Raw genomic sequence first — 288,358 nt, 5'->3', positions numbered from 1 at the left:
CCGCAACAAATCTCCTCTTCTTCAGGATGACTAATATTCCCGCCGGCTAGAATGTAAATCGTCGGCAGGATAGCACTTGGAATGCTTTTTTTTCCAAAATTGTTCGAATTTTGTTTATGGGGCAACTTCGGGGCGACTTCAGAAAACGAAACGCTCCGAGTGCCATCCCGCCGGCAATTTACATTGGAGGAAGTTCGGAGAATTTGTCGCCCCGAAGAAGAGGAGATTTGTCGCCGGGCAACTAATCTCCCTGAATCTGAGCGTGTGCCCTGAGCCGTACTGCTAGTTGTGTCCCCACTAGATACAAGCTGTCTATCAACAATACTCCGTAAAGATTATAATCCCACTGCACTAGTAATTTGGGGGACGGCCCAAAACCTGCATTATGTAGGCCTGTTGTGGGCATTCCACCATTCATTTGAATGCTGCACAATACTAAGGGATAATTAGCATTGTACAAATCTATTCTGTATGCTGTTGCATTTGGATATAAAATCCCCCCCCTTTATTTTCCTTGCACCATATGAGATCTTGATAATGCTTCCCTATAGTGATATATGGGCCAACCCGATACCCGCAGGACCCGGGTTCCCTATTGAAATTTTTCCAATAAATAATTAGGTTTTAGATATACAGACTGATTACATTTCTGAATAGACACATTTTCCTTTTTAGTGTTTTTGTAGCACAATGGTTCCCTGTTGGATCTGTCTCTAAAGCTACAGTGCATTTGTGCAGTTAAACTGGTCAATATTTGTAATGTAGCATTTAAAAAGCAAACACATGTTCTGTTGACCCAATATTCCTTGTTTGCCGGGCTGCGGCTTTTTTTCAGGCTGTATTTGGTTTGACTCAGTTTCTAGCAAGGGATTTGGTTTATATGATTCTTATCGGCCTATATATATAAAGGAAGGCTCCATTAAATTAGCTGATCTGCTTCTCACATATTGAATGAATCAGGTGATTTGTAGGAGAACTAGGGGACATTTTTTCAAACGAGCGTGCTGAGACTCTGAATGAAAAAGAAATTCAACAAAATGATCGTACGGCATGAAATCTCTCAACAGATGCAATAGCCACTTTCCCAACTGACAGATTAGCGATAATCCCCCCCCACACACAGATGGATATCAACACCGACTTAAAAACCTGTGTCTGTGTGGAACTGATCCCTCATTTCAACGTACAGTAGATTCATGATTCATTAAGGAGACTTGCCAAGGCTAAGTGTGTGTAGGTATAGGACATATAGCAGTAGCCATTTATAATGTTGGAGACAAAAATTAGCAATGCCAATGTGGAGGGTTAGTTAGGAATGTGCTTTGTCCACGACTCCATGAATGGAAAATGTTTTTGTGTCATGGGGACAACTCGGTCTCCTCTTGTGCAGTAAATGACCTTCCAATTGTTCGGTTTTAAAGGATATCCAAAGTTTAGTATGGGGTCTGCAGTTATTGATAGGAAGATGATGGTATTTTTGAACTTTTTCAGTTCAGGCTTCCCTTGGAAATCCTTCTCTAGATCATCATCTAAAGTCATCGGTGTTTGTTAGGGTTGAGGCATACAATGCTAATTGGGGGAGATTAGTCGCCCAGCGACAAAATGCATCTTCGTCGGGCGACTAATCTTCCCGCAATGCCTTCCCTCCGGCTAGAATGAAAATCGATGGCTGGATGGCACTTTGAACGATTCATTTTCCGAAGTCGCCTGAAGTTGCCTCACAAGGAAACTTCGGGCGACTTTGGAAAACGAACCGCTCCGAGTGCTATTCCACCGGCGGTTTAGATTCTAGCCGGCGGAAAGGCAGTTCGGGGATATTAGTCATCCAAAGAAGAGGTGATTTGTCACCAGGCGACTAATCTCCACGTGTGTCTCTGCCCTAAGAAGTTGTGTTTTTATTAAGGCTCCTAGATTATTGACACTATCCCGTTCACCATCACTTTTATGAATCATTAGCCGGATCAGTAGACTTCATCACTGTAACTCCTGCTACATGTGGTCACGCTTCCCCTCCCTCCACGTGCAGTATCTTCCTCTAGCTATGGTAGTCAAGATAATCGGCAGCAGGAACTGCTCGGTATTTACTGAATGACCCTATGAATTGTGTTCCATTGTACAAAAATGGCAAAGATGTAACTACAAAGTCATCAGCCAAGTCCTGGAACTTGATGGACTCATGGAAGCATAAAAAAAACCTTTATAGTCTTACATGCATGGGTTGAGGGATTCTGGAGTACAGAAGGAGTTGGGGTTGAGAAACCAGTGGGGTTTTGGGTCAATGAAAAAGGGGTCCTATAACAAATGTTAGTACAAGGCATGTGGATCTCTAGGCAATCGAGGCAATACGGGCGGTCAGATCGGTGGACCACATCAACGAACAAATGCAGCCGCGATTCGATAGGATTTTTACTCTGCCTGATCGATATCTGTCCGACTTTCGGCAAGATATCGATCGGAGACACCTGTCGGGTGGCCCCCCACACGGGCCAATAAGGTGACGACTGAGTCTGTTGGCAGCTTTTATCGGCCCGTGTATTGTATTTGTGTATTAAATAGTATTAAGAGACAGATGGACCTCTAATGCTGCTGTGATTATTTATTTGTGTTATTAATTCATTGTAACACTCCTGTTGTAGTTGTAATGTTCTGTGTACCTTGCTGGCACGGTATAAATGATCATGGTTACTGTAACCCCAAATATTGTTATGTATTCTTATATTATACTCTAATCATAGGACTTTGCACAAGCCTGATGGTTCCCCAACCTTTTATACCTTGAGCAACATTCAATTGTAAAAAGTGTTGGGGAGCAACACAAGCATAAAAAAAGTTATTGGGGTGCAAAATAAGGGCTGTGATTGAGATTTGGTAGCCCCAATGTGGATTTTCAACCTACATCGAGACTCTGTTTGGCAGTACACCTGGTTTTTATACAACCAAATCTTGCCTGGAATTCAAAAATAATCACCTGCTTTGAGGCCACTGGGAGCAACATCCAAGGGGTTGGTGAGTAACATGTTGCTCACGAGCTACTGGTTGGTGATCACTGTAATAGATTCTAAAATAAGAAGTATTCACTTCAAGATCAATGCCAATAAGAATGTCACATGGTCTGTGATTGATAGACTTAAATGGAATAACAATTGTCTTTATTCATTTATTCATGAATAAGTGGTTATCTTGCCCTCTGGCTATAGAGAAAAGGAAAATCCGTTCTGAATTCAGGACAAATCAAAGCTTAAGAAGGATCAGCTTAGTTTCAGAAGAGATAAAGAAGATACACATGTACAGTATATGAAAAACAAGGAGATAAATCATATCATTGACTTTTAGAAGCTTCTTATGTTTTCTTTCCAAGGATTTATCATTAAACTAGTTTTCTTTGTGCCCAGCACCTTATCAGTAGCTCAACACTGCTGAGTGTAGAATGGACATTAGCCTTCATGTTGGGTGTGTTTGTTGTCCATTTTATTGATACACAAGAAGACATAAGTTATATAATAAAGGAGGTTTGGGGTTAACCACCAAAAAACAACTTTAAAATAGTTGAAGTGATCATTATTGGCAGCCATAGGTGGCAATTTCTATTTATTCCATAGTCCTTAAAGGGATCCTGTCATCGGAAAACATGTTTTTTTCTAAACGCATCAGTTAATAGAGCTACCCCAGCAGAATTCTGCACTGAAATCCATTTCTCAAAAGAGCAAATAGTTTTTTTTATATTCAATTTTGAAATCTGACATGGGGCTAGACATTTTGTCAATTTCCCAGCTGCCCCTGGTCATGTGACTTGTGCCTGCACTTTAGGAGAGAAATGCTTTCTGGCAGGCTGCTGTTTTTCCTTCTCAATGTAACTGAATGTGTCTCAGTGGGACATGGTTTTTTACTATTGAGTGTTGTTCTTAGATCTACCAGGCAGCTGTTATCTTGTGTTAGGGAGCTGCTATCTGGTTACCGTCCCATTGTTCTTTTGTTTGGCTGCTGTGGGGGGGGAAGGGAGGGGGTGATATCACTCCAACTTGCAGTACAGCAGTAAAGAGTGATTGAAGTTTATTAGAGCACAAGTCACATGACTTGGGGCAGCTGGGAAATTGACAATATGTCTAGCCCCATGTCAGATTTCAAAATTGAATATAAAAAAAATCTGTTTGCTCTTTTGAGAAATGGATTACAGTGCAGAATTCTGCTGGAGCAGCACTATTAACTGATTCATTTTGAAAAAAAAATGTTTCCCATGACAGTATCCCTTTAAGAGGTCTATGGAGATCATCTCCTCTAAGATATAGAGGAAAGGACCTTCCTGATTTCTCTGCTCTGCCTCTTTACTTCTGTGCCCGCTGTTGCCCTTTTCTCTTTGTTAATAAAGGTTCTGATGTGAGCAACAAGGAGAAGTGGGCCTTTTTCTTTATGGGGATGGGGTATGGGAGTGAGCACTTGGTCTTTTGCTCCATGCATATTTGCATCAACGTGCTGGTCCCTCGTTTTTAAAATGGCACCTTGTGTGTCATTTATTTCCATTCTATTGGTGCCAAATTCCCTTTCAATCTGGGTTTCTGTCATTATGTTGCACTTGTTTAAGTCCTGCTCAAGTTCTACTGCTGATGTTTGTACTACACCAACATTTGTCCTTCTTCTGAAGTGTTGTGGCTTCTCTGTTGGGTGGGTTCCCAGTTGGCATCATGGTAGAAAGTTCTGGAGCCCAAAAAAGGAAACGATGAAGACTAGTTCTTGATGGGGTACCCGTACGTCTCTGAAGAGTAAGGCTATCACTGTAATTTCTTTGTTCCTGACCTTGTTACACCCAATTTTGACTGTGGTTCCATTTGGAATCCTGGGGGCAGATGTACTAAAGGGCGAATTGTTGCCAGCGACTGCTACGCACACATCGCCAGGCGCAAAATCGCTACCACTACGCTAATTTACTAATATGCGAAGTTGCACCCTGAGCGCCGAGCGCTGCTGACTTTTCGATACCGTTACTTCGGCAGCGCGAGCATTTCATAGCTAAGATGCGATACCGTTCGTTTGTGCCTATCGAAAATTCGCTAGTGATCTTGCGCTTAGGTCAATTTGCGTACGGCGGGTAATTTAAAGTTGTATGGACGTCTTTATTATAAATGTTGGTGTAAATGCAAAAGATTGAGGAAGATCTAGCGGCTGGTAACTTCGCCTGGTCTGAGGTGGAGAAGTCAACTCTGGCGAAAGAGGTAGCATTCAGTAAAATCCGCACTTTAATGAATTTGCGGAGTAGCGGCCATTCACCAGATCGAAAATACGCCTGCCGATAGGGTCCAAAACTGTGATATCGACAGTCTGGGTCACTAGTGAATTGGCGCCTGTGCCTGTTAGTGAATTGACGACTTCCCTGCGGGTGACAACTTTAGCGAATTGTCGCTAGCGTTAGCCACTTCGCTCTTTAGTAAATCTGCCCTTGGTGCCTTAGTTAGAACTATAACACATATTCAAACCAATTTTAGAAACCTTCCACTTGTTTTTGTCAGTGCCTACTTTATGCCTTTAAAAAATATATAATATAGTATTAAATCTAAGACTGACAACTTTGCATAATTTAAGTAACAACTTGAACATGTATAAATCGTGTGCCGGGTATTGAACCTTACTCTAAATTCCCAGCCTCGGGTCAGAACTGAAGAGAAAAGCACAGAATCCTTTCCTTAGGACACGGCGTTAAGTAAAACTGATCAATTATTATTCTCCATTCACCGTTGCAAATAATGCGCTACGTGTCCACCGTATTAATGACTATTGGGTCCATTAAGCAACTCAAATCCATGACCTGCTCCCTCGCCGCCCCGTGTGTTGTCAGTTGCTGAGCAAGTGTGTCCAGCTCTACATTTCCCAAAGCTATAGAGCTCTAAAGGGTAATTGAATGTGTTTTATTTATGAAAGGAAATTAATAACCTCTTGCTTGTATCTGCTATTCTATAAGTAAAGTGTTTGGGGCTCAGTATAGGGGCATACTATGGGGCCGATTCACTAACTTCGAGTGAAGGATTCGAAGTAAAAAAACTTTGAATTTTTGTGCTCCTCGACTATCGAATTGGCGTAAATTCGCCTGAGTAGAATGATTCAAATAGATCGAGCGCAAAAACGCTGCGACTATTCGCCATTCGATAGTCGAAGTACTGGATCGAGCGCAAAAACGCTGCGACTATTCGCCCATTCGATAGTCGAAGTACTGTCTCTTTTAAAAATACTTCGACTGCCTACTTCGCCACCTAAAACCTACAGAATTGCTTTAAAAGCCTATGGGAAAGTCCCATAGGCTTGTTTTCCAAGTTTTTGATCGAATAAACAGGCATTTGATCGAATGAAAATCCTTTGAGCGAATATTCGATCGAGCGCCTATTCGCCTGGCGAATATTCGCCAATTCGACTATTCGCCAGCACGTAAATTCGCCCGAATTGCCTATTCGATTCTATTCCCCAGTCGAATTTCGAGGGATTTAACCCCTCGAAATTCGACACTTGATGAATTTGCCCCTAAGTCTGTTCCCTTAAAATCATTATATTTCCTTGCTATTCATGATGTGTAAGTGCAGACCAGCAGCAGCAATGCAATAATACCCCCATGGGTCCTAGTGCAAAAATTGCCCCATGCTTCAATTCCAGCACCTGCATCTGGGGCACTGTACTTAAAGGGGAAGTAAAGTCTAAAATAGAATAAGAAAATGCTGTATTGTGTTTACTGAACATAACCATGAACTTACTGCACCACAAGCCTAATCAAACAAATGATTTATGCTTTCAAAGTTGGCCACAGGGGGTCACCATCTTGTAACTTTGTTCTACATCTTTGCAAGACCAAGACTGTGCACATGCTCAGTGTGGTCTGGGCTGCTTGGGGATCGTCATAAATGATCAAAACAGCACAAGTCAAATAATATCTGCCAGAAGCCGATACAACAAGACTGATTAATAATCAGAATATACAGAGTGTACTGGGTCCTGTGTTGTCATGTAATCTAATGTGGATTTTATAGTTTTTGTATTGTTTAATACAAACTTTCTCCAACTCTGCAGAACCAGTGGCTGCAGCAAAATAATCCTCCAAATAGAATCTCAGTTTATCTGTTTAAATCTGGCTCCATGATCTTTGTCCCTGCAGCTGGAGTTGGAAACAGTAAAGGGGATGTAAAGGCAAAAATAAAATCCAATAGAAATCTCCACACAGTCGCCGACTGCTCTACAGGGAAACAAACAAAGCTGCTTGAGTTCTGCATGGCTGGGAAGTAAGGCGGGGGCTCCCCCTGCTGTTCATAAGTATGATTGTTTCCCTGCAGAGCAGTTAGGGATAGTGATGGGCGAATTTATTCGCCAGGCGCGAATTCGCGCCGAGCAAATAAATTTGCGAAACGCCCGCGAAAATTCGCGGTAAAAATTCGGCGGCGTCAAAAAAATTTTTTTTTCGAAAAATGGACGCCGGCGCCAAAAACGAGACGCCGGTGCCGTTTCGCGAATTTTTCGCCGTTGGATAGGATAGGATGCAAATGGTGTTTTAAAGGGCATGTAAAGGCATGTAAAGGCGCGAATTTCGCGAATTTTTCGGCGAAGCGAAACTGCGCAAATTCGCCCATCACTAGTTAGGGACCGTCTGAAAATTCCTATCCACAGCAGTAAATGAAGGGGGAATTTCACTGCATACAGTCAGGTTTCTTATAAAAACGGTACACATTTTTTTAATTTAAGTATATTGGAGATAGGGTTCTTTTTCATTAAAGAAAGTAAAAATGGGATTTTATTTTTTTGCCTTTACATGCCCTTTAAAACACCATTTGCATCGTGCCTTGATATTGCCAGGAAGTCTCATTGGGTGGTTGGCCTCTGAGCAATCATATCCACAGGTATGGGATCCGTTACCCAGAAACCCTTTATCCATAAAGCTCCGAATTACAGGAAGACGTCTCCCATAGACTCCATTTTATCCAAATAATCCAAATTTTTTAAAAATATATCACCTTTATCTGTAAAAACAGTACTTGATTCCTTGATCCCTTGTTATTGGAGGCAAAACCAGCCGATTGGGTTTATTAAGGGGTTCTTTACTAAAATCCAAATTTATCTCATTGTTTGAATAAAAAAAAACCATGACCAAACTCCCATGCCCGATTTTACATTATTTATTATTAAAAAAGCTTGATTTAATCAATTTGTGAAAAAAACCCATAAAATCGAGCTCAAACCTGAATGGTACATTTTTTTTCTAGGGCTTTTTTCTAGGGATGCACAGAATCCACTATTTTGGATTCGGCCGGACCCCAGAATCCTTTGCGAAATCCTGAATCCTCATTTGCACATGCAAATTAGGGGTTGGAAGGGGAAAACATTTTTTACTTCCATGCTTTTTTTAAAAAAAAGAATGAAAAATGTGAGTTTTGTCCCAAAAAGCCAGACCAGATAAATTTGGAGTTTAATAAATCCCCTCAATGTTTGAATGTTTTTTTAGTGTGTGTGTGTGTAAAAACTTCCTGGCTGGTAAACTTGATTTTAATCCTTTAATCCTCGTATTTCTCTAGTTCTCTAGTTCTCTAGGGTATGTTGTGTTCTCTAGATCTTCTCCCTGTTCCTCCTTATACTCAGCACAGAGCACACAGGGGTGTTTCAATGGCTTTTCCTCTGTGCCTTTATTTCCTCGGACAACAGCAATGATATAAAGGCCGGGAACAATTTAATTACCATACTTATATGTTCCATTGAATCTCCATTGAGAAGAGAAAGGGGACAAAGCCAATATTTAAGGGAGGGTCTTTATGCAACACAATGCCCCGCATTCAGTAATTCAATTGTTTGCCCTTCAGTCTGTATCTGCCTGTTACACAAAGGTGACATTAGCAAAATGTACTTTTTCTATTGTGTGTGTGTATATATATATATATAATACACAAAAGCCATGAATATCTTGTAAATTATATCCTTATAAATGGTGAGTAGTGATGTCATCAGTTATAAACGGTGAGTTCTGATGTCATCAGTTATAAACGGTGAGTTCTGATGTCATTTCTGTCACATGACTCACTGAAACTTGTGTATTATAATAAATAAAGTACCCCCAGTTGCAAAATATAAGGATATTAGACGTTACCTCAGAGTTCCATGACCTGTATAAAAACACTTGGCCTTCGGCCTTGTACTTTAATATGGTCATGAAACTCCTCGGTAACTTATAATATCCTTATATTTTACAAGAGGGGGTACTTTATTCACTATATATATATATGAGTTAAGGCTCCTGGTTGCCCAATGCCATTGAAGATAATAATCCTGTACAGTAAGTAGCTCTGCCACTTGTCTTTCCCAGTGTTTGATTTTTTCCCTCTCAAGTCTATCTTTTCCCCAACTAAATACTGTAGGTTATCAGGTTGCCAGGGGCATCTGATCGTAGCAACGAGAAGTGGGTTTGAATGCCAGTTAGTGTAGCCTGTATAGAAAGATCCCATAAAACTATGGCAGCATAGGTATTCCCCTGTACTAAGCACAATTCAGCAGGAACAGTCCCTAAGTTTACTCATAGTCTGTACAGAGAGATCCCATAAAACTATGGCAGCATAGGTATTCCCCGGTACTAAGCACAATTCAACAGGAACAGTCCCCTAAATTTGCTCATAGTCTGTACAGAGAGATCCCATAAAACTATGGCAGCATAGGTATTCCCTGTACTAAGCACAATTCAGCAGGAACAGACCCCTAAGTTTGCTCATAGTCTGTACAGAGAGATCCCATAAAACTATGGCAGCATAGGTATTCCCTGTACTAAGCACAATTCAGCAGGAACAGTCTCTAAGTTTGCTCATAGTCTGTACAGAGAGATCCCATAAAACTATGGCAGCATAGGTATTCCCCTGTACTAAGCACAATTCAGCAGGAACAGTCCCTAAGTTTGCTCATAGTCTGTACAGAGAGATCCCATAAAACTATGGCAGCATAGGTATTCCCCTGTACTAAGCACAATTCAGCAGGAACAGCCCCCTAAGTTTGCTCATAGTCTGTACAGAGAGATCCCATAAAACTATGGCAGCATAGGTATTCCCCTGTACTAAGCACAATTCAGCAGGAACAGTCCCTAAGTTTGCTCATAGTCTGTACAGAGAGATCCCATAAAACTATGACAGCATAGGTATTCCCCTGTACTAAGCACAATTCAGCAGGAACAGCCCCCTAAGTTTGCTCATAGTCTGTACAGAGAGATCCCATAAAACTATGGCAGCATAGGTATTCCCCTGTACTAAGCACAATTCAGCAGGAACAGTCCCCTAAGTTTGCTCATTGTCTGTACGGAGAGATCCCATAAAACTATTCCTATGAACTAGTGGTAATTTAGGGTATAATTGTCTCTAATAAAGAAACAGTTGACACATTTTATGGTATTCATTTTCAAAACTAAAAAAAAAAGAATAAAAAGCAGGATGACAGCAATTCTTTTCTTGCTTTATTTTACAGGCTAACAATCTTATTATCAAGTGTATTATACAAGAACAATTAATTCCGGTGCTCATCATTATCCCAGCATAGGCAGAACAATACACTGTACAGATTCAGTCGAGCAAAGGCAGTTCTCTTGGAAAACATGTATCAGCTTGTTCCCCCCATACTCTTTATAAAGTATATACAAATGATACAGAGACAGGGCTGTCAGTGTATATTTAAAGGGATCCCATGCTGAGAATGTTGGTATGAAATAGCTTTAAAAATGTGATTTATAGGATAAAATCCACATCTGGAGATATATATACAGGTATGGGACCCGTTATCTGGAAACCCATTATCCAGAAAGCTCCCATAGACTCCATTATAATGAAATAATCCAAATTTTAAAAAATATTTTCCTTTTTCTGTGTAATAATAAAACAGTCGCTTGTACTTGATCCCAACTAAGATATAATTAATACTTATTGGAGGCAAAACCAGCCTATTGGGTTTATTTCATATTTACATGATTTTCTAGTAGACACAGATACAAATTATGGAAAGATCCATTATCTGGAAAACCTGAGCATTCTGGATAACAGGTCCCATACCTGTATATATGTATTATAAACTATTTTACGTCTGGTATTGTATGTAATAACCATAAGCAGTCAGAACCCAGTATGTGTATTTATAATATGTATTTAGTGATGGGCGAATAAATTTGGCAGGCGCAAATTCCTGGTGAATTTCTGTGTTTCACAGCCGGCGAATAAATTCGCCAAACTTGGGACGTGCGTCAAAACCGTTGCACATCAACATTATTCCCCATTGATTTTAACGCAGGCGTCAAAATTGACACAATCGTCAGAATTGACACTGACGAAGTTTGTGAATTTTTCGGCAAAGCGAAAAGGGACAAATTCGCCCATCACTAGATATATTTAATTTCCATATAATTGCTATAAGCTCCATTGCATTGATTGTGCCTCTTCAAGCAGAAACCTGGGTCAATGCTGATCACCCAATTACATGCAGTGCAGATGAACCAATGGGACCTGAGATTGGTATTATAACCTAGTTATAGTTATTTAGGCAGTGCCCTGTATAACTAAGATTCCTAAGGCGTCATTTCATACAGAGAGACCAGATCTGACCACCCAAATGCTGGGCCCAAATACAGCTGATCCAATGGTTGGCCCAATGGATGGGACAGGATTGTCAAGCCCATCTGATTGTCAACAGGCCATTCTGGAGGGACTAAGTTGGCAGCTTTTATCAGCCCAAGTAGGCCACCTTAATTCCTTTTAAATACTTTTATTTGTTTTATTAAAGAAAAGCATTCTCCCCAACTTTTTTTTCCCTAACTAACGTTCATGCTAAGCCTCACTGTCAACCAAGGCTCCCTTGGAAACCATTGCCTTAAAGGAGAACTAAAACCAAACTAAAGAAGTAGATAGAAATGTTGTACGTTATGTTTTGTGCTTCTGTACCAGCCCAAGGCAACCACAGCCCTTTAGCAGTAAAGATCTGTGTCTCCAAAGATGCCCCAGTAGCTCCCCATCTTCTTTTCTACTGATTCACATGCTCTGTGCTGCTGTCACTTACTGAGCTTAGGGAGCCACTCACAATATACAGTACACATAGAATACAAATGTCACAATATAAGGCTGATTAGTAATTAATACACATAATTAATACATGGCAGCACAGAAACCAGTGCAATTAGCATCAGAATTTAATAATCCGCAAACCTGTAGCATCATCTTATATTACAGCCAGGGAAGCTCATTTTCTGCTGGATAATTAGTGATGAGCCCTAAGCTTAGCTTCCCAACAGCCAATCAGAGCCCACTGAGCATGTGAGTGTCACAGACACTTTCCAAGATGGTGACCCCCTGTGACAAGTTTGAAGTCCTGGATCATTGCTGCTATTGACAAGCTCAAACTTTAGCCTCGTGCACTAAGTTCACTATATAAAATATGCCATTTTTAGCCACATTCATTTAGTTCTCCTTTAAGGCCCATATTACAGAAAACCCCAGAACCCAAGCAGTCCTGATAATAAACCCCACGATGGTACTGCAAGCGAACGTAGGTCATTCAGTCAACTGCTAGAAATCAGATTTTGATCTTTATTGGTTAGTTGTTGGCATGTGATCTAATAGGCTCCAGGTCTACTTAAACAGCTCCATCTGCCAGTAATATAGTTATGAAATATAGACTAGAACAGTCAAGGGGCCTAACTGTCAGTGTCTCTCTCTCCTGAATTTCTTTTTGGCTCTTCGTTAGGTTTAGTAGTTTAACAACAGCAGAAGGGTTGTAGACCCCTAAATGATGGGACTTTCTTCCCCTTTAGATTAACCCCTACCTACATTTTCTGGCGATACCATTTTCAACCTGGTCAAGCCATAAGGCAGATATCTCGCTTATACAATGGCAAATATGTAGAGAATAAATGTTGTGTTTATTTAAGTTAGAAATAATGATTTCCCCTTTAAACGAGCCATCGTATTACACTGGGATTAATATCTAAGTGCTACAGTCTGTAATTCCCCAGGGCCCTTTATCTGGCATTTAACTGCTCTCAACGTTGTGTCAGTGTTCATTAATGTTGGATCGATCCAGGTACAAAACAATGGATGCTCCTGAATAGGCTGATGTATGAGCCAGCCTGAATGTGCATCGACAAAGGCAGCTTTTAATTACAATGGAAAGCTCTGTATATTCATTTAAAGTCCCTAATAATATAATGAATGATTTGCTGGCTGCTGCGTATGTAAAATGAGATTCTCCATGGATTTGTCTGTGTGAGCAATAAAGTCTGTTAGCTCAGCAGTATCCCAGCTTTGTCATAGGAATGATTGGGAGATATGCATAAAATAAAACTGGGGAATATCAATAGGATCCCAATAAAGCCAATGGGGCAAATTCACTAAGCGCTGAACGCTAGCGTCAATTCGCTAGCGTTGGGCATTTTCGTTACTCCGCAAATTCACTAACGAACGCTGGCGTAGATTCGCTAGTGTTACTTCGCGCCCTTACGCCTGGCGAATTTTCGCTACAGACGTAACTACGCAAATTCACTAACGCGCGCAGTGTACTGAACGCTACCTTTTACGCTAGACTTCCTTCGCCACCTCAGACCAGGCGAAGCGCAATAGAGTAGATAGGGATTGCTTCCAAAAAAGTTCAAATTTTTTCTAAGTCCCAAAAAACGCTGGCGTGTTTTCTATATTATGGGTGATAGGCTGAAAAAGATCGAGAATTTTTTTGGGGCTCCCCTCCTTCCCCCCTACATTTCCTGACTCATGGCAACTTAACTATACAGTGGGCACATGTGTAGGGCAAAAAAAATTTGATGTTTTGAAGGTTTCCCAGGCTTGTGTAGTGATTCTACGTATTCCTCCATTGAAATTTGAATTTGGCGCCGTATGCAAATTAACCTTCGCTAGCGTAACTTCACTTAGCGAAAAAACGCTAGCGCAACTTCGCAACCTTACGCTACCCCTGTGCGCAACTTCGGATTTTAGTGAATTTGCAGAGCGCTGACGAAACTACGCCTGGCGAAGTGCGGCGATGCGCGGCGAAGTTGCGCCTGGCGCAACTACGAATCTTAGTGAATTTGCCCCAATGACTAGAGTCCTCTTTGCTAAGGTGTTCTACCTATATTTGTACCTCTACCGTCTGATCACTGTGCTACAAATATAGTTAAAAAATTCAAGGTAGGCCTTCCCATAGATGTTGAACTTGATCATTAAGGTGTTTTTAAACCCTTTGTATAATGAACTCCTCCTTATCTGTAAGGCTGAGACAGTGGGATCATTGGAAGTACTCACTAAAGGGCGAAGTGGCTAATGCTAGCGACTATTCGCCGGCATTACCATCCGCAGCGGCATTGCCAATTCACTAGCAGGCGCCAATTCGTATCGAAAGAGACCGTTGATCGCATTCGTCCGCACTCTACCTCCAGACGACTTTTCGCTGTGACGAAAGGTTGTTACTCCGCAAATTCACTAAAGTGCGGATTTTACTGAACATGACCTCTTTCGCCAGATTTGACTTCGCCACCTCAGACCAGGCGAAGTGCTATAAAGAAGGTAGATCTTCCTCAATCTTCTGTCACTTACATTATATCCTGTGTGCCGAAAATGCTGGCGACTTTTCCTTTTCTGAAGCGGAATTGCCTGCAAAAGTCCTGACTTAAACTTTTTTTGGGTAACATATGGAACATTCATTTTACAGGGGACTCATGTGTAGGGCATTATATTAACTCTCTTGTCTTTATTAAGGTTCCCTGGACTTGTGTAATAAAAAGTGGTAACTTCAACCATTTGCACCAACGTTTATAATAAAGACGTCCATACAACTTTAAATTACCCGCCGTATACAAATTGACCTAAGCGCAAGATCACTAGAGAATTTTTCGCTAGGCACAAACGAGCGATAGCGCATCTTCGCTATGAAATGCTTGCACTGCAGAAGAAACGCTAGTGAAAAGTCGCCAACGCAACTTTGCATATTAGTGAATTAGCGTAGTGGTAGCGAATTTGCGCCTGGCGAAGGGTTGCGATGTGTGAGAAACGGTCACTGGCGACAATTCGCCCTTTAGTGAATCTGCCCCCAAGTCTTTTATACATAGGTCCATTTTGGGGTGTTATGCTCTATTGGTCACAGTCCAGAAAACAGAAATTTCAAGTCTCACTACATGTGGCTCATTGACGAATTTGCCAAAATACATAAAAGTCTGAAATGTTCCAAGATGTTTAATTTATATGTTGAACTAGGAAAAAAAGTAACTTGTGTCTTAACTTGGACTTATTATATATTTATGTTTTCGCACGCATAATAGAGTGAAAAGAATGTGATAAAACCATCTTTCTCGCTATTTTGGGTAACACAGATTTAACAGTGCTTGATGGACTATATCCTTCCAGCAGTAATTGTTGTCCTTACATTCAACCCCATCGAATTACTTTATTCTAGTTGCAAAGTTTGCACCAGGCCTAATAACCCTTATCATCCAAGAATCAGGGAACATGGTCACCATATATCATATAGGTTGCTATGGGTTACTAGACCTCTAGGCTCAGGGGCGTAACTATAGAGGAAGCAGACCTGAGGCTTCAGGGGGGCCCAGGAGGTATAGGGGCCCCATGAGGCCCTAATTAATATACAGTTTCAATAAATATTGGTAAAACAAGTCAATCTCTAGACTTTTTTGGGGGGCCTGAAAAGGAATTTGCTGTGGGGTCCAGTATTATCTACTTAAACCACTGTCTCTAAAACCTTCAAGGTAATTTAGAAAATTAAGAGCAATGGTAGTAACGATAAATTCATAAATGACTCTGAGTCTGGATACCCATGTTCAGTCAACCTCTGTTCTAAGATCTACCTGTAGGGAACTACATGGTCAATCTGCTAGTGCCTCATGTTATATCACATGTCTAAACCTTAAAGGGATACTGTCATGGGAAAAAAAAATATTTTCAAAATGAATCAGTTAATATTGCTGCTCCAGCAGAATTCTGCACTGAAATCCATTTCTCAAAAGAGCAAACAGATTTTTTTATATTCAATTTTGAAATCTGACATGGGGCTAGACATATTGTCAATTTCCCAGCTGCCCCAAGTCATGTGACTTGTGCTCTGATAAACTTCAGTCACTCTTTACTGCTGTACTGCAAATTGGAGTGATATCACCCCTCCCTTTCCCCCCCCCAGCAGCCAAACAAAAGAACAATGGGAAGGTAACCAGATAGCAGCTCCCTAACACAAGATAACAGCTGCCTGGTAGATCTAAGAACAACACTCAATAGTAAAAACCCATGTCTCACTGAGACACATTCAGTTACATTGAGAAGGAAAAACAGTAGCCTGACAGAAAGCATTTCTCTCCTAAAGTGCAGGCACAAGTCACATGACCAGGGGCAGCTGGGAAATTGACAAAATGTCTGGCCCCATGTCAGATTTCAAAATTGAATATAAAAAAGTCTGTTTGCTCTTTTGAGAAATGGATTTCAGTGAAGAATTCTGCTGGAGCAGCACTATTAACTGATTCATTTTTAAAAAAAACATTTTTCCCATGACAGTATCCCTTTAAGGAATGGATGCCAACACTTGTTTTTACATGGAAAACTGCTTCACTGTATCAAACACACTCGGCAGCAGCCATATTTTGAAACTAACCCTTCATGGGTAGAATGAGATATCAAACTCAACGTGGCTCAGGAGGTGGACAGACTGGGAAGCCTCATCAAGGCTGACTTGGTTGGGTTATTCAATAGTCATTACAAATATTTATCCAACTTGAGAAATAACAATGGCACCTATCGGTGAAGCTCAACATAAAAACCCCAATGTGCTCGTAATGTGGCCTCTTTTTAAGTTTATCAATGGCCAAAGAACAAGACATGGAGTGAGTATCATTCATTTGTTTTCTGTGTGCATGCACTCCTGGAAAATAAAACCTAGGCTCAACTATGAAACAACTATTAGATGATCCTCTTGGAATCCTTCGGAGGATCTGATACCTCCATATCAACTTGGATTTCATCCTGAAGCATATGTACATGGCAAAATATTGAAATAGCATGACTTTAGAACAATCACAGCAACACAAGCAAGTTATCCATGGCGGTTTGAAACCAAATACAATAAAATGAAGTTCTTGTGTAGTTGAGTGGCCATCAGATGACTCCAGGAAAGCTTCTACACTCCAGCTGTCCGGACTGATCAGATTAAAACCATCTGCTCTTTGCAATTTCATTGAATCCATAACAAAGTATACATAAATATATATAATTATGGGTGCTACTATGCCACACTGTATGTTGTCGTGGTATTGACACATTTTTGTGGAAAGCCGTTGAGATCCTCCTGAACCGTGACATCATGATCGGGACTCTCGTGGGAACTGTCCTTGATGACGCTGTAATACACGGGAACGTTGTACTTCGCTGCCTTCTCTGTCCTCTTCTGCTCGCACTTGCACAGGTTTTTGAAGGCAGCTCTGAACTTTTGGGACATCAGGTTGTAGATGATGGGATTGATGGCGCTGTTAAGGTAGATGCACAGTCTGCAGAACAATACGAACCAGACGTTGAGGTATGGAGGGTCCATAAAGGAGTTCACAACCACCAGAGTGCGGTATGGCATCCACAGGAGAGCAAAGAGGATCACTACAACTGCTAGCATCTTGGTCACCTAATGGAGAAAAGGAATACAACAATTATAGAGTGACAGGTCTATTCTCTTGGCAAATGTCAATTCAGTGATATCTCAATGTTTTTATGGCACCAACCCAGGGACCCCAACTAGTGGTAGGCAAAAGTAAATCCAACTTCAGCATTTTCTTGCTCCAACAGGGCCTTGTAAATAAATTGGAGGTACCTAATGTATTAAAAAGCAGCGCAGGTATACTGCTTAGCCAAGCCATAAACTGAAACTAGAAGGTGGAAAAAAAACAAATCATACTAAGAAATATGTTTATGGAATTATTTGAAATTCCTTTAAGAATTATTTATTCACAAGGCCACTTGATTTTATTTGTGTACAAAGAAGCCTGAACTTCTAGCACAGAAAATTCCATTGTTCCTCAACCATCCGTATCTTACTGAAAGGATACACGATCTCTCCTGCTCTGCTTGATTATTATTTCTACTTATCACACACTCTTGTTTTTGAAGGAGCTGCTATTCATCCCGAAATATATGGACCCCCGAACCTGAACAAAAAGTCACAAAACAACCTTAAACTTCAAGCGAAGGTATTTTGTACACAATATAACCATATACGTCTACGGCAGGTATTTGTTTGTATTGTATTTAAGAGGATAATGGCCGATTTTATCTGGGATAAATATCTGTTAATATTATATTAACTCCTCAGTAACATTATATGTTCACTAAAGAGTTTCTGTCCTCCAACATACCTCCCAAGTGGACAGGCCTAAATTGCAGTAGTTGGAAGGCAGTGAGAGGGGGTTGAAGCCTGGAAACCTGACCTTGGTGGATCAGAGAATCAGGACATATATACCTACTAGGATAGATATCAGTGTCAGTGGGATACCTCTGTCTCCAGCTCTATATCTGGCTATGGGCTTCCACCTTGTATCTGCTGCGTTCAACCCTTGCTAGCAATAGTAAGACAAGGTTGTGTCTTGGAAAAAGCTAGAACAGAATATTAGATGTTGTCATCTATTAGCAATAGCTTCCTAAACTCTTCTGTATAGATAATAACCTTCAACATAAAACTCCAGGTGTTTGTAAAAATGAATGCACTTTCTTCTTGTAAGCTAATCACCCTTAAGTTACCTTTAAGATGTCCATCAACAGATTCTGGGATGATCAACAATGCATAATATCTGGAACCATCACTCCCCCAAGTTCATCCTCCCGGATGTAGCCCTCCCCAAAATGCTTCTTTTTCCCTACCAGCTGGTGTGGAGCTCTGAGGTTCTTTCTGACTATATAGTTGACCCTACACCACCTAAGATCTCAACTTCATTTCTGCTTTCCATCACACTGCCTCCTTCTCCCATCCCATCAGGCGCTTCCTTCTACCACTCCAACCAATACCTTCTTCTACAGCCTACACAGGGGTCCCCAAGTTGGAGAGCAACACAAGCATGGAAGAAGTTCCTGGGGGTGCCAAATATGGTTTGATTGGCTATGATTGGCTATTGGTAGCCCCTATGAGGACTGGCAGCCTACAGGAGTCTCTGTTTGGAAGTACAAAGGGTTTTTATACAACCAAAACTTGCTTCCAAGCCTGGAATTAAAAAATAAGCACCTGCTTTGAGGCCACTGAGAGCAACATCCAGGGGGTCGGAGAGCAAGATGTTGGTCAATGGTTGGGGATCTCTGGTCTACACCATTAAATGCCTCCTTTTGACTTCTCCATCTGCCTCCTTTGACCATCTTCTCAAATGTTTGCTGTTTCTGGTCATTCTCTTCCTTCTTTCTACTTCTACCTGATGTCTTGGTCTAAATTTTACCTTGTGTCTGTTATCTCAACATGTAAAATTTAAGGTAAAGAGGAATCAGATAAAAAACGAACTGGAGCACAAGACTAAATGTTGAACCCAGGATGAGTAGTTAATATTCTCATGGGGGAACAAACCTTCTATAAAGCTTCATCACTGCCCTCCCAAGATGTCTAACTTTCCTTCCCGGATACTGGAATACTTCTTTGCCATTAATAATAATATGTTGGACTATGCTGGGAGCTGTAATTCAGCAATATTTAATATGATGGTATTTAGCTCCTTTAACCTTACAGGTACATTTTTAGACATCAGCACAATTAGGGAGATTTCCTAAACCCGTGGTGGAAGTGTAGGCTGGTGAGACGAATTTAGATAGAATTAAACAACACAAGTAATGAAGTATTTACAAACCGCAGGAAATAAACATTGGGGGTGCTGGTTCTTTGTGACCCAGAGAAGTCAAGTACATTAATAAAAAAAAAAGCAAAATAATTAAAATCATTTCATTGCCTGGGTACATGAATGGCAATCGCTTCAGATTGGCTAAAAACGCAATTATTTTGGCACCCAGTGGGAGACAGAACAAACAAATGCCACTTAACAGAACAATTATCCGCTGCTGCAAATGAGCAGCTTCCAGCCAATGCAGGAACAGGAACGCTAATTGTCACAAATATTTCAGAAAAGAAAGTGTTATACAGAGAAAGATGGCAAAAATGGGGTTAGAAGTAGATTTATGGTGCCCACATGAGTGTTTATATCTAATTACATTCCATGTGTATTTGTTTTATGCTCTCCCTGACCCTGTTACTGTTAGTGCTGGAAGGGCTGCAGGGGAGATAAATGTTGAAACTAATAGGTTTAAGGGAGGCAGTTAGTAGTAAATCTGACACATAGGGACTGCCTGGCTTCGGAGCTGCTCAGGTGTCTCAAGGTGTCATGGCGGCACCCGGTACCTAAACCTACTACACATACATAGATAGGAAACTGAGAATGTATTTCTGTAATTGTGTTCAAATATGTGTCATTCTATATATATATATATATATATATATATATATATATATATATATATATATATATATATATTTATATATATACAGGTATAGGATCCCTTATCCGGAAACCCGATATCCAGAAAGCTCCGAATTACGGAATGGCTGTCTCCCATAGACTCCATTTTATCCAAATAATCCAAATTTTTAAAAATGGTTTCCTTTTTCTCTGTAATAATAAAACAGTCGCTTGTACTTGATCCCAACTAAGATATCATTAATGCTTATTGGAAACAAAACCAGCCTATTGGGTTTATTTAATGTTTAAATGAATTTCTAGTAGACTTAAGTCATGAAGACCCAAATTACGGAAAGATCCATTATCCGGAAAACCCCTGGTCCCGAGCATTCTGGATAACAGGTCCCATACCTGTATATATATTTTTATTACTTATGAGCTGTAATGGTTTTAGTGTAAGACAGGGCAGGCATTTTCCCTTGGATCACTCTTGGGGGCAAACTTATTAAAGGGCGAAGTGACTAACATTGGCGAAAATTCGCCAGCGTGACGTCATTTCGGTACTTTGCCGATTTACTAATGGGCGCAGGCGTAACTTCACTAGCAAAACTTCACTAGCTGGTGCTCATTCGAACTCAATCGCCAGACGAAGTTGCGCTCTGGCGAATGGACGTAACTGCGCAAATTCACTAAGATGCGGATTTTACTGAACGCCAGACTGAGCGCCAGACTTGCCTTCGCCAGCTCAGACCACGTGATGCAATAGTGCAATAAAGTAGATAGGACTTCCTCAAAATTTAGTTGAAAGTCCCAAAAAACGCTTGCGTCTTTTCCTTTTTTCAGGGTGATAGGCTGCAACAGAGCATACATTTTTTTGGGGGTAACCGGCTTCCCCACTATATTTCCTAACATATGGCACATAAACTATACATGTGTAGGGCAATATAACAACTTTATTTTATTTTATTAAGGTTTCCCGGGTTTTGTAATGTAATATATTTGCTGCATCATATACGTCCATTCAATTTTAACTTCAATTTTAACTTCCCGCCGTATGCAAATTAGCCAACGCTGGCGCAACTTCACCAGCGTTTGGCGTCCTGAATGCAACTTCGCATGTTAGTGAATTAGCGTTGTCTGAGCGCATTTTCGCCTGGCGAAGTGTTGTGCTGCCTGCAAAGCTGTCGCTGGCAAATTTTCGATGCTGAGTAAATTTGCCCCTTGGGACTTGGGATTCTCATGCATAAAATAAAACATGCAAAAGTTCATAGAGACTGGATATCTATTGTTTCCCATTAGATTTGGGTTCCAGCCTCCCTGAGATGCTTGTGATCCCCTAAACCCCAACTCATGGCAAGTTCTTGTTACAATTCATATTGCAGCAGAGAATTGACTTAATGCTTCTCCGGCTGTGTTTCCTTTCATTTTCCCCCACGAGTGTCTTTTATATAAATGCGGCAAACTTTAGTGATTGGCATAACAGCAAAGCATTCCATTCTTAATCACGGCTGGCAGGCTGCCCACAGTTGGATTTATACACCTATTAAGCCATTTTACTGTCCGAGAGCGGGTTCTCCCAACAATAACAGATACATGGATGGATAGATATACTATAGATAGATAGATAATTGATTATAGAGAGATAGATAGATAGAAAGATAGATAGAGAGATAGATAGATAGAGAGATAGATAGATAGAGAGAGAGAGAGAGAGAGAGAGAGAGAGAGAGAGAGAGAGAGAGAGAGAGAGATAGATAGATAGATAGATAGATAGATAGATAGATAGAGAGATAGATAGAGAGATAGATAGAGAGAGAGATAGATAGAGAGATAGAGAGATAGAGAGATAGAGAGATAGAAAGATAGAAAGATAGAAAGATAGATAGAGAGATAGAGAGATAGAGAGATAGATAGATAGATAGATAGATAGATAGATAGAGAGATAGATAGATTATTGATTATAGAGAGATAGATAGAGGGATAGAAAGATAGAAAGATAGATAGAGAGATAGATTATTGATTATAGAGAGATAGATAGAGGGATAGAAAGATAGATAGATAGAGAGATAGATATATAGATAGATAGAGAGATAGTAGATAGATAGATAGATGATAGCTAGATAGATAGATAGATAGAGAGATAGATAGATAGATAGATAGATAGATAGATAGATGATAGATAGATAGATAGATAAAAAGATAGATAGATAAAAAGATAGATAGATAGATAAAAAGATAGATAGATAGATGGTAGAAGACAGCTAGATGATAGGCAGATAGATGGATGAATGGGCAGATAGAAGACAGATGATTAATAGACGGATAGATGGATAGACAGATAGATAAATAAATAGGTAGGTAGAAGATGGATAGATAGATAGATAGATAGTAGACGACAGCCAGGGCTGGATATACATAGTAAGCAACCCTAGGCTCACTGGTGTTCGTCGCCCCCATCCTCTCCCTTTTATTTGTGCAAATTTTCATTATCTGGACCTGAGCAATGGGGATTGGAGCATGGGAAATTAAAAAAACGATTTTATCATCTGCGCATCCCCAGTGATCCTGAACCAATGTGGGTGTGCTTGGGCAGCATGCCGCCCCCTAAAATCCTGCTGCCCTAGGCCCGAGCATTGGTGGCCTCTCCACAAATCTGGGCCTGACTACAGCTTCTGTATATGATAGATAACTGGATGGACAGATAGACCAACACATGGATAGACATTCAGATAGATGGATTAGACATGGATGGATGGAAAGGCAGATAGAAGACAGATAGATGGGTAGATAAACTGATAGATAGATGATAGATAGATAGATGATAGATAGATAGATAGATAGATAGATAGATAGATGATAGATAGATAGATATATAGATAGATAGATAGATAGATAGATAGATAGATAAATAGATAGATAGATAGATAGATAGATAGATAGATAGATAGATAGATAGATAGATAGATAGAGAGATAGATAGATAGAGAGATAGATAGATAGACAGGCAGATGGATAGATAGATTGTAGAAGACAACTAGATGATAGACGGATAGATAAATGGATTGCTAGTCAGACGGATAGACAGATAGATAGATGATAGATAGATAGATAGATAGATGATAGATAGAAAGATAGATAGATAGATAGATAGATGGATAGACAGATGAATAGATAAATAGATAGGTAGGTAGAAGATGGATAGATAGACAGATGGATTATACATGGATGGATGGATGGAAAGGCAGATAGAAGACAGATGAATAGTTAGGTAGGTACAATATATATATATATATATATATATATATATATATGTCTTGAGAAAGGCCCGGAACGGTCCCGAAGCGTTGACAATACATTTTCTTTTCTAAACTACATTATGAAGCCCTGGAGTCCGTACAGCTTATATATTCCATAGATATGTATCTCCTGATTCTCATCATAGAACCAGGGAGAAAAGTGCAAGGGCAGTGAAGTGAAGTCAAGTTTGTCAGGACAATAGTTTAGATAAGAATTGCAACATGTTAATAACCAATGCAGAAGAGCCTGATGGAGACAATTGAATCAGACAGGTATTGGCATTTAGACTCTCCAGGCATGTGCAGCGAGTGCTCAGACTGAACCATCACTTCCACTAATGAAAAGTCACATTATCCCGTGTGTTTCTCAGACGCCCCAGGCAATCTGCTCCCACACACGGCAATATTGGCACAGTCTGACCATCACCAGCGCAATCCATTACACTTGTTTGGGCCTATTGCTTCTTGGTTGAGTGGCCACTCCTGCTGCCAGAATATTATTTGTATTTATTGAAGGAATCTCCTTGTCTGTCACGTAACTTTAAGAATCGGATGTTCTTTTCGATGGTTCATTTTATAATAAAAATCAGTGAATGTTGAGACAGAACTTGATTTTATTAGGAAATAAATAGCAGTTGCTGGTTATTCTGAGCCTGGGTGGCACCGTGCTTCTCCTGTAGGTTACATACAAGTGATATACACAGAGTATGGATATAACTACAGATCAATATTATACAGTATGTTGGGCATTACATTCTAAGCTTCTGCTCCTCTTACCTGGGACTCAGTTGGACTTACAGGGACAAATTCTAGAAAAAGAAATGTATAAACTCCTATAGCATATATCCAATCCAATCCTATAACATATATCCAATCATTGGACAGAACCCAAAGCTTAACCTTTTCTCAATGGAAAACTATATCTTAAATTTTACTGAAAACACTTTAATTTGACCAATTTTTAAATCTATTTTGCTGCCATTACTGCCTCTTAGCCTGAAGCCTTATGCCTTTATATAGTCACAGAACAATCCCTCAGTGACTTCTAATATCCTTATCATTTACAGTAGGGGGTACATTATCCCTTATAATACATGAGTGATACTCAGAGTTCCCTGTATAACTCAGCCTGCAGCCTTGTGCCTTTATATGGTCACAGAACAACCCCTCAGTGACTTCTAATATCCTTATCATTTACAGTAGGGGGTACATTATCCCTTATAATACATGAGTGATACTCAGAGTTCCCTGTATAACTCAGCCTTGTGCCTTTATATGGTCACAGAACAACCCCTCAGTGACTTCTAATATCCTTATCATTTACAGTAGGGGGTACATTATCCCTTATAATACATGAGTGATACTCAGAGTTCCCTGTATAACTCAGCCTGCAGTCTTGTGCCTTTATATGGTCACAGAACAACCCCTCAGTGACTTCTAATATCCTTATCATTTACAGTAGGGGGTACATTATCCCTTATAATACATGAGTGATACTCAGAGTTCCCTGTATAACTCAGCCTGCAGCCTTGTGCCTTTATATGGTCACAGAACAACCCCTCAGTGACTTCTAATATCCTTATCATTTACAGTAGGGGGTACATTATGCCTTATAATACATGAGTGATACTCAGAGTTCCCTGTATAACTCAGCCTGCAGCCTTGTGCCTATATATGGTCACAGAACAACCCCTCAGTGACTTCTAATATCCTTATCATTTACAGTAGGGGGTACATTATGCCTTATAATACATGAGTGATACTCGGAGTTCCCCGTATAACTCAGCCTGCAGCCTTGTGCCTTTATATGGTCACAGAACAACCCCTCAGTGACATTTTATATCCTTATCATTTACAGTAGGGGGTACATTATCCCTTATAATACATGAGTGATACTCAGAGTTCCCTGTATAACTCACCCTGCAGGCTTGTGCCTTTATATGGTCACAGAACAACCCCTCAGTGACTTCTAATATCCTTATCATTTACAGTAGGGGGTACATTATCTCTTATAATACATGAGTGATACTCAGAGTTCCCTGTATAACTCAGCCTGCAGCCTTGTGCCTTTATATGGTCACAGAACCCCTCAGTGACTTCTAATATCCTTATCATTTACAGTAGGAGGTACATTATGCCTTATAATACATGAGTGATACTCAGAGTTCCCTGTATAACTCAGCCTGCAGCCTTGTGCCTATATATGGTCACAGAACAACCCCTCAGTGACTTCTAATATCCTTATCATTTACAGTAGGGGGTACATTATGCCTTATAATACATGAGTGATACTCGGAGTTCCCCGTATAACTCAGCCTGCAGCCTTGTGCCTTTATATGGTCACAGAACAACCCCTCAGTGACATCTTATATCCTTATCATTTACAGTAGGGGGTACATTATCCCTTATAATACATGAGTGATACTCAGAGTTCCCTGTATAACTCAGCCTGCAGGCTTGTGCCTTTATATGGTCACAGAACAACCCCTCAGTGACTTCTAATATCCTTATCATTTACAGTAGGGGGTACATTATCCCTTATAATACATGAGTGATACTCAGAGTTCCCTGTATAACTCAGCCTGCAGCCTTGTGTCTTTATATGGTCACAGAACAACCCCTCAGTGACGTCTAATATCCTTATTTAGTAGGGGTACATTATCCCTTATAATACATGAGTCAGTGATTATCATATCCTTATATAATTTAAACAGGTTGATTACCCTTTATAATATGAACTATGAGATTCGGTCCACCCTGCTTCAGTAGGGTTAAAGGTTTTCAGTTAATTAAAGTTGTTCTGTTCCAATTCATGCTATAAATATTATATATATATAAAGGTAAAGGTCCCAGAGGTGGATATATATATATATATATATATATATATATATATATATAATACACAAAAGCCATGAATATCTTGTAAATTATATCCTTATAAACGGTGAGTAGTGATGTCATCAGTTATAAACGGTGAGTAGTGATGTAATTTCTGTCACATGACTCACTAAAATTTGTGTATTATAATAAATAAAGTACCCCCAATTGTAAAATATGAGGATATTATAAGTTACCTCGGAGTTCCATGACCTGTATAAAAACACTTGGCCTTCGGCCTCGTGTTTTTATATGGTCATGAAACTCCTTGGTAACTTATAATATCCTTATATTTTACAAGAGGGGGTACTTTATTCACTATATATATATATATATATATATATATATATATATATATATATATATATATATATATATATATATATATATATATATATATATATAGTCAACTACAAGATTCCTCTGCACTCAACCCATTATCAATATATTTAAGACAGCGACATTTTGTGCATACTGCTACTGAAAAATGCCTTACCCTTTAAACAACACAGGGATTGTTTGTCCATATATTGCAATATATTTAAGCTGAACAACTACGTCACAGTCATCCCATATCTGGCCAGTCCTATGCTCAATTTTCATCTGATTCATTAAGAATTCAATTGCTTAATTATACATTTTATAAAGGGACTAAGTTTTACCTGCAACTTACTTGCTGCTTTCAAAGTAAAACTCCCAAACTTGGCTGCCCTTTTATTAGACACCAGTGGGATCACCTGACTATAGCTGGGAGGGGTGGGAGCTACAACATGGAGCTGGTCACTGCTCCTGTATAACTATAACAAACAAGGGAAAGTTGTGCTCACCACTATTTTTTAAAACCATTAAGCGGGGGTGCAATGAGGCTGTGACCACAAAATACATATAGTCAACTACAAGAGTCCTCTGCACTCAACCCATTATCAATATATTTAAAAAATAGTGGTTATATATATATATATAAATATAGAACCCATGTCTTGTTGTTTGCAATTAGAAAAATGACTTTAAAAATAAACCGTTTTCTCTCTTACATTGGAAGGAGGGGGGATTACTTGGAAATCTTAATCAAACTTCTGTAATTGGGTTGAGGTTGGGATTTGTCTTGTCACCAATTAACTGTTTTTCTACTGGAAATTATGTGCCTGAAAATTCATTGCTCTTTTCTTAATTGGAAGTGCGGTGATTTGCATAAAGTTGTTGGAGCTTAAATAAGGCACGTGAGATAGAAGGGAAAAGAGAGACTCGTCTGATGACTGTCAGGGTTAGTGAGGGCTGATTTATAATCTATGATCTCAGCATTTAGTTTGAGGCTTGTCGTAGCTTCCTTTGTTTCTAGATTGGCCTGAATTCACCTTAAAAGCTCTCTAGTGTTCTAAGCCTCTTGGGATAATTAAGACTTTCAGGTGATTTGAGCCCCATGTTTTCCAATGGCTAAAGGACCCCTACGTGCACTATTGGAGGTGCCATTATGATTGTGGTTTAGAGAGGCATAACTAGATATTACTGGGCCCCACAACAAATTAATTTTAGGGCTCCCAACATATCCAGAGATTGCCCTGTGTTTATCAATATATGTTGAAATTGATCATTAATTACGGTCTCCTATACCTCCTGGGCCCCAATTTTCCTACCTCCCTTAGGCTCACAGGGCAATGCAAACCCTCCATCATATTGTTCCATTGGGACGTGATGGATTCTGGGACTTGAAGTCCCTTTGTTTTCTTGAGAATCTGTTCACCACCCACTAGAGGGACTTTAAGTCCCAGAATCTCTTAATTCACAATAGAATAAGGAGAAGGAGGAGTTGCATTACAATATAAGCCTAAAGGGGGGGTCTATGATGCTGGCGGGGGGGAGCTGATGATCTTTGGGGGGAGGGTTAGAGATTTTTGGGGTAAGGCTATGATGTTCTGCAGTTTGATAGGATTTGTCTGGTTTTACAACCTCTGAAAACCAGGTGGGAGGTTCTGAACTACATAACCCCTCAAAAACCAGGCTAGTGATGATGCTACTGTCTGTATACTTCCTGGAACCATTTTCCTACAGTACCTCCCTTAGGCTCACTGGGTCATGCAAACCCTCCTTCATATTGTTCCATTGGGACGTGATGGATTCCCATCCCTCTGTTTTCTAGAGAATCCGTTCACCACCCACCAGAGGAACTTCAAGTCCCAGAATCTCTTTAGAATTGAACAAGGAGAAGAAGCAATTGCATTACACTGTGAGCCTAAGTGGGGGACTGATCCCAGCAAGCACACAGACTACCATGGCTTCCTTTCAATCTGTGGAATCAGGTATGCCTGTTTGAAAATATATATTTTGGGCAGTCCAGTCCATTGACCAGATTAAAGGGGAAATTGCAGAATACTGGCTCAGCTTTAAACGGGGGAACACATCCCATCACAAGGCCCCAGGACCAATTTCCACATCTCTATGTTTATATTAACAGGCAGATTTCTCAGTGGCTGCGGTAAACTCACACATGCATAGCACAGCGCTATTTATCAATATGAGTTCTATTAGGGAGTGAGACCAACCCCAGCCCAGCAATCTGTCATTTTCTTGCCAACTGCCGGCTGTATCTCAGCCTCATTAATTGCTTTGAAACCCAGTGATGCAAATGGATATTTCTTATTTTGGATGTTTACCATAGCCCTCCGTGTAAGGGGAAATATTAATCTGGAAATTGGCCATTGACAAGTGGAGAATAGATAGCATGGCCATTAGCTAACCAAGGTAGTAAATCCAATATATTGGCACTGGGGAATCGGGTCAGATCTCAGCTCTTCTCTCTAATTTAAAAATAGCCTTTTTTGTAAATTCCTTTTTATACCTTTCTTCCATTTTTCTTGCATGTTGGAGGCGGGGGATACGGGGAAATGAATTACATAGCCATCACAGAGCAAATATATTTCCTGTTTAAGGGAAATTATGGAAAACCAGGAGGAGGGAGCCTTAAGAAGGGAAAGATGCCTTGAGACTTGTAAACTATAAATTAAACTGATTATGACAATAAGCAGCAGCAGCAGTGACTGGGCAGGCTGGGTATGTGGGATCCAGCCAAGCTCAGTGGAATAAATTGTATCCTGCCGACTGCGCCAATAACTCACTCAGACATAGAAACAAAATGCTGCTTTTAGCTCTAGCCATTGGGTAAATGACAGTTATAGGTGACAAGTCAGGACATAAATATAAATAGCAGACTAGGGAAGGAAGTGCCGCAATTGCATAGCCTCTTCCAACCACGAGACCCTTTGAAACCCAACATTTATAATGGCATCACACATCCCATATAAATTTTCCCTCTACTCTCCTTTTTCTTTTTCTCCCTTGGGTGCAAATTCACTAAGATGCGAAGTTGCGCCAGGCGCAACTTCGCCGCACTTCGCCACACTTCGCCAGGCGTAGTTTCGCCAGGGCTCCGCAAATTCACTAAAATCCGAAGTTGCGCACAGGGGTATCGTAAGGTTGCGAAGTTGCGATAGCGTTGATTCGCTATATAAAGCGAAGTTGCGCTAGCGAAGGCTAATTTGCATGCGGCGCGAAATTCAAATTTCAATGGAGGAACAGGTATCTGCACTACAAATGCCTAGAAAACCTTCAAATCAGCAAATAAAAATGTTATTTTGCCCTACACATGTGCCCACTGTCTAGGTAAGTTGCCATGAGTCAGGAAATGTTGGGGGGAGGAAGGGGAGCCCCAAAAAATTTTCGATCTTTTTCAGCCTATCAGCCATCATGTAGAAAACACGCCAGCGTTTTTTGGGACTTAGAAAAAAAATGGACTTTTTTTGAAACAATCCCTATCTACTCTATTGCGCTTCGGTAGGTCTGAGGTGGCGAAGGAAGTCTAGCGTAAAAGGTAGCGTTCAGTACACTGCGTGCGTTAGTGAATTTGCGTAGTTTCGTCGCTAGCGAAGATTCGCATGGCGTAAGGTTGCGAAGTAACACTAGCGAAACTACGCCAGCGTTCGTTAGTGAATTTGCGCAGTAGCGAAAATGCCAAACACTAGCGAACTAACGCTAGCGTTCGGCGCTTCGCGTCTTAGTGAATTTGCCCCTTGGTCTTTGTTCTCCCTCCCTTCCTATTTTTCTCTGATTCTTTTCTCTCCTACACGTGCAACTAACCTCATGTCATAGGATGATAATTATCCACTCATATTTTTCGCACCTTATTTCTCGTTACCAATAAAGAGGAATTAGGTTTAGGACTTGACCATTACAGCCCTAATGGCATGGGCTTAGTTAAAGGATAAGTAAACCTTTAAAATAAGTGAAGGTAAAATTGATGATTGAGCTGCTCCAAAAAATGTTTGAATTTACATTCATTATTTGTTTTGATTCCAAGATATTAAGGGATACATGTACTGTTAATATGAATGAATTTTGTTACAACAGCGCCACCTGCTGGTCAGTTTCCCACCAGTCTGACCACCAAGTAGTCAAGGAAGTTGTCAGGAGAAGAAAGAGGCTGATGTTCTTCTGCTTAGGAATATAATTAGAAACCTCTTTTAGCATCTTCTGTCTTTATCTAGTCCTTACAGTCAGCTTCTCCTGTAACTATTCTTGATGCCTAAAACATTTCTCCTCTGCTCCATCACTCTCTCTCTCTTCCATTTCTCATTAGCTTTCTTAATTTCACCCTTTTCCCTTCTCTTCTATACCTTTCTCTCTTCTGTTCTCTGCTGTGTGTTTGTGAATAACTCCTGGCTCCGTGGCTTAGGAGATGTAACTGCTCCTGTTTTGCAGTTGCTCTGCCCCTCGAACACCATCTATTGGTTTGGCAGAAAACGTAGGAAACGGAGCACCAGAGGACGCCAGGTGTAGTTAGTTAAAAAAAGTAGAAATTTATTTCAACATTCTTTAAAATCCAAATACAGCGTGCCCAGACTGAGTAGGGCCATACGCTCAACGCGTTTTGTGGTTACCCGCCACTTCATCAGGAGCCCAACCATTATCCACCTATAAAGTTCTGCAAAATCTCAGCTTTTATGCTCTAGTCCTGTCCTGCAAATTAAAGTACCATGTTCCTGTACCTTAATTGCTCCTTTCCCTGGTTCCCTTACATACATAACTTGAGCCACTACCCAACCTGTTTGGCTTGTTCCTATGTCTATAACTTTCTGATACACCTGATTGTGCCTGACCCGGTCCATTGTCTACTTTGTTCCACCAACTACCAATCTACAGGTATAGAACCTTGGACCTGTTATTCAGAATGCTCAGGACCTGGGGTTCTCTGGATAAGGGACCTTCCTGTAATTTGGATCTCCAGACCTTAAGTCATTTATACTGGAATTAAACCCAGTAGGATTGTTCTGCCGCCAATAAGGATTAATTTCATTATTACAAAATTGATTGATTATAATGGAGTCTATGGGAGGTGGCCTTCCTGTAATTTACGAGCTTTCTGGATCACGTGTTTCTGGATAACAGATCCTATACTTGAACTACCTTATTCCACTACCAGTGTTGCTCTCCTATATGGGGCGCTGTTTGTTCATTTTGTCTACAAAAATACAATCTGTATACAAAAATATCCCCAGTACAAAGAATGAACATCTCTTGGGGTACATATGTGATTGTGGCCATATTCACTGGTAGAAAATATACAAAAGAAATATATCTATTGAAAAAAGAGAACAATCAAATTTGTGCACAAAAGGGGATATGAATAAAGCAATTCTGTAAATTTTCACAAGCATTCGGTCTCACAAATATGGTTTGTAGACAAAATGTACTTGGAACAAACGGCACCTGTAGCCCTCTCATTCGGTTTTGACCCCAATTCCAAGTTTTGGGAAAAACTGCATTTACCTTTTACGTCTGCTTTATACCTTTTTTCACTAATTTTGTCCTTTATCTAAATTTCTGTACCCAGTTTACACTTTTGTAAAAGTTGAGACAACTTAAACAGCAGGATGGACCTGTATTAGGGTCCCACCCCATTGGTTAAAACCCTCTACAGTATAAAATACATAGGTCAGATCCCCAGACTCCAGATGTAGGAAAATATTCATCATATGAATACGAAAGATCCCTATTGACTCATCATATTAGAAGAGCATCAGGGAGCAGTAAATGTCGCTTCGGGAATATGAAATAGTTACATTACGCATTGGAAAAGAGAGTATTATAATAATCCACAGCAGAAGGGCCTGTTGGATATTTACCATGGAAACTGTCGAGATAAAATGACTTTTCATGTAATATGAAATAGATCTAGTGGAGCACAGTAGGTCAGTTTATAATAAGGCTAATAACTGGCTAAAAAATCCGCATGATTGGCTGTAGGTGCCCATTCTCTCCTTTCTATGCAAAAGAAACACTATTAGAAACTACCCCACATCTCTTAAAGGGACTGTTCGCCTTCAAGTATGACGTAGAGAGGGATATTCTGAGACAATTTGCAATTGGTTTTCATTTTCAATTATTTGTGGTTTTTGAGTTATGTAGCTTTTGATTCAGCAGTTTGCCATTTCAGCAATCTGGTTGCTACTGTCTAAATGACCCTAGCAACCATGCACTGATTTGAATAAGAGACTGGAATAGGAATAGGAGAGGCCTGAATAGAAAGAGGAGTAAAAAAAAGTAGCAATATCAATAAGGGGGTTATTTACTAACATCCCATAATTATAATAAAAAAAAGCTTGACCAAACTCCCATGACCGATTTTGCCTTATTTATTAATAAAAAACAACTCAGATCGGGGGAAAAAAAATGATAAAATTGAGCGAAAACCTCGAAACAAATTTTTAAAACCTTTTTTTTCCCTAATCGCACAATTTTTTCAGGTTTTTGAAAACCCCAGATTATAGGGCTAAACCCAGAACAAACACACAATGTCTTCAAATTGGGATAGGTACATCTCCCATTGACTTATAGAGGACCTCGTCCAGGTCCCAGATGGTGAATTTTCCATAGGGATGCACTGAATCCACTATTTTGGATTTGGCCAAAACACCTAATCCTTTGTGAAAGATTCGTCAGAATCCTAATTTACATATGCAAATTAGGGGTGGGAAAACTTTTTGTGCTTCCTTGTTTTGTGACAAAAAATCATGCGATGTCCCTCCCTGCCACTAATTTGCATATGCAAATTAGGATTCGAATTTGGTTCTGCCGAGCAAAATGATTCCTCTGAAAATGGCAGAATCCTGGACGAAATCTGAACCAAACTCTGGATTCGTTGCATCCTTAATTTTCTAATTCGGGGCTTTTTGCAGCATCGGGGTATAATAAATCTCAAAAATTTTGTGGTTTTTTTCTTTTCATAAAAAATTCAAGTTTTTGCCCCAAAAAATCCAGATAAATTTCAAGGTTTAGTAAATAACCCCCTAAATGTGTAGCCTTACAGATTATTTGTTTTTAGATGGGGTCAGTGACCCCCATTTTAAAGCTGGAAAGAGTCAGAAGAAGGGCAGCTGAAAAGTATTAGTCATTCTATAAATTACTAAAAGTTAACTTAAAGGTATACCGCCCCTTTACGTAAACACAAATGTATGCAATTGGTAATGAAAGTCATATCAGTCTGTCCTTGGCTGTTGCCTGTACTGCTGGTTCTGACTACATGCACCCACAGGTCATAGCTCCCATTCCCACAATGCCTTGTACACTTTTGCTTCTCCTTCTCCGCAGGAGGGTGTGCCTTGCAAATGGGTTAAAATAAAAACATCTTTAAGGGCTCTTACAGACAAGCGTTTGAAGCTGCACTCCCCTGCGTTCCGTTTTTATGCGTTCAGCCGCAGGGGAGCGCAGGAGTAGACGCATTCAGTTTTTTTCAATGGGGCTGTACTCACACAGGCGCATGTAGGTGACGAACGCAGGAAAAATGCAGCATGTTGCGTCTCAACCTGCGTTCGTCACCTACATGCGCCTGTGTGAGTACAGCCCCATTGAAAAAAACTGAATGCGTCTACTCCTGCGCTCCCCTGCGGCTGAACGCATAAAAACGGAACGCAGGGGAGTGCAGCTTCAAACGCTCGTCTGTAAGAGCCATAAGAATTTTGATAAATTAGTTAGTTTTTAGTTCATTGTACAATCTTTATTCTCTGAGAGCCAATGCTCAGTCTCAACCTTGTTTTGCAGTGTATGGTGCAAAAAAGGAGGAAAAAGAGGCATCATCCTCGGCTCTATTTGCACTGCTGTTACTGACACCGAGTCCCAGAGGTTGTTAATAAAGTCCCCCGCTCCAGACTGACACCCGCACTCACTGAGTCAATATAATGAGTTTCACACTGACCTTCGCTTTTACAGTTTCACTAACACACTGGGCTAATTTGTAATACACACAGTCTGTCAGTGTTCTCTCCTCTGCTTTACTGAACGACAGATATTTGTCTCTGTCCTTATATATTAGGTACCTATCTAGTGCTACCAATCCCTATTTCTGTAGGGAAATGAGAGAGAGCAGACAGTAACCCTTCCAACACTTTCCTCTTGTCTCTCCTTATATATTAGGTACCTATCTAGTGTTACCAATCCCTATTTCTGTAGGGAAATGAGAGCAGACAGTAACCCTTCCAACACTTTCCTCTTGTCTCTCCTTATATATTAGGTACCTATCTAGTGTTACCAATCCCTATTTCTGTAGGGAAATGAGAGAGAGCAGACAGTAACCCTTCCAACACTTTCCTCTTGTCTCTATCCTTATATATTAGGTACCTATCTAGTGCTACCAATCCCTATTTCTGTAGGGAAATGAGAGAGAGCAGACAGTAACCCTTCCAACACTTTCCTCTTGTCTCTCCTTATATATTAGGTACCTATCTAGTGTTACCAATCCCTATTTCTGTAGGGAAATGAGAGAGAGCAGACAGTAACCCTTCCAACACTTTCCTCTTGTCTCTATCCTTATATATTAGGCACCTATCTAGTGCTACCAATCCCTATTTCTGTAGGGAAATGAGAGAGAGCAGGCAGTAACCCTTCCAACACTTTCCTCTTGTCTCTCTCCTTATATATTAGGTACCTATCTAGTGTTACCAATCCCTATTTCTGTAGGGAAATGAGAGAGAGCAGACAGTAACCCTTCCAACACTTTCCTCTTGTCTCTATATATTAGGTACCTATCTAGTGTTACCAATCCCTATTTCTGTAGGGAAATGAGAGAGAGCAGACAGTAACCCTTCCAACACTTTCCTCTTGTCTCTATATATTAGGTACCTATCTAGTGTTACCAATCCCTATTTCTGTAGGGAAATGAGAGAGAGCAGACAGTAACCCTTCCAACACTTTCCTCTTGTCTCTCTCCTTATATATTAGGTACCTATCTAGTGTTACCAATCCCTATTTCTGTAGGGAAATGAGAGAGAGCAGACAGTAACCCTTCCAACACTTTCCTCTTGTCTCTATATATTAGGTACCTATCTAGTGTTACCAATCCCTATTTCTGTAGGGAAATGAGAGAGAGCAGACAGTAACCCTTCCAACACTTTCCTCTTGTCTCTGTCTCTATATATTTATTAGATTACAGCACAGTAGATGTGACCATCATTACACCAGGTACTGACATGCCACAGGGGTTATTGTGCTATTTTTGTTAAAGGGCAATTAATGTGATTATCTTGCAGGTGGAAAATGATGTTGAAATGAAATTGAATTTTGTAGGCATTAATTTACTGAACGCTCCCTATGCAAATGAAACACTACGTTATAATTAAGGGATTTCAATTACTTGGGAGTGGGGGGAAGTCCAAACCTCTCTGATGGTTCTGCACTGGAGGATTTGTCTGTCTGGTCTCCATTAGTTTTATCTGACAGCCTTAAAGGGACAATATTGGCAAAAAAAGTGTATTTTAAATTGCAGTTGACTAATATCTAATTTTACCTTTATTGTTTGATTTTTACAGTTTCTGATATTTGCCTTCTTCTTCTGACTTTTTCCAGCCTTCAAATGGGGGTCACTGACCCCATCTAAAAAGTAAATGTTCTATAAGGCAACAAATGTATTGTTATTGTTACTTTTTATTACTCATCTTTCTATTCAGGCCTCTCCTATTCATATTTCAGTCTCTTATTCAAATCAATGCATGGTTGCTAGGGGCATGTGGGCCCTAGCAACCAGATTGCTAGAAGTGAGCATTCCAATGCTCTCACTGACTGGAGGTTGATCTAGATGTGCAAGAGACTGCTAAATATTCGACATGTTCAGCTAGATCTCAGACTGTTCTGTTGCTTTGATCGCCTGTCACTAGTGATTGGTGAATTTCTCCCGTTTTGTTTTCCCCAAAAAATTCACGAATTCCAGCGAAATTCGAGAAACATCTAAATATTCGTAAAATGCATTGAGGTCCATGGGTCGTCAAAATTTGGATGCCTGTCAATTTGGACTCCTGCGACAATAGTTATAACCATATATAAGCATTAAAGTCAATCAGCGTCCAAATAATTTAGACGCGCAAAAATGTTTATGTGCGGGGCTATTCTGACGCAGGCCCTACATTTTTTTTCGATGTGGCGGATTTTTCGCTGGCAAATTTTCACGGCAGTTTTGTGAATTAATTAGCTGGTGTTGAAAAGCAGAAATTCGCCGCAAATTTGCGCCAGCCGAATTTATGCGCCCATCACTATCTATCACCTCTGAACACTTAAGGCAATGAGTGACCATTCCCTTTATTTTACACGGATAGACATAGCAAAACATTATTACTGTGGGTTATGGGTCACAGCAGATACATCTCAGGAGACAGAACTCAAGATTCTTCTTGCACAACAGAATGCATCGCAGGGAGGGGATCCGTTATCTGGAAACCCGTTATCCAGAAAACTCGGAATTACAGAAAGGCCGTCTCCCATAGACTCCATTTTTTCCAAATAATCCGAACTGATTTCCTTTTTCTGTGTAATAATAAAACAGTCGCTTGTACTTGATCCCAACTAAGATATAATTAATCCTTATTGGAGGCAAAACCAGCCTATTGGGTTTATTTAATGTTTATATGATTTTCTAGTAGACCTAAGGTGTGAAGATCCCTTATCCAGAAAACCTCAGGTTCCCATCATTCTGGATAACAGATCTCATGCCTTTAGTAAGAATATTTTAAAGGTACTGGGTTGTCAACGAAAGGCCGTCAATGCCAGAGTTCTGGGCACAGTAGTAGAGGCTCTACAGACTCTAAGAAGGCATCTTCCCAGGGTTTCCTCAATAAACAGAAGCTTCTAATTAAGAGATTGATAGTTTTTCATGAATAATCAGACCCAATGGACGTATTATTCAATACCCAGTGGCCTCCCTAGCCCTACTTATGACCTTCCCCATGATATATGGTCTTTCTTCAATGCTGGACAATATCTTCATCAATACCCAGTGACTCCCTTTGACCCTGATAATGGCCAATCTCTTCATTTATTTTATTTAACGTATTCAACATATTGGCATATTGAACATTCTCTTCAACGTACAGAGGCCTAATTAGCACTCACCTGAACCCTTGATATAATTTGTAATTATTTCATTACCCCAGATTCCATGCCGGAGCTTCTGTTGCCCTTGGCAAGACAAATAATGAATCAAAGATAATAAACAACATGATCCTGAACCCAATTAACTAATTAAGTATCGAGGGTCATCCTGGTTAATTCAATGTCTACATCATTTTCTAGTAGACTTAAGATACAAAGATCCAAATTATGAAAAGATCCATTATCCGGAAAACCCCAGGTCCCGAGCATTCTGGATAACAGATCCCATACTTGTAAATGTTGTATCCTCTACTAAATTTGTTCTTGGGGGACAAAGTTATAGTATTTTTTTATCATCAATTTATATTTCTCTCAACTGGAAATATTACATGTTGTTATCCCTTTTGCAGGTAGGGGATGCGTTATCGGAAACCCGTTATCCAGAAAGCTCCGAATTACGGGAAGGCCGTCTCACATAGACTCTATTTTATCTAAAGAATCCAACTTTTTACAAATGATTTCCTTTTTCTCTGTAATAATAAAACAGTCGCTTGTACTTGATCCCAACTAAGATATAATTAATCCTAATTGGAGGCAAAACCAGTCTATTGGGTTTATTTCATGTTTATATGATTTTCTAGTAGACTTAAGGTATGAAGATCCAATTTACAGAACGAACCATAATCCAGAAAAACCCAGGTCCCGAGCATTCTGGATAACAGGTACATGTATAGTTAACTCTCTATTTAAAATTATGGAAAGACCCGTTATCCGGAAAACCCCAGGTTCAGATCATTCTGGATAAAAGATCCTATACCGGTATATGTTGGATCCTCTACTAAATTTGTTCTGGGGGGACAAAATTATAGTATTTTTTTATCATCAATTTATATTTCTCTCAATTGGAAATATTAATTGTGCTTATTCCTATTGCATTTTCCATGGCCCCAACTATTTGCAGTTTCAGCTTTGCTTAAGACTCTATTATTTTCTGGCCTTAGCCTTATTATCTTCAACTAGTAGTATGAGCCAACCTACGGATATTTTTTAAATAACCTAAATTGAGAGTTAACTATACATGTACGGGACCTGTTATCCAGAATGCTCGGGACCTGGGGTTTTCTGGGTTATGGATCTTTTCCGTAATTTGGATCTTCATACTAGAAAATCATGTAAACATGAAATAAACCCAATAGGCTGGTTTTGCCTCCAATAAGGATTAATTATATCTTAGTTGGGATCAAGTACAAGCGACTGTTTTATTATTACACAGAAAAAGAAAATATGAATAAAATGTAGTCTGTGAGAGTTTGTCTGTAATTTGGAGCTTTCTGGATAAAGGGTTTTCCGGATAACAGATCTCATACATGGACAGGATACTGTTTTATTATTACAGAGAAAAAGGAAATACTTTTTAAAAATTTGGATCATCTGGAGTCTATGGGAGCTTTCCGGATAACGGATCCGATACCGGTATACCGTTATAATAAATCTTTTTTGTTGTTTCAGAATGGCCAAAGCCAGGCAGGTTCCTTTTAAAGCCAACAGGGCATGACGGAGGCAGATTTCTACGCAGTTGGTTCCATGTAAAATCCCAATCGCCTTTAAATTAAATTTGGATTACCACTATGGGGCAGATTTACTAAAGGGCGAAGTGGCAAACCAAAATTCGCCAGCATTACCGCCCGCAGGTAATTCGCTGATTTACTAACGGACGCAGCAGGTGTCAATTCGCTATCGAAAGAGACAGACGCTAGCGCTCATTCACAGTCTATCACCAGGCGAATTTTTGCTCTGGCGAATGGACGTTACTCCGCAAATTTACCAAGATGCGGGTTTTACTGAATGTTACCTCTTTCGCCAGACTTGCCTTCGCCAGCTCAGACCAGGCGAAGATCTTCTGTAATGTGATGGATTTGCTGCAACATATAATATAATATAAAGACGTCCATCCAACTTTAAATTTCCAGCTGTCTGCAAATTAACCTGAGCGCAAGATCTCTATCGAATTAGCAGAAATGAGCTCTAGCGCATCTTCGTATTGAATTGCTCGCATTGGCGAAGTCAGGCTAGCGAAAAGTCGCCAGCGCTCGACAACCCATGACGAAACTCCGCATTTTAGCGAATTACCGTTGTCTGAGTGAATTTTCGTCTGGTGAAGTGTGGTGATGGGTGCGAACTGGTCGCTGGCGACTTTTCACCGGTTAATGAATCTGCCGCTATGCCTTGCTCTAGTTAGTGACGGAGAGCTGACACTCCAGCAGGGGGAGAGAAAGCCATAGTGGAAGAGGAGGGCGATGCTGAAAGGATTCCAGAGTGATATGAAAGAAGAAAAAAACCTGTTAATTATAATATCAATAACACCAACTCATGTCTCTCTGCACTTATATAATAATAACCTTTCCTATGGAGAAACTGACGCTTTCTGCCCCTTTCCGGAAGGGTAATTACAAGGCACCCACTGTGCTGCCGGCTGGCGAGAGGAATAATAATTAAGAGACACACTCAGCAAAAGAGATGTCACAATCAACCTACATCAGGGTCAACAGAGTGGCCACTTTATATATATTTATATATTTATATATATATTTATAAAGGGAGAGGATATGAGGCACGGGGGAGAGGTAGGCATTAGCCTTTTTTCCCGCCTGCTCTCCCCACCCGCAACTTTACAATGCAGGCATCCGACATCCGGGTTCAACTTTTATAGACGCCTTTTGTGACGTCATCAGCAGGGCGGGGCTATAAAAGGGTGGAGTGCGGTTGGAGGGAGGGCGGATATCAGATACGTTATTTTAGTATGTTATAGAATGGCTAATTCAAAGCAACTTTTAAATTGGTCTTCATAGTTTATTTATTTATTTATATATAGGTTTTTAATTATTTGCCTTTTTCTTTTGACTCTTTCCAGCTTTTGAATGGAGGTCACGGACCTCGTCTAAAACAACACAAATGCTCTGTAAGGCTACAAATCTAGGGGGTTATTTACTAAACCTTAATTTTCTTTTGGGGCAAAAACTTGAATTATACGTTTGGGGAAAAAAAACATGAATATTTATTATACGCCAAAAAAAGCCAGAATCAGATCTGTCGAGGTCCTGTATAAAGGTGGCCATACACGGGTCGATAAAAGCTGCCGACAGACCGTGTCGGCAGCTTATTGGCCCGTGTATGGGGGCCCCCGACGGGCTTCCCCGATCGAGATCTGGCCGAAAGTCGGCCAGATCTCGATCGGATGGGATTAAAAATCCCGTCGGATCGCGGCCGCATCTGTTCGTTGATGCGGTCCCGCGATCCGACCGCCCGTTTGGCGAACGCTAGGATCCGATCGTTGGGCCCTAGGGCCCACGATCGGATCAGCCCGATATTGCCCACCTCAAGGTGGGCATATCGGAGGGAGATCCGCTCGTTTGGCGACATCGCCAAACGAGCGGATCTATCCGTGTATGGCCACCTTAAGTCAATGGGAGAGGCACCTAGCTCAATTTGACATTTTCGTGGTCTGCTCTGGTTTTAGCGTGGAAACTTGTTTTTTTTTGTGTTTTTTTTTTAAGGGTGGGTTTCGGGCAAAAAAAATTGTGTGATTCAGGAAAAAATATGCAATTTTGTTTTTTCGCTTGATTTTATTTAGTTCTTCCGCGATTCATTTGGGTTATTTTATTAATAAATAAGGTCAAATCAAACATGGGAATTTGGATTTTTCGTAAATAACCCCCTTATTGTTACTGCTACTTTTTATTGCTCATATTTCTATTCAGGCCTCTCCTATTCATATTCCAGTCTCTTATTCAAATCAATGCATGGTTGCTAGGGGAATCTGAACCCTAGCAACCGGATTGCTGAAATTGCAAACTGGAGAGCTGCTGAATAAAAAGCAAAATAACTCAAAAACCACAATTAATAAAAAATGAAAACCAATTACAAATTGTCTCAAAATATCCCTCTCTACATCGTACTAACAGTTAACTCAAATGCAAACAACCCCTTGAAGAAACTAAATAAAGATCTGCACCTGGGTGTAAGTAAGGAGAAATGTGTCAAATAGGAAGAGGTAGATGGGCGAATAAATTCGGCAGACATGAATTTCCGCGTTTCGCTGCAAGCAAAGTAAACTGCATCGACAATTCGCTGGGGAAAAATCCGCTGCGTCCAAAAAAATTGTTGCGCTTCAAAATTATTTGGACGCCCATTGACTTTGCCAATTTTTCGACCATTTCGCACATTTTTTGGCAAAACGAAACTGCACAGATTTGCCCTTCACTAGAGGTAGAGCCTTTAAACCATGTCTTACTTCCCCTTTAAGATCAATTGCCATGGGAATAGTATTTGCCATATTTCCAGTGAATGAATACATTTAATAATGATTACAAGCTTGCGTAAACAGAAATAAGCAATCGCATCTCAGACGCATAAATAACCGCATGCAAAGTGACACAACATTGATTATTGCAGATTTATAGAGTCCTGCGCCGCATCAAATCCTTAGGAAAAATGCTGACCAGCAGGGGATAGATATGAAATGTGTGGATAGCGATGATTTTGATGGATGCGGGTAATTGTGTGTTCTGGAATAGTCTATTACTGCCTTTCCCCCCTTATCACTCCTGCCCTCAAGGAGATACAGTGAGTTCCAGTTCAGCAGCACATGGAGAGCTTTGATCTGCTGAAAGATGGCCACAAATCTGTGACTATATAATACTTAAGTGATACAATAGAAGACTATTCTACTGAAGCATCAAACCTTCATGTTCAAAAATGGGCTTCTGTTCTCTAGTTACTCCAATAAATTAACAAGTTAAAGGGGATGTAAACTTCCTGACCTGGTATGCATCCCCATGTTCTTTTAACGGGGTTATTCACCTTTAAATGAATTGTTAGTATGGTATAAAGAGGGATATTCTGAGACAATTTGCAATTGGTTTTCATTTTTTATTATATGTGTTTTTTGAGTTATTTAGCTTTTTATTCAGCAGCTCTCCAGTTTGTAATTTCAGCCATCTGGTTGCTAGGGTCCAAATGACTCTAGCAACCATGCACTGATTTGAATAAGTCGAATGGGCCCACCGGGATACCAGGAAAACTCAGGTGGGCCCTCATGCTGTTAAACATTTCTATGAGAACAAAGAGGCTAAATAATAATGGAATAATAGATTATAGTATGTAAAGAAAAGAGACAAGGAGAATAGAGGTTGAGTGAGGAGAGGAAGAATAATAGTACTGAGAGTGGGCTCCTGGTCTAAGGTTTTTTTTGGGTGGGCCCCTGTTCTAAGGGTTTTTTGGGTGGGCCCCTGGTCTAAGGTTTTTTGGATGGGCCCCTGTTCTAAGGGTTTTTTGGGTGGGCCCCTGGTCTAAGTTTTTTTCGGTGGGCCCCTGGTCTAAGGTTTTTTGGGTGGGCCCCTGGTCTTAGGGTTTTTTGGGTGGGCCCCAGGTCTAAGGTGTTTTTGAGTGGGCCCCTGGTCTAAGGTTTTTCTGGGTGGGTTCCTGGTCTAAGGCTTTTTGTGGGTGGGCCCCTGTTCTAAGGGTTTTTTGGGTGGGCCCCTGGTCTAAGGTTTTTTGGGTGGGCCCCTGTTCTAAGGGTTTTTTGGGTGGGCCCCTGGTCTAAGTTTTTTGGGTAGGCCCCTGGTCTAAGTTTTTTTGGGTGGGCCCCTGGTCTAAGGTTTTTTTGGGTGGGCCCCTGGTCTAAGGTTTTTTTGGGTTGGCCCCTGTTCTAAGGATTTTTTGGGTGGGCCCCTGTTCTAAGGATTTTTTGGGTGGGCCCTGTTCTAAGGGTTTTTTGGGTGGGCCCCTGGTCTAAGGTTTTTTGGGTGGGCCCCTGGTCTAAGGTTTTTTTGGGTGGGCCCCTGTTCTAAGGATTTTTTGGGTGGGCCCCTGTTCTAAGGATTTTTTGGGTGGGCCCTGTTCTAAGGGTTTTTTGGGTGGGCCCCTGGTCTAAGGGTTTTTTGGGTGGGCCCCTGGTCTAAGGTTTTTTGGGTGGGCCCCTGGTCTAAACACTGGTGGTTCCCTAATCCTTGTGGTCCCAAACTCCCCTGATTTAACCTCGTATCCTGGACCGTTTATATATCAGCACCGACTCTGCCCTCATTGGTGAGATGTTAGAAATTGGGGTAAGGGTTAGAGTCAACCGGCAGCAACGATGAGCCCTGCGTTCCCAATCTGACATTGCTCATATTGGCCTATTTTGTCCAAATGCATTTAAGTCAATGGGCGCCCAAATGTTTTTGTTAGTGATGGGCGAATCTGTGGCGTTGCTCTTCGCCGAAGAATTCGTAAATTTCCTGAAACACATTGAAGTCAATAGGCGTCAAAATAATTTTGACGCATGACAATTTTGACGTGAGCGACAATTTTTATACACACGACTATTTTGTCCGAATGCTTTAAAGTCAATGGGCGTCCGAATAATTTTGACGCGCACCAATTTATATGCGCACCACAGTTTTGACGTGCAGCCATTTGTTATTGTTGCGCCAGATTTTCCGCCATCGAATTTTCAATCAAATTTATTCTCTGGCGGCGAAATGTGGAAATTCGTCGCAAATTCATGCCTGGTGAATTTATTCGCCCATCCCTACGGAGGTTATTTATTAAACTCACGAAAATTCTGGATTTTTTTTTAAATTAAATCGAACTTTTAAAAAAATCACACATTTTTCAGAATTTAATTAAACCCCGAGGATGGAAAAGTCTGAATCTGAAAATCCGGCATCTCAGACCTGTCGAGGTTGCATATAAGTCAATGGGAGAAGTCCCAATGATTTATTGATGTGCGCTGGATTTCGTGCAATACCCCCAAGTTGGTGGGCAAAAATCAAACAGTTTTCGGTTGAAAAATCTGAAAAAATCGTGAAAATTTTAATTTTTCTCCGCAATGTTATAAATAAGCGTAAAAAACCTGAGCCGATTTGTAGCAGAAAATATTGAGATAAATTTGGACTTTGATAAATAACCCCCTAGCTGTCACATCTGTTACTGGAGTGGGCACCACAAACATTTCCATTTATGACCTTTTTCTGGGAACAGTTTTGTTCAGAATGTGCTCCAGATTGATGCCTCCCTCGTATATACACCCTCATATATACATAGGCACCTTTAGGAGAGAATAGGGTCAAACTGCTCTACATTTGCAATTATCCTGGTGACCGTGAATTTCATTTGCGTCCATGGTATTCAAAGAAAAAAAACATCGAACCCTGAACTCTTCGCCAAACTGCCACTTGAAGGACAGCGGAACACTAAGGGGTTAACCAAGGATTCATATTATTATTATGGAGATAGCTTCAGCTTGGCTTCCGTGAATAAATATTAGGCTACTTGAACATGATATCAAATTAGTAAAGGACGTCCAAAGTGTTTTGGAGTCAATTCTGTTAAAGAGATTGATGATTTTTTTTGGGTTCAGCCAGCTGGACTTGCTCCTGTATATTTATAGGGTGCTATGTAGGACACGGTTCTTGAGGGTGGAAATGCACATGCATGGATGAGATCTGCCAGTTAATTCAACACTTACTTGTTTCCTGGAGTTGCCGGTGTTCTTATTGCCTTTACCAGAAAGTTTAATGGAGTTATAGGGCTTCCCATAATGTTTGGAGCTCATTTTGTTCAGATCCTGAGGGTTAGAAGGTAAGGGATTCATGAACAATATCCTGGCTATGAGACCATACAGAACCGTGGCCAGCACCAGAGGTATCACGTAGAAAATGGTGAAATCCAAGAAGTAAATGGGGGTGTAGAGGTTTCTGGAGACTCGGTAGCCGCAGTTAACTTGGACGCCGTCGGCAAACTTGACTTCGGTGATGTCCACCAGAAAGAACCACATGACGCAGTACATGGAGGTGAAGACCCACACGAAGGCGATGATCTTCTTGGCTCTGGACACGGTGCAGATAAATTGGGCTTTGATGGAGTGACAGATGGCGATGTACCTCTCCACGGTGAAGGCTGTGATGGAGCAAGCCGAAATGTTGATGCCCAGATACTGCAGATAAGTTATGCAGAGGCAGCCCACATAGCCATACACCCAAGAAGCCACCACTTCGGAAATGTTGGGAAGCCCGGCAGCCAGGAGGACTATCAGATCAGCAATGGCCAAGCTCACTAGGTAACAGTTGGTGGGGGTCATCATATGTTTGGTTCTCAAGACCACCAAAACCACCATGATATTGCCGGCAATTCCCACTCCGCAGATCAACAGGACAAGGGATATTGTAACCACTTGCACCTCTAGGGCATTCTGGGGCATATTCCCAATGGTTTCATTCATCCCCGTGGCATTGACGGGCGGCATTCCTATGGACAATGTCTGGTTTTCCATGTCTGCCCAATAATCGATTCTTTTCTAGAGAACTGTCTAAGAGTCAAATCCACGTGCCCCTGCGTTGGGATGAAAAGGCAGTTCCTCAATTCAGCCCCAAAAGTATCTCTGGTTAACTTTTCCTTTTGCACAGAAATTCTACCTTAATCTACCCCAAAACTTTTTCTTATTCCAGCAGGCAGATACGAGTCAATCAGGCAGATTAAGTAGGACAGTGCCGGAAGCTTCAGTGTTGTCTGGATAGAGAGAAGAAATATCAAGTAGAAGGCGTGAAGTGCAGCTTCCAAATCAAGAGACAGCAGTGAGATCCAGTAGAAGTCAACTGTTTCTGCTTTGTCTTCTTCCCAGTTGTCTACCTGCTGCTGCTGCTGCTCCTGTGCAGAGAGAGAGTGGAAAGTGCTGTTCAGCAGCGGAGCTCATCAGCACCATAGACAGCTCCCAAGGCGCAGAATCATCTCTGCTCCAGCCCTCACATCTCTGCTCCAGCCCTCATGTCTCTGCTCCAGCCCTCACGTCTCTGCTCCAGCCCTCACGTCTCTGCTCCAGCCCTCATGTCTCTGCTCCAGCCCTCATGTCTCTGCTCCAGCCCTCGCCTCCAATAACTGAAAAGGGGGGACTGGAAAAGAGTGGCAGGACACCTGCTTGGCTTAACCCATCAATCACTGCTGTGCTAAGCACAAGTGTCAGATATGCACAAGTGTCAGATAGGCAGGAGCCTCTCAGGAGAGTGGATATAAGATGAAAGGACTGCGCCGGGCAAATGACATTCTGATATACACAGTCTCTTTCCCTTTCATTGGACACACTGGGAAATTGGTTATTTATTGGTGCGGATATGTTGGGAGGAAAATGTAAATTCTCGGATGTATGAACCTGATGGGACTTGTCAGATGATGTGTGTATACCTATAAATATATATATATATATATATATATATAGTGATGGGCGAATAAATTTGCCAGGTGGCTAAATTTCTGTCGAAAAAAAGTCGCTCGCATAAAAACCGCCAACATTATTCAGACGCCCATCACTATATATATATAACTGTCACCAGGGGCGTAACTACAGAGGAAGCAGACCCTGCAGCTGCAGGGGGGCCCAGGAGGTTTAGGGGTCCCATGAGGCCCTACTTAATGAGCATTTTCAATATATATTGGTAAAACAGGACAACCTCTGGATATTTTGGGGGCCCTAAAATAAATTTGCTGTGGGGCCCAGTAACATCTAGTTATGCCACTGACTATCACACTGTGTATAGTAAGGCAAGATGTCGGGAGAAGGAGCTGTAACTGTCACACTGTGTATAGTAAGGCAAGATGTAGGGAGAAGGAGCTGTAACTGTCACACTGTGTATAGTAAGGCAAGATGTCGGGAGAAGGAGCTGTAACTGTCACACTGTGTATAGTAAGGCAAGATGTAGGGAGAAGGAGCTGTAACTGTCACACTGTGTATAGTAAGGCAAGATGTCGGGAGAAGGGGCTGTAACTGTCACACTGTGTATAGTAAGGCAAGATGTCGGGAGAAGGGGCTGTAACTGTCACACTGTGTATAGTAAGGCAAGATGTCGGGAGAAGGGGTTGTAACTGTCACACTGTGTATAGTAAGGCAAGATGTCGGGAGAAGGAGCTGTAACTGTCACACTGTGTATAGTAAGGCAAGATGTCGGGAGAAGGGGTTGTAACTGTCACACTGTGTATAGTAAGGCAAGATAGTGGGAGGGCATGGTGCTGTCATTTTCTAAGGAAAGATAATATGGGGAGAATGATGGCACAGAGTGTGTATATGTTGAGTAAAATTGATGAGTTGTGATGTGACACTGTGTATATAGTAATAGTAAGGCAAGATGGACACAGGGCAAGTGGCTTTAAGATAACATTGTACTGATAACATTTTATTTCAGTGCTGACTTCTCTGCGCCCTGCACCCATTTTTGATCTACAATTAACCATCGGCCATTTCCAGCCAACCCCTGCTGGGAGTTGTAGTTCTGTAACAGTTGGAGGGCCTGTCCTTGCCATTGCTCCAACGCTATATCTGCCACTTTCAGCCATATTTTCCCAGCACGTTGAGTATTTATTTGTTGTTCTATATGTATATATACTGTATGCTGTATGTCTATGCACTGGAAGCCTGCAGGGAGTTGTTGTTTTTTTATTAGAAATTTGAGTCATTCGCAGTTGCTGATTGGTCCCTTAATACCTACTGCTGCCATAACTAATACCTACTGCTGCCATAACTAATACCTACTGCTGCCATAACTAATACCTAGTCAGCCCTTGGTGAATACGATCCCTGGATGATTTGTCACACTGAGAATCGGTCACGGAGGAGACAGATCAATGTAAATGTCAGATATTTTATTTGAAGAACTTAAAAAGGGATTTACAACTATGTCTGGGGCCCTAAATAAATGTCCAATCAGTTTAATGGACTTTATGTGATTTATAGATCAGTCTCTATTCTATTGGCCTTTGTTTCTACATTAGAGATCGGAATGGATTTTTTTATGGGTTTGTCACCTATTTTTGCATCATGCTCTGATTTAATATTATATTGGTGGATTTCCACCACTCAGAGACCCATTATAATTTAATACACGTCATGGTGATCTTCCTATTGGAGTTGGCTGTGGGTTCTGTCTTTGTGCAGCCTGGGAATATTCAAATATTTGGTTGGTGGACTGTTATGAAGGTTCTAAGACTCTGATTGGCTGTAGGCTGGTTCTGCTCCCTCCCATTTTAAAGGGTTTGTTCCCCTTTAAATGAACTTTTAGTGTGATTCAGAGAGGGATATTCTGAGACAATTTGCAATTGGTTTTCATTTTTTATTATTTGTGTGTTTTGAGTTATTTAGCTTTTTATTCAGCAGCTCTCCAGTTTGCAATTTCAGCCATCTGGTTGCTATGCTACAAATTCCCCTAGCAACCGTGCATTGATTTAAGTAAGAGACTGGAATATGAATAGGAGAGGCCTGAATAGAAAGACAAGTAATAAAAAGTAACAATAACGATACATTTGTAGCCTTAAAGAGCATTTGTTTTTTAGATGGGGTCAGTGACCCCCATTTGCAAGCTGGAAAGGGTCAGAAGAATTCAAATAATTCAAAACTATAAAAAAAAAACTAAGAAAACATGTTTATGCAGGCTTGTAATAAGTTAAATGCACTGGAAATATGGGAAATACAATTGATATTAAAGGTAGGGATGTACCGAATCCACTATTTTGGATTCGACCGAACCTCCAAATCCTTCGTGCAAATTAGGGGTGGGAAGGGGAAACATTTTTTTACTTCCTTATTTTGTGACAAAAAGTTACGCGATTCCTCCCGCCCCTTAATTTGCATATGCAAAATAGGGTTCGCCGGGCAGAAGGATTCGGCCGAATCTGAATCCTGCTGGAAAAGGCCGAATCCCGAACTGAATGCTGGATTCAGTGCATCCCTAATTAAAGGGGAAGTAATGAAAATCATTATTAAATGTATTCATTCACTAGAAATATGGGACAAACTATTCCCATGGCAATTGATATTAAAGGGGAAGTAAGACATGGTCATAGGCTCTACCTCTTCTTACATGACACATTTCCCCCTCCTTACAACCAGGTGCAGATCCTTATTTAGTTGCTAAAGGGGGTTGATCACCTTTAAATTAACTTTTTTAGTATGATGCAGAGGGATATTCTGAGATAATTTACAGTGGGTTTTCATTTTTTTATTAGTTATGTATTTTATTCAGCAGCCCTCCAGTTTGCAGTTTCAGCCATCTGGTTGCTAGGATCCAAATTCCCCTAGCAACCCTGCATTGATTTGAACCAGAGACTGGAATATGAATAGGAGAGGGTCTGAACAGAAAGATGAGTCATAGCAATATTAATTAGTTTAATATTTATTATACACAGGGAGGTACAAGGGGGGTCTTGATTCAAGTAGGGACTGTGCAGTCGGTTTCTTTAACAGGGACAAGGTGGGAAGACTGACATCAAGCAGCGTCTGTTTAGTTCCCCTTTAAACACACGAGGAGCCTGGGAGAATAAAGTAATGTACAAGGGAGTATCCGCATTCTAAATCGGATCCCCGCGGTCATTGGTTCTTTTCCATACGCAGCGTGTGTCACATTTGATGTGAAAATTGTGTTGTTCGGGGCAACAGGAAAATCGTAGGCAATATATGGGCCTAGAATTTCTCCTACAGAGGCATAAACTGTCATAGAGTCTGTTGTAATCTTGTATTGGGACCCACAGCTGGGAATGAGCCTTTACTCTATAATAAAGCGAAAACATACAATATTTATAAGTACTGGCTACGGCCTGATTCATTCCATCACTAGTTACATTTCATTATGATAGAGGAATTTCCTATTCTTGGCAAGTAATTATCTTTATATTTTTTTAGAACGAGGTCGCTGACCCCGGCAACCACAAAACTGTCTGTATCAGGCTCCAACTGATGCTTTTCTATTACTTTTCTTTCTCAGGCTTCCCCTATTCATCTTCCGGTCTCTCACTCAATTCACCGCCCGGTTGCTAGAGTATATGGGCCCCTAGCAACCAGATCGCCGCTGGAAGTCCAAACTGGAACAAAAAATGCACAAGTAATGAAAACATAAACAAACCATAAATAATGACGACCAACTGCAAATTATACAAAACGTTAATTGAGGGAGGTGGATTACCCCTTCAATGACCAACATTATTGTCACTTTTACCTTTCTTAGGTTAATAAAAAAAGGGGCAAAGTAAAGGATAACTTTTTAAATCAGGGGTGTAAAAAATTAGGGAAAGATGCAAAAACTGCAAAAGGGTGCCATATTTTATATATATATATATATATATAGGTCCAGTTCTAAGACCAACTGGGGGTGTGGTTTGGCAGAAGGAAGGGGTGCCTTTTAAGGGGACTAGTGATGGGCGTATTTATTTGGCAGTCGCGAATTTGCTGATGTTGACGCCAGTGACGGTTTTGATTCAGGCGATGATTAACATTGACTCTAATGGGCGCCGGCATCAACTTTGATGCCGGCAAATTGTCGCCGGCGTCAAAATCTGCGTTTCGCTTTGCCACAAATTTCACAAAACTGGTGAAAAATTTGTGAAATGGTGATTTTGATGCCGGCGAAAATTTGGCGGTGTCGAAATCGACTAGAGGAGACCGGGGGTTATGGCTAGAGTTTCATTCTCCTATAATGTTAGAAGGGAGCTAACGTTTCAGGTTGGAATTTGTCCAACAACTTCTTTTTGGGGATCCCCTAAATCATATCCAAATATCTTTTCTGTCTCTTTATATTAGAGCCTGGGGCCCCACAGAGAATAGGTACAGGGGCGTAACTATAGAGGAAGCAGACCCTGTGGCTGCAGGGGGGCCCCAGGAGGTATAGGGGCCCCATGAGGCCCTAATTCATATACAATTTCAATAAATATTGGAGAAACAAGTCAACCTCTAAAAATTTTGGGGGCCTGAAAAATAATTTGCTGTGGGGCCCAGTAATATCTAGTTACGCCACTGGATAGGTACAAAGAAAAGGGAATAGATACCGGTGCCAGTAGGGCAAGATGGAGAGTACAAGACAACAACCTGCAACCCTTCCATTGCATAAATAGTTGCAATTTAAAGGCCGCCATACCTGGGCAGATAAAAGCTGCCGGCAGACCGAGTTGGCAGATTATTGACCCGTGTGTGGGGCCATCCAATGGGCGTCCTTGATCGATATCTGACCGAAAGTCGGGCAAGGTAAAAAATCCAGTTGGATCGCGCAGTGTCGGACTGGCCCACCGGGATACCAGGAAAACTCCCGGTGGGCCCTTTTGCTTCTAATTATGTGGCCAATTTCATGGTGATTTCTTATTTCTTTATGGTTCCTTATTTTCTTTTATGATTAATAATGAAAGAATAGACTTAGCAAATATAAAAGACTAGGAGAATAAAGAGGTTGAGTGAAAAGAGGAGGAATAATAGTTTGGAAAGTGGGCTAATGTTTTCTAGTGGGCCCAGTCCAACACTGGGATAGTGGCCTCATCTGTTCTTTGATGCGGTGCCGCGATCCGCCCGCCCGTATTGCCTCCATTCTGATCCAATCGCTGGGCCCTAGGGACCACAATTGGATCAGCCCGATGTCGTCTTCCTCAATGTGGGCGTATGAGGGAGAGATGCGCTCGTTTGGCGACATCGTGTATGGCCACTTCATTCGGAGTTTTGTTCTGAGCCTGTGTCAGTAAGTTATCCTCAATGTGTTCAGTTTGGCATCTTCCTTTCTACTTCTCTTTAAATAACATTTTCTATTGTGCTTTGCCGTCTTCTCTTTCCTTCCAGTCGCATTTGCCTGGCTTTTCACTTATCTGATACTTAACATTTTTATTGTGCATATGCCAAACCCAGAATGAACAGGAATATTGACCACAAAAATTGGGGGTCCTCCAGGGCCGGAGCTAATTCTGAACGTCATCAATTATTCATCCGTGCGGCGGGGAGACGAGATATAATGGGCAGGTAGTTGTTTTTGGAGGAACACATTAATTACCATCACGGCGGCAAAGTGTGAGATGAAAGGAGCAAACGTAAAGCACAATCCATTACCTGAATCAACAGCCCCCTTCAGAGAGAATAGATTGATGAAGTATCATAAGTGATTTGGTTACGGGAGAGAGGGGGGGAGGTTGTCATGGAATCTAGGGGGGGAAATAACCCTCAAGATCTTCACATAAATCATGTTTGAAAACAAATAAGCAAAGCACAAATACCAGTCCATGAAAGTGACGACAGACCCACAGGCTTTAGGTTTTTATTTTGCTAATTGTAGTTGTATCAATTATCAGCCATAATATTAATTATCAGAGGGAATTCACATTGGTGGAGCAAAGTAAGACTGGAGCAAGAGATTGATCACCTACAGGGGTGCTTCACCTTCAATTCAACTTATTGGAGCAGATTTATCAAAGGTCAAATTTCGAAGTTATTATTATTTTTTATTATTATTTTTTTTTGCTCTTAATAAATTCAAAGGTACAACTCGAATGGGAGGTAATTTAAGAAAAAAAATTGTCTAACATTCAATTGAATACGAAAGACCCGATAATTCGAATTAAGTTTTCCTCGACTCGAACGTCGGGATTCTCGGCGGACACAGCTCAGAATTCCTGTCCTTCTCCTGAGAATATGATCCGTCTCTGGTCCGAGGTTTCTTCAAGCCATCTAAAAACTGGTTAAAAACAGCAACGTGGTTTAATAAAATCAAAGTAAATGCAGTTTGAGTATTTAAATTAGCATTGTACGTCATTGACTTGCAGCATATACAGGTATGGCATCCGTTATCCGGAAACCCTTTATCCAGAATCATGGAAAGGCCGTCTCTCATACACTCTATTATAATCAAATATTCCAAAATGTTTTTAAATGATTTCCTTTTTCGGTGTAATAATAAAACAGTCGCTTGTACTTGATCCCAACTAAGATATAATTAATCCTTATTGGAAGCAAAACCAGCCTATTGGGTTTATTTTATGTTTATATGATTTTCTAGTAGGCTTAAGGCATGAAGATCCAAATTACAGAAAGATTCATTATCCGAAAAACCCCAGGTCCCAAGCATTCTGGATAACAGGTCCCCATACCTATAGCGCAGACCCCAGTGTATAACCAGCTCATACTGATATTCTAAGGTTCCCAGATAATAAAGGGGTACTTCATTTAAATGGAAAGAGTGCTGCTCAGGAACCTGCATTTATTAGAAGTTTCCCTGATTAGAACCTTATAATATTCTATAAAAGCAAAGTGCAGGGGCAAATCATATTATACAGGGATACAGGTTAATAGGAGTGGTTTATCTGCTGCTCGTGGAAGGTCCTTTCTTGGAAAAATATTGATTTATTCATTTATAAGCAGATTGCGGCCATAGACATCTCCCAAGACGTAAAATGACGCACCCTGGAGGTGATACTGCTCTGTGGCCTAGGGACTTTTAGCTCCGATACAGAATTGTGGTAAAACCAAATAAAGAGCATGTTTTGTATAATGTCATAGTGTAATAAGGGAATCAATATGGCACCTCCTTCCCATATGTATAAATACAAATATACAGAGAAGGAATGTTCTGGGCACATAATAAGCTATACCCTCATACTGTACTGTCTAAGGGAATCAATATGTCACCTCCTTCCCATATGTATAAATACAAATATACAGAGAAGGAATGTTCTGGGCACACAATAAGCTATACCCTCATACTGTACTGTCTAAGGGAAACAATATGGCACCTCCTTCCCATATGTATAAATACAAATATACAGAGAAGGAATGTTCTGGGCACACAATAAGCTATACCCTCATATTGAGAGATTGTGGGGAGAGTGCTGCTGCAGTGTGAGGTTTCCCCAAGAGGGGGTCTGGGCATTTGGGTTCAGTGCATCAAGGTAAAACCTGGTGTTTAGGACTCTGAGGAAGCTAAAGCAAGTGGGCCCAGAACTTGCCTGGGTTCAAGGAAGGGTGCAGTGCAGACTGGAGAAGCTTAGAATTGCCACCTCACCCCTTTAAAACTGAACACATATGGAATCCACAGCCTGCATGGCTAATTAAGAATTTATATAGTGCTCTTACACACGGGCGGTTTTTCCTGCACTCCCCTGCGTTGCACTTTCTTCCGTTCAGCCGCAGGGCAGCGCAGGAGTAGAAGCAGTCAATTATTGTGAAAGGGGCTGTACTCACACAGACACATGTAAGCGCCAAACGCAGGTGGGACGCAGTATGTTGCATTTCACCTGCGTTTGGTGCAGGCAGGCGTCTGTGTGAGTACAGCCCCCTTCACAATAATTCAGTGCGTCTACTCCTGTGCTCCCCTGTGGTTGAATGGAAGAAAGCGCAACGCAGGGGAGCGCAGGAAAAACTGCCCATGTGTAAGAGCCCTTAAAAGCATGATGCATGGCTGCACATGAGGGTTGGACTACATGGACGTTTTCGGCGCGATTCGACGCTCTGCGACAAAACGCCGGCAACAAATTGCATGCGACGGAAATAAGGTAAGAGATAGAACTGTCGGATGCAGACGCAGCATGCGATTTGTCGCAGCGTGTCAGATTGCGCCGTAAACATCCCTACGCTTAATCAGTTCAGTCTGCAGCATGCATCTAAATGAACAGCTAATTAGCCATGCAGACTGTGGATTCCGTATATGTTGGATTTTAAAGGGGTGAGGTGGGAAGCCGTGTGCAGCCCCAAGTGCAAAGGTGCCAGACAATTACCTGTTAGCAACAACCTGCTATGGAATCCCCAGGCCCGACTGGAAGTCTCTGCATTTCCCCATTGATGTTCCCCTGCAGCACTGAAGAGGTTAATGTAGGCGCAACAAAAAGAGAGAGAGAAGCGATTGCTGCACCTGAGAGAAGCAGACAGGTATGCTGGGGGGAAGGAGGCAGCAGAGAATGGACTCTCCCTGGGACTTACTGACAGCTCATGTGGGAGAGGAGCAGCAGGAGGAGCGCAGGAGAGCGGCAGGAGGACAGCAAGAGCAGGTATGTCTGTGCAACGGAATTATAAATATATACACATTGTGTTTTACTGACCATCTCTCAGGAGAGGCAAAGATGTCCCCACTATGACTGACACAGTAACTGCTGAAGTGCCGCTGTCCAAGGGCAGAGACTTACCCTGTGTATTGACTGAGGGGCAAAGTAATGTCTCGCTTTCTGGCTCTGCTGCACACGGTGTGATGTTGCTTTATGGCAATGTGTTTCCTTGTACCGCTGATGTTCTGGGTCTTAAAGGCTCTGATTTACTTTCCCATCTGCTGCTGATCATGTCCTGCTAAAGGGGAATGTTTTGCCTTCTGTGACCCACATGGGACAGAGTGAAAGTGGGGGGCTGGGTGAATATGAGGTGTCGGGGGAGATTGAAGGTTCTGTGAGAGGCAGGACAGTGGGGGGCCCAGTATTGAAATTAAGGAATGGGATCAGGTGAGACGGTGGGGGAGGATTTAACCCATTAATGCTCAGGTTCTGTAACTGCCACGTGGAAAGATAATAATCCTGATTTATTTCTCTCTCCTGAAATAGGAATAGAACTGATCTGTTGTGTTACTATAATTCGGGGATATTGGTCGTTTGTGGTGATTGGGATTTATTCAAGGCCCTTGGCTTCAGGCAAAGTTGAGTTTTTTTTGTGATTTTTATTTTTTTACCGATTATCTTACACAAGCAGCAGAGAAATGTCTTGTTTATGGTCATGTTCGTTTTTAAATGGTTGGTTCATCTTTAAGTTAACTTTGGCAAACTCTAAGCAACTTTTCAATTATCTATTTGAATAATTTCACGACCCTTGTCTAAGAAACAAATGCTCTTTGAGGCTACACATTTATAGTTATTGCTACTTTGTATTATTCTTCTTTTCTCCTATTCATATTCCAGTCTCTTCTTTAAATCGGCGCTAGGTTGCTAGGGTTATTTGGACCCTAGTAACCAGATGGCTGAAATTGCAACCTGGAGAGCTGCTGAATAAAAAGCTAAATAACTAATTCCAGTCTCTCATTCAAACTACTGCCTGGTTGCTAGGGTAATTTAGACTCTAGCAACCAGACAGGTGCTGAAATTCGAAACGAAAGAGTTGAACAAGACGCTAAATAACTCAAAACCCCCCAAATAATAAAAAAAAAATGAAAACCAATTGCAAATTATCTCAGAATATGCCTCTCTACATTATACTAACAGTTAATTTAAAGGTGAACAACCATAAGTCATATACGAAGCTCTACAGGCTCCCTTTCTGTTAAGGGTGGGCCACTAAGGCCAGTGCCCTCAAAGTATAATTGTTGCCGAGCTACTTCTCCCAAATACCCAACTCTGAAACTCCAGCAATGAATTTTCTAAAGGAATATAGTGGGAAACAATGATGCAGTTAAGGACTTGGCTGCTGGGAGTTGAGGTTATACATCCATTGCTCTTTTGGCTTTTATTTTTATTAGAGAATAAGAGGGGCAGGAATAAAGTCCACTGTCTCTCACCCTGGCATCTGCCTTGTGAATGGAAATACAAGTACAGGTATGGGATCCGTTATCTGGAAACCCATTATCCAGAAAGCTCTGTATTACAGAATAGCTGTTCATTTTATCCAAATTTTGAAAAACGATTTCCTTTTTGCTCTATATTAATTAAACAGTACATTGTTCTTGATCACAATTAAGCTATAATTAATCCTTATTGGAAGCAAAACCAGCCTATTTGCTTTATTTAATGTTTATATGATTTTCTAGTAGACTTAATTTATGAAGATCCAAATTACAGAAAGATCCCTTATCCGGAAAACCCCAGGTCTTGAGCATTCTGGATAACAGGTCCCATGCCTGTAGCATGATTCTTTATAGAATGGACTGATACCATTACCCTATTCTAATCGTCACACAGGTGATCTCTCCATGGCAAAGACATGGATTTTATACCTAGAAATTAATTCACGCTCAAGGCTGCTAGACATGTAATATATGATTAGTGATGGGCGAATTTATTCGACAAGTGAAAATTTGCGCGACTCACGGCCGTCAAAATTCGCTGGTGAAAATTTGCCGGCGTCAAAAAAAAAAATACAAAAAAAAAAGTCCTGGCATCGGCGTAAAAAAAAAAAGGACTCCGGCGTCAAAAACGAGACGCAAATTCATATATATATATATATATATATATATATATATATATATATATATATATATATATATATATATATATATATATATATATATATATATATATATATATATATATATATATATATATATATATATATATATATATAATCTCTCAGCAAGCGCTCACTGATATTGGCATAGGAATCTCGGCTGTCCATAAATAATGTATCAATAACTCGGTTAGAAAAAGGATTCCCGGTTTTCTATTTAAAGGGGTTGTTCACCTTTGAGATACCTTTTAGTATGATGCAGAGAGGGATATTCTGAGACAATTTGCAACTGGTTTTCATTTTTTTATTATTTGTGGTTTTTGTAGCTTTTTATTCAGCAGCTCATCAATTTGGATCTTAAGCAATCTGGTAACTATTAATACATAAATTCTAAGGGGTCAACATAATACAGGTATAGGATCTGTTATCCAGAAAGCTCTGAATTACGGGAAGCCTCTTGCATAGATTCCATTAAAACCAAATAATTGTAATTTTTTAATTCTCTGTAATAATAATAAAACAGTCGCTTGTACTTGATCCAGCTAAGATGTAATTAATCCTTATTGGAAGCAAAACCAGCCTATTGGGTTTATTTAATGTTTACAGGATTTTCTAGTAGACTTAGGGCAGAGACAGATGCGAAGATTCGGGGAGATTTAGTTGCCTGGCGACTAATCGACTCTTCTTCGGCCAACTAATCTCCCGAAAAGCCTTTCCGATGGCTAGAAAGTACATCGCCGGTGGAATTGCTTCGTTTTCCGTAGTTGCCCGAAGTTTCCTTGTGAGACTTCGGAAAACGAAGCTCTCAGAGTGCCATCCCGCTGGCAATTTAGATTCTAGCCAGCTGGAAGGCTTTTCGGGGAAATTAGTAGCCCGAAGAAGAGGCGATTAGTCGCCAGGCGACTAAATCTCCCCGAATCTTCGCATCTGTCTCTGCCCTTAAGGTTGGAAAATCCAGAAAACGCCAGGTCCCGAGCATTCTTTATAACAAGTCCCATGCCTGTACTTCATAACTCCGGGAGTTGCTGAACCATAACTTTCAACAGCCACATGGCACATCTATTGAACACCCCTGATATAAAGGGCTTATGTATAGAAGGGATATTTTGATTTTGTTGAATTATTAAATGTTTTCATAAGCTTTCTCGTCCTATTGCAGTCTACAGACATATTAAAAGCTCGTTTTAAAGGGGAACTTGTACCTAATGAGAGAAAATGTCATTCTCAGCCACTCTTAAATACACATTTATGACATATTTATACCGTTTTTAATTTACAAGTAGAAGGGGAAAGTGCCCCTTTAATATGGAGAAGTGTGTGTGAGTCAACTAAACCCATTTTTTTTCTCTGAACAAGCCAAGAGCTATTGATTATTCTAATACTGAGCTGTAATGATCAGTCCCAGGAGAGAATCCCAGGAATCTGCCAAACTGCCGCCCACAATGATAATGGCGACTATAAAAAGAAGTCATTGCAGAAATGTTATTATTATGCGGGAATGACCTCATGATCATTTCTTGTATGCGCAGAAATAAAGGATTTCAACATAAAAATACGAGACTTTGTTCACTGAATGTGCAGAATGTTTATTAAAGCTAAGATATAAGGTCTGTATAAATGAAATATTATTCCGGTGAGGAATCCGTGGCCTCAATCGCACGTAATGAGCACCGACCTCAGTGAGTATTAAAGCAAATAAGAAATCCATCCCCTGCCTTCCACTGGTCTTGACATATTCTTATAGGCTAATAGAGGATTCTGGGAAATGCTTTGGCTGATCCTCTTGGTCAATGCAGGTTAAAAGGGACGGAAACGCAAATACGAAGTCTCCCATAGACTCCATTTTATCCAAATAATCCAAATTTTAAAACATGATTTCCTTTTTCTGTGTAATTATAAAAACAGCAGCTTGTACTTGATCCCAACTAAGCTTAAACCAGCCTATTGGATTTATTTAATGTTTACATGATTTTCTAGAAGATTTTAAATTATGAAGATCCAAATTACCAAAAGATCCGTTATCCGGAAAACCCCTGGTCCCGAGCATTTTGGATAACGGGTACCATACCGTCCTGCATTCTGAAATCAAGCAGTTAATTCCAAGCCATGTGCATTATGCACAAATCATATTTGTAATAGTGCACTGCTGGTCCTGACTACATGTACTATTAATACACTAGTCCGCTCTCCAGGTGCCACAATGCCTTACCCAGCCCTCTCCAATTAAGTAGCAATTAGGCAGGAGATGGTTGGTGTTTGTGTATCCTGAAAGAAGAGGTTCCCTGCTGAACTTCTCTTGCCATGAAAGGGGTTGTTCCCCTTTAAATGAACTTTTAATACGACGCAGAGAGGGATATTCTGAGACAATTTGCAATTAGTCTTCATTTTTTATTATTTGTGGTTTTTGACTTCTTTAGCTTTTTATTCAGCCGCTCTCCAGTTTGCAATTTCAGCCATCTGGTCGCTAGGGTCCAAATTCCCCTAGCAACCATGCACTGATTTGAATAAGAGACAGGAATAGGAGAGGCCTGAAAAGAAAGATGAGAAGTAAAAAAACAAAAAAAAAGTAGCAATAACAATACATTTTATAGCTTTACAGGGCTTTTGCTATTTAGATGGGGTCGTGTGTGTGTGTGTAAAAAAAAAAAAAAAAAAAAAAAAAAAAAAAAAAAAGCTCTCGATGGGCTTTTTTTTAATTTTTTTTTTAAACTTTATTCGTATCAAAGTTTTGACCCTCGCTGGGGTCTTTATCAAGATATACAACTATACAAACTACACTTAGCCTAGGAATAAAGGTGGCCATACACAGAGAGATCCTCTCGTTTGGCGATGTCACAAAATGAGCGGATTTCTCCCCGATATGCCCACCTTGGGGTGGGCAATATTGGGCTGATCCGATCATGTGCCCTAGGTCCCAACGATCGGATCCTAACAAATAACGGGCGGTCGGATCGCGGGACCGTGAACAGATGCGGCCGCGATCCGACGGGATTTTTAGTCCCATCCGATTGAAATCGGCCAGATCTCGATCAGGGAAGCCCGTTGGGGGGGCCATACACGAGCCAATAAGCTGCCAACTCGGTCTGTCTCCAGATTTTATCGGCCCGTGTATGGCCACCTTAAGTGTACCTGGTAGACCCGAAACGTCCGCGTCAGGCCTTGGTTCTTAATTATTGAAAATAAAATGTAAGCCTTTTTAACCCTTTTACAATTTGACTCCGGCTATACAATTTCGTGGGTCCAGGCTTTTGAAGTTTCTTTATCAATAAAACGTTATCTTGATAAAGGAGGGTCGATACAAATAGTTTTTTTTTTTTTTTTTTTTTTAAAAAGACCCTAGAGTGCAAATTGTATATACTACTTCTGTTTGCACCAGGGCATTGTACCCTTTAAAAAAAAAAGACCAATTGGAAAGTTGCTTCGAATTGCCCAATCTATAATAAACTAAAAGTTTAACTTAAAGAAGAACCACCCCTTTAAGGTTCTCTCCTTCCATCTTCCAACCCTCTATACAAACCAATTCCTGTTACTAAGATAAGTGGGTCCCTAGCAACCAGGTAACGGTTCATATCCTAAACTGAGAGCTGCAGAACATGAAGTCAAATGGAACAAGAACTATTTCTATCAGGGAACGTTCCCCCCCCGCAGCTTCGGTCCTTCTTCGCTGCCCAGGGACCCCCATTGATCTCATTACACAATGAATAAAATGCTGCTGTGATTTGTGCATTAAATAAGGCTCTTGCGCTGCTTCACTCGAGGAGCCGTATGAAGTTTGGGGGGGGGGGAGAGGTAGGAAATGTAAATTCTGTTTAATTACATAATGGGAGATGTAATTTTAGCCCCAGTAAGTACAGAACATAAATCTAGCGCTGAATTCATTAGCAAACAATTTGTTAATAGACTCCTAAGTAATGTTCTATAAATGTTTTACTCCACTGCACCTGCTGCTTCTGCGCTGCCGACATTCTCCTCCTGATTATTATTATTATCATTCCCACAATATCCTGCAGGGATTCTGAGGAAACCTGCTGTGTATTCCACCCACAGTCCTCCGCTTGGGGAGATAATAATATGTTGATTAAAAGAAAAACTTCTATGAGAATCTCAGGGGCAGCACCATGACTCAGACTCAAGGGGAACACTCAGAGTTTACTGATTTGTATAAAAGCACTCAGCCTGCAGCCTCCTGTCTTTATATGGTCACAGGACCCCTCAGTGACTTCTAATATCCTTATTTACAGTAGGGGGTACATTATCCCTTATAATACATGAGTGATACTCAGAGTTCCCTGTATAACTCAGCCTGCAGCCTCCTGTCTTTATATGGTCACAGGACCCCTCAGTGACTTCTAATATCCTTATTTACAGTAGGGGGTACATTATCCCTTATAATACATGAGTGATACTCAGAGTTCCCTGTATAACTCAGCCTGCAGCCTCCTGTCTTTATATGGTCACAGGACCCCTCAGTGACTTCTAATATCCTTATCATTTACAGTAGGGGGTACATTATCCCTTATAATACATGAGTGATACTCAGAGTTCCCTGTATAACTCAGCCTGCAGCCTTGTGCCTTTATATGGTCACAGAACAACCCCTCAGTGACTTCTAATATCCTTATCATTTACAGTAGGGAGTACATTATCCCTTATAATACATGAGTGATACTCAGAGTTCCCTGTATAACTCAGCCTGCAGCTTTGTGCCTTTATATGGTCACAGAACAACCCCTCAGTGACTTCTAATATCCTTATCATTTACAGTAGGGGGTACATTATCCCTTATAATACATGAGTGATACTCAGAGTTCCCTGTATAACTCAGCCTGCAGCCTGTGTCTTTATATGGTCACAGAACAACCCCTCAGTGACGTCTAATATCCTTATTTAGTAGGGGTACATTATCCCTTATAATACATGAGTCAGTGATTATAATATCCTTATATAATTTAAACAGGTTGATTACCCTTTATAATATGAACTGTGAGATTCGGTACATTATCCCTTATAATACATGAGTGATACTTGGAGTTCCCTGTATAACTCAGCCTGCAGCCTTGTGCCTTTATATGGTCACAGAACAACCCCTCAGTGACTTCTAATATCCTTATCATTTACAATAGGGGGTACATTATCCCTTATAATACATGAGTGATACTCAGAGTTCCCTGTATAACTCAGCCTGCAGCCTTGTGCCTTTATATGGTCACAGAACAACCCCTCAGTGACTTCTAATATCCTTATCATTTACAGTAGGGGGTACATTATCCCTTATAATACATGAGTGATACTCAGAGTTCCCTGTATAACTCAGCCTGCAGCCTTGTGCCTTTATATGGTCACAGAACAACCCCTCAGTGACTTCTAATATCCTTATCATTTACAGTAGGGGGTACATTATCCCTTATAATACATGAGTGATACTCAGAGTTCCCTGTATAACTCAGCCTGCAGCCTTGTGCCTTTATATGGTCACAGAACAACCCCTCAGTGACTTCTAATATCCTTATCATTTACAGTAGGGGGTACATTATCCCTTATAATACACGAGTGATACTCAGAGTTCCCTGTATAACTCAGCCTGCAGCCTTGTGTCTTTATATGGTCACAGAACAACCCCTCAGTGACTTCTAATATCCTTATCATTTACAGTAGGGGGTACATTATCCCTTATAATACATGAGTGATACTCAGAGTTCCCTGTATAACTCAGCCTGCAGCCTTGTGCCTTTTAATGGTCACAGAACAACCTCTCAAGATCCTTATTGTTTACAGTAGGGGGTACATTATCCCTTACAATACATGTTTGCAGAAATACAGTACTAAAATGACTGAGAAAAATGACTGAGAAATGTTATGGATAAAAGATTTCTATCACTTTTGTGAAAGGCGATTCCTGTTGGCTGAGTATTGTCCAGTGCAGCAAGGGTGCAAGTTCTTGTTGCCTAGCAACAAATGGGAATTTACAATACTGTGAACTTTTTGTTGCCATAAGGAAAATTCATTGGTGCGTGACTGTTTAACAAAACTTACATTTTTTTTTATTTTTTTTTTTTGTGACCATGACCCAATTTATTTTTAAAGTATTTATATAGTTTGCTTGTAAAATGCACTTGTCGCAGCCTTTGTACACAGCAGTGCAGTAAATGTGTACGACAATTCAGATATAGTGTGTTTTATATATGTGTATTGTATTTTTACTTTATATTATTACACAGAAAAGGAAATCCGTTTTAAACATTTGGATTATTTGGATAAAATAGAGCCAGCCTTTCCATAAGTCAGAGCTTTCTGGATAACGGGTTTCCAGATAATGGATCCCATACCTGTAATACAATAAGTATACAGCATTTATTTCTTTGCAATGCGTTGCACTCTTCATGTTTACCAGTAACCTCTACTGTACAATGAAAACAAACCGCATTGAAACTGACTGAGTTCGTTGGGTTACATTTATACAAGTTTAACCCCATTTATACACATAAGCTGCATTACTGTGCCGACAAGTGAAATGCGTGGGTCCTGCAGTTTCACTGCATTTATGTACATCTGACCCCCATTAGAGAAATATAATTCACGGTGTACCGAGAAGGTGTGCTTGTCCCTAAACCTCTAGACTTAACCCCTGTAACACATGTAATGGGCCGTGTTCACTTGCGAAATGCGTGGGTGTAACACTGCCTGTACGTTTGTATATGTTTAACATCTGGAATACATGTTCAGAAGTGAAATGCGTGGGTTTAACACTGTCTGTATGTTTATACATGTTTAATGTCCGTAATTAGTGATGGGTGAATTGCTCCCGTTTTCCTGCGAAATTCACTAACTGCGAACGCAAATTTTCACGCCTGCGTCAAATATTTGACGCCAGCGACAATTCTGACGCCCATTAAAGTCAATGGGAGCCTAGAATTGGAGCCGGCGTCAGAATTGTCTTCGGCGTCAAAAATAAAAAATATTTTGACGCCAGCGAAATTTCGGCAGGCATTTAGGAATTTATTCGCTGACGGCGAAACGTGGAAATTTGCGGCCGATTTGCGCCTGGCGAGTAAATTCGCCCATCGCTATCCGTAATGCATGAACATGTTCAGAAGTGAAAAGCGTGGGTGTCACGGTGCCTCTTTATTTAGCCGTAACCCCTTTCATTTAACTGTGTGCCAAGAAGTAAGAAGGTGCTGGTGTGGCTGCTCCTCTCTGCTGAAATATCCTAAACTTTCAGCCTACTTTGTGCTGAGAAGCGAAATGCGTGAGTGTCACTCTTATTCATATATAGTTACAATCGCTTTGGATGAGCATTTCAACCCACTGTTTTCATTATCCTATGCTTTCGTTTTTTCAGTTCAGCTGACTGAGCTGCTCATTTTATTAGTCACTATTGGTGTAAGGCAGCTCATGAAAACAGACAGACATAGTACAGCAATGGGATCTGTTATCCAGAAACCAGTTATCAGATAGCTCTGAATTACGGAAAGCCGATTCCATTTTATCCAAATAATCCAAATCTTTAAAAATAATTTCCTTTTTCTGTGTAATAATAAAACAGTAGCTTGTACTTGATCCCAACTAAGATATAATTAATCCTTATTGGAGGCAAAACAAAACCAGTTTATTGGGTTTATTTCATGTTTACATTATTTTCTAGTAGACTTGGGGGTTAATTATCAAGGTCTGAATTTATATCGGCTGCTACAAACGCCGATCTGGTTTTTAACGCTTATTTATTATTACATTTTCCTGAAAATCACCTTTGTCGGGAAAAGCTCCGATTTTTACGATTTTTTTTCATGAATTTTCCCTGAAAACTCCAATTTTTTCGGAGTTTTCACCCAAAACCTCAGTGAAACCCCCGACACAACCAAAAATCACTGGGATTGTTCCCATTGACTTTTATGTAACCTCGACAGGTTTGAGATGCCGTGTTTTTATATTCGGGGTTTAATCAACTCCGAAAAATTTGTGATTTTTTTTTAAAAGCCTATTATAACACAAAAAATCACATTTTTCGAATTTCGAGGATTTTTGGGTATTCGGAGTTTAGTAAATAACCCCCTTTAAAATATGGAGATCCAAATGATGGAAAAATCTGTTATCTGGAAAACACCAGGTCCCGAGCATTCTTGTCTCGGCAGGTCCTGTACCTGAACTAGGAATACTGTATGTAGGGCAGCAAATAAATATTCTCCCCAAATATCATCCTAACTGACCTTCAAGCTGGGCATTCAGGTGTATCTAGGAGTGCAAATGGCCATTCTGGCCAATTCTAATCATAATTGGCGCCTGCCTGCTGTCAACATTAGTGATGGGCGAATAAATTTGCCAGGAGCGAATTTCCGCATTTCGCCGCTGGCTAATTCAGAAAACTACCATGAAAATTCGCTGGTGTCAAAAAAATTTTTTGGATGTGCGTCTGAAAAGTCACTCACGTCAAAACTGTTGTGACTCAACATTATTCAGATGCCCATTGACTTAAAACGCCTGTGTCAAAATATGTGTTTCGCAAATTTTTCGTTGTTTGACAGATTTTTCGGTGAAACCGGACAAATTCGCCCATCACTAGTCAACACGGATTCTGAAATACTGGAGGAAACCATGTTTGATTCATTTGTTTAGCATAAGTGAAGTTTAATTTGATTAATGAGACCAAAGAAGACTTGGAATTATTTCATTGGGGAACAGGGTGATACATTAGGAGGGGTCAAGCAAAGAGAAGTGAATAAGGTTAGAAGAAATTCAGAAAAGGGTTGTAATTGTCCAGTCAAGAGATGGAAGGGAAGTGAGTAAAGTAAATGAAGAAAACAGAAGCCTGTGGAGCAAAGAGAATGGGGAGTTGGGAGTAAAAGGTTTGGGACATGAGGTGAACATCTAGAGGAGAAGGAATCATTCCCAACAAAGGATTTATTGGGTGGGGAACCTAATAAAGGGACGAGAGGAGCACCAGGAAGGAATAGAGAAGCTTGTGGAATTGAACAATATGTGGAGGTGGAAATTGAAGGGAAACAAGAAGACTGGAAACCAAGTAGTTCTTCTCCAGTACTTCTCATACTTCTAGTTTGTGTTATGGCTGCTGACTTAACCAGACAAACCTTTTACACACTTCACATTCAAGAAGGTTTCCTAATGCATAAAGTGATTTTAATTGGAAGCAAAACGTTCTATAAGCCAGAAAGTCATCCTGCTTTACAGGGATTTGCTTTCACCAAAATGTCCAAAATACAACAAAGTGAAAAGGACACCTACCATAGTTCAAGGGGTTTTGTCCCCCCAAGTCTAAAGTTCCCGGAGCAGTTAAACGTTGAATCGAAGCTTTGAATTCAAATGACCCAAGAAACGGCACAATCCGGGATGATATAAAAGGGGCCTTGAAAAAAGGATCGAACGTTTTCCTCCAAAGGGAACATCTTCCTCCATTGTCTTGTTTGGTTTGGAACGGTTTTGGCTGCAGCGAGGAAAGCAATTCTCCGTGAATGGATTTATGATAAACTGCCTTCACAATAGACACAGCGGTTAACGACATGAAGGACCTGTTTCAAACAGAAACCTTTTTATTTAATACCAGTCATTTTTAAAAAAAAATCGATCCATTTTTATGAAAAAGTGCTCCATTATCCTTGACCTTCAAATAACATACATGAAAAGAAAAAGAGTTCTTTTAATAATTTATGATGTTTTTATATATATATATATATATATATATATATATATATATATATATATATATATATATATATATATATATATATATATATATATATATATATATATATATATATATATATATATATATATATATATATATAAAACCTTATTGGTTGTATGAGGGGAATATAGAAGCGGGACTAAATGTGGTCTGTATATGTGTAATACACCTTTAAGAAACTTATTATGTAAATTGTTTGGCCATTAGACTTGCTATAAAGTTGTGTCTTTTTGAAAATCTGTAACACTCTGAGGAAGTGCCATAGGGCATGAAACGCGTCAGTGGTGATCATCATGCACTGTACCTTCGCATACAAATTTTAAAGGTATGAATAAAGCAACGTAATTTTAAATTTGAAAACGTGTTCGAGTGAATCCGTTTAGTGTTGTGTTATAGAAGAAGAGTTCTCAGGCCAGGAACCCGGATTCAGAGACACGTGATGTCTGGAACCAATCAGAGATCCCACACACTGAAGTAAAAGTTTGTCTCTTATGGGCTGCCCGCAATTTACTTTATTATTGTTCTGTACTTTATTATTATTTATGGGAATTTTCAGATTGCCATTGTAACCCCCCCCAAACTTGTACAAATGTAACACAAGATCAGATTCTTATGTTACTTGGCTTCAGGGTCGGACTGGCCTCCCCCCCTGGCTTTGAAGGAAATAAAAAGAAATACAGGTATGGGATCTGTTATCTGGAAACTGTTATCCATAAAGCTCCAAATTACAGAAAAGCTATTGCCCATAGATTCCATTTTATCCAAATAATCCAAATTTTTAAAACTGATTTCCTTTTTCTGTGTAATAATAAAAGTCGCTTGTTCTTGATCCCAACTAAGATATAATTAATCCTTATTGGAAGCAAAACCAGCCTATTGGGTTTATTTCATGTTTACATGATTTTCTAGTAGACTTTAGGTAGGAAGATCCAAATTACAGAAAGATCCATTATCCGGAAATCCCCAGATCCAGAGTATTCTGGATAACCAGTCCCATACCTGTGCTTGATCCCAACAAAGATATAATTAATCCTTATTGGAAGCAAAACCAGCCTATTGGGTTTATTTCATGTTTACATGACTTTCTAGTAGAGATCCAAATTATGGAAAGATCCATTATCCAGTCCCGAGCATTCTGGAGAACAGGTCCCATACCGGTTATCCAGAATCCCATAACGCTGTGAATGGTGTCAGTGCTGAATGTGAATGTTCTCCCATCATTTTCTGTAGGTTGAGGCTCTTATTGCCTCAGTTGTTGCTAAGACCTTCATAGCTAGGTGTGATAGTTGACTTTTCTTTATAGGTGTGGGATCTGTTATCCAGAAGGCTCCACATCATGGGCAAACTCCATTGTAGTGAAATAATCCATATTTTTTAAAAATGATTTCCTTTTTCTGTGTAATAATAAAACAGTAGCTTGTACTTGATCCTAACTAAAGGTGGCCATACACGGGCCGATAAAAGCTGCCGACAGACCGTGTCGGCAGCTTATTGGCCCGTGTATGGGGGCCCCCGACGGGCTTCCCCGATCGAGATCTGGCCGAAAGTCGGCCAGATCTCGATCGGATGGGATTAAAAATCCCTAGGGCCCACGATCGGATCAGCCCGATATTGCCCACCTCAAGGTGGGCATATCGGAGGGAGATCCGCTCGTTTGGCGACATCGCCAAACGAGCGGATCTATCCGTGTATGGCCACCTTAAGATATAATTAATCCTTATTGAAGTTATTATATTGGGTATAACTAATTATTATTTTTTTAGTTGGCTCAAAGGAGAAGGAAAGTCGTTTAGCACTTGGGGTTGCCAAATGTTAGGCACCCCAATGATTGTATTTACTTATCTGAAACCCCGGGCCGATGCTCCTATCAGCAGAAAACTGCACCGACCCGGGGTTATACCAGTGAGCACCATAGAACGATCCTCTTCCGTCTTCTTCTTTCGTCAAATTTCCGGGGCAGACACATGCGCAATTGAATGAAATAGCCGACTGTTTAGTTAAAGTTCAAATTTTAGTTCTAATGCGCATTTGCAACCGTGAGAAGACAGAAGAAGACTGAACAGGATCACTCCTTGGTGCTCACTGGTATAACCCCAGGCTGGTGCAGTTTTCTGCTGATAGGAGCACCGGCCCGGGTTTTCAGGTAAGTCAATACAATCATTGGGGGTACCTAACATTTGGCACCTCCAAATGCTAAATGACTTTCCTTCTCCTTTAAGGAGTAAAGATCCAAAATCCCTTATCCAGAAAACCCAGGTCCATCTCCCATAGACTTCATTTTAATCAAATATTTCCAATTTTTTAAAACCTCCATTGCCTTTTTCTGTGTAATAATAAAACAGTCGCTTGTACTTATCACCTTATCCGGAAAACCCCAGGTCCTGAGCATTCTGGATAACGGGTCCCATACTTGTAGCAAAGATGTATGTGCCCAGCCCAAGGGACTCGGAGGATCAGAGGAAAATGGCCTGGACTGGATCCTTCTCTAAAGAAGTTGGTCCCCTACCCCAGTATATTTATTTAAATGCCTTGTGTAATAATCTGTAATTCTGAAGTTTTAATTCCCTTCTCGAAAAACAAATTATTTTTTTTTTGTTTTAAAATGTGAAGTATTTCTAGAACATGACATTAATTTTTAATGCGATTAGTGCTGCTATAATATCTCTCTGTACAAACATGTCAGTGTTATTATACAGTCTAATTGCTGGATAAACCAATCTGAACGCACGGCTGAACACCATCGAATAGTTACAGCTCCTGGAACTGAACTCGCATCTGCATGAAAAGAAGATGCATGGGAGTTTCTTTAGTCTTTTGCTTGACTTAGGGGTATTATATATGGGTGCCTCTATACGGGGGACTGAGGGGTAATACATATGGGTGTGTCTCTATACGGGGGACTGAGGGGTAATACATATGGGTGTGTCTCTATACGGGGGACTGAGGGGTATTACATATGGGTGTCTCTATACGGGGGACTGAGGGGTATTACATATGGGTGCCTCTATACGGGGGACTGAGGGGTATTACATATGGGTGCCTCTATACGGGGGACTGAGGGGTATTACATATGGGTGCCTCTATACGGGGGACTGAGGGGTATTACATATGGGTGTCTCTATACGGGGGACTGAGGGGTATTACATATGGGTGCCTCTATACGGGGGGTATTACATATGGGTGCCTCCATGACGGCTGTTTTATAATATGGACGTGCTTCTTGCACAGTGACCCACAGATTCCTGAAACTAAGGATGCACCAAATCCAGAATTTGGTTTGGGATTTGCCCTTTTTCTGCGTGATTTGGATTCGGCTGAATCCTTCTGGCTAATCCGTATCCTAATTTGCATATGCAAATTGGGGGTGGGCAGGGTGAATCCAAAATAGTGGATTCGGTGCATCCCTACCTGAATACGTCAACCAAACTGCCTTCTGCAGAACAAGTGCCAGTATAGCTGCGGAAGAGACGAATAAGGGGACTGCGGCTGACACTTAAGTGCCAGCACTAATCCGTTGATTTGCTTTAGGGAGGTCATATCAGTCAGAGCTGACTTGGCCTGGCCCCTGTTGTCATGGAGGCACCCGCATCTAGTAAAAATGCATTAAAAAAAAAATAACAAGCCCTTATAAGAGGATTTATTTTTAAACATTTAGATATAAACATTGATGGGGCAGAAATGTATTTACACCCATTAAGCTGACCTTTTAGTACAATCAATTCTGTATATTTTAATGGATTATTTTTTATTCTGCGGGGGGGGAAAAAAGGTTCTACTTTGGAGGATTTATGTATTTTATTAAGTTATTTTGGTTTAAAAATAAAAAAAAAAAAAAAACAGAAAAATCCATTTCATCAAAGCTGGCCGTAAAAGCTCTAATCCCCAGGATTTTGATGACAGAAGCCAGACGCGTATTGTCGTTATTGACCGATCTATGAAAGGGCCCCGATAAAATCGCATTAAACCTGTTGGCGTGTGGATTGCAGCAGTCGTTGAATTATGGGGACGTCGATACAGAAGTCTGGGTCCCACCTTTACCCGTTGCATTAGAACAGTAACCCAAACCCAACTGTATTGTTTTATGAGGACGATTTTGCTGGCACTTAATTATAAGTGAATTAAGATGTAGGCTTCCCTTATGCAGGTCCAGTCTACAGAAAGATCTTAAAACTACTACCCAAAACTCTGAAGGAGACGACAATAATAATAGGGCATTAATAAGGCTTAAAGTGGTGGTTCGCATTTGAGGCAACTATTAGGAATTGGACATTCTACAACATACTAATATCTTTGCAGTTGGTCTTCATTATTTTATAGTTTTCGGTTATTTCCCTTTTATTTATTTTTTTCTGACTCATTCCAGCTTTTATATGGGGGTCACTGACTCCATCTTAAAAAAAAAAAAATAAATAAATTAAATTAAATTAAAAATTCTATAAGGCTACACATGTATTATTCTTTTTATCACTCCTCTTTCTATTCAGGCCTCTCCTATTCATATTCCAGTCTCTTATTCAAATCAATTCATGGTTGCTAGGGGACTGTGTCAAGGGCCACAGTGGCCTGATTTAGGCAGTGCAACCTATCAACCATCCCAGCTGGCCCATACAGGTATGGGACCCGTTATCCAGTCTGCTCAGGACCCAAGGTTTTCCAGATAAGGGGTCCGTCCATAATTTGGATCTCGATGCCTACTTTTTTGTACATTCCGCCAAATTCAGAATCGACAGCGCTTGATTTACACTCTGCTCTCTTCTACGTTTCACGTGATCATCTCTTAAAGAATTAAGACTTCCGTCTTCTTCTTTCTTCAAATTTCCCGCGGCAGACGCATGTGCAGTAGAACGAAATTTCTAGTTAACGTTTGGCTTTTCATTCTACTGCGCAGCCACGCGAAGGAAAGCGTAAGCCCGAAGAAGATTGCTCACTGGTATAACCCCGGGCCGGTTCAATTTTCTGCTGATAGGAGCACCAGCCCAGGGTTTCAGGTAAGTAAATACAATCACTTGGGGGTGCCTAACATTTGGCATCCCCAAATGCAAGAAGACTTTCCTTCTCCTTTAACAGTACTTGGCTGGGGCAACCCCATTATGGAAGGCTTTAATGGGAAAGTCTAAATTCCAGACTTCCTTGTAATTCATAATAAAAACCTGTACAACCCATATATCTTTATCAATAAACTCCCATGAATAATAGCGTTTATTTCCCAGCGCGGTACCAATATTCTTCCCGCATTGGAGATTAACGCGGCAAATTAAGCCATGACAGGCGGAACCTCTGACGAGCACTGGAGACCAATACCTGGAAACATTCATTGTCTTAGGCTTTTCTTTTAATAAATGGTTTCACTTACCTGCTTATTCTCTTATAAATGGGTTGTTTTCTGCCGAGTGAATGCTAAAGAGCCTCTTTTCGTGTAAAGCCATAATGGATTAGCATATAGATTGCATTTACATTCTCCTATTACTTTGTTTTGCCTATTGGAACATGTTAAGACTTGGCAATATGTTTTCGTTTCGCGTTTCCCCACTGCCGATAAAGGGTTTGTATAGTTTGCGGAAGTCTTTTTTTTTTTCCTCTGCTTGTTTATGCCGGCGTTTCACATGAAAGACCCTGTAACGTTTATCTGTAATGTTTGTAAATAAAGGTGCCGGAAATTCTCTAATTACACTTAAGAAGGATTGTGTGTTGTACAAGGTTGGCCGTTAGTAGAAAGAAAATTGGTAATTGAACAATGAGGAGGATGGAGGCCCATCACTAACACCACAGTCCAGACCACTCTCCTTACATTTTATCTTTTAAAAACTACTGCCTTCAGCTTCAGGCCTGTTAGGTGGGGCCAAAAAGATGTTCTTGGGACCCATTACTTATGCTGCAACCGTTGTTCTTCAACAACAAGTAAGACTGGTTGTTGGGCAACACTGATAAATAGTTGCTGTTGTCCTCCTTGTCCTACTGTCTTCATCTGGCCCTCCTATGGTTTACCTTGTCCTACTGTTACATAGTTAAGTTGGGTTGGATAAAGACCAAAGTCCAACAAGTTAAACTCCTCCATGTGAAACTCACTTTCCACACACACTCGCACTGACCCCTCCGCACACACTCGCATAACTATATATACCAATATCTGTACCAGGGATCCCCAAACTTTTGAACCCGTGAGCAACATTCAGAAGTAAAAGGAGTTGGGGAGCAACACAAGCATGAAAAATGTTCTTGGGGTGCCAAATAAGTGCTGTGATTGGCCATTTAGTAGCCCCTACGTGGATTGTCAGCCAAAACTTGCCTCCAAGCCAGGAATTCAAAAATAAGCAGCTATTTTTAGGCCACTGGGAGCAACATCCAAGGGGTTGGAGAGCAACATGTTGCTTGGGAGCTACTGGTTGGGGATCGCTGATCTATACTAATTGTATTTTCATATCCAAATAGCCTTTGATATTATGTCTGTCCAAGAAATCATCCAAGTCCCTCTTATAGTCATTAACTGAATCAGCATCACAACATCACCCGGCAGTGCATTCCACAACCTCACTGTCCTGACTGTGAAGAACCCCCTACGTTGCTTCAAATGAAAGTTATTTTCTTCTAGTCTAAAGGGGAGGCCTCTGGTACGGTGATCCACTTTATGGGTAAAAAGGTCCCCTGCTATTTGTCTATAATGTCCTCTAATGTACTTGTAAAGTGTAATCATGTCCCCTCGGCCCTCGCAAGTGTCTCACCAGGGACTTATAAAGAGGTAAAATTATGCTTCATCCCTTGAGTTAATGCCCTTTTTTAAACAAGACTAGTGATGGGCGAATTTATTCGCCAAGCGCGAATTCACGGAAAATTTGGGTGATTCGAGAAACGGACGCGAAAATTTGCTGGTAACAATTTACTGGTGAAAATTTTTTGACGCCGGCATCAAAAACAAGACGCCGGTGCAGTTTTGCGAATTCTTCGCAAAACGGCACAAATTCGCCTATAGTACAAGACAGAACTGTATTTGCTTTAGTAGCCACAGAATGACACTGCCTGGAATTAGAAAACTTATCTCCAATAATGGATATTGGATCTTCATACATTGTCTACTAGAAAATCAAGTAAACATTAAATAAACCCAATAGGCTGGTTTTGCTTCCAATAAGGATTAATTATATCTTAGTTGGGATCAAGTACAAGCGACTGTTTTATTATTACGGAGAAAAATTAAATCACTTTTAAAAATGGGGATTATTTGGATAAAACGGACTCTATAGAAGACGGATAATGGTTTTCCAGATCATGGATCCCATACCTGTATTGACTAAGGCAATCCATCACTCAGCAGAGGGATAAACATTATATACAGTGGAGCAGAGCTTCTTGTAGCCATGTTATAAACTCAGATCAAAGCTAATGTTTAAGGGTATAATAACCTCTCATTGCAAAGAAACCATTTTGAGCCATTTGAGCTTGAAACGATCCTTCTTTTGTTCTAAGACGCAACGTTTTTCTAGAACATGGAATTCATCTTTAATGCAATTAGTGCTGCTATACCAACTCTCTGTATAAACATGCCGGCGTTAATGTACAGTCTAATTGCTGGAATAAAACCTAAAAAATCTGAATGCATGGCTTCACACCATAGGATTTATTTTAATGTAGAGTATGAGATACATCTAACTTTCTTTTAGTCTGTTGCTTGACTCCAACGATGGGCTACATTGATGGCATGAGGCATCTGCTGTTAATATGTAGCCGTATAAATGAATTATCACGGTTGCGTTCATGTTTGTGCAGTCGGCTGAAAAAAAAAAAATCCACACTATATTTTTAATGGGTTTATGTAATAAAAAAATACTCAAGGGGGGCTAGAAAGCGTCTACTGGTTACCCATTGTTGCTATTGGTTACTAGACCCGTTACTCCATGTCATGTATGAGGGGTGAATGCAGTAAAATTGTTGCCAGATCACTGTAGCTGGTCACATCTAAGTGGTTGCTATGGGTTTGTAGACCTGATGAAAAGTTTGTGGTCGGAGTGCAGTAACCTTTTGTCCCAGTTACTACTTCTTCTCAATGACTTCCATCCAGCTGTTGTTGGAAGGGCTGTCCGGTTTTCCAAATTCGGTTCAGGATCACATTGACATTGTCCATCATAACTCTGCCCCTCACTGATCCCAAACCTCCTTAGAGTTGCCACCTTTTCAATCTGGCGCTACTGGCCGGTGACACAAGGCTGGGGACGGCCCAGAGAGGGACGGGGTTGTGCCAGTCCGGGAGAATGGTTGGGCCAGTCCAGGGACGGGGTTCTGACGTTCGGGGTGGGATTATGACGTTTTGTCAGGTAGGACTGCGCCCTTGGATTAGGGGAGAGGGCAGATCTGAGGCAGGCCAGGGGCGGAACAATAGGGATTACAAATTCACCGGCAAATACATTGATTTGGCTGGTATTTTACCAGCTAGGCTGGTGAAATACTGGCTTGGTTGCAACCCACCCCTCGCTGGTCCCTCCCCTGATATAACCAACTCTGCCCACCCCCTGCCTGGTCTCACTAAAGCCCAAAGGTGGCAACCCTATCCCCTGGTGTCTCCTCATTCTTAAACACTACCCCAGTTTCCAATTTTTTTCCTTGGTTTTACGCAAATTGTGGGTAAAGATCCAATCCCTGCCAGCTTTGCTCCCTAGGCACGTGCCCACTCTGCCCATCCCTAGTTCCAGTCCTGCTTGTGACGTCACTTTTGGGCCGGAAAACGGGGATTACCCTGACCCTTGGTGGAGGCCTGCCTAATTATAGTGTACTTGATCTCCTCTATAGCGGAGACACAGGACTCCAGTAGCACCAAAAAGAAAGAAATCCGTAGCAGAATAGGACTAGGGTTTGTGTGCCCACCTCCTTCATTTGTATTTGAGCAGAGTAATACTGTGTTTGTGACTGTAAAGGAGCCCCTTGCTGGGTTTAATTATCCATGTTTTGTGTAACATTCACACAAAGAGACTCTTTATTTCCCACTCTGCTGGTAGGAGTTCTCTGTATAATAATAACCTTGTCCGTGTGTTACTCTATTACCCAGGTGATTTTGCCTATGTGTATATATATATACTGTACATCTCCACAAGGAATATATATATATATATATATATATATATATATATATATATATATATATATATATATATATATATATATACACATTTTACATTTATTAACAGTAACATTTTTTAAAGACTCTCTCTGAGTGCAGTACAGGTATGGGACCTGTTATCCAGAATGCTCAGGTCCTCCGGATAAGGGGTCTTACTATAATTTGGATCTCCATACCTTAACCCTACTAAAAATGTATCTAAATATTAATTAAACCAAATAAAAATTTGTTTTGTCTCCAATAAGGATTAATTATATCTCCGTTGGGATCAAGTACAAGCGACGGTTTTATTATTACACAGAAAAAGAAAAATCATTAATTATTTCATCAATAAAGAGTATGGGAGTTTTCTGTAAACCAGGTTTCCTGATAAAGGATCCCGTGTTTGTAGCAACTGCACTGCTTATAGCTTTATTATTTATGAAACTTGCACTAGATTTATGCCGTGATTTTATACATGAAACTAGCCTTGGGATACAAAATGTCACCTTTTAAGATGACTTTTAGAATATTATAAAATGGCTAATTCTAAGCAACTCGGCCTTCATTTTTTTTTTTTTTAATTATTTGCCTTCTTTTTCTGATTCTTTCCAGCTTTCAAATGGGGGTCACTGACCCTATCTATAAAGCAAAAGATCTGTAAGGCTACAAATGTATTGTTATTGCTGCTTTTTATTACTCCTCTTTCTATTCAGACCTCTCCTATTCATATTCCAGTCTCTTATTCAAGTTTCTGCATGGTTGCTAGGGTAAGTAGGACCCTAGCAACCAGATGGCTGAAATTACAAACGGGAGAGCTGCTGAATAAAAAGCTTAATAGCTCAAAAACCACAAATAATAAAAAAAATGAAAACCAATTGCAAATTGTCTCAGAATATCCCTCTCCACGTCATACTCACAGTTAATTTAAAGGTGAACAGCCCCTTAAATAACGCCCCTAAACCCCAAAAACTGTCTGCCTATAGGTTAGTGGCAACTTCTTGATTCAACAAGCCGGAATACTATCCACAGACTGGGAAGTAGAAGGTTGGGAATTGTAAGATAAGAAACCACTGGACACAAGGATAATGCAAGGCTAATGCAAATAATATATATATTCTAGAAGCAATAAGCGGAGTACATTATACTAAAGTAATTCCATTTGATAGAATAATTCTCTCGTTTGCACTATACGGACACTGCAGATCCCCGGCGGCCAAACACCGACACTATAACTCCTACAATAATCCTAATATCATCTATACCCGGTGGCTTTGTCATGTTAATCTGTCCATGGCTTTTAATAAAAACCCACACAGATGACACTTTGCCTTTAAAAGCACAAGACATTATAGAGCAATGGAAAATACCCAGAAACCCCTCCAACAATTTCTCATTATACATTCAACATACGGTAAGTTTAATTTTCACATTTGCATACTCGCTAGTGGTTCTCTTTTAACCCTTGTTGTCCTGAATTCAGTGATGCATTGTCATTAAAGGAGTTGCGATATTCTGAGACCGTTTGCAATTGGATTTAATTTTTTTTTTTTATTACTTGTGGTTTTTTTGAGTTATTTTGCTTTTTATTAAGTGGTTATCCAGTTTAAAATGTCTGCCACGTGGTTGCTATGGTTCAAATTACCCTAGCAACCAGACCTTGATTTGAACGAGACTACAATATGAATAAACGACCTTAAAAGAAAGACGAGTAATGAAAAGTAGCAGTAACTATACTGTTTGTAGCTTTAAAGGGCATGTAAAGGCAAAAAGCAAAATCCCATGTTTACTTTCTTTAATGAAAAAGAAACCTATCTCCAATATACTTTAATTTAAAAAATGTGTACTGTTTTTTTATAAGAAACCTGACTGTATGCAGTGAAATTCCCCCTTCATTTACTGCTGTGGATAGGAATTGTCAGACGGTCCCTAACTGCTCTGCAGGGAAACAATCATACTTATGTACAGCAGGGTTAGCCCCACCTTACTTCCCAGCCATGCAGAACTCAAGCAGCTTTGTTTGTTTCCCTGTAGAGCAGTCGGCGACTGTGTAGAGATTTGTATTGGATTTTATTTTTGCCTTTACATCCCCTTTACTGTTTCCAACTCCAGCTGCAGGGACAAAGATCATGGAGCCAGATTTAAACAGATAAACTGGGATTCTATTTGGAGGATTATTTTGCTGCAGCCACTGGTTCTGCAGAGTTGGAGAAAGTTTGTATTAAACAATACAAAAACTATAAAATCCACATTAGATTACATGACAACACAGGACCCAGTGCAGTCTGTATATTCTGATTATTAATCAGTCTTGCTGTATTGGCTTCTGGCAGATATTATTTGACTTGTGCTGTTTTGATCATTTATGACAATCCCTAAGCAGCCCAGACCACACTGAGCATGTGCAGAGTCTTGGTCTTGCAAAGATGTATAACAAAGTTACAAGATGGTGACCCCCTGTGGCCAACTTTGAAAGCATAAATCATTTGTTTGATTAGGCTTGTGGTGCAGTAAGTTTATGTTTAGTATACAAAAAAAACAGCATTTCTAGCCTTATTCTATTTTAAACTTGACTTTCCCTTTAATTTAAAGGGGAACAACCCCTTTTTTTTAAATTTTTTTTTTTAACACATTTCAAGATTTAACTCTCTGGCTGCAAGAACAGATTGAATGGACAATCTTTTTGCAGAACATGCAGCAGAGACTGCGGAACGCTGCCTTATCTACTAATATATTATTGGCTGTATGATGTTGCCCCGGGAAGCACGAGTCTCATTTCACTCTGCATCGCAGGAAAGTCGTAGTTCTGCATGGCTCATCGGGTGTCCGTACATTTGATCTGAAATGATCTTTACAATAAAAAAAAAAAGAGAAAATAATAAACTTCAATAGGATTCTGCACGTCTTGTTCAGTCCCTTCATGTCTGAGCCCCTAACCTTCTGTAATGAAACCCTGGTCCTGCCGCAGCACACAAGTGATTAATGAAGAATTCATTAGTACAGCGGAAAAGGAACATTTTACAGATACATTACGGAGCTAAGAAAAAGCTTAATTTTTAGTATGTTAAAGAATGGCCAATTCCAAGCAACTTTTAAATTGGTCTTCATTATTTTCTTTTTATAGTTTTTTTTTATGACTCTTTCCAGCTTTCGGAAAAAAAAAAAAAATATTCTAAGGCTACAAATTTATTGTTACTTTTTATTACTCCTATTTATATTTAAATCAGTGCATGGTGAGGCCCGGATTTGTGGTGAGGCCATAAAGGCCCGGGCCTAGGGGCGGTGGAATTTTAAGGGCGGCATGCCGTGTCCATGGGCGCACTGGGGACTCGAAGCTCCCCCAGTGCTTCTGTGCCTGAGAGCACCGCAGCTGGCGATAGGACCCTGCGGCCACAGCACTGGGACCACGCAGGCCCTGGGGTGTCGCTTTTTCAAATCCGGCCCTGTGCATGGTTGCTAGGGTAATCTGCACCCTAACAACCAGATGGCTGAAATTACAAACTGGAGAGCTGCTGAATAAAAAGCTAAATAACTCAAAAAAACACATAAAGAATGAAAACCAATTGCAAATTGTCTCCGAATATCCCTCTCTCATACTAAAAGTGAACTCAAAGCTGAACAATTTTTATATATAACTTTTTTTATAGTCCCTACATGTTTTAATGCCTTTCAGTGGAAGCCTTTCACGGTTTAAGCATTTTCCATATTTGCTGTTATTGTTTTCCCCAAAAACCCTGATTCCACCTGTGAATGTTAGTTTATCCTCTAAGTTTTTATTTTAATTTTTTTTGCACCCCTATTTTATATCCAGTTTTCCTGGATATTCCATTTCCCCCCCCCATCCCCTGTGAATTGTAAAATCAGGTTTAACTGTAAATCCAGATGCTGATCGACTATAATTGTATACAGACCCATATTAAGGCCATTAAGAAATGTTGTGCAAAAAGCTTTACGAAAATCTCTTCCCAGGGATTTTTTTTCTGTAAACGGGTATGGGATCTGTTATCCAGAAACCCATTATCCAGAAAGCTCAAAATTACAGTAAACCCGTCTCCCATGGACTCCATTTTATCCAAATTTTTTAAACTGATTTCCTTTTTCTCTGTAATAATAAAACAGTCGCTTGTACTTGATCCCAACTAAGATACAATTAATCCTTATTGGAGGCAAAACCAGCCTATTGGGTTTATTTCATGTTTATATGATTTTCTAGTAGACTTAAGGTATGAAGATCCAAATTATGGAAAGATTCATTTTCGGTAAAACCCCAGGTCCGAAGCATTCTGGATAACAAGTCGTATACCTGTATTGAAATATATTTAAGATGCCCAATTATATCAAAGAAATTCCTGGCCTGCCCAGTCCTACACTTAATTTTTATTCTTTAATAATTGCTTTGCCAAGGATAAAACTCGCTAATATTTATTGGGTGCCACTGGATCACCTGAAGTTGGCACTGATGGGAGGTGCCCACTGCTCACCAAGAAACCTTTTTAGATGTTAAAGTGGCAGTTTAAAGTGGAAGCAAGTTAACTAGTCCCTATAAATGAATGAATCGGATGTGAGAGAGTCTTGGACTGGTGAGATCAGGGTTGACTTTGATGTTGTTGGCGGCAGGGGCTCTTTTTCTGTCTGTGCACCCCCAATATTTATTGGTGAGGACATCTTTTCATGTTGCTATGCGTTTCTGCAACACAACACAATGCACAGAGAGAATAAATAAATACAAAGGGAAACAAATGTCACCAGAAGACGTTTCTACACTTTTTTTTTTCCTCTTGAGTTTCCCACATAATGATCTGTTTGCTGTTTCTCTCTCTCCGCATCTGTGACACTTTGCTCAGAAATTGCTCTCTGGTTAAATCGCCCGTTCACTTCCCGGGAGAGAGGGAGGCATTTAATTCAAAACAATATTTATAAGCACTGGGAGTTCTGAATCAATCTGTAGTCGTGGGCATTTTAATGGCGTCTCTTTAGACTTCTCTGTCGGTGGCCTGGTGTGAGTAGTGCTAAATGTTATCATTACTACTTATAGTGACGGCTTCCTATGTAAAATAAATGGACGGAGGGGGACACATGGGCACACACATGGCATTTCAGCACAAGATTAGCCTATCTGTCTCTCTCTCTCTATTGTGTCTCTATCTCATCGTCTGTCTTCATGTCTCTCTCATTGTCTGTCTGTCTGTCTTCATGTCTCTATCTCTATCGTCTGTCTCTATCTCTATTTCATTGTCTGTCTCCACAGCTAAAATATAGAGGTCAGTTTGATCTTGTCTAGGGGATTGTGTTTGTTGGTTTTGCAGCTCCTACTGTGGGAAAGTGGGCCACTTCTACTAACTAAGGCATAGCTTGGGCTCATCGGGCCCCACTATTGGGTTTCCTTCCCAAGACTCATTCTGCATTGCATGCAAGGAGAGGTTCTCCTTAGTGATGGGCGAATTTGGGGCGTTTTGCTTCGCCTTAAAATTTGCGAAATTCGCAAAACAGTGAAATTTGTGAAACTACGCCGGCATTTCGTTTTTGACGCCGGCGTCAAAACGAGATGCTGGCACCGTTTCACGCAACGCTGTTTTTTTTTTTTTTTTTTTTACGCCAGCGCAAATTTGCTGGTTGAAAAATGCGCCGGCGTCCAAAAAACTGTGCATTTTTAAGGCATTTTTGTGAATCGCGGGAATTTGCGGCAAACTTGCGCCTGCCGAATAAATTCACCCGTCACTAGTTCTCCTCACTCAAAATGCAATTTGTTGAGATAGGTACATCCACACAAAGTTTCTTAATCGTGCCTACCTGACGCCTCACAGACTGGCCCAGATTTATCCTGGCTGTCCTGATGTATGCCCTAAATGTAATGGTGCTCAAGGTACTTATAGCCATGTTTTTTGGGACTGTCCTGAAATACAGAGATTCTGGGCGGAAATAATGCAGTTTGCGGAGAGTAAGCTTGCACTCCCCAATGTATGTTCACCTGAACTTTGCTTACTGGGTGTAACTGAAGGTCTAGCTCTGAGCACCAGCGAACGGATCTGCCTTTTGCAGCTACTGCACTTCGCCAAAAAAGCCATCCTGATGACTTGGAAGGCAACGGCACCTCCGACTTTGAATTTCTGGAAAAAACTAATCGACAGTGTTCTTCCCAGTCAAAAGTTGACATATATGGCAAGAGGCTGCCCAGGGAAATTTGGGAAGATATGGCATGCCTGGTTGGGGGTGGGCCAGAATGTTTGAAGGTCGTCTGACTTTTCTCTACTAAAGGCAACATGTGAAATGTGACCGAGGCCTATCGATATATACGGACTGAAACTGACTTCTGCACTTTTACTCGTAGTGGGATGCCTAGTTCGACATGCCCACATTAGTAACACTCTGAGCCGAACTTGGGAGACCCTTCCCCTCTTTACTCTTCCTTTTCCTCGGTTTGCCCCGAGGCTCTATCTCTCTTGACTTTTTCTCTTTCTTTTTCTTTGCAACTGGATGTTTAAAATGCAATAAAGAAAATCTGTTAAAAAAAAAAAAAATGCAATTTGTTCAAGGAATGCTATATAGACTAAAGCTCTCCCATGGGATTTTAAAGCACAGCCAGGGCAGACCCTAATGAACCCTAAGAAGGCCAAAACTGGATATTGTAGGAGCTATACTGGGATTCCTTCGCAAGACTCCTCCCACTTTGCATACAAAGAGAGGTTCTTCTTCCTCAAAATTCTTAATATTCAAGGAATACCGTATAGACTAAAGCTCTCCCACAGGATTTTAAGCCAGGGCAGATCCCAATGACTCCCAAGAAGGCCAAAAATGGACATTGTAGGGGCTGTACTGGGTTTCCTTCCCAAGAATCCTTCTGTCGTGATGGGCGAATTAATTCACCAGACACATTCGCAGTGAATTTCTGCGTTTCATGCAAGCGAATTAATTTGCAAAACTGTGGTGAAAAATCGGAGGCGTCAGAAAAATGAATAAATTGTCGTGCGTCCGAATAGTCGCACGCATAAAAATTGTTGCGTGTCAAAATTATTCAGACGCCCATTGACTTTGAGGCATTTGGACCAAATAGTCGCACGTATAAAAATGGATGCGAGTCAAAAAATTTTTGGACTCCCAATGTGTTTTGCGAATTTCGTGGTAAATTTGGCACAGATTCGCCCATCGCTATCCTTCTGCTTTGCATACAAGGCAAATTTCTCTTCACTCATGGATTTTCATGCCAACAGAATTTGACGAGTTCCTTTTGAAGGAAATATCTAGCAGACCACAAACTGCCAGCACAATTCCGACAAAAACTATTGTTAAACCTGCAATTTTTGCCCACAGATATTTCTCTCTCCTTTTGAAGCTCTTCTGCAACTTATTTAAATATCCTTTGTGTGATTGGTTCTCTGCCAATAAACCAGGCACTACTTATTTCTGACATTCCGAAAATGTTCCCCCTCTAAGCCCATTCTCCGCAGGAACCGCTTCTAATAAAACGCGCTGCCAATTTACAGGGCAGGGACCGTTCATTTCGCAACTTTGAAAAGGTCACCTGTCGTCCGCCCAAGAATGATGGGGATGAATTCAATGTGACATCACAGAGAGCTGCGTCTTGTGCAATCTCCATGTTGTTTGAAGCTCATTTGTGCTGTGGGGACATTGGTTGAAACCATCTAAAAACAATACTGACGTTGGAGGAATATATTAAACCTGTGAAAGGCTCTCTGTCTTAATCACCTGGTGCTGGCTCTAGAGCCTGTTCTTCCACTTCCAGGAGTGTACTTGGCATATTTGATGGAAGTATAAAAAAAAATTCATGACGGCTTATTGAGGTTTTTACTTTTTTTTTTTTTTTTTTTTTAATTTTAAAAATAAAATAGTTTGAAGCTGAAAACAACAAAATTACAGTGTTGATGAACCCTTTAGTCTATATCTAATTTATTTGATTTTGTGTCTTTAAATGATTTTCTTTTTATTCCTCTTTTTCAACTTATTGTACAGTTATCTTATAGTTGTACAGTGTCTTGTAGTTTTTAGGGGGGTCAGCGACCCTGGAAGCCAAGCATAAGATTGTTCTGTCATGATTTTTATTATGTAGTTTGTATTTCTAAATTAAGTATATTTTTAGTTGTGATATTGGTGTGTAGGTGCATCTCATGTCATTTTGTCTGGTCATGTGTTTTCAGAAAGAGCCAGCACTTTAGGATGGAACTGCTTTCTGGCAGGCTGTTGTTTCTCCTACTCAATGCAACTGAATGTGTCTCAGTGGGACCTGGATTTTACTATTGAGTGCTGTTCTTAGTTCTACCAGGCAGCTGTTCTCTTGTGTAAAGGTGGCCATAGACACACAGATCCTATTGTACGATTTTCGGATCGTGTGTGGCATGTGCCAACATCTTTCGTCCGGCGGAGATCGGTCATTTGGTCGATCGGTCAGGTTTGATTTTGACCCGACCGATCCCGCCAGAGCCCATGGCACATCGTTATCGGATCGTTCAGCCGTACGGCCGAACAATCACATTACCCCCGATATAGCCATGCTCGTCAATGGCATATCGTGGAAAGATCGCTCGTTTGGCGATGTTTCCAAACGAGCGAATGTTTGCGTCTATGGTCACCTTTAGGGAGTTGTTACCTTCCCATTGTTCTGTTGTTAAGCTGCTGGGGGGGAAGGGAGTAAGCTTGGGCGAATTTGACCCGTTTCATTCTGCCAAAGATTTGCTGCCGGCAAAATTTCGCTGACTCATAACGCTATACTATGGGCGTCATTTCCACGGCGAAACAAGGCGAAAAAATGCTTACAGCAGTAAAGAGTGACTGAAGTTTATCAAATGACTGGGGGCAGCTGGGAAACTGACAATATGTCTAGCCCCATGTCAGATTTCAAAATTAAATATATATAAAAAAAAAAAACTGATTTCAGTGCAGAATTCTGCTGGAGCAGCACTATTAACTGGAAAAAAAATATATCCCATGACTGTATCCCTTTAAACATAAACCTTTTTTTTTTAAATTTGTTTTATTATATAATTCTAACAAACTACCAGAGTCCTAATTTATGTCTTAACAGTCTCCAAAAGAGTGAAGGCCTAGCAGGAAATTACAGTAGTTGTGGGTGGATCAAGGGTGTGTCTAGACGTGGCAGGGGCGGATCTCAAGGGCTCATATTTAATAAGCTGTTGTCTAGGAAACTCTTTTTTTCTAATGTACCAGAACTGACAAAAATCACTGAATTATTGAAATACATAATGCGAGGAAATTTCAACCTTATGTGAGTGAAAATAATAGTTTACAGAAGGTGTAAAAATGAAGTGTTGTAGAAATATCTTTATAATATATAATAATAAGAAATTAATATTTAATTATAATGTCTGTGACAACCTATGAAGAGAATTTAAAGATGAGCATAAACCATATTTTCCCATGGAACCTGTAATAATCTTTAGCCTATGTGGAATGTGTGTTGTTTTGATCCCCTCTGTACTGTCAAGGAGAATCACAGTGGTCAAAAGTCTTTCCCTAGACAAGCACCATATTTGGACTCTGGACCATTCCTTAGTTGATATGTATTGGGCAGGTTGGAGGACTGTATTGACCCATCGATGATGTCTTCTCCCATGTTATCATTTAATCATTGTCTGGAAGCCAAATAATCATGGTTGACCCAATCAGGCAAATGAGGGCTTCTTCACTAACCTCATGTCGGAATGTAATGGCATCTGATTGTTGAGTGGCCCTTGTCCGAGAAATATGGAATAGCTCGGCACAGTAGGGGAACATTTCATGGACAATCTTCCAAAGAGCTTCATTAACTCTCTCTGTAAGTGGGCTTGATTCAGAAATATATCCAACTTGATAAGCAAGTTACAGCTTCTTAGGTGATATGTTATTATGTAATTATAGAGGAAGTGTTAACTTTATACAGAGGTTTCCAAAAGCCGGGCCGGTCGTCTTCTGTAGATTAAAATAGTGGCACAACTCTTCTGGGACTCCAACTCTTGTAACCTGTTACTATATGGGAATTGCTGTCCTGTGTGTCTAGTGTTTTGAGGGTTTCTGGAGAAAACATTACGGTTCCATTATGAATATTTGCCATGGATAAAATACATTGTTAAAAAGCAGTTTGTGCTGCAGCAATTTGCATCGGGGAGTTCTTAATCGGGTGTTTCCATCCCATTCCCAAACCATGAATATTAAACTATGATATAGATGTTGGAACATTGTTGGTGGGATTTGCTTGCACTCCACCACAAGAGCATTAGTGAGGTTGGGCACTGATGTTTCATGTTAGGTATCTAATTCATCCTACATGTGTTCAGTTGTGTTGAGATCAGGGCTCTGAACAGTCCGGTTCTTCCCATTTCAGCAAGCCCATTCTGTACGGACCTGACTTTGGACTTTGATCTGAACTCAACCCAACTTAACTATGGGGACATGATTGTGCTAGAAGGGCCTTCTTTGAAACTGAGAATGTCATGTATGCTGGAGACCCAAGGTTTGACGTCCATAGAAATGGGGGTCCTAGCTGAAACCAAAGAAAATGGTCTTGGGCCGTTATTTACTCTCTGCCAGGCTTTACTTTAGGTAGTGGCCACCTGTTCTCTGCAGAACACCGATTTGTCCTTCAGACTGCCAGATGCTAAAATACCATGTATTACCACATTTCCATTGATCCAAAGTCAAATGGCTGTGCCAAGGTCCGATTGGGCCAGTGGGACACTGGGCAAAAACCTTGTGGGCCCCAGTCCTTGTGTGCTCCACTGACCTAGACCTACACCCTTCTGCTGTGCTAATGGCCCGAGACCTCCTCCCCGATCACCCCTCTTCCGGCTCTGGTCAAGAGAACAAGTACACAGCGGGTCCTGGAGGGGGGTTGCAGCTGGGGCAGGAGGACCCAGAAAGGGGGGGAGCCCCTGTCTCAGAAGCCCCAGTGGACCTTGGACCATCTAGTCCGATGCTGGGCGGTGCTTTTATACTACTCCAGCCAACTCTTGCCATTGCAGTGAGTGATATTAGGTTTTGTTTCTTTGATGCCCCATAAATACCTCATGCTCCCTATGAATAGTGTGTGTGCCGACGTTGCTTCCAGGGGTAGTTTGGAGCTCCGCAGTGTAGGTTGCATGTCATTTTTGGATGGAGTATCCGGATACTTTTGAATAATAGTATAATTTCAATCCTGCATTTAAAAAAAATTAAAAGCTAGTAAAAATATTTGGCTTTGAATTGTACAAAGCTACTTGGCTGAAAATGAAAAAGTTTCCCTTTGTAATTAAAGATTACGCATTTTATTCTAGAAAGTCGAAGGTTTTATGATGTGAATTCACATGTAACTAAAATTGCTTTTTTTTTAGTTGGGTTTATACAGGAAACAAAGTACAGGAGACATTCTTGCTGGTTTAACCTGCAGTGCAAAGCCATCAGTATAAGCACCAAAATCATTTCTATTCTTTATGCTTCATGTGCAGGCTCTTCATAAACGTCCTGTGTTCCATATTCCAATATTGTTTCCAAGAAATGATTATTAAATCAGTTTTTTTTCCAAGAACGGTACATTTGAAATACTTGGCGAGCACTCAAAATACCAATTTTCACAATCAAAATTAAGCTGAAGGACCAGCATGAAAAACTTCTTCTCTCTGTGGCCATACAGACGAGACAAAAGAGCGGCAGACCGTAGTTAATTCACCCACTCAACATTCATTTCCTTGTATCGATGTATCTAAAGAAACTGTATATGAAAACCTGGAGCAGAACAAGGCTTGAAATTAAAGTTCCAGGAGCATTGGTATTAGGTTCATGTTTATAATAAGGTTGTCCCCAATGCTCTCAAGTTGCTTACTGGCTAGGAACCATTTAAACAAGTATTTGGATCATCTGAAAGGAAAGCCCCCATCTATTTATTCTAGTAGGACAATTACTAGGAACCATGGTTTAACTCATCTGCTCTGCCGCTTAGAACCATTCGGAGATACTTCAGCATGCTTGTTGGGAACGGAGTGTCGGCTGAGAGAATAGGATGGGTGCCTTGGGCATCAATACTATTTGGCCCATCCTTTTGCCATGGCAGAGTGGAATATGTTTTCTTTATTTGAATACTGGATGAGGAGCAAAGTTTCCCAAAGCCACCATTGCTGAATACCCATGAAATCCAGGTGTTCAGGCTATACCTGCCCAAGTTTGTTCATGCAATTTGCACAATTTTTACCATTCTGCCAGACCAACTAGACATGTATAATAAGTTGGAGGCCATTTAGAGCAATAATTCTATGATCTTGGTGCATTGAGGACTGTCTGAAGGCTCTTCTTTACTTCCTGCCATTCCTATTGTTGAGTTGGTGGGTCTGGTTAGAACAATAGAAAAGTGGCCATATACATGCATGGCCCCTCATACAGTATCCATCCATACGGCCCGCAGGTCCTATCCGTGATACCAAACCATACAGGATGGGGCAACCTTTGCATTTCTTTGTTTTCTTTTCTTTAGAGCAGGGATCCCCAACCAAGTGTGTACAAAAAAAAGTTATGGCAAATTATCGGTTGTGATTGACTATTGGTAGACTCTGCATGGACCGACCGCCTACAGGAGGTTCTGTTTGGCAGTACATCTGGTTATTATACAACCAAAACTTGCCTGGAATTCAAAAATAAGCACGTGCTTTGGGAGCAACATCTAAGGGGTTGGTGAGCAACATGTTGAGCCTCTGGTTTAGAGCATCTGAAGCTAGGACTAGTAGGAAGGAGTAGGAGTTTTATTTTTATCTGGAAGATTTATCTTTTGCATTAAATTTTCTTTGCAAAGCTTTTGCAATAAGGAATTAACCTTCTGTGAGTTCAAGCAAATTACGTTGGTCTTTGTTCATTAGTAGCCTTTGGTCTTGACATGGTAGACCATCTACTGCCCTTTCTTGGCCCATCTCTGAAGCCTGTAACTATGTCTATTTCCAATATCTTGAATCCATCATAAGAAGCTATTCTAAGCCTGGTTGGTTTAATTGGGCAATCGTCTCTTCTACTAATGATGGGGTTCTTCCCCCCCCCCACCCCCCATGTGCACCCATATCTTTTTGGTGCAACTCTTTCATTAACTCCGCCTCAAACACCTTTCCAATTGATTTTTTAATCGAATTCCATTGTTCAGTTCCATTTGTAAAACTGATAAAGAAGCTCATTATTTTATCGCTATCTCTGTTTTTATTTCTCTGCTAAAATTAAATGACTGTTTATTGTTAGAAATTATGGAAATTACGCTTGCTTATGATTATATATTTGGACTGCTATTTTCTCACTTCTTTGGAAGGAAACCAATAAGATAAAATTAAATATACAAAGAAGATCCTTTTTTTATTTCCTCTAGAGCTTAAATGAGTTTGATGTTTTAATTATCCTAATTTAGCAACAAGGGTTTTAAATAGGCTCATACAGTATGTATAAAGATACCACATTATTACGCCTACTACCTGTGCACATTATTATTATCAGAGGGTATTGAATGATATTCAAGATATAATTTGGAAGCAAATCAAATTTTATACAGGTATAAGATCCGTTATCTGGAAACCCATTATTCAGAAAGCGCCGAATTATTGGAAGGCCATTTCCCATAGACTCTATTTTATCCAAATAATCCAGTTTTTTAAAAATTATTTCCTTTTTCTATGTAATAATAAAAGTTATTATTATTCCTTAATGGAAGCAAAACCAGCCTATTGGGCTACTTTAATGTTTAAATGATTTTCTAGCAGACTTAATGTATCAAGATCCAAGGTCTGGGTCATCGGGTACACTGTGTTTTTATCTCACTGGTCCAGTCTAAAAATTCCCGTTTTTGCCCAAAAAACCTCAACCAGAAAAAATCGAGGTTTAGTTAATAACCCCCCAAATATACAGAATACATGCAATAAGTGATTGATACAAGAATGTAAAACCCGGTAGAAGGTAAAGTTGGAATCTGTTTTAGGGAACAGTGAGTTTTGGGGAAATTAAAGGGCAAATAAGCCATCAATAAAAATCTTCCACTGCGCTTCCCAGCTCTGCAAACTACTAGATGCATACAAGTATATTTCATTCTTTAGTAGGTCGAAATCCCAAATAGGCTGCAATAAAATACTTCCGTGAGTTCTCTTTTTGCTGGAAACTTTCAATTTATTTACATTGCAGTACCAATGTTTTTGTTCTAATAAGTTTTTTCCAGACTCTGTTAGTTGGGGCTCTGAGAATAATAAAGTGCCTGCAGCCAGTGTGTGGACATGAATGATTCATCCCCATCTAATCCAGTAAGCGAGGGAAGTCTCTGACACTGCAGATCTGCTCTGTGCTTATGTCTCGGCTCGCACAGCTATTTGTTCGCTTCTATTGATTGATAACTACGGTTGCCAACTGCAGGGTTGGGCTAGGGTGTAAGGCCCACCAGGGGCCCCCACACCCCATTCTAGGGCCCCTACTGCCCTCCTGCTCACCCACTGCCCACATCGTCCTAATGCTTAAATTTTAATGCAATCCGGGGAGGGTTGGGAGTGATGGGGGAAGGCCAGGATCAAGTCTGGATCAAGGGAGAGGCCTGGATGGGCAGCAGATGAGTTGGGCAGGATTGGGTCTAGCACCAGGTTTTTTCCCGGTGTCCCACCAGCCTAGTCCGATAATGGCCAACTGTCCATGTTTTAACTCGACAATCTGGTTTTTACACAGGCTGTCATGTCTGGATTTCAGCTAGTCATAAACTCGGTAGACGCAGGTCCCCAAATGTGCCAATGCCTGTCTGAAAAGGCACAGGTTACACAGCAGATAACAGATGAGCTGTATGGTACACAATGAGATTCTTCAGAACTTATCTGTTATCTACTGTGTATCCTGTGCTTGAATGGCTGCCCCCATGGCTACACAGCAGCTTGTTTATATAAACTATAGTAGTACTTATCTGTTATCTACTGTGTATCCTGTGCTTGAATGGCTGCCCCCATGGCCACACAACAGCATGTTTATATAAACTATAGTAGTACTTATCTGTTATCTACTGTGTATCCTGTGCTTGAATGGCTGCCCCCATGGATACACAGCAGCTTGTTTATATAAACTATAGTAGTACTTATCTGTACTTGAATGGCTGCCCCCATGGCTACACAGCAGCTTGTTTATATAAACTATAGTAATACTTATCTGTTATCTACTGTGTATCCTGTGCTTGAATGGCTGCCCCATGGCTACACAGCAGCTTGTTTATATAAACTATAGTAGTACTTATCTGTTATCTACTGTGTATCCTGTGCTTGAATGGCTGCCCCCATGGCTACACAGCAGCTTGTTTATATAAACTATAGTAGTACTTATCTGTTATCTACTGTGTATCCTGTGCTTGAATGGCTGCCCCCATGGATACACAGCAGCTTGTTTATATAAACTATAGTAGTACTTATCTGTACTTGAATGGCTGCCCCCATGGCTACACAGCAGCTTGTTTATATAAACTATAGTAGTACTTATCTGTTATCTACTGTGTATCCTGTGCTTGAATGGCTGCCCCCATGGCCACACAACAGCATGTTTATATAAACTATAGTAGTACTTATCTGTTATCTACTGTGTATCCTGTGCTTGAATGGCTGCCCCCATGGATACACAGCAGCTTGTTTATATAAACTATAGTAGTACTTATCTGTACTTGAATGGCTGCCCCCATGGCTACACAGCAGCTTGTTTATATAAACTATAGTAGTACTTATCTGTTATCTACTGTGTATCCTGTGCTTGAATGGCTGCCCCATGCTACACAGCAGCTTGTTTATATAAACTATAGTAGTACTTATCTGTACTTGAATGGCTGCCCCCATGGCTACACAGCAGCTTGTTTATATAAACTATAGTAGTACTTATCTGTTATCTACTGTGTATTCTGTGCTTGAATGGCTGCCCCCATGGATACACAGCAGCTTGTTTATATAAACTATAGTAGTACTTATCTGTTATCTACTGTGTATCTTGTGCTTTATATAAACAATAGTTCTGTTTCTAAAGCAAACACACCAGTACAGGGCAACACTATATTATATTGTCATAATAATTTAATGTCTCTAGTGAGGATAATCAAGAGAAGGGATATGAGAGTAAGAGGGTCGTCCATTGAGAATCCCACCTGCTCTAAGTAACAGTCCAGATTGGATGCTGCAGTTCTTCTGATTTAATCCAGTTCCAGGCCAAACTGGAAGGGCAATGTAGTCCATAATTGACTGCCAGGGGGCACAGACTCTCCCTTTACATAACCTTTCAATATCAAGGAATAAAGTTAGGATTTCATTCTCAAAAATTTGGATTGTGAAGGTTGTGACCTAATGTACTTGCCTTTTAACAAAATTGTTGGCAGCTGCTTCCCAACAGAATGTATCGACATTTGCGCGTCTCTTTCGGCTGCAGTGAGAAATAATAATTTTCCGAGCAGGTTTATTTGAATGTGAAATAATGGCTCTGCGGCGTGCCTCCATAATGACAGTCAATTTGCTGTCTAATAGCAATATATAGTCCCAGGAACAGAAAGGGGGGACAAACGGGCTTCCAGCAGCAGATTAATCCACAACGTGACAGTTTGAGCCACTGGCAAGACTGAAAAGGTTGAAAATATGTTAGAATGTACTGGGGTTGTGCTTAAAGGAGAACTAAACCCTTAAAATAAATATGACTAAAAATGGCATATTTTATATAGTGAACTTATTGCACGAGGCTAAAGTTTGAGCTTGTCAATAGCAGCAATGATCCAGGACTTCAAACTTGTCACAGGGGGTCACCATCTTGGAAAGTGTCTGTGACACTCACATGCTCAGTGGGCTCTGAGCAGCTGTTGAGAAGCTAAGCTTAGGGCTCGTCACTAATTATCCAGCAGAAAATGAGCTTCCCTGGCTGTAATATAAGCTGATGCTACAGGTTTGCTGATTATTAAATTCTGATGCTAATTGCACTGGTTTCTGTGCTGCCATGTAGTAATTATGTGTATTAATTACTAATCAGCCTTATATTGTGACATTTCTATTCTATGTGTACTGTATATTGTGAGTGGCTCCCTAAGCTCAGTAAGTGACAGCAGCACAGAGCATGTGCAGTGAATCCGCAGAAAAGAAGATGGGGAGCTACTGGGGCATCTTTGGAGACACAGATCTTTACTGCTAAAGGGCTGTGGTTGCCTTGGGCTGGTACAGAAGCACAAAACATCATGTACAACATTTCTACCTACTTCTTAAGTCAAGCTTTAGTCCTCCTTTAAAGAGCTTGATTAACTGTTGGGAGGAGATGGGTTGGATGGTTATGGCCAGGACCGCCATCAGAAATCGCAGGGCCCCATATGACAAAATTTTCTGGGCCCCTTGGGCTGCGCCCACCGCAAGCCCCACATACAGGTCTGCCCTCCCCAACCCACAGGTCCGCCCCCCACCACACAGTAAAAAAACAAAAATTGGTGGCTAGGGTTCCCACATGTTAATAAAAAGATATTGGTGGTCAGGGCCCCCCATAAAAAAACATTTGTGGCCAGGGCCCCCCATTAAAAAATATTGTTGGCTAGGACCCCACTTGAGAAAAAAAATTGGTGGCCAGCCCCCCCCCCCCACATTATAAGAAAATTGGTGGCCAGGGCCCCTTAAACATCCATGCCTTCCCGAAGTCAGCAGCTCTCACAAAGATGGGGGGCCCGGCTAATCAAGTAAGTGTGTCTGGGCCCCCTTACCCTCGGGGTCGGGGCCCCCTACAACTCTCCCCCCTGTCCCCCCCTGATGGCTGCCCTGGTTATGGCAATGCTCCAAGGCTAGACATCGTCAGAGTAGGTCCCTAAATGCACAATTATGTTGGGTAAGTTTGGCAATGTTGCTAATAACATATCCTTGCTGACCTACAATTTCATAATATGTTGAAAGCAACGTCTCCATGAGCCTTGGTTGAACAACAGATTGATTTGAAGATCATAGTACTGGTTGGATATTCTATCAAAGCTTTGCCAGGTTCTGAGTGCCAACCTTCCATTCCTTATGTCCCAATATTTATTTACTTTGTTACATGTTTCCCCAGTGGTTTGATCTTCCTTTTAACCTTTCTTTCATTCCAGCTTCTGAATGAGACTCTTGGTTTCATTTTCCTAGAATTTTTCTCTTCTGTTTAGAGTACCTTGTTGAAGAGCACTTTGTGCTTCAATTGAGAGATCATACCAGCGGCAGCCTGCTTTCTTTCTCAATGGAAGTACAGAGAGCTTAGTGTATTTTCTTGGCCAAGGATGAACATTGCGTTCGAATTCAGATGCCCTTTTTGGAATGAATGCGTCCGACTCCTTGAATAAATCCTGTTCCTAATGCACATTCATGAAAGGGCTGCAGCCTTCCCTTGGTCATCGGTCAGGCATAGTAAGCACTTAAAATAAAGAAAACAAATTCTGTTCTCCTATAGACCACTGGTGCTTTATTTACTATTCTACCTTTTCAGAGGATATCTCCCCCCCCCACCCCAGGGCGATGGAACAAACAGTGTTTTATAGCTCATTGGGTTAAATTGTAGGACAGAGGTCCCCTAATCTTTTTTTACTGATGAGCCATATTCAAATGTAAAAATAGTTTGGGAGCAACGCATGACAAAGTTCCCAGGGGTGCAAAATAAGGGCTGCCATTGGCTAGTCCCTATGTGGTCTGGCAGCCTACAGGAAGGTCTATTTGGCAGTACACCTGGTTTTTATGCAACCAAAACCTGCATCCAAGTCAGAAATAAATAAATAGTTTGAGTCTACTAGGAGCAACATCCAAGGGGTCGGTGAGCAACATGTTACTCATGAGCCACTGGTTGTTGTAGACCTGCAGGTTGCAAAAATAATAAAATTGCCCCAAGGTTCATACCAGTTTTGCACAGCTAGGTGACAACAGATCCTTACTCTCTGCCTATCTTCTGATCTGCTCCCTCTTCCTCCTGTGCCTACCTGTCTCCTAGAACTGCACTACTTTACTAAACATGACATTGTCTCCAGGCACCGGTGCAAACTCTGTTCTTTCATTCAGTATTTGGTTCAGTCATTGTCCTGTGGGATGCCCCCTAACTATAGGGAAAGAGCAGTCACTCTTGTGCTGCCTCACCACCAATGTCTAGGTCTAAATGATGGGCTTCCACAGTGCTGGGTCTGGTTAAGGCCATTACTCCTTCAATCTAGGTCAGTTATCCCCAACCAGTGGCTCATAAGCAACATCCTAGTGGCCTCCATAGTAAGTGCTCATTTTGAAATTCCTGGCTTGCATTCAAGTTTTGGAACCATGAAGACACAGGTTTACTCCAACAGAGCCTCATGCAGGCTAGACGTCTTCAGCCATGGGTATATCAAGTATCAAAGCCCCAATTATTTTATTTTTCTTGCTTGTGTGGCTTTCCATTAGTTTACATTCAAGTGTGGCTCATGGGGGAAAAAAAGGTTGGGGACCCTTGTCTAGGTAGTTACACCACTGTTCAGACCTCAAGTACCTGTGGAAATCTCCGCTAAATGAAATGGTAAAACAGAAGGGAGCCAGCACATGATTCTTTATCATAAGTGGCCTCTGAATTATCAGTCATCTCAATATGGTTGCATGAAGAACTAGCGGCTAACAACTGATGATGGCCTCGTACCTCATTTTGATTGGCCTTCAAACTGGACATTTGGGAGTATCTAGAAGAGCAAATAAACTTCCATAATTTTACTTTTTATGGACTCCTAACTTCAATCTTTGCCTTGGGGGCCAACCCCACAGTAATATCTGATTTTAGATGGAGCTGAAACCAGAAACGGCCACATAAAAATACATTTTGTTACTTTACTAGACTCAATCTAAACATGCCAAAAATGCTGATTTCTTGCAACTTTTCCATATTCCTTTCATCACTTTGATCAATACACCATAAACAACACTAATTAGGATCCTCCTGGCAGCTTGTGTTGCATATAACTATATTTAATGTGTCTGAGGAGAATTTCCGCTCATTATTTGACAACTGGACAACGGGCAGAACTCGGAACAAGAACCCATTCGCTAATTATGAGGCCGGCAGAATGATACATTCCGAGGCAGACTTTTAGCAGAAAGGCTTGAAAGAGTTTGTTGGAATAGGACATCTGTAAACCACCGGCAAGTTACTTCAATTTAACATCGATAAAACATTCCAGATGGAGGGAGGCAGCTGTGCCGCTCGCTTGCAAGCCTTGAAGCATCACATCAACCAAAGGAAATAAAATGATCAATACACACTTCAGTTTTAGAGAAGGGAAAAAGATTCTTCAGATGTACAAATGTTTTTAGTTTGTTTTTACCAGCAGACGATTTTTTATTCATCTTTACAATACAAAAAGCTCCCTAACAGAGGGACTAGCTCCACAAGGTGGATGATGTGGTGCTCCAGGCTGAAATTTAGGAGTGAATATAAATTTGGTTTAATCAATACGTCTAGACCAGTGATCCCCAACCAGTAGCTTGTGAGCAACATGTTACTCTCCAACCCCTTGGATGTTGCTCTCAGGGTCCTCAAAACAGATGCTCATTTTTTAATTCAAGGCTTGAAAGCAAGTTTTAATTGCATAAAAACTAAGTATAGTGCCAAGTAGAGCCTCCTATAGGCTGCCAGTTCACATAGGGGCTACCAAATAGCCAACCACAACCTTTATTTGGCACCCAAGGGACTTTTTCATGCTTGTGTTGCTCCCCAACTCTTTTTACATTTGAATGTGGCTCACAGGTAAAGGTTGGGGCCCCTGGTCTAGGGTTAGTGTGGCTTGTGAGACCAATGGCTATTGAGCCAACCTATAAGAGATTCTGGTATTTTCCTTCTAGTGGACAGTCTGTTTCTATTAATTGTAACCCCAAACTCGAGTTTAATGAAAAGCAGACCTTAATGTCTCTCATACCCATTACGAGAATAATAGGGGTCATTTACAACTGTAACTGCAGTTATGTTTTTAAAATGGGACAACGTTGTTGCACAAAGTGATGGCAATAATTAAAGTCTTGATTCTGAAGCTTGTACTTGTATAATTTTGTAGCCAAGTGCCATTTCAGCCTGTCTGTTTGCACCACACTGGCACTTGATGTTAGAGAGCCTTTCAGGTAACTCTAAGGTTCCCACTGTGTGCAGCATCAAAATTCGGCGGACAGGTTGACAATGAGGTTTCCTCTATCCGATCTGATTGATGTTGCATTAGAGGGCTGGTTATTAGTTGAGCAGATATTTCTTTTATGCATCTCGTCTGATGTAAATCAATATCAAAGTGTTGTGTGAAATTGCAAAAAAAAAAAACGGCATTATGCCTCGTCTATTTACCATACAAAGTGCAAATTGAATATTTTAGAGACTGCCACTTCTACAGAAAAATCCCTGTAATTGGTATTGCCTCAATATTTCATTTTTGTTTTTTGTTTTTTAATATTGAAACCTAAATTAGCCCACAAGTTTGGTTGAATGCTATTTGTAGAGCTTAAATTTGGTTGAATTCCTTGACTATGTATTCATCTGTTATCTGGCCTTTTGTTTTGGTTTTATGGAAATATAAGGGCTAAGGTGTAATTATTGTAGTTAAAAAATACATATAAAATGATTAAAAAAAGACCACCAATTGCAAACTGTGCCTTAAGATAGCGAGTGTGTGTCCTGGACAATTCCCTTTAATGATTGATGAGTAAGTCATTTACCCAGGGGGCCGGGCCTCTTTGTTTTATTCTTAGCATTAACAAGAACTACTGTACATTTACATTACTCATGTCTTTCATTTCCACCTTCCATAAATAAACTAAATGAAACCACTTATTCTCAGCGTGACTCCAACCCCCGCTGTATTTATACAGACATAACATTAAAGGGACGCTACTCCCTATGTATCCATTTTATTTTTGATCTACATAATTACATAGTTCAGTTGGGTTGACAAAGACCAATGTCCATCAAGTTCAACTTATACAAATGATCCCCAACCTACAGTATTAATCATCATATACCCTTTTTATTAGTAGAGTTTATATTTATATAGGAAGAAACTGGGTGCAAGTCTAATACATTTTAGAAGAAACTGGTGAATGTGCCCATAAGATTCAGAAATAGCGGTGGCAAATTGTTCATGAAAAGTGGCAGAATCCCCACATCCCACCGTATTGCCTCCCCATAAAGAGGAGGGTAATTCCAAACCTACATTACCTTCCACTTGACAGGTCTAAGTTGGCCATTGTGATGTCAAGATAAGCTGACCAACCCTGAGGTGTAGAAGTATTTAAGTATGTTGGATGCCCATTGAGAAGAAGAACCTGAGGGATAAGGGCTCAATAGTGCCTAAGCTGGGGTTTAAGTTTAGGCAAGGGACCCTCTGAACGGCATTTTTAGGTCTAGATCCAAACATCTAGACCTCCATCTAGGAGCACAAGTGGTTTTAGTAACTGAAGTGCCAATGCACCAGCAGTGTTGGACTGGGGTTCCTGGGACCCACCAAAGAACCTCTCTCCAGGGGCCCCATCATAACATAAGTGCTGCTGCCAAGCACCACCCATTATGTGCATGGCTTCTTAACAATATTGGGGTCCAAGGCAACAGTGAAACTTTTGGCCCCAAAAATGCACACCAACATTTTTAGGCCCTTTGCCACTGCCATTGGCTATAAATGACCCAGACCTGCCAGTCAGATCACTGCAGAAAAAGGTAATGAGCATATAAAACCCAGAAATGCCAGTAAGATCAGTGCAGAGAAAGGGGAAAGAAGAGCACATTAACCAAAACAGACATGCCTGAAATATCCGTGCAGAAAATGTGTAGAATAGATTATCTCCCCAACAGTTGCATAAGCAAAAGAGCCCCAACTTCTGCTTCTCTCTCTTCGGCAAGCTTCCATTCTGTTTCTTGACTCCTTAGAAAAAAGGTGCGGGTTTCTGTTGGGTGCACATTTGCACATGGAGAGGGCAAAGTGAAACGATGGGGGGAGCTCGCACGGAGGGGCTCATCAGAGGGTGCTTGTGGGAAAACAAGGGATAGGCAAAAGAAGAGGTACGTGCTTGGTGCCCCCTAGGTGCATGCCTCTTCTGCCTACCCCTAGTTCCGACCCTGGTGGCTGGGACCCACCAAGAGTCTGGCCCTGCCTGACCCAAATGCTTTGACTGAAGGTAGCCATTGTAATAATGATCATTCCTAGGGTCATGGTGAGACGTACAGAGTTTGGCTCAGCCAAAGATTATATTCTTATAATACACAAAAGCCGTGAATATCTTGTAAATTATATCCTTATAAACGGTGAGTAGTGATGTAATTTCTGTCACATGACTCACTAAAATTTGTGTATTATAATTAATAAAGTACCCCAAGTTGTAAAATATGAGGATATTATAAGTTACCTCGGAGTTCCATGACCTGTATAAAAACACTCGGCCTTCGGCCTTGTACTTTTATATGGTCATGAAACTCCTCGGTAACTTATAATATCCTTATATTTTACAAGAGGGGGTACTTTATTCACTATATTAATTACAGTTCCTATACTGTGTTCTAACAGACCAATTTTAATGCTTGTAGGTCTATAATTTGTATTGTATAACAGCTGTAATGCTGGATCTGGGTATTTCCAGTACAAGCTTAAAACACCATGTACTATAAACTCTCATATAATTCCAATAGTATACTATAGTGTTCTATATGTTAAGTGGAGTTTACTGTTCATGCCATCTAATACCAAAAGTCCTATACAATAAGTGGAAATGTTATACTATCCGCTAGCTGCTGTTTAAAGTACGTTTGAGCGTGTGCATATTAAACCAGGTGGAGGGGGGAATTATTGCTAAATTTTTGAGTTTAATGGGTCCGTCCGTCTTTTATTTCATCGCCAGGGCCAACCAATTGAACTGCAATTTATTCTATGCCAGATCTGTATCAAACAAACCCAGTGCACTGTTTGAACTGCAGAGATGCAAAGAGAAAATTAATAGACACTTTATCATTTTGCTTAAATCGTTCCAGTCTAATCCCCTCATTTTTTATCCCCCCCCCCCATCGCCCAAAAACAAATTTACAGCCGTGAAAGGTATCAGTCGCTCTCAGGCTAATATTCATTTGCAGATCGGAAATCTCTGCCGCAGAAGGTCAAACGTTGGAGTAACTTATTGATTCCTTTAATTATATTTATTGATGTGCAAATTGAAAGGAGGCGGGAGGAGAAGGGGCCACAAAGGAATCTTTCGTTAACCAGTAATAATGGCAAATTACACCGGGGCAGAATAATCTTCATACATCAATAGGCCGTTTTGCGTCATTGGAAGTAAATACGTTTTTACATCAGAAAGCCGAGGCAATCTTAAGAACTTGCATGTTGTATAATGAGCTGGTAACAAAGCAAGTGTTTTATTTAAAGGTTCTTTATTATGGACCTTAATTAAAGGATATGTTACTGTAATCTCCCTATGTTATAGTCCCCACGTTATTCTAATTTTCTTTGGCATAAAGGGCAATTACTGGTCTGACTCAATACGGGGTTTGTTTCTTTAGTATTGGGCCACTGGGCTCATATGCCACTCCCTGTAGCTGCCAGCCCTGTGTCTGTTAAATTGAATCCGCTAGTGACTTTCAAGGTTTCTTTGGCAGCACAATGTACCCCCTACTGTAAATAATGGGGAATCTGTGACCATATAAAGGCACAAGGCTGCAGGCTGAGTTATACAGGGAACTCTGAGTATCACTCATGTATTATAAGGGATAATGTACCCCCTACTGTAAATGATAAGGATATTAGAAGTCACTGAGGGGTTGTTCTGTGACCATATAAAGGCACAAGGCTGCAGGCTGAGTTATACAGGGAACTCTGAGTATCACTCATGTATTATAAGGGATAATGTACCCCCTACTGTAAATGATAAGGATATTAGAAGTCACTGAGGGGTTGTTCTGTGACCATATAAAGGCACAAGGCTGCAGGCTGAGTTATACAGGGAACTCTGAGTATCACTCATGTATTATAAGGGATAATGTACCCCCTACTGTAAATGATAAGGATATTAGAAGTCACTGAGGGGTTGTTCTGTGACCATATAAAGGCACAAGGCTGCAGACTGAGTTATACAGGGAACTCTGAGTATCACTCATGTATTATAAGGGATAATGTACCCCCTACTGTAAATGATAAGAATATTAGAAGTCACTGAGGGGTTGTTCTGTGACCATATAAAGGCACAAGGCTGCAGACTGAGTTATACAGGGAACTCTGAGTATCACTCATGTATTATAAGGGATAATGTACCCCCTACTGTAAATGATAAGGATATTAGAAGTCACTGAGGGGTTGTTCTGTGACCATATAAAGGCACAAGGCTGCAGGCTGAGTTATACAGGGAACTCTGAGTATCACTCATGTATTATAAGGGATAATGTACCCCCTACTATAAATGATAAGGATATTAGAAGTCACTGAGGGGTTGTTCTGTGACCATATAAAGGCACAAGGCTGCAGGCTGAGTTATACAGGGAACTCTGAGTATCACTCATGTATTATAAGGGATAATGTACCCCCTACTGTAAATGATAAGGATATTAGAAGTCACTGAGGGGTTGTTCTGTGACCATATAAAGGCACAAGGCTGCAGGCTGAGTTATACAGTATCACTCATGTACTATTAAATGCTATTTGCTAATTGATTCCTGAGTTTCAGTGTTGAGCTCAACGTATGGTTGGGGACATAACTATAGTCCTATTTTTAATACACCTTTCACTGGAGACCCAAATCAATACTTCCATCTTAATAGTGATAAAACCTACCTTAAGCACTGTGCTGCATAACAGGTTAGATAAAGAAGACTATTTCCAAGGGGAAACATTCTAAATTGCCTAATGGAGTTACATCTGTAAAAGTCCGGTCTGTTTGTATATTATTTGTTTGTTGGTTGTATTGCCGGGGGAAGGGGCAGCTGCCATGATTTTACCTGTTTTATTTTGCACAGGTAACGGTATCATTGAAGGTATCATTTTTATGTTTCAGACTGTTCCAGTAAAATCGAAGAGGAGCCGAATCTGACATTACCCGAAGACAACTAATGTTCATCAATGGAGTCATCTTCTGGGCATATAACTGTAAGTCTGGCTATTTGTATGGTCCTACACGGCTCTAGATCTATCCTATATTTATGCTGCAAGTCAGTGGTGGTCATGGGGCATTAACCTACAAGGAAAAACAAGATTAAAATCCCCCCCCAGCATGTTCAACCCATAGTTGTTTGTTCTATAATGAGTTCTGTGTCCCTATTATAATTTAAAGGGGTATTACAAGTCCCTGTTTATATAACAATGAGAGGGGGTTCATCATTCCAGTACGTTGGTTTCAATGATTCGTTACAGATAGATATACACGTTCCTCTTGTTCATGTGAAACTTCTGCAAGTTTCCTATCCCAAAAGTAATGCCCGTTCCTCTGTCTCATTTCATTTACTTTAATGCGACTGAAGGATTTCTTATTACAAGCAGCTAAAACCCCTTGCTTGGATTGTTTTGCTCACATTCCCATGGCCTCACTAATATAAACATATTAATATTCATAAACCAAAGCGTTGGAGGACCCTTGATATCCTTGATAAAGAACCTAATTTTGGCTGAAATGTTGTAAAAGTGAATAAAGAATAATGTTTCACTGATTTTGGAGTATTGGTTGAAAAAAAAAAATGGCGATGGAGAGGGCGATGGCGATAGAGATGGTGATAGAGATGTTAGAGAGGGCGATGGCGATAGAGATGATAGAGAGGGAGATGGCGATAGAGAAGGAGATGGCAATAGAGATGATAGAGATGGAGAGGGAGATGGCGATAGAGATGGAGAGTAATATAGAGAGAGATATATATATTCATACAGCATTGCTTTGTCTATGTAGGAAAGAACTTTGGGCTGCAGGGATATCTTTCCAGTCTGCTGAAGAAATACAGTGTTCTAATTTTTTTAAATTAATCTTGAACCGCTGAAGTAATAATGATATTTTCTTTTAATCCAGTGGTTCCCAGGCTACTGGGCTGCCCCCCCCAGAAAGGGACTTTGGGGCCCAATCCAAAGGTATAACTATAGATGAAGCAGACCCCGAGGCTGCAGGAGTTATAGGGGGGGCCCATGAGGCCTTAATTAATGAACAATTTCAACCTAAATTGGTAAAACAGGACATTTTGGCAGCCCTAAAATTATTTTGCTGTAGGGCCCAGTAATATCTAGTTATGTCACTGTTATTTAGGGTGAAATGTTATATTCTAGATCAGCTTCCCAAACTGTGGGGCTGGTCCCCTGAGGAGCTGGATGCACCCAACTTGAAGATCATGTTAAAGAGATGTTTTGCATGAACACTTCTTTGCTGTCCTCTAAGTTCAGAGAAACATGACCAAACACCGTAAGGTTTCCATACACCGGTATGGGATCCATTATCCGGAAAGCTTCGAATTACGGGAAGGGCCTCTCCCATACATTAACATTTTAATCAAATCATTAAATGTTGAACACATATATTTCCTTTTTCTGTGTAATAATAAAACAGTCGCTTGTACTTGATCCCAACTAAGATATAATTAATCCTTTTTGGAAGCCAAACCGGCCTATTGGGTTTATTTAATGTTTATATGATTTTCTAGTAGACTTTATGTATAAAGATTCTAGATCCCTTATCCAGAAACCCCCAGGTCCTAAGTATTCTGGATAACCGGTCCCATACCTGTATCTCTAACCCAATGTCAGCTGGTGCCCGAGCCTGAAGCTTCTGTTGATCCATCATTGGCTGTAAGGACACTGATATGATCTGAAGTTCTAGAATAATTCTATAATACTTCTAAAATACATTGCCAATAGGTTAGGATTTTTTTTCTGAAATATATTGAGTTAAATAACATTAAGTTGTATTTACACGCTCCTTGCATTGTTTTGCTTGCTTGTCAGGGTTAAAGGGTTTTTCTCTGCTTTTCTTCAAACATATTATTTATAAGGCACTCATGGGACACAAAGCAAAAAATAGAATTTTGTCTGATAAAAAAAAAAGCTTATTTGAAGTGTTCGTCTTTTCCATTTGTCCCCTGCAGATACTGGCGGCTGGTGCAGTACTCTCTTTTATAGCTGTTCCATTTATCTTAGCCTTATTTTAGCCATTAGCGACTATTAATTTTGCATCTGCAACTGTGAAGCAGCCAAGTGTATCAATTCTCAGCTGTGATAATGCTTATGGGGTGATTATTTCCACTTAAAGTTCTGAGTAGCTTCCAACGCAGCCCTGTACAGTATGTGCTCAAATCTGTATAGGTACAACCACATTTAAAGCCCAAAGCTCCCTAGGAATGCAGGGGCCCGACTCGGGTCGGACAACCTTTATTTATACTAAAGACGCCGAGCTATTCTTATGTTTGTAGCATTTTTTGGTGCTGCTACAGAGGATCCAGAAATTAATTTCATTCCACTTAAATATTTCATATGTTTATTTGAATTGAACTACAGGGGAATGGGGATTCCTACTCCCCAGTGGTTATAATATCTGTTGATTTGCAGCATATTCCAACCTGCTTAGTTCCTGCTTCTCCCTTTTATGAAATAGCCACAGTGGATCATTGATGGAAATGACATCTCTCGTTGCCTCCAGCAAACATCAGGCTCTAGAGTATTCACAGAAGGGAGAAACACATTTGTTTCTTCTTAAAGTTTTTACAAACTTTTTCTAAAAAAATCTGTGAACACTGAATGTTCTTGTTGCTCTCTAGATATAACCAGCTTGAAGGTCCCAGCCCAGCTTGAAGGTCAGCTAGGTTGAGATTTGGGGGAAATGCATTTTTGCTTTCCTAGATACACCTGAAAGCTCAGCTTGATAGTCAGGCTGACATGTAGGGAGAATGGCCATTTGATCCTACTGTATAAATATACCCGAAAGCCCAGCTTGATGGTCACTTAGGTTGAGATATAGTGAGAATGCCTATTTGATCCCCTAGATACACCTGGATGTCCAGATTGATGGTCACTTGGGTTGAGATATGGAGAGAATGCCTATTTGATAACCGTTATACACCTGAAATGCCAGCTTGATGGTCACTTGGGTTGAGATATGGAGAGAATGCCTATTTGATCCCCTAGATACACCTGGATTTCCAGCTTGATGGTCACTTAGGTTGAGATATGGGGAAAATGCCTATTTGATCCCCTAGATACACCTGGATGTCCAGTTTGATGGTCACTTGGGTTGAGATATGGAGAGAATGCCAACTTGATCCCATAGATACACCTGGATGTCCAGCTTGATGGTCACTTGGGTTGAGATATGGAGTGAATGCCTATTTGATTCCCTAAATACACCTGGATGTCCAGCTTGATGTTTACTTAAGATGAGATAAGGGGTAAATGCCTACTTGATCTCCTAGATACACCTGAAAGCCTAGCGTGATGGTCATTTAAGTTGAGATATGGTGAGAATGGGTATCTGGTCCCTTAGATACACTTGAAGGCCCAGCTTGATGGTCACTTGGGTTGAGATATGGGGAGAATGCCTATTTGATGCCCTAGATACACCTGGATGTCCAGCTTGATCGTCACTTAGGTTAGGATAAGAGGTGAATGCATATTTTGACCCAAGATACACTTGAAAGCCCAGCTTGATGGTCACTTGGGTTGAGATATGGGGAGAATGCATATTTGATCCCTAGATACCTGAAAGCCCAGCTTGATGATCAGACTAAGAATGCAAATTTGTTCCCCAAGATACACCTGAAAATCCCAGCTTTAGGGTCAGTTAGGTTGAGATCTAGGTTGCACACATTTTCCGTCCTGCATATTTTTGAAGCAATGATGAATACATCAATGTTTTTCTATATCGGTAAGCTTGTTCTGATCTAAGGGGGGAGCCCTGGCTAAAGGTTAGGCATACATTGGGTGGTTGAACCAGAAACGTAAACCACTAGAGTAAGGGGATACATTGCATTTTACGGATACAAATAACCTATTATTGATACAAATGCATTCGGTTGAAGGTGAAAGACCTTGCTTACAATCTAAAAGAAAGGGGAGTGAGACATAAGACCATGATCTTTATAACCCTGTTCTCTAAGAAGTCCAAATAGCAGAAGCATCACTCTGACATGATTCAGATTCTTTATCCCAATTAAATTTTCCCTTAATGAATTCTCCCTGTTTATGCCCAAATCAAAGGCCGTCCAGGGTGGGCAAGTTGAGAAGAAACCGGTCACTGCTACGTGCCTAGCTAATATGTTTTCCCCTCTCTCGGTCATGAATAAATCATGGGCTTTGTATTTGCATAAGTAGAGCAGTATGATCTTGAGGAGAAATTCACTTTGATTTATTTGTTTAAACATGAATAAATATAAAAATTTGCATTATTTCCCTTAAAAACCATGGTTTTGTAAATTTGTTAGTCTTTCATAAAATCCCCCAATTTCTCTGCTCTTTAAGTGGCAGTAAAGGTTTAAACATTGGGGGGGTACCAATATGTTGGGTTCCTCCGTGGGTCAAATTGCTAACCTTGTGATGAAGCATTGGCCCAGGTTTTTCTTTAAGGACTGCCATAATCTTGACTAGCACAGAATATTTAGGTTACCCTTATGTGGAGCATTGCTTTGGGCATGCTCATATAGAGGCAATGGGAAAGGGGCTTCTATTATTTTGTAATCAAATTACTTTCTAACCTGCATTAGGCACGGGTCCAAAGATGGTTTGGCGTGCGACCCGTGAGACTACAGAAAATGTAATTTCTAAAAAGTGATATTCATATTTTGTGATGAATTATGTACAACGCTGTACAGTGTTCCCCATGTAAAACTGTATCAAGGAAATAGATCATGGCACAAACAGATGAATTAGTGTTTGCTTTCATTTCTACTAATAAAAAATACATAAATACAGGAATTCTGAAAAACTGTTCATTTTCATCCAAACCCTTGTAATCAGGTACTAACCAACTGGGTTGTTGGGTACATGAATGTGCCATAGCAGTGTAGCCAGGAAAGGAGTGTTTTTGGAATATTTTCACCAACTCTCCAGGGACAGTGGCCCACTTAATGCAAGAGGATGGTCTAATGAGGACATACTATATGTAGCCAAAATTCTCCTTGGATTATTCTCTTGGATCTGTGGTTTGACTTGTATGTGGAGTGCTAGGGGGTACATGGAAAGGTTCATATTCCCCTTCAAAAAGGGCTTTCAGACCAAGATCATTCCACTTTTGAAGACCTCCTCTGAGGTCTTTTTTTGGTTGTAAATCTGCTGCCATCTGCAGAGCTGGCGTGGCAGTGGATTGGCGGTCTTTCTGTGCCGGGAAACGGCCATGTGTTATTTGCCCTAGCGTTAAGCTGGCCATACATGGCGGAGATCACCAAACAAGTGGCTCTTTTCTGATTTTGGCATCCATGGGCTGGGCTAAACTGTGCTGATCCGATCCTCTGGTTCCTTGGTGGGTCTATGGAGACCCATCAATGTGCTTATGCGTTCAATGGGAACTTGTAACTAGTCAATTTAAGTCTAGATATTGTGCCAGTAAAAAGTCTGCCTGGAGGGGCCGAGTTTGCATCTTTCCTTTGCCCAAGTATAGCCACCTCTACTTCACTGGAGCACCTCTCTACAATGCTGGACTTTAGAGCCCTGACAAACAGGGTGGGAAAGCATTTGGAGGAGCTTAGCTGCCCGTGCTAGAGGAGATTAATCTCAGAGCGACTTCTCCTTGTGTCATCAAAACACAACAGGGCTTGGGTTACATAGCAGAAGGTCCTTCAAGCAAGACAAAGGGTCTGGTGCCCCTGTTAGAGGGAAAACTAGATCAGATGACACAGGTAATTGAATTAACTGGAATTCAACAGTAACAAAACAGGTGTCCTCTTTGCCCATAACCCAATACTTGCCACCTTCTCTATTTGGAATGTCACGATTTATTTAAGAATCTGTGACCTTCATTTTTTGGAAAGTTTCTCTGGCTCTTCTTTTCACAATGTTCCATTCCAAAAGTGTTTTTCAATGGGTTATTTGTCTTCTAACATTATATTCCTGTCTTTTTAGATAAAGTGGGAAATAGAAAGAAATTCTGAGGGCAAAATGCAAGTTGTTGTCCAACAACCCCTTCCTCTCTTTATAGACAATGTTCCCTTTCTCTGTAGCTGAGGCTTTATCCGCTAGTGAAGTCTTCATCTGTTATAAATACGCCGGCAAGAGGGTTGATTTTATAGCCAAGTGCATCAAATCCTTGAATCTGCACTAATTGGCCACAACATAGAAATAGTAAAAAGGCAAACATTTAGTTACCTTGGTAGCATTTCTTTCGCGGTTCTGACGACTATCCCTGCTGCTTACTCATGTTTGATACATAGAATCAGTGCAATTCACAATGGTTGACATGGTAACTGGACAAGATCGTATGAGATTATGGCCCACTTTGAGTATGAGTAATTACCATGCATTCTGGTAAACTAAGGAGATGTGTTTAATGCAGTGAGGAATAAAATAGCTTGGTTTCAATGTTTAACATAACCTCTAAAATAAAAATCAAGGCATATCAGTCTTGTAAAAGCCTAGATTAACCATTATAGTATCTTAACTTCCCCTTAAATGTGAATGACGGCACCTTGCAGATCCAACAGTGATGGGTAATCTGGTTCAGGAACTATAAATCAGTTTTGAAATTTGTCAGTAGAGCTCCATGCTGCCATCTTTGTCTATATTCCCATTGTTTCCAAAAACAAATAGACAAAGAGGGCAGTTTGACCTACTTTAACCAATGCATTTTTTAAGGAGGAGTAGCACCCAGGGTCCAAGGTTGGTTGTATTGACTGGAGGTGCCTATGAAATTGAAACTCCTTGGTGAATTGGTCTTTTGTTGTACTTTTAAGGAGAACGAAACCCCTAGAAATAACTGGGCCCCCTACCAAAGCCCTACTTTCCATCACCTGAATCGAACTACTTAGGACACCTAAATGTGGCTGTTTCTTCTGTCTTTTTCTGTAAAGCAGAGTAGTAAAGTGGGATTAACCGGAGCTATCTCAAGTCCTCACCAGTCCTTGCCCATGCTCCTGTTATAAGGTTGGTAAGAAGAAGACCTGAAGCAGTGCAAGATGGCACCTACCTACTCTACTGTAGTATTACTGCTATACAGAACATAATAGTGGAAACTGCCACATTTAGGGGGTCCAAAGTTGTGCATTTCAGGAGGGGAGGTCTCTGGAGGAGCTATTACTAAGGGTCATTTAAACTTACCATGACTTGTGTTTTTTTGGAGAGCTGCTAAGAGGCCGAAAGTGTTCTTGGGAAGGTTTAGATCCTCTGTAATAGCAATTAGAATTCACAGACCACCTCGGCAGAATAGAGAGCAATGTAATCGAATCTCAACTACTTTCTCGTGAATGGACGCGGGTAATGATGTGCCATGTGGTATCTATCAGCGGAACCAATTAGGTGTGTCTTACATCTGTGCGCAGGTGAGGTCCTGTCACCGAAATTTTCCTGCGTGATTTATGGAAATAATGATGCCATCAAGACATATGAATAATTTCGCACACTGGTGCACATTTAGAATAGCATTTAGCATCTCCAAGTGAATCCAATTAAACTCACTAACGCGGTTCCTGCTGAAATACAATAGTTCTGTCGGTGCCAAGTGATTCCTTTATCTTTCCATAGAGATGGGAATGGACAGTGACATGATCTAGTAGCTAATGGTTTTCACTTTGACGCGTTCAATAAGCAGCAAGGTGTTTTGGATTCTATCCTTTGGATTTTGTTGAGTTTGAAGTTTCTGTATCTCTGTATTTTGTAGGGGTTTCTTCCTCCAGATCTTGGGAGATGGTCATCCAATTTAAAGGTGCAATTAGTTAGATTGTTGGGTTCCCCCTAAACCATTTTGAAGTGACCAATAGTCAGGACCTTACAGTAGATATGGCTCTATAATTACATCACTGGTTTATAGACCTGTAGGGGGGATTGTTTGTTGTTGACTTTGCACTGCATTTTACTACTTCTTGGGGAGAATAGTGGTATTTTAATGAATTGTTGCAGTTAATTTATTTTGTACAGATGAGGGTAACTACGGGGCATCACAATAAGGGGTATTGAGCAGCATAACTGGTTAATCCAGTCCTGTTTTTAGTGCCCTTCTGTTAAATAATAGCAATATCTTGACTATATGCATGTCAATACAACCTTGGCCAATCTTGACCATGTCAAGAGCTTCTAGCCTTTGTAGAATTATTGCCTTCCCAAACACTTATCTGACCAGCTTTGGGCTTGGAATACCAGGCTGTTTGGAAAAGTGACAGATCTGCATATGCTTCCATGTTTTCCATTCATTGACCCTGGGACAAAGATGGTTTTCCTAGCCACTATCTGGTCTGAGTTGAGTGTAAGATCCTGATGGGTGAAGGCCACATCAGATCATGAGCGTGTTCTTCTCCCAATGCGTATTCACAGGGCCCCTTATCCAGTAGTTGGTCCAGTGGCCCAAAGATCTGCTCTCTTGGCCACTTTACCAGAAGCTACAAGATTGTACGGGCAGCTGTGTTCAGACTTGGGAAGAAATTTCAAATTAAATTGAAAAAAAGTCAAATTAAAAGTTGAATACCTAAGAAATGCTAAATAAGAAGGGCAGAGGAGGAGGAGAAATAAAAGTTCAGAAATGCATTGGTTCAGCAGTAAAAGAATATGGGGTCCATTATCTGGAAGCCGTTTATCCAGAAAGCTCTAAATTACAGGAAAGCCGTCTCCCATAGACTGCATTGTAATCAAATATAATTAAAGTTTTTAAAAATGATTTTCCTTTTTTCTCTGTATTTATAAAACCGTACCTTGTACTGTACTTGATCCCAACTAAGGTATAATTAATCCCTATTGGAGGCAAAGACTGAAGGTATGAAGATCCAAATTACAGAAAGACCCGTTATCCGTAAAACCTCCGGTCCCAATGCATTCTGGATAACAAGTCTCATACCTGTATATGAAACACCAATTCCTTCAGTTACTAATACTGAGTGAAAGAGACATTGAGATTGGCCGATGGACTAATAATTGCTCTAATAATGACAAGAGGTTTGTCTATTCAATTTGCTCTAATAATGACAAGAGGTTTGTCTATTCAATGAAGCTTTCCCCGGGGTCTCTCCTAAGCAATATCCCCCCCGGTACTGAATCAATCATTCCATTGGATTCATTGGTTTGTACTGAAGGTGAGATTAATCTTCTAAGGATAAAACTCCCCTAAGGTGAATGGGAATCTTCAGATTCATTTATGGCTGACACCGGAGGTATCCACAGGGAATTCTCAGCCTATAGCCAATCATCATCTCGGCAGCTGGCTGAACAGACGCATTCCATCCCTGCTCTGCAGCTGTCGATAGATCAAAATAGTGTGATTGATAATGGATTTTGTATTATCTATAGGTGCTAACATCTGGGAAGAGCTGCACCTGATATAATGAGAGAGAGATATATATATATATATATATATATATATATATATATATATATATATATATATATATATATATATATATATATATATATATATATATATATATATATATATATATATATATATTTATAATTTGCACGCTCCTATACTTTTGCTTGGTGCTAGTGAGCCTGTCATTCCCTAAGTCAGGACTTTTAAATTAACACTTTCCCTAAGCTATTCCACTTCAAAACTATTTGTGAAGGACTTTGTGTTACTGTATTCCATCTCTCTTACATACATACTTGTACAGAATGCTCGGGACCTGGGGTTTTCTGTATAACGGATCTTTCTGTAATTTGGATCTTCATACCTTAAGTCTACTAGAAAATCATATAAACATGAAATAAACCCAATAGGCTGGTTTTGCTTCCAATAAGGATTAATTATATCTTAGTTGGGATCAAGTACAGATATGGGACCTGTTGTACAAAATACTCGGGACCAGGGGTGTTCCGGATAATGGATCTTTCTGTAATTCAGATCGTCATACCTTGTCTACTAGAAAATCATGTAAACATTAAATAGACTGGTTTTGCTTCCAATAAGGATTAATTATATCTTAGTTGGGATCAAGTACAAGCGACTGTTTTATTATTACAGGGAAAGAGGAAATATATATATTTTTTTAAAATGTGGATTATTTGGATAAAATAAAGTCTATGGGAGACAGGCTTTCTGTAATACTGAGCTTTCTGGATAACGGATCCCATACCTGTACCGCTCTGTAAGGTACTTGCCCAGATGCTTTCACTCAATTGCGACGGATACTCCAGTCCATTTCTCTTAGACAGAAATCCTGATGGGTCTGGGCAAGGGTCCCCCCCATAATGTTTTTAATCATGGTTGCTAGGGTAATTTGGACCCTAGGAACCAGATTGCTGAAACCATTGTCTAATTGTAGCTGTGACAAGTAGCTGCTACTAGTAGCTCTGTGTGTCTTCACCCTTAGACAAGGCAACCGGGAACTTGGCCAAAGACACAAGAATATTCTCAGTGTAGGGAGTCAAGTCATCCCCAAACAAGTTAATGGCACCCCCTAATTAGGATAAGGCTACAGGGCTATTTATAAGACGACTGAGCACAAGCTTCATTGTGGTTCCTCTCCTGACTGATCCCCCTGTTCTACACAGAACAAAACCTCAACGACTATAAATGACAGGGTCACGGAGGGAAGTTGTGGTTATGGGTAATTTTTGTTTTGTTAACACTTTGCGTTCCAGCTCATGTGTAGGTTCAAGTTATCTCTATGGTTCACCTTCTCACAGGCCAATAAGTTAAAGTTTAATATGTTCTAGAATGGACAATTCTAAGCAACTTTTGAATTGATCTTTATTTTTTTTTATATTTTTAGTTTCTTAATTGCTTGCCTTCTTATTCTCACATTTTCATTCTTTCAAATGGGGGTCACTGACCCCATCTAAAAACAAATACTCTGTAATTGCTACTTTGCTATTCAGGTTGTTAGGGTAATTTGGACCCTAGCAACCAGATGGCGAAATTTCAAACTGGAGAGCTGCTGGATAAAAAGCTAAATAACTCAAAAACCACACATCATAAAAAATGAAGACCAATTGCAGTTTGTCCCATAATATCCCTCTCTACATCTTACTAATAGTTAATTTAAAGGTGAACAACTATTGTTTCGAGGCACAGATGTTTTATGCTCCCTTTTCAGGGTCTATTTCTTTTTATTAAGTTTTAACCATAAATATAAACAGCTGGTTACTTTACCATAAATGTACCCTTTTAAATTGAATCCCCATCACAATACCATGATATTACACCCAACAGACAAAAGTTTCCAAAGCAACAAACTTCTCCAAAAGAAAAAAAGATGGAAGTGTTAACCCCAAGGTACAAATTACTCTGAATCGTTGCTCCAGTCCCTCCATATTTAATCAATGTGTGACATTCAAGCACAGAGCTCACTTAGGGAGGGTTTTGGCTGCAGTGATCATATAATATAAATATAAAATAACATGGATTGTACTAATGTGCCGTTTCAGCGGCCGTGGAATAATTGGAAGCCATTTACTTACCCTGCCTATAAAATTCCTGCGACGTTCTCTCCTCTCGAGTCCGTAAATTGTTCTAACAAGCAAAGCGTTTATATTCCGCGTCTCGTTATAGTGAGAAAGAGCTCGAGTATCGGACCTGACATTTAGACTTTTTCATAGGCAGATACATAAATAAACCGTATAATAATGAATGCCTGGGGAATGTGTGTGTATAAAAAAAATAAATAAAATAATGCGGGGAAAAAAAAATAAAAAAAAAAAAAAAAATATATATATATATATATATATATATATATATATATATATATATATATATATATATATATATATATATATATATATATAATATATATATATATATATATATATATATATATATATATTACACATACATAGTGTCACGTAACGTGTGACGTATGACCAACTAACACACACAGGGAAATACCACACCTTTAAGAGGGGTTTACACAGGGGTTTATTTCCGATATACAACAAGCAGTAGATCAGGAACACGGCATTAGCATGTGAACTCCCCCAAGTCCCAAAACACTCCTGGTCCGAAATAAAGAGCCTCCCTTGGAGCAATCCACTCCAAGATGCACACGCCCTCCAGGCCAATCCAAATCCAAAGTCAGGGAGTTCCTTTGGGCAATTTCAAAGGGGTAAGGAGCAAAGTGCCTTTGGGTGAATCCACAGAATAACCATACCTCAAGGGGATCCAGGTATAAACAGTCCTCTGGGAGGTAGGGAGATCCAAACTGTTGGAGGGAGTCTTCTTGCCTCAGCTAGGATAAACTCCAAGGAACCTCAGAGGAGGGTGACCTGCCGCAGCCAGGTTACACCCCAGACGAACAACAACAACTCTCTAGCCCTCCCCTCTGGTATATCTGGCCTTTTCCCCACCCCCTAGGGTTGATTGGCTGGGAGGCCGGCCTTGCTTCTGGTTTACCCCACCCAAGCAGGTCTGATTGGCAGGGGCCCTGCTGCATCATTAGGGGAGGGGAAATACCTTGGAGGGGTTTGTCCAGCTCTTCTGGAGGGCAATCCTGGGAGCTCCTTTGTTTAAAGCTTTTTGGCGGGAAAGTAGAACAAAGAAGAAACACCATCTTGGATTGTATGTGTACTAGTCAGTTAGCTGTTGATAAAATGGGACCAGTAGAAGGGGATTTTGGTCACACTCAGTATTTGTCACACATAGTAACCCCAATTTTAAGTTTTCCAGAAAAAAAAAATGATGGAAAATCAGGAAACACACACAAAACACACACACATAGAGAGATTTATGTTTATCGGTCGGTACAGAGTTGCCCCGGGCAAAGTTATGTCGAAGCAAAGTAAAATAAATAAAATATCCCATGTTGGTTTAATATGAAAGCGTTCCATTAAACTATTCCCTGCCGGCCCCGGCGTTATTGATGATCAGGGAAACCAACAAATCTTAAAAAGCTTATAAAGCCTTGTGTAGTATTCCCTTCCCTTTAGATTGTAAGCTCTTTCGGCACTGGGCCTTCCTCACTTTTTGTACCGGTATTGATTGTGATGTATGTAACTCCATATGTTCTATGTATGTGATTTTAGTTTTACTTTACAGTGCTACGCAATAGGTCGGCGGTATAAAAATACATGTTAATAATAATTAATAATATTTCTCCGATTTCTGGAACCGAAGAGAAGGAACTATGAATATTCCATTAAAATACCATCAAAGGGTATTTATTCATCTTCTAGAAAGGTGTTATCGAATGACTTTGTGGTTTCAACCTTGCCAATCCCGCCATTGTCTCAGACTAGTCGACCACAATTTTCCTTATTTCCCATAAGCCTCCTTATGGGAAATATAATATTCTTACAAGGTGCAGCAATATATATGGCCAGGGGCTCTGTTTTCGTTTTTATTGGGACTGTGGACCGTCAAACTGGACCAAGAAATAATCCTGGCGTGCCACTGCCATTACAGGTAGAAGTAGAGTCCTGCATTGAGTCGGGCACAAGGCAACAAGGCAGCTGAGTGGGTAGATCTTCTGCTTTATAGCGGTGGGGTTCAGTTCTTGCTTTGACTCTATCCAGGGGCGTAACTTACAGAGGAAGCAGACCCTGTGGCTGTAGGGGGACCCAGCAGGTATAGGGGTCCCATGAAGCCCCAATCATATACAATTTTAATAAATATTGGTACAATCTCTAGATATTTCGGGGGCCTGAAAAATTATTTGCTGTGCGGCCCAGTAATATCTAGTTACACCACTGGCTCTATCTGTAAGGAATGAGTATGTTCTCCCTGTCTATGCAGGGTCGGACTGGAGGCTTGGGGCCCACTGGGGCTACTGGCCCCTGGCACTCTGGTGCCGGGTATGTGTATGCTCGTCAGTGTGCAAAATCAAAATTTCATGCGTGCGCACTAGCGCTGCGCAGCTCGCATGTGCAACGCTAGTGTGCACACGTGAAATTTAGATTTTGCCGCGACCCCCAACATAGAGGGGTCACGCGCCACTGGGAAGCAGATCTGGGCCGGCGGGGCCCTCAAGAGCCTGGAGCCCACCAGGTTTTTTCCCGGTGTCCCATTGGCCCAGTCTTACACTGTGTCTATGTGGGTTTCTCTTCCAAAACCATTTCAGGCAGGTTAATTGGCAAGATTGCCCTTTCTATGTGTGAATGTGATAGGGACCATAGATTGTAAGCTCAACTGGGTGAGGACTGATGTTTAATCATAAATGTGTCAATATAAATGTGCACATACCGTATAGTCTTGGAGACCTCCGGAAATTCTCTCTCGTTATGATGTTTATGAATCTCTGAATTCAATATGAAGTAAGGAGGCAGATCAAGTGGAGGACCATGAGTGAGGTTTGAAGTTTTTGAAGTTGAACAGTCACTCAGTTTGAAGTTACCATTCATCTAAATCTGTGTACAAAACGACTCTGAAGAGTTTATAATAAGGGAATTAAACAATAAACCTCTGAGACTATGTGCAAGGACGTTAGAAGCGCAAATCTATCATTACCTTGAGCTGAAGATCAGCGATGTCACCATGAACTTCTCCGCAGAAACAGAATTATTCCACCATGACATTTTTTGTTTGGATTCCGTGAATTGTTCTTGCCTTTCACAGAAGCCGCCTGACCCTCTTATTACTGAGTTCTAACAACCCACTCTCTCACTTGTGTTACACCTGAATAAAAAAACCATTTCTGGAGGACTCCGTCTTGTCATGCCACATTCCCACCTAGAATATTTTGTATCTAACGTCAGCTCCACTGTTGGAATTAATACAATGTACCAACGCGTTTTAGATGTTTCTACAACCCATTATGAAATGTTTGCTCTTCTGATTCTCCCTTAAATGCAAGGAGATGCAAGGATTTAGAAATAGGGGTGAGCTCTGTGTCCATTAAATAATAATAACCGAAAAGTGGGATGCACAGCCTACTACTAATTTATTACAAGGTTTTTGATTCATTTATGCACCAATGATCAGGGCCACCATCGGGGGTCACAGGGGGCACAATCATACCAGGCCTAAAGGGGGAGCGGCTTTCCTGCACTTTTCTAATTAGCCGCCCCCCCTTGGCAGCGACGTAGTCATGCAGAACCACCGGAAGACCCAAAGCCATGAAATGACCCAAAGATTGAAGTCCTGAAGCCGTGAAAAGACCAAAAGCCATGAAAGGAGAAGAAGCAAAAGCCAAAAAAAGAACCAAAGTTGCAAAAGACCCAAAGCCACAAAAGAAGTTAAAGCTGCGAAAAGACCACCCCAAAGCCATGAAAGGAGCCTAAGATAAGTTCCACCAATGTGTTTTTTTATTTTATCAAACCACTGGAGACCAATGTATTATTTTAATACTCTATAGGCCCCTGTTTTTTTTTAAATATTCTATTGGGCGATTGGGGTGGGGCTTGGGGACTGGGCAGGTGCAGTGGCCCTTTAAAAGTAAAAAGGCAACCGCTGAACAGTGTGATGAGTAAGGGCTCTTACTCATGAGCGTTTTTACCTACGCTCCCCTGCATTCCGTTTCTCGGCGTTCAGCCGCAGGGGAGCGCAGGAATAGACGCATTTCATTATTTCAAATGGGGCTGTACTCACACAGGCGCATGTAGGCGCCGAACGCAGGTTGAGACGCAACATGCTGCATTTTTCCTGCGTTCGGTGCCTACACGCGCCTGTGTGAGTACAGCCCCATTTGAAATAATGAAATGCGTCTGTTCCTGCGCTCCCCTGCGGCTGAACGCCAAAAAACGGAGCGCAGGTAAAAACGCTCCTGAGTAAGAGCCCTTACAGAGCTGCAGATCTCAAGGGATAATTCATTTTATATTTATAGCCAGAGATTCAAACAGATCAGACTTGGAGAGGCCCGGGCCGTGTCCCACATCAGAATCGCTCTTTATCCTGCTCCATCTTCTGTTTATACCAAATAAAAGAGAAAAAGATTTCAAGGCTGAGCCCCGAGAGACCCGAGTGCCTTTGTGGAAGTGAACGGCGGCAGAACAGATGTTTCACTTAATGTAGATCTGAATTTTAATCAAGACGTATTTTGCTGCAACCAAAGCAACCCACTTACTCCGACAGCCTGGAGACCCTTGAGATCCGGCTGCTGAAAAAGGAGAATAAAAGAAAATGGCTTTATAGGGCTGAATCCAGGTGCAGGGCTGAGACAAAAACACAAGATTTGATTATGGGCCCAATTTCGACGGCTCTTCAACTTGCACTTGGATGTCAAGTAAATAAACATAGATGACCTGAACTCCATTATCCTAATCTCACTTATCTGCCTTCATACTGTATGTGCAGCTTAATATTCAATGTGTATGGAAGCTCAGTACGACAATCCGTATATTTGTTCCCAACTGGCCATGGGAAATTTATTTCATTTTTTTTTTTTTTTAAATGTTGTGCAAAAAATAATGGACTCCCCAATTATTTTTGGCATTTTTAAATAATTAAAGGGAAAAACAATATACCGTATTTTAATAAGGAAAGTATCAGAAGATTGCTGGCGCTACAAGGGGTGCAAAATTGTGCCCCGAAGGCAACTGCCCTGTTTTGCTTCACCAAAAAATCTAGGAAATGGCAAAATTTTAATGCATTGGAGTCAATAGACACTTTTTCACAGTTTTTTTTCCTGCCAAATGCATTGGTAGGGCTGGCCTGGGGTGTTTGAGGCCCACCTGGGACTGCTATCACAGGGGCCTTCATACCAGCTCAAGGGCCCACGCTTGGCCAGCCCCTTCCCCCTCCCCAGGGTGGACCTTATGCCTTATACCTTATCTTGAGGCGATTGGGTGGGGTGTCGACTGCAAATGAGCAGCAGGTAGGGATTGGGTCTAGATTGGCGGGGCCCACAAAGGCCAGGGCACACCAGATTTTTCCCTGGTCTCCTGCCGGCCCAGTCTGGCCCTGTGCATTTTTTTTTTTTCTTGTAGGTTTTTCTTCCACCCAATCAGTGTCGGACAGGGAACACCAGGGTCCCACCCAAAAACCTTAGACCAGGGGCCCACCAAAGAAGCATAGACCAGGGGCTCACTCTCAGTACTATTATTCTTCTAATCCTCACTCAACCTCTATACTAGTCTTTATTCTTTACGTGCTATAATCTGTTATCTATTTAGCCTCTTTGTTCTCCTAGAAATAGGGAATGGCCATGAAATAGGCCAAATGTTTAGCAGCAAAAGTGCCCACAGACACCTGGGCCCACCGGGAGTTTTTTCTGGTATCCCGGTGGGCCAGTCCGACACTGCGAACCAATATGTTGAGGTCAATATGGGTGTTTTTTTGTTTTTTTTTTGCTCATCCCAACTTGCACCCCTTTCCATTGTTGGTGCTGTTGCAAAGAAACACAAGGGTTTCCTTGTGACCTTCAGAACTTCCCAATGCAAGTGACGCCTGGTTCATGCACAGAGTTTCAAAGAGTTGCCCCTATGGGTAACGAGCACAAATTCCAGAAAGAAATGTAAAAGGTGCAAAAAAACATGGTCCTTTATTGAGACTTTATGTTGCTTTTCTCCCCATTGGTTGTAAATGGAGCCTTAAATATTTCTTAAAGAAGGACTATAACTGTTCTACTTCTACAAATATATGTGGTTTGACCTGGTGGACTTGGATTTGTTTGTCCATTGTTCTGGCAGAATGGAGTCTACCCGGAACTCTTTCTAAACCCAACCCTGCGTCTGTTTTAATTGTTACTGTAATTTCCATTACTTTTCATGTAGAATTCCAGGTATTCTTTCCTGTATTGTGTTATTTTTTCCCCCCAAAAGTACAAGAAGCCGCACTGGAATATTCCATTTTGAATCCCTTCAATAAATATTACCTTTAGACTGAAAGACTATAGACTGCCATTATCCCAAGGGTCTTACTGGATCTACCCATAGACTACAATTAATTCAGCATTTTGGATACACTTTTTTTTTTTTCCCCTCTCAAGTCAATTCTATCTCCCCGTGAGTAATGATGTTCTACAGAGTGACCCTCCTGAAACAAATTCACCATGACCACCCTCTGAATATTGCGTTCTGTGCAGGTTCTTGATGTTGGCTACGATCTAATAAGACATCATATGGGAAAATCTGGAACATTTTTGTGTTTCCGTAGTATCTTTTGAAATAAATAGGAAACTCTTTGTTCTTCTCGCTGTTCATAAAAGGAGGCAGAGATTTTTCGGCACAAGCGATGGGCGTAGGCTTCTAGAAGTATCATGGCGGAAATCACACAACAGATGAGTACAACGTTGCGGGCCACAGAATAATCTGGAGGGGTCGCTTGGGTTCTACATTGTGAGGAGACAAAAGTGATGTTCCAGTTGTACATTTTGTGAAATGGACGGTTCATTGTCAATAAGCCCAAATTGATAGTTGCCTGGAAGCAAGAAGGAGACTGAAGTTAGAGATCAAGTTCAGAATGTAACATTGGGTTCTAGCTGGGTGGTGGTGGTTCACCTTCAGTTGACTTTTTAATTATGTTCTAGAATGGCCAATTCTTAGCAAATTTTTGATTGGTCTTCATTATTTCTTTTTTATAGTTTTTTTTTTTTAATGATTTGTCACCTTCTTCTGACGCTTTCCAGCTTTCAAACGGGGGGTCACTGGCCCCATCTAAAATCAAATGCTCTGTAAGGCTACAAATGTATGGTTATTGCTACTTTATTAATCATCTCTCTCTATTTACACCTCTCCTATTCATATTCCAGTCTCTTTTTCAAAATCAATGCATGGTTGCTAGGGGAATTTCAGATGGCTGAAATTGCAAACTGGAGAGCTGCTGAATAAAAAGCAAAATAACTCTACAAAGTATAGAGCCCACACTCCAGTTGAGGGCAACAGTCAGACGCTCATTATGTGCATGGGCTTCTGCACAACATGGTCTCGCACATGGAGAGGTCCCCCATGGTGAGAATGTCCTAACGCTGGAAAGGTCAATTTAAAATATATATATATATATATATATATATATATATATATATATATATATATATATATATATATATATATATATATATATATATATATATATATATATATATATATATATATATATATATATATATATATATATATATATATACTATTGTTACTCCCAACTGGAGTCCAGGCCCTATTAACCTGCACCTTTGGTGGTGGGGGTGGAAATATTTTCTGCCCAACGGGTGCCCTTTAAAAACAAGATAAGGTAGAAATGTATATATTAGCTAAGTAAGCAAAACGTGCTAAATTTTGGACTCCAATTAGCCAGCTTTTGCAGTGATTGCACTGCGCTAGTTGGTTCTTTAGCCTTGACCTTTTTAGCCCAATTCAGCTGATTGAAGTTGAGTTCATCAAATACAACTTCCCTTCATCTTCTCTGCTAAACTTAGAGGCCCTAATGTTCTTGCCATCTGATCTTGTAGTTGCTCTAGGTCTATCATATGTTGGACAATCAGAGTTGTTCCCTGGTTCTTGACACTGTTTGGTTAAGCCACATTGTAATGTAGTCCAAGTCTAATTCCATTCTCAGTTGACACCTATTCCTAAACTACATCTTGAGATTTAAGGGCACGTTGGGGTAAATTTACCAAAAATGCTGAAAAACAGGGAGCTCAAAATGTTTTGACTGTTAAGGTGGTCATCCATGGGCCAATAAACACTGTCAACAGACTGTTGCAGCTTATTGGGGCTCCTCCCTATCTATGTCAATTGGCCAGGTTTAAACATCCCATCGGATTGAGGGCCGCGTCGGTTCATGATGTGGCCCTTGGTCTGACTGCCTGTATTCTCGGTATTGTGATCCGATCGTTAAGGAATAAAAGATTAGGGCTCATTTTCGACCACAGCAGTAGCACAAAAAATGGATGACGTTATTGAGTCCATTGGCCCCATTCATTACAGGTACTTGAGCCTAAACAGACCTTTGGGTTGCCACTTGTCTGGGTTTTGATCTAGACATCCCGGATTTTAGAAGGGCTGTCCAGGTCAAAACTGCCTGCCAGGTTTTCCAAATTAAGAAAACCAGGCAGGTGATTGCCCAATCACCATGTCATAGCCCCATCCCTGTGACACCACAAGCCGGCCACCCTCCCCGTACCCTGTGACATCACCATCTGCCCGGAGCAAGGAGACGACGAAAGGTGGCAACCCTAACACAAAGACAAAGCGCAACTGGACCCACCAATTTAGTCCCAATGAATTTCACACAAGAACGCCTATTGAGGCCTAAAGGTGGTTATAATCCAGCACATTAGTGTCTATAAAGAAACACACAAACGTCATTTTGATGCCGAATAGGGTAATTGATGCCATATCTGACAACTGTGTGCTTGTTTTGATGCACCCGCTGTGGTGGAATTATTCTGAAATTGTGGGAGAATGCTGCATTGTGGGTGAAAAAGAAAACATTGACTTCCAAAATGGGACTTTGCACACTGCGTTTGTGTTCATAAATGAGACCTGCTGTATGTACATGATTAGTTTTACAACCGCAAACTTTACATCAATTCTCACCAACCAGTGGCTCGTGAGCAACGTGTTTCTCACCAACCCCTTGGTTTGTTGCTCCCAGTGGCCTAAAGGAGGTGCTAATTTTTTAATTATTTTTTATTCCTGGCTTGGAGGCAAGTTTTGGTTGAATAAAAACCAGTTGTACTGTCAAACAGAACCTCCTCAAAACTTGCTACATAGGGGGTTACAAATCAAAAGCCAAAGTCTTTATTTGACACCCTAAGAAAGTATTCACGCTTATGTTGCACCCCAAATCTTTTTTCAATTGACTTCGAAATATAAAAGGTTGGAGACCCCTACTTTATATCATCTTGGTTGCCTTTTCCCTTGTGGCACAGGTGCCATGCTTTCTCAGTGAGCTATGGGATACTACAGATAAAATAACACCATTGAATGATTGTTTGGGGTTATCATACTTACACGATACTTTATGTCAAATTCAATTTGTACCGAAGGCACCTTTTCTACCCACTCTCCAACGGTCAGGGCAAACTGGTAGGTGATGTGGTCAACGGCTATAGTCATGGCGATGAACAGACCAAAAGACACCAGTATCAGTGATCGGATTATGTAGTGTAGGATTTCCATCTTGGAAAGCTTGAGGCCCGTTGACCTTATGAGCTTTACCCTGGAAGACGTGAGCAGATGGCTGCCGTTGTTCTCCAAAGCAAGTTTCTCCAGTCTTTTGGTGATGTACAGGTTGTCAAACTTGAGATCCGTCAGATACCTCTTCAGATACCACGTAGCATTGAACAGTAGAACCAAAACGAAAATTCCAGCAATAATTCTGTTGGATAGGAGGACACGGTCCTTAAATAGTAATGCTACTGCTGTTAAGTCCTTTTGGACCTTCTCAGATATCTTTGATATACGGTCGCATACTAACGAAGTGTTGACTTGAGCGGAAATCCCTACGTTGCTTGTTTTGGTCTCAAACGGGTCGTACTTGGCTAAATGGTTGATATCGGTGATAGTGGTTTGAAATAAGAATGTTGAATTTAAAAGCATCTCGGCAGAGTGCCGTGAAATGCACCCTAACGTGCGAGGAACCGCTCTCATGTTGGAGATGATATTAGGGATGATTTTCAATGCTATCTGCATAAAACAAATGCTTAACAAGAGCCTTCGACCTTGCTTGGTGCCCATGACTGGCAACATGATGGTTACCATGCAGCGAATTGGGTGCATTAGAACCAGTACGATGAATGTAATGGTGGAGACAACTGATGACAGGGTGACAGTTAGTAGAGTATGGTAATGGAGGGATCTAAACAGCCAGTTATGGAGAAGAAGCCCAATAGATGCAGAAATAATGCAGCACAAAATAATCAGCAAAAGGAGTTGGGTCCTGTTTTTTGGAATGGGATTTGAATAGGCACACCAGACATCCTTGAGGACATTGAGCACATTCCAGCTCATCCTTCTGTAAAAAATAAATAGATAATAATTTAAAGATAGTTTGTCTGATGTAGAATTCAACATTGTGATACCCTGGTTACCATTTGGTTTAGGTCAAGCCTAGTGAAAGTTCTAATGCTCTGATTGGTTTCCATGGAGAAAATTTTAAAATTCTGGTTGAATGCAAGTTTGGCGTAGCCCTGTGAAAATGCTCATGCTCGGATTAGTTACTGGTTGGTCCAGTTCTATAAATGTTCTAGTACTCTGACCAGGCGTTAGTAGTTCTTGAAATGTTCTATTACTCTGGCCAGGGGTAAGTAGTTCTTTAAACATTCTAGTACTCTGGCCAGGGGTAAGTAGTTCTTGAAATGTTCTATTACTCTGGCCAGGGGTAAGTCATTCTTTAAACATTCTATTACTCTGGCTAGGGGTAAGTAGTTCTTTAAATGTCACAGTATTCTGACCAGGGGTTAGTAGTTCTTCAAACGTTCTAGTACTCTGGCCACGGGTAAGTAGTTCTTTAAAGAACAACTAACCCCTGGCCAGAGTACTAGAACATATAAAGAACTACTTACAAGATGAGCGAACGAAATCAGATACATATAGACCTGCTGTTTTAACACACACCATCCATCATGTGATAAGCATTCAATTTGAAAGTATAGGAAACAGACCAGGAACAGGCAGTACTTTAGTCTGCAAACACCCTTTATTGGTGTATTTTCACTCACGACATGTTTCGGGAACCAGTCCCTTTTTCCCTTGAAAAAGGGACTGGTTCCCGAAACATGTCGTGAGTGAAAATACACCAAATACACCAATAAAGGGTGTTTGCAGACTAAAGTACTGCCTGTTCCTGGTCTGTTTCCTATACTTTCAAATTGAAAGAACTACTTACCCCTGGCCAGAGTACTAGAATGTTTAAAGAACTACTAACCCCTGGCCAGAACTATTAACCCCTGGCCAGAGTACTAAAACGTCTAAACATTCTAGTACTCTGACCATGGGTAAGTAGTTCTTTAAACTTTCTTGTACGATGGCAGGTTGTTGTTGTTTTTCGTTATAAGACCAAACATTTGGTGAGGACCCACCTAAGCTTAAGCATACAGAGATATAAAACAATGCCGCATCAACCATTCAATCATATTTCCATAAATAGCTAGGATAGGAAACATCTCAACTCTCCTAATCATTGGGGCTAGACTTTCAAAAAGTAATTAGAAGGCTAAATCGGAAAACTCCCCAATCATCATCCAAAATGGCTTTCAGGGTGAGCCTCCTGCAGCCACTGATCTTGGCCTCCTAGGGAAGGTCAGCCCAACAAATTGGGAACTGCTGCTCTAAATGTTCCAGTCCTGCATATACATGTAGCTGATGCTTATTTTTGAATTCCAGGCTTGGAGGCAAGTTTTAGTTGCATAAAAACCATGTGTACTGCCAAATAGAGCCTCCTGTAGGCCTCCAGTCCACATAGGGGCTATCAAATGGCCAATAAGAACTTTATTTGGCACCCTTCCCACTCCTACTCTTTTTACATTTGAATGTGCCTTACAGGTAAAAAAAAAAGGTTGGGGACCACGGAGATATAAGGAGATTAGAGTAGGCACCATTGCCCCAATGAAGAATTGGTTTCTACTGGAATCTAGACATGGAAATGTAGGTCCACCATGACACACTAGAACATCTACCCAGGGATTGCTTAATACTACACTTTATACATTAACCATTTTGGACTGTAGAGGTGCAATTTTGGGCACCTTAAGGCTCCATTGCACCCATAGGCTTAATAAATAAGGCCCCATAGTTTTTATGAGGCATAAAGGAAAGGCATCTCCCACTACATAAAAGTTCAAGTATTTCATAAATATTAGAACAAAGTTGCTTCATGTGAGCATTTTTCTCTTTGCCCCAGGTTGTTAATCTAGATAATGTAATCACAATCCCATCACACTAAAGGTCAAACCAAAACTGTGATCCACAGCTGCACGTCATGGAATGTGTTAGTTCTGCTTTTATTTGGCTTCTTGTAGACGAGTTGTGAGTTAAGATGATTAGCAATAGCAAACACTGCTTATAGTGGAGATCTCTGCTGCTGCTGCGGGATAAGAACTCCAATTCAGGCCCAGTCTTAAAGGGACAGTAACCTCGAACAATTAAAGTGTTTTAAAGTAATAAAAATATAATGCAGTGTTGCCCTGCACTGGTAAAACTGCTGTGTTTGCTTCTTGAAACAATACTATTGTTTATATAAATAAGCTGCTGTGTAGCCATGGGGGCAGCCATTCATGCACAGGATACACAGTAGATAACAGATAAGTACTACTATAGTTTATATAAACAAGCTGCTGTGTAGCCATGGGGGCAGCCATTCATGCACAGGATATACAGTAGATAACAGATAAGTACTACTATAGTTTATATAATCAAGCTGCTGTGTAGCCATGGGGGCAGCCATTCAAGCACAGGATACACAGTAGATAACAGATAAGTACTACTATAGTTTATATAAACAAACTGCTGTGTAGCCATTGGGGCAGCCATTGAAACACAGGATACACAGTAGATAACAGATAAGTACTACTATAGTTTATATAAACAAACTGCTGTGTAGCCATTGGGGCAGCCATTGAAACACAGGATACACAGTAGATAACAGATAAGTACTACTATAGTTTATATAAACAAACTGCTGTGTAGCCATTGGGGCAGCCATTGAAACACAGGATACACAGTAGATAACAGATAAGTACTACTATAGTTTATATAAACAAACTGCTGTGTAGCCATTGGGGCAGCCATTGAAACACAGGATACACAGTAGATAACAGATAAGTACTACTATAGTTTATATAAACAAACTGCTGTGTAGCCATTGGGGCAGCCATTGAAACACAGGATACACAGTAGATAACAGATAAGTACTACTATAGTTTATATAAACAAACTGCTGTGTAGCCATTGGGGCAGCCATTGAAACACAGGATACACAGTAGATAACAGATAAGTACTACTATAGTTTATATAAACAAACTGCTGTGTAGCCATTGGGGCAGCCATTGAAACACAGGATACACAGTAGATAACAGATAAGTACTACTATAGTTTATATAAACAAACTGCTGTGTAGCCATTGGGGCAGCCATTGAAACACAGGATACACAGTAGATAACAGATAAGTACTACTATAGTTTATATAAACAAACTGCTGTGTAGCCATTGGGGCAGCCATTGAAACACAGGATACACAGTAGATAACAGATAAGTACTACTATAGTTTATATAAACAAACTGCTGTGTAGCCATTGGGGCAGCCATTGAAACACAGGATACACAGTAGATAACAGATAAGTACTACTATAGTTTATATAAACAAACTGCTGTGTAGCCATTGGGGCAGCCATTGAAACACAGGATACACAGTAGATAACAGATAAGTACTACTATAGTTTATATAAACAAACTGCTGTGTAGCCATTGGGGCAGCCATTGAAACACAGGATACACAGTAGATAACAGATAAGTACTACTATAGTTTATATAAACAAACTGCTGTGTAGCCATTGGGGCAGCCATTGAAACACAGGATACACAGTAGATAACAGATAAGTACTACTATAGTTTATATAAACAAACTGCTGTGTAGCCATTGGGGCAGCCATTGAAACACAGGATACACAGTAGATAACAGATAAGTACTACTATAGTTTATATAAACAAACTGCTGTGTAGCCATTGGGGCAGCCATTGAAACACAGGATACACAGTAGATAACAGATAAGTACTACTATAGTTTATATAAACAAGCTGCTGTGTAGCCATTGGGGCAGCCATTCAAGCACAGGATACACAGTAGATAACAGATAAGTACTACTATAGTTTATATAAACAAGCTGCTGTGTAGCCATTGGGGCAGCCATTCAAGCACAGGATACACAGTAGATAACAGATAAGTACTACTATAGTTTATATAAACAAACTGCTGTGTAGCCATTGGGGCAGCCATTGAAACACAGGATACACAGTAGATAACAGATAAGTACTACTATAGTTTATATAAACAAACTGCTGTGTAGCCATTGGGGCAGCCATTGAAACACAGGATACACAGTAGATAACAGATAAGTACTACTACTTATCTGTTACGGATTTCAGCTTGCAAGCACCCTGTGAGAATTGCCATAGTGCGTTTTCCATTAGTTTCAGTGGAAGTGCAGTTTCTGCGTATTTACGTCTGATGGAACTTTTTTAAAAACGCCACGTCAGGCCTTGCCCTAACGACATGTTGGGACCAGACCAGTAAAATCTAGTTGCACCACTGTACTCATTAAATGGGGTGTTCCCTGGATAAACGCAGTGCCAATTTAATGACGAATATCCCAGAATACGTTTTAAAATCGATCAAAACAGCCGTCCAGCTTCATGTACAATACCCTGAAATGATAAAAGTGCCAAAATTGTGTATAATATCCCCATTTTCCTACAATAACCAAAGGGCCCCTGATAAACCTACACCCCTGTGCTTGACACGTTATTTATAGAACTATTTCAATTACTTTTTCTTGCTTTTAAAACCACAGTTTACAATGTAAGGGGGGGGGGGAATAAAAGCACAATGAACAGTATATTCTATTCTTCTGGAAACCAGCCAAAACCAGCTTTTTTTTTTTTTTTCCCATGATTGCGAGTTATATTTTAGCTCTTATGTTCCATTTCTGCAAATGATATGGCAGGAGACTATTTTGTTAAACCATCAACCCACCTCATGGCCACAGATAGCGGAGCCGACGTCCTCCTTCTCCTGTAATTGCTGAATCCTAAAAGCTTTCGGAGCGGAGACTCTTCCTTGTTATTGAAGTGGAGCCGTCAGGCACAAACCTCCGCTATTTATCAGTTCTGTATTTAGACGTTTGTCCCACAAACTACCTCTTTTTTTTTCTTTTTTTCTAAAAGCAGCAATAGGAAGGAAACCTGTGTTGATGGATAAACCACAATGGACTGGAAGCCACTGGTTTTAGTAGGCAGCAAGTAAATACAGACAGTAAAAAATATTCTGGGCGGCAGTTGCAAACTCCAAAATGGCAGCTGTTTGGTGCCTGCTTGTGCCGTTGTATGTTGCCAATGAGCACCTCTAGTTGGGCGAGAAGGAGAAAGCTTTGACCCTAAGGGAAGATTTTGGGGAGATTTAGTCGCCCGATGACTAATCGTGTCTCCTTCAGGCGACTAATCTCCCTGAAAAGCCTTCCCGCCAGCCAGAAGCTAAATCACAGGCGGGATGGCACTCGGAGTGCTTCGTTTTCCCAAGTCGCCCGAAGTTGCCTGACACGGGAGAGTCCAGGAAAATGTGTTTAAGCAACGGATTCTTCATGTACTCAAAGGATATAAATACAGGAGTCCGTTTTACTTTGAAATACAGACAGTCTGTATCCAAATGTTACATGTACAACCTAAAACAATAAGTGATTGGTGAGTGACTGTATGAGGCTCCGACTCATTGGATCATTTACAGACCGATTCATGGCAAATATGCGCCTGGTTCGTCATAAGGAGATTATGTAATAAACGGCACTAAGTTTATTGCCATGGGGCAGTAACCCATAGCAACCAATCCGCAGGTAGAATTGGGCATCTGTTTAAATGCAAACATTTTACTGCTCCTGGGCAAACTGAGTGCCTTATATTACATACGGGGGATAAACCGCTTAATATCACTAGTGATCGGAAAAACTATTTTTATGGAACTTCAAGGTAAAATCTGGAAAAAGCCCCTATTGAAATGCATTAGAAATTGTTGGGCCCACAAAAAAAACGGTGTAAAATCCGGGGACATAAAATTGAGGTTTAATTGTGTTCATAATAAAAAAAAATCACCCATCTTGCTGGTCAGTTTGAGCTGATATTTACTATACTGCTCCACTGGCTCAGCCAATAGGCTGTGAAATGTATAAAGCAATACTGCCCCCCGGTGGGAGAAGAGCAACTTCTGGACTTTATTGCATTTTTTGGGGGGGAACAAACTATGAATATAAATGAGGATTGTGTTTGTTATGCTCTGCTAATTTAAACTTTGCCCCAAGGAACTTTGTATAAATAAGAGTTTCAACTGCTCTGTTTTTGCTTCTAAGCCATATGGCACACAGTGAGGTGACAGTTGCTGGAGAACAGTCGCAAATGTCCTTTCTTGCCCGTTGGCTTCTGCGTCCCCAATTTGACAACATCAGTGTCTGCCATAGGCAAAGCCATTCCTCATTTAAATGAGCAGAAATTGACGGCCGCACAGTTTTTCCCAAGAGGAGACTCCATGGCCTACATTTACCAACTGTCAGATTTTGTATTTGTGTGGGATAAAAAGTCCCGGGAGTGTGTGACAGTTTGGGTAAGGTAATAAGTTATCATGACAATATACAACGTATTAAAGGACTATATAACTGTCAGTCGACATGTTTCTATATGATGGGTCAGAGGTGTCATTAAACTGATATAACTGAAGAATGTAAAACACAACGTGGCAGTTTGCAATTTATTTTGTAAAGTCCAAGGGTAAAAACAGCAGCAACAAATCATCCTATAGAATAAGGTAGTGAATACGAAGTCTCCTGGTGGCTCAACCATCTCATGGCAACTCTCTCTGGGGCCAAACGTTTTCACCAAACCTCAGACTCCATTCTATCCGAATAACTGTCATTTTTCAAATGATTTCCCTTTTCTCTGTAATAATAAAACAGTCGCTTGTACTTGATCCTAACTAAGATATAATTAATCCTTATTGGAGGCAAAACCAGCCTATTGGGTTTATTTAATGGTTACATGATTTTCTAGTAGACTTAAGGTATGAAGATCCAAATTACAGAAAGATCCATTATTGGGAAAACCCCAGGTCCCGAGCATTCTGGATAATCCCATACCTAATGTAATGTGTTTTTCTCATCTCTTTTTCTAGTTCAGGACTAAAAACGCATGAAAGAATTTGAATAATAACCAATGTCATTTTATTTCTTCTCCCATCAAAACAAAATACCGGTCGGAGATCCTTTATCCGGAAACCTGTTAGCCTTCCTGTAATTCGGAAGCTTTCTGGATTTCTCCCATAGACTCCTGAATGAAGCAGTTTGAAACAGTTTTTCTGTGTAATAATAAAACAGTCGCTTGCACTTGATCCCAACTAAGATATAATTAATCCTTATTGGAGGCAAAACCAACCTATTGGTTGTATTGACTTGAGGTATGGGGGCTCCAAATTACGGAATGATCATTTTTAAACATTTGGATTATTTCGTTATAATGGAGTCTATGGGAGACGGGCTTTCTGTAATTCGGAGTTTTTGGATAACGGGTTTCCAGATAATGGATCCCATACCTGTGCTCGAATTTCTCCATAATTTTTATTTAGTTTTTTTGTTTGCTGGGGATAAAAACAGAAAAATCATCTATTGGAGCCAGCCCATTTAGGGAAATTTCAACCAAAAATGTTGCCATTTCGGGAATTTCGAAATGGGAATTTTTTTCTCTTATCGCTGTTCATGGCTCTTGTGTATTATTTGAATTTATGGCAGGAAAACCCTTTTGGGGTGATGTAATAAAAGGCATTATGTTTGCCCCAGGAGCAGCAACTCGTAGCAACCAATCAGCAGGAAGCATTAACTGGTCACCTGTTTAAAATCAAACATCTTATTGGTTGCTGTGGGTTACTGCTCCTGTAGTGCCTTTTATTACATATGGGGGAATTAATAAAAGGTAGTATCGGGGTACAGTTACTCACAGCAATGTTTAAAATCAAACTGCTGCCCAGTCAATTCTACCTGCTGATTGGTTGCTATTAGACCTTCTTCAAAGTCTGCCTGGCTGATACCTGGATAGATATATACAGGGTGGGTTAGATCTCATTGGATGAGTCTCCCTTTGCTTTTATTCCCCACCAGACAGCACCCGTATAAATTTAGGGGATACCCTATCAAGCAAAGTTTGCCCCAGTTCTGGTAACACGTAGCAACCAATCAGCAGGCAGCCTTTAGTAGTCCACTGTTTTAAGGCAAGCATTTGATTGGTTGTTGTGGGATAATAAACTTGAGCAAATTTACAATACCCCAAATTAGACTGTTAAATGCCACCAGATATGGGGGATATTGCACAGAAAGGACCTATTGCCAGAAGACTACAGGTAAGGGATCCGTTATCTGGAAACTCATTATCCAGAAAGCTCTGAATTACTCCATTTTAATAAAATAATGCAAATTTTGTAAACATTTTTTTTACTTTTCTGTGTAATAATAAAACGCTTGAACTTGATCCCAACTAAGATATAATTAATCCATATCGGAAGCAAAACCAGCCTATTAGCTTTATTTCATGTTTATATGATTTTCTAGTAGACGTAACGTATGAAGATCCATATTGTGGAAAGATCCATTATATAGAAAACCCCAGGTCCTATACCTGTAGTAGTGGTATGGGATCCGTTATCCAGAAGCCCCTTATCCAGAAAGCCCAGAATTACGGTAAGGCTGTCTCCCACAGACTCAATTTTAAACAAATAAATAATTCATGTTTTTAAAAATGATTTCCTTTTTCTGTGTAATAATAAAACAGTCGCTTGTACTTGATCCCAACTAAGATATAATTAATTCTTATTGGAAGCAAAACCAGCCTATTGGGTTTATTTAATGTTTACATGATTTTCTAGTAGACTTAAGGTATGAAGATCCAAATTATGGAAAGATCAATTATCCGTAAACACCCAGTTCCCGAGCATTCTGGATAACCAGTCCCATACCTGTATTTAATGTCTGAGAGTGGGGTGCAGTTCTTATCACCTACAGCAGCCAATCAGCCGGTAGCATTTCCTGGTTGCCTGTTTAAAAGCAAACATCTTATTGGTTGCTATGGATTACTCCACCTGGGCAAACTTTTTATTACATATGGGGTAATATCTCGTGCTGCAGAGGCAATAGTGATCTGCAATCAAACACTTATTAATATGGTAATGCTTTAAGGCAGTTGCTATTTTTATTAATGGTGTATATATTACAAATTTTAAGATTCAAAATTGTTACTGAAATTTATGAAAGGTGGGGGGGGTGGTCCTGCCACCTACAACCTCAAAAACATATTCCCACAGGTACCAAAATCACAATTAACTATTAGAAATTTCCTATACGGAGGTAGCCGGACCTTTTTCTGGGCGCAGTATATGGAGGGGCAGACGCAAGGGTCGGAGTCCCAGAAGGAATGGGCCGGTCAGTCGGTTGCGGGTCCAGTCCCCATAAAGAAGCCCATTATTCTATATATAATTATATGGGGGGGGACCAGTCATTATTGTATATTGTTTATAGGACACAATGTTCTGTGATTCAGCCTGGAGCAGATCTATGGGTCCAGTACAAATCCGACAGCAGCTGTTTGTATTGTGCAAATAGTCCGGGAGTAGTTGCCTGTCTGTCCCACTGCTGGTTCTGTACATCTGTCCCCATAGCAGCTTGTCCTGGAACGTGGACTCCTGTTCTCCTTATCTTCCAGTAGTGACGTTCTGCGCCCCAGATATCAGTTCTGTGCCATTGTAAATATGGAACGGAACCCAATCAGGAATGGTACCGAGCTGGAAGATGCTGGAGGCCCACGTGTTCATGGCCAGACTGAGGAGCAGCACCCCCATCACATTCATCACCAGCCCAGTTTTAGCCTGGAAATAAAGAGAAGGAGATGTTCAGTACAGAACAATGGTATCACCCCAAATATCGCCCCCCCCCCCCAATGATCTTCACCATTTCAGGGATTTGGGGAGCACTGCCCCTCTCTCTTCATACTGTATCCTCTACTTGTATTTGTCTAACATTTGTCTAACAGGAGTATTAGGGGGTCACCTCTTGCTTTGTGTTACTGTGGCTTCAATGGAGATGCTACTAACTCAGCCTGCAGTTTCAACCTTGCCTAACCCTCCATTGTTCTTAGTCTCGCTTTCCTGAACTGGTTGCCATGAATTGTTCTTGGTCTCCCTTTCCTGAACTGGTTGCCATGAATTGTTCTTGGTCTCCCTTTCCTGAACTGGTTGCCATGAATTGTTCTTGGTCTCCCTTTCCTGAACTGGTTGCCATGAATTGTTCTTGGTCTCCCTTTCCTGAACTGGTTGCCATGAATTGTTCTTGGTCTCCCTTTCCTGAACTGGTTGCCATGAATTGTTCTTGGTCTCCCTTTCCTGAACTGGTTGCCATGAATTGTTCTTGGTCTCCCTTTCCTGAACTGGTTGCCATGAATTGTTCTTGGTCTCCCTTTCCTGAACTGGTTGCCATGATGAATTGTTCTTGGTCTCCCTTTCCTGAACTGGTTGCCATGATGAATTGTTCTTGGTCTCCCTTTCCTGAACTGGTTGCCATGAATTGTTTAGATCTCCCCTATACGACTGCACATGAAGCCTAAGGTTGACTTGATTGAACATAATATTCTCTCTGTTGGATGGTGAAAACTGTAAGACCTAAAATTCACAATTTGGTTCATTCTTCTCATCCAGGCTCTTGTATGTCCTACTCCTCTCCAGTGATGTGACTATAAATGTGCTTTACAAAGTATAATAGTTAAAGGCGTGATTCACCTTTTACATTTTTAATATGTTCTAGAATGGCCAATTCTAAGCAGCGTTTCAATTGGTCTTCATTATTTTGTTTTTTTTATAGTTTTTAAAATTATTTGCCTTCTTCATAGTTACATAGTTACATAGTTACATAGTTAAATTGGGTTGAAAAAAGACAAAGTCCATCAAGTCCAACCCCTCCAAATGAAAACCCAGCCCCATACACACACCCCTCCCTACTTTTAATTAAATTCTATATACCCATATCTATACTAACTATAGAGCTTAGTATCACAATAGCCTTTGATATTATGTCTGTCCAAGAAATCATCCAAGTCCCTCTTATAGTCATTAACTGAATCAGCATCACAACATCCCCCGGCAGTGCATTCCCCAACCTCACTGTCCTGACTGTGAAGAACCCTCTACGTTGCTAACTCTTTCCAACTTTCCAATGGGGGTCATCTAAAAAACAAATACTCTGTAAGGCTACACATTTATTGTTATTGTTACTTTTTATTACTCCTCTCCTATTCATATTCCAGTCTCTTATTCACATCAGTGCATGGTTGCTAGGGAAATGTGGTCCTAGCAATCCAATTGCTGAAATTGCAAACTAGAGAGCTCCAGAATAAAAAAGCTAAATAACTCAAAAATACTAATAGTTCATTTAAAGGCGAACAACCCCTTTAACGGGGCTCTTCTCTGATGCCGGGACATGTTTATAATTGTGTAATTTGTCATAAAGGCAAAGTTACACTTGAAAGCCATAGAGTAAGTGCCTGGGGCGATAAACCTTTTATCTTGCACTGTACAATACATCAAAAGTGAAAGGTTTTCATTAGAAGTGTAATTAACAAGAATGACATCTGACCCCTAAGTACTAAAACGACTGAATTCTACATCATTATCTTGCCCTGCATTCCTGATCTTGAATTGTAACCCATACTGGTTAAGTTACTTTCTACAGCAAATACTCAGTTGTTACTGGTGCAAAGGTAACTGTACTAAACCCTTTTATTGTTGCCATTACTGGACTATGAAGGGGTTGATTCACCTTTAAGTTGACTTTTAGGGCAGAGACGCGCGCTCAGATTCGGGGAGATTAGTCGCCCAGCGACAAATCGCCTCTTCTTCGGGCGACTAATCTCCCTGCCGACTAGAATTTAAAACGCTGATGGGATGGCTGATTGCTTAGTTTTTTAGTTGTAAGGCAACTTCGGAAAACGAAGCGCTCCAAGTGCCATCCCACCGGCGATTCAGATTCTAGCCGGCAGGGAGGCCGTTTGGGGAGATTAGTCGCCCAAAGGAGAGGCGATTTGTCGCCAGGCGACTAAATATCCCCGAATCTTCTTGTTTGTCGCTGCCCTTAGTCTGTTACACAATGGCTAATTCTAAGCAACGTTTCAATTGGTCTTCATTATTTATTTTTTATAGTTTAATTATTTGACTTTTCCTTCAAACTCATTCCAGCATTCAAATAAGGGGTCACTAGGTCACCAGCTAAAAAAACCCCAAATGCTCCGTAAGGCTACAAATGTATTGTTGCTTTTTATTCCTCATCTTTCTATTCAGGCCTCTCCTATTCATATTCCAGTCTCTTATTCACATCAATGCATGGTTGCTAGGGGAATTTGGATCCTAGCAACCGGATGGCTGAAACTGCAAACTGGAGAGCTGCTGAATAACTCAAAAAACACAAATAATAAAAAAAAATATAAAACAAATTGCAAATAGTCTCAGAATATCCCTCTCTATATCATACAACAGTGAACAACTCCTTTAATGTTCTTCCATTCTGGCTAAAGGTCCTGCTAGGCTGTACAGAAATCCAGACGGCCCCTGTACAGCAGAGCTTACACTCTATATTCAGATGACATGAGCACGTGACATTAGACTAAACACACTCTGATGAGAAGTGGTTGAAATGATTCTCTAAACTCACCATGTCCTTCACCATTAAATGTCCTGTAGAAAATGCTATTGAATTGGGCGGCGTGGAGACGGGTAACATGAAGGCGTATGAGCACCCCACAGTCCCGGGGACCATTAAATATAATGGGTTGACTTTAAGCCTAATAGCCTGTAGGGGAAAAAAAGGATAAAAAGATGAAAAACTGCATATTAAATCTTTTTTTATTTGTTAAATAACAGACTCAAAACTTGGGACGTACCAGCTCTGACAGCACCGGGAGGAAGACTATGATGGTGGCCGTGTTGCTGGCGAATTCAGTGAAGGAGGCAATGAGCACCGTGACCAGCAGGACGGCGAGCGCCGGAGAAATACCCTCGAGTGGCTGCAGGCGACCCCCAATCCATGTAGAAAGTCCGGAAGCCTGCAAAGAGGCCAGAGTTTATTTCTACAGTTTCTACTACATAAGAGATTCTATAAAAACGACAAACGAAGCCGTGATCTTTGCCCAATTTCAAGGAAAAGGCTCGTGGGACAAACGGCACAAACACAACCGCGCCGAGAGAAAAGGAACCGTGTCTGTGCCGCCAAACGTAGTCCGTATGGATAACTGAGGGATTACACTGAGCTGAAGCGCTGGTATTTTATTGTAATAATAATAATAATAATAATAATAATAATAAAGATCTTCTTTTCCAGGAGCTTTTTCATTCCCCTGTGCTACTATAATACCCCAGTGTTAAACATGACCAATCTATACATTTAGTACAAGGAATGGGGTGTTGCACAGAGAAAATAAACATCCATTTATTCATAGCAGCAATTAGCAACTGCTCCTGCTAATAAATAAAATGTTTAAAAAGGGTTGTTTGCCTTTAAATTCATTTTAACTTTTGAGTATAATGTAGAGAAGGATATTCTGAGACAATTTGCGATTGGTTTTCATTTTTTAAATTGGGCTTATTTAGCTTTTTATTCAGCAGCTCTCTGGTTTGCAATTTGGTTGCTAAGGTCCAAACGACCCTAGCAACCATGCATTGATGTGAATAAGAGACTGGAATATGAATAGGAGAGACCTGAATAGAAAGATGAGTAATAAAAAGTAGCAAAAACAATAAATGTGTAGCCTTACAGAGCATTTGTTTTTTTGAAAGCTGGAAAGAATTATAAAAAAAAGTAAATAATGAAGACCAATTGAAAAGTTGCTTAGAACTGCCCATTCTATAACATACTAAAAGTTAACTTAAAGGTGAATCACCCCTTTAAATTAATTAAAAAATCTAGTATGATGTAGAGAGGGATATTCTGAGACCATTTGTAATTGGTTTTTATTATTTGGGGTTTTTGAGCTATTTATTTATTCAGCGGCTCTCTGGTTTGCAATTTCAGCCTTCTGGTTGCTAGGGTCCAAATGACCCTAGCAACCATGCACTGATTTGAATATGAATAGGAGAGGCCTGAATAAAAAGAGGAGTAATAAAAAGTAGGAATAACAATAAATGTGTAGCCTTACAGAGCATTTGTTTTTAGGTGGGGGTCAGGGACCCCATTTAAAAAGCTGGAAAGAGTCCGAAGGAGAAGGGAAATAAATACAAAACTATAATAAATAAATAAAAGAAAAATGAAGGCCAACTGAAAAGTTACTTAGAATTAGCCATTCTATAACATACTAAAAGGTTAATGACCCAACATAACAATTAGGGATGCACGGAATCCAGGATTCAGCCTTTTTCAGCAGGATTTGGATACGGCCAAATCCTTCTGCACGGCCGATCCTAATTTACATATGCAAATTAGGGGTGGGGAGGGAAATCATGTGACTAAGTCACAAAACAAGGAAGTAAAAAATGTTTTCCTCTTCCCACCTCTAATTTGCATATGTAAATTAGGATTCGGATTCAGTTCAGTATTAGGCCGATTCTTTCGCAGGGGGTTCGGCCGAATCCAAAATAGTGGATTCGGTGCATCCCTAATAAGAATTACTGATGATTTCTAATAGCTGAAATTGAGTGCAGTGTCTGTAACAGTTATTAATGCTGAGAAATGACAGCTGCCTTTAATCTTGTGTTTGCAGAAATGGAACACGGATGGAACACGGACACACCGGCTGAGATGGGTCGATTCTAAGGGGTTAAAGATGTGGCTATGGTGTAACATCGTTACGGCCTGTAAAGATCCTGGAATGGGATAATAAATGAAGCTGGACGGAAGGTTTTGGACTGAAAGTGTTAAATGGACTTTGGAGCATTCAGCAAAGGTTTAGATCGAAGATAAATGAATATTTCAATGTTAATTGTAAAAATGTGTTGGAGAGATTGCAGGGACTTTATACGGTAACCAGTAAAATCGGTTTTGGATTGTGAGCTTTGCTGCCCAATCAGCAACCTGCCACTGACTTGCACTTTTCCTAATGTGCTTAAAAGGGTCGTTCATCTTAAAACTAACTTTTACGACGTTGTGGACAGGGATATTCTGAGACAATTTGCAATTGGTTTTCATTTATTATTATTTATGGTTTTTGAGATATTTAGCGTCTTATTCAACTCTCTAGTATGGAATTCCAGCACCTGTCTGGTTGCTAGAGTCTAAATTACCCCAGCAACCAGGCAGTCGTTTGAACAAGAGACAGGAATAGGATAGACCTGAATAGAATAAGTAACAAAAACTAAATGTGTTTTTTGCCTGCCGGGGTCACTGACCCCCATTTGAAAGGTGCAACGAGTCGGAAAAAGAAACCAAATTGCTCAAAACTATACGTAACAAATGAAGTCTAACTAAAAAGTTTCTAGGAATGGACCATGTTATCACCTACTAGAACTTCACTAGCTCTTTAATACTGTGCAGTAGAAAGTAGAATGGAATGGATGAGCCTTCAAGGGATTATAGAGGCAGGCGGAGAACATTTTGGGAGATTTGGTAAAGTGCCAACGGTCATTTAAGCATCTGATACAGATGATGTGAAGGTAATGCAGGTATGGGATCTATTAGCCATAAAGCTCCGAATTAGGGGAAAGCCATGTCCCATAAACTCCAAATAAATTTAAACTCTTAAAAATAAATTCCTTTTTGGCAGTAATAATAATACATTGTCTTGCTGCTCGATCCCAACTAAGAAAATGTGGTACCTGCATTGTGTACACCTGTAATACGCTGGACTGTTCACAACTTAGAAAAATGATTAAGGGGCACCAGTATTATGTCACGGTAGGTACTAAGAACTGTTTATTTTAGATTTGAGCTTATACGTTTCCCTGTCTCCTGCTGTATTTTGCTTGCCCTACGCTCCCTAAATGTGCCATTCTTTGCTTGTCCTAGGCATCCTGAGTGTGTTCTGCTCTGCTTATTTTACGCTGCCTCAGTGTGCCATTTTCATCCTGTGAGTGTGCCATTCTCTCCTTTTGTTACGCTGCCTGAATGTGCCATTCTCTTCATGTGTGCGTGTCATTCTCAACTTGTCTTGTGCTGCCTGAGTGTGCCATTCCCTCCTTCTCTTATGCTGCCTGAATGTGCCATTCTCATCCTGTGAGTGTGCCATTCTCTCCTTCTCTTACGCTGCCTGAGTGTGCCATTCCCTTCTTCTCTTACGCTGCCTGAGTGTGCCATTCCCTACTTTCTTACGCTGCCTGAGTGTGCCATTCTCATCCTGTGAGTGTGCCATTCTCTCCTTCTCTCATGCTGCCTGAGTGTGCCATTCTCTCCTTCTCTAACGCTGCCTGAGTGTGCCATTCTCATCCTGTGAGTGTGCCATTCCCTCTCCTTCTCTTATGCTGCCTGAGTGTGCCATTCCCTACTTTCTTACACTGCCTGAGTGTGCCATTCTCATCCTGTGAGTGTGCCATTCTCTCCTTCTCTTACGCTGCCTGAGTGTGCCATTCTTTCCTTCTTCTACGCTGCCTGAGTGTGCCATTCTCTCCTTCTCTTATGTTGCCTGAGTGTGCCATTCTCATCCTGTGAGTGTGCCATTCCCTCTCCTTCTCTTATGCTGCCTGAGTGTGCCATTCTCTCCTTCTCTTACGCTGCCTGAGTGTGCCATTCTTTCCTTCTTCTACGCTGCCTGAGTGTGCCATTCTCTCCTTCTCTTATGCTGCCTGAGTGTGCCATTCTCTCCTTCTCTTACGCTGCCTGAGTGTGCCATTCCCTCCTTCTCTTACGCTGCCTGAGTGTGCCATTCTCTCCTTCTCTTAAGTTGCCTGAGTGTGCCATTCTCTCCTTCTCTTATGCTGCCTGAGTGTGCCATTCTCTCCTTCTCTTAAGTTGCCTGAGTGTGCCACTCATCCTGTGAGTGTGCCATTCTCTCCTTCTCTTACGCTGCCTGAGTGTGCCATTCTCTCCTTCTCTTATGTTGCCTGAGTGTGCCATTCTCATCCTGTGAGTGTGCCCATTCCCTCCTTCTCTTATGTTGCCTGAGTGTGCCATTCTCATTCCTGTGAGTGTGCCATTCTCTCCTTCTCTTACGCTGCCTGAGTGTGCCATTCTCTCCTTCTCTTACGCTGCCTGAGTGTGCCATTCTCTCCTTCTCTCATGCTGCCTGAGTGTGCCATTCTCTCCTTCTCTAACGCTGCCTGAGTGGGCCATTCTCATCCTGTGAGTGTGCCATTCCCTCTCCTTCTCTTATGCTGCCTGAGTGTGCCATTCCCTACTTTCTTACACTGCCTGAGTGTGCCATTCTCATCCTGTGAGTGTGCCATTCTCTCCTTCTCTTACGCTGCCTGAGTGTGCCATTCTCAGCCTGAGTGTGCCATTCTCATCCTGTGAGTGTGCCATTCCCTCTCCTTCTCTTACGCTGCCTGAGTGTGCCATTCTCCTTTTTTGCGCCTGATTGCCATTCTCTCCTGTGAGGTGCATTCTCTCCTTCTCTAGCTGCCTGAGTGTGCCATTCTCTCCTTCTTACGCTGCCTGAGTGTGCCATTCTCTCCTCTGAGTTGCCATTCCTCCTTCTCTTAGCTGCCTGAGTGTGCCATTCTCTCCTTCTCTACGCTGCCTGAGTGTGCATTCCTCTTTCTACCTGCCTGAGTGTGCCATTCCTCCTTCTCTTAGCTGCTGGTGTGCCATTCTCCTTTCTTACGCTGCTGAGTGTGCCATTCCCTCCTTCTCTAGCTGCCTGAGTGTGCCATTCCCTCCTCTCTTAGCTGCCTGAGTGTGCATTCCTCTTTCTTACGTGCCTGAGTGTGCCATTCCTCCTTCTCTTACGCTGCCTGAGTTGCCATTCCTCTTCTTACGCTGCCTGAGTGTGCCATTCCTCCTCTGTTGTGCCATCTCTCCTTATGTTCCGAGGTCATCTCTCTCGTGTGCATTCCTCCTTCTCTTACGCTGCTGAGTGTGCATTCTCTCCGTGAGTGTGCCATCTCTCCTTCTCTTACGCTGCTGAGTGTGCCATTCTCACCTGTGAGTGTGCCATTCTCCCTCTAGCTGCCTTGTGCCATCCTACTATGTGCATCCCTTCTTATCTGCTGAGTGTGCCATTCTCACGTGATGTGCCATCCTCTCTTCTGCTGAGTGTGCCATTCCTCTTAGTGTGATGTGCCATTCTTCTCTCTTAGCTGAGTGTGCATTCCTCCTTTTTACCTGCTGAGGTGCATTCCTCTGTGAGTGTGCCATTCTCTCCTTCTTATGCGAGTGTGCATTCCTCTTCTCTTAGCTGCTGATGTCCATTCTCATCTGTGATGTCCATCCTCTTTCTTAGCTGCTGAGTTGCCATTCCTCTTCCTCCTCTATTGCCTGAGTTCTTCCCTCCTTCTCTTCTCTTATGTGCTATGTCCATTCCTTCTTAGTGCTGAGTGTGCATTCTCTCCTGGAGTGTGCCATTCTCTCTTTTATCTCCGAGTGCATCCTCCTTATTGCTGAGTGTGCCTTCCTTATGGCTGATCATTCCTTTACGTGAGTGTCCATTCATCTTGGTGCATCTCTTTCCTGTGGTGTCATTCTCCCTTTTTTTTGCTGAGTGTGCATTCTCCTTTATGTGCTGAGCATCTCTCCTTGAGTGCATCTCACCGGATGTGCATTCTCTCCTCTTATTAGTGGCTCTCTCTTAGCTGCTGTTGCCTCCCTGTGGTGTGCATTCTTCTCTAGTGTAGTGCTTACGGAGGTGCTTCTCTCTTCTTGTGCTGAGTTGCCATTCTCTTCTTACGCTGCTGAGTCTTCTCTTTCTCGATGCTCCTGATGTGCCTCTCTTCTTAGTGCTGAGTGTGCATCTCCTCTATGTGCTGATCATTCTCTTCTCTAGTTGTAGTGGCTTCTCTTCTCATGCTGAGTGTGCCATTCTCTCCTTCTCTTACGCTGCCTGAGTGTGCCATTCCCATCTTCTCTTATGCTGCCTGAGTGTGCCATTCCCTCCTTCTCTTATGCTGCCTGAGTGTGCCATTCTCTCCTTCTCTCATGCTGCCTGAGTGTGCCATTCCCTCCTTCTCTTCTATGTTGCCTGAGTGTGCCATTCTCATCCTGTGAGTGTGCCATTCCTCTCCTTCTCTTATGCTGCCTGAGTGTGCCATTCCCTCTCCTTCTCTTATGTTGCCTGAGTGTGCCATTCCCTCCTTCTCTTACGCTGCCTGAGTGTGCCATTCTCTCCTCTGAGTGTGCCATTCCCTCTCCTTCTCTTACGCTGCCTGAGTGTGCCATTCCCTCCTTCTCTTACTCTGCGTGAGTGTGCCATTCCCTCCATCTCTTACGCTGCCTGAGTGTGCCATTCTCTCCTTCTCTCATGCTGCCTGAGTGTGCCATTCTCTCCTTCTCTTACGCTGCCTGAGTGTGCCATTCTCTCCTTCTCTTACGCTGCCTGAGTGTGCCATTCTCTCCTTCTCTCATGCTGCCTGAGTGTGCCATTCTCTCCTTCTCTTATGCTGCCTGAGTGTGCCATTCTCTCCTTCTCTTACGCTGCCTGAGTGTGCCATTCTCTCCTTCTCTTACGCTGCCTGAGTGTGCCATTCTCTCCTTCTCTTATGTTGCCTGAGTGTGCCATTCTCTCCTTCTCTTATGTTGCCTGAGTGTGCCATTCTCTCCTTCTCTTATGTTGCCTGAGTGTGCCATTCTCTCCTTCTCTTATGCTGCCTGAGTGTGCCATTCTCTCCTTCTCTTATGCTGCCTGAGTGTGCCATTCTCTCCTTCTCTTATGCTGCCTGAGTGTGCCATTCTCTCCTTCTCTTATGCTGCCTGAGTGTGCCATTCTCTCCTTCTCTTACGCTGCCTGAGTGGCACACTCACAGGATGAGAATGGCACATTCTCTCCTTCTCTTACTCTGCCTGAGTGTGCCATTCCCTCCTTTTCTTACGCTGCCTGAGTGTGCCATTCCCTCCTTTTCTTACGCTGCCTGAGTGTGCCATTCTCATCCTGTGAGTGTGCCATTCTCTCCTTCTCTTACTCTGCCTGAGTGTGCCATTCCCTCCTTCTCTTACTGTGCCATTCCCTCCTTTTCTTACGCTGCCTGAGTGTGCCATTCTCTCCTTCTCTTACGCTGCCTGAGTGTGCCATTCCCTCCTTTCTTACGCTGCCTGAGTGTGCCATTCTCATCCTGTGAGTGTGCCATTCTCTCCTTCTCTTACTCTGCCTGAGTGTGCCATTCCCTCCTTCTCTTACTGTGCCATTCCCTCCTTTTCTTACGCTGCCTGAGTGTGCCATTCTCTCCTTCTCTTACGCTGCCTGAGTGTGCCATTCTCTCCTTCTCTTACGCTGCCTGAGTGTGCCATTCTCTCCTTCTCTAACGCTGCCGTGCTTAGTGTTGCCATTCTCTCCTTCTTTATGCTGCCTGAGTGTGCCAATTCTTCACTCCTGAGTGTGCCATTCCCCTCTCCTTCTCTTACGCTGCCTGAGTGTGCCATTCCCTCCTTCTCATGCTGCCTGAGTGTGCCATTCCCTCCTTCTCTTACCTGCCTGAGTGTGCCATCCTCCTCTTATGTTGCCTGAGTGTGCCATCTCTCCTCTATCCATCCTTCCTCTCTTACGCTGCCTGAGTGTGCCATTCCCTCCTTCTCTTACTCTGCGTGAGTGTGCCATTCCCTCCATTGCTTACGCTGCCTGAGTGTGCCATTCTCTCCTTCTCTCATGCTGCCTGAGTGTGCCATTCTCATCCTGTGAGTGTGCCATTCCCTACTTTCTTACTCTGCCTGAGTGTGCCATTCTCTCCTTCTCTTATGCTGCCTGAGTGTGCCATTCTCTCCTTCTCTTATGCTGCCTGAGTGTGCCATTCTCTCCTTCTCTTACGCTGCCTGAGTGTGCCATTCTCTCCTTCTCTTATGCTGCCTGAGTGTGCCATTCTCAACCTGTGAGTGTGCCATTCTCTCCTTCTCTTATGCTGCCTGAGTGTGCCATTCTCTCCTTCTCTTACGCTGCCTTAGTGTGCCATTCTCTCCTTCTCTTATGCTGCCTGAGTGTGCCATTCTCAACCTGTGAGTGTGCCATTCTCAACCTGTGAGTGTGCCATTCTCAACCTGTGAGTGTGCCATTCTCAACCTGTGAGTGTGCCATTCTCAACCTGTGAGTGTGCCATTCTCTCCTTCTCTGATGCTGCCTGAGTGTGCCATTCTCTCCTTCTCTTACGCTGCCTGAGTGTGCCATTCTCAACCTGTGAGTGTGCCATTCTCAACCTGTGAGTGTGCCATTCTCAACCTGTGAGTGTGCCATTCTCTCCTTCTCTGATGCTGCCTGAGTGTGCCATTCTCAACCTGTGAGTGTGCCATTCTCTCCTTCTCTGATGCTGCCTGAGTGTGCCATTCTCAACCTGTGAGTGTGCCATTCTCTCCTTCTCTTATGCTGCCTGAGTGTACCATTCTCAACCTGTGAGTGTGCCATTCTCAACCTGTGAGTGTGCCATTCTCAACCTGTGAGTGTGCCATTCTCAACCTGTGAGTGTGCCATTCTCTCCTTCTCTGATGCTGCCTGAGTGTGCCATTCTCTCCTTCTCTATGCTGCCTGAGTGTGCCATTCTCTCCTTCTCTGATGCTGCTGAGTGTGCCATTCTCTCCTTCTCTTATGCTGCCTGAGTGTGCCATTCTCTCCTTCTCTTACGCTGCTGAGTGTGCCATTCTCTCCTTCTCTTATGCTGCCTGAGTGTGCACCTCTTCTCAACCTGTGAGTGTGCCATTCTCTCCTTCTCTTATGCTGCCTGAGTGTGCCATTCCCTTCTCTACCTGCTGAGTGTCTCTCCTTCTCTATGCTGCCTGAGTGTGCATCTCAACTTGACTCCATTCTCAACCTGTGAGTGTGCCATTCTCATCCTGTGAGTGTGCCATTCTCTCCTTCTCTTATGCTGCCTGAGTGTGCCATTCTCTCCTCTTAGCTCTGAGTGTGCCATTCTCTCCTTCCTATGCTGCCTGAGTGTGCCATTCTCTCCTTATGTGCCTAGTGTGCCATTCTCAACCTGTGAGTGTGCCATTCTCAACCTGTGAGTGTGCCATTCTCCTTCTCTATCTGCCTGAGTGTGCCATTCTCAACCTGTGAGTGTGCCATTCTCAACCTGTGAGTGTGCCATTCTCTCCTTCTCTGATGCTGCCTGAGTGTGCCATTCTCAACCTGTGAGTGTGCCATTCTCTCCTTCTTCTACGCTGCCTGAGTGTGCCATTCTCTCCTTCTGCCTGAGTGTGCCATTCTCACCTGTGAGTTGCCTTCTTTATGCTGCCTGAGTGTGCCATTCTCAACCTTTGCTTCTCCTGAGTGTGCCATTCTCAACCTGTGAGTGTGCCATTCTCTCTCTGCTGTGAGTGTGCCATTCTCTCTTCTCTTATGCTGCCTGAGTGTGCCATTCTCTCCTTCTCTAGTGCCAGTGTGCCATTCTCTCCTTCTCTTACGCTGCCTGAGTGTGCCATTCTCACCTGTGAGTGTGCCATTCTCCCTTGTGGTGTGATTCTCATCCTGAGTGTGCCATTCTCTCCTTCTCTTAGCTGCCTGAGTGTGCCATTCTCAACCTGTGAGTGTCCATTCTCATCCTGTGAGTGTGCCATTCCCTCCTTCTCTTACCTGCTGAGTGTGCCATTCTCACCTGTGAGTGTGCCATTCTCCCTGTTGCTTCTCCTGAGTGTGCCATTCCTCCTTCTCTTAGCTGCCTGAGTTGCATTCTCTCCTGCCTGAGTGTGCCATTCTCTCCTTCTTATGTGCCTGAGTGTGCCATCTCTCCTTCTCTTGATGCTGCCTGAGTGTGCCATTCTCTACCTTGAGTGTGCCATTCTCTCCTTCTCTTTATGTGCCTGAGTGTGCCATTCCCTCCTTCTCTTAGCTGCTGAGTGTGCCATTCTCACCTGTGAGTGGCTCTCTCCTTCTCTATTCCGATGTCATCTCTTCTCTACGCTGCCTGAGTGTGCCATTCTCATCCTGTGAGTGTGCCATTCCCTCTCCTTCTCTTATGCTGCCTGAGTGTGCCATTCCCTCCTTCTCTTATGCTGCCTGAGTGTGCCATTCTCAACCTGTGAGTGTGCCATTCTCAACCTGTGAGTGTGCCATTCTCAACCTGTGAGTGTGCCATTCTCAACCTGTGAGTGTGCCATTCTCAACCTGTGAGTGTGCCATTCTCAACCTGTGAGTGTGCCATTCTCTCCTTAGTGTCACACTGTAGTGTGCCATCTTCCTTCTCTTATGCTGCCTGAGTGTGCCATTCTCTCCTTCTCTTATGCTGCCTGAGTGTGCCATTCTCTCCTTCTCTTATGCGCCTGAGTGTGCCATTCTCATCCTGTGAGTGTGCCATTCTCTCCTTCTCTGATGCTGCCTGAGTGTGCCATTCTCACCTGTGAGTGTGCCATTCTCAACCTGTGAGTGTGCCATTCTCTCCTTCTCTATGCTGCCTGAGTGTGCCATTCTCTCCTTCTCTTATGCTGCCTGAGTGTGCCATTCTCTCCTTCTCTTATGCTGCCTGAGTGTGCCATTCCTCTTCTCTTAGCTGCTGAGTGTGCCATTCCCTCTCTTACCTGCTGAGTGTGCCATTCTCCCTTCCTGCTGCTGAGTGTGCCATTCTCTCCTCTCTTATCTGCCTGAGTGTGCCATTCTTCCTCTCTTACGCTGCCTGAGTGTGCCATTCTCCTCCTTCTCTATGCTGCCTGAGTGTGCCATTCTCTCCTTCTCTACGCTGCCTGAGTGTGCCATTCTCTCCTTCCTTGATGCTGCCGAGTTCCTTCCTTCTCTTACGCTGCCTGAGTGTGCCATTCTCTCCTTCTCTATCACCTGTGATGTGCCATTCTCATCCTGTGAGTGTGCCATTCTCTCCTTCTCTTATGTTGCCTGAGTGTGCCATTCCTCTTCTCTTACGCTGCCTGAGTGTGCCATTTCTCCTTCTCTATCTGCTCTTGAGTGTGCCATTCTCTCCTTCTCTGATGCTGCCTGAGTGTGCCATTCTCAACCTGTGAGTGTGCCATTCTCATCCTGTGAGTGTGCCATTCCCTCCTTCTCTTACGCTGCCTGAGTGTGCCATTCTCATCCTGTGAGTGTGCCATTCTCTCCTTCTCTTACGCTGCCTGAGTGTGCCATTCCCTCCTTTTCTTACGCTGCCTGAGTGTGCCATTCTCTCCTTCCCTGAGTGTGCCATTCTCTCCTTCTCTTACGCTGCCTGAGTGTGCCATTCTCATCCTGTGAGTGTGCCATTCTCTCCTTTCTTATGCTGCCTGAGTGTGCCATTCTCATCCTGTGAGTGTGCCATTCCCTACTTTCTTACTCTGCCTGAGTGTGCCATTCCCTACTTTCTTACTCTGCCTGAGTGTGCCATTCTCTCCTTCTCTTACGCTGCCTGAGTGTGCCATTCCCTCCTTCTGTCATGCTGCCTGAGTGTGCCATTCTCATCCTGTCAGTGTGCCATTCCCTCCTTTTCTTACGCTGCCTGAGTGTGCCATTCCCTCCTTTTCTTACGCTGCCTGAGTGTGCCATTCTCATGCAGCATGAGAATGGCATGGTTTACACTTAAATGGCAAAGAAAAAAAATCACTACTCACAGCTAGAATCGGACTCAGAAGGTAGATAGAACACTAATCTAGTCCATCTACCTTCTACCACTAATCTAGTCCATCTACCTTCTACCTTTCTGGGCTAACTGATCCATACCCAAATCAGTGTCATTTGCAGTATCCAAGGATGCTAGGTTCCAATCAGATCAGATTCTGAAACTGCAAACTGGTTCAAGCAAAGATGCAGTATCAAAGGACAAGTACATTTGTAGGCAGTCCCCCGGGTGAGAGATCTATCTCACCCGGGACTATATGTTTTTTGCATCTAATTGATTGGGGTGTGTAACACGAGGACAGCCCTGTAAAAAAAGCATTGGCAGTACCAGCCAGTGGTTAAGCAGACTGTTACATCTCTCAAAACTCTTTCGCTGTTGCAATAAACTTATTTTTGATAAGTTTGTACACAAATAAGTTTATTTTTTTGTGTAGTGTTGTGTATTGGAGTTTCAGTACACCCTCTATATTATATCCCCCCTATATATAGATCAAAGACAGTCGTAACCCACAATGCACTAGTTACCTCGCAGCCTTTAGCCATAGCGAATCCTCCTCCGAGCAGCAGGATGATATTCCAAGGCACCGTGCTCTGAGCTTTGTTCCAAGATAGGAGAGCTTTATTCTCAGTGTTTGGTGCTGGGGAAAGTAAGGTTGAAATGAATCAAAGGTAAAACCCACCCAGGTGGGGGGATCTGGGTATAATTGAGCAGCTTGTCCCAGAGTGCTTTTGAGCTCTACATGGCACGGCTGTGCAAGGAAGCTTTGTACTTAGTTGAACAACCCCCCCCTAAATGAAATAAAATGAAAGAAAGAAATCTCCAGTTTGCTAGTTCAGTAGTCTGGGGGTCATTAAAAGTGTACTCCCATCTCTTATGCAACCAAAGTTTGACCCCCAAAGTTTAGTTAATTTTGTAGTGCCTGCCCTGAGCTTCTCATCTTTTCCCAGACACAGGATATGAGAAGCGGCACATTTTGCACTAGAAATGTAACCACGTGGCAGGGCCCCTTTCATCCTCGTTATTCAAAATGCTCTACCAATGGAGCCCCTAGCCTGTAAAATGAGATGTGGTCTGGTTACACACAGACTAAACTGGGCATGCCCATTGGTCAAGCAGTCATAGCTGTGATTGACATTATCACAATTCAGGGCTGGATTGCCAACCCAGAATTTGGCCCCTTCTGGAAGGTTGGCAGAATCTGGAAGGTTGGCAGAATCTAACTAACCCTGTTCTGCATTTACGACAGGGGCTGTTTGTTCCCTTTCTGGTTTACAAAGCTGCTACCAAGATTTACAAAGCTGCTACCAAGAAATCCAAATTGTTGGTTACAGCTCAGTCTCTGTGACTATCACTGTAACCATCACAACTGTTCCAGTGACCTGCAGTAGCAGTGCCCAACCCCTGGCATCATTCACATGCAGAACTACAAAGTGTCAGCTGCATCTAGACTCAGAGGAAAACATGTGAAGTTGAGAAGAGCTCATTCTCTAAAAGGAGTTGTGTTTGTGAGTCCCTAGGCCCACGTCCTCCCATCACCGATACTACATGATACTCCCCAAACTAATCTTGTACTTGTCCTAGTATATGAGACAAAAATGGTACAGGTCACAGGACATACAAAATAACCCCATACTGTTCAGGATGTTGCCCCAAATACAACCACACTCTCCAGGATGTTGCCCCAAATACAACCACACTCTCCAGCCACACTCTCCAGCCAAATGGATTGGGGTCCTGCCACCAAATTACCATTTTGTAAAGGAGTGCTAGAAGAATGCTCAGACATCTCATCCACTCCGAAAAAGAACCTCAACCACGCTGAAATTTGGGTATCCCAAACACGCAAAACTCAAAATCTCTTCTCAGCATCTACAACAAAATCTCTTCAACAAAAAAACTGGAAAGCCAATAGTGAACAATAATGTCCCGCTTTAATGGGGGTGCCCCACTAAATTGGACACAGTCCTGTGCTTGAGGGAACTAACCAATTCCAGACTAAGAGACAAGTAACAAACACACACTGTAAGGTGTACTGGCCAGGGAAAGGGATAATAAATATTACGCAGATCACTAACAACCCAATCTGGCTTTTGTTTCAAATTTTAATACAACATGGATGTGGATGGTATAGAAATGTACTTGGCATTGAGTTCACTCAGCACCAACCGTCCCAAGCTCACTCGAACTATGTGCCCACGTTTCAGCATGTGATGCCGCCTGAGGCGGAGTTGAAAATGCAGCCCCCCCCCAGCTTTCGCACTTACCTTAAAATCTATAGCGCAGAGAGTGAAATGCGAATTTTCAGTTTCAGTTTAAGAGCCGGAACTGGAAACCGGAAATTCGGCTCTTAAAGTTACCAGGAGCAGTGCTGCCACCTGAGAGGCCTCATGGCAGAAACAACCCCCCTGCCCGTCCTTAGTTCTGGCCTTTTAACTCAAAGATATCCATTTGTGGGGGGCCGGGGCCTAATGTGAGAACGCAGTTCCCACAGCTCCAGCTCCAGCTCCCCGATTCATACCAGCACAATGGGCAATCAGAGGCCACAAAGAGACACACAGCCCTTATTCCGGACATGATGGGGGAATAAATAGAGGCTAAAGCACCCAAACCAGACACAGACTGGTGGTGACCATGAGACACTCAGTAAATTGCCAGGAACTCAGATCCACCACCCTGCACTGAAGAGCAAAGGCAGTGAATCAACTGCATTAAAAAAGAAACGTCCTTTACCACCTGTTAGGCACTTACCTGAAACCCCAGGCCAGTGCTCCTATCAGCAGAAAACTGCACTGGCCTGGGGGGTTATACCAGTGAGCGGCCACAGAGCTTCCCTTCCGGCTTCTTCTTTCTTCAAATTTCCCGTGGCAGACGAATGCCCAGTAGAATGAAAAAACCGACTCTTTAGTTAAAGTTTGGTTTTTCACTCTAATGTGCATGCGCAGCTGCGAGAAGAAAGAAGACGAGCGCTCCGTGGTGCTCACTGATATAACCCCAGGCCGGTGCAGTTTTCTGCTGATATTGCTAACATTTGGCACCCCCAAGTGGTAAACTTAAAGAAGAAGGAAAGTTAAACCCCTGCACAACCCCTGAACCCACTCTAGGGAAATAGTGCAACTGTTGGGGGCAAATCACACATCAGGCCTGCACAAACTAGATGAGCTAAAGATTGACTTTATAATCAAGATGTGCAAAACTTAAGTTTTGCACCTGTCTCTTAAGAAGAAGCAGAAGATCACACACTTAGAACACTTTACACACACATTCTGCGTGTGTGTGTAAAGTGTTCTATTTACACACACATTACACACACACACACACAGTCTACCTCCAGAAGAACAATGCTGACCTTGAGAACCGCTTCAGGCGGAACAACATCCACCCTGAAAGGGCAGAAGGTCAACATGTGGGAAAAATTGTGGAGGACTGGGCTCATCAAACAATTTGGTCCAAGCTGTTTCTAACCCTGCTTTGTGGTGGAGCGTGCACATAGGGTTCCCGGAAAACCCCAGCACGTCTATCACCAGACTACTCAATTACAAGGACAGAGATACAGCCCTCAGTTAAACCTTCTCAAGGCAGGCCAAGTACATTACAAAAACCAACGGGGATCAGTGTACCCAGATTACTCAATGGATGTATGTAATCAAAGACAGAAATTCGGTGCCATCTCCCGACCTGCCACTAACCATTCAGATCAAATAAAGTAGTAAAAGAACAGATCAGCCGATGTTCTGCCCCTGACAGCAATCGTACGATAGTTATGTCCGACAAAAGCTAGTGACAGTCTCCCACTGATATCATCAGATCAGCAACACATTCAGATCAGCAACACATTCAGAGATATATCGGTAGCCAACAGAAATTTTCTAACCTGTCTGTGATAAAACAAACTTTTAATCGGGAGGGAAAAATGTCAAGTATTATGTTATGTTATGGCTTAGTTGCTTCTAACTGCTTCAACAAATGGTATGTGTGTGATAACCTTTGCTCCTTTCCCTATGTGGTTTTTGATGTTGAATAGCCAATCCTGCATTCTTTGGTAAGTGACCCCCCTACTGTGAGGGCAAACAAATCAGCACCCTCTGTAACTCAATACACATAGATGACCCCAAGAGATGTGTACTGTCTGGATCCTTCATTCAGACTAAACTGGGCATGCTCCCCAAATGGCACCCCATTGGCCAAACAGTATTAGCTGTGATTGGCGCCATTATACTTCATGGTCGGATTGGTCCTTATAATGGCACACCTGGCCTATTATGTGATTGGCCCTTGTGGAAGCTGCCTTTGTGGTTGGCAGAAGGACTCAAACCCTGTTCTGCATTTACGACAGGGGCTGTTCTCTTTCTGGCTTACAAAGGTAGCCTGTTAAGAATTCCAATTTGTTAGTCTTTATATACAAATGCAAGATCACAGAGACTGCCCAGCTGTAAACCATCACAGCTGTACCCACATGTTCCAGTGACCAGCAGTAGCAGTGCCCAACCCTGGCATTATCCTCATGCAGACTCAATGAATGCAGGCTGGCTACCATCTAGACTCTGAGAAGAACCTGTTTCGTGAAGTTGCCATGCTAAATAAAGGGCTCATTCCCTAAAAGGAGTTTTGTTTGCAAGTCCTACCCTATGCCCACGTCCTCTCACAGCTTTGTGCTGTAACACTGTCCAATCAACTGAACGATCGACATCTCATTAATGTCGGGACACTCAACACACAGCCTGAAAATCGTATGTCATGGAGATTTGTACAATCAAATCTTTGTGTCTATGGCCATCTTAAGAATGGTCAAGGACGATAAGGTCCACTTCTTTTCCACCCCAGAGGATACATCCACTGGATAGAGAGGAACTTTACCCAACCCTTTCCCCCCTTTTCTCCAAGATGTCCACGACCGGATGACCAGCACAACGGCGCCCACTAAGAAGCAGCAGAGACAACCCTACGGCCTACCACACCACTAATATACCGGAGGAAAACAATGGAACATACAAAAAGGAACAACCATCAACCCCAGCCCAGAACTGAGGAACCCCGGTCTCAGTAAATGTACCTATATAACACCAAGTAATTTTGGAATTACATTAAGGTTGTGAGCAAAGGAACTATCCCAATTCAATTCAGTTGTGGTTTCCAAAAACTGAAACAAAACCTGCTCAAGTTGGGAAAGGATAGGTGGGTGGGTACATGGCACAAATTACACCAATAGAATATACAGCTCTACTGTAATTTCAGCTCTACTGTAATTTCTTCTTTACCTCTTTTTCAGTAACATTTGAGCAACTACTTCCCCTGGACTATTCTTTGTTATGATATAACATCTAAACCTTGATTCCACAGAGATCCAGTACCCTGTCCTATTACTTCCTACTTGAAAAGGACAGAGATCAAAATTCCTTCCTGGACGCCTGGGCAACTCAATAAAGAAAGGCCTGGTCTTCAAAACCATACGTAGAAATGTAGGAATCAAGAAACTACATCTGCCTACTCTACATCTCATAACACCATGTCCCGCATGGACCTTGCCCTTGGGACAGCGGAAGTAGAGACCCCAAGCAACCTTGATTGAGATATTGCAAAGAGAAATTTAAGATCATTTTCCTCTTTTGTTGCAAATTGAGACAAACTCCTCCACTAAACAAAATATGGAAGCTCCATAGGTTCTGGCTTCATCAAGATTCTATAACAGAGGCTGTAGAAAATCAGTTGGAAACATACATTGACACCAACACAGAAACAGATGGGTATGGGCCAAATAATATAGGCCTACGGTAGAGGTAGATGTAAAAAATGCCTACGGTAGAGGTAGATGTAAAAAATGTAATGCTATAACTGAAGGGGAGATACTTTAGAACTACAAGCCACTAAAGCAAATAGGACATTCCGTAAAAAACACTCCTTACAAAAGAGGGAGGACTGGCTCAAAAGCCAATAAGCCCTTAACTCTCACCAAACAAGTTTAAAAAAATCAATGCTTTACAACAGGGCATATGTATTTTCAACCGAAGATAAAAACGGCAGACTACTACTAGCCTTACTATCCTGGGAAATGTCCCCATTAACAAATATACGGACAGCAGCGGTTCCACTCTTACTAACCCAAGTGCAATTAACGGGTCTTTAAGCAATATTATACGCAACTTTACTCCTCACGTATGACCCCCTCTCTAGGGAACAAATATTAAGGTACCTTGAAACTATTCCCCTTCCAAGACGTGAACATAAAGATACCTCCCTATTAGGCAACCCTATCACTGAAATAGAGGTACAGGATTGCAGACTTAACATCTGCCAAAACCCCAGGTGTAGATGGGCTTCCAACTGATTTATATCTCAAGCAAACATTTAGTTCTACCCCTAACTTCCCTAACTTCATTATTTAATAAAGTGCTAGTAAGGGATCCTTTCCCCCTCCATGAGTGAAACACTTATCACGCTCATCCTTAAACCAGGAAAGGATCTTCTTAACTGCGCCTTGTACAGGCCAATCTCAATCTCAAAAATCCTGGCCAAGGCACTATCCCGACGATTAAACCAAGTCGTTATAAAACTGGTTTCCCCTGACCAAACGGGCTTCATCCCGGGTCGAACTATGGATATAAATATCCGTAGACTCTACGGAGTCATCGCCACATTAGACAATGAAAAAGCATTTGATTCCGTGGAATGTAAATTCCTTTGGTCCACTATGCAAGTCATGGGAATCTGCCCCAATTTTAGAAGTTCGGTTTCTGCACTCTACCACAACCCAACAGCACGTATAAGAACTGATCAATGTATTTCTACCCCCTTCACATTATGCAGAGGGACCAGGCCAGGGTGCCCTCTCTCTCCCCAACTGTTTGCACTAGCAATGGAACCCCTCGCCTCACTACTGAAAAGTACAGCCGAGATCAAAGGACTTAAGATGGGCGCAGTTACAAAGATAATAGCAATGTATGCAGAAGAGACTATCCTATTCTTAGAAAATCCTTATGGGGCACTGAATACTACACTAGAAATAATAAATCGTCACACAATCTACTTAGGCTTATCCATTAACTGGGCAAAATCACAGATGTTCTCAATTGACTCCTTCACACTTGACAAACAAGTCTACCAGGTCCCATTACAATGGACATCTAACCTTCAAATACCTGGGAGTACACGTTCACAGGGATCTGAATAAATTCCTTGAATTTAAACCTCTACCCACTACTCTCCCTGGTAGGAACTAAAGCCAAAGATTGGAACTCCCTCCCACTAACCCTAATGGTAGGATAAATCTTTTTGAAATAATACTACTCCCCAAATTTACATAACTGTTCCAGCAAGGCCCTATCTCTATACCCTGCAAATATTTTGGTAAACTGAAATCTATGCTCACTACATTATACTGGGCTTTATCACCATTAACTAAAGCAACAGTACAAGTGTGGAAAGCAGCACTAACACAATTTCCCAGAAATGACCATCATGCCTCTATATATACTCCATTATGGTAAAACCCACAACTACCCATCTATTATCCATCCCCGACCCTAGTATATGGGCACAATACCCTTTTATATCAAATACCTGGGACACAAGACTGAAAATGGAGCAATACTATCCTTTGACGACCTCAAAGCCAAATACAATTTACTAAACAATGTTCTTCCAGATCCGACGCGCTTTAAAGACCCAATTCGGCAATACAAACATAGACACGACCCCTGAAAGGCTAGAGGACATGATATTCACTCTGGACTTCCCAAAACCGACATCTCAATTCTACGCCCTCCTGAACAACCCAGGGAACTTGGTACTACAAAAACTATACACAAAATGGGCTCACGATTTACCACGTCTTAATCCAAAAATATGGACGGATATTTCGGAAACTCACATCATGATGCTAATCAAGGACAAATTGATACAATTCAGGTACCTGACTCCTCACAGATTAGATTTTATGAATCCAAACATACCCGTAGTATGTCCCACATGTAAATATTCCCCAGCCCATTATATGCGCATGGTCTGGAAGTGTTGGGACATCCAGAGTTTTTGGCACCGAGCAGCAATTGAAATAATCTGTTAGCCCTAATAATCCAAATTAATCCTGCAATACTTCTACTGAATGAGCACTCCTATATTATCTATTTATACAGGCACTTAATTGGAAATCCAACCAACCCCTAAAAAGAAATAGAAATGGATAATGCATCAGCAGTTCCCTTTGACCAGCTAACTTACCTGCGCAGGGGATGCCCAAAAAAGTTTTACAAATACAAACACTATTACTCTCTTCTGAACCACAGACAACAAATAGTCCACCCTCTTCACCTCAAACCCTCCCAGCCTCCCTTGTTTTATTTGAAGAACGACAGTAACACCAATCAGGTTGGGAAAATGAGTTTATTGTTGGCAGTTAAATACTCGTATACGGTTACTTACCTATAGTAGGGATGCACCAAATCCACTATTTTGGATTCAGCCGAACCCCCGAATCCTTCCCGAAAGATTCGCCCGAATACCAAATCCGAATACTAATTTGCATATGCAAATTAGGGGTGGGAAGGGGAAACATACATTTTTTACTTGCTCATTTTGTGACAAAAAGTCACGAGTTTTCTCTCCCTGCCCCAAATTTGCGTATGCAAATTCGGATTCGGTTCAGCCTGGCAGAACGATTCAGCTGAATCCGTATCCCGTTGAAAAAGACCAAATCCTGGCCGAATCCCGAACCGAATCCTGGATTCGTTGCATCCCTACTTACCTATACCTCAGGTAATAAGATTGACATATGCCTAATACGCAAGTTATTTTATCTATAATGGATATGATGGATCATGTCTTGTGCTTGGTTTTATATGACATGTTGAATAACCTTGGACATGTCTTTGTGTAACCTGAATGTGATTGTATCTCTTTCATTTTTGTTTTGTTGGGAAAATTGCAGAATTTTGAAAAAACAAAGCGCTAATGAGTACAAATCTCATAAGGATGTCTTTATTTGGCTTTCCTGATTTTACACCATACTAGCAATGTCCTACGGTTAAAGCAATGGTCTGGCCCAGTTTATACATGTGCAAGGGCAACCCATATAATACATGTCTCCAGCTACAGGTATGGGACCAGTTATACAGAATGCTCAGGACCTGGGTTTTTTTGGATAAGGGGTCTTTCTGTAATTTGGATATTCATACCTTAAGTCTACTAGAAAATCATATAAACATAATTAATCCTTATTGGAGGAAAAACCAGCCTATTGGGTTTATTTAAAACCAGCCTATTGGGTTTATTTAATATCTTAGTTGGGATCAAGTACAAGCGACTGTTTTATTATTACACAGAAAAAGGAAATTATTTTTTAAAATTTAGATTATTTGGATAAAATGGAGTCTATGGGAGACGGCTTTTCCATAATTTGGAGCTTTCAGGGTAACAGGTTTTCAGATAACGGACCTTTCCGTAATTTCCATACACTTAAGTCTACTAGAAAATCATGTAAACATGAAATAAACCCAATAGGCTGGTTTTGCTTCCAATAAGGATTAATTATATCTTAGTTGGGATCAAGTACAAGCGACTGTTTTAAAGGAGAAGGAAAGTCGTTTCCAAATGTTAGGCACCCCCAAGTGATTGTATTGACTTACCTGAAACCCTGGGTCGGTGCTCCTATCAGCAGAGAGATCCTCTTCCGGCTTCTTCTTTCTTCAAATTTCCCACGGCAGACGCATGCGCAGTAGAATGAAATAGCAACTTTTTAGTTAAAGTTCAGCTTTTCGTTCTGCTGCGCATGCGTCTGCCCCAGTAAATAATTTGAAGAAAGAAGAAGCCGGAAGAGGATCTCTCTACTGATAGGAGCACCGACCCAGGGTTTCAGGTAAGTCAATACAATCACTTGGGGGTGCCTAACATTTGGAAACGACTTTCCTTCTCCTTTAATATTACAGAGAAAAAGGAAATCGTTTTTTAAAAAATGTGAATAATTTAATTACAAAGGAGCCTATGGGAGACTGCCTTCCTGTAATTCTGGAGCTTTCTGGATAACGGGTACATGCAACTCATTTGAACCACCATCCGCCCCTCTCTTTCCTCTTACCTTTGAGGTTAAACCACCACTTCAGCGAAGGCTTCTCAGAGGGGAAAAAGAAAAGGATGATACATATGGCAATCCCCGTCACTGCATCTGAAGTAAAGCTGCCGAGAAGCACAAATCACAGAATAAAGAAGGATTCCTGTTTAATATTAAACACATTTTAAAGAGGTTGCTGAAGAGTTAACGTTTAGTAGGATGTAGAGAGGGATATTCTGAGACCATTTGTAATTGGTTTCCATTTTTTATTATTTGTGGTTTTTGACTTATTTAGCTTTTTATTCAGCAGCTCTCCAGTTTGCAATTTCAGCCATCTGGTTGCTAGGGTTCAAATTACCTTAGCAACCAGGCACTGATTTGAGCAAGAGACTGGAATATGAATAGAAAGAGGAGTAATAAAAAGCAGCAATAAAAAGCAGCAATAACAGTAAGGGGGTTATTTACTAAACTCCGAATGCATAAATCACGAAAAATTATTTTTTTTTATAAAATCTGACTTTCAAAAAATCAAGAATTTTTCAGAATTTATTAAACCCAGAGGATGGAAAAGTCAGAATCTGAAAATCTGGCATCTCAGACCGAGGTTGCATATAAGTCAATGGGAGAAATCCCAATGATATTTGATGTGCGCTGGGTTTTGTGCAACACCCCGAAGTTTTCAGACAAAAATCAGAGTTTTCGGGTGAAAAATCCGATTGTGAAAATCGGAAGAAAAATCAAAATAAAATTGTGAAGATCCAATTTTTTTCCCGACATTTTTGGAAAAATGTGTTAAATAAGCATAAAAAACCTGAGCAGATTTGATCGTAGTTTGTAGCAGAAAATATTGAGATAAATTCAGACTTTGATAAATAACCCCCTAAATTGTAGCCTTACAGAGCATTTGTCTTTTTTAGATGGGTCAGTGACCCCCATTTGAAAGCTGGAAAGAGTTAGAAGAAAATAACTAAAAATCTACAATGAAGACCAATTGAAAAGTTGCTTATGATTGGCCATTCTATAACATACTGTAAGTTAAAGGGGTGGTTCATCTTTAAGTTAACCTAAATGTATATAGTGCCGCACCAAATCCACTATTTTGGATTCGGCCGAACCCCTGAATCCTTCGGTTCGATATTCGCCCGAATCTTTCACGAATTCTTTTGTGACAAAAAGTCATGCGATTTCCCTCCTGCCTTACATATGCAAATTAGGGTTCGGTCGGGCAGAACGATTCGGCCGAATCCTGCTAAAAAAGGCTAAATCCCGAACCAAATCCTGGATTCTGTGCATCCCTAATATAGTGGCATTAAGCAATCGATTCCTTTGCTGTTCAGTCGGAACCAGCAGTGCAGAGGGAAGACACCTACTGCTTTCAATAGCAATTCCATGGACAAATTGTAATTAAAAAAAAAATAGTATTTAAACATGGACACAGGGCTATAAAGTGAAATGCAGCTGTTATTAACATGAAATAGAGGAATCTCTTACCCCGGAGTGAATGCAGAGGCCCAGCCAGGTATAAACTTTGGATCACGAGTGAACAGCAATATGGCAAACAGGCAGAAGAAGAAGAAAACGGCTTTTTCTGCAAAACTGAAGCATAAATGTGACCATCAGAAAGCAGATACTTAGCTCTTAAAGGAGAAGGAAAGGCTAAAACTAAGTAAGCTTTATCAGAAAGGTCTATATGAATATACCAGTAACCCCCTCAAAGTAATGCTGCTCTGAGTGCTCTGTGAAAACAAACATCACATTTCTTTCCTTCTATTGTGTACTCATGGGCTTCTGTATCAGACTTCCTGTTTTCAGCTTAAACCTCCAGGGCTAGGGCTTGAGCATGCTCAGTTTGTACCTCTCTCTCTCCCTCCCTGCTGTAATTTGAGCCCAGAGCTATAAGGGAGCAGGGAGAGACTCAGGCAGGAAGTGATGTCACACCAAGCTAATATGGCAGCTGCTATCCTAAACAAACAGAGAGTTTCTAGAGTCTTTTACTCAGGTATGGTAAAACATTCTGCAGAATAAATATAGTGTTATAGCTTGTGCTATTGAAGCTAATCTATTGGCAATAAACTGCCTTCCATCTTCTTTAAAATTCAGTTCCAAACAATGCAGGTGTAGCTAAATTTGGTCTAACTTGCGGAACATCTACAAATGGTGCTCAGATGCCGTTGGACAGAGCACATCCCGATATAGCTATGGGATCCATTATCTGGAAACCAGTTATCCAGAAAGCTCTGAACTACGGAAAGGCCGTCTCCCAATTATTTCCTTTTTCTCTGTAATAATAAAACAGTCGCTTGTACTTGATCCCAACTAAGATATAATAACCAGCCTATTGGGTTTATTTCATGTTATAAATTAACTAAGTACACTAAGGGGGTTATTTATTTATTTACCTTGAATGAACTCACAACTTGAATGGTATCTTATTTAAGAAAAAACTTGAGTGGAAAGAACTCTGGGTTAACAACCTGAACACTCGAATTAATCGAGTTTTTGGACAAAATCCTGGAACATCATGAAGGCTATTAACATCTTCAGATGGTTCAAGGGACCGCTGCCATTGTCTTCTACATGACCTCGACAAATTTTAAATGGTGTATTTTCTGATTCAAGCTATTTCCAGGGTATAATAAATCTAGAAAATTTCTAGATTTATTATAAAAAAAAAAAAACTCTCTTTTCATGGTAAACACAGCTCAATCGATCATAAAGCTGCCCCTTAATGTATGGAGATCCAAAATATGGAAAGATTCCCTATCTGGAAAACCCCAGGTCCTGAGCATTCTGGATAACAGGTCCCATACCTGTACCTTTTCTTGGACCTCATAAATGATGAAGACAGGGTCACATCATAAAAGGCACAACATTTGCCAAAATCTATAGCAACCCATAGTTACCATTATCTGCCCTTTAGCAGGGAGCAGTAAATGCTACCTTCTGATTGGTTGCTAGAATTATACATTGATCCTATCAACTCCACATAATCCCTGGTATAATAAATTGTCATAGGTTCAAAGATCTTACTGGAATTAGTAATCGATACATTATTCAATGACAAGTCACAGTCAGTTCCTATGAGCAATGCAAAGACTAAAGATGGAACCCTGCCTGAAATACTCACTTGGTGGGGCCCAGTTTGCGATAATCTTCCTGTATGACGTCTTTTGCCTTGGTCTCTGCGTCTGATCTGATTTCGGATTTCTTTTTCCTTTTGCAGCTGGTCATTAGGTGGGAAAACAGAAATTGGAGATCTCTGAACAAGTATTTATAGAAATCTAAGAATCTTTCTAAGTGCAACCATATCTCCAAACCTGTAACTCCCTAGCAACTAAACCAGTCTCCTGAAGAATTCATTTAAAAACAGACGTGATCTTGCCCTTGCTCAGAGCCATCCCCTTGTGCCCAATAAGCGTTCCCAAACAGATGGACAATTCAACCCATCATGGCCAAATAATGTCCAAAATAAATGTGACATAGGGAGTAACTTACCTTAGGCTTATGGCTCCATGTAGGATTGAGATCCACAACCATCCAACAATGAGAAATAAAACCATCAGTGGGAAGGCAAAGGCAAACCAAGAACCGAAATTTACAACGTCACATTCTGGAAAAAAGCTGTAGAAGGACAAATCTAGATTTGTGAAGGAAACACCACCATGGCAACCCCAACTCATATGCATATAGAAATAAATGTTCTTTGTTAGGCAGTGGGCTTGGCTGTTAGGGTGAGGTTCAAGGGGAAAGGTCTACTGGTCTGTTAGGCAGTGGGCTTGGCTGTTAGGGTGAGGTTCAAGGGGAAAGGTCTACTGGTCAGTTGGGAGATTAATTAGGGAAGAACATTTTTTATTCTGTTGCCATAGATATTCATATTCTTGGTAGTAAGGCTGGGGATCCATGTGCATAACCTTATAGATTTACCTCTTTAGTTGTCCAAGAAGAATAAGGTTGGGTGCTGTCCCGGTCAAAGTAGCTGTCCCACCAATACTGGCCGAGTATGGGATGGAGATAAGAAAAGCTTTCCAGATCTTGTTCTGGTATTCCTTTTCTTTCTGTAGTTCAGGGTGTGTCTCGACTGGGATTTCTATCTTCTCTGGAAGATCCTTACTTCTAAACATAAAAAAGAACATGGAGTTAAAATGAGAAATGGTTATGGGCAGGAATGGCATGGTGTCTTCTGCACACCACAACTTGGTGGTGGGACTGTGGGCAAAATAGGTAGAACCCCATTATTTATATAAAGGAGGGATGGGTCTTCAATTGCTGTTGAACCAGAACTCCTATCATTTCCATGGAAGCCTGATGGTTACAAGACAGTAGAGCAAGGTGATTACAGAAGAACAAGATAGAGATGATGGGATAGAGATGATGGGACAAGATGGCCAAAGTAGAGAAATATGGCAATTGGAGGCAAGACGATTACAGTAGGCAAAACAGTGACAGTAGAGCAAGGTGATTACAGAAGAACAAGATAAAGATGATGGGACAAGATGGCCAAAGTAGAGCAAGATGGTGATTGGAGGCAAGAAAGTTGCAGTAGGCAAGCCACTGACAGTAAAGCAAGATGGTTACAGTAAGGCAAGAGGTTATAGGATGTGTCAGTAAAGCAAGATGGAGACATCAAGACAATCTGATCAGAGTAGAGAAGATGGTGTCTGTAGGACAACATGGCCATCAAGCCCAACTTCATGGACACAGTACAGCAAAAATGCAATAGTTACATGTGCAGTAGTTACATGTGCAGCTCTTAAGATGATGTAGAAGTAAAAACACCAGCATCCCAACCAGAAGCAGGATATGCATATAGATAGTGTATAGTGTATAAATATACTTGAAATCACAATAATTTGTTTGGCACTTTTGTTTCATAAACGCTCACTGTTTATGCACTTAAAATGCCAGAGCTAATTTTCTCAGCGCAACGTTCTCTTCCATGGATCCCTTTATTTTATCTGTGAATTGTGACATGTGAGGCTACATAGTATTCCATCAACCAGTCTGGAGGCCAAAGGTACCATGAAGGTGGTTTCGGAGCATTCTGGGAGCTGTACACAACCAACAACTAGTAGGGAGCGTGTATCACATCCTTGTATGAAAACAGGCTGTTGAAGAATTCCATTTAATCTTCCCAACCTCGTGGGTAATAAGAGGACGGCCTGTTTGTGCAGTTAATAGCCTTAAAGCCACATTCTTTGTTAATCTTTTAATAACGTGTTGTTATTCTGGACACAAACACTTCTTTATTGTTACCTGTTTCTTATCTAAAGGGACTACAAGGACAAGTAAAGAAAGGCCCGGCAGTTTGCAGAGATACCATTCCTTTGTTGTGGGGTCCTGATGGATTTAGGGTAAGGTCACACGGGGTGATTCGGGGAGATTTAGTCACCTGGCGGCTAATCGCCTCTTCTTCTGGGCGTCAATCTCCCCGAACTGCTTTCCTGCCGACTATAATGAAAAATTGCCAGCGGGACGGCACTCACGGCGCTTCGTTTTCCGAAGGGTCCTCGTGAGGCAACTTCGGGCGACTTTGGAAAACGAAGCAATAGCCGGCGGGAAGACAAGGAAAAGCAGTTCGAGGAGATTGTCACCCAGAAGAAGAGGCGATTAGCCACCAGGCGACTAAATCTATTACTATTTTTTTTCCCATGACAGTATCCCTTTAAGTTTAAAGGATCCAATCCCTGTGCTCGGTTGCCTTCCAGTGACTGTACAATTTGAATCAAAAAAATCAAATACAAAATGTGACTTTTACATTGTGAATAAGGGAACTGCTATACTTGGAAGGAATCTCTTTGCTGCATTAAACCTACAATTAGTTGATGGTCTCATTACTACAGCACCAGTGCCTGCCACACAGCCTGTGTCTAAAATTTCACCACCGATTTTGTCGGTCCTTTTACAGATGCTCCTATAGATTGTAGATTTGCTATAAACTTGATAGACTATTACAATAAATGGCCTGAAATTACATTTGTTTCTCGTATAAAATCAGCTACAGTAATAACATTTCTGTCTTCAGCAGAGAAGGTAATCCAAAGGAGTTAATATCAGACAACGGACCACATTTTGTCTCATATGAGTTTCAGTCCTTTCTGAGAGAGAGGAATATTGTGCATAGGAAATCTTCAGTGTATTACCCATAAGCAAATGTAGAAATCGAGCGATTCAACAGAAGTCTGAAAGAAGCACTACAGACAGCAAATCTTACTGGGAAATCTTGAAAAGTATTTACAACACAGTTCCTACATAACTACAGAGCAATGTGCCATGCAACAACCCAATCATCTCCTGCTGAATTATTACATGGCAGACAAATGCGCACTAAGTTACATGTTGCAGACATCAAACCTCTACAAAATACGGTGCCTACAAAATCATCTACTGCTGACATTGTGAAACGTCAACAAGTCTTATACTGACAGAAAACGTGGTGCAAGAGAAGTACACTTTCAACCTGGATCGTTAGTCAGAATTAAGAAACCAGGAATACTGAGACAAGGACAATCTAAATTTACTACACCACTTGAAGTGAGACGACAGCGAGGACCATACACCGTATGAACTGTCTGATGGTTGCATATGGAATGCAAGTCGTCTTGCTCCTTTTAGATATGACTTTGGAGAAGCTCAATTTGATGAAGGACATTTTCCTACTCCTGATGTCAACTGCAATAGGCCTGAAGAAAGTGAACCTATAAGGCACACTGAGATAATCAGAAAACTACCTGCATAGACTAAGGACTTTGTTATGTGAAGAATGTATAATATTGTTTTAAAATGCATACTGTTTAATTGTTGCTGTTTATTATAGTTGTCCAAATGCTTTCCTACTATAGGGGAATATGTGGTGTTTATACAAATGGCCTGTAGATGTCACTGTGCTCATACTTATCTGTCAGCTTGAAAGTGAAAGCTTACTGTTGTGTAATGCCTGCATGACTCTGCTAATAAAGCACTGTTATACTTTACTCATCCTCGGCTACCCAAAACATAACATCTGGGTCTCTTCAGTTGACTTAAACAACAATTCAGCAGGTTTTAGGTGGCAAATAGTCAAATTCGAGTTTTTAAAGGGCCAGAGTATGATAAATCTTGAAAATTGAATTAAAATTTTTTAAAAGCCTCGAATCGAATTTGAATAATTCCCTAGTCGAATTTGACAGTTTTGACCAATTTGACCCTTGATAGATTTGCCCCTAAATGTCAGCAAGGCTGGTAATGACTGGCCAGTTGTCCTTTGTTTTGCTTTCCTGTCTTATCCACATGGTGATGTATACAGATCAGAAAACATAAGCCGGAATTCACAGTTACACAACTTTTATACTTTTTTCCAAGAATTGTATTAGTCAGACCGGGGCCACAAGTGACTCACTCTCATTTCTCTTAAATGGGAAGTTCAGCTGATAGCAAACTTTTTGTATGATATGGACAATGGCATTCTAAAGCAATTTTATAAGTGACCCACAATTGAAAGCTGGAACTAGTGAGAAGAAGAAGGGAAATATTAAAATAAAACTATTAAAAATAATGAAGACCAATTGAAAAGTTGCTTAGGATTAGCCATTCTATAACATACTAAAAGTTAACTGAAAGGTGAACCACCCCTTTATGGCAAAGACACACGCTCAGTTTCAGGGGAGATTAGTTGCCCGGCGACAAATCTCCTCTTCTTCGGGCGACTAAACTCCCTGAACTGCCTCCCGTCGGCTAGAATGTAAATTGCCGGTGGGATGGCACTCTGAGTGCTTCAAGGTTGCCTCACGAGGAAACTTCGGGAAACTTTGGAAAATGAAATGCTTAGAGTGCCATCCCCCCCAGCAATTTACATTCTAGCCGACGGCAGGCAGTTCGGGGAGACTAGTCGCTGAAGAAGAGGCGATTAATAGCCGGCGACTAAATCTCCCCGATTCTGAGCGTGTGTCTCTGCCCTTAAGGATGAATAGGAACACATATAATAAGCAATAAAAATCATTTAAAAACTGCAAAAAAAAAACCAAAATGAAGACCTGTTTTCTGAAATATTATTTACTTCCGCCAGCACTTATTTTAACCGACAACTAAACTTCCCCTTTAATAAAAATAAAACGGCACAGGTCTGCAGCAGATCTAGCAACCAATCAGATGTTTGCTTTCTAACAAGTCACCTGCTACTGGTCAGCCCTGTGATAGAGTCCTGCAGCGGGTCGGGTACCTGCGGGTCACCCGCAAAAACCTGCGGTACCCTGCGGGTTGCGGGTAGAAGTTCCGAGTGCGGGTATAGACGCGGGTCGGCGGTTCTGCGGGGCATGGGTCTTCTCAATCACTCCTTTTTTCTGGTCACGTCTACTTCTGATGACGTCACTTCCGGTTTACAATGACAGCACTTCCTGATTCTTGATGGTCAGCGGGTCTCGGGTCCGGGTTGCGGATAAGGTACTTGCGGGTCGGGAAGCGGGTAAGAATGCGGGGTGCGGATTGCAGGTTACGGGTACGGGTCCCAAAAAATGGACCCGTGCAGGACTCTACCCTGTGATCCTCAGTTTTAAAGCACTTATAAAAACAATAAATAATAATAATAATGTAGCTAAATATTGTAAAAGAAGGAGAATAAACGGTAACCTTTGTTGTACACATAAATATAATACTTACTCTTCACTGGCTGCCAATAGTTGCATTTCAGTTGGAACAGGATGGAGACCTTTCTCTTGAATGGAGGCTTGAAAAACACACACACAAAAAAAAATCAACCTCTTAAATGTCACCAGAAGTACCAGCATCCCAGCTCAGAGATTTCATGCTTTCTGATTATATCTAAATATATAAACACCCTCGTTAGAATACAACTAATATTGGCAGAAACATCCTTATAAATGGTGCCTAGTGATGTCATTTGCGTCATACAATGTACCCTTAATGTATGATATAATAATATTGATATTAGAGGTCACCTTTAACATTTAAGGCCTGTATAAAAGAACAGTATTTTTCAGTGACTTCTAATATCCTTATCATTTACAGTAGGAGGTACATTATCCCTTATAATACATGAGTGATACTCAGAGTTCCCTGTATAACTCAGCCTGCAGCCTTGTGCCTTTATATGGTCACAGAACAACCCCTCAGTGACTTCTAATATCCTTATCATTTACAGTAGGGGGTACATTATCCCTTATAATACATGAGTGATACTCAGAGTTCCCTGTATAACTCAGCCTGCAGCCTTGTGCCTTTATATGGTCACATAACCCTTCAGTGACTTCTAATATCCTTATCATTTACAGTAGGGGGTACATTATCCCTTATAATACATGAGTGATACTCAGAGTTCCCTGTATAACTCAGCCTGCAGCCTTGTGTCTTTATATGGTCACAGAACCCCTCAGTGACTTCTAATATCCTTATCATTTACAGTAGGGGGTACATTATCCCTTATAATACATGAGTGATACTGAGAGTTCCTTGTATAACTCAGCCTGCAGCCTTGTGCCTTTATATGGTCACAGAACAACCCCCCAGTGACTTCTAATATCCTTATCATTTACAGTAGGGGGTACATTATCCCTTATAATACATGAGTGATACTCAGAGTTCCCTGTATAACTCAGCCTGCAGTTGTGTGCCTTAATATGGTCACAGAAGCCCTCAGTGACTTCTAGTATCCTTATCATATACAATAGGGGGTACATTATCCCTTATAATACATTCTGTACAGTTACCTGTGCTGTCGCAATTATTATTCAGTCCCTTTTCCTTGCTAATTCTTTCCCCATACAGGCTTTTGAGGATAGCATTGGCAATAGGAAGCATCATAGCCGTGGAGGCCGTGTTACTCAGCCACATAGAGAGGAAGGCTGTGGTCATCATCATCCCTAGAATAAGTCTGGAAAGCATGAAATGACAGTGAGTTTTGGCTCATGATGGACACAGAATGTTTAAAGCAATCTAAGATGGGAAGCCAAATGGCAAAATTGGCACAAACTGGCATTTGAACCGCAACTGTCAGCAACCAGATATGTCTATCCCTCCAACAAACACACCAATGGCATTATTTAGAGCCGGGCCTGAACCTCTAGTCATTTTACTAGATCACCCTAACCCACCACACCCAGGAGGTTCCAACATGTTGAAGGCTAAGAGCTGTCTTAAATCAGCAAAGGACACCCAAACACCCATACTGCACAGATAAGGGTGCCGCCCAACCCTGCAGCTCATATGGGTTTTGGGTCAACCAGTTTATCTAACCAAGCTTTGCTGCTAATGTGATTCCCTCCAATAAAACTGCTATTTGATGGTCTTTTCTTTGCAGCCAATACATTGTACCTTGGACATCTACCAGTTTGGCGATACTTTCCCTTTGAAGATATTTCTGAGTTCAATTTGGCGTACCATGCTATACATGATGAAACGTCTTCATGTGTCTATACAATGCATTTTTATAGCCACTAAAGTACTACATTACCTCGCTGGTTGCACCCCTATTAGCAAGAGGACTTTCAGAGCAATTCTGCGATGTAGGTTCCACTCTTCTATGGCTGCTGCCATAAGGAGGCCACTGAGAAACAGAAAGTTGGTATCTAGAAAGTACTGAGGGCAGACTTTGCTGGAGGGCAGGATCCCCATTAGCGGGAAGAGGACAATTGGAAGCAATGCCGTGACGGCCAGAGGTAAAGCTTCTGTGCACCAGTAGAAGGCCATCAGCAGAACCACATAGAGACATTTTCCTTCCTGCAGTTGAAAGTCAAAGTGCCATTATTTTGGTATGAAAACTAAGCAAGGTAAAATTAATTTCAAAGTGTAAAGCATTCAGGGAAGAACAATGTGAGAAAACTGGGACGGAGATCTTTGCAGGGTCAAGTTTCTCATGAACCATCTTATTACAAGACCCTATCGTCTCATCTTTGGAGAAAGGAGAAGTTCATAATCAGCAAACTCCCAAACTGGATATGAAATTGGTACCTATCCGAAGTTGTGGACTGAGAGGCCCTTACAGGATCCAAGGCAAATGCTCACTTATATACTCAAACTGTGGTCATGCCGTTATACCATGACCGCTCCACTTATGCTGTGATCACAACCAGTTACAACCCAACCAAACTGTGGTCATGCCGTTATACCATGACCGCTCCATTTATGCTGTGATCACAACCAGTTACAACTCAACCAAACTGTGGTCATGCCGTTATACCATGACCGCTCCATTTATGCTGTGATCACAACCAGTTACAACCCAACCAACCACATCCTCAGCTCTGTCCTGCACCCAATATTTAAAAAAACAGGGACTCTCACAAAATCCAAATGGGTCGTCAACTCTGAACTATGGATCAAAGACCATTCCCTAATGCATCACACATTTCCTTACTATCATCTAATTTTTGGAGTCCAATGACGGAGGGGAAGTCAACAAACCCCCAGCTCCTAAAACTGGATATGAAATTGGTTCTTTTCATGAGTTTCCTCGTGAGGCAACTTCGGGCGACTTTGGATCGCTGGCGATTTCTCATTATAGCCGGCGGTAAGGTAGCGAAAGGCAGATTGGGGAGATTGTTGCCCAGAAGAAGAGGCGATTAGTCGCCAGGCGACTAAATCTCCCCGATTCTTCCCATGTGCCCTTACCCTAAGGAGGACCCAAAGCAAATGTACCCTTTTATCCTCAAACTGAGGCTTGGTGCTTTTATGTTGACCATACACAGGGTGATGGCCCCTCCAGATTTATTTGGTGGCTTATCAAACCACTGAAGTTGTTTGGAGGGGCCTCGGGTGGTCCTTTCTTATTGATATATGGCCAGAAATCAGACAGATATACATTGAAAATAATGAACCCACTGAAACGGTCCCCATTATAATGCAAGCATGGGTCTAGGGATCTTACTATGTAGGCCCAGCTTTATAGTCCCTGTTATTGTTTGCACTGGGAAGTATCTGAAGTGTTTATTGCACGGCCGCCTGTACAGGGATAGATGAGTGTTTCATCAAACAGGTTTATCAGGTGACTGAGTGGCCCTTGACCTAAAGAAAGATAAAGTGAAGATTAACCCACTTTATAAATCAACAGAGTGTGGGTTAATATAAATGGAGACCCACGTGTGACCCCTGTCCCAGTAATATAGAGATGAGTTATAAACTCTGTACTTTTCCATTGGCTGGTCTCCGTAGAATGCCGCTGCAAGGATCTCAATCCATTTGTTTTTGTTGCATAAGATACCGGCTGTGTAAGATTATATATTACAGAACACAGGGCAATTTCAGAATGGGAAATTATAAGCACAGAATGATAGGAAAGTTGTGTGGTTTTGTACCTGGCTGCCCTGTGACTGCTTAATGCACGGCTGATGGCACAAAAGGATTTTGGGAATATGGTACAAGAATCAGTACTTTTACTGGCATTTGCACGCTGTATTTTATACCCCACTGCAGATGCAACTTGGCATTAATACTCATTTCCATTGACTTGCTACTTACACTCGGCAAGTACAGTTCTTGCATGCCACCCAACTGGCTGCTTGGCCAACTGATATCTAACTAGAGTTCATAGGAGGAGAAAAAATGACATTTGTGGCCATGCCCTTTACACCATGACCGCCCCAGTTATGCCCTGATTACAACCAGTTACACCACAACCAACCACATTCTCAACTCCATTTTACACCCAATATGTATATATATATATATATATATATATATAAATCCAATAGACTCTTGCATCCCACCTAACTTGCTGCTTGGTCAACTGATGTCTAACTAGAGTCCAAAGGTGGAGAAAAATGCAGATTTTGAGGTTGTTGACCTCACAAAGGTCATTTCTAAAAGTGGCCGTGCTCTTCATACCATGACCACCCCAGTTATGCCAAGACCACAACCAGCTACACCCCAACCATCCACATACTCAGCTCCATTCTGCACCCAATAGGTATATATAAATCCAGTAGACTCTTGTATCCGACCTAACTGGCTGCTTGGCCAACTGATGTTTAACTAGAGTCCATAGGTGGAGAATAATGAAGATTTTGAGGATGCTGACTTCACAAAGGTAATTTCTAAACATGACCATGCTCTTCACACCATGACCACCCCAGTTATGTCAAGACCACAACCAGTTCCAAACAACCACATCCTCAGCTCTGTCCTGCACCCAAAATATATATACAGTATATATATATATATATATATATATATATTTATTATATATATATATATATTATATATATATATATATATATATATATATATATATATATATATATATATATATATATATATATATATATATATATATATATATATATATATATATATATATATATATGAAAAAATGGCAGAAAGGACCAGCACTCCGTGTTCCAAAAGAATTCAACGGTTTATTCAAAACTCACAGTGGTCTCCAACGTTTCGACCCTCTTTGGGGTCTTTATCAAGGATAAAATGCTGTGTGTTACAAATCTTTAAATACCCACAAACCCTCCACAAGTTTGTCGGTATTTAAAGATTTGTAACACACAGCATTTTATCCTTGATAAAGACCCCAAAGAGGGTCGAAACGTTGGAGACACTGTGAGTTTTGAATAAACCGTTGAATTCTTTTGGAACACGGAGTGCTGGTCCTTTCTGCCATTTTTTCATATATAACTACATTTGACCTAGCACCCGGCAAAAAAACGCATGTGAGTGCGGGTATTTTCTACATTTCTGTTATATCTATCTATCTATTTATCTATATATATATACACATACATACACACACACACACACAGGTATGGGACCTGTTATGCAGAATGCTCGGGACCTGGGGTTTTCCAGATAATGGATCTTTCTGTAATTTGGGTCTTCATAGCTTAAGTCTACTAGAAATTCATTTAAACATTTAACAAACCCAATGGTCTGGTTTTGCTTCCAATAAGGATTAATTATATCTTAGTTGGGATCAAGTACAAGATACTGTTTTATTATTACAGAGAAAAAGGAAATAATTTTTAAAAATTTGGATTATTTGGATAAAATGGAGTCTATGGGAGCCATTCCGTAATTCTGAGCTTTCTGGATATCGGGTTTCCGGATAAGGGATCCTATACCTGTATATGTAAATCCAGGGGACTCAACCAAAATTCAAATGGGCTGACACCGCTGCACTCACGGGGCAGATTTATCAAGTCTTCTCCTATGGTCAAAGCCGGCCGTATTTCAAGATTTTTATATTTATCAATTTGCTTAGACTCATACACTGCTTCAGTCTGCAAAATTATTATGGGAGGATTTATTTTTTGGGGGGAGGGGAACAAACATACTTTTTACCATTGATGTGGAAAAAAAAAAGGATTAATTTGTGTTTTGGCAGCAGCTGCTTTTAATGAGATTTAAAGGCAAATATATTAAGGATATTGGATAAGCGAAGATTAGAAGAGATTATTTTCATAAATATTGTTTATGAGGTTAAGAGGACCCAGGAGGGGGACATTCTAATATCACTTGAATATGATATGTATATATAGTCGGTTGAATATTGTGTACCCACTACATTTAGAGGGGAAATACATCTTAATTATTATCAAATATTGTCCTGGCTTAGCCAATTGGTTAGAAATTCTGTATTTAAAATACTGAATTTACTGCACCGCCCTAAATGTTCACCATCTCTATAATATAAACATCCAAACCTACAAATAAGTCACAGGAGCTCTCCATCTTGGATGTTGTCAGTGACACTGCACGTGCTCAGTGAGCTCCAGGCTGCTGTTAAGAAGCAAATATAAGGCTGCCTGATGGGGAAACAATAGGGGGCAACATCAGATGCAGAGATCCTCCCTGCTAAAGGGATATTGTGGCCTTGGGCTGATGTAGAAGCCATAAATATAATGTGCAACATTTCCACCCTACTTCTCTGTTAAGCTTTAATTCTCCTTTAAGGTTCATAGGAAAGATATTTTGGAGAACAGAGTTCCCTAGAAGGTTACATATGTACATAGTTACATAGTTACATAGTTAAATCGGGTTGAAAAAAGACAAAGTCCATCAAGTCCAACCCCTCCAAATGAAAACCCAGCATCCATACACACACCCCTCCCTACTTTTAATTAAATTCTATATACCCATACCTATACTAACTATAGAGCTTAGTATCACAATAGCCTTTAATATTATGTCTGTCCAAGAAATCATCCAAGTCCCTCTTATAGTCATTAACTGAATCAGCATCACAACATCACCCGGCAGTGCATTCCACAACCTCACTGTCCTGACTGTGAAGAACCCTCTACGTTGCTTCAAATGAAACTTCTTTTCCTCTAGTCTGAAGGGGAGGCCTCTGGTACGTGATTCTCTTTATGGGTAAAAAGGCCCCCTGCTATTTGTCTATAATGTCCTCTAATGTACTTGTAAAGTCTAATCATGTCCCCTTGAAAGAGTCTGACTGGGACACCAGGTGCCCACCAAAAACCCTTAGACCAGTGATCCCCAACCAGTAGCTCGTGAGTAACATGTTGCTCTCAGTGGTCTCAAAGCAGGTGATTATTTCTCAATTCCAGGCTTGGAGACAAATTTTGGTCGCATAAAAACCAGATGTACTGCCAAACAGAACCTCCTGTAGGCTGCCAGTCCACATAAGGGCTACCAATAGCCAAGCACAACGCTTATTTGGCACCACCCAGGAACATTTTCATGCTTATGTTGCTCCCCAACTCTTTTTACATCTGAATGTTGCTCAGGGGTGAAAAAGGTTGGGGATCCCTGCCTTAGACCAAGGGCCCACCCAAAAACCTTTAGACCAGGGGCCCACTCTAAGTATTATTTTCTTCCTCTCCTCACTCCACCTCTATTCTCTTATTCTCTTTTCGTTACATACCATACTATAACCTATTATTCCTATTTAGCCTCTTTATTTTCATAGAAATAGGTCCCGACTGATCAGGCTACTTTAGTTAAATCAGACTATCAATTAGATCACAACAGACATTCGGACTTGCAGCTTATTTCTATTATTTCTCTATTTGTCTATGTGAATTGTATGCAAATTAGCTGTGATCTGATTACGGTTTCGATGCGGTTGTTTGCAGGTTTGACCATTGTCTTCTGGCCACGTTATGCAAACGTTGACATGCTTTTCAGTCACTTCAGCGACAATCAGCAACAACAGATAATTTGTTAATGTTATCAAATTCATTGTTTGAAATTCTTTATTTAAGTTGGGATTTTCTGCATTCCTCTATCTCTGTATCACACACAGGGATCATTGCAGTTATTCTTTGTAGGCAGATCACATATCTAGCAGTGACCACAATAGTAGCAGAACATAACTACTTATTATTCCAAAAGAAAACTTAAAGGGCTTCTACTCATTTATAACTTTAAGAATTGTGCTTTGTAAATTGTACAAGAGCATAATATAATGCCTTAGTCACATGAGGCCTTTCCAGACCAGTCAATAGAAAGCACTGGGAGCACTGCAATGTCTGCTCAGTTTGTGACCCCATTCACCAACAAACATTTGCTATATTTTTGAAACACTCAGTGTAAACACAATATGTAGGTATTTCATTCATTTTCTCTCTGACAGAATGTGGCACAGGAGTCACCAGTGCCATGTAGGAGGGATGTATTCTTCCCAATGGGGTCTTGACAATGCCAGTAACCTTTTCTGTGGCACTGTACCCACAAACACGTCATTGTTTAATGGTCAATCCCACACCCATGCCAAGTAACCGAGGGTCACTTTCATTCACATTATTCAAATCATGGTTGCTAGGGTAATTTGGACCCTAGAGACAAGATTGATCAAGTTTCAAACTGGAGAGCGGCTGAATAAAAAGCTAAATAACTCAAAAACCACAAATAATAAAAAATGAAAACCAATTACAAATTAAATAACTCATAAACCACAAATATAAAAAAATGAAAACCAATTACAAATTGTCTCATAATATCACTTTCTGCATCATACTAAAATACTTATCATACTTATTTAAAGGAGAACAACACCTTTAAGGGGCTTCTTCCTGGGGGGAGATATGGAATCATGCCAACTCCCCTTTAGACTCCCCCTTGCGCGGATCACTGGTTTCATTCAAGTCATTGATAGGCGAGTTATAACTTTGGTCCTTTAGCACCTTCAGCCTCTGCGGGGGTCTACCAAGGTACAATGGAAGCCCTACAAAACTATGATACAGTATTATATTATTATGCCACAACAAGGTGCAACCTAGGACTTAGGGTCCCTATACACAATACTAATACAACAACTTAATCATTGTACTTACAGCAACTACATTGAGGCACCTAGTTCCCCTATACCACTACTTCTATTCAACAAGCTTCTTCCTCTGCTCCCTGTCAGGTATTTTGGGTCTATTATCTCATTCCAAGTATCTTCTCAGTCAGGACCCACTCGCAGGTCCACAGTTGGATCACAATAATCAACATAACATTATAACCAGGACACCAACAACCTCAGCTCCTGTACTTTCTCAGCTGTTGTTAAACTACAACTCCCAGCATGCCCTGATAAGTGAGACCCTGCAGGTGCTACTGCACAAGAGCTTACCTTGGGGGGCAGTGTGAAGAGAACAGGCAGAAGGATCAGCGGTGTTGCAATGAGAATGATATATTTCCTAATGCACCAGAGCTTCTTGACCAGAGCTACAATGACAGACATTCTGTAGCACAAATGGGAACTGATTCAGCCTCTTTCTCTCTCCCGGCTCAGGCTTTTGTATTAGTGTGAGTAGACAGGGGGGACCGACCAATCACACGTCCTCTTCCACCCGCCTCCCACAGCCTATTGACACACAAACTAATCACAACAGTTTCTTTTTTGTCTAGTGAAATATTTTCTAGGATAACATTGTTTTAGCTGTGCCCTATTAACACCTTGACAGCCGGGCGGCTTGTGAACAACTTGCACTAATTACATAAGGCCTGGGGCTTTGAAGGGTTTCTGCATGGGACCCAGATGCATGCTGGGGGTGAACTTCGTAATCCAGTATTTGGTTTGGACGTTTTTAAGGGTCAGGGCTCCGATTTGTGGTAGTCGCCCGACGACACATCTCCTCTTCTTCGAGGCAACTAATCTCCCCGAACTGCCCCCGCCGGCTAGAATGTAAATCGCCTGCAGGATGGCACTCGGAGTGCTTCGTTTTCTGAAGTTGACTCACAAGGAAACTTCGGGCGACTTCGGGAAACTAATCGCTCCCAGTGCCATCCTGCCGGCGATTTACATTCTAGCTGGCGAATAGTCTCCCCGAATCTGAGCGTGTGCCCTGACCCTTAATTGGGAAAAAATATAAATATGTAGGAAGTTGCATTTTTTTCCAGAAAAGGTGGTATCCCTAGGCCCACCGGCTGTCCCACCAACCCAGTCTGACCCTGGCCCCATCATCCACCACCTTTTTTGGAAATTTTGATTTATATGTATATTTAGATTTTTTTTCCCTATTAATAACATTGGGGTTAAGCATTATTTTTACCGGTCAGGTCAGTAAAATACTAGCCAGGTGGCAACCCTACCCACACCAGTGATCAGAGATACATGGGAAACCCTCAAACTCACCCACTGGGATTAAAGCTCAGCCAGGACAGTATAGTGATCAGATTCCCAACAACAGACCACTTTATAGCACAGGTATGGGATCTATTATCCAGAATTCTTGGGGACCTATGGGTTCTCTGATCCAGCATTCTTGGGGAACTGGGGTTTTCTGGCTCACCCACTGGGATAAAGGCCCAACCAGAGTAGTATGCTGATCAGATTCCCAACTACAGACCAATTTATAGCATAGGTATGGGATCTATTATCCAGAATTCTTGGGGACCTATGGGTTCTATTATCCAGAACTCTTGGGGGCCTGGGGATTTCTTGCTCACCCACTGGGATTAAAGCTCAGCCAGGGCAGTATGATGATCAGATTCCCAACTACAGCCTTATTTATAGCACAGGTATGGGTTCTATTATCCAGAATTCTTGGGGACCTATGGGTTCTCTGATCCAGAATTCTTGGGGACCTGGGGATTTCTTGCTCACCCACTGGAATTCAAGCTCAGCCAGGGCAGTATGATGATCAGATTCACAACTACAGCCCAATTTATAGCATAGGTATGGGTTCTATTATCCAGAATTCTTGGGGACCTATGGGTTCTATTATCCAGAATTCGTGGGGAACTGGGGTTTTCTGGCTCACCCACTGGGATTGGATCTATTATCCAGAATTCTTGGAGACATGGGGTTTTCTGCCTCACCCACTTGGATAAAGGCCCAGCCAGGGCAGTATGCTGATCAGATTCCCAACTACAGACCAATTTATAGCACAGGAATGGGATCTATTATCCAGAATTCTTGGGGACCTGGGGATTTCTTGCTCACCCACTGGGATTAAGCCCCGGCCAGGGCAGTATGGTGATCAGATTCCCAACTACAGACCAATTTATAGCACAGGTAAGGGATCTTTTATACAGAATGTTTAGGACCTGGAGTTCTCTGGCTAAAAACGTATAAACGTTTAACGTTGAAATAAAGCCAAGAGGCCAGTGAGTGCCGGGCTTCAGAGCAGGGGAGGAGGACTACACTGTTTATATGAGATTTTCTTGTAAATGTTGATACAGGACAGTGACTTGGAAATATAAAGCAGCCTGGCTAGTTTCACTGGGCAGAAGTGAGTCACAACTAGGGTTGCCATCTGGTCAGTATTTTACTAAATGATGGTTGATCCCAATGTTATTAATAGGGAAAATGATAAATATATAGGAAGGTCAGCGATCCCAATGTTATTAATAGGGAATAAAGATAAATATATAGGAAGGTCAGTGATCCCAATGTTATTAATAGGGAATAAAGATAAATATATAGGAAGGTCAGTGATCCCAATGTTATTAATAGGGAATAAAGATAAATATATAGGAAGGTCAGTGATCCCAATGTTATTAATAGGGAAAATGATAAATATATAGGAAGGTCAGCGATCCCAATGTTATTAATAGGGAAAATGATAAATATATAGGAAGGTCAGCGATCCCAATGTTATTAATAGGGAATAAAGATAAATATATAGGAAGGTCAGTGATCCCAATGTTATTAATAGGAATAAAGATAAATATATAGGAAGGTCAGTGATCCCAATGTTATTAATAGGAATAAAGATAAATATATAGGAAGGTCAGTGATCCCAATGTTATTAATAGGGAATAAAGATAAATATATAGGAAGGTCAGTGATTCCAATGTTATTAATAGGGAATAAAGATAAATATATAGGAAGGTCAGTGATCCCAATGTTATTAATAGGGAATAAAGATAAATATATAGGAAGGTCAGTGATCCCAATGTTATTAATAGGGAATAAAGATAAATATATAGGAAGGTCAGTGATATGATCCCAATGTTATTAATAGGAAATAAAGATAAATATATAGGAAGGTCAGTAATCCCAATGTTATTAATAGGGAATAAAGATAAATATATAGGAAGGTCAGTGATCCCAATGTTATTAATAGGGAATAAAGATAAATATATAGGAAGGTCAGTGATCCCAATGTTATTAATAGGGAATAAAGATAAATATATAGGAAGGTCAGTGATCCCAATGTTATTAATAGGGAATAAAGATAAATATATAGGAAGGTCAGTGATCCCAATGTTATTAATAGGGAATAAAGATAAATATATAGGGAGGTCAGTGATCCCAATGTTATTAATAGGGAATAAAGATAAATATATAGGAAGGTCAGTGATCCCAATGTTATTAATAGGGAATAAAGATAAATATATAGGAAGGTCAGTGATCCCAATGTTATTAATAGGGAATAAAGATAAATATATAGGAAGGCCGGTATTTTTTCCAGAAAAGGTGGCAACCCTAGTTCCAACATCATGGCGCTTCTTGTTATCAAACAGGGCAGTCTTCTCCAGGGGTTTAACTACAGAGGAAGCAGACCCTGCGGCTGCAGAAGGGCCCAGGAGGTATAGGGGCCCCATGAGGCCCTAATTCATATACAATTTCATTAAGTATTGGTAAAACAGGTCAACCTCTAAACATTTTAGCAGCCTAAAAAATAATTTGTTCTGGGGCCCAGTAATATTTAGTTACACCACTGGTCTCCTCGCTCTACACATTGGCACAAGATGGAGACAGTAAATCTTTATAATGGGGTTGTACAATGTGATGCAGGGTTTGGGGGCAGATTGCACAGGTTATCCAAGGGCCACAGACATTCAAGGTTGTGTATAACCCAGTTATCATTAATGAGAAATAATGGCGGAGAAGATATTGGATGGAAGACTTCCATCCTCTCCAAAACTCCCCATTTTGGCACAGTAATTCAAATTCCTCAGCAACTCAACCAATCTCTAAAGGTGGCCATAGACGCAAAGATCCACTCGTTTGGTGACATCGCCAAACGAGCGGATCTTTCCCCGCAGTGGCGTAACTAGATATTACTGGGCCCCACAGCAAATTTATATTAGGCCCCCAAAACACTCAGAGGTTGTCCTGTTTTACCAATATATATTAAAAATTGCTCATTAAGTAGGGCCGCATGGGGCCCCCTATACCACCTGGGCCCCCCTGCAGCCGCAGGGTCTGCTTCCTCTGTAGTTACGCCCCTGTTTCCCCGATATGCCATTAACAAGCATGGCTATATAGGGGGTAATCTGAACGATGCGATTACGATGCGCAATGGGCTCCGGCGGGATCGGTCGGGTCAAATCAAACCCGTCCGATCGACCAAACGACCAATCTCCACCGGACGAAACATGTCGCACTCTCCACACACACGATCCGAAAAACGTACGAATCCTCGATACGTACGATAGGATCTTTGCGTCTATGGCCAGCTTTAGATTAACATTTGGGCGGATCAGTGTTGTAGATTACAAGCAACAAGAAGTCAAAATCTTTGTTTTGGACTTTCTCAGAAATCGATGTCATGGAATAACTTGCACGGAATCATGGGGAAAATGTAATTGTGCGATCAAATTCCTCTATTTGTGCTGATTTGTTTCCCTCTGCAACAAAAGTCCATGAAATGATTCTGTTCTGTATTGTCTGACAGACAAGGGCTTATCAGGAACATGAACCCCCTCTATTTGATTTTAGTCTTGTGCAATTCTCTTATTCCCTCCCCCCCCTGTGCTGTAAAGATAAGGAACCTGATCATCTGGATTTACAAATATTTGCTGGGCTAAAAGTTTTATACGACAAAATATAAACTATCCAAAGAACTCGCATGTCAGCTTATTATGGGACAGACTTTCCCGCAACATTTAAGTAGCCCTGTAGCATCAGCTTATATTACAGCCAGGGAAGCTCATTTTCTGCTGGATAATTAGTGATGAGCCCTAAGCTTAGCTTCTCAACAGCCAATCAGAGCCCACTGAGCATGTGAGTGTCACAGACACTTTCCAAGATGGTGACCCCCTGTGACAAGTTTGAAGTCCTGGATCATTGCTGCTATTGACAAGCTCAAACTTTAGCCTCGTGCAATACGTTCACTATATAAAATATGCCATTTTTAGTGTTTCCTTCCCGTTTAATACAAAAGCAGTTTATTTGATTTCTATAATAAATATTGATTGGGGGGGAACATTATCCCTTATAATACATGAGTGATACTCAGAGTTCCCTGTATAACTCAGCCTGCAGCCTTGTGCCTTTATATGGTCACAGAACAACCCCTCAGTGACTTCTAATATCCTTATCATTTACAGTAGGGGGTACATTATCCCTTATAATACATGAGTGATACTCAGAGTTCCCTGTATAACTCAGCATGCAGCCTTGTGTCTTTATATGGTCACAGAACCCCTCAGTGACTTCTAATATCCTTATCATTTACAGTAGGGGGTACATTATCCCTTATAATACATGAGTGATACTCAGAGTTCCCTGTATAACTCAGCCTGCAGCCTTGTGCCTTTATATGGTCACAGAACAACCCCTCAGTGACTTCTAATATCCTTATCATTTACAGTAGGGGTACATTACCCCTTATAATACATGAGTGATACTCAGAGTTCCCTGTATAACTCAGTCTGCAGCCTTGTGCCTTTATATGGTCACAGAACAACCCCTCAGTGACTTCTAATATCCTTATCATTTACAGTAGGGGGTACATTATCCCTTATAATACATGAGTGATACTCAGAGTTCCCTGTATAACTCAGCCTGCAGCCTTGTGCCTTTATATGGTCACAGAACAACCCCTCAGTGACTTCGAATATCCTTATTTACAGTAGGGGTACATTATCCCTTATAATACATGAGTGATACTCAGAGTTCCCTGTATAACTCAGCCTGCAGCCTTGTGCTTTATATGGTCACAGAACAACCCCTCAGTGACTTCTAATATCCTTATCATTTACAGTAGGGGGTACATTATCCCTTATAATACATGAGTGATACTCAGAGTTCCCTGTATAACTCAGCATGCAGCCTTGTGCCTTTATATGGTCACAGAACCCCTCAGTGACTTCTAATATCCTTATCATTTACAGTAGGGGGTACATTATCCCTTATAATACATGAGTGATACTCAGAGTTCCCTGTATAACTCAGCCTGCAGCCTTGTGCTTTATATGGTCACAGAACAACCCCTCAGTGACTTCTAATATCCTTATCATTTACAGTAGGGGGTACATTATCCCTTATAATACATGAGTGATACTCAGAGTTCCCTGTATAACTCAGCCTGCAGCCTTGTGCCTTTATATGGTCACAGAACCCCTCAGTGACTTCTAATATCCTTATCATTTACAGTAGGGGGTACATTATCCCTTATAATACATGAGTGATACTCAGAGTGCCCTGTATAACTCAGCCTGCAGCCTTGTGCTTTATATGGTCACAGAACAACCCCTCAGTGACTTCTAATATCCTTATCATTTACAGTAGGGGGTACATTATCCCTTATAATACATGAGTGATACTCAGAGTTCCCTGTATAACTCAGCCTGCAGCCTTGTGTCTTTATATGGTCACAGAACAACCCCTCAGTGACTTTTTTACTGCATCAAGTTTATGGAGTGAAGTGCAGTTTTGTGCCATCCTACAACTAAACATATTATTGCCAAAAAATAGAACACCAGGGGGGAAAACCCCAATACATCTAATGGGAAACGACCCTGGTATAAACGCTACAGCGGCTAAACAAACAGTTAATAAAATAAATGGCAGCAACTTCCCAGGAACCTGCTGATGAAAAGCTGAGTCAGTGGATCATTAGCGGAGACACAATATTAACCTGGGCACATGGGCATCTTGGCATTTCTTAACATCACAAGTCAGTGGACGATGACACAGCAACTGTGAGTTCTCTGGGACAGTAAATCCAAAATATCATGTGATCTCACATACATCAGGGCACGTGGCTGACCCCACTGGCATTCACCATGTTGCCATACATTGCCTGAAATTATGTGCACCCCACCATAACCCCACCGTTTGGAACCTGCACCCCACCCTAACCCCACCGTTTGGAACCTGCACCCCACCCTAACCCCACCGTTTGGAACCTGCACCCCACCCTAACCCCACCGTTTGGAACCCGCACCCCACAATAACCCCGCCATTTGGAACACCACCACTTCCAAAAACCAGGCTGTGCCAGTGAAAACCAGACAGGTGACAACTCTAATCTTGAAGATGAACTAATTATTAGTTGTAAGTTGAGTGCACCATGGGAAAAACCAAATGAACTCAGCAAAGAACGGAAGACCTGCTCAAGTCTGGTTCCTCGTTGAGGACAATTTCCAAAAAGCTGAAGGCCCCCCCGATCATCTGAACAGTTATATGCAAATATAAAAGTCTTGGGAGCGCACAGAAACTGTATTGTTCAGGAGGGAGTCTTAAATTAACCCCCAGGGATAAACACATTTTGCTACAAAAAGCTCAACTGAACCCCAGGACAACAACAAAAGAACCGGTGAAGAAGATGTAGGATTTTTACTTTCCAGACACCGCAGGCCGGAGCTCCTATCAAGAGAAAACTGCACCGGCACCGGCTAGGGATGTCACCTGATTTCACCTGGACAGGCTGATTTTTGGAAGGACTGTCCGGGGGAAAACTGCCTGTCTGATTTCCAAATTAGGAAATCCGGACAGGACATTGAATGACATGGCAATCAGCCAATTGCTAATCACCACTTCATCCCCCCGATCCCCATCATCTGCCTGCCCCCTGCCCCTTTTCCCCCAATCGGAAACAATGGCAACACTAGCACCTGCCCGGGGTTCTTCCAGTGAGCGATCATCTTCTGTTCTTCTTCTTTCTTCAAATTTCCCAGGGCAGACGAATGTGTAGGAGAACGAAAGTGGCTTAAAGAGGAAGTAAACCCCTTATTAAAAGAAAAACCTACCCCCTACCCTACATAAGCCCCTCCCTCCTCCCCCCCAGCCTAGCTGCTACCCCGGGCAAATGCCCTTAAGTTTTTACTTACCCCTCGGTGCAGATTCCCGGCATCGGAGTTCACGGGCGCTACCATCTTCGGTCTTCATCGGGCCTTCTTCTGGCGATTTGGCAATTTCTGTGACATTCAATGCATGCGCAGTTACGGAACTTACTTCCCAATGAAGACTGAAAAGAAGATGGCTGCCGTGAACTTCCGATGCCGTAAATCTGCACCAAGGGGTAAGTAAAAAGTTAGGGGCATTTACTCGGGGTAGCGGCTAGGCTGGGGGGGGGGGTGGGGTCTATGTAAGGTAGGGGTAGGGCTGCCACCTGGCCGGTATTTTACCAGCCTGGCCGGTAAAAATGACGGTTGATCCCAATGTTATTAATAGGGAATAAAGATAAATATATAGGAAGGTCAGTGATCCCAATGTTATTAATAGGGAATAAAGATAAATATATAGGAAGGTCAGTGATCCCAATGTTATTAATAGGGAATAAAGATAAATATATAGGAAGGCCGGTGATCCCAATGTTATTAATAGGGAATAAAGATAAATATATAGGAAGGCCAGTGATCCCAATGTTATTAATAGGGAATAAAGATAAATATATAGGAAGGTCAGTGATCCCAATGTTATTAATAGGGAATAAAGATAAATATATAGGAAGGCCAGTGATCCCAATGTAATTAATAGGGAATAAAGATAAATATATAGGAAGGTCAGTGATCCCAATGTTATTAATAGGGAATAAAGATAAATATATAGGAAGGTCAGTGATCCCAATGTTATTAATAGGGAATAAAGATAAATATATAGGAAGGTCAGTGATCCCAGTGTTATTAATAGGGAATAAAGATAAATATATAGGAAGGTCAGTGATCCCAATGTTATTAATAGGGAATAAAGATAAATATATAGGAAGGTCAGTGATCCCAATGTTATTAATAGGGAATAAAGATAAATATATAGGAAGGCCGGTGATCCCAATGTTATTAATAGGGAATAAAGATAAATATATAGGAAGGTCAGTGATCCCAATGTTATTAATAGAGAATAAAGATAAATATATAGGAAGGTCAGTGATCCCAATGTTATTAATAGGGAATAAAGATAAATATATAGGAAGGTCAGTGATCCCAATGTTATTAATAGGGAATAAAGATAAATATATAGGAAGGCCGGCATTTTTTTCCAGAAAAGGTGGCAACACTAGGTAGGGGGGTAGGGTTTTTTTTAATAAGGGGTTTACTTCTCCTTTAAGTTCCACTTTTTCCTCTACTGTGCATGCGCACCAACGAGAAAAAAGAAGAAGCTGAAAGAGGCCTGTCAATGGCCTGTCCGCATTTCCAGATTTCACCCGGACAGTCCGGTTTTTGGAAGGGTTGTCCGGGTGAAATCTGGACAGGTGCCAACCCTAGCCGTTTTCTGGTGCACCCGCCCGGGATGTCAGGTAAGTATATACAATCACTTGGCACTAGGGATGCAACGAATCCACGATTTTGGATTGGCCGAACCCCTCGCGAAAGATTAGGCCGAATACCGAACCAAATCAGAATCCTAATTTGCACATGCAAATTAGGTATGGGAAGGGGGGAAAAATTACTTCCTTGTTTTGTGACAAAAAGTCACATGATTTCCATCCCCGCCCCTAATTTGCATATGTAATTTAGGATTCGGTCGGGCAGAAGGATTCACCGGAATCCGAATCCTGCTGAAAAAGGCCAAATCCTGGTTGAATCCCGAACCAAATCCTGGATTCGGTGCATCCCTGCTTGGCACCCCCAAGTATAAAATGCCTTTCCTTCTCCTTTAATCCCAGACCCTTGTCATGTCCCATCTGAATAAGAGATTTTCCACTTTCAACTTGACAGAGGACTTGATCCCCCTCAAAGCTCCATGGTCGGCCTAAAGGTTCCCACCAATCCCAATAACCCCCAGCTGATACACTGATGCACTGATGCGCTGATGCGCTGATGCGCTGATGCGCTGATGCACTGATGCGCTGATGCACTGATGCGCTGATGCACTGCTGGACCAACCAGAAACTGAAGTGGAAAGAGAAGCCAATGGGCTTCAGCCAGAATTAAATACACATCTATAAAGAGCCGGCCGAGCCAAACACAGGGCAAGAGACAAGAACTAGATCAGAAATAAATATTATTACTAATAGTAATAATGACAAAAAGAAAACAGCAAACAGATGGTTTTGTATAAATTTTATTACATGCCAGGCCTTTACAGTGGGGCTTTAAATCTTTAGTGACGGGCGAATCTGTGCCGTTTACCGCGAAATTCACAAAAAATTCGCAAACCACATTGAAGTCAATAGGCATGAAAATAATTTTGATTTGCGTCAACGAAATTTTTATAAATGCAACTATTTGGTCCAAATGCATTGGGCGTCCAAAAAATTTTGACGCGAGCCAATTTTTTTTGGACGCAGCAGTTTCGCTAATCCCTTCACTGCAGTGAAACATTGATGTTCGCCGCAAATTCATGTCTGCCGAATGTTTCAACTATTGATGAAGAATTGAATATTACTTTTCCTATAATTACAGGTATGGGACCGGTTATCCAGAATGCTCGGGACCCGGGGTTTTCCAAATACGGGCTCTTTCCGTAATTTGGATCTCTATACTGTAAGTCTACTAAAAAACAATTCAAATGTTAAATAAAGCCAATAGGCTGGTTTTGCTTCCAATAAGGATTAATTATATCTTAGTTGGGATCAAGTACAAGCGACTGTTTTATTATTACACAGAAAAGGGAAATCATTTTTAAAAACATGAATTAATTGTTTAAAATTGAGTCTGTGGGAGACAGCCCTCCCGTAATTTGGGGCTTTCTGGGTAAGGGGTTTCTGGATAACGGATCGCATACCAGTACTACAGGTATAGGACCTGAGGTTTTCTATATAATGGATCTTTCCACAATTTGGATCTTCATACATTAAGTCTACTAGAAAATCATGTAAACATTAAATAAACCCAATAGGTTGGTTTTGCCTCCAATAAGGATTAATTATATCTTAGTTGGGATCAAGTACAAGCGACTGTTTTATTATTACAGAGAAAAAAGAAATCATTTTAATCATTTGAATTATTTTATTACAATGGAAGTCTATGGGAGACGGCCGTCCCGTAATTCGGGAACTTTCTGGTTAACGGGTTTCCGGATAACAGATCCCATAGCTGTATTTGGGAAACGCAGCCACGCGTATTTATTAAATACGTACTTAGTTTATTAAAATAAGTTGCTGGAGGGAAGGCAATAACGGTTTCCATGGAGCAGCGCATGACATCACAATGGGATCTGCCAGCAACAATCACTCATTGTGATTTCACGTCAGTCACTTTCAGTTCCTGACGTGTGACGGTACCAATAGGAAGCCATCATGACTGAAGGAAATTACCCCCATTTTTATCCTTATTTATATAATCCTTATAATACTACTCTTGAGGGACAAAACTGGCCAAGTTCCCCGGCAACTCCGCAGCCTCCATATAATGCTCTTTCAATCACTGATCCAGTTTGGGAAACTATTGACCCGTATCCAGACCTCCAGGCCCTGTTCCATGAGTTCAATCAGCGCTTCTTTTCCGGGATGTTGCCGGAGATGGAAGTCAAGTGGAGCACGAAGATGACTCGGTGAGTTCTACTTAGGGATGAAACAAATCCAGGGTTCGGTATGGGATTCGGCCACGGTTGGGCCTTTTTCAGCGGGCTTAATTGAATCTGAATCCTAATTTGCATATGCAAATTAGGGACGGGAAGGGAAATCACAGGACTTTTCATCACAAAACATTTTTTTCCATTCTGCCTCTAATTTGCATATGCAAATTAGGATTCAGTTCGGCTGATTCTTTCACAAAGGATTCGGGAATTCCGCTGAATCCCAGATAGTGGGTTCGGTGCATCCCTATTTCTACTGTTTTTGATATTTTCATGAGGCCCCGCCTGTTCCTTCACATCCCAACGGTCTCCAGTCTGCTGAGCTGGCAGAGAATGTTTGCCGTTAAACTGGATTTCCAAAGGGTTCAAACTAATGTTAGATACGGTCACACGCAGGGTTGACTGGGCCGGCGGGACACCGGGAAAAAACCCGGCTCTAAATCCGCACCCAGAAACTTTTTTGTGCCGCAACCTCGGCAATAACATTGCGTGCAGCGCGTCAGCGCAGCAATGGAGGCCGGAGGGAGGGCTCTGGGACAGCAGCCCCGGTGGGCCCCCCAGTCCAACCCTGGTCACGTGTCTTCTGTAGGTGAACTGAATGTGACCCTGTCTTGTATTTGTCCTCTGTTAATGGGAAAACTCTGCCATCACTACAATAACTGACTTAATTGTGGTTGGATCATCTATTTCAAAAATACCTTGCATCACTTTTATTCTAGAGTTTCATTTTGGTATTATATGTTTTAATTCGGGCGCTGCCCTCAGACGTTTCCTAGAAGGCACAACTCAAGATAGATACGTACATGTCATACTTATTAGTAGGGATGGGAGAATTTGACCCGTTTTGTTTCGCCAAAAATTCGCCGCCGGCAAAATGTCACCAACGCCTATTAAACTCTATGGGCGTCAAAAAAAATGTTGCTGCGCATCAAATTTTTTTTTTTACACGCGTCAATGGGCGTCATTTTTGCAGCGAAACAAGGCGAAAAAAATTCGCCCATCCCTATTTATTAGGGATGCACCGAGCCCACTATTTGGGATTCGATCAAATCCCAGAATCCTTTGTGAAAGATTTTCAATGCAAATTAGGGATGGGAAAGGAAAACGTTTTTTATGTTTATTTCCTTGTTTTGTGACGTAAAATATGCATTTGTAAGTGCAAATTAGGATTCAGTTCAGAGAGGCCCAATGATTCAGCCGCATCCCCGAATCTGAACAGAATCCTAATTTGCATATACAAATTAGGGGTGGGAAATAAAATAAAAAAAAATTACATTTTTTCCCCCCTTATTTTTATGGGATTTCCCTTCCTGTCCCTAATTTGTTTATGCAAATTAGGATTCGGATTAGGTTCGGCCAGGCACAATGATTCAACCGAATCTGAATCCTGCTGAAAAAGGCCAAATCGTGGATTTGGTGCACTCCTAATACTTATGCTGTTTACCAGTTGGGGATTCAAACTATTGGCTCATGCTGGAGTCAGCCCCATGTTTCATTTATAAACACTGGGCAAATTTGCACATGGGCAGTTACCCATAGCAACCAATCAGTGACTGGCTTTTTTCAGCCAGCTGTCAGTTGAACAATGAAAGCAAACATTTGATTGGTTGTCATGGGTTACTGCCCAGGCGCAAATTTGCCCAAAATGAGCCCCACTGATCCCCAACCAGTAGTTTGTGAGTAACATGTTACTCTCCAACCCCTTGGATGTTGCTCTCAGTGGCCTCAAAGCTGGTGATTATTTTTGAATTCCAGGCTTGGAGGCAAGTTTTGGTTGTATAAAAACCAGGTGTACTGCCCAACCGAGTCTTGTGTAGGCTGATAGTCTACATGGGGCTACCAAATAGCCAATCACAGCCCTTCGTTGGCAGCCTCAGGAACTATTTTCATGCTTCTGTTGCTCCTCAACTCTTCTTACATTTCAATGTGGCTCACGGTTGAAAAAAGCTTGGGGATCACTGCTCTAACTGACACCATAACCACAACTAATTACCCCCATATCTCCCGCTGTCTGTCCGAGACGCAGCAGGAGGGGCTTGTTTGATGCAGGAATAACATCAGCCTATGGGGTAATAACCGTTAAACAGATCTTTTCAACTCAACGAGTACAACTATGGGGTCAATTTACCAACGTTCGTGCTTCGTACTAATGCCTTTAAACCACAAAAAAAGTCCTAATTTATTAAACAAACCACGGAAAACACAAATACAAAACGTTGCCATGCAAAGGCTGCCGAGCTCATGTAGAAGTCAGTGGGGGTCATTTATCAACGCAGGGCAAATTTGCCCATGGCCAGTAACCGATGGCAACCAATCAGATTGCTGCATTCACTGTCCTGCTTTTAGCTGGCTTCAAAAAGCTAATCACTGATTGGTTGCTATAGGTAACTGCCCATGGGCATAATTGCCCAGTGTTAATAAATGAGCCCCAGTGGGTCCTTTTTCAAGTTACACCTTTTGAAATTTCTTATGAAAACAAAGTTCTCGTATTCGAGAACACACTTGTGCTTTTTACGATAGGATCTTTTAATAAATGACTTGACATCTGCGGTTTTAGTGAATGGAGATTTTTTTTTTTTTAGTGGTTTAAAAAAAAAAACGTCTAAAAACCAGACAAATCCAAATTTTGATAAATGCGTGAATCCATTTGTGAATCACTAACGTTTGTTTCGCAATAATATGTGTGTGTATTAGAAGAGCTAATCCTGTGCATCTTATTTGTTTGTAGAGCGGCTGGTATGACCCATCATTTACTGGGTGACAATGACAATTGCGTACAGTGCAAAATACACCTGAGTCAGCCAATCCTCGAACTGCGGCCTAGAAGGGACACCGTGGAAGTAAGAGATTTGTGTCTTAAGTCTTCATTGTGTGTTTCTGTTACAAGTGTGGGACCTGTTATCCAGAATGCTCTATACCTGGGGTTTTCCAGATAATGGATCGCTCTGTAATTTGGATCTTCATAAATTAGAGGGATACTGTCATGTCATGTCAAAACGCATCAGTTAATAGTGCTGCTCCAGCAGAATTCTGCACTGAAATCCATTTCTCAAAAGAGCAAACAGATTTTTTTATATTTAATTTTGAAATCTGACATGGGGCTAGACATATTGTCAGTTTCCCTGATGCCCCTAGTCCCAATGTGACTTGTGCTCTGATAAACTTCAGTCACTCTTTACTGCTGTACTGCAAGTTGGAGTGATATCACCCCCAGCAACCTAACAACAGAACAATGGGAAGGTAACCAGATAGCAGCTCCCTAACACAAGATAACAGCTGCCTGGTAGATCTAAGAACAACACTCAATAGTAAAATCCAGGTCCCACTGAGACACATTCAGTTACATTGAGTAGGAGAAACAACAGCCTGTCAGAAAGCAGTTCCATCCTAAAGTGCTGGCTCTTTCTGAAAGCACATGACCAGGCTAAATGACCTGAGATGCACCTACACACCAATATTACAACTAAATACACTTGCTGGTTCAGGAATGACATTTTATATTGTAGAGTGAATTATTTGCAGTGTAATTTAGAAATAAAAACATCATAAAAATCTTAACACTAGAAAATCATGTGAATACTGGGGGTTTTATCAATATCCGAAATTTTCAGAGTATTTTATTTAAGAAAAGTCCGACCAAACTAGAATTTACAATGTGACTTTATTTATTATTAAAAAAGCATGATATAATTGGTTCGGGGAAAACTCTATAAAATCAACTGAAAATCCAAAATGATTTTTTCCCCCTGAACCTTCAGCCTTTTCCCCCCCAAATAGTCCGAAATAGTTAGATCAGTGCAGAACACAGAAACTTCCAAATAGGATAGGGACCTCTCCCACGGAGACTTTTTGCAGCATCGGACTTAAATAAATCTAGAAAAATTTTCACACTGAAAATTCTGATTTTGTATTAAATTTTTTTTTCTTGGCATTCGGACTTTAATAAATAAACCCCTAAATAAGCCCAATAGGCTGGTTTTGCTTCCAATAAAGATTAATTATATCTTAGTTGGAATAAAGTACAGGTATGGGACCTGTTATCCAGAATGCTTGGGACCTGGGGTTTTCCGAATAACAGATCTTTCCCTAATTTGGATCTTCATACCTTAAGTCTACTCTAAACTATAAACGCTTTCTCTCTGCAGTCCCTTCTCCATGAGATGATCCATGCCTACCTGTGTGTCACAAAATCAAAAGATCCGGGTGATGATCACGGCCCCAATTTTCAACATCTTATGGGAATCCTTAATGAAACTCTTGGCACAAACATAGCGGTAAGTACTTTGTTATTATTATTATTATTATTATTATTATTATTATTATTATTATTATTATTATTATTATTATATGATTTGATGTAGGAATAGACAGCGAAAGTTACAGGGATTAGACACACCGATATAGGGGTTTATTTATCAAGGTCCGAATATCCGAACCTCGAATAATTTGTAGTTTTCGGAGCAAAAAAAAACGAGATTTATTAAAGTCACTGGGGATGTCCGTACCCATATCCGATGGTTTTGGGGTTTTGGCCCAAAAAACTCCAAAAAATAGTCGTATTTTCAGAAATCTATGAACAGTTGGGGAAAGCTCCGAAGTTTGCCCACCCCTATTTTTTTGGGCTTTTTTCTTCATAAATAAGGTTTTGCTCGAAGTTTGATATTAGAAATACTCAAATTCGGACCTTGATAAATAACCCCCATAATAATGATTAAAGGAGTGGATTCGGCCGAACCCCCGAATCCTTTGCTAAAGATTTGGCCGAATACCAAACCAAATCCGAACCCTAATTTGCATATACAAATTAGGGGTGGGAAGGGGAAACCATTTTTTTACTTCCTTGTTTTCTGAGAAAAAGTCACACATTTTCCCTCTCCAAACCTAATATGCATATGCAAATTAGGATTCGGATTCGGTTCGGCTGGGCAGAAGGATTCGGCCAAATCCGAATCCTGCTGAAAAAGGCCGAATCCTGGCCGAATCCATGGATTCGGTGCTTCCCTAATTTTTAGTATGTTATAGTGCAACCAAATCTAAGCAACTTTCAGTTGGTCTTCATTATTTATTTTGTATCGTTTTTGAATTATTTGCCTTCTTCTTTTGACTCTTTCCAGCTTTCAAATAGGGGGTCAATGACCCCATCTAAAAAGAAATCAAATGCTCTGCAAGACTATAAATATTGTTGTTGCTTCTTTCTTTCTATTCAGACCTCTCCTAATCATATTCCAGTCTCTTATTCAAATCAATGCATGGTTGCTAGGGGAATGTGGACCCTAGGCACTAAAATTGCAAACTGGAGAGCCGCTGAATAAAAAGCTAAATAACTGAAAAACCACAAATAATAAAAAATGAAAACCAGTTGCAAATTGTCTCAGAATATCCCTCTCTACTTCATACTAACAGTTCATTTAAAGGCGAACAACCCCTTTAATGGGACTCTTCCCGGATGCCGGGACATGTTTAGAATTGTGTAGTTGCAGTTAGACTGGGTCATAAAGGCAAAGTTACACTTGAAAGCCATAGAGTAAGTGCCTGGGGTGATAAACCTTTTATCTTGCACTGTACAATACATCAAAAGTGAAAGGTGTAATTAACAAGAATGACATCTGACCCCCAAGTACTAAGGCAGAGACAAATGCTCAGATTCGGGGAACTTAGTCGCCCGACGACAAATCTCCTCTTCTTCAGGGCAACTAATTTCCCCAAACTGCCTCCCTGCTTCGTTTTCCAAAGTTTCCATCCCATCAGCGATTTAGATTCTAGCCAGTGGAAGGCAGTTCGGGGAGATTAGTCGTCTCGAAGAAGAGGAGATTTGTCGCCAGGCGACTAATCTCCCCGAATCTGAGCGTGTGTCTCTGCCCTTACATTCTAGCCAGTGGGAGGCAGTTTGGGGAGATTAGTCGCCCCGAAGAAGAGGCGTTTAAGGGCAGAGACACACGGTCAGATTAGTCGACCGGCGACAAACCTGCTCTTCTTCCGGACGACTAATCTCCACGAACTGCCTCCCGCTGGCTATAACGCAAATCGCCAGCGGGATGGCACTCGGAGCACTTCGTTTTCCGAAGCTGCCTCACGAGGAAACTTCAGACGACTTCAAGAAAAACAAATTGCTCCGAGTGCCATCCCATCAGCGATTTACATTCTAGCTGGCGGGAGGCAGTTCGGGGAGATTAGTCGTCCGGAAGAAGAGCAGATTTGTCACCGGTCGACTAATCTCCCTGAATCTGACCGCGTGTCTCTGCCCTAAAACGCCTCTTCTTCGGGGCGACTAATCTCCCCAAATTGCCTCCCGCTGGCTAGAATGTAAGGGCAGAGACACACGCTCAGATTCAGGGAGATTAGTCGCCCGGCGACAAATCTCTTTCTTCGGGACGACTAATCTCCCCGAACTGCCACCCGCTGGCTAGAATCTAAATCGCTGATGGGATGTCGCCCCGAAGAAAGAGGAGCGACTAATCTCCCCGAATCTAAACGTGTGCCCTGACCCTAAAACTACTGCATTCTACATCATCTTTTGTCTACTATAGAGATAAGGTGAACAACCCCTATAATAATTGGCTGACATTTTCTTTCTGTTGTCATTTGCGCAGATTCAACACAACTTTCACAAAGAAGTTGAGGCATTAAAGAAGCATCAGTGGGAATGCGATGGGCCCTGCAAAAAGATTGTGAAAAGAGCAAGAAACCTGGCGCCCTCCGCCAAGGAGCGCTGGTTCCAAGAGCATGAGCAGACATGTGGAGGAAATTTCATAAAGACCTCTGAGCCTTAGGGTCCTGCACAGAAGAGACCCTCACTATGGGAATGCTAAACTAATACGGCATAGCTCTGGAGGTTTGGAGAAAACATGTGATCTCCATAGAGAGCTGGCATGAGATGTTTCACATGGGCAAAGACTCCTACGTCTACGTTGAATTGGCCAAGGACTATGTAAAGCCAATAGGAGCCAGAAGAGCAAAATTGCCTCCAAACCAGAGGAGCAGAGTTTAAGCTCCAGTGAAGACAAATAACTGCCAGAGACTGTATGCAACTGTATGAAGTAAATATTGGATCCAATAAAGAACTAAAACTCCATAACAGACTCATTTGTGATTCATGAAGGTTATTTCTATCTGTCTATACAACGGAAGCCGACTAAACTACAGCACCCGAGGGATAGAGTATCTGTTAGCTACACAGCCACAGGTAGTTTCCCTAAGGAGTGTAAGACATACCTGGAGATCCCCTGGCTTTCTTACCTCCCGGTGCATCTCTAACCGGCTGAGGGTGGCAGCGCTGACATCACGCGCATCAGATATGTGGGAAACAACGCCGGTTAGTTGGCATTTGACACTGAGCGTTGCGACGCTCGCGTTTTGGCGCCGAGCGTCACAACGTCATCATTCGGCACAGAGTTGGAATTTTTGCCGCCAAATTCCCTTTAAAAAGGCAATTCCCCATTTAGACAGTGCCCAAGCTGGCTTCTGTTTGCAGATCCTGATGAAGTGTTACTACTGTTTGGAATATCCTGGGTTTTTTTTTTTACCTCTGCCTGTTTTAACTCCGATTCTGGCCGTCTGCCTCGACCCTTTTGCCCTTTTTTCCAACTACGTCTTGCCTAATCCTTGCTGGTACCTCTTTTACGGACTTGTTACTAATTATACGCACTAACTCCTTGTTGGTTCCGCAGCAGAAAGCCCCAAAAGGGTGTTGGTGAACCCAGGAATCCACAGGAGTTCCCTGTGCATCTGAGTGTAGCCACTGCTTTCAAGGTTCCTGATAGACGAGTACGTTACAAGGAGAAATACAAGATGGCCAACACTTCTCAACCCTCCAAGGAAAGTTCCTCTGTTTACTGTACTCTAATAAAGTACTACTATGACTTTATTTTTTTGTATTTGTCCAAATCCATATCTGGTCATATCCTTAGCCAAACCCTGAATTAGATTGAATCCCTAATTTAGGTAAGGTTGGAATAATAAAGAAAAAAAATAATAGATGCAAACAGCTCAATAATTAAAGACATGTACGGAGAATATAAGGGACAATGGGCCTCATTAAATAACAACAAAGGCTGAAAGGTCATTGGTCATCATTTATATACATTATAATACATTTTCCTGATTTTACACCATTTTTTTCTGGTCCCCTGAAAAGTGTAAAATGGGGGTTTTACTGTACGTCAATGGGGCTCATGACTCATGACCAATCAGTGGTTAGCTTTTATCAGTGAACAGTGAAAGCAATGATCTGATTGGTTGCTATAGGTTACTGCATAGGTGTTAATTTGCCCAATGTTTATAAATGAGCCCCGTTGACGTACAGTAGAACCCCCATTTTACGCTTTTCAGGGGACCAGAAAAAAATGGTGTAAAATCCATGAAAATGTATTATGCATAATATATAGGTGGGACCACAAAACAACAATGTAAAATGAGGGGTAACTTAAAATCAGGGGATGTAAAATTGAGGTTCCACTGTATTTCCTGGAATTCGGCACACTGTAAGCACCCGCTATGCATCAATATTGGAGCAGAACCAAACAGATGATGGGCACCAATGTGGACTTCATGCTCATGTGTCGATGGCTCTATAAAGACCAACTCTTAAGAAGCTACGGCTATAAATTAATTTTAATATCATAGTACAAATTTTCCTACAAAAATAAGAAAACTTTACAATTTTTCAACTTTTTCTGAAAAGTTTCAAGGCAAACCATTTCAGAGGGAATTTTGTTTTAAATGTGGATTACGAGAAGGCGACAGAAAGGCGGTTGCTCCTACACCCGTGCCCTCTGTACAGCAATCTCTTTAATCCCTTGGATGAATCATTTTCTAGAATGGAGCAATAGGACTGCCCAGAACATGGCTTAGCTACGCAATATCCTGCCCCTCCTTTACAATATTCCATAAACCACTGGCCTCTTGGAACACAAAGTCGACTTCATTAAAATTCACAGAAATTCTTTTCAGTTCTGGAGGAGGGAATGAGCTAAAGATTAAATTCTCTGACCACTTAAGAGCAGTAAATGGAAATTTCCACAATATTGGCTTTTCATGGGTTCTCAAATGTTTTGCTTGTTTCTAGGCATGAATGCATTCCTTCATTATATTTAGCTCATAACATTGCCTACAATATTCTAAGTGCCAGGTGACAATAGGAAGCCCTTTTGGGTAGAACATTATGAGCTCAAGTATTAAGAAGACACAACTCATGAACCAAGATGGAGAACTGTTGGATGCCATGCACCAGGAAGAAAAGGGTAGACCTAGGACAGGGAGATCAATTGGCTTACTAGTACCAAGGAACATGATGCTGTCCTGACAGTTTTTTTATTAGCATTAAGATATAGAGCTCCATGAGAAACACTATAACACCATGTGCAGAATAGGGATTCCAATAGGTTACAACACAATGATGGCCAAGAAGGCACAACTCATGAACAAAGATGGAGAACCATTGGCTGACTTGTACCAGGAAGAAAAGGTTAGACCCATTAGAAGGACATCAGTTGACTTACTTGGTGTTGTCTCGCCAGATATATTATCAGTACCAAGCTGTAGATCTCTTATCTTCAAAACCATGAGGAACGCTATAATATCACGTGCAGAACAGGGATTCCAATCAGCTAAATACAATGATGGCCAAGAAGACAACTCATGAACCAAGATTGAAAACTGTTGGCTGCCATGTACCAGGAAGAAAAGGGAAGACCCATGAGAAGGACATCAGTTGGCTTACTAGTACCTAGGAGCTTTGTGTTGTCTCACCAGATATATTATCAGCACCAAGCTGTAGATCTCTTAACTTCAAAACCATGAGGAACGCTATAACATCACGTGCAGAACAGGGATTCCAATCAGCTACAACACAATGATGGCAAAGATAACTCAGGATGGAGAACCGTTGGCTGCCATGTACCAGGAAGAAAAGGGTAGACCCATGAGAAGGACATCAGTTGGCTTACTAGTTCCAAGGAACTTGATGTTGCCCCACCACATAGATCATTATCAGCACCAAGATGTAGATCTCTAAACTCTAAGACCATGTGCAATGTCACAAGATTGTGGCCCTTTGGTTATAAAGCCATTACTCATAACTACATTAGTACCAAGAGTAAACATGGAGAACCTTTTGTGAGTGGAAAGCTAGAGACCTGTTAGCCAGCAAGGGCTGGGCCTGATACTATGACTGGGTAACAAGATGGACATCAATGTCAACATTTTGAAGAACAAGTAGTAAAATGTAGAACATAAGAGAATACTTTATATTGTGGATAATGTACCCCAACTGTATTTATAAGGGTAACAGATAACAATGAAGTAGTGGGTCATTTATTACTTCTAATCTACAGATTATCCTTAACCTCCGCTCTATACCCATATTCATGCTGTTATGGCTGCAGGTGTTGAGAGACAAACAGATTAGTATGTGAGTCTATAGTGTAATAAACTACACGTTCTGGCACAGGAATGCGTCATTTATAAGCAAATCATTTACAGGTTGGTCCCTAGGGCATAAGCCAAACTGTCAATTATATAGAGAGGAATGTTCCTCCTCTGACCAAACTGTAGATTATACAGAGTATAATGTACCCCCTGGTGCAAGATATAAGGATTCTGATACCTAGGTGTTCCGTAGCCATTTCATGCAGATCACAAAACTAAAGGGGTGGCTTCTAATATCCTCGTATTTTACAAAAGGGGGTACAACATTTGTTGAGATACACACGAGGCGTATGACACAAATGACATCACTCAGCACCGATTATAACTGATGACATCACTAAGCACGGTGTAGAAGGATATCATTTACAGGATATTCATGGTTCCTGCGTATTATAATAAAATAACCTTCTGGCTATCACAAGTGAGTGAAGGTCTGAGCTGTTGCAATTTATTACTAACAAGACTGAGAGCAACTTGGGTAGGGACGCCCATGAATGGGGTCACTGCAAGGACTAAGCTGTACCCCATTCATTTACGGGGCCCTTGTACATACTGCTGAGAGCACTACATTGTATGCGAGAGCCTGGGCAGTTCTAAGAACAACTGTAACATCTTGTCCAATAAACCTGCTGCCCACACATAAGCCTCTCCTCGGATGTGCAGGTTACATATTATCTAAGCATAAGGACAAGAGGGTGAACTTTACCCCTCTAAATAGATCCTCTGTGTTCCAAAACAATACAAGCTGTAAGGTACATTAAGATGCAGAGTTTTTATCAGAAGTGAACCCATTATGTGCAGAACAAACATGGAGCAAGGGGACACTAACACCTAAGCACAGCTTGCCCTAAAAGAAACCTATCTCCAATATACTTTAATTAAAAAATGTGTACCGTTTTTATATGAAACCTGACTGTATGCAGTGAAATTCTCCCTTCATTTACTGCTGTGGATAGGAATTGTCAGACAGTCCCTAACTGCTCTGCAGGGAAACAATTATACTTATGAACAGCAGGGGGAGCCCCCGCCTTACTTCCCAGCCATGCAGAACTCAAGCAGCTTTGTTTGTTTCCCTGTAGAGCAGTCGGCGACTGTGTAGAGATTTGTATTGGATTTTATTTTTGCCTTTACATCCCCTTTACTGTTTCCAACTCCAGCTGCAGGGACAAAGATCATGGAGCCAGATTTAAACAGATAAACTGGGATTCTATTTGGAGGATTATTATGAGTGGAGAAAGTTTGTATTAAACAATACAAAAACTATAAAATCCACATTAGATTACATGACAACACAGGACCCAGTGTAGTCTGTATATTCTGATTATTAATCAGTCTTGCTGTATCGGCTTCTGGCAGATATTATTTGACTTGTGCTGTTTTGATCATTTATGACGATCCCTAAGCAGCCCAGACCACACTGAGCATGTGCACAGTCTTGGTCTTGCAAAGATGTATAACAAAGTTACAAGATGGTGACCCCCTGTGGCCAACTTTGAAAGCATAAATCATTTGTTTGATTAGGCTTGTGGTGCAGTAAGTTCATGTTTATGTTTAGTATACAAAATACACCATTTCTAGCCTTATTCTATTTTACACTTTACTTCCCATTTAAAGGAAGTAAAAATTTTAAACAAGTGAAGGTAAAATTAATGAGGGGACTATTCTAAGAACTTTTGCAATGTACAGTAAATTTGTTTTTGTAATTCCAAGATATTAAGGGATACATGTACTGTTAATATAAATGAATTTTGTTCCAACATCGCCACCTGCTGGTCAGTTTCCCACCAGTCTGACCACCAAGTAGTCAAGGAAGTTGTCAGGAGAAAGAAAGCGGCTGCTCTGATGTTCTTCTGCTTAGGAAACCAAATAGAAACCTTTCTCACATCTTTCCTAAGCAGAAGAACATCAGAGCAGCCTCTTTCTTTCTCCTGACAACTTCCTTGACTACTTGCTGGTCAGACTTATGACTGTCCACTAGTGATGGGCGAATAAATTCGCCAGGTGCACATTCCCAATTTTCACCGCCGGTGAATAAATTCGCAAAAGTGGCACAAAAAATTCGGTGGCAAAATTTTTTTTTGACACGTGTCAGAAAAGTCGATCAACACCATTGCATGTCAACATTATCCGGATGTCCATTGACTTTAACGCTGGTGTCAAAATTGCTGCGTTTTGCGAATTTCGCACATTTTTTGACGAATTCGCCCATCACTACTGTCCACCCAAAAACTGTTTTTGGACAGATTTCCCCTTTACTAGCAGTTGCCAGAACAGGACACAATTTCAGGTCAGTAGTAACATATAAGGGCTATTCTGTTAAAGGGCTTGTTCTCCCTCGAGTTAACTGTTAGTATGATGTAAAGAGGGATATTCTGAAACAATTTGCAATTGGTTTTCATTTTTTATTATTTGTGGATTTTGACAAAATTCTTACTATTCAGGCCTCTCCTATTCATATTCCAGTCTCTTATTCAAATCAATGCATGGTTGCTAGGGGAATTTGGACCCTAGCAACCAGATTTCTGAACCTGCAAACTGGAGGTTCAGAAATCTGGTTGCTATGGTCCAAATTCCCCTAGCAACCATGCATTAATTTGAATAAGAGACTGGAATATGAATAGGAGAGGCCTGAATAGTAAGAGGAGTAATAAAAAGTAGCAATAACAATAAATGTGTAGCCTTACAGAGCATTTGTTTATAGACCCCCATTTGAAAGCTGGAAAGAGTCAGAAGACAAAGGTAAATCATTAAAAATCTATAAAAAATAAATAATAAAGACCAAATGAAAAGTTGCTTAGAATTAGCCATTCTATAACATACAAAACGTTAACAAAGTTGAACCAACTCTATTAAGACTTGAATTAGTTTCCCTTACTGAGCATGATTAATAGATATTCATTGCCAATTGGTTCTTATACGGGAGCCAACCAGCTCACGGTGCACTTTTATAGGTAAACAGCCTTTTATTTGGTACAAGAAAAATGAACAAGGCAATGAAGTTAGAGGAAAGGCCACCAGAGGGTAGTAGATCCAAAGCAAATAAAAGATTGACGGTCCATTATGATCTATAATAAATGTCATTATACTTGTGCTAAAGTCTATGGAGCTCCCAGCATTTCACCAGTAAAAGATGAGCACAGGGTCTAAGCTCAATTCTATATACAGGGGTGTCTAACAAACAGATATCCCCTGTGCATTACACTTTCATTGTACCGGTATAGGATCTGTTATCCAGAAAATCTTTAGACCTGGGGTTTTTCCCGGATAATGGATCTTTCTGTAATTTGGATCCTCATACCTTAAGTCTACTAGAAAATCATATAAACAAGAAATAAAGCCAATAGGCTGGTGTTGCTTCCAATAAGGAATAATTATATCTTAGTTGGGATCAAGTACAGGTATGAGATCTGTTATCCAGAATGCTCAGGACCTGGAGCATACCGGATAACGGATCTTTCTGTAATTTGGATCTTCATACCTTAAGTCTACTAGAAAATCATGTAAACATTAAATAAACCCAATAGGCTTTGTCTCCATCTTAGTTGGGATCAAGTACAAGGGACTGTTTTATTATTACACAGAAAAAGGAAATCAGTTTTAAAAATTTAAATAATTTGATTAGAACGGAGTATATGGGAAAAGGCCTTTCCGTAACTTGGATATTTCTGGATAATGGGTTTCCAGATAATCGATCCCATACCTGTACAGGTATATGTCATGGAAAGCCACCCCCTCTATAGACTCCATTATAATCAAAAAATTTAAATTTTTAAAACTGATTTCCTTTTTCTGTGTAATAATAAAACAGTCGCTTGTACTTGATCCCAACTGAGATATAATTATTCCTTATTGGAGGCAAAACCAGCCTATTGGGTTTAATTAATTAATATTAATTAATTTTTCTAGAAGACTAAAGGTATGAAGATCTAAATTACGGAATGCTGAAAACCCCAGGTCCCGAGCATTCTGGATAACAGGTCCCATAGTACATTAACACAGGCACATTTAGTTTATGATGAATGTAAATGCCAGTCACCAGTTATACAGGCCACACACAGAGACCAGGGTTGGACTGGAGGGCCCGGGTCCCACCGGGACTATTGTCCAGGGCCCCCTCCGACCCCCTACTAGGACGCGCCGAGCACGAATGCACAGATGGTGCTGCGCGGAGCCTAAAAAACCTTTCTTTTTGCCGATCAGGAGAGGGGACTGACAGAGACTACAGATGTATCCAGCCCTTCAGACAATGTTAAGCTGATCTCATATTCAATATCAGAAATGGTGATAAAGGCAAAGATTTAATTCACAGAAAAACACAGATTATTTAATTAGATTCCTGCGCATGTATCTGCTTCCTGGTATTTTTTCCCTGTCCCCCACCCACTGGATATGAACCACATTATTGGGCTTATGTAATAAAAGGCACTAAGTTTGCCCATGGGCAGTAACCCATAGCAACCAATTCATTCCCCCATACACAACGACATTATACCCACATGCACCCCTTCATTCCCCCCCACATGCACGTCATTATCCCCCTATGCACCCCTTCATTCCCCCCCACATGCACATCATTATCCCCCATGCACCCCTTCATTCCCCCCCACATGCACATCATTATCCCCCATGCACCCCTTCATTCCCCCCCACATGCACATCATTATCCCCACATGCACCCCTTCATTCCCCCCCACATGCACGTCATTATCCCCCATGCACCCCTTCATTCCCCCCCACATGCACATCATTATTCCCACATGCACCCCTTCATTCCCCCCCACATGCACGTCATTATCCCCCATGCACACCTTCATTCCCCCCCACATGCACATCATTATCCCCCATGCACCCCTTCATTCCCCCCCACATGCACATCATTATCCCCACATGCACCCCTTCATTCCCCCCCACATGCACGTCATTATCCCCCATGCACCCCTTCATTCCCCCCCACATGCACATCATTATCCCCACATGCACCCCTTCATTCCCCCCCACATGCACGTCATTATCCCCCATGCACCCCTTCATTCCCCCCACATGCACATCATTATCCCCACATGCGCCCCTTCATTTCCCAGACATACACAACAACATGATCCCCACATGCTCCCCTTTATTCAGAGCACATATTATGGGATGTAGCAGCACAGGCCACACACTCCCATTCAGCACAAAGCCCATGTACATGGAGTGAAAGGATTTTGGAGAAGATTTAGGAGAGTTAATTTGCTCAGAGTTGTCTGTATAACTGTAACTCTCTCCCCAGACTTTATTACAGTCACAACCTCCTCCTCTCTATTAAATGCTGATCCTGCTTTAGCAAACGTAATATTACTGAGTGTTTCTCACTTTCTCTCTGCAGCTCTTGTCCTGTTCCCCAGTCTCTCCATTGCTCTGAGAGCCTTTACCATCACCACTGAATCAACAACCTGTTTCTCTTATGCACTGCAGAGACTTACAGTTACACACACACCAACAGCAGCAATATCACAGTGTTTAGCAGAACTTACCTCCAGACTTTTCTTCTCCTTCCTTCAGAGCCCCCTCTGCAATTCCACTTGCCAGTTTTCCCCAGTCCTGCACCAGCCCAGAATCTCTGCCCTGATTATATTCCACAATTCAGCCTGGTCTCCCCATGATCCCCCCCCCCCGTTACTCACAGTGTAGTGTCAGCATTGCTGGTCCCTCCCCTCTCCTCCCACTGCAGCCTCCCCCCACCCACACAGGTGTTACAGCTACAGGTGTTTTAATGCTCTGCTCCCTCCATTCCCTCACACACCTGGAGGCCTATAAACCATAATGGCTGAGATCCTATCTGATCCCCATTGTAAGCAGCAGTCCTGTCCTGCTTTATGGCAGCTGAGATTCTAGCTATCTGTATAACAGAACATTCTGTCCCAGTGGCTGAACTGTGCATGCACCAGAAACTCCGTAAATGGGTGAAGGGAAGGAAGAGGATCTGAAGAAAACCGAAGACGCGGAAGATGGCGTCCTTGAGCTCTGCTGAGTTTCACAATTAGGGACAGATTTTTCACTAATGCACTATGCGAGGCAGAAGCAGGGAGGGGGCACTATGGAGGGTAGTGGAAGGGGCTTTTCATATTGGGGGGTTTAGTTCTCCTTTAAAGGGGTGGTTCACCTTTAAGTTGACTTTTAGTATGTTATAGAATGGCTAATTCTAAGCAAATTTTCCATTGACCTTCATATTTTTTTTTTATAGTTTATTAATTATTTGCCTTATTCTGACTCTTTCCAGCTTTCATGGGGGTCACTGACAACATCAAAAAAACAAATGCTCTGTAAGGCTACAAATTTATTTTTATTACTAATTTTTATCGCTAGGATTTCTATTCTGGCCTTTCCTATTCATATTCCAGTCTCTTATTCTAATCAATGCATGGTTGCTAGGGGAATTTGGACCCTAGCAACCAGATGGCTGAAACTGCAAACTGGAGAGCTGCTGAAGAAATAGCTAAATAACTCAAAAACCACAAATAATAAAAAATGAAAACCAATTGCAAATTGTCTCAGAATATCCCTCTCTACGTCATACTAAAAGGTGAACAAACTCTTTATGTCCTTATGAATTTAACAATTATAAGAAAGCTGAGCAAGAAAATAAAAAAAAAATCACAGCAGTTTCAAAAACATGTAGCTGTCTATTTAGTAGGGAAGAAATACACACACACACAAAAACAATCTATAAAAAATGTGTAGATTCCCAAAAAATTTCTGAATTTTGATAATTTGCTGATTTTTTTGCAGGGAAGCAAGTCTTTTTTTTTTTTAAACACTCCAAATTCATTCTAGAGACTCCCCCCACCATCCAGAGAAGGTCGTAAAGCAATCCCCCAGCTTGGACACTTTCACACTCAAACAGAAGGCGGCTCTGGAATGTCACCCACCCCTCCTCCTCCTGTTGGAACAGGCACAAACTTTTCTTTTTTGGGAGAGATTTCCCCTCCAGTGTCTCCCCTCCTCCTTGCTACGTGGTACTTGCACTGATCCCAGGAACCACATCACCGGAGACCAGTTTAAAGGAGAAAAGCAACAGATTTCGAGAAACTTTGAAAAACCCAAATCAAGTAAATCCAAGAAGGAGCAAAAAAAGGGAAAAAAACTGGTGCCAGACCTGGAGGAAATTCCAAGAGGAACAATTTAAGTTCCAAAAGCAACAAAGCCAGATGTGTGCTGGGTAATATTTGCCTTTTTTTTATATACATACCAAATATTTCTAAAATTTTTTGAGCAAAGGAAAGAGCAATTTGTGAATTTTCTGTAGTGTTTGGACTTCTCATAGCGACAGGGAATCTGAAATCGGATCGGGGAGTTAATGGAGAACTGGTTTTGTGCATGGAACTAATTTGTGCCCAGTGAAGTGACTGTGTATGTACAGAAGCAGCTTTCTGAAGAACATTTGTTTGGATCAGAACCGTAATGGCCCAGGGCCCACGTTGTGTCGTTATCCTTGTGTGTCTGGCAGTTGCACCAGTGAAGGCTCAGTATGAACGATACAGCTTCCGGAGTTACCCACGGGATGAACTGATGCCGCTGGAGTCTGCCTACAGGTACGGCTTGGACCAGTACACGGGCGAGAAGTGGCCGGAGTCCGTTAATTATCTAGAGATCAGCCTGAGGTTGTACCGGCTGCTGCGAGACAGCGAGGCCTTCTGCAACCTCAACTGCTCCTCTGCCCAAATTCAGCACAGCCCCACGGGCCCGGGGGACACTATAGATGCCGAGGGAGGACGCTTTGGTGAATTCCATGAACTCAGGGTATTTGGAGACGTGCTCGTGAGGGCCCAGTGCCTGAAGAGATGTAAGCAAGGGCTGCCGGCCTTTAGACAGTCCCAGCCAAGCCGAGAGACCCTAGAGGAGTTCCAGAGCAGAGAGCCGTACAAGTTCCTACAGTACGCCTACTTCAAGGTATTGTGCCCAAATCTGCTTTACATAAACATTTCCACACATCATCATGCTGTACTGGTATAGTGCTAATGTAACTGGGGGTCTAGTAACCCATAGCAACCAGCAGAGGGTATTTGCAGGCTGTGTGCACACTTGGCCCCTGATATCATTCTGGCCTATTATTGCATGTGTGTCCCATTGTATGCTCAGCCTGCAGATTCATTCACACCCAGAGCCAGGTGTAAGTACACAACAGCTCATCAGAAAATGCAAATACTCACTGTCCAACTAGCCTCAGTGTCCTCTAGTCGCCTCTCTGAATAAACATTCTCTGAATTCCTTTCACACTACTTGCAGTAGGTTGAAGCCCAAACAAACCTGGGGGTATTTATCACTCCCTGCCCCAGTAGAGCTTACAATCTAAATTCTCTATAACAGGGTCCATTTCATCAGTATGTTGTTGGGTTGTAGTAGGAGCTCAAAGACCCTGGAGGAAACTAAATTTAAGAAGTTTGGGCCCAAGTCAGAATCAAATCCAGGTACCAACACAGCAAGGGAGCAATGCCAACCACAACATAAAGTAAACTTTACATCCTCCTATTGAAGCAGCAGCTTTGTGACACTGAAGATCATTGTCTCTTTAATTGTCCCATATACTGTAGCTCTCCTGGTGTTGGTAGGTCAAAATTAGGAATTCTTGGTTTTTGATAATCACATAATGGACTGATCAGATAGTCATAAAGGCCAAGGAGGTGATATGAAACAATGAAGACCAAGCAGGTGATATGAAACAAACAGCCAACCAGGCTGAGGGTGTCGCACAGAAGAAGTCATTCAGGCCATGGAAACATAGAAAATGGGGAAAGATGAGTGGTGACCCAGGACAGGCAGTCAGACAGGCCAAGGTAGTCATATAAAGCAGGCAGTTGGGAAACCAGGGGTGATGACGTGGTGTTAATACAAAGCAGTTAATCAGGAGGTCCAATAAGAAGACACAAAGCAGGCCAAAGTGGAGCCATGGAGAAGCTAGTTAGGCAACCTAAAGTGTTTATATAGAGCATTTAATTAGGAGGTCCAAGAAGAGGGCACCAAGCAGGCCAATGTGATTTAAAGCAGCTAGTCAGAATCCAGAGGTGATTACATGGCTGTCAAACCCAAGGTGTTGATACAGTGCAGTTAATCAGGAGGTCCAAGAAGAGGGCAGCAAGCAGGCCAAGGTGGTGACATGGAGCAGGTAGTTAAGAAACCCAAGATGTTGATACAAAGCAGTTAATCAAGAGGGCACCAAGAAGGCCAAGGTGGTGACATGAAGTTGGTAGTTAGGAAACCCAAGTTGTTGACATGTTAATCAGGAGGTCCAAAAAGCGAGAACTTGACATAAAGCAGGTAGTATGGAATCCCAAGATGTTGATATGAAGCAGGTAACTGAACAGGATCAGGGTATGGAGTAGGTGATGAGCTAGGCCAGGTTAGACACAGAAATAAAAGACCCAGCAGAAGATAATCTATATAAAAGGTTCAACCAAATCAGAGCCACAGGCTACTGATTCGTCCAGTCCAGAGAACAGGTAACCCCACACACAGTGTAATTGCCTCTTACAACATAAACATTGAACTATTGCCTCCTGACATCAAAGTAATTTGCTCAATTGCAGACAAACAACTTGCCCAAGGCAATTGCGGCTGCGCAAACATTCCTGACACTGCACCCAGAAGACGAGATGATGAAGAGAAACATGGCTTATTACAAGAGCATGCCTGATTCTGATACGCACATCAAGGATCTGGAGTCCAAGGCATACGAGGTAACAGAAGCCCTGTACATAGTGGGGCACTCGGCAGAAAAGTAGTTTTAGTAGGAAGGGTGCAGGGGGAAGTAATAGTAGGTAGTGCAAGATGGCTTCAGTAGGACTAAATGGAGACAAATCCTGATGAAGACAACAGGGCTGGATGGTGCTAAGACTAGAGCTCACTCCAATCCTATACTTTCTCATTTTGCCTTTGTAATAGAGTTTATTCATCAGAGCAGTGAGGGCCTACAACGGAGAGAACTGGAGAACATCCATTTCCGATATGGAACTTGCCCTACCGGACTTTTTCAAGACCTTTGAGGAATGCACTGCGGCCTGTGATGGGTCCCGGGAAATCAACACATTCAAAGACTTTTATCATTCCGTAGCAGGTAAGTAGTCTGTCCATATGTTCACATTATAGCAGTGGCAGATCAGTAATGGTGACAAACTCTACCACAACAGGTTCCTGATGATCCCTTCATGATATTGTCTATCTTTCTCATTTTCTTCTTGCCCCACCACCGCCAGACCACTACACTGAAGTGCTGAAATGTAAACTCAAGTGTGAGAGTTACCTCACTCCTGTGATTGGAGGCTACGTCGTGGAGAAATTTGTGGCCACCATGTACCATTATCTGCAGTACGCCTATTATAAATGTGAGTATCCGAAATTCATTGTTTTTGGGCAGAAGAACATCATATTCAGTTGAGTCTCAACTATATATTAGAACTGAGATACTCTATAAAGGGGATGGTTGAACCAAGCCAACTTTAAGAGGGCTAGGAAATCTCATAAAGGGGTAGGGCGATGATGTCCTGCTGGTGGGAGTTGGGAAGATTGGGGTTTGGTCTACAAAGTGGTGGAGAACATGCATGGGGTGGATTGGAGGGTGCATTAGACATGGGACAGGGGTTGATAGGGATATGGTAATCCATGTTGGCCCTGGCATTAGCCGTTGATTTTCCAGTAAGTAACGTGCTTTTTACTGGTCTCCTCCTACAGTAAATGACGTTAAAAATGCTGCCCCGTGTGTGGCAAGTTACCTGCTCTTTGACCAAGAAGACGAAGTGATGAAGCAGAACATGGTCTACTACCAGTATCACAGGGACAAATGGGGGCTCAATGATGACCACTTCAAGCCCCGACCGGTGAGATGCCAAAAGCGATATATTCCTGTATCAGGTCACCATCAACTCCTGGGTAACAGCGAGTGCTCCACGTTACTACCCGGATAGCAATCATGTATTAATATAACAAGTCAGAGGAGAAGACTAACTAACAGATACCTATGGTTATGGATTAAGTGTAATGCTAATTAGTATTTTCATGGGATTCAGGGGCAGGGGTATAGTCAGAGGGAGGTAAATAATACACTTGCAGTTATACAGGGAACTCGGAGTATCACTCATGTTTTATAAGGGATAATGTACCCCCTACTGTAAATGATAAGGATATTAGAAGTCACTGAGGGGTTCTGTGACCATATAAAGGCACAAGGCTGCAGGCTGAGTTATACAGGGAACTCTGAGTATCACTCATGTATTATAAGGGATAATGTACCCCCTACTGTAAATGATAAGGATATTAGAAGTCACTGAGGGGTTGTTCTGTGACCATATAAAGACACAAGGCTGCAGGCTGAGTTATACAAGGAACTCTGAGTATCACTCATGTATTATAAGGGATAATGTACCCCCTACTGTAAATGATAAGGATATTAGAAGTCACTGAGGGGTTGTTCTGTGACCATATAAAGACACAAGGCTGCAGGCTGAGTTATATAGGGAACTCTGAGTATCACTCATGTATTATAAGGGATAATGTACCCCCTACTGTAAATGATAAGGATATTAGAAGTCACTGAGGGGTTGTTCTGTGACCATATAAAGGCACAAGGCTGAGTTATACAGGGAACTCTGAGTATCACTCATGTATTATAAGGGATAATGTACCCCCTACTGTAAATGATAAGGATATTAGAAGTCACTGAGGGGTTGTTCTGTGACCATATAAAGGCACAAGGCTGAGTTATACAGGGAACTCTGAGTATCACTCATGTATTATAAGGGATAATGTACCCCCTACTGTAAATGATAAGGATATTAGAAGTCACTGAGGGGTTGTTCTGTGACCATATAAAGGCACAAGGCTGCAGGCTGAGTTATATAGGGAACTCTGAGTATCACTCATGTATTATAAGGGATAATGTACCCCCTACTGTAAATGATAAGGATATTAGAAGTCACTGAGGGGTTGTTCTGTGACCATATAAAGTTAATGTGTATTAGAGGGTACATTAATTCTAAATAAGTGACTATTCATAAAATGTAATATTGAATAACTATCTTATTAAAAATTGAATGCCGTAAAATTATCAGATAAGAAAAAGATGGCATTAACAGCCTAAACAAAAACATTTTTTTAAATAATTTTACAGGAAGCAGTGAAGTTTTATAATGTTACCACCTTGCAGAGAAAACTCTATGACTTTGCCCTAGAGAAACTGACAGACAACGATGAGGTAAGTGACAAAGCCCAATGGTCACTTTGGTTTGGACAAAGGGCCATAAAAGAAGCATTGTAGGTTACTAATGATATGACATCACTGTGACATATTATGACATATATGCAGCCTAGTTTTGTGCTGCCTAGAGATTGGATAGTAACAGAGACCAATGCAGACCTGGCAGTTTATGGAAATCCAATCACATATGATAACTAAACTACTAACCCAGTAAAATAGTTACTCGTGTGACACAAGTTACATCACCAATTTCATCATCACATTAAAGGGGTGGTTCACCTTGAAGTTAACTTTTAGTATGTTGTAGAATGGCTAATTATAAGCAACTTTTCAATTGGCCATCATTGTTTTGTTATAGTTTTTGAACGATCTTCTGACTCTTTCCAGCTCTCAAGTGGAGGTCACTGACCCCATCTAAAAAAAATGCTCTGTAAGGCTACAAGTGTTTTGTTATTGCTTCTTTTTATTACTCATCTTTCTATTCAAGTCTCTCCTATTCCAGTCTCTTATTCAATTCAATTCATGGTTGCTAGGGGAATTTGGACCCTAGAAACCAACTGCTGAAATTGCAAAATGGAGAGCTGCTGAATAAAAAATGAAATAACTCAAAAAACAAAAACAGGTATGGAACTTGTTATCCAGAATGCTTGGGGTCTGGGGTATTCTGGATAACGGATGTAATTTGGATCTTCATACCTTAAAGGAGAAGGAAAGCTACCGAACCAGTTTATTGCCAATAGATTAGCCACAATAGTGCAAGCTTTAATACTATATTTATTCAGTAGAATGCTTTACCATACCTAAATAAACAGCCCTAGAAGCTCTCTCTGTTTGTTTAGGATAGCAGCTGCCATATTAGCTTTGTGTGACATCACTTCCAGACTCAGTCTCTCCCTGCTCACTCATAGCTCTGGGCTCAGATTACAGGGAGGGGAGGGGGAAAAGGAAAGGGGAGAGAGGAGCAAACTGAGCATGCTCAAGCCCTAGCCCTGGAGGTTTAAGCTGAAAACAGTTAGTCTGATACAGAAGCCCATGAGTACACAATAGAAGGAAAGAAATGTGATGTTTCTTTTGACAGAGGACTCAGAGCAGCATTACTTTGAGGGTTTACTGGTGTATTTATATAGACCTTTCTGATAAAGCTTACTTAGTTTTAGCCTTTCCTTCTCCTTTAAGTCTAGTAGAAAATCATATAAACATGAAATAAACCCAATAGGCTGGTTTTGCTTCCAATAAGGATTAATTATATCTTAGTTGGGATCAAGTACAAGCGACTGTTTTATTATTACAGAGAAACAGAAAATCATTTAAAACATTTTGATTATAATGGAGTCTATGGGAGACATCCTTTCCGTAATTCGGAGCTTTCTCGATAATGGATCCTATACCTGTAATAATAACTGAAAACCAACTGCAAAGCATCTCAGAATATCACGCTCTACATCATAGTAAAAGTTAATTTAAAAGTGAACCACCCCTTTAAAGGGAAAGGCAGAAACCCATTTTTTAACAGGTTTGTAAATTGAGTTGAAGTTGAAAGAACATGTATATAAGTATGAGTAGAGTCCCTTTAAATGACCACAATTGTCCCTGTTCGCTGGTTCTAACCTTCGCCTCTTCTTTTCCAGGGAGACGTTGTCGAGTATCTGGATGAACTCTTGGCTGAGCAGTGGTAAAGATACTTTTGAATGTCTCATTCCGTCCCTGTCATAAGGGAGATGGCTGTTCATATGGGACACCAGTTGCCCAAACCCTCTTTGGAAGTCTCCTCCAAAACACAATGGTCTTCAGTCTTCAGAGACTTTAACATTTGGAGAATGATTCACTCTTGAGCCTGTTTCCATGTGGGTTTTGGCAAAACCACGGACAATGTACAGGGAAATCTGTCTGGACTTTTTTTTTTTTTTTAATAAACATTTTTGTGGCAGGTATTTTTGAATGGTTCTAATAATAAAAACTACTGCCACCCCCTTAATAAAAACCCATCTAGATCCAAAATTGACTTTGCAAGATAGTCTAAACTCAAGCCTGATTACAGACCTCCGTTAGTCTTTGGCTCACTGAGGATACTCAGAAGCGTTTTATTTATTTTGGTTAGGGCTGGGACACACTGGGCGATTTGGGGAGATTTAGTCGCCTGGCGACTAATCGCCGCGACCAATCTTCCCCGAATGCCTCCCCTCGCTCTGCGCCTGGCTAAAATGAAAAATCGCCTGCGCTAATCACACGCGGCGATTCGTTTTCCGAAGTCGCCCGAAGTTTCCGCGTGAGGCAACTTCGGAAAACGAATCGCCGCGTGTGATTAGCGCCGGCGACTTTTCATTTTATCCAGGCGCAGAGCGAGGGGAGGCATTCGGGGAGAAAAGTCACTGCGATTAGTCGCCAGGCGACTAAATCTCCCCAAATCGCCAAGTGTGTCCCAGCCCTTAAAGTGATAAAGGGCTTGTAGCCTGAAACATGTCGTGGTAATAAAACACTATTTGCAGCAAGCTCTTCTCTATGGTTCTTTCTCAGTAACCTTTGTACATTTGTATTCGCCATTACACCTGTGGTGATGGTGTGCACTGGGGATGAGAACCTAAATTGACCCACACTTAAGAGTCAGGGCACACAGGCAGATTCGGGGAGACCGCGACAAATCTCCTCTTCTTCAGGGCGACTGATCTCCCTGAACTGCCTCCCCTGCCTTCCCGCCGGCTAAAATGTAAATCGCCAGCGAGATGCGTTTTCCGAAGTCACCTCACGAGGAAACTTCGGGCGACTTCAAAAAAACGAAGTCCTGGTGATTTTCTAGCCGGCAGGAAGGCAGTTCGGGGGGGATTAGTCGTCCCGAAGAAGAGGAGATTTGTCGGCAGGCGACTAATCTCCCCGAATGTGCCCTGATCCTAAGGTGGCATACACGGGCCAATAAAATCTGCCGTCAGACCAGATGTCGTTCAGACAGGACTAAAAATCCCGTTGGATTGCGCCCGCATTTGTTCATTGATGTGGTCCCGCAATCCGACCACCCGTTACCTTTCGATATGATCAGCCCGATGTCGCCCACCTCAAGGTAGGTATATCTGGAGAGAGACACGCTTTGGTGACATCACCAAATGAGCAGATCTCTCCGTGAATGGTCACCAAGTAATTGACATCACTGCATCACAGACAACGCTCTCATCTCATAGCCCACGTTCAGACACCTTCCGTCTATACTATATGCATTTAATGTGACTTTAGGATGACGGATTGTTCCTGGTCAGTTCCAAAACTGGAACCCCTGGTGTTGCCAGACTACAGCTCCAAGCCCTCGACATACAATCAAGGCATGCTGGGATTTGTAGTTCAGTAACATGGCTTTAGTAACAGGCTTTAGGGCAGCACTGTCCGTCTTAAAGGGGAACTCCACACAAACATACTGTAACTTAAAGGAGAACTAAAGCCTAAAAATAAAGATGGCTAAAAATGGCATATTTTATATAGTGAACTTATTGCACGAGGCTAAAGTTTCAGCTTGTCAATAGCAGCAATGATCCAGGACTTCAAACTTGTCACAGGGGGTCACCATCTTGGAAAGTGTCTGTGACACTCACATGCTCAGTGGGCTCTGATTGGCTGTTGAGAAGCTAAGCTTAGGGCTCGTCACTAATTATCCAGCAGAAAATGAGCTTCCCTGGTTGTAATATAAGCTGATGCTACAGGTTTGCTGATTATTAAATTCTGATGCTAATTGCACTGGTTTCTGTGCTGCCATGTAGTAATTATGTGTATTAATTACTAATCAGCCTTATATTGTGACATTTCTATTCTATGTGTACTGTATATTGTGAGTGGCTCCCTAAGTTCAGTAAGTGACAGCAGCACAGAGCATGTGCAGTGAATCAGCAGAAAAGAAGATGGGGAGCTACTGGGGCATCTTTGGAGACACAGATCTGCTAAAGGGCTGTTACAGAAGCACAAAACATAATGTACAACATTTCTACCTACTTCTTTAGTTAGGCTTTAGATCTCCTTTAAGCCTTTTGAAAAGTAAACATAATTTCAAGCTACATTGCAATATACATCAATTAAAAAATATGCAGACTTTTCATGATTTTTAATGGTTTGGAACAGTTCCCTAAGCCTAGCCCCCTGCTCTCCTGCTCATCTGTCTGACTACTTTGCTGAGCTGGCTGACTACTGTTACTTTGTATCAACAGCCATCTGTCCTCAGCCTGCATCCTCCAAACCCCACAATTCCCTGCACATGTGATTTCACTAAGGAAAAAAACATCACTGTGCAATGCATTGTGGGTTATGTAGTTCCTGCATGCTCTCTGTAAGCTGTGTGTGTGTGTTACATCAGTATTTAGTCCCTCCTTCCCTGCCAGGATTTCAAATGATGCAGATACTGTTAAACAGCTGGATTTCAGCATAGAAAAGTGGCATTTATTCATACTTTTTGAAGAAACAGGTAACTGTGATGAATATATTAGGGGTTTCTGTGTTATGTGGGTCTCTTTATCACATTTTGCTTTGGAAGCCAGAGTTCCCCTTTAATTCATGTATTGCGCCTTTTCAATGCTCATACAGTGCGTCAAGCCAACTGTTTTCTAACATATCCTGAATCCTGTGTAAGTAGAGAGCCCTGTAACGATCACCCTGCCCGAAAATATAACGACCTACAAAGGAACTTATCCTGTACCTTTAAATCCAACTGACCTGTATGAAGCAAAATACAAGAGCAACTAGTCCTTTTATTTATTGCAATAAGTCCTCCTCTTCCTCTGTGCTTTTGCCCTGCAGCTTTTTCATTCTCAGCTCCTCTCTGTAGTTGTAAGAAAACAGATGGGGATTCTGGTCGCACATCTCCCTGTACACGTTGCAGAGTTTTTTAAAGTGAGTCATGGTCAGTTCGATGGGACGCAGCGTCGGATCCACGTCGGCTAACCTTAGCATCTGCTCTGTCAGTTGTATGCGGATTTCTTCGGGAAATAGGATTCTACAAAAGAAGAATGTTAAAGGGATACTGTCATGGGGAAAATGCATCAGTTAATAGTGCTGCACTGAAATCTGTTTTTCGAAAGAGCAAACAGATTTTTTTATATTTAATTTTGAAATCTGACATGGGGCTAGACATATTGTCAGTGTCCCAGCTGCCCCAAGACATGTGACTTGTGCTCTGATAAACTTCAATCACTCTTTACTGCTGTACTGCAAGTTGGAGTGATATCACCCCCTCCCTTTCCCCCCAGCAGCCTAACAACAGAACAATGGGAAGGTAACCAGATAGCAGCTCCCTAACACAAGATAACAGCTGCCTGGTAGATCTAAAAACAGCACTCAATAGTAAAATCCAGGTCCCACTGAGATACATTCAGTTACATTGAGTAGGAGAAACAACAGCCTGCCAGAAAGCAGTTCCATCCTAAAGTGCTGGCTCTTTCTGAAAGCATATGACCAGGCAAAATGAGCTGAGATGCACCTACACACCAATATTACAACTAAATACACTTGCTGGTTCAGGAATGAGATTTTATATTGTAGAGTGAATTATTCACAGTTTAAACAGTGTCATTTAGAAATAAAAACGACATCATAAAAATCATGACAGAATCCCTTTAAGAACAATAACAAGAGTTTAGCGAGAAAAGGTGCTTTCAAGAATTCTCACATCCTAAACTTGATATACTTGGGAGGCTAAACTTCTACTTAAGGCCTCCAAGTCAACCAAACAAACATGGTTCCCCCCGGGTGATGCCAAAGTGATCATTTAAATAACAAGACTATTTACTTACGAAACTCCATGGTGGCAGTATTTTCGCCGGAACTGGAAGATGCATCGAACGACTTTTTCAACCAGCTTGAATGGCTGTTCTATTTTCGGCTGTACAAAAGGGGTGAGATGCACAACTCCGACATCAACCTTAAAGCAGGGGAGCGAAACAAAAGTTTGCAATCGTTTTAATACAGCCCCTTGTTGTCCATCTCTTCCCTAGGTACCAGGGCCGTTTGCTGACGTAACACATATTCACGGGCCAATTATAATAATGTCAGGTCTGTGGAGTTAAAAATCCCTGTCCCCAGAGTAAGCTACTACAGTTTGTTGATCCTTTAATCCCTAACGGTGAAAGGGGAACTAACGCAAAAATTTAAATGTATTATAAGCTTCCTCATACTGAAGCAATAAACTCTCTAAATACAATCAATTAAATATTCTGCATTGTTTCTGAAATAATCAGGTTTATCTTCACTATTCCTCTCTCAGCATCTGTTTCTCTTTATTCAGGAGTTGGGTGTCAGATGAATGATCCAATATATCTTATAGGTGGTCTCCCTTTCCTAGCAGATGTATTAGAGCTCACTCAAATAACTGATTCCAGTTCAAACAAAATCTAACAAAATAACTGCCTTTTGCACAAATCCTGCATGTAGAGAGACATGGGGTAAATTTATCAAAGAGTGAAATTCTGCATGGTCACAATTCATTTCTATGGGATTTTATGGCATATTTATCAATGGGTGAAAGTGAAAGTTCACCCTTTGATAAATACGCCTTTTAAAATCCCATAGAAATGAATGGAAAGTGGCGGAATTTCACTCTAGTGGCGGAACATCACTATTAACTTTACTCTTTGATAAATATACCCCATGATTTCTGGTGATTTTTAAAGAGTGAGCTCTAATACATCTTCTAGGCAAAAGTAAAATTCAGTAAAATTAGTCAGAATTTTACATATTCGATTTTTTTAATAAATAATCAAATAATCGAATTTCGAGTAAAACTGAATTCATGTGAGTTTAAAAAAAAACCAAAAAAAAAACCACATGAATTTGAAATCCAACCCTTAATAAATGTGCCTCTTAAAGTTAATTTAAAGGTGAACAACCCCTTTAATACAGTAATATATAAAAAGCACAATCAAAACTTGGCTGGGACACAAATTGGGTTATGTAATAAAAGGCACTAAGTTTGCTCATGGGTAGTAACCCCTAGCAACCAATCAACAGGTAGAATCTACTGTTTAAATGCAAGTATCTTATTGGTTGCCATGGGTTACTGCTCCCAGGCAAACTTAGTGCCTTATATTACATATGGGGGAAAGTGATGTATTAGGCTCACTTACTGTACATACAAGATAGGGCAATGTTCTGAGCCTTCCTGGACAATCCCCGAGGGGTGTCCAAAGTGTTATCCTACTATTGAAACCAATGGCAGCTGCTAGTGAGGAAGACAGTCCCCCTTTACATTCACAGCAAACTATATGCACCTTGGGTTTTGGAATGAAGGCCCGGCCAGGAATAGTGAAGCAGTTCTTTACATTGCAGAGGTACTGGGACATGATAGAGAGACGGCTGCGCTGCTTATTCTTTGTACTCGCGGTCAGGCGCTGTGGAAATGGGAAAAATAAGCAGAACCGTTATGGAGGAGATGAAAAACAGATAAACTGGGATTCTGGAGGATTATTTTGCTGCAGCCACTGGTTCTGCAGAGTTGGAGAAAGTTTGTATTAAACAATACAAAAACTATAAAATCCACATTAGATTACATGACAACACAGGACCCAGTGCAGTCTGTATATTCTGATTATTAATCAGTCTTGCTGTATCGGCTTCTGGCAGATATTATTTGACTTGTGCTGTTTTGATCATTTATAACGATCCCTAAGCAGCCCAGACCACACTGAGCACGTGCACAGTCTTGGTCTTGCAAAGATGTATAACAAAGTTACAAGATGGTGACCCCCTGTGGCCAACTTTGAAAGCATAAATCATTTGTTTGATTAGGCTTGTGGTGCAGTAAGTTCATGTTTATGTTTAGTATACAAAATACAGCATTTCTAGCCTTATTCTATTTAATATAAGCTTCAGCATACTGAAATAAGAAACTTTCTAAATATAATCAATAAAATATTCTGCATCATTTCTGAAATAATCACATTTATGTTGACTATCCCTCTCTCAGCATTGGTTTCTCTTCATTCTGTCTTCATTCAGCAGTTGGGTGTCAGATATTCATTGACAGTTAGATCCAATATATCTTATAGGGGGGCTCCTTTCCTAGCAGATGTATTAGAGCTCACTCATATAACTGATCCCAGTACAAACAAAATCTAACAAAATAACTGCCTTTTGCACAAATCCTGCATGTAGAGAGACATGATGTCTGGTGATTTTAATAGACTGAGCTCTAATACATCTTCTATGAAAGGAATCCCCCCCTATAAGATATATTGGATCTAACTGTCACTGAATATCTGACACCCAACTGCTGAATGAAGAGAGAATGAAGAGAAACAGATGCTGAGAGAGGAATGGTGAAGATAAACTTGATTATTTCAGAAACAGTACAGAACAATTAATTGTATTTAGAAAGTTTCTTATTTCAGTATGATGAAGCTTTATATTAAAATTACATTTTTCCCCTTTAAATTCATAATGGGTCTCCTCTGTCCCTAAAGTATTTTCCTACATAGCAACTGCGTCACTTTATTCATAGAAAAATCCATTCATGCTTTCACATGCTTCTTTCCGAATGATGTTTCCTTTATTCCAGTTAAGACCCTTGGTCTCAATCCAAATTCCAAGAAAATTGAAGTGTCGTTTGCATTAACAGCGCAGGTTCCGTCCTTGTTACTTCTCTATCTTAATCTTTACCTCCGCAACTTCCTGCTGGAACGTCAGAGTCATCTGTGTCCTTCCATATGTGAACGGACCAGTCCTGTCTGCGACCTGCTCCAACCACTTAATGATCAGAGGAGTTGAGACACTAAAAGGCAGATTCCCAATTATATGCACATTAGGAGGCTCTGAAAGAAAAAGAAATAAGATTACTTGGTTTAAAGCTGAAACAAAAGATTGTGCCCCAGGTGTAGGGAATAGCATAACCCCTAATGTAATATATAAAGATATAAAGGCACAAGGCTGCAGGCTGAGTTATACAGGGAACTCTGAGTATCACTCATGTATTATAAGGTATAATGTACCCCCTACTGTAAATGATAAGGATATTAGAAGTCACTGAGGGGTTGTTCTGTGACCATATAAAGGCACAAGGCTGCAGGCTGAGTTATACAGGGAACTCTGAGTATCACTCATGTATTATAAGGGATAATGTACCCCCTACTGTAAATGATAAGGATATTAGAAGTCACTGAGGGGTTGTTCTGTGACCATATAAAGGCACAAGGCTGCAGGCTGAGTTATACAGGGAACTCTGAGTATCACTTATGTATTATAAGGGATAATGTACCCCCTACTGTAAATGATAAGGATATTAGAAGTCACTGAGGGGTTGTTCTGTGACCATATAAAGGCACAAGGCTGCAGGCTGAGTTATAGAAGGATCTCTGAGTATCACTCATGTATTATAAGGGATAATGTACCCCCTACTGTAAATGATAAGGATATTAGAAGTCACTGAGGGGTTCTGTGACCATATAAAGGCACAAGGCTGCAGGCTGAGTTATACAGGGAACTCGGAGTATCACTCATGTATTATAAGGGATAATTTACCCCCTACTGTAAATGATAAGGATATTAGAAGTCACTGAGGGGTTGTTCTGTGACCATATAAAGGCAAAAGGCTGCAGGCTGAGTTATACAGGGAACTCTGAGTAGCACTCATGTATTATAAGGGATAATGTACCCCCTACTGTAAATGATAAGGATATTAGAAGTCACTGAGGGGTTGTTCTGTGACCATATAAAGGCACAAGGCTGCAGGCTGAGTTATACAGGGAACTCGGAGTATCACTCATGTATTATAAGGGATAATGTACCCCCTACTGTAAATGATAAGGATATTAGAAGTCACTGAGGGGTTGTTCTGTGACCATATAAGGGCACAAGGCTGCAGGCTGAGTTATACAGGGAACTCGGAGTATCACTCATGTATTATAAGGGATAATGTACCCCCTACTGTAAATGATAAGGATATAAGAAGTCACTGAGGGGTTGTTCTGTGACCATATAAAGGCACAAGGCTACAGGCTGAGTTATACAGGGAACTCTGAGTATCACTCATGTTTTATAAGGGATAATGTACCCCCTACTGTAAATGATAAGGATGTTAGGATATAACGAACTACCCTTTATTTAAAGCATATTCATTACTTTTCAAAGATATGGAGAAGAAATCTTCTGAGCATGTCTGAGGGAACAACTCCCACTAATACAAAAAAACAAGCTACAACCTCACATTTTACTGCCTGTGTAAAGAGAATAAAATAGAGCATATTTCATTTAGCTGTACTTTTTAATAAAAATATACAATACACGTAAAGGGCAATCAGCACGACAATGTACACTGGCACTCAGCGCTGCAGCTTACCATCGTCCCAGCTTTTTATTAGATGTTTGGGAAACGCTCTGTCCATCCTGTACGTGAGAATGTCCCCGTGTACGGTTCTTACTTTTCCGCCAGATGCTTCGTTTAACATCTGCTGAACAAAAAGAAGTGTCAAGGAGCACCCATGCCTTAGTTCTTTGTAGAACGGCAGCACTTTTAATCCATACAACAAACTTGGGGTTAAAACAACCGGTGGTCTTGACGTTGCTGTCGAAGTCAAATATACATAATAATTGTTCAAGTGCACAATGCTGTCTGTTGTACTTCCAATATCCCTAATAATATCCTTGTTTTTCGGAGAAGGGATTTACAGTGTGAAATACAAGGGGAGAGGACTAGAAGTCTGTGCGATTTCTGGTCAGTCACATTTGATTGATCAGTGAAAAATCTCCAACATCAGCTTCTCATATATTGCTCACCTTAAGCCCAGGGATAAACCGGGTGTCTTTTTCCACCACCAGAAGCTCTTCAACCCCAGCATTTAGAATCGATCTCGTGATCCCCCCTGGGCCAGGGCCAACCTCACACACGTAAGCATTTTGTAAATTTCCTGCTCGTCTCACAATTTTATCTGAAAACAAAAAGCCGACGTTCATGTACGGGAGCCGAAAAGGCAGCAGAGACGGAACGAAAGGCTTGTAAACTGTTTTAACTACAATTCCCAGCGTCCTCAGTCTGTTAGAAGATATCATTTATTGACAGCTGAAAGGCTTTAAAGGAGAAGCAAACCCAAAAACCCTACCCTACAGAGGCCCCCCTCCCTCCAGCCAGTGTTACCCCAGGCAAATGCCCCTAACTTTTTACTTACCCCTCGGTGCAGATTCAGGCATTGCAGTTCACAGGCGCCATCTTCAGCCGATTCGGTAATCTTCGGAATGAGACCAGCGCTTTGGCAGTTGTCACGAAACAGAAAATTGCTCAAACTGCGCATGCGCCGATCCGCCAGTCTCATTCCGAAGATTACCGAAGAGAAGAAGATGGCGCCTGTGAACTCAGCTGGACAGAATCTGCACAGAGGGGTAAGTAACGACTTAGGGGCATTTGCCCAAAGGTAACACTTGGGGGAGGGAGGAGGAAGGGTAGGGGTTTTTTAACTTTTGAGTTTGCTGCTCCTTTAAATAATAATCTTAGTTATTCTTGAAATATCCTGTAAAATAAGATTAGCTATGTGATCTTATGTTCCTTGTATATACTGTAATCCCTTCATCCTTTCAGTATCCTTTAAACTGAATGAGATTTAAAGGAGAAGGAAAGCTACGGAGGCATTTTATTGCCAATAGATTAGCTGCAATAGTGCAAGCTAGAATGCTATATTTATTCTGCAGAATGTTTTACCATACAGCTCTAGAAGCTCTCTCTGATTGTTTATGATAGCAGCTGCCATATTAGCTTGTTGTGACATCACTTCCTGCCTGAGTCTCTCCCTGCTCACTTATAGCTCTGGGCTCAGATTACAGCAGAGAAGGGAGGTGAGAGAGTAGCAAACTGAGCATGCTCAAGCCCTAGCCCTGGAGGTTTAAGCTGAAAACAGGAAGTCTGATACAGAAGCCCATGGGTACACAATAGAAGGAAAGAAATGTGTTGTTTCTTTTGACAGAGGACTCAGAGCAGCATTACTTTGAGGGTTTACTGGTGTATTTATATAGACCTTTCTGATAAGGCTTACTTTTAAACTTTAATTCTCCTCACCAAAGACACACCGATAATATCATATGTAACTAATTTTCCTACAATATTCGGTGAGTGTACGTGGGAGTCGACAAATATCTGCAGAAGACTTGGATATCAGTCGGCTCGTCCATCAGGCTGGACGGAAAATTTTGATCAGACGTCTTTCAAGGCTCCAGAACATCGGCCATTGTTAGTGCTGAACGGTCAGATACAGGTAGAATTCTATTGTTTCTCTCTGTATATCTAACGATTCAGCTCTACACGTGTGTATTGGAACCAACCATCTTTCTTGGAAACATCTTTTCCAAGAAAGATCGTAGTTGATACTTCTATGGCCACCTTTAGCTATATATAGTGTTTCCTCACTGAATTCACTGCTCTACTGTTTTCTGGATTCACCAGTGTAATCATGCACAGACATAGACAATAACATTCTAAAAAAAAAAGAACCAACCTGTAAGTTTTAGATCTAGGAGAAAATTCTGAGACAGCTGCTTTTCTGCCCGTAGATTAAAAAGTTTGACGATTTCCCCAATGGTTGGTAAGGGGGGCAGTCGAAACTTGGCCAGCGCTCCTGGAGTAGCCATGATTTCTGGAACGTAAGCATTGTACAATGAATATTTATATGGATTCCTACTTTTTAAATAGAACATTGCCTTCTCTTCTGAGAACTGAATGAGTATTTTGTAGTGGTGCCGATAAACATCAACCCAAGGATGAACGGTGAATAAGTAATGGTGCAGATACACAAATTAAACCATACACTCCCCTAAATATTAAAGGGGTTGAGATAACTGTTAGTATGATGTAGAGAGGGATATTCTGAGACAATTTGCAATTGGTTTTCATTTTTTATTATTTGTGGTTTTTGAGTTATTTTGCTTTTTATTCAGCAGCTCTTCAATTTACATATTAACCAATCTGGTAACTAGGGTCCAAATTCCCCTAGCAACCATGCATTGAGACTGGAATATGAATAGGAGAGGCCTGATTAAAAGGATCAGTAATAAAAAGTAACAATAGCCTTAGGGTAGGGGCACATGGGCAGATTCGGGGAGATTTAGTCGCCTGGGGACTAGTCGCCACTTCTTCTGGGCGACAATCTCCCCAAACTGCCTTCCCCTACCTTCCCGCCGGCTATAATGAAAAATCACCAGCGCAATGGCACTCACAGTGCTTCGATTTCCAAAGTCGCCTGAAGTTTCCTCATGAGGCAACTTCGGCGACTTCGGAAAACGAAGTGCCGTCCCACTGGCGATTTCTCATTATAGCCGGCGGGGAGGACTGTCGCCCAGAAGAAGAGGCGATTAGTCGCCAGGCGACTAAATCTCCCCGAATCTCCCCATGTGCCCTTACCCTTACAGAGCATTTGCTTTTTTAGAAGTACGTTAACGACGCTCATTTTAAAGCTACAAAGATTCAGAAGAAAAAGGCCAATAACTACAAAACTATAAAAAAATAAATAATGAAAACCAATTGAAAAGTTGCTTAGAATTGGCCGTTCTATAACATAATAAAAATTAACTTAAAGGTGAACCACCCCTTTAAGCAAAGTCTGAATCCATAAACTTGAAAATATTGTCAAGGGAAAAATCTTCAGGTATTCCCACTATAGGGAGTTTGTAAAAATCCTCTGTTTTCAATATTTCACTAGAAGTTTTGGATATGATTTGGATATTGTGAGCTTTGAGGGATTTGACTATGTCTGCCCCAAAAAAGTGACACCACATTACCCCCATTAATTGTTATCAAAGCCCCATAAAAAAGCCTCCTCATGTCTAAGCACTAGTAGTAGGGCAAGCAATGCTGGGCAACAACCACCACAATGGCCAGTGGAGGGTAAATTGGGGCATTTAGATCCCACCTATTAAAGGGATATGGTCATGCGAAAACGTGTTTTTTTCAAAACACATCAGTTAATAGCGCTACTCCAGCAGAATTCTGCACTGAATCCATTTTTCAAAAGAGCAAACAGATTTTTTTATATTTAATTTTAAAATCTGACATGGGGCTAGATACTGTAAGTTTCCCAGCTGCCCCCAGTCATGTGACTTGTGCTCTGATAAACTTCAGTCACTCTTTACTGCTGTACTGCAAGTTGGAGTGATATCACCCCCCAGCAGCCAAACAAAAGAACAATGGGAAGGTAACCAGATAACAGCTCCCTAACACAAGATAACAGCTGCCTGGTAGATCTAAGAACAACACTCAATAGTAAAATTCAGGTCCCACTGAGACACATTCAGTTACATTGAGTAGGAGAAACAACAGCCTGCCAGAAAGCAGTTCCATCCTAAAGTGCTGGCTCTTTCTGAAATCACATGACCAGGCAAAATGACCTGCACACCAATATTACAACTAAATACACTTGCTGGTTCAGGAATGAAATGTTATATTGTAGAGTGAATTATTTGCAGTGTAAACAGTGTCATTTAGAAATAAAAACTACATCAGAAAAATTATGACAGAATCCCTTTAAGGTAGAACAAATGCAATTGTCCCAAATGTCTGGCAACGATAAGTATAAATTGGATAGAGAGGGTGACATTGTGTATTTCACCCTTATTCATTAGAACGACATTGTTCTGTATTATGTTAAACATATTAATTAAGTGAATTGGTGGGGTAGATTGTTCTATATTCAAATAAACAAGTCAATTAACTGGATTATTAGAAGGAGATTGTTCTGTACAATGTTAAACATATCAGTTAACTGGAGCCCAGACACTCTAACCTGCTAGAAATGGGCAGTGCTTGATTATCTCAGTATATTTTTTCAATAAAAAAAAATAGAACTTGTTTAGTAAAAACACTAGTAAAGATTTCGTTTTTTTTTATGTATTGTTTTAATTTAAAAAAAAAAATTATTTTTTATTTTTCCAAAACCAAAGTTTAAAGTTGAATGTTGGTGTCTCTGGTGTTTGAGTCTGGCAGTTTAGTAATTCGGGTGCAGGTTCTGAACTGTTACAATTTTGCAACATTTAGTTGATACATTTCTCAGCAGCATCTCTGGAGTATCAGCAACTATTGTATCAATTCTAAGGCTAAGGCCACACTAGGCGATAGCGCCGCGATTTGACTCGCGGCGACTTTTCGCCGCGACTTTTAAGCCGCAATCGCTGGGGAAACTTTTGCGCTGGCGTCTATGGGGAATCGCGAAAAATCGCCAGCGTAAAAACACGCGCGGCGATCTTTTTTCTATTGTCGCTCGAAATCGCCTAGCGAGGCAAATCGCGGCGCTATCGCCTAGTGTGGCCTTAGCCTAACAGCTGCCTGTAATGAAACCCGAGATTCTGCTCAGCAGGGACAAAGATAAGAAATGTATCAAGTATGGGTGAGGTCACACTGGGAGATTCGGGGAGATTTAGTCGCTCGGCGAATAATTGCCTCTTTTTTGGGGCAACTAATCTCCCCGTACAACTTCCCTCTGTCTTCCGCCTGAATGAGAAATCTCATTTCCTCAAGAGGAAACTTCGGGCGACTTTGGAAAACGCTTTGGGCGATTTCAGAAAACAAAGCTCCCCGAATACCACGCCGCAGGTGATTTCTCATTCTAGCAGGCAGAAGCCGTACAGGAAGATTAGTCGCCCCAAAGAAGAGGCGATTAGTCGCGGGGCAACTAAATCTCCTCGAATCTCCAGGTGTGACCTTACCCTAAGGGGCAGATTTATCAAGGGTCGAATTCCAAATAGGAGTTTGTTTGAACTCCCTTAACTTCGAAATCCAAATGAAAAAAGACCAATCAAAATTTATTTAAAAAAATAGGCTGTATTCGATCATTCGAATCGAAGTAAAATTGTATTCGATTCGAAATATTTTAAGAAAAAAATAAAATAAACTTTGATTTTTCATAGTCCACCAATTGACTCCATATGGCTTCTAGGAGGTCCCCCATAGGCTAAAACAGGTTTCAGATGGAGAATGGTCGAAGTTGAATTTTTAAAGAGACAGTACATGATAAATTTCAATAGTCACATTTTTTTCAAATTTGAACTATTCCCTAGTCGAGGTACACAAAAGATAGCTTGAGATTCAACATTTTTTATTTCGAATTTTCACTTCGACCCCCATTGCTAAATCTGCCCCTAAATGTATCAATTTGGTTCGGTTTACAGGGTCGGCGACCCCCTCACAGAGCTGCTTTAGAAGGTGGAAAACACCACGTTTAAACTTCAGCATTGGAAAACAGTATGACAAATAGAGTTGGAAAAAGTCTTTATTTCTGGTGAATTATCTGAAACCAAAAAGTTGCTTGAAGGTGAGCAACCCTATAAAGTGAGTCAGGGGGAGAGTAACAAGCTGCTGTCTCCCATGGCTCTCCCTTTGCAACAAAAAGAAAGAGCAAACATGACAGTGTCACTTATATCAGGGGGCGTCGCTGAGCATCATGGGAGTGTCAATGACAGTGACTCTTTCTAACCAGCTTTACCCATAATAAGGACCATGTATAACACACAACAACCCACTTACCAGCTGCAGAAAACTCTTCCCCTTACAGCATTGTACCTCACAGCTTCCCACGCTACTTCCGGCCACGTGACCTTGTGTTGTACTCCAGCTACAGGGAGCCAGAACGGACAATCCGCAGTCGCTTATTTTGACAGGAACTTGGGTTACTCTGGGTGCAGACCCCGCCCTTCTCTCCAGTGCAGCGCTAGAGGGGCGTTCCGTAGAAGACAGGGATAGAGTCACGCCCCAGTGAAAGGGCGGTGCTTACTGAATGGGCGTGTCTTGAGACAGTGAGTTAGCAGGGGCGGTACTTGCTTATTCCAAACGAGATAGGCGTGCCATAGGAGGCGGGACGGGACGAGCAAGGCCCCGCCTTCCTTCCCTGTCCGGGTGCAGCAGCTGAGGGAGAGTCAGTAATAGCCAGGCTCAAGGGGGGGGATATGGCTTCTATGGCCGCGGCGATCGCTGCCGCCCGCACCGCCTCTATGTCCGGCAACCGGCCCCTGGATGAGAAGGAGCGGAGTCGCTTCAACTACTTCTCGTCGCTCAACCCCATGGCCCGGAAGATCATGCAGGAGAAGGAGCGGCTGAAGCAGCGCTACGGGTCGGACTGGGATCGGATGGAGCCGCGGGAGCAGGAGGAGGCCATAGATCGGCACATGGTGGATCCGCAGCTCCGGGCTCGTTACGCGCTACACCGAGTCACTGGCGACTCCCAGCCGCTGCCCTGTTACCCCGTGCTCAAGCTCCACACCGGCCAGAAGGTGGTGCACTTCGGCGAGGAGGTAATTACCTTGGTGTGGCGCCCGGGGGATGCTGGGAGTTGTAGTGCGACTAGAACCCAATTGTGCTGCTGAATCAATCATAGCGGAATCGATCATAGCTGCTGCACAACCTCTTGCCCAGTGGGGGTGAATCGTTTTCTATAACAAACAATATGGTGACACTAGAGAAACCCCTTCCCCCAGGCCCAGTCTTATTGTTACTACTAGCCTTTACTTACCCTGTAGTTTTCATTTTATTCGATGTTGTAGAAGGGCTAATTCTAGGCACCTTTTCAATTGGTCTAAAGGTGGCCATACACGGGCCGATAAAAGCTGCTGACAGACCAAGTCAGCAGCTTATTGGCCCGTGTATGGGGCCCCCCCGACGGGCTTCCCCGATCGAGATCTGGCCAATCGGATGGGACAAAAAATCCAGGCGGCCGCATCTGTTTGTTGATGCTGTCCCGCGATCTGTCCTAGGGCTCACGATCGGATCAACCCAATATTGCCCACCCATATCGGAGAGAGATCCGCTCATTTGGCGACTTCACCAAACAAGCGGATCTCTCCGTGTATGGCCACCTTCAATATATATTAACTCTTTGCAGCTTTCAAATGGGAGGTCACTGACCCCATCTAAAAAAAAAAAACATCTGTATAAGGTGACAAATGTATTGTTACTCTTTTTATTCCTCCTCTTTCTACTCAGGTCACTAAACCCATCTAAAAAAACAAATGCTCTGTAAAGGTGGCCAAACAAGTGGATCTCTCCCCTATGCCCACATTGAAATGGGCGATATCGGGCTGATCCAATCGCGGGCCCTAGGGCCCAACAATCGTATCTTAATGCATCGAATACAGGCGGTCAGACGCATCAACGCACAGATGCAGCCGCGATCCGACGGGATTTTTTAACCTGCCCAATCCATCGCCCGTCTTTCTATTCAGCCCTCTCCTATTCCAGTCTCTTATTCAAATCAATGCATGGTTGCTAGGGTTATTTGGACCCCAGCAACCAGATGACTGAAATTGCAAACTGGAGAGATGCTGAATAAAAAGCGAAATAACTCCGAAACCTTTAATAATAATAAAAAAGGAAAACCAATTACAAATTGTCTCAGACTAGAGTCCTGCACAGGTCCATTTTTTGGAACCCGTACCTGCAATCTGCAGCCAGGACCCGTATTCTTACCCGCTTGGACTCGCTACCCGACCTTATCCGCAACCTGGACCCGCTGACCATCAAGGAGCAGGAAGTGCTGTCATTGTAAACCAGAAGTGACATCATCGGAAGTAGGCGTGATCAGGGAAAATAAAAAAGAGTAAAAATCGCTATTGAGAAGACCTGCGGCCGACCCGCGACCTGGTTTTTGCAGGTAACCCGCTGCAGGACTCTCTCAGAATATCAATCTCTACATTGTACTAAAAGTTCTCAAAGGTGAAGAACCCCTTTAAAAAAACAAAAAAACAATTAGAAATAAAAAAAGACCAAATGAAAGGATGCTTAAAATTAGCCGTTCTAGAACAGACAAACGTAAATTGAAAGGAAGCACCCAATTCAGCCACTGACGGGGGACAGATTTTGGGCTGAAAACATGTTCACACCAATAGGTGTAAGGAAAGTCTATCACAGACTCGAAGCATTGACAGAATGGGGCAGTTGGAGCATCTTTATGGGCGGGATTGTCCAGCTGAAGGCAGGCTGCTGTCAGGCACAGACGAGAGTTGAGAGGGTAGAATAGAATAGAGACGGTAGAGACAGTGGCAGACAATCTTCTGCTCAGGGGGCGGGGCTAAGGAGCATCACATGGAAATAAAGGGCAAATTGTTCTGGTGCCACTGACCCGCTCTTAATACATTGACGTTCCACTGACGTCTTCCTGATTCAACGGAGAAGCTCAGACAAGGGGGGTGACTAATGAAATGAGATCAGAGACACCCCCTGCCCAACAGAAGCCTCATTCTCTTATTGCGTTGGCGTCACTGGGCACACACAGTCGCCTTTGGGTGTTTAAAGGGGATATAAACCTCCCATAGTAGTATTGCTGGACTAGTTTGCAGCATTCTTCAACATATTCCCAAGGGATATCTCAGTAGGATGCAGAGAGGGATATTCTGAGACGATTTGCAATTGGTTTTCAATTTTTAATATTTGTGGTTTCTGAGTTATTTAGCTTTTTATTCAGCAGCTCTGCAATTTCAGCCATCTGGTTGCTGGGGTCCAAATTCCACTAGCAACCATGCATTGATTTGAATAAGAGACTGGAATATGAATAGGAGAGGCCTGAATAGAAAGATGAGGAATAAAAAGCAGCAATAACAATACATTTGTAGCCTTACAGAGCATTTGTTTTCAGATTGGGTCAGTGACCCCACCCCCATTATCTAAAAAGATCCAAATTACGGAATCTCCCATAGATTTATCCAAATAATCCAAAGTTTTTAAAACTGATTTCCTTTTTCTGTGTAATAATAAAACAGTCGCTTGTACTTGATCCCAACTAAGATATAATTAATCCTTATTGGAAGCAAAACCAGCCTATTGGGTTTACTTAATGTTTATATGATTTTCTAGTAGACTTAAGGTATGAGGATCCAAATTTTAGAAAGATCCCTTATCCGGAAAACACCAGGTCCAGAGTATTCTGGATAACGGGTCCCATACCGGTTTGCAGTAATGTAGTTGGTGTTCCTTCAGGCTTGATAATCCAATTACTCCCGCTACATTGTTTCAGAAGTCAGAACAAGTAGTAACTCCTTAGGGGGGGAAAGTCTGGGGCAGACCTATATCATTTCCATTGATGGGATTTTAATATTTCCACGGAAACCTGGATTTTGCAGGAAAATTCTTGGCAGCCGTGTCCCCCATAGATAACGACATGCTGGTGACACAGTCCAGCCACCCGGAAAAAATCTTTCTACTTCTCACTCCAGAATGGAATCCCTCTAAATCATTTTCTCAGGCTCCACTGGCTTCAATGAGCAGCATGGGAAGGGTTAAAGTGGTGGTTCACCTTTAAGTTAACTTTAATGTTATGGTCTATTCTAAGCAACTTTTCAATTGGTCTTCATTGTTTATTTTGTATAGTTTTTAATTATTTGCCTTCTTCCTCTTTGACTCTTTCCAGCTTTCAAATGGGGGTCACTGACCCAATCTAAAAAAACAAATGCTCTGTAAGGCCACAAATTTATTGTTATTGCTACTTTTTATTACTCCTCTTTCTATTCAGGTCTCTTCTATTCCCGTCTGTCAAATCAGTGCATGGTTGCTAGGGTAATTTGGACCCTAGCAACCAGCTGGCTGAAATTGCAAACTGGAGAGCTGCTGAATAAAAAGCTAAATAAGTCAAAACCCCAAGTAATAAAAAATGAAAACCAATTGCAAATTTTCTCAGAATATCCCTCTCTACATCATACTAAAGGTTTATTTAAAGGTGAATAACCCCTTTAACAACAGTTGAAGACCCCCAGAGTGGGACCCCCTTTATACAGCTCCCGCCTCGCACAGGGATCTGATATATATTTCAGGAAATAATGAAGAATGTGATGGAAAATTCCAGCTGCCTCTATAATATCAACACAAAACATGAGCCAATCATTCTTTACTTTGTATAAACACAACTGCAGCCAGATATTTATTTATATATATATATATAGAGAGAGAGAGAGAGAGAGAGAGAGAGAGAGAGAGAGAAGGTTGGGATGGGATTTAGAGGACATCTTTGCTTAAAGGGAATATATACCCACGCACTTCTTGGCATTTCTGCACTTTTTTTTTTGTTTTCATGATATTTGCAATTTTACACTGCTAATATTATGAATGTGTGATATGTACAGGCAATGGCTGGGCAGAAAACCAGGCCTCTTGTTGTGCTTTGGCTCAAGACAGTAATGGGTCAAGGTGCTGTCCACATTAGGATAAGAAACTACATTTACCGACCTGATTGTCATTATCCAGTGACATACAATGAACCTAATAGTCAATCTCCACTTACTTACACTGCCTTTGGTCAGATCCAAGTGCCCACTTGGATGTTCAGGTAATGCCACACTTCTCCTTTTCACCTGCCCTTGGATGACATCACTGCTGGGGTTATAATGATGTCACACTCTACTAAAAAATGTCACTTCTAGTTGTATGGTGTCCAGTGAGTTTCAGGTCATGTTATGAAGTCTCTTTATTCTCTTCCAGGACATCACTTGGCAGGATGAACACTCTGCTCCTTTCTCCTGGGAGACAAAAGTAAGTTTTATATAAAGTTATTTAATGATCAATTTGATTGGCTGGGAGCTTGGGATAATAACCGAGCACCAATCAGCTTTCCCTCGTTTACTCGTCTGCACAAGCGCTTCATTATTTAGACTGCAAATATATATATATATATATATATATATTTATTTTTTAATCTATATATGTTTATATGTATGAGATCCATTATCCGGAAACATATTATCCAGAAAGATCCAAATCTGGTAAGGCCCGTCTCCCATAGGTATCATTTTATCAAAATAATCCAAATTTTTAAAAATAATTTATTTTTTTTGTGTAAAAATAAAAGTCGCTTGTACTTGATCCCAACTAAGATATAATTAATCCTTATTGGAGGCAAAACAAGCCCATTGGCTTTATTTAATGTTTACATTGTTGTCTAGTAGACTTAAGGTATGAAGATCCAAATTACGGAAAGATCTGTTAACTGGAAAACTCCAGGTCCCGAGCATACTGGATAACAGGTCCCATTACCTGTATTATGAAAACCTAATAAGTTAATTGTATTTGCAGTTTCCTAGGATAAAGCGGTGTTACTTTTCACACTGTACTCCATTGATCCTGGAATTCTGAATTTCGGGGATTAAAAATGGCAGAATAGAAAAGGCTAAAACCCTTACAAGGTAGAGGTTATATAAAGACTTAAAGGAGAACCAAACCCTTTATATTAAAATCCCCTAACCATCATAGACCTCCTCCCTGCTTAGGTGTTACCCTAGGTAAATGCCCCTAACTCTTTACTTACCCCTCGTTGCAGATTCAGTGTATCGGAGTTCACGGGCGACATCTTTAAGGTTGAATCTGATGGACGTGTGTCTTTTTTTCAACCTAATTTACTATGTCAGAATAGAAGGACAAGTCATGAAAGTGTTAATTAACCCCAGTGAGTTCAGAGGTGCTCTTGTGCTTTCCAATCTCAGAGAGACTTTTCAGGTACAAGGAGTCGGATTCCTTCCCCCAGCTATTCTACATTCCTGCGGCTGTGCTTGTTACATAGCATGCATTCCTCTGCACTGAATAACATGTAAAAATAGTCTCCCCCTCCCGGCCCTCCTGAGCACAAAGGAACTGCTGGCCAATGGCTTCTCTTAATCAAGCGATATTTGCTGAGCCGACACATCCGATTTCTGTGCATAGAGATGGATGAAGTCCTTAATAAATTATATTTATTTTGGATTATACGGAGTCTTCAATGCCCCATGATACACTTCATATCACTAGTGCTGAACTACTCATCTCACCAACTACTGCCCATGATATAGTGTCTGTTGTGCAGGTATGGGACCTGTAATCCTGAATGCTCTGGACCTGGGGATTTCCGAATAATAGATCTTTCTGCTATTTGGATCTTCATCTACTAGAAAATCATGTAAATATGAAATAAAGCTGGTTTTGCTTCCAATAAGGATTGACTGTTTTATTATTACACAGAAAAAAAGAAATCATTTTAAACCTTTGGATAAAATGGAGTTTTCAAGAGGCTGCCTTTCTGTAATTGAGCTTTCTGGATAATGGGTTTGCAGATAACTAATACAATACCTGCACTGTTTCCGTCCAGGAAATGTTACTGAATTCCCCCCCAATAGCATGTATGTTAATTTTTCAGCTCCTAGGTTATGGGCCCAAAACTGCCTCTTTTCTTGTGTAAGCGGAAAATAATTGTTTTATCTGCCTTTGTGATCTCCCCAGCATTTCCAAATGTTTAATATTAATGTTTCTGCCTCTATTTAATACTGGAAAACTTTAACTCCCATGGCGTTGCTTCCTTTGCCTTAGTTCTTATCTGACTTGCTCTGCTGCTTAATCCAGCCATGGGCTTATAATACTGCTGTGAAGTAAAGATATATACTCTGTTATACAGATAGCTAGAATCTCAGCTGCCATAAAGCAGGACAGGACTGCTGCTTACAATGGGGATAAGATAGGATCTGTGCAGCCACTGGGACAGAATACTCTATTATACAGATAGCTAGAATCTCAGCTGCCATAAAGCAGGACAGGACTGCTGCTTACAATGGGGATAAGATAGGATCTGTGCAGTCACTGGGACAGAATGTTCTGTTATACAGATAGCTAGAATCTCAGCTGCCATAAAGCAGTGCAGGACTGCTGCTTACAATGGGGATCAGATAGGATCTGTGCAGCCACTGGGACAGAATGTTCTGTTATACAGATAGCTAGAATCTCAGCTGCCATAAAGCAGGACAAGACTGCTGCTTACAATGGGGATCAGATAGGATCTGTGCAGACACTGGGACAGAATGCTCTGTTATACAGATAGCTAGAATCTCAGCTGCCATAAAGCAGGACAAGACTGCTGCTTACAATGGGGATCAGATAGGATCTGTGCAGACACTGGGACAGAATGCTCTGTTATTCAGATAGCTAGAATCTCAGCCATAAAGCAGGACAGGACTGCTGCTTACAATACTCTGTTATATAGATGTACAGGTAGGTGGCTTTTCTGATGCGACTCTGTGCCCATCAGTCTGGCTCCATAAGTCACGTCAGACCTATAACATTTGCGCCTTTATGCCAAGAAAGGTTCTTTAGGTTAAAGGACAAGGAAAGGTTAAAATTAAGTCTGTTTTATTTGCTTCCTTTCTCTCCGCACGCTCCAGTCTTCCAAAGCTCTCCGTAGAAGTACAGTGACGTCACTGCATTGCTAGCAGTATTGCATTGCTAGTGTATTTACATTATTATTATGACATTTATATTTGATCAGCAGTTTGGTTTTGCATTACAGAGCCAGATGGATTTTAGCATTGCCTCCATGTCTATTCAAGATTGCGCCAGCACCCCAGCACAGGCCGAGCAGAAGCAAACCCCCAAACCCTCCGTCCCCAGCGTCCAGAATATTAAATCCCCTCTTGGAAACCAACAAGCCAAAGCAACGCCAGCTGGCAAGACCCTCAATTCCGACACCTCCACTCCAGTAAGAAAAGAAGAAGAGTCGGCCTTCTGGAAAATAAACTTGGAACGCTCGAAGATCGACGACTCTCAGTCCGAGTTCCCCTCGTTAACTCCGAGCCAGATCAAGTCTTTGGAAAAGGGAGAGAAGCCCCTTCCCAGTTACTGCAGGCAAGATTCCTTCCAGAAGGAAAAGGAAGAGGTCAAACCAGAGAAAACAGAGAAGCCTCCGGTGGTGACCAAGCAGCCAAAGACCACCAACTTCAGCCTGCCCTCTTTTAGTCTGGAGTCCAATAAAGCTCAGGCGAGTCGCCCATCTGTCAGCACTTTAGATGATGTCTTTCTCCCGGAGCCAGCAGTCCCACCACTGCCTGCCCCAGCACCCAAAGAACCGGAGCCTGAAGCAGCTGTCTCAACAGAACCTCAACTATTTTCACAGGTATGTGTATGTCCTACTGGAAACTAATTACATGAGGAGGTCGGGGGTCCTCAACCCTCAAGGTAGGCTGGAGCTTAGTACTTCTTGAAGGCAAAACAAACAGTTGTGAATTATCAATTATCACTATCAAGTCAGCTGAGACAAATAGAAGCCTACCTCCAATAGACTAAACCCTACCCCCAGTTGACATCACTCTACCTCCAGTTGACTTCACCCTACAAGTGCCTGTAAGTTCTCAGGGGAGAGAGAGATAACTGCTAAAGTCAGATTGCTATTGGTTAGAGCTGGCTTATACAGCCTGTCTGACTTGGAGTTGTTTAGATGTCCCAAGTGTGGAAGGCTGCCGGGGGGAAGTGAGAGTTATAGTTGGTAGGCCAAAGACTGGACTTTTCAGCTCAGGTAAGTTTAGGTGGCAGTAAAGGTGGCCATCGCCAAATGATCGAAGCTTTCTTCAATACGCCCACCTTGAGGTGGGCGATATTGGGCTGAGCCGAAGGCCCAATGATCGGATCACAACGTTGACCATACAGGCGGTCAAGGACCCCATTAACAAACTAATGCGGTTTTCAATCCAATTGGATTTTTAACCTGCCAGATCGACACCTGGCTGACTTTTGGCCAGATATCTATCAAGGAAGGCCCATTCAACGCCCAATAAGCTGCCGACTTCATCTGTCAGCAGCTTAAATCTGCTTGTGTATGGGGACCTTAAAGGGGAACTAAAGTCTAAAATAGAATAATGCTAGAAATGCTGTACTTTGTATACTAAACATAAACTTACTGCACCACAAGCCTAATCAAACAAATGATTTATGCTTTCAAAGTTGGCCACAGGGGGTCACCATCTTGTAACTGTTAAACATCTTTGCAAACCAAGACTGTGCACATGCTCAGTGTGGTCTGGGCTTCTGTTGTGAGGTTAAGTTTAGGGAGCGTCATAAATTATCAAAACAGCACAAGTCAAATAAATTCAGCCATAGAAGGCCATACAGCAAGACTGATTAATGATCAGAATATGCAGACTGCACTGGGTCTGTGGATACGAATCTCTACACGGTCGCCGGCTGCTCTACAGGGAAACAAACAAAGCTGCTAGAGTTCTGGGAAGTAAGGTGGGAGGCTCCCCCTGCCGTTTGAAAGTATGATCAGTTTCCCTGCAGAGCAGTTAGGGACCATCTGACGTTTCCTATCCGCAGCAGTCAGAGTAAATGAAGGGAGGATTTCACTGCATACAGTCAGGTTTCTTACAAAAACGGTACACATTTTTTATTCGAAGTATATTGGAGATAAGATTTCTTTTTTCTTTTTCAAATTGGATTTTATTTTTTTGCCTTTACATGTCCTTTAAGCACCAGGAGCTCCAGCACTCAGCTGGTAGGATCATTTCAGCAGTGGATATCCATGCACAGCTGGGCAACCCATTTCACATATGAAATGAAAAGACTAGAATCCTTCTCTTTGGAGCCCATGTATTGAACGGCCTTTTATTTCCCCTTTACAGATCAATACGAGCAGCGCCCTGCTGAAGACCGGGTTTGACTTTCTAGACAACTGGTAACGACGAGGGCACCCTGCTGAAGGGCAGCTATCGATTGATGTCTGGGGCTCTGCAACCTTTCTATTCCTCCAGCTCCTGACACAGGGCTTTGTGCAACTGTACCCTTGCTTCTGTCTACTCTTTGTGTTCCAATATGAAATTGTAAGTCTTGTTTATGGTAAGGTCAAGCTTTTTAGAGGGTATAAGTGCCATGTTACATAGTCATTTTGAAGACGGACAAACTAATATTGTTTCTTTAAACTGTGTGTGTGGCCCTATGATTTTTTTAAAATTTCTTGGGCTTTCCTGCATCTGTCTGTATTTACATAAGGATCCCAGCAGAGGGCATGCGGTTCTATGGACCTCCTCCAAACAAGGTTGACAATCAATCATTGATATTGACAGTTATACACGCAAGCACCTGCTACATTTTCCATTGGCCGGGATATTTCCATAGAGATTTCTCAGAGATGTAATCAACACTCCATATAGTACAGGGTCTTCATTCTTCATGAAGGTAAAATGGAGACGGCTGCATACAGGGTGAGTTTCACAAGTGAAGAACACCAGGTTGCATTAACCTGTGTAAAACAGGTGACAGGACTGTTGCCTGAACCACTGTGTTGATGTATGGCTTCCTCTTGATCGGGGTTGGCCAGGAACCCCCAAAAACACATGTTGATGTAGAGCATCTGCCCAATAACTGCATGCAGCAATGGTTGCCTCTTGTTCTAGGTTGGCCAATAACCCCAAGCACATACAGATGAAGATCATTTCCTCAATCACGGCATGGCCTCCTCTTTTCTGGCTTGGCCAAAAACTCCAAGTACGTTCTTATGGATGCCATGATTTGGCCGGTCACCTCTGGTGTGGTGGTGTCCTATCCAGGAGGCTTCCTCTGGGACCTCCTCTTGATCTGAGTTGGCCAGGAACCCCCAAAAACATGTGTTGAAGTAGGCCATCTGCCCAATCACTACATGGATAGTCACCTCTTTTTCTAGGTTGGCCAATAACCCCAAGCACATGAAGGCCATCTCCTTTATCACTGTAGGACCTCCTTTTGATCTGGTTTCACCAGTAACCTCAATCACAGGCTGATGGGAGGCCTCCTCTTTTCTGGCTTGGCCAAGAATTCCAAGCTTCCCTGTGGCAGTGGCCTTAGAATACTATAGTATGAGCACCCATTGCTATCACACTGCTTGTTCTAGAGCACATTGAGATATTGCTACGTGCAGAGATATTTTAGCTTAGTAACTATTGCATTAGGGAAATTCATGGGCAGGAAGAGAAATTCCTTTGCCAAAGCACAAAAAAAAAAGAAGCATTTATTTATTCATTAGATGAAGGCAGACAAAGGTCACATTTAGCTGTATACGAAGCAACATTTTGCATTGTGCTGCCATTGTGATCACAAATTAAATCTCATTGTGTATCATTCCCATTGGCAGGTGCAAGTAAGTGGAGATTTATATAGCAATGGCAAACAATGCGCTATTCTTCGACGACTAGAAACACTATACAAAGGACCCTTTATTTATGTTCACATTCCCCTTATTCTTATTGGATACCTTAAGCAGTGAATACTCGTTTTCCGAAGTTGCCTCACGAGGAAACTTCGGGCGACTTCGGAAATCAAAGCAATCCGAGTGCCATCCAGCCAGTGATTTACATTCTCGCCGGCAGGAGGCAGTTTGGAGAGATTAGTCGCCCCGAAGAGAAAAGATTTGTCGCCGGGCGACTAATCTAAAGGACAGAGACAAGATACAGGTATGGGATCCATTATCCAGAATGCTCAGGACCTGGGTTTTTTTTTGCATATTTGATCTTTCCATAATTTGGATCTTCATACCTTAAATCTACTAGAAAATCATGTAAACATGAAATAAACCCAGTAGGCTGGTTTTGCTTACAATAAGGATTAATTATATCTTAGTTGGGATCAAGTACAAGCGACTGTTTTATTATTACACAGAAAAAGAAAATCCTTTTTAATCATTTGAATTATTTTATTATAGGGATGCACCGAATCCACTATTTTGGATTTGGCCGAACCGAATCCTAATTTGCAAAAGCAAATTCTAATTATGCACCGAATCCACTATTTTGAATTCGGCCGAATCCTAATTATGCATATGCAAATTGGGGGTGGGAAGGGAAAAACATTACTTCCTTGTTTTGTGACAAAAAGTCACGCAATTTCCCTCTCCGACCCTAATTTGCTTATGAAAATTAGGATACGGTTCGACGGGACAGAAGGATTCAGCCAAATCCGAATCCTGCTGAAAAAGGCCGAATCCTGGATTCGGTGCATCCCTATTTTATTACAATGGGAGACAGCCTTAACGTAATTCAAAGCTTTCTGGATAACAAATCCTATACCTGTATTAAAAGTCATCTTAAAGGTGAACCACCCTTTAAGGTGAATCTTAGTGGCTCTGTGCACTAAAGAACAATAAAACACTACCTGGGATACAGGTATTTAGATGAAGGAAAGATACTTTTTTTTTACATTAAACAGACATACCGATTAATTCTGGTCGGTATTCCTTGGCACTCTTCATGTCGGAATGCGGTAAAGCCATGCAAGCCGATACTTTGGCCATTCAAGTGCTGCTGGGTCAGCTCACCAGACCAGTGGGATGATTAATGAATTTGCAGCAGTGCCATTTGTCAAGGATCTCAGCGTAACGCTTTCTCTGCCGGTGCTTTTTCACTGCCCCTAGTGGTAAAATAGATTGTATTTACATTATATAAGTAAGTGAAAGCAACACTAAACAGTAGAAAGAAATATCAGGAAAATAGGGAGATAGATATATATTTATATATATATATAAATATAGCCTTGGCACCTTGGGGTGACGCAAGTACAGACATGGGACCTGTTATCCAGAATGCTCGGGACCTGGGGTTTTCCAGATAACAGATCTTTCTGTAATTTGAATCTCCATACCTTGAGTCTACTGGTTTTGCCTCCCATAAGGATTAATTATATCCTAGTTGGGATCAAGTACAAGGCACTGTTTTATTATTACAGAGGAAAAGTAAATCATTTTTAAACATTTGGATTATTTGGATAAAATAGAGTCTATGTCAGAGGGCCTTTTTCCAGATAACGGATCTAACACCTGTATTGTGTTATTATTATAGAGAAAATCGAAATTAGTTTTAAAGATTTGGATTATTTGATTATAATGGAGCCTACGGGAGACAGCCTTTCTGGATAACAAATACCATACCTGTACTAGTCGCAAGAATGGCATTGGGTGAGCTCTGCACCTTTTTTAATCTGCAAGGTTTAGAGTGCAGCCCATTGACTTGATTTTGCTTCCATTACTACTCAAGCACTTGCACCCCGGAGCAATCGGAAGCTAAAGAACTCACCCATCTGTTTAAAGAATTCCCCCGAAACATTCAAATAAACATTGTTGAGACATTCCATTCTGCAGTTTAAGGAACAGTCTCTAACGTGCCATTAGGTTCAAGCCAATGGTGACTAGGAAAAGGCAAAGTCATTGGCCAAATCTCAGGTTTGGAGTTCAGGGTTTATACCTCTTTGTCCTTAATACCCATGTCTGTGGTGCTGATTTGCCCAGAATTCCAGGGTTCCGTCAATTTAGTCAGTGCACACATTTTACATTTTCATTTTGAACGTCGCAGTGTTAAGAGAAAGTAAAGCCAATAGTATTCGTTCATTTGTATTAAAGCATAAGGCCGGCCAGCAGCTCTATGCCTTTGTTACAATGGCCACTGAAACCCCTCAAGTACCTTCTTCTTTTGTGCCTACTCACGAGTACATAACATACTGTATACTGGGCATGCAATAACCCCAGAATAGGAAATAGCACTTCCTCTTAGGATCTGTAATGCAAGTGCCACAGCCTAATACTAAAGAAACAATGTTTAATCTTGGCTTTATTTTCTCTTTCACAAATTTAAAAAAAAAAAATATATTATAGTTCTATGCTACGCCTTAAATGCCCCTTACACGTGACCTACATTGGATAGCAGGTGGCACATTATTATTATATGGTTTGGTCCAAGTGTTATTCTGTCACTTCTTTTAAGGGATATTGTCATGGGAAAACTTGTTTTTTTCAAAACACATCAGTTAATAGTGCTGCTTCAGCAGAATTCTGCACTGAAATCCATTTTTCAAAAGAGCAAACAGAAATTTTTATATTCCATAATCTGACATGGGGCTAGACATTTTGTCAATTTCACAGCTGCCCCAGTCATGTGTCTTGTGCTCTGATAAACTTCAATCACTCTTTACTGCTGTACTGCAAGTTGGAGTGATATCACCCCCTCCCTTTTCCCCCCCAGCAGCCAAACAACAGAACAATGGGAAGGTAACCAGATAGCAGCTCCCTAACACAAGATAACAGCTGCCTGATAGAATAGTGCACGAACGATTTTGGTGCGATCTGACGGTCGTGTCACGTTGGATCAACGCTGCGACACCATGCGACAATTCTATTACTTACCTTATTTATGTCGCATGCGACAAGTCGCATACGTTTTGTCGCAGTGCGTCGGATTGCACCAAAATCGTTTGTGGAGTCCTACCCTTAAGAACAGCACTCAATAGTAAAATCCAGGTCCCACTGAGACTGATTCAGTTACATTAAGTAGGAGAAATAACAGCCTGCCAGAAAGTAGTTCCATCCTAAAGTGCAGGCACAATTCACATGACTGGGGGCAGCTGGGAAACTGACAAAATGTCTAGCCCCATGTCTATTCAAAATTCAATATAAAAAAAATCAGTTTGCTCTTTTGAGAATTGGATTTCAGAGCAGAATTCTGCTGGAGCAGCACTATTAACTGGCGTGTTTTGAATAAAACATTTTCTCATGACAGTATCCCTTTAAGGATCATATAGTCCCCAAATGTAGCCCCAAGCTAAGAGCTGCCTTGCTTAGCCCTGAAACAGAGCAGCCGTTACAATTAAAGGGGACACAGGGATCCTTTTCTACTGTTACCAAAACACCATAGTGAGGAAAGTGTAAAGCACACAGAGATAAAAGGTCATTTTTGTCTATATTTTGTATAAAGCTGTTGTGTAAATGATTGACTTTTATGGGTTTGTGTAAATAATACCCCAGAGCGCCCTGCTGTGGTGGAGCAAATGTATTGCAGCAGTGAAATTGTATTAAGTGGTTGTTTTGCGCCCCAACCTTTTCCCTCCCCCCCTGTTACTTTGCACTAAGAAGCAGAATCCGTTCAGATTTGGGGAGACGGAACCTCCCTCCCTCACTAAGTATTTTGCCTTTTTACAGAGATCTTGTTGTGTTGCCGCATTTTATATTCTAAATGATAACCTTTATTAAAGTCAGTGGCGTATTAAGCAAAATGGCGTGTGCCTGTTTTTGTGCAAAGACAGTAGCCATGCGACAAGATGCAAGTCTCCGTCTATGATATGGGGGCCCACTAGGCGGCACTGAGTCCATGGGGTGGGGATTGTGAGCAGATGCGCTGTAAGCTGAAGGGGGCAGTTACATGATTAAAGCAAAGCCCCTGGGAGTACTTTGTTTGAAGAACAACATGCTGCCATCTTTACTTCTGGTTACCCATGAACCCACTGGGCTAGTGCATGTACATTACACAGCCATAATATGACAGTCAGGAATCAGTATGGAGTCTATACTGCACATGCACCTGAAAAGGAGATAATCAGAAGCAAGATGGCGGCATGGAATCCTTACACAAGGTTAACACTGGAGGGTTCTTCCAACTATTGATGTGATGGTCGGGATTTCCCCGACTCTACCTTAGCCTGCGCTCGACTTCCAGGTTGCTATTATAGACCCAACCCGCCGATGACGTTACAAAAGGAGCGGGACGAGCAGGTGCAGCGTCTATAAAAGACGAAGTCAGAAGACACCATTTGACAGTGGCGGGTCGGGAAGAACTGGAGAAGGGCTCAACCCGCCACCCGTGAATAATTTTGCAAGGTTGGCCCGAACACGCCTGACAGGCCAGCCAGCACATCACTACTTCCGACATATTAACCCCCCCCCCCCCAGTGATCTAACTTTTACTTCTTCGATCGACTGACAATTAAGGGGGAACTATCGTGAAAATGTTTTAATATAAGCTTATTGAAATAAGAAACTTTCTAAATACAATCAATTAAAAATTCTAAATTGTTTCTGAAATAATCAAGTTTATCTTCACTATCCCTCTCTCAGCATCTGTTTCTCTTCATGCAGCAGTTGGGTGTCAGATATTCATTGACAGTTAGATCCAATATATCTTATAGGGGGGCTCCTTTTGCCTAGAAGATGTATTAGAGGTCACTCTATTAAAATCACCAGACATCATGTCTCTCTACATGCAGAATTTGTGCAAAAGGCAGTTATTTTGTTAGATTTTAGTTTGTACTGGAATCAGTTATTTGAGTGAGCTCTAATACATCTGCTAGGAAAGAAAGCCCCCCTATTAGATATATTGATCTAACTGTCAATAAATATCGACACCCAACTGCTGAATAAAGACAGAATGAAGAGAAACAGATGCTGAGTGGAAAAGTGAAGATAAACTTGATTATTTCAAAAACAATGCAGGATTTTTAATTGCTTGTATTTAGAAAGTTTATTGCTTCAGTAAGAGGAAGCTTATATAACATTTTATTTTTCAGTTCCCCTTTAAGATTTTATTCTATTTTCTAAGGATACAGAAAATATTAAATACAGTTTACTGGTATTTTCCAAAAGGCACTTTTTATGAATACTCAAAATAAACTAATTCCACCTACTTCTAAAACGAAGGCAGAGCACAGATAGGAGGGGCACTTCCTTGGGTTTCATTGGGCATCACAAATGAACCATACACACACACGGATGAAGTTCAGGTGCTTTTTCCCACTGGGCTGATCTAGAACCAACCTGTAGAATATTCACTGGGCAAGAACAGCCAATCAAAATCATTAGAGCGCACACAACTCAAAAGTTAAGAGTCAACTGAAACACAATTTATGAAAGAAGTGAATAAATCTACTTTGAATTTACCTGTTTCAGTCCATAAACATTTGCCCTGGGAAACTAAGGTTTCATTAAGAGGCACAGGGCCATTTTCACCAAAAACAATACACAAACTTTTTGACCATTAGATCATATGGATACATAGCCTCCTGAATGCACCTAAATGAATAAATAAAAAATAAACTGCCATTCAAAGAGCAACACACGTCTAGTTCAGCTTCTCCAAATGTATTTTAATAACAGTTTTTTTTGTTTTGTTTTTTTCATTTCTTGGGTAAACTGAAAAAAAATTGATCCTGGAATTTCTTCCACGTCAAAATTAACAGAAAACAGAATTTATATTTCATTTTTTTTTACTAGAGCAAAGTGGAACCCATATTAAGTAAACTGATGTGTTTTTGGTCTAAAATGTTAAAACATCCACTTTCTGGCATCAGACTGTCAGACACCTACTGCTTTTATTTCACTAAAAGAAAAAAAAAAAAAAGGAAACCGTGCAGAGGGGGAAAAACAAGCACTAAGACCTTGAAGAACAAATCCCCTTATTTGTTAAAATACAGGCAAGATGGTACTAGCAAAAATAATTACATTTAGTACGTCTGTAAAACATATTAAAATAGGGATCTCGCACCTCAATCTCTTCATCATTTGTTGAACGGAGCACCCCCAAACATGCTTTGACATGTATAAAGCGTCGGGGTAAGCAGTTCAGCATCTGATGGAGACCCAGAGTTCTGAGACTGTCCATGCTTAGCACACAGCAGTAGTGTTCCGGTTAATGGACCACAAAAAAACCCCTAAAGAGTTGGCTGAAGGGACTCTGGATAAGGATCCCTGGCCACTTAGGTGTCATGGCCTAAGATGCTAAAATAAAACTGTGGACTAAGAGGCTAGCCTGGGGTTGAGACCCTGAGGAACAGGAATAACTTTTGAAAGGGGAACTATTGTGAAAATGAAAATGTAATATAAGCTTCATCATACTGAAATAAGAAACTTTCTAAATACAATCAATTAAAAAATCTGCCCTATTTCTGAAATAATCAAGTTTATCTTCATTACTCCTCTCTCAGCATCTGTTTCTCCTCATTCTGACGTCATTCAGGAGTTGGGTGTCAGATGAATGATCCAATATATCTTATAGGAGGGCTCCTTTTGCCTAGAAGATGTATTAGAGCTCACTCTATTAAACTGACCAGACATCATGTCTCTCTACATGCAGAATTTGTGCAAAAGGCAGTAATTTTGTTACATTTTATTTGTACTGGAATCAGTTATTTGAGTGAGCTCTAATTCATGCTAGGAAAGGAAGCCCCCCCACCCCTATAAGATATATTGGATCTAACTGTGGAAGCACCAAATCCACTTTTTTGAACCCTGAATTCTTTGCGAAAGATTCGGCTGAATACCGAAGCGAATCCTAATTTGTATATGCTAATTATGAGTGGGAAGGGTGGGTTTTGTGACAAAAAGTCACACGATTCCCCTACCCGCCCTTAATTTGCATATGCAAATTAGGAGTTGGATTCGGTTCGGCAAGGCAGAAGGATTTGGCGGAAACGAATCCTGGATTCAGTGCATCCCTGGATCTAATTGTCAATGAATATCTGACACCCAACTGCTGCATGAAGACAGAATGAAGAAAAACAGATGCTGAGAGGAATAGTCAAGATAAACTTAATTTCAAGAATTTTTAATTGATTGTATTTAGAAAGTGTCTTACTTTAGTATGAGGAAACATATTTAATTTTCATTTTCGCTATAGTTCCCCTTTAATTTCCCCATCTCCATGGTGTCTCTGTACCCCAATCTAGGCAAGAGAAATACCAGGTGACACAATTTAATAGGGATGCACCTAATCCAGGATGCGGTTCGGGATTCGGCCTTTTTCAGCAGGATTCGGATTTGCCCGAATCCTTCTGCATGGCCGAACCGAATTCTAATTTGCATATGCAAATTTGGGTTGGGGAAGGAAATCACATGACTTTTTGTTACAAAACAAGGAAGTAAAAAATGTTTAGCCCTTCCCACCCCTAATTTGCATATGCCTTCAGTATGTGGCTGAATCTTTCGCATAGGATTCGAGGGTTTGGCCGAATCCAAAATAGTGGATTCTGTGCATCCCTATAATTTTATGAACAGTTTGGGGTGGAGAGGTGGATTTTATGTGAGTGAGAGAAAAAAATATACCCAGGGAAGTGATTTAGTTAGTGAGGATTACAGAACAATTTAGGTGTCTAGTTATCAATCTCTGACTAAACATTTTTTAGGAGGGTAGTGGCGTGTTAAAGCTTTCTGTGGCAGTGTGAAAAAGGCACAACCCATGTTATGTGGTATTTAAACACCTTGGTGCAAGACCCCCTCTGTTCATTCTTCCCCAGAGATATTTGCATGTCCCTCAACCTATTTGTATTCAGAAGGATCGTCCAGGAGTTGCACTATATAAACATTGTCTGAAAAGCTGCTGATGCTTATGTGGTTCTAATACCTTATGTGCCCCTTGCACAATTCTTAATTGGTAAACTGCAGAAGGATCTACACATGCCACACAGCTTGAATCATAACAAAAAAATGCAGGGTGGTCCTAACAGCCCACCTCTCCCCGCAGCATTTAGATTTCCATATTATAAATAAAAGGCATAGGCTAGTAGTCCAAATCTGCCATGCCTAATAAAAAAACAAAACGGTAAGGTGCAAAGGGCTTCCTTATGACACATCGTTAAAGGGAGCAGCTCGACTCTCCTTCTGTCACTAGTAATATGGATTTCACTTTAATGAAAACTAGAACCTGCCAGATTAATACATCTTTAATGGAGAGGTTTAAACAAAAAAAAAAACTTCTGCTTCAGGAAAGAGCTTCTCGACTTCTTACTGATGATTAGGATGGAAGGGGGTATTGTGTTTACCCAATCTTGAAACGTTGCACTGGTGTCTTTAAGAAAAATGGATGAAAGCATGGGAAGGGACCAGAACAGGTTTAAATACCAACGGATTCTCTAGTTCAGTAGGCAAAGTTTCCACTCCTGGAAAATCTGCTTCGTGTAAGTCAGTTGTCTGGACTGAAGGGTGTTTGTTTGAGTGTGAAGAAAACCAGCAGTCTGGCATTGAAGAAGGAAAGGTTTAGGGTTTGTCTTATTGTGAAAGTGCTTGAAAAGAATGTATACAATTCCTGCAGCGGTTCTTTCACAAGACCCCAAAATTCAATCCAGCTGTAAGTGGCTCTAAAAAGCCCAAAAAAGTTTTATTTTATTTTTTTTTGTCCTGAAAATGCACTACTTCTCCACGAAAAGGAAGAAAAAAATATTCCAGAAGCCGCCAAATGACTGAGCCCCTCTGCTTTATTCATTAACTGTTCTGTGCTGAAGTCCTGGGTTCTCAGTTTGACAAGCTATTATTGGAGGAACCAGACGTGGAGGCTACTGCAGCGTTGGCTGGGATACTTGTAGAGACGGATTTGCGGATGTGTGGCAGTAGGTAGGGATCACAAGCCAGCTGCTGCACATCTATTCGATCTTCTTTCCTGTAGGCCAGGCAGCGACGGATAAAAGCCTGTCAACAAAAAAAAAAAGCATCAAAATGTGAATTGGATTACAATATGATCTTTCAGCATGAGCCCTGGGGATGCAAACTCAAACTAGAGTCCCATGCATGACTTAAAGGGGTAGTTCACCTTCAAACAACCAGTTGTTTTCAGATAATTCACCAGAAATAACGACTTTTTCCAATGACTTTCTATTTTCGATTTGTGATCGTTTTTTCTAGGAGGGGGAGTCGCCGACCCTGTAAACTGTTCTAAATGGATACATTTACTCGATACATTTCTTATCTTTGTCACTGCTGAGCAGAATCTCTGGGTTTCATTACAGGCAGCTGTTAGAATTGATACAATAGTTGCTAATACTCCAGAGATGCTGCTGAGAAATGTATCAACTCAATGTTGCAAAATTGTAACAGTTCAGAGTCTGCACCTGAATTACTGAGCTGTCAGACTCAAACACCAGAGACACCAACATTCAACTTTAAGCTTAGATTTTGGAAAAACAGTAAAAAATAAATAATGGAAAGTAATTGAATAAGTCTATTTCTGGGGAACAATCTAAAAACAACTGAATTGAAAAAAAGTGTTTAGAAGGTGAATAACCCCTTTAAACCCCTTTTAATAAGAGGACATGGGGTAGCCCCTCTCTACCTAATTCTAATTGTGCTTAAAGGGGTTGTTCACTTTTTAGTATAATTGAGTGCTATTTTGAGACAATTTGCAATTAACTTTCTGCAGAATTCTGCACTGAAATCGATTTCTCAAAAGAGCAGATTTGTTTATAATTAAATTTTGAAATCGGACATGGGGCTAGACATATTGTAAGTTTCCCAGCTGCCCCCAGTCATGTGACTTGTGCTTCAGTCACTCTTTACTACAAGTTGGAGTGATATCACTCCCTCCTGTCCCCCAGCAGCCTAACAACAGAACAATGGGGAAGGTAACAGCTCCCTAACACAAGATAACAGCTGCCTGGTAGATCTAAGAACAGCACTCAATTGTAAAATCCAGGTCCCACTGAGACACACCAGTTACATTAAGTAGGAGAAACAACAGCCTGCCAGAAAGCAGTTCCATCCTAAAGTGCTGGCTCTTTCTGAAAGCACATGACCAGGCAAAATGACCCGAGATGCACCTACACACCAATATTACAACTAAAATATACACTTGCTGGTTCAGGAATGAAATTTTATATTGTAGAGTGAATTATCTGCAATGTAAACAGTGTCATTTAGAAATAAAAAAAAATACATCATAAAAATCATGACAGAATCCCTTTAAGCTAGACTGCTGGCTTTCTACAGTGAAGAGGTTGAGACAACCATAATAGTACAAGAAAACAAGGAGCACAATTACCTTAGCTTCAGGGGTCACAACTGGCTTGGGAGGAAACTGCACCTCTGTGGCTTTCAGGATGGTGTTTTCTTGCAGGATATCTTGCTGGGACTGGTTATGTCCAAAGGGCTGTGAAACAGAAAACAGTTTATTGGAGGCCAAATTCAAACTATTGCAAAGAATGTTAAGATACCCAGCACTTTAAAAGAAATGGAATTATGAATAAACCATCCACCAATCCTGCTGTGATTGCTAGAGAAAAGCTCTGCAAAAATGTATAAAAATGTCCATTTAAAGGAAAATACCACCCCTTTTAACAAGCACTTTTTTTCAAACTAAATGAGCTAATGTCAAAAAGGGGCATATAAGACATGTTCAACTTTTTGAGGTATTTTGAAAGTTCCATAGTTGTTTTTCCCTCTAAAAGCCAAAAACCAATTGAATCTTAGAATTCCTAAATTCTATTTTTCTTTTTTTTTTTTTTTTTACTCGCTTCATAGTATTTACATAGTATATTACATTATTTTAGAGTCTTCTCTAAAAATTCAGTCCTTGAGAGTGGATTTATTCCAGAAACATGCTTTGCTTACAACAATTTAAAGTATAAACAACTAGTGCTCATTTTTCTATGCTCAGCACCTAAGAAATGAAATTAGCAGTTACACATTACCTTCCGGCCGTACAGACACTGGTAGAAGATGACTCCTACGGACCATACATCCACTTTGTTTGAGATTTTTGGAGGTTCTTTGCCAACTACAAAACATTCAGGGGGCAGATACCTGAGAAAAGAGAAGAGCCATGTTTGCTGGTTGCAAAAACTGGATGCAATCAATATGATCCTGAATACAAATCATCTAAGGTTAGTCTGTAGGTTACACACATTTGCTAGTGCCCCCTATACGTCTTAAACTCCCTGGTGGTTGATGTAGGCCACAACTGTCACGTTGTCCAACCGTACTCTTACTGGCAGGTCTCTTAGTCCGTTTGACCAGTGAAGCAATGAGAGGTAGATTGCTTTGAGTTCCAGGATGTTGATGGGGAGCGACTGTTCCACCTGTTTCCAGGACCCTACACAGTCTGATCCCCCAGAACTCCTCCCCGGCCTTGTAGACTGGCATCGGTTGTGATGACCATCCACTTGTGGTTGGGGAATGGTTTTCCTGAGTGAAAGGTCATTGGTCGGATCCACCAGGCAAGTGATGCCCGAGCTGGTTTTGACAAGGTTAACAAAGGGATCCAGATCCCTTTGGTTCAGCTGCAAGATGAGTCTTTGTAGTGGTCTGGTGTGTAGCTGCGCATTTGGAATTGCGGGGAAGGATGAGACCATCGTCCCCAGGGCCCTCGTTGACGATTGTAGTAGCACCTGTTCTGCCCTCTGGTGTGTCGATATACGCCTGCAGAGAGCTGAAACTTTGTCCTGCGGAAGGAATACTTTTCCTTCGGAGGTGTTCAGTATGAGTCCCAAGTACTCTGTACTCTGGGATGGAATTAGCTTTGACTTCTGGAAATTGATGCTCCAACCCATTTGTGTTAGTGTTGTCACTACCGTCTGGAGGTAGAGTGTGGCTAGGGACTTGGATGGGGCCTTGACCAGGAGGTTGTCCAGGTATGTTATTGGCCCCACGCCCTGCAAACGTAGCTCCACCAGAGCTGCTGCCATGACCTTAGTGAAAACTCTTGGTGTGGAAGAGAGGCCAGAGGGAAGCACTACGAATTGCCAATGTTCTGCTATGTAAAAATGAAGGAAACGATGATGGTTGGGATGTATAGGCACGAGCAGGTACGCTTCCTTGATGACGATTACAGCCATGAACTCTTTCTTCTCTAGTGACATCAGTGCTGATTGAACTGATTCCATCTTGAAGTGGTGCTTTCTGACATGGTCATTGAGCACCTTCAGTCTAGGACCGGGCGAAAGGACCCTTCTTGGTAGATTTGAATAGAAGCCCTTTCCCTTAAGGGAACCTGCTCTACTACCCCGGCAGCTGCTAGAGTATGCAGGACCCCCTGAAAGGCTGCTCGCTTGGGTTCTCCTGCTCGAAACTTTGAGATGAAAAACCTCTCTGGGGGAAGATGTGCAAACTTTATGAGATAGCGGTGGGAAATTATTTGTAGAACCCAAGAATCCAGGACCCTTCGCGACCACACCTCCCGAAAGTTTCTTAAGTGTCCGCCTAAGAGAATGCTCTTAAGGGTGGGCACCTCCTCATCGAAAAAATGGTTTGTCCTGGGAAGGCTTTGCAGAACTCCGGTTTCCCGACCTGGAAGAGTTGGATCCTGGGACGGCTGGGTGCTTGGTGTTTTTCCGTTTGTGTCCTTTGCCTATGACTCTGGTTCTGGCAAAAGAGACGAAAAAATGGTCTTCTCTTGAAGGGGGCCCTCTTGGGTTTGTTTTGTGGCAGCAGGGTACTTTTGCCCCCCTGTAGCTTGGGAGATTATCTTTATCTTTTTTAGTTCGGACCCAAATAGTTTTCCTACGTATGGAAGGCTGACCAGAGATCTCTTGGAGATTAGATCTGCGGACCAGTTCTTTAGCCACAAAAAAACACCTGGCTGCGATGGATTGGGCAAAGGCCCTTGCTATCAATTTAGCCGCGTCACAAATGTATGAATTTGCATCTGCGATTTGCACCAGAAGGAGGTCTGTGGAGGGATCCTCTGAGCCGATGATTTGGGCTACTTGTTCCACCCATACTTGGTTGCCTACGCTCTGGTAAGATGGGGCGTAGTGCCCCCCCTGCTGTACAATGTCAATATCAGTTCACCAGAAAGGTTATAAATTCCTTACTTGTAGAATTTAATAAGGCTGCGATCATCATTTAACAGAAAGATTTGTAACACAAGGATGGTATCAACATTCCTTAGACAAAATGAAACTTTTAGTTTGTTTGGTTAATATCATGGCCCAGCAAAAACGTACAAAACAAAACTTTAGCTCTATGCCTTACATTAATTGCAAAGAAAGTTGGTCCTGCAATAGCTTTTGCAATACCGCAAAAATTAACCAACCATTTTCTAGAATTTGTTGTTTATTATAAAATAGCTTTATTCAAGGTATGAATACAACAAATAACCAAAGTACTCTAGCGTACAACTGATGCTGTGACATGAGAAAGCATTAGGTGGAGCATTAGAAGAGAGCAATATCAGGGGTCATATACAAAATACAGTCAACTAATGTAATACCATCATCTGATGAATCATGTTCATGGTCATCAATGTTCTGTAGGATGTTTAAACAGTTCAATATCAAAATAAAAACTGGATAAATAGATAGGCTGTGCAAAATAAAAAATGTTTCTAATATAGTTAGTTAGCTGGAGTGACTGGATATGTAACATAACAGAACACTACTTCCTGCTTTTCAGCTCTCTAACTTTGAGTTAGTCAGCGACTTTAAGGGGGCCCACATGGGACATAACTGTTCAGTGAGTTTGCTATTGATCCTTAGCATTCAGCACAGATTCAAAAGCAACAGTAATGACCCATGTCGGCCCCCGCCCTGATTGGTTACTGCCTGGTAACCAATCAGTAGAAACCAAGAGAGCTGCAAAGCAGGAAGTAGTGTTCTGTTCTACATCCTGTCACTCCAGCCTTTATACATTTCATTTTTGCCTAACTAACTATATTAGAAACATTTTTTTTATTTCGCACAGCCTATCTATTTACCTAGTTTTTACACTGAAAAATTCCCTTAATCTTGAGCAATGAACTTGAACCTCTGCCAGATTTGTGTTTTGGGCCAAGGAGGAAAATGACAGGGAAACACTAGCAGGGTTGAGTTTTAAATTACCAGAAGAAAATTATGAAATAAAAAAAACAAAACACTCACCAGTAGGTTCCAGCTCCTTGTGATGTAAGTTCCATTCCATCAACTGAATTATAACTGTCATCATCCATTATTTTCGAAAGACCAAAATCTGTGATTTTAATCTCCCCACAAGCAGTACCGTTGACTAACAGAATATTACCTGCATAAATACAGTGATTTCAAAGATTTTAAAGGAAAAGGATTTTAATTACAAAGGAAATAAGATTTTATTAACAGTGGAAATCACTTCTGCATGTCGGTCAACACCCACCTGGCTTCAGGTCATAATGTATAATGGGTGGTTTGATTTCATTCAGGTACTTAAGGGCATTCACAATCTGCATGATGATAGAGCGAGCTTCCTTTTCTGTCATTAGCTTGTGCTGCTTCAAGTAGAAGTCAAGATCATTTCCCTCACAGTACTCGAGCACAGTGCAAAACCTACAACGGCAAGCGCATTCCTGTTACAAGAAGCCCACAACTCACCCACTGATAAATTACCACACAGGAATAAATCAAATTCTAGGATTAAGAAAGGAAAGCAGGAAATTAATATTTTCTAGAACTTTTCTCCAAAAGTTATTTACTACGCGCAAATCAGCTATTAATGTGCAATAACGTGTTGGTGGGTTTCCCCCAAGTAGTTTTTTCAAAATATTCAGATTAATAGATGCCTAATGGCGTCTGTATTGTGAAATTGTGGCCTAATAATTGTCATTTAGCCTTTAGAACAAGGAATGACAAGTGAATCTTAAAGGGGTGGCTCACCGTTAAATTTAGTATATAATATATTATAACAGCTAACATTAAGCAACTTTTCAACTGGCCTTTATTTTTTCATATAGCTTTTGAATTATTTGCCACTTTCCGACTCATCTTTCTATTCAGACCCTCTTCTATTCATATTACACTCTCACCAGTGCTCCTGAGTTAATTATAAGTGTAATATGGTTGCTGGGGGGGACTAATGATTTTAAATGCACTACAGATTTCAGATTTCAATAGGCAGTATAGGAGTTACTTAAAATGAGGGTCTTCATGTGGCACAAGAGCTTATATACTTGGGCAAAAGTGTGGTAGTAACTATTTATAAAGGCTTAAAATGTATTGGCAACCATTCTTCTCCTCTTAGTGCAATAGAGAAATATCTGTAAATGCCACAGGAACAGGGGCTGCTTCAAATGTCGCTATAAAACGTAATATGCCTTTGTTTTACAATGAATAATTTGCCCTGGCAAAAGAAGCTACTTACGAATCTGTGTCAAGGGAGAAATAGTCATACAGCTTCACTATCCTTGGGTGGTCAAGCTCTTTGTGGATACGATACTCCCTGCAAGCATGTCTGTGAAATGAGACAAAGTTTAAAGCTAACCTGTTCCCAACTGTACAGCTTATATCAAAATGGCAACAGCAAGCTAAGCCAATACTCTAGCACAGCCGTTTTCAGACTTGTTTTGTTTAGCACCCCCTTTGTAGTTCAAACAATGGCCCATTTTTTTTTTCATTTAGCAACACCATCAAGGATTATCTAGCAGAGAAAAATCTCCCGACAGATCATCTTGGGGGAGAGACACACGTGGAGATTCGGGGGAAATTACCGGTCACCTAGCGACAAATCCCCTCTTCTTCACGGCAACTAATCTCTCCGCAATGCCTTCCCGCCGGCTAGAAATAGCATTGTGTGCCTCTACCCTTGAGCTTGCCATAGGCCTGTCACTAACCTTCAGTTTAATTAAAGTACTAAACGAACAGATCAGCCGATGTTCTGCCCCTGACAGCAATCGTACGAAAGTTTATGTCCGACAAAACTGGTGACAGTCTCCCACTCAAAATCGTCTGATCGGCAATACATGCAGAGAAATTATCGGCAGCCAACAGAAATCTTTTTACCTGTCCGATCGACTGAATGACAAAATGTCGGGACTCTCCACACACGGTCCGAAAATCGTACGAATCGAGGATTCGTACGATCGGATCTTTGCGTCTATGGGCAGCATTAGGACTGTACTACCACTGCTACATTAACAATTGTAAAGGCATATGCTCACTTTCGTTAAATGCTGAAGTTTTCTCCTTAAGTTAGCAAATATGTACTTTCATATCAGTATTTTTCTTGTTTGAGAAGATAGGCTTGCCTAGAAAGAGACATGGCTATCTGTATAAATAGCCAATAGATTACTCACAAGCATTCTCCTGTTTTCACTTAGCCATATAAGGACCTGCTTGTTAGGCTAAAGTTTATAAGCTCAACAAGTAGATCTTTGCCCAATCTGGTCACCCAACTGGAAAGACAAATCGGACTGTCTGGCCCCAGGCCAACAATTAGATCATAGAGGCCCCCTGTAGATCCATCAGGACCCGCACAGTACAGCCAGCTCAGGGGAAAGCAGCTAAAACTGCTGTGTTTACAGAAAGCCAGGCTACTGTCTAGGAAAGATATTTCCCCAAACAAACAGGGTTCACCAGCTTTCCCCTACACTCCAAAAACATATAAGCACGTTAACAGACTTTGACTAAATGGACCCTATTGTGTGTGAATGGGATAGGGACCTTGGATTGTAAACTTCACTGGAACAGGGACTGATGTGGCAAACATATAATCTCTGAAAATTGCTGCACAATTGTGTAGCCACTATATAACAAATAAATTAGCCTCTGCAGAATTATACATAAAATGTTTTTAGCAGATTCAGTTACTGCTCCACCTAGTGGCAGAATGAAGAAACCATTAAAAAAAGATAACGGATTACAAATAACCATATAACCTACAGAAAGGAAATCAGGGGGAAAAAAACTCAATCTAAACACAATTTCAGAAAGCAAATCAGATAAAACTTCATACTCACTTATGGTAGTTTTCCTTCTTTTCATCCCTCCAATTTTTATTTAATTGGTGAATTTTCACAGCTACATATCTTTGCTCTGTTAAGTCAAATGCCTTTAATGCAAGAAAAATATTAACAGGTTTACAAATAAAACTGCACACAGAGAAACAGAGAGGATATGTTTTCAAATTAATTTCATGAACATGAGCGATTCATTAAACAGGATAGAGCATCCGTTTGATTAAGAACAGACCAAAAACCCCAAAACAACATACCTTATACACTTCACTGAAGCCTCCCCTACCCAAAAGATGCAGCAACAGATATCTGTCATTTAGCGTTGGATGGTCTTTAAATCTGTAAAGAAGTACATGATCATTTTGTAATTATTGGTTTCCTTCTACTATGATCTAATATAGTAAAACAGGTCTGTCCAGCTGAAGGCCATGGGTTGATGCAGCCCTCAAATGTACATTTATGGCAACCAACGTATTCAAGAGCTTCAAAGACTTCTTAAAATGATAGAATGAACATAATATAACTGGCCCACAGATATGTGGTTTGCTATATGTGCCCTATACATGAATAAGATTTGAACAGCATAATCGGTAATCACAGAAGAGAAATTAAAGGAACACAAGGTGAAAAAGTAAAAAAAAAAATATATATCTTTTCTAGCCCTACAAACTATTTCTTGGTAACAAACCAAATCTTGGACATTTAAGGTGTGAAAGGGCAAACAGAGGGCAGGAAATACAAGTGCAACACTGTCCTATACATAATGTATTTATAAACATATTTGCCTTATACATTTTGCTTTAAAAATACTTGTCTTAGGCAATGCAGTTTTATGATGTTGCTCTTACTGTGAGTTATCTTCATTGTGTATTCTTTTCAGCTCTCTAATGTGCAAATTCCTCACTCTCTCGAGTCGTTCAAGTTCTGCTTGAATTTCAGCTTCCTCCTGTTACAAAATGTTTATTACCCATTATAGCAGCACACAAATATATGTATTAAACGAATGTCTTTACAAGTATGTAGCGGAAAGATGTCCCTTACCTTTTTAAGGTGACCTAATCGTAGCTTGAAGATCTCTTCCTGTTCATGGTACTCTGCTAATGTTAACCTAAGTACAAAGAAATACAATAAATTGGCAGATACAGAACAGAGAATACCAAATATTTCAGAAAGGACTATATATTACAATTATTTCTTCCACAAGGCCCGATTTTTCACTTACGCTTCATTCTCTGCTCCATTCGTCTTGTTTTTTCTTTGTTTCTGCTCATTGTTGGCTGGAGGGGTTTGGCCCATTGCAGGTGGTTTCCGTTTTGCCAGCATTTTTCTTTGTCTTTCAATCTCTTCCCTTTGGGTATTTATACGTTCTTGTTGCCTAGAACAAAAGCAAAACGTAGTAAGCGAGTCAGAAATTTGACATCTTAAGTGAGCTTTTTGCATAGACTGTACCTTGGCTTTTTGGAAAAAAAAAATAAACGATATAGCCTGTTACTTTGATAGTAAGGAATGTACAATTACATTTTACTAACAAATAAAAGGAAATTGGATGATATAATCTCACATCTTTCTCCAAGCCCCTATATAAACACAGAAGGTGGTCAACTCATGTGTATATTAAAGAAAATACCAACATTTTAGGTGCTTATATTTCCATGCAACTTTTCTATTGGCAACTCTAATCGTATACAATAGTAGTCATGGCATTGCTAAATACATACTGGATCTGGAACATGACAGATTTGTGAAAAGTGCTGGGCACCAACCACTGATCTATGGGCTTGTCACATCGGAGAGAAACTGGTTGATGTGCAATTAGTTTGTATTATGATTATCTGATTTTTGTAGCCTTTTGATCTGTCGAAACTCCATTGGGGAACAATCAACCTGCATTTCAGATGAAGGTTCAAAACAAAAGGAATAGGAAGCAGGGTCTATTACGGAAGGATAAATGCGCTGCAAGGAATTTCACCCCTCGCTTTCAGTCTGATATAAAACCAAAGGAGAGGAAATGTATCATACTCTGTATAAAAAGTTGAGGGATACAAAATCAACAGTAAAAAAACAGTTGAGTTGAGTGCTGTAATTACAGTAGGAACAAACACTGCATTCAGATTATTCCTTACTTGATGAGGTTCTGGAAGGCATAACCATCTGTCCATTGCTCAGTGAAAGAGGCTCCATGTCGGACAGTAGTAAAGTGTCCCAGACGCAGGCGATCCTGCATGCTTTTATCCCGACAAGCCATTTTCTCCTGTTTGGACTGAAGACAATACAAATAAAAGTTGTTTTCAAAACTCTAAAAGAGGTTTGCACTCCTCAACTCTTACAACAGGGCAGCAGGCTCAGATAGATTGTATGAGCATTGAAGGGGTTGTTCACCTTTAAATTAGTATAATGTAGAGGAGGAAATTCTGAGACAATTTGCAATTGATATTCATGTTTTATTATTTGTGGTTTCTGGGTTATTTAGCTTTTTATTTGTCAGCTCTCCAGTTTGTATTTTCAAAAATCTGGTTGTTAGGGTCCAAATTACCCCAGCAACCACGCATTGTGTTGAATAAGAGACTGGAATATAAATAGGAGAGGCCTGAATAGAAAGATGAGTTATAAAAAGTAACAATAACAATACATGTGTAGCCTTTCAGAGCATTTGATTTTTAGATGGGGCCATTGACCTCTATTTGAAAGCAGGAAAGAAGCAGAAGGTGGTAAATAATACAAAAACTATAAAAAAAATAAAATAATTAAGGCCAATTAAAAAAATTGCTTAGAATTAGCCATTCTATAACATACTTTGTTAACTTAAAAGAGAACCACCCCTTTAAAAAATAAATTAACCAGTGCAACTTTTCATTCTATAGACAGCACTCTTGCTGTGCAGAGTGTAACAATAGTAGTTCCCAGACTGTATGTATTGCAGAGGCTACAATTTTGGGGCAATACACATTGCACAGGAAAATTAAAAAAAATCAGGATCTATCTGTGCAGAAGAATGCAACAGATGGCTGCGGTTTGAGTTTACTTATGCTTATTAAAGTAAAGGTTTACCTTCTCTATGAGCAACTTTTTGCTCATTGTCACGCATCTGTTTAACCGTTCTTTATACTTTTCCAGCATTTTCTTCTGCTCGTCCATCTGTCGCCGTAGGTCACAGTTTACCTGAAATGAGACAAAAAGTCAGGAATCAAAAAAACTATTTAGTCATTTAAGGAGACATGCATTAAAACAAAAAAAATAAATAGTGGAGGATGGCATCCAATCAACAGCTGCATGTGTAACCATAAAGTTGGCGGTCTACCCATATCCTACTGTACTTCTGATTAAACTGTTAGGACAAACTGGCTACACATTTTTTAACATATACAAAGAAAATCTATAGTAGTGGTTGTTTTTTTGGTTCATATTTCCTTGCAGGTCCTGCCTTTGGTCAGAGTCCAACTTAGCTAATAGGTTCAAGTATTGGTGCAGCATCCATTTGGCAATAAAGAACATAAATAAAGCATTTACCACAAACATCATGGTAACTGACCTTCAGGTGTATATAGGAAAACTAAGAATTGTTCCCAAATCTCAGCTGAAGTGGTCTATAGGCCGAGACCCCCCAAGTCACTGCTCAGTGGAGGTCATACCAATATGGAAACTGATCTATGTGGAGGTCCAGTGCTGGGATAATTTGTAGATCAAATAATCCACTTAAATCATGCTCCTTATATTAATTATGATTGCCTCCATAGAGAGGGCTGCTATTTAATGCACTGTGAACATTTTTTTCCAACATAAGTTAGAATCCAGCTATGTCTTCTCCTGAGAACTCCATTTCCTTCCCTCAACATAGATAGTGGAGAAGCCAAGAGAAAAGGATCATTATGCTAGTCTAGTCCTGTAACACGGTCTACTATTAAAACTAGGAAAATTGGCAATATTGGTGGGCAGTTTAAATAAAGGTAGGTGTGTCAATGATCCAATTGCCAGGCTTATAAACAACAATGAAGATTAATACTCACCCTTAACAGGTCATCGATCCTTCCCTCCTTCTTTTCAAGGTCAGAACTTTTGCTGTTTTCAAGAGCGGATATCTTATCCATTGTGAGGTCAGACTAAAATTTGGAATTAAAAAAGGAATTACTTTTACATCACGTTAACTGGAATGGGGAAAAATATAATCTGTGGCACAGGTAAAGCAGAAGGAGACCCTTAAAATGAATAGGACTAAAAATGTCATGTTTTATATACTGAACTTATTGCACGAGGCTAAAGTTTCAGCTTGTCAATAGCAGCAATGATCCAGGACTTCAAACTTGTCACAGGGGGTCACCATCTTGGAAAGTGTCTGTGACACTCACATGCTCAGTGGGCTCTGATTGGCTGTTGAGAAGCTAAGCTTAGGGCTCGTCACTAATTATCCAGCAGAAAATGAGCTTCCCCTGTAATATAAGCTGATGCTACAGGTTTGCTGATTATTAAATTCTGATGCTAATTGCACTGGTTTCTGTGCTGCCATGTAGTAATTATGTGTATTAATTACTAATCAGCCTTATATTGTGACATTTCTATTCTATGTGTACTGTATATTGTGAGTGGGTCCCTAAGCTCAGTAAGTGACAGCAGCACAGAGTATGTGCAGTGAATCAGCAGAAAAGAAGATGGGGAGCTACTGGGGCATCTTTGGAGACACAGATCTTTACTGCTAAAGGGCTGTGGTTGCCTTGGGCTGGAACAGAAGCACAAAACAGAACGTACAACATTTCTAGCTACTGCTTTAGTTTAACTTTCCTTGTCCTTTAATTAAAAATATAACTCCCACATTTAGGCGGTAGACAAAACCTTGGAAATGCCAAATATAAAGAACAGCTCTTAGTTTGAAGTTGCTAAAGGAGAATTTAAACAGTCATATAGCGATACCCTGCATCCATCATTTTAGAATTTTGCTGACTATGTGCCTGATATCTGTACATTACAAATAACATTAGCAGTAACAAAGACATAATTCTGTGTTTAATAAAATCTCATTCACCGATTGGTTTTGTAGATACTGGGTTTCCAGATAAGAGAATTGGGGATGCACCAAATCCAGAATTCGGCTTTTTTCAGCAGGATTCAGCCAAATCTTAATGCCTGGCCCATCCAAAGGGCCATAGGGGCAGGGAGGGAAATTGCGTGACTTTTTGTCACAAGACAAGGAAGTAAAAAATGTTTTCCCCTTACCACTCCTAATTTGCATATGCAAATTAGGATTTGGTTCGGCATTAGGCAGAATCTTTCGCAAAGGATTCAGGGGTTCGGCCGAACCCAAAATAGTGGATTCGGTGCATCCCTAGAGGAAATCTATACCTGTGCAACTTTCTACTCACATTAACGGGTCTTGTTTTTGTGCTGCACCAGTTATAGACCAAAACTGCATTCCTATTGATTCAAACAGCCCCTCGAGTGACAGCAGAACAAAAAGGCCAGATAACAAAGGCCTTACTGTGTTGTCTCGTTATTATTTTACATCTCATTATCCCACAATTAAATAAGGTTTAGAAGAGGCAGTTATACATGGATTGTTCTCTAGACATTCTGTAACCAAAATGTTATTATTTCTTTTTGTTGCTCCCAAATGGTCTATTATATAAAATAAAAAATCCACACAATACTTTTGACAAGCAAACATTTGACAAGCCACTCACCTGTGTGCACCTGTGCTGGACGGAAATATGTTTAAAGGAGGCGCAGGAATGCTCTGGGTTCACTGGTACAGTGGAGGGAGGGCTGCACTGCTGACTCTACAAGAAAAACAGATATGAAAAAAAACCCATAGAAAATATTTAATGTTAGACAAAACACTTTTGGTGCCAGGCAAGAAAAGTATAAATGGGGAAAAAATAAATGAACAAAAGGTTAGCAAAGTAATATCAATGGCAGCCAAGAAGCTGAAAACAAGCTAGCCTCACACAGCACTAGAAACCACTATCATGGAAATTTAAACATTACTAGTATGACTGTAAATGAAAAGATTTATCATTAATCTTGTGATTTAACTGGCCATACACCTTGTTTTGTGAGGTTGTGAGGCGGATTCAATTATTTGGCCCTCCAGTAAATTATTGGATCATACTGCAGGCATAAGGAGAACCGACAGGATCAACTTGCTGATGCAGTCCTCACCGACAGGATTTTCTAACTTGTATAACCGATATCTGTCTGATTATACGCCAGATATTTGCCAGAGCTCCATACAGAGCCCAATAAGCTCAATGCTCAGCGCTATAGTCTGCAGCTTTAATCAGCATGTGACTGGCCATCTTTATATGTTGTAACAAACAATAATGTCTACTATCAATCCTTAAAGGGACACTGTCATGGGAAAAAATATCTTTTTCAAAAAGCATCAGTTAATAGTGCTTCTCCAGCAGAATTCTGCACTGGAATCAGTTTCTCAAAAGAGCAAACAGATTTTTTTATATTTAATTTTGAAATCTGACATGGGGCTAGACATATTGTCAGTTTTCCAGTTGCACCCAGTCGTGTGACTTTTGTGCTCTATTAAACTTTAATCACTCTTAACTGCTGTACTGCAAGTTGGAGTGATATCTATTTCCCCCCCCCCAGCAGCCTACGGGTAAGGTCACACCTGGAGATTCGGGGAGAATTAGTCGCCAGTGAGGCAACTTCGTAAAATGACGCGATGCGAGTGCCATGCTGTAGGCAATTTCTCATTCTAGCAGGCAGAAGACAGGGGGACGCCGTTCAGGGCAAATAGTCACCGGGCGACAATCTCCCCGAATCATCAGGTGCGACCTTACCTTTACAACAGAACAATGGGAAGGTAACGCTCTTTAACACAAGATAACAGCTCCCTGGTAGATCTAAGAATAGCACTCAATAGTAAAATCCAGGTCCCATCGAGACACATTCAGTTACATTGAGTAGAACAACAGCCTGCCAGAAAGCAGTTCCATCCTAAAGTGCTGGCTCTTTCTGAAATCACATGACCAGGCAAAATGACCTGAGATGCACCTACACACCAATATTACAACTAAAAAATACATTTTCTGGTTCAGGAATGAAATTTTATATTGTGGAGTGAATTATTTTAAGTATAAACAGTGTCATTTAGAAATAAAAATCATGACAGAATCCCTATAAGTAAAATGAAATTGATTTTGAAAATATAAAATTTAAAGCCTGCTACAACCTATGGGATTTCATGGCAACTTTTATGTTCATTTAAATGGTTTCAAATAATATAACACATTTTGCAAAGGGCAAGCTGCAGAGCATTTGTACCGAAGTGCATTAGCAGTGGACAAAGTGATAACGGTTTACAACACCCAAAAAGTGAAGCCATACCGGTAAAGGTAATGGGTTTGATAAGGAATGTTGCGGTGAGGATCGGGCAACAGGGGGCACACTTCTGCCTGGGCTTGTCCCCGGTCCACTTCCACAAGCAAACTGTACAAATGAAGACAAAATGCTTTGGAACAACAACTTTAAAGCAAAACAAAAGCATAATGCATTGAACTGATCAGGTTTTGTTCAGGTAATGGCTATTATGTTAGACATCCAGTCAATACATTTTTGGCCAATTATATTACCCAGTTTTTATTTTTACACTGAACAATTCCGTTAATGTCAGTCATTCATCCATTCTGTTTCACAGGTGAAGTTTCAACCGCTATGGCTATAGGTGCTTATGATAGGTTTGGTTATTCTTAATAGGTGTTAAAAGAATAGAAATTGCAAAGCAAACAACCACTGCCAAAATTTAAGGGGAGATGCTCTGCTAACCAGGTGTGCATAATCAAACTTAGAGTAATAAGGCACAAGTGAGAGACGAGAGATTCTTACCTCAAAATAATCACTAATTTTATGTCCTCTTGGGGTGTTCTTCCCTAAAAAAAAAAAATGTTAATACAAAGAACAAGTAAATATTAATCTGTTCACAGGATAAGGCACCCTTACAGATGTATTATATTAATCCATAGATTAATCTGTCGGTTCTTTTATTTACTGTAGTAGACTGCTCAGATCGAGATGGTAATGGGTTCCTATTGTGTACGAAGCATGTGATACTCCGCAGTACTAAAAACTGTGGCAAGATTTTAACAGGCAGATGTAACAGGCATTTGAAAACGTGTGTGTGTGTGGGGGGGGGCGAGACTGTAAATTCTATTTGTATACAATTGAATTCTTGCTGTTGGTATACAGAATTTGGTTATAATTTCAAGATGGCAGGACACACTAAAAGCCCCAATTTAAACGATGCCTTCATTCTGTATATGAGGAGATGTATATAAAATAGGGATGTACCGAATCCAGGATTCGGACAAATCCTTCTGCCTGGCCATACCAAATATGAATCCTAATTTGCATATGTCAATTTAGGGGCGGGGAGATTAATTGTGTGCCTTATTGTCACAAAACAAGTAAAAAAATGTTTTCCACTTTCCCCATATGCAAATTAGGATCCGGCTTCGATTCAGCCGAATCTTTTGCAAAGGAAATAGTGGATTCCGTGCAGCCCCAATATTAAAAACTTAAATGTTGTTACAGGACACAAACAATTGAAAAATGTAAAATCCTAGTGTATAAACGCTACAATGCACTCAATGCAAGGACCTCATAAACACAATAATTAGGGGCACATTTACTAAGCTCGGGTGAATAGAGGGAAAAAAACTCAAATCTCGAGGAGTTTTTTGTGCTCCTCGACTATCGAATTGGCGTAAATAAAAACGCTGCGACTATTCGCCCATTCGATAGTCGAAGTACAGTCTCTTTTAAAAATCATTCGACTGCCTACTTCGCCAGATTAAACCTACCAAATTGCTTTAGAAGCCTAGGGGAATGTCCCATAGGCTTTTTTTCTACGTTTTTTATCGAATAAAAAGGCATTCGATCGAATGAAAATCCTTCGATCGCTCGACTATTCGCCCATTCGACTATTCGCCAGCGCGTATATTTGCCCAAATTCCCTATTCGATTCCGGAGTCGAATTTCGAGGAATTTAACCCCTCGAAATTTGACCCTTGATAAATCTGCCCCTTAATTTATCCAATGACACATTAAGAGCCTATTTAAAATATGCAACACCTTAAACCTGTACTATGCAAACATTTAACACATAATACTGCTGAAATGTAACTTTGTGAGTCAAACATTTTTCCAGTCTAAAATAATTCCTTTTGTGTTAATGTCTTACTAATTTCTGTTACTTACCATTTAATTCATTACATAACTATTATATCAACCACTTAATTTACCCAAGGTGTGTCTGAATAAAAATGCAGTTTCTCTCATTTCTAACTTTTTTCCTGTCCATCTTTTTCCGGTAGAGTCTAATCCTTTTTAGAGGAAATGAGGGACACCTATAAGAGCCCCAAATGCAACTGTATTGTGTAAATAAACACAAACAATACATCCTAGTTCCCTTCTAGGTTCTGGTTATTGAATTACTGTCGCACAGAAAAAGCACTTAAACAGAGGAAGCATTCACCATTGAACAATCTGTTTCCAACACCTTAGCTCTAACCAAGAAGTTTTTAATCAAAAAATAAAAAAGAGGAGGGCTTTCAAACAAGTATCCATATTTGTAACCAGGACTGAATTGCTTAAAATGGTGGTTTTACTTTTAGTATGTTATAGAATGACTAATTCTAAGCAGCTTTTCAATTGGCCTTTTTTTTATAGTTTTGAATTATTTGCCTTCTTCTTCTGACTCTTTCCAGCTTTCAAATGGGAGTCACTGACCCCATCTAAAAACAAATATTCTGTGAGGCTACAAATATATTGTTATCGCTACATCTTATTACTCAACTTTTTACTCAGGCCTCTCCTATTCCAGTCTCTAATTCATTTAAATGTACAGTTGCTAGGGTAGTTTGTACCCTAGCAACCAGATTGCTGAAACTGCAAACCAAATAGCTACTGAATACAAAGCTAAAGAACACAAAAAAATAAATAAAACTGGTCTCAGATTATCACGCTTTACATCATACCAACGTTTAACTCAAAGGTGAACAACCCCTTTAAAAATAGCACTAGTTGGGATAAGAGGCACCAGGTGGGCTTATATACAGAGTATATACTGAAAGGGGTGGTTCACCTTTGAGATAACTTTTAGTATGTTAGAGAATGGCCAATTCTAAGCAACTTTTCAATTGGTCTTTATTATTTCTTTTTTTTTTTAATAGCTTTTAAATTAATTCTCTTCGTTGTCTTACTCTTTACAGCTTTTAAATAGGGGTCACTGACCCCATCTGAAAAACAAATGCTCTATAAGTCTACAAATGTATTGTTATTGCTACTTTTTATTATTCATCTTTCTATTCAGGCCTCTCCTATTCATATTCCAGTCTCTTATTCAAATCAAGGCATGGATGCTAGGGGAATTTGGACCTTAGCAACTAGATTGATGAAATTTCAAACTAGAGAGCTGCTAAATAAAAAGCTAAATAAAGCCACAAATAATAAAAAATTAAAAACAATTGCAAATTGTCTCAGAATATCACTCACTACATCATACTAAAAGTTAACTCAAAGGTGAACAACCCCTTTAATGATACCTGACCAACCACGTTTCCTCATCTAAAGACTTGTCTATATATCATCAGATATATAGATACAACCAAGCAAAACACACAATTATTTGAGAAGACCCAAGAATGTGGTAAAACAGAATTAATTACCTTGGCTTGTTTCATACGGATCTGCTTTTCTCTTTCGATTCCTCTGATCATTCTGCTTCTTCTCGGGAGTCTGCTAAAGAGAGACCTTTTAAAATGACACAGAAAAGTGCACTTCTGTCCTACCAGGGGAAGGAAAACTGAAATGTCAAAAGGAGGGCAGGAAAACTAAAAAATTTTAAATAATGTTTAGAAGAGTATGATATATACTCTTTCCCTTAAAAATAAAACAAAATGGAGAAAAAAAAAATCCACAGTACAAAGCAATCGTGTGCTTTGATTTACTATGATTAAAAATAAAAATCACCACTACACTTAGCATGTAAATGTATTTTGCCATATACAGGTACCAAATGAAATGGTTATAAGTTGAAGTATTTTTCACTAAAGAACCATATATCTAATAAAAGGTTAATGACTGCCTTTCCTGTTCCTGGAATAGCCAATGCAGAGGAACTAAAAATCTTATTATAACTGTGATTATACTAGAGTAAAATGATGACCTATCTTTACAAAAGGTAAAAGAAAAGAGGAAAAAATTCCAACCACTTAAGCAAAGACATGGCAATAAAATTTTAGTATACAAGTATGGGACCGGTTATCCGAAATGCTTGAGACCAGGGGTTTTCCAGATAACCGATCTTTCCATGGATCTTCATACCTTAAGTCTACTAGAAAATCATGTAAACTTTAAATAAACCCAATAGGCTGGTTTTGCTTCCAATAAGGATTAATTATATCTTAGTTGGGATCAAGTATAAGCTACGGTTTTATTATTACAGAGAAAAAGGAAATCATTCTTACAAATGTGGATTACTTGGGTAAAATGGAGTCTATGGGAGACAGCCTTTCTGAAATTTGGAGCTTTCTGAATAACGGGTTCCAGATAGCTGTACTGTTATTAATAAACAAGACATTGCTGCGTAACTGACTGGCAAGGAATATAAAAGATTCAGAAACTGTGAAAAACTATAAAACCCAAAAAACTAATTTTATTGTGACAACACTGGTCAACCCCAAAGGGAAAGGAATTTTCAGGAGACATTTCACCCTTGGGCAGCACAGGTTCTATGTGGATAATCTCCTCTTACAGCATTTGTTTGCAGAACAGCACCAAACTGTAAATCTTTTTATTTAAAAAGCCTTTATTTCAGCTTAGGGCATCAGGATAATATCCTCCTGTGCAGCCCAAAAATTAGGGATGCACCGAATCCAGGATTAGGTTCAGGATTCTGCCTTTTTCAGTAGGATTCGGCCGAATCCTTGTGCCTGCCCGAACCAAATCCTAATTTGCATATGTAAATTAGGGGCGGGTAGGAGATCATGTGCCTTTTCATCACAAAAGAAGAATTTTTTCCACCTTTTGCTTTCCTGCCCCTAATTTGCATGTGCAAATTAAGATTCAGGTTGGTTTTCGGTCGAATCTTTCATCAAGGATTCGGCCGAATCCCAAATAATGGGTTTGGTGCATCCCTACCAAAAATGTTGCACAATGTAAAATAAATACTGAATTCTACCAGGAATTCAGTTGTTTTTTTTATTGGTGTGCATTTATAGATTTTTATGTTTTGCAAAGCAAGATGGGATCCACCTGCTTCATTAATTTGTGGAACCTCCCACCAAGATGTGTGATTGGGTCAAACGGGGATGGAAAGTAGTAGAAAAGAAAACCAATTTCAGGACATAGAACTGCTCACCTCAAGTTCTTTGTCACTCAGAGAACCCAAGCTGCAAAGACTTTGGTTGGAGGATTCGCTGGTAAGAGGAGCCTTAAAAGTAAAACAAGAAAAACTGTAATAATAAATAACACAACATTGGTTCTATGTTAACAGATGTCAAAAGCCAATGCATTTGAATTGCACGACACCAATTTAGATCAAAATTGCGCTGAATACTTAGGATGTGCTGGAAAAACGGAAAATGGAAATAAAGATTTATGTACAAATTCAGCTTTTAATATGTTTTTATGGTATGGTTTTCATTTAAAAATGATAGAATAAAGATTTACAAGTTGTTCTACATGATGAGGTATGGTCTGAAACCATTTACTGCAACAACTCTTGAGTTAAAATAACTGATTGAAGAAAAGAATTTATACATTTAATGGACTCCAGCAAAAATGTTTTATCAAATAACTGTATATAAATCAGCAACAACGGTCATTGCACATAATGATGTTAAAGGGCATATAAAGGCAAAAAAATAAAATTCCATTTTTACTTTCTTTAATCAAAACTAAACCTATCTCCAATATAATTAAAAAACGTGTACTGTTGTTATAAGAAACCTGACTGTATGCAGTGAAATTGTCCCTTCATTTACTGGTGTGGATAGGAATTGTCAGACAGTCCCTAACTGCTCTGCAGGGAAACAAGCAGGGGGAGCCCTCGCCTTACTTCCCAGCCATGCAGAACTCAAGCAGCTTTGTTTGTTTCCCTGTAGAGCAGTCAGCGACTGTGTAAAGATTTGTATTGGATTTTATTTTTGCCTTTAAATTCCCTTTACTGTTTCCGACTCCAGCTGTAGGGGCAAAGATCATGGAGCCAGATTTAAACAGATAAACTGGGATTCTATTTGGAGGATTATTTTGCTGCAGCCACTGGTTCTGCAGAGTTGGAGAAAGTTTGTATTAAACAATACAAAAACTATAAAATCCACATTAGATTACATGACAACACAGGTCCAGTGCAGTCTGTATATTCTGATTATTAATCAGTCTTGCTGTATCGGCTTCTGGCAGATATTATTTGACTTGTGCTGTTTTGATAAGTTATGACGATCTATAAGCAGCCCAGACCACACTGAGCATGTGCACAGTCTTGGTCTTGCAAAGATGTATAACAAAGTTACAAGATGGTGACCCCCCTGTGGCCAACTTTGAAAGCATAAATTATTTGTTTGATTAGGCTTGTGGTGCAGTAAGTTCATGTTTATGTTTAGTACACAAAATACAGCATTTCTAGCCTTATTCTATTTTAGACTTTAGTTAACCTTTAAGCTTGCCTCTGATCACCCAAAAAATCATCAAGCATTTCAATAGTGGGGGAAGAGCAAATCCCTTACTGTTTTCACTTCATTATGTGCATTCTCCTTTATGAAGTGGGCAGAAGCAGTGAGGAGGTACTAATCACAGGCAGAAAATCTGGTCAGCAAAGTAACTGGGTCCTCCAATCTACTCATCTTTCACAGCCAGTAACAACCACTAGAACATTATACCTACCTTTGCCACACCCACCCCTGTGAACCGTGCTTCCAACAATTCCTGTCGCCTTGGATCCAGGCTATGCAACTCTTCCATCATTTCCACTGTAAAAAAAAGTAGAACATTGTTTATTGCTAGTGCAATACACATGCATACTTTTATTTTAGCAGCTGCACACACATTTTTTAATCTAAAGAAGTTAATATTCAGATATTGCTTTAAGAATGGTTTCTTATGGAAGCAATAAGGCATTTACAATACACTCCATACAAGGTACAAAAGACGATACATCGGAGAAAAAAAAACCAGACATACTAAAACACTTAAATGTTTCGGGTAAGATCGGTGTGTGTCAACTAACTTAGTAGCATGGCATTTGTCCTTTGATGTCCTTCTTAACTTGGCAAACAAAATTTTTTAGATCAAGGTCAAAGCCTCCCCACCCCACATTTTATAATCTCCGACCCAGTATAATCCAGACTGCACAGCTAGGGATCAACTTGACTGCTTATATCTGTATCTGCCTTAAAGGAGAACTAGACTGTAAAAATGAATATGGCTAAAAATTCCATATTTTATATAGTGAACCTATTGCACGAGGCTAAAGTTTCAACTTGTCAATAGCAGCAATGATCCAGGACTTCAAACTTGTCACAGGGGGTCACCATCTTGGAAAGTGTCTGTGACACTCACATGCTCAGTGGGCTCTGATTGGCTGTTGAGAAGCTAAGCTTAGGGCTCGTCACTAATTATCCAGCAGAAAATGAGCTTCCCTGGCTGTAATATAAGCTGATGCTACAGGTCTGTGCTGCCATGTAGTAATTATGTGTATTAATTACTAATCAGCCTTATATTGTGACATTTCTATTCTATGTGTACTGTATATTGTGAGTGGCTCCCTAAGCTCAGTAAGTGACAGCAGCACAGAGCATGTGCAGTGAATCAGCAGAAAAGAAGATGGGGAGCTACTGGGGCATCTTTGGAGACACAGATCTTTACAGGCTGTGGTTGCCTTGGGCTGGTACAGAAACATAAAAAATAAAGTACAACATGTCTAGCTACTTCTTTAGCTAGGCTTTAGTTCTCATTTAAGTTGCCCTGATAGATAGAGTGGTCTGTCTTTCCCCAAACCACTCCTGGTTGTCTCAGGAGGCATCCAACTGTATAGTAGACCGCTGGCATCTAGCCCTGCATTGTCTTTTCTGGAAACCCATTATCCAGAAAGCTCCGAATTATGGAAAGTTTGTCTCCCATAGACAGCATTGAATTAAAATAATCCAGATTTTTTTTTTCTCTCTAACAATAAAACAGTCGCTTGTACTTGATCCCAACTAAGATATAATTAGTCCTTATTGGAGGCAAAACCAGCCTATTGGGTTTATTTAATGTTTACATTATTTTCTAGTAGACTTACTGTATGAAGATCCAAATTATGGAAAGATCCGTTATCCGGAAACCCCAAGGTCCGTAGCATTCTGGATAACAGGTTCCATACCTTTACTTGCATTCATTTATTAAACCTTTTGGTCTGTGTATATTTGTATAAAAGTGAGATTGAGAAAATAAATTCCCAAATTGCTTCATTTATAATCTGCTTTTCTTTCGCTGCAAAGTTATATTTAGAAATGAATGCCCAATGCGGTATTAAGTTACAGCATGCTTAGCAATAAGTGGCCATAATAAAACAGAGGTCAGATAAGTGAAATTAAAGCAGACACAAAGAACAACTGCAGCAGCTTCACAAACCTGGACTTATTGAATTGGCTTAAGTTACAAAAAGATCTTTGCTTCATCAGCATTAATGGGGCACGAGTCAGGGGAACGACACCATTTATACAAAAATATATATAATTGCTTAACAAGAGTTTAGCCTTCGTTCTTTGTAGAGAGAGGGGCTTAAATGGTTTTAAAGGGGTGGTTCGCCTTTAAGGTAACTTTTCAGTTGGTCTTTACTATTTATTTTTTATAGTTATTTGCCTTTTTCTTCTGACTCTGCAGATTTCAAATGGGCGTCACGGACTCCCTTCTAAAAACAAATGCTCTGTAAGGCTACAAATGTATTGTTATTATTACTTTTATTACTGATCTTTCTATTCATCTTCCAGTCTCTTATTCAAATCAATGTATGGTTGCTAGGTGAATTTGGACCCTAACAACCAGATTGCTGAAATTGCAAACTGGAGAGCTGCTGAATAAAAAGCTAAATAACTCAAAAACCTTCAATAATGAAACAAATTAGAAAATTGTCTCAGAATATCCCTCTCTGAATCAGGGGTGCCCAAAAGGTAGATGGGGATCTACTAGTAGACCATTAGTTGGTGATCAGTAGATCTGAAGACACTGTCAATAAACAGCTTGTCTAAATCACCCTCCTGTTTCATTCTTTTCATTCAGATATTTATTATGTTAAGGTTACATAAGGAATAGTTGTTTGTTAAATATAGCAATAAAAATGATCTCATAAATCAATATAATATTTAAGAACAGAATGCTAACAATGCTTTTATGGATGTAGAGCATAATGGGACAAGATCACTAAAAGTTATTATTAGTATTATTAGTAAAGTATGGGCACTCCTAGTCTACATTATACTAAAAGTTAATTTAAAGGAGAACAACCACTGTACATTAGCAGAATGGTTGCCTCCTGTAAATCCCTTCTACAAAGGACAGCCTTTTTTATTATGAGAAATAAAAGCTATAAAGTTTTTAGAATTTAAGACGAGCAATGTATTTAGCCTTTGCTGCTAATGTGGCACTACACAGACTAATTTAATAATCTAACTGCATTGAAAAGAGATTGAGGGAAGCTGCCTTGTGCCGTCTCTATCAGAGCATCCCATCTATATCCCACAGAATAATAATAAAGGCTCAGACCTCGGTGTGACTATGGCAAGAACCCTCCATGACGAGCACCTTCCTCCCACCTTTAACTGTAAATCAATTTGGACAAAGGCTCTTTTTTTGGACAGCGGAAACCACATGTGAAAATGCAGACATTTAATTTATTTCACATGCACGTCTCTCCTCCTCGCATTCCTATTAGTGAATATGTGAATAAGTTCTTTCTCCCCCCCCTCGCTACCCTGAGCTGTGACTATATTGTTTTGCTGTCTCTCTCCAGGAGCCGACTCCATTTTACCTCTGCCTAACAGCTGCTACCAAATAAAAGTGAGGGGAAACTTATAGGCAGCCCTGGATCCCGGCTACTTTCCTTCCTCTCTCTGCTCTTTCATGAAGGTCCACTTGCTCAATTGTGCTCCACTACAATCAATGAAATATCCATGACTTGTGAGTGTGTGTGTGGGAGGCTTCACACGGTGCAGGTAGTGATTTAAAGACGTAAACAAGAACATTAAAATGGAAGCAGGCTAAATGCCAAAAAGGCAGGAGTCGTGGCCCCAGACCAGCGCAGCTTCTAATGTTCTACATGTATGGGGAGAAAAGCTGTGAGACACACATAGGTGATGTAACCCAGACAGAAAATGTTACCTAAGAAAACGTCATTCAAACCAACTCCAATATACACTTATTACATTTATTTCTTCTGCTGGTCCTGACTTATTAAACAATGTATCATTGTTAATAAACAAAAACCAGCAACACTTTCAATTCAAATAACATAAAATGTTACCTAAGAAAACGTCATTCAAACCAACTACAATATATACTTATTACAATGTATTTCTTCTGCTGGTCCTGACTTTTTAAACAATGTATCATTGTTAATAAACAAAAACCAGCTTTCAATTCAAATAACATAAAATGTTACCAAAGAAGATTTAATCCAAACTAACGCCAATACACACTTATTACAATGTATTTCTTCTGCTGGTCATTGCTTTTTAAACAATGTATCATAACCAACATTGTTCAGAGACGAAAACCAGCAGCACTTTCAATTCAAACAACATTAAAAATAACATTAAAAAGATGGAAAAGATACTTAGAACTGCATTTTTTTTTTATTAGGCAGATTATTGGTTTGGGGGTTTGCAACACCTTTAAAGGAGAAGGAAACCCCCAGGGCGCTAAACCCCTCCCCCCCTCCCCTGTGCTGCCCCCCCTCCCTCCTCCCCCCTGGCCTACCTGTCCCCCTGGGCAAATGCCCCTAACTTTTTACTCACCCCTCTGCGCAGGTCCTGTCCACGGAGTACGCAGTCGCCATCTTCTCCCACGCGCGTCTTCTTCCTGCTCTGATCGGCGTTTTCTGGCGCATGCGCAGTAGGAACAGGTACCGGTACGGCTCTACTGCGCATGCGCCGAATGTCACGAAGTGAAATCGGAAAACTTCGTGACATTCGGCGCATGCGCAGTAAAGCCGTACCGGTACCTGTTCCTACTGCGCATGCGCCAGAAAACGCCGATCAGAGCAGGAAGAAGACGCGCGTGGGAGAAGATGGCGACTGCGTACTCCGTGGACAGGACCTGCGCAGAGGGGTGAGTAAAAAGTTAGGGGCATTTGCCCAGGGGGACAGGTAGGCCAGGGGGAGGAGGGAGGGGGGGCAGCACAGGGGAGGGGGGAGGGGTTTAGCGCCCTGGGGGTTTCCTTCTCCTTTAAAGGGATACTGTCATGGGAAAAAAAAAATTTTTCAAAATGAATCAGTTAATAGTGCTGCTCCAGCAGAATTCTGCACTGAAATTCATTTCTCAAAAGAGCAAACAGATTTTTTTCAATTTTGAAACTTTGAAAATCTGACATGGGGCTAGACATTTTGTCAATTTCCCAGCTGCCCCAAGTCATGTGACTTGTGCTCTGATCAACTTCAGTCACTCTTTACTGCTGTACTGCAAGTTGGACTGATATCACCCCCTCCCTTTCCCCCCCAGCAGCCAAACAAAAGAGCAATGGGAAGGTAACCAGATAGCAGCTCCCTAACACAAGATAACAGCTGCCTGGTAGATCTAAGAACAACACTCAATAGTAAAAACCCATGTCCCACTGAGACACATTCAGTTACATTGAGAAGGAAAAACAGCAGCCTGCCAGAAAGCATTTCTCTCCTAAAGTGCAGGCACAAGTCACATGACCAGGGGTAGCTGGGAAATTGACAATATGTCTAGCCCCATGTCAGATTTCAAAATTGAATATAAAAAAAATCAGTTTGCTCTTTTGAGAAATGGATTTCAGTGCAGAATTCTGCTGGAGCAGCACTATTAACTGATTCATTTTGGGAAAAAAAATGTTTTTCCAATGACAGTATCCCTTTAACAAATACGTTTGATGTACTGTTGAACGAAATAAACACACCTCCAATTCAGCAGAGCTGGAATGCTTTTCGTTCAATAACAGACCATTTCAAGTAAAAGGAGAATTGATCATTAATACATCAAAAGTGAAGAAAGATTCTACTCATTTAAGTCACCCCAAAGCTACATGGCATATATATCTAAATAAATGGGGTTCATTAACCTCAGCATTTCTGAGTTCTGCCCGGCACAGATCTGTTGGACGTACAAGTGTGGGGCCTGGGGTTTTCTGGATAGCGGATCTTTCCTTAATTCGGATCTTCACATGCTTCGTCTACTTTAATATCATGTAAACATTAAATAAACCCAGTAAGATCGTTTTGCTACCAATTAGGATGAATTATATCTTAGTTGAGATAAAGTAAAAGGTACGGTTTTATTATTACCAAAGAAGAGTCTATAGGAGACTGTAATTTGGAGCTTTCTGGATAATGGGTTTCCTGATAATGAATCTACCTGCCATTTAAAGGAGAACTACAGCCTAACTAAAGAAGTAGCTAGAAATGTTGTACATGATGTTTTATGCTTCTGTACCAGCCCAAGGCAACCACAGCCCTTTAGCAGTAAAGATCTGTGTCTCCAAAGATGCCCCAGTAGCTCCCCATCTTCTTTTCTGCTGATTCACTGCACATGCTCTGTGCTGCTGTCACTTACTGAGCTTAGGGATCCACTCACAATATACAGTACACATAGAATAGAAATGTCACAATATAAGGCTGATTAGTAATTAATACACATAATTACTACATGGCAGCACAGAAACCAGTGCAATTAGCATCAGAATTTAATAATCAGCAAACCTGTAGCATCAGCTTATATTACAGCCAGGGAAGCTCATTTTCTGCTGGATAATTAGTGACGAGCCCTAAGCTTAGCTTCTCAACAGCCAATCAGAGCCCACTGAGCATGTGAGTGTCACAGACACTTTCCAAGATGGTGACCCCCTGTGACAAGTTTGAAGTCCTGGATCATTGCTGCTATTGACAAGCTCAAACTTTAGCCTCGTGCAATAAGTTCACTATATAAAATATTTTTAGCCACATAAATTTTTAGAGTTTAGTTCTCCTTTAAACAACTAAACTCACTGCTAAAAATGCTACATCCAGCATCAGCGACTGTGATTAGTATGGTATCCAGCCGTCTGGGTACCAAACATGGTGAACGACAGACAGAACGTATCATGGTTTACCAATGAAGCCCTGCAGCCCTAGCAGTATGTAGGAAGGAAGACGTGAGCGTTGGCACCCCAAAAATGGTATACCTCAAGCTACACCAGAACCCAAGTCATCACTCAGAGGAGGACTTGAACACACTCAGCCAAGCCTCCTGTGGCATCTTATTTAGTGCTCAAATGGGGCTAAATTTAGGAGCACAAATAAAGGTGGTTGTGGTACAATCCATAATCAATGCATGTGTTATTCAGAAACAGGGGATTTTAGTTAGAAAGTTATGATCATAAAATTTGTAAGTCACCATAGCACATCAAGGTAAAGCCCATAAGGTGGTCCTAAATATTTACCTACACTTGTTGGGAAAAAGTTATCCCCTGCCCATGGCACGAATATATATCTATGCAAATAAATTTTAAAGTATTTCATGCTTAAAAACAACAAAAAAAAATCACGTTCCCTTCGAAGCTTATTAAAGGCATGTTCACCTTCCAAACACTTTTCTTCAGTTGAGTTGTTTTCAGATTGTTCTCCAGAAATAGAGACTTTTTTTTAATTGCTTCCCATTTTTTTTTTTAGTTTTTCCAAAATCTAAGTTTGCAGCTCAGTAGTTCAAGTGCAGACTTTAAACTATTACATTTTGCAACATTTAGTTGATCCATATCTCAGCAGCATCTCTGGAGTATCAGCAACTATTGTATCAAGTCTAACAGCTGCCTGTAATGAAACCCAGGGATTCTGCTCAGCAGGGACAAAGATAAGAAATGTATCAACTAAATGTATCAATTTAGAACAGTTTACAGGGTCAGCGACCCCCCCCCACGGAGCAATACCGAATATTTTCCGATTACTCTGAAACCAGCGGAACTGAAAAAAGTGTTGGAAGGTGAACAACCCCTTTAACTGCTTAGCTGCCTAAAATGTAAAACTAATTAGCAGTACAAAGATAACAAACGCTTCTGTATAATGAGCTTCTCCTTATAGGTCAATGGCTAACAATGTCTACAGTTTGGGGTCTGTTTATAATAGGGATGCACCGAATCCACTATTTTGGATTCGGCTGATCCCCCGAATCCTTTGCGAAGGATTCGGCCGAATACCGTACTCTATCATTTGCATATGCAAATTAGGGGTGGAAAGGGGAAACCATTTTTTACTTCCTTGTTTCGTGACAAAAAAAAGTCACGTGATTTCCCTCCCCGCCCCTAATTTGCATTCCGGTTAAGAATCCTGGTGGAATCCCGAACCGAATCCTGGATTCGGTGCATCCCTAATTTATAATGCACTCATGATCTCCCTTTGAACAAATTACTTACAGGGATACAGGGTGCTAAAGGCAGCGAAAAACGAAAAACTTTTCGATTAGTATTTATGATGGCAAAAAAGGAGGAAAATAATGATTCTTTTGAACTAAAAGAATAGGCAGTATATATTTCCCGCATGGATTTGGTTTATTGCGTGTATAAGGCCCCTTTTATGGAAAAACCTCTGCTTATAAGAAACTGGCTTTACAGTAAGAAATATACTTTTTTTGGGGTGCATCAAAGGCACGAGAGAAGTGTTTCAACCTGTTATCTGCCAGTCAGTTCCATGTGAAATAAGGTGGCAAACGTGTTCATTATATTTTGTTTATGGGTTGACACAAAAATGAGCAACTACATGCCATCCCAACTCAAAAGACTGCATGAATTAAGTGTTTAGACCTTGACAGTAGAGCTCTTTCCGGGACAGTATATCTCTTCCACCAACAAATGGAATCAAATGGAACTTATTCAACTGAAAATGGCACCAAATTTCAATGGAAGAGACCATGCCTCCCCAATCGGATGTCATTTTGCATGTGATCCTGAGGCAATGCAATGATCCCAATATGCAAAAACTATCCCTGCCAGCTCGAATAAAGGAGAACTATCGAACAAATGAAAATTTAACCTCAGCGGCATCGTACTGAAAGAAGACATTTTCTAAGTATAAGCCATTAAAAATGATGAACCATTTCGGAAATATTCACGTTAATCTTCACTGACCTTCTCTCAGCATCTGCTTCTCTTCATTCTGCCTTCATGCAGGAGTTGGGAATGTGATTTTGAATGACCGTTAAATCAAATATATATTTTTGAGGGTGTGGCTCCTTTTACCCAGATTATGTATTAGAACACACTATTAGGGTCAGGGCACACGCTCAGATTCGGGGACATTAGTCGTCCGAAGACAAATCTTCTCTTCTTCAGGCGACTAATCTCCCCGAACTGCCTCCCACCGGTGATTTACATTCGCCGGCGGAATGTAACTCGGACCGCTTCGTTTTCCGAAGTCATCCGAAGTTTCCTCGTGAGGCAGGGGAAGGCAGTTCAAGGAGATTAGCCCCCCCGAAGAAGAGGAGATTTGTCTCCAGGCGACTAATCTCCCTGAATCTGAGCGTGTGCCCTGACCCTTAAAATCACCTGAAATCCTGTCTCTCTACATGCAGAATTTGTACCAACGTCAGTTATTGTGTTTGACCTGAAATCAGCTATTTGAGCAAGCTCTAATACATCTGCTAGAAAAAGAAGCTCCCCTATAACGGTGGCCTTAGATGCACCAATAATATTGTACAAAACTAATTTTTGCAAGATATTCGGTGCGCGTATGGTAAGAGACGAGCCGACTGATATCAGCAGAAGACTTGGATATCGGTTGGCTCATCGATCAGGCTGGCTGGAAATATTGATTGGTTTCTTTTGAAGGCCATTGTTAGTGCTGAATGGTCAGATACAGGATTTTATTGAATATCTGACGATTCAGCTCTACACGTGTGTATTGAAACGAACCATCTTTCCTGGAAAGATAAAGGAAAGATCACAATTGTCTATGGCCACCTTAAGATATATTGGATCTGTCAATGAAAATCTGACACCAAACGCCTCCTGCATGAAGACACTATAAAGAGAACAGAAGCTGAGAGAGGAATAGTGAAGATAAACTTATTTATTTCAGAAAAGTTTTCTGTATGATTGTATTTAGAAAGTTTCTTATTTCAGTACAATGAAGCTTATATTAAATTTTCATTTCCGTGATAGTTCTCCTCTAGGATGAAAGAGATTCCATTCTTGATACAGCTGGTTGGATTGGACCAAATCTTCCAACATTCCCATGTCAGATCAGAGGGAGAGCAAACTCCATTACAAGGACAGATGGAGCCCAAATTAATGTTGTCCCCAAACTTTCAGACTTTTTTCTACTTTACCAGTCTAAGTAAACAAAGAAGCCTCCAAGTCATTTTATTTCAACTGCAAGTTGTACAGTTGTTGCCAAAAAGTCAGCCACAATAAAAAGCATTTCACAAATATTGTCACCTAACTCTCTTTGAGGGGTCAGGTCACATCATGAAACAACTAGTAAACTTAAAGGACAACTAAACCCTAAAAATTAATGTGGCTAAAAATGGCATATTTTATATGCTGAACTTATTGCACGAGGCTAAAGTTTGAGCTTGTCAATAGCAGCAATGATCCAGGACTTCAAACTTGTCACAGGGGGTCACCATCTTGGAAAGTGTCTGTGACTCTCACATGCCCCTTTGTAGCATTTATATCTCATTTTAATGCATCAGCTATTTTGGATTGCATTAGGTGGTTCACCTTTAAATTAACTTTTTCGTATGATGAAGACAGAGAGCGATATTCTGAGACGCTGTGCCATTGGTTTTAATTTTGTATTATTTTTTATTTTTTATTGATTGGCTCTCCCGTTTGCAATTTTAGTTGGTTACTAGAATCCAAATTACCCTAGCAACCAGGCAATGATTTGAATAAGAGACTGGAATATAAATGAGAGAGGCCTGAATAGAAAGATGAGTAATAAAAAGTAGCAATAACTATAAATGTATAGCTTTATAAAGAGAATATGCTTTTTAGATTGGGTCAGTGACCTCCATTTACTGAGCAACCAAATCACGGAGCACCAGGCAGCATTTGGGGTCATATAAAAAATCCAAATTTATTGAAAATAATCATAAAATCATGATGAGCAAACAAGTGAACATAGCCCCACGCTTAACGCGTTTCGTGGCCTCACGCCACTTCTTCAGAAGACCTCCATTTGAAAGATGGAAATAGTCAGAATAAAAATGCAAATTGCTTAGATGTGTCAATTTTATAACATACTAAAAGCTAACTGAAAGGTGAACCACCCCTTTAAGACAAAAACTTCATTAACTACAACCCTATATATCCCTTTATATTAGGGATGCACTGAATCCAGGATTCGGTTTGGGATTTGGGCAGGATTCGGCCGAACCGAATCCTAATTTGGATATGTAAATTAGGGGCGGGTAGGGAAATCACATGACTTTTCATCACAAAAGAAGATATTTTTCCATTTTTTCTTTTCCTGCCGCTAATTTACATATGCAAATTAGGATTCGTTATTTAGCCAAATCTTTCACCAAGGATTCAGCCGGATCCCAAATAGTGGATTCGATGCATCCCTACTTTATATTCATCACTGACATTGAAGTTTTAGAGTGCCAGCCAACGTTGAGTCTACATTTCCGGACTCCATTCTGCTCTACAGGATCCTGGAGTGGGACGGCAGTGCTGGTCATCAATGAATCAAATGAATGTACAGGTATGGGACCTGTTATCCAGAAAAGGGATCTTTCCTTAATTTAGATCTCCATACCTCTATGTCTACTAAAAAAAATATTCTAAACATGAAATAAAGCCAATAGGCTGGTTTTGCCTCCAATAAGGATTAATGATATCTTAGTTGGGATTGAGTGCAAGGCATTGTTTTATTATTACAGTGAAAAAAGCATGTCACTTTAAAAATTGTAATTATTTGATTAAAATGGAGTCTATGAAAGATTGCCTTCCTGTAATTTGGAGCTTTGTGGATAATGGGTTTCCAGATAACGCATGCCATACCTGTACTTTGATGAACAGTCGTAACATGGGAGTAATGAATACGTATACAGAAAACCCCCAAAGAAAAAGAGCAATGAATGAAGGGTGTCAGACAGCTGTGCATGAATTAGAACTTTATGTTTCCCCTTCCTACAGGCTTAACATTCCTTAGTGTTTATACTGGAAATATATTGTATTTGTACTTCTGTCTAATTTCTCCCCCCAATGGGCCATGTGATGCCAAGGGAAAATGCTCTTTTTTTTTTTAATCCTACCTAAAGGCTGTCAACATGAAGATAAATAAGAAAGTTATGTGTATATAGATATATGAGATATGTCCTGTAGTCGTATGTAGTGATGAATGGACAGGGCAGTGGCTGCCTTGCAGTGCTGGGGTCCAACATTCATTTCAGGGGTCAGGGCAGGAATTACAAGGAGTCTGTGTGATCCCTGGCGGGTTTCCTCCCACACTCCAAACACAGAGGCAGGAGAAGTGACTCCTAATAAAACTGCCACTCGTGTGTGTGTTCATGTGATCTGGACTTTAGATTGTAAGCTCCACTGGGGCAGAGACTGATGGGAATGTATCATCTCTGTAAAACACTGCAGACGTTGTCAGTTCTCTATAAAGGGAATAAACTATGGGGTCTCCATCTTGGGCTGAGGGGTTATTCTATAAATCTGACATGTCAAACCTCCAGCTGTTTCTGAACTGCGTCTCCCAACGTCCCCGCCCACAGTGCAATGTAGAGATTTGCAGTTCAGCAACAACTAGTGGCATGCAGCCTGAATATCCTAAATTAATATATAGGGAGAGAACTTTCAACAGAATATAATTGTACTTTTAACCCCTCTGATGGTGGGTGAATTAAAAAGAAAAGGGCTGCTGGGAGTTGTGAGGGGCTGCTGGGAGTTGATAGGGGCTGCTGGGAGTTGACAGGGGCTGCTGGGAGTTGACAGGGGCTGCTGGGAGTTGACAGGGGCTGCTGGGAGTTGACAGGGGCTGCTGGGAGTTGACAGGGGCTGCTGGGAGTTGACAGGGGCTGCTGGGAGTTGACAGGGGCTGCTGGGAGTTGACAGGGGCTGCTGGGAGTTGACAGGGGCTGCTGGGAGTTGTGAGGGGCTGCTGGGAGTTGTGAGGGGCTGCTGGGAGTTGTGAGGGGCTGCTGGGAGTTGACAGGGGCTGCTGGGAGTTGTGAGGGGCTGCTGGGAGTTGACAGGGGCTGCAGCCTGCAGGATCTTCGTCCCTAGGGTGTGGGCCCTGGCCCCTGAGTGTGGATAAAGATGCCCGCGGCCCTCCCACTTTCCCCGGGATAAAATTACCTCTCTGCCTCGGTGGTTCGGCCCCCGGATTTTGGGGAGACTCTCCTGGCTCGTCCCCTCGAGGGGGGTCTTGATTCTCCGCGCCTTCCTCTCGCTGTTGGTCTCCCGAGCTTCACAAGACTAGGCCGCAAATCCCCGAGCTTTCCTAAGCGCAGAACCCCGCGCCCCACCCTCCGGGCACGGACTCGCCTGTCATGGATGGGGCGGGAGGGGGGAAAGCGCCCCCCAGTGGTGGCTCCTCCTTTCCTGGGGGGGGGCGATGGGGATTATAATAATAATAATAATATATTTTTTTTAAATTAAGGGGCCGATTATTTTGATTTTTTACCTCAGAAAGCAGCGAAATGTTGGGACTATAAGTCAAACTGTGGGAGACGTGAGAGAATTTTCTGCTGTTGCGGGTCCAGGCCCCTCCGGAACCCCCCGCCCGATTTAACCCGGATCGGCTCGGTTCGGATTATCGGGGGTAATGGGTTTAATTAGTGTAAACACGATAGTGAAACTGCTGGTTTTCTCGCGAGATTCAGGGGAAAGGGGAGGGGGCGAGGGCAATTGCGCGTTCACGAGAGGTAAAAAAGAACCGCGCCAAGTTCACTAAACTAAGGTAACGCGCAAGGAGGTAGAAAGGGGCGGGGCCGCGCAAACTTTCCCGCCTGGCAGGTGGTTATGAAACGCGCTCTACAACTGGCCAGCCTTGAACTCCAAGTCCCGCCCTAAAAGCAAAGCGAGGCAAATCCATTTGCGATTGGACCTCTGAGAGACGGGGAGGGAGCCTGCAAAAGCCTCGTTTCGCGAGAACGCAAACCTATAGGAACAGACGAGCATTAAGTGGCCGAGTGACAGCACGTGTGAGCTGTGGGCAACGCCCACTCAGGAAGGACCGGTCTGTGGGCGGGGAAAGGAGTTAATTGGGCGTGTCAAAACTGAAAGGGCAGCTGTCATTGCCTTCTTTTTGCAGACATTGGGCCAATCAGGAGCGAGTAGAAGAGTGATGCTGGGCAAGTTTAGTTGCAGACACGTGTGGAGAGTCTTGTGCCTGGAGGAATGTCATACTATTCATTAAAGCACTTTCCTCTTATGAAAACCAAAAAAAAAAGAACTGGCAAGGGTCATGTGACCTGCTAAAATATCTCTATAATTATATATATATGTTAGGGGCGTGTTTATGCAGTTCAGTGGGAGATGTTGTGTATAATCTACAAGTGCCCTTGTGCTTAGAATAGACTCTTAAGTACCTTGTAAGAACCAGGAAGTTAGAAACCTGGAGTCACTTCCTGTTCCCTTTTTAACTCATAAAACATCAAAAAAGGGGTGTGGCTTTGTTGGAAGGCAGGGTTTGGGGAGCTCAGGGGCGTGTCCAGGTGTAACTAAGCGTGGGCTGGGCTTATGCATCTTCTGAGCTGCACTTTTTCAGGGATACCAGAAATTGTTGCTTTTTTGTTCGAGTAAACGTGTGTTCCATCTGAATCATTTTTGTTCCTATTGGTCGAGTGTAGGGTTGGCACCTTTCCTTCCGACTATCTCCGGGTGGGGAGGCAGGACCATGATGTTGGGGCATGAGGCGGGGCTGTGATCTAAAGGGGCGGGATGTGACATCAGGAGCAGGGCTATGACATGATGATTGGCTGATCACTGCGTCAATCTCGGGGAATCCTGTCTGGTTTTCCTAATTTGGAAAACCGGGCAGGCAGTTTTGACTCGGGCAGCCAGGGTCTGGACTGGGCCAGGAAAATACCCAGCAGGTCCTGAAAGTGGGTTTCAGCAGGGGCCCTGATACAGCAGCCCCGAGCCCCCCCCCAGTCTGACCCTGTGGATACCCTTCAAAAAAGTGGGATGTCCGGGTCAATTCCAGACAGGTGGCAGCTCTAGTCAAGAGACTTGGGGGTATTTCAGATTCGTTGATGATGCAGTGATTTCCACATGACCAATTGTAATGAACGTACCTGGTGGTCTAGGGGGGGGACGACAGGGACGCCTGTCGCCCCCTCGGCGGGGACGCCCGCCTCGACGAGCGGCTTCCTGTAGGCCGCAGGCGCCGGCGTAGTGACGTTAGCGCGCAGGGGCGCGCAATTCAAACACTATTTAAAGCCCATTAGGGCTGTGGGACTTTGCCCGTGATAGGATTGTATTCCTCGTGCTCCTGAGCTTTGTGCTATTATCTGAACCTGTCTGATTACTGTTTTGACCCCTGCCTGGCTATTTTGACTATTCTGAATTCTGGATCCTGACCTTGCCTGCTTACGACTACTCTACAGTTTAACCCTTCGATTGATTACCCGGTTTTGACCCTTTTGCCTGTCTGACGATTCTTGTTATCTGCCTGCATCGACCCAGCCTGTCTGACGATTCTGTTGCCTGTTCCATTTGTACCGTGACCTTCGGCCCAAAAGACTCTGATACCTGCCGTGCCCCTCCGCTAGCCAGAACATCTTGCCTTGTACCCCTCGTTAAGTCCAGGTGGCACCCAAGTAAGCTGAGGGCTCCTCCCGAAGCCCAACGGTGGTCACACTACTGGTGAAGCCGAGCCGAGACCAGGGTACTTGGCACCTGTTCTGGTATTGGGTGCCGGCCGTGACACCAATCAAGTAACCAATCAGCAAGCAATCAACCATATCTTCTAAATGATGCTTAAAGGGGAAGTAAAGTCTTAAATAGAATAAGGCTAGAAATGCTGTATTTTGTATACTAAATATAAACATGAACTTACTGCACCACAAGCCTAATCAAAAAAATGATTTATGCTTTCAAAGTTGGCCACAGGGGGTCACCATCTTATAATCTTTGCAAGACCAAGACTGTGCACATGCTCAGTGTGATCTGGGCTGCTTAGGGATCGTCATAAATGATCAAAACAGCACAAGTCAAATAATATCTGCCAGAAGCCGATACAACAAGACTGATTAATAATCAGAATATACAGACTGTACTGGCTCCTGTGTTGTCATGTAATCTAATGTGGATTTTATAGTTTTTGTATTGTTTAATAGAAACTTTCTCCAACTCTGCAGAACCAGTGGCTGCAGCAAAATAATCCTCCAAATAGAATCCCAGTTTATCTGTTATAATCTGGCTCCATGATCTTTGTCCCTGCAGCTGGAGTTGGAAACAGTAAAGGGGATGTAAAGGCAAAAATAAAATCCAATACAGATCTCTACACAGTCGCCAACTGCTCTACAGGGAAACAAACAAAGCTGCTTGAGTTCTGCATGGCTGGGAAGTAAGGCGGGGGCTCCCCCTGCTGTACATAAGTATGATTGTTTCCCTGCAGAGCAGTTAGGGACTGTCTGACAATTCCTATACATAGCAGTAAATGAAGGGAGAATTTCACTGCATACAGTATACATTTTTAATTAAAGTATATATATATCCTTTTCGAAAGATTCGGCCAAATACTGAACCAAATGGGGGAAGGGGAAAACATTTTTTACTTCCTTGTTTTGTGACAAAAAGTCACACATTACCCTCCCCGACCCTAATTTGAATATGCAAATTAGGATTCGGTTCAGGCAGGCAGAAGGATACGGCCGAATCCTAATCCTGCTGAGAAAGGCCAAATCCTGGCCGAATCGCAAACCGAATCCTGGATTCGCTGTTTCCCTACCTGGAATGTAACTGTATTTTCTATTTATCATTATTATATTTTATATATTGTTCTATCTGCTGTAATAATGCTTACAGTTTATATCTGCCCTTTCTTTGTCCTTTAATTTGTATTGAAAAATAGATATTTTTTTTTATTTATTCCAGGGGCAACAGACTGAATAAACTGGTCAAGAGCAGCCAAGAAACTGGTTTATTTCAGGGAAGCGCAAGGAATTTGTGACTTATTTTGCCGGTTATATTATAAATAGGAAGGAACATGTCTCAGTCACTGGATCTTGACTCAGCAAGCAGACTAGTCAGTATTAACATTAGCAGAGCTCTGGAGTCGACTCCTAATAACTTTAAATACAAGCAGTGAAAATAATCAAATCAGATTTAGGAGCTTCTATAAAGGGAGATATAGCAGAAGCAATTCTATTTCTAAGAATAATATTTCAGTTAAAGGAACAGTAATACGAAAAAAAAATAATGAAAACAATATACTGTTGTGCTGCACTGGTGTGTTGGTGTGTTTGCTTCAGAATCTATATTTATTATATTATATCTGATTAATAACAAAAAACAAAAAAAATAAAAAAACAATTGCAAATACTCTCAAAGGAATTGTTCACCTTTTAATTAACTGTTAGTATGATGTAGAGGGGGATATTCTGAGACCATGTGCAATTGGTTTTCATTTTTTATTATTTGTGTTTTTTATAAGCGACAATAAGAGACTGGAATATGAATAGGAGAGGCCTGAATAGAAAGAGGAGGAATAAAAAGTAGCAATAACAATATATATATAGCCCTATGGAACATTTGTACATTTGTTTTTTAGATGGGGTCAGTGACCCCCATTTGACAGCTGAAAAGAGTCAGAAGAAGAAGAAGGCAAATAATTCAAAAACTATAAAAAAGAAAAAATGAAGGCCAATTGAAAAGTTGCTTAGAAGTAGCCATTCTATAATATACTAAGTTTGTTTAAACGCGAATCACCTCTTTAAAAGGGTTGTTCACCTTCCAAACTATTTTTTTAGATTGTTCCCCAGAAATAAAGACTTTTTTCAATTACTTTCCATTATTTATTTTTTTACTGTTTTTCCAAAATCTAAGTTTAAAGTTGAATGTCTCTGGTGTTTGAGTCTGGCAGCTCAGTAATTCAGGTGCTGTTTCTGCGCCGTTACAATTTTGCAACATTGAGTTGATCCATTTCTCAGCAGCATCTCTGCAGTATTAGCAACTATTGTATCAATTCTAAAGACAAGGCCAGACGTGGCGTTTTTAAAAAAGCTCCATTGGGCGTAAATACGCCACTAAAAGCACACACGACCGCCAACATGCGTTTTTCAGCACGTATGTTTTTTTTCCCAACATGCACTTCTCATTGTTCTTGTTCCCTATCATCCCGCTGGCTTTGGAGGAAGCCATCTCGGAAGAATTTAAGCAAAGTACAGAAGCTATTTACATGCAAAATTGAGCCGGAATGACCGTCAATACACAACGTAATTACGTCACCAGCCTAATACGCTGTAAAAACGTTTGTGTCAATGCGAGAATTTGGACGCCATAGTTGAAATATGCTGCGTATTTGTGTGAAGTGTGGTTTCAAAACTGCAGATCCCATAGAGTCTATTGATTCGGGAGTTTCTTGACGTATTGGCGTTTCTGCTAAAAAAAACGCCAATATTGACGTCCCGTGGCGGATTACGGCTTGCAAGTGTCCTGTGAGAATTGCCATAGTGCTTTTTCCATTCGTTTCAGTGGTTGTGCAGTTTGTGTATTTACGCCCGATGGAGCTTTTTTAAAAACGCAACGTAAAAACGCCACTTCTGGCCTTGCCCTGCCTTTAATGAAACTTAGGGATTGTGCTCAGCGGGACAAAGATAAGAAATTTTAACTAAATGTATCAATTTAGAATAGGGATGCACCGAATCCAGGATTCAGTTCGGGATTCGGCCTTTTTCAGCAGGATTTGGATTCAGCTGAATCCTCCTGCTGAATCCATTCTGAATCCCAATTTGCATATGCAAATTAGGGTCGGGGAGGGAAATTGTGTGACCTTTTGTCAGAAAACAAGGAAGTGAAAAATGTTTTCCCCTACCCATCCTAATTTGCATATGCAAATTAGGGTTAGGTTCGGTATTCGGACGAATCTTTTGCGAAGGATTCGGGGGTTCGGCCAAATCCAAAAAAGTGGATTTGGTGCATCCCTAATTTAGAACAGTTTATAGGGTTCGGCGACCCCCCCTCCCAAAGCGGCTTTAAAAAATTACTCTTTACACTTCAATATTAGAAAAACATAGAAAATAGAAAGTAATTGGAAAAAGTCGTTATTTCTGTTGATCCATCTGAAAACAACCAATTGTTTGAAGGTGAACAACCCCTTTAAGTAATGCACCAATCAGGAGTCCAGTGCCCAGAGCACTACTGAGCCTAAAGACAGCCCTGTATATTATTTTTGAGGCATGCTACTAAACGTGGCTGCAGGCGCACAGATAATATTGTAGTAAACTCGTTTTCGTACCATATTCTGTGCGTGTATGGAGGGAGATGAGCCGGCTTGTCCATCAGGCTGGCTACAAAATTTTGATTGGGGTCTTTGAAGGCACCCGAACATCGCCCATTGTTAGTGCTGAATGGTCAGATACAGGTAGAATTCTATTGTTTCTATCTGAATATTTTACGATTCAGCTCTACACGTGTGTATTGGAACCAACCATCTTTCTTGGAAAGATCATAATTGTAACATCTATGGCCACCTTTAGACATCTACAAATAAACAGCGCTATCCATGTCGTTTACCACTTCC

The 288,358-nt window shown here is 41.1% G+C and overlaps 8 protein-coding genes and 3 long non-coding RNA genes across 14 annotated transcripts; 4 read left to right on the top strand and 7 right to left on the bottom strand.

Moving 5' to 3' along the window:
- Positions 1 to 17,127: 17,127 nt before the first annotated feature.
- Positions 17,128 to 46,812, bottom strand: LOC108701986 (thyrotropin-releasing hormone receptor). Its single transcript, XM_018236994.2, has 2 exons — positions 45,515 to 46,812; positions 17,128 to 17,631 (listed from the first exon to the last, which is right to left on the bottom strand). The coding sequence occupies exons 1-2, from the start codon at positions 46,316 to 46,318 to the stop codon at positions 17,242 to 17,244; spliced, it is 1,194 nt and encodes a 397-aa protein (XP_018092483.1). The 5' UTR covers positions 46,319 to 46,812; the 3' UTR covers positions 17,128 to 17,241.
- Positions 46,813 to 53,076: 6,264 nt separating this feature from the next.
- LOC121397867 lies at positions 53,077 to 56,343 on the bottom strand. The gene is made up of 2 exons (XR_005963993.1): positions 55,948 to 56,343; positions 53,077 to 53,507 (listed from the first exon to the last, which is right to left on the bottom strand). It is a non-coding gene; the product is annotated as an uncharacterized LOC121397867 (long non-coding RNA).
- LOC108700870 lies at positions 55,547 to 140,048 on the top strand. The gene is made up of 4 exons (XR_001933055.2): positions 55,547 to 55,812; positions 102,681 to 102,772; positions 137,232 to 137,628; positions 139,064 to 140,048. It is a non-coding gene; the product is annotated as an uncharacterized LOC108700870 (long non-coding RNA).
- ocstamp.L (osteoclast stimulatory transmembrane protein L homeolog) lies at positions 120,112 to 129,744 on the bottom strand. Its single transcript, XM_041575804.1, has 3 exons — positions 129,279 to 129,744; positions 123,542 to 124,544; positions 120,112 to 121,007 (listed from the first exon to the last, which is right to left on the bottom strand). The coding sequence occupies exons 1-3, from the start codon at positions 129,281 to 129,283 to the stop codon at positions 120,705 to 120,707; spliced, it is 1,311 nt and encodes a 436-aa protein (XP_041431738.1). The 5' UTR covers positions 129,284 to 129,744; the 3' UTR covers positions 120,112 to 120,704.
- slc13a3.L (solute carrier family 13 (sodium-dependent dicarboxylate transporter), member 3 L homeolog) lies at positions 133,498 to 204,012 on the bottom strand. 3 transcript variants are annotated; one of them, XM_018234403.2, is made up of 13 exons: positions 203,896 to 204,012; positions 169,379 to 169,644; positions 168,636 to 168,799; positions 167,569 to 167,635; positions 162,862 to 163,050; positions 162,433 to 162,558; positions 162,065 to 162,160; positions 160,429 to 160,533; positions 158,965 to 159,062; positions 149,423 to 149,535; positions 137,252 to 137,413; positions 137,023 to 137,160; positions 133,498 to 134,192 (listed from the first exon to the last, which is right to left on the bottom strand). In XM_018234403.2, exons 2-13 carry the CDS (start codon positions 169,612 to 169,614, stop codon positions 134,019 to 134,021), a joined length of 1,668 nt encoding a protein of 555 aa, XP_018089892.1. In that variant the 5' UTR covers positions 169,615 to 169,644; positions 203,896 to 204,012; the 3' UTR covers positions 133,498 to 134,018.
- LOC121397866 lies at positions 144,757 to 148,434 on the bottom strand. Its single transcript, XR_005963992.1, has 4 exons — positions 148,306 to 148,434; positions 146,175 to 146,196; positions 144,993 to 145,051; positions 144,757 to 144,849 (listed from the first exon to the last, which is right to left on the bottom strand). It is a non-coding gene; the product is annotated as an uncharacterized LOC121397866 (long non-coding RNA).
- LOC121398344 (DNA-dependent metalloprotease SPRTN-like) lies at positions 184,433 to 194,888 on the top strand. Its single transcript, XM_041577510.1, has 5 exons — positions 184,433 to 184,520; positions 187,816 to 187,933; positions 190,686 to 190,797; positions 192,103 to 192,231; positions 194,548 to 194,888. Exons 1-5 carry the CDS (start codon positions 184,433 to 184,435, stop codon positions 194,725 to 194,727), a joined length of 627 nt encoding a protein of 208 aa, XP_041433444.1. The 3' UTR covers positions 194,728 to 194,888.
- Positions 204,013 to 205,251: 1,239 nt separating the features above from the next.
- Positions 205,252 to 212,606, top strand: crtap.L (cartilage associated protein L homeolog). The gene is made up of 8 exons (XM_018234895.2): positions 205,252 to 205,580; positions 205,668 to 206,311; positions 207,946 to 208,095; positions 208,301 to 208,472; positions 208,612 to 208,740; positions 209,087 to 209,232; positions 210,522 to 210,605; positions 212,237 to 212,606. The coding sequence occupies exons 2-8, from the start codon at positions 205,823 to 205,825 to the stop codon at positions 212,282 to 212,284; spliced, it is 1,218 nt and encodes a 405-aa protein (XP_018090384.1). The 5' UTR covers positions 205,252 to 205,580; positions 205,668 to 205,822; the 3' UTR covers positions 212,285 to 212,606.
- Positions 212,607 to 214,671: 2,065 nt separating this feature from the next.
- Positions 214,672 to 227,133, bottom strand: tfb1m.L (transcription factor B1, mitochondrial L homeolog). Its single transcript, NM_001086381.1, is given in 8 exon segments — positions 214,672 to 215,571; positions 216,368 to 216,495; positions 217,841 to 217,960; positions 219,228 to 219,379; positions 220,903 to 221,011; positions 221,340 to 221,491; positions 223,046 to 223,183; positions 227,062 to 227,133. Coding segments are annotated over 7 exon segments (1,035 nt in total). The 5' UTR covers positions 223,179 to 223,183; positions 227,062 to 227,133; the 3' UTR covers positions 214,672 to 215,330.
- A 204-nt stretch (positions 227,134 to 227,337) lies between these two features.
- Positions 227,338 to 238,375, top strand: XB996620.L (provisional ortholog of chromosome 1 open reading frame 198 L homeolog). Its single transcript, XM_018234894.2, has 4 exons — positions 227,338 to 227,825; positions 231,997 to 232,047; positions 234,821 to 235,423; positions 236,925 to 238,375. Exons 1-4 carry the CDS (start codon positions 227,481 to 227,483, stop codon positions 236,979 to 236,981), a joined length of 1,056 nt encoding a protein of 351 aa, XP_018090383.1. The 5' UTR covers positions 227,338 to 227,480; the 3' UTR covers positions 236,982 to 238,375.
- Positions 238,376 to 246,728: 8,353 nt separating this feature from the next.
- tlk2.L (tousled like kinase 2 L homeolog) lies at positions 246,729 to 282,704 on the bottom strand. 2 transcript variants are annotated; one of them, XM_018234888.2, is made up of 21 exons: positions 281,965 to 282,704; positions 269,355 to 269,440; positions 267,832 to 267,903; positions 266,138 to 266,210; positions 263,298 to 263,341; positions 262,800 to 262,901; positions 261,137 to 261,232; positions 259,472 to 259,564; positions 258,516 to 258,626; positions 257,591 to 257,727; positions 256,690 to 256,842; positions 256,509 to 256,575; positions 256,316 to 256,413; positions 255,725 to 255,806; positions 255,471 to 255,562; positions 253,877 to 253,966; positions 252,896 to 253,065; positions 252,646 to 252,784; positions 249,481 to 249,592; positions 248,832 to 248,939; positions 246,729 to 247,486 (listed from the first exon to the last, which is right to left on the bottom strand). In XM_018234888.2, the coding sequence occupies exons 2-21, from the start codon at positions 269,433 to 269,435 to the stop codon at positions 247,313 to 247,315; spliced, it is 2,094 nt and encodes a 697-aa protein (XP_018090377.1). In that variant the 5' UTR covers positions 269,436 to 269,440; positions 281,965 to 282,704; the 3' UTR covers positions 246,729 to 247,312. The 2 variants fall into 2 exon arrangements, with proteins under 2 accessions (XP_018090377.1, XP_018090380.1); XM_018234891.2 differs by having other exon boundaries at positions 266,138 to 266,207; positions 281,965 to 282,702.
- Positions 282,705 to 288,358: the final 5,654 nt, after the last annotated feature.

Source organism: Xenopus laevis, chromosome 9_10L (assembly GCF_017654675.1).
Source record: "Xenopus laevis strain J_2021 chromosome 9_10L, Xenopus_laevis_v10.1, whole genome shotgun sequence".
NCBI lineage: Eukaryota > Metazoa > Chordata > Amphibia > Anura > Pipidae > Xenopus > Xenopus laevis.
Note: the sequence above shows the minus strand (reverse complement) of the source record. Positions and strands in the feature narration are given on the sequence as shown.

Bases quoted from the DNA above. Each gene is read 5' to 3' on its own strand.
- LOC108701986 (XM_018236994.2), bottom strand. From the start codon at position 46,318: ATGGAAAACCAGACATTGTCCATAGGAATGCCGCCCGTCAATGCCACG. The intron at 17,632-45,514 runs GTAAGTGTTGAA...TTTCTCCATTAG, and splicing joins CCGGCAACTCCAGGAAACAA to GTGACCAAGATGCTAGCAGT.
- ocstamp.L (XM_041575804.1), bottom strand. The intron at 121,008-123,541 runs GTAAGTATGATA...TCTTGCTTCCAG, and splicing joins AATTTGACATAAAGTATCGT to GCAACTATCAATTTGGGCTT.
- slc13a3.L (XM_041575650.1), bottom strand. From the start codon at position 176,560: ATGTCTGTCATTGTAGCTCTGGTCAAGAAGCTCTGGTGCATTAGGAAA. The intron at 167,636-168,635 runs GTAACTGTACAG...GTGTTTTTCAAG, and splicing joins TAATAATTGCGACAGCACAG to CCTCCATTCAAGAGAAAGGT. The intron at 163,048-167,568 runs GTAAGTATTATA...TATGTTTAGAAG, and splicing joins CTATTGGCAGCCAGTGAAGA to TAAGGATCTTCCAGAGAAGA.
- LOC121398344 (XM_041577510.1), top strand. From the start codon at position 184,433: ATGCGCAGTTACGGAACTTACTTCCCAATGAAGACTGAAAAGAAGATG. The intron at 187,934-190,685 runs GTGAGTTCTACT...ATTTGTTTGTAG, and splicing joins TGGAGCACGAAGATGACTCG to AGCGGCTGGTATGACCCATC. The intron at 192,232-194,547 runs GTAAGTACTTTG...TCATTTGCGCAG, and splicing joins CTCTTGGCACAAACATAGCG to ATTCAACACAACTTTCACAA.
- crtap.L (XM_018234895.2), top strand. From the start codon at position 205,823: ATGGCCCAGGGCCCACGTTGTGTCGTTATCCTTGTGTGTCTGGCAGTT. The intron at 208,741-209,086 runs GTGAGTATCCGA...CTCCTCCTACAG, and splicing joins GCAGTACGCCTATTATAAAT to TAAATGACGTTAAAAATGCT. The intron at 209,233-210,521 runs GTGAGATGCCAA...ATAATTTTACAG, and splicing joins ACCACTTCAAGCCCCGACCG to GAAGCAGTGAAGTTTTATAA.
- XB996620.L (XM_018234894.2), top strand. From the start codon at position 227,481: ATGGCTTCTATGGCCGCGGCGATCGCTGCCGCCCGCACCGCCTCTATG. The intron at 227,826-231,996 runs GTAATTACCTTG...ATTCTCTTCCAG, and splicing joins TGGTGCACTTCGGCGAGGAG to GACATCACTTGGCAGGATGA. The intron at 232,048-234,820 runs GTAAGTTTTATA...TTTGCATTACAG, and splicing joins CTTTCTCCTGGGAGACAAAA to AGCCAGATGGATTTTAGCAT.
- tlk2.L (XM_018234888.2), bottom strand. From the start codon at position 269,435: ATGATGGAAGAGTTGCATAGCCTGGATCCAAGGCGACAGGAATTGTTG. The intron at 262,902-263,297 runs GTAAGAATCTCT...TCATTTGTACAG, and splicing joins AAATTAGTGATTATTTTGAG to TTTGCTTGTGGAAGTGGACC. The intron at 247,487-248,831 runs GTAATTGTGCTC...TTTTGTTGACAG, and splicing joins TTGTGACCCCTGAAGCTAAG to GCTTTTATCCGTCGCTGCCT.